Source organism: Aplidium turbinatum, chromosome 11, assembly GCF_918807975.1.
Source record: "Aplidium turbinatum chromosome 11, kaAplTurb1.1, whole genome shotgun sequence".
NCBI lineage: Eukaryota > Metazoa > Chordata > Ascidiacea > Aplousobranchia > Polyclinidae > Aplidium > Aplidium turbinatum.
The window spans coordinates 1,808,551-2,096,908 of record NC_137482.1 but is presented as its reverse complement, the minus strand read 5'-3'; the positions used below and the strand labels follow the sequence as shown (position 1 = coordinate 2,096,908).

Sequence of the window (288,358 nt, the reverse complement as noted above, 5' to 3'; positions counted from 1 at the left end):
ACTGCGCCTCCGCCATCGCTACTCGTCACTTCATTAGTTGAATTTCTATTAGACCGGGAAATTATTGCATTAACATTATGTAACAATTATGCAACAATGTAACAAATATGTAACAATTAGATGAGTTGTGTCGCATTAACTATTTCAGTACGTATACGCCAGTAGTAACGATGCCATATCTCAGTGTGGGTCGCACAATAAAACTTGCATTTAAAGTGGGTCGCAAACCGAAAAAGGTTGGGAAGCACTGCTTTAGAGGATCCTATTGTTACTCATAAACATGAACATAAGGGACATCAAACGCTTTAGTTGAAGGAACGCCACCACGTAATGTAAAACTACGTAAACCAGAGAGAAGATCAGACAGCAAAAATAAATAACAAATGAAATGCAATTTGTAATTGTAATGCCATTTTGGCCCAGGGACAATAAAAAAATGGAAGGGAGTAAAAAACGAAAAAGTATAAAAAAAAACTACTGAAGATGATTAGATGTTTTTTGAAGTTTGAAGATTTGAAGTTTTTTTAGAAGTATAAAAAATGACCGTTAACATGTATCATGTTTTTAACTAACAAATTTATATTTTAACATTTAACCAAAACTTATCAGGATTGCAAAATGCATTTAAATGCTGCAAATTCAAAACCTAAATGTTCTCACGGAATCTAGGTCACGCTTCCCCACAAATGCCACTCTCACAGAATTTAGCTCACCACAATCGTATTTCTGAAGCGATATAATTGTGCAACTGGGTTTGCTTCATAATTCTCACGATAGCCAATTACTGATAAAAAGGCACCACATTATGAAATAAGCGGGGAATTGAAAAATGCTGATAACATATTTATATAAAACAGAGATTTTATATAGCGAGAGGGCAGAACGAGAAGGTTAAATTCACGACTGGAGAACGTCGCTTTTTCTGACACCGGTCGCAATGAACTAAATTGGTTAGACAGATTTTTCAATTCCCGAATAGAAAACTTGTAACTTTGATTAATAATAAAAAATGTTTAATTCTATTTAATTTGTTTGCTTTTTGTAAGCAGTCATACCCCTAGACTAGACGGAAGCCTAAATTATCCTTTTTATTTTTATTTTTATAAACAAAAAGCCAGCATTAGATAGCCAAATCCCTACAACCAAATCGCGCGATTCACCACAGCATTAATCAACATATCGCAGAATAAAGGTAAAAAGCGGGCCAGGAAACAAAAATTAAAAGATATGGTCAAAAAAACAGAAAATACGACTGTAGTCACAAACATGTTGGGAGTTAATAGTGGACAAGGAAAACAAAGGAAAAAATGCTGCAGCAGAAGCAAAGATTTCAACTTCAAACTTCTGTCTCTCAATTTCAACGCTGACCAAAACGTTTGACGTTTGCTGAGTTGGAAAAGCGGAGGAGTTTCTTTTATTACCTCATGAAACAAGTCAAAGTGAATATGTTTAGTCTATGGGATTTTGAAAATTTGCCTTCATGCAATAATAAAAAACATTCTTATGATGTAATGTATGGCCATACACAACTATTTAATCAACACAACTATTTAAAAAAAGGCTGATAAAAATACCGGTTTCTTTCTGAACAGCTTTGACACCTCTGCCAGAACCAGGATGGCTCAACGGTATGAATGGATACCAGTACAAGCTAACAGACGTTGGAGCCACTTGGCAAGCAACCCGAACAGCTTGCCAAGCACTTGGTGGAGATCTTGCTGTTCATGGAATGCAAAGTGATATTAGAAAGTGAGAGTTAACTTGTTTTAAATTTAATTCTTGTTAAGTGCATTGTCAGATTCACCTTGTTTTTCTTTCCCTGTGTATTTCTCTTTTTTTTCATTTTCTTACTTTTTTCTAATTGTTTCATTCATTTTATCTTTCCCTTTCTCACTTTCCACTTCTAGACTTACTCTCTCTTTGTGCTTCCCTTTCTCACTTTCCACTTCTAGACTTACTCTCCCTCTGTGCTTTCGACAAGAGCCGATTCAACCGTCAATCTACTGTAGAGCCACGTTCCACTTTGATCGATTTCTTGCTTCTTGTCAACATTTATTGGTTCCTTTGACGCATGGTGATAGATTTTGAAAAGTGTGAATCGTTAGGTTCCTCTTGGTCCTTTTTAGTCCAGTCGTTGAAGCGAAAAAAAGGGCCGAACCTTGACTTAATTGGTGTAAAGCTGAAACTTTGCACATTGTTTCTGTTGATTATGTACATTGACCAAAAAAAAATCCCCGTGAAAATCTTTTGGTGAAAAAATGTTATCCGCCTTTTTTGAAAATCCACCATTTTTTTTTCTCAAATTGGCGGATAAACAAAATTTGAATATTTTTCCGAAGTATCGTCATACTACGGCTTCTTTAAAATATGATATTATCATTGTCACAATTAATTAGCAACTAGGTACTCAATAACAACTATATTTGACTTTAAACGAAGTGACATTACCAATATATTATATAATAGCCTACGCTAATGCATAATAGTTCCAAAAACGATAAATTTGTTCACTTATAGTCAGGTCAATATATGGTTTGACCCCAAAAAATTCCTACAAAAAGTTTTCCAACGGTTTTTTCTAGTATTTATCATCAAGAATAATATATTAAAAATGAATCAGAGCACCGGAAAGTTGTCATTTTTAAGATGGCCGCCAAAACAGTATAATGACAATAATTCACTTAATATTCATGCTAGAGCTCTAATTCTGGCGTCTATCCCTAGGTTTAAGGTGGTAAGGAATTCATTAAAACAATTCAAAATGAAATTAACTAATTAGTTTAATGGAAAGACTTATTAAGTTATATGAAACCAAACCAATAGTGAAACACTGGCAGTACAAGAATCGCAGACCACTTATTAAGTTATTTACATTCAGTTGCTTAATAAGTCCTGGTCATCATCCTCATCCAGTAATGACTGATTGTACGTATTGTCACAGGCATCAAGTTGCACTGTCCACATGCTGAGGTACAGGGTAGATTATTCTGCCTACACCTGGCAGTGCTACAGGCAGTTGTGCAGTTGCAGTGGATAATCCATAAGAAGGAATCTGGCTCCGCATTCATGTCCGACTCTGTTGTCACAAACTGACTGCCTTCCAGTTTCCAACCCCACCCGCAAGTTTCCATATCACTCTTCTGTCCTAGCCAGACCATCATTTGGTAGTAAACCCTTAGACAGTGAAATTTTGTTGATGACTCAGTAGGTGGTAGGCGTTCTGGTGTCACAGAAGATTGGGAAGAGACTACTTTTTTTTTTAGTACCCTACTCTGTAGTGCAATGACGAGAGGGAATCCGTCCGCGTGCCCCTAAAAATCACAGCCATCGCTTGACAATCTTTGTTTACAATGGATGCTGCTGTCTGCTTTGGAAGAAGGAAGTAATTGACACAGTCTTTCAGAATAGCATCACCCTTTACCAGCTTGTGAAAGACAGTTTTTCTTACCTACACCAAAGATTCTTGATGTTGTGTCATATCCAGTGTAGGCATGTAGAAAAAGTAAATGGGAACATAATTTTTCACCCATCACCATTTTCAGTTCGTTTATATGATACACTTTGTCAGCATTTTCCTTGTCGGAACGGAAATATAGATCTCTGTTTACTTGTTGCGCATAATGAAGAAGCAGGACCAACAGATCTGTGTCTTCTCCAATCAACGTTGTCGAGTGTGACACTGCACTAAGAACAGTAGCCTTCACAATCGGAACATCAGCATCCCCTGGAGCAGTGATCACTTCGCAGCCTTTAGGCTATCCCGAAGTGTTTTACTGATCGAATAGGTCGATCATTTTTTTGTTCATGTTTTTGTACATTAACGTTATCCTCGGCCACAACACCATTCACAATATTCCTAAGGGTTTGATCTTGAGAAAAAGGTACATAACCAGCCAGTGATGTCTTCTACACTTCATTGGCAAAGCGGAGTTGCATGATTTCAATCCTAGTCTTCTCTGTGATGTTGAGTTGTGATATGCTGTGCTTTAGAATCATACAGTTTGCTTTCTGACCCGATGTCAAGGCAGCAATCATTCCCATCCCGTGGAAAGTCCCCTTCCTATCCAGGGTGATGATATTATGATCAACATTGTCAGCTGCAAATAACATTGTGCTTTCGAGTTGGTCTATGTTCTCTAGAACAATGGATTCTGACGCTACACAATCAGCTGCATTCTTTTCAAACCTCAGGACTTCTGCGTAAGAAGAACAGTATCCCATATTGTGTAAACTGTAAAGTATCAACAAGAAATCTCGACCTGTACAAATGATGTCCTTGAACAGCAAGACCAATTTGCAATGGTGCAATCACCGCTCGCGGTCTGACAATCTGGTCGGTCGAGTGGTGAGAACGACAGATTGGCCAATACGTGCAACCTTTTGCTTTGTGTCTTTTCCTACAAATAAAGAACCCAACAGTGTTCGCAAAGTTTCAGGCAAGTGGGCTACATTAGAGCAGGACCGAGATTGAGTGTCGGTTGCGTAGCCAAGTGGTGAGAACGTCTGCGCGACGTTCGAAAGGACGTGGGTTTGACACCACTCCAGAGCACGCGGCTGTGTCTCGGCAAAGACACTTAATGGCAAGCCAAAATAAGGAGAGCAGCTGACTCGAAGACTATAAGTTATGTCACTTCGCTGCTTCCTGTCGTCTGTTGTATCGCATCTGCGATCGCAGTGTCACTGTATGTTATGTATCGCAATGGGCGCACATAAAACACGATTACTATTATTATTGAGTGCGTCAGTGCTTGGATAGTGATCATTAACAGATGGAACATCATTTTTGATGATCCTTGCCGCAGTTATAACTATTTCTTTTTTTTGTGACTCTTCATCATCCTCATGCCTTGTTTCTAGGTAATGAGATCGGAGGAATTCGGATGTCTTCTCTCTCATAGTGACAATGTCATGAAGGCCCTGACCTTCAGTTATATAAATAGATTCATTGATTGGGTCTTCAGATATTTTGATCAATAATAAAGGCAATCATCATTTACTAAAAACTCCTTCATTTTATATCTGAGGTCTGATATCGTTAACTGTTCTTCATCATTCTGTTCAAGATGTGAACACATCTTTAGAGATGCCTGGTCCTGTTCTTCATCCTTCGGTCGCCCAGATTTTCGACGTTTTGAAAACAAACAATGAGTCTTACTGCCGAAATTGCCATCAAGAATTCGAACACTTCGTTTCCTCGTGACGCAGGACCCACTTTCCTCTCTGTTGTTCTTAAGCTGTATATCGATTGGGTTGGTGTAACGTTTACGACAGTCTATGTGTACTTTTCGACCAGCTATCGCAACAATGTTGTCGCCTCTATTAGTACTGGCAGCATTAATCCCATCAGCACCCTTTTGACGCAGTATACTGGAGGCTTCAGAAGCTTGAATATCCTTGTCACAGATCGTAATTTCCTTGCAGGCATTTTCCCTGAACCCCTTTCTGTGTATCCGTAAACTTCCTCCGACAATCACGGTGGACCAAAACTTTGCCAATGTGAAATAATTGCAGTATGAAATTTACTTTTAAATGAGCACCAACACTAACAATAATTTCATAAAAATTGAATATTTCAGTATTTGTACATCCGCCATTTTGAAAAAAATGGCGGAATTTCGAAAATAGCGGATAACTTTTTTTCACCAAACAATTATCACGGGGATTTTTTTTTGGTCATTGTACACAATGAACAGAACCAATGTGCAAAATTTCAGCTTTACACCAATTAAGTCAAGGTAAAACCCTTCAACGACTGGACTATTTCCAGGTATTTTGCCACTGAGATGTTTAGTTTGTAAGATTTTCTTATTCATTCAAATGTACCTTGGCTCTAAGACTAAGTAATCTTAATATTTTCTCTATGGCAACTCGTTTGAGATAACCAACCGCATAAGCACAGAAGGCTATGAAGCCGAGCACCTTTTTTCTAAATGCTGTTTCCAATTAACTTCTGCTTTACCAATACTTTTATTTGTGTTTTATTTTCTTCCCACTAATCTTACTCCTGAGGACCTGAGTTGAACAACTATTTAAGCCCAAATACGATATTTGAGATGAAGCAAGAGTTCTTTCAGTGTTGTTTTTTCAGTGTCTTTCAAAGTTAAACCAAACCTTGTAACTCAAATTTTTTGAGACATCTGGGCCTACTGTAATTTTTTGTTGAACGATTATGGCCAAAAAATGTCTGTGTCCTGAACATAAGTAGCCTACAATGTATTGGGCCACAAAATAGACAAAAAGCGACAACCTGAATCCGCTGCTGTTAAAGATTCAATTTCAAACGAAACAAAGTAGCCTAAATATAAAAAAGCTCTGTCGTGATTTGGCAGAACTTAATATCCGCCATTTTCAAGTTTTCGAGATAAACGACTTTTTGTGTTTATAGCTGTAAAATTACCAAGGTAAAACACTCGAAGTTGACTTTTGTAAGGCTGGACCGCACAAGCAAACAAAATTTTTAAGAATGAAATTTGAGCCAAGTTTTTGTTTGTTTATTAAAACATGGCGCATATTTGGTTTTGTCAGATAACTAGTTATAAAAAAAGTATTAGGTTTGTATAATAAAACCTAACATATACTCTCGATGTTGACTTTTAACCACCTTATTGGCTTATTTAATGTTATGCTTTTGTATGGTAAAACCTAATATAATCTCAATGTTGGCTTTAACCGCGTTAATTATTGGCTTATTTTATGTTATGCTTTTATGGTAAAGCCTAATATAGGCTAGCCTAAGCTAAATGTTGGCTTTGACCACATCTATAATTTCATGATTTTGAATAGTATAGCCTAATATAAGATTATTGGCTACTAAATTGCCTACTAATCTGTAGATAAGTTTGCTGATATCACAGAAGCCTGCTAGGTTGAAGGCTATCGCCGATTTAAAATCAGTTGCTGGTAGCCTATAGCCTACTTGATTAGGTTACCATGCATTCATTTAAGGCTACCGTGTCCGTACTACATTGGCTGCAGCATCTGGTACGGTTGATTAGAAATGACCAAACACACTGGGTAGCGTCAGTCATGGAGGAACCACGTGGGCCTGGGCCCACCTACTTTATTTTCTGGGTGGGCCTGGCCCACCCACTTTTGAAAGCCAAATTTCTTTGGAAAGGTAGCGAAAACGGCAAATCAGAGAGGGAGTTCCAAAAAAAGGTCTTCACTCATTTGATACACACTAGTTTGAATATCTTTGATATCTCAATAATGAAATCCAATCTTTAAACGTTTCTGTTGAGCCCACTATTGATGGGCAGCACGCGTGGTGTGGTTGCGTGTGATTGGTGGAGCAATCTATCAATCAATATAATTAATTCTTTATGGTCTCTAGCCTATGGTTAAAACAATGATATCATTACAATATATGCACGTACTGTATAATGCTGCAGATTATTTCTCCGATGTGGCATTATAACTGTAGGCTATGTGTATTGTTGTCTTTTGGTTTGTGTGTACATCGTCATATTTTGTAGGCTACAACGCTATAGAGCAATTTTGTAAAAAAATTTGACCAAATTGGGCCAAAAAGGAAATTTTTCGCTTATTGGCACGAAAGGCAATAATGAAAACAATGCATAAACGATTTCAAGTAAACTTATTAGGAATGCAACAATATTATTGGGGGTCTGGGGGGCGAAATCCCCCAAAAGTTGGATTGACTTTGACTGCTGCGCCTCTGGGCCCACCTACTTTTAAAACGGTTCCTCCATCCCTGGGTAGCGTACTCCCGGGCCTCTGCTTTAAAATCTTAATAATCGTATGCAAGCTAAGCTATTTAGCGTACCGTAAAGTCAACTAAGACATCAGTAGCCTACACCAGTAGGCTACGAAAAATCACTGATCGGCAAGACGTAAATGATACGGCATTTAATGAAAAGAAAAGCTATAATGGTGTATGTTCGGATGGACATTTTTAGGCTTAACAACATTTTAACCCAATCTACTTTATCGAACGCTTGTAAATCCGCTTCACGCAACTCAAGAGATGTATAAGTAAGATGTGGTGAATATAGCCTGCTGCAATGCAGCTGAAATTTTGCCTGTCACGTGACGATATCCTGTTAGGCTACGTGATTAGATAGACGAATTATGTTAGGTTTCAGACAATTATTCTTGCACAGATTAGATTATGTTAAGTTTTACACACCAATTATCTCGAAAACCATACTAGCCTACATTGGGGCACAAATTTTTGTCAGAAGATGCATGGAGTCTTTAAACGTAGAAAAATGCAAAAAAATCCTTTTCGGCAAAATGGCGGATAGCCTACTAGGTTTACCAAAATCACGGCAGAGCTTGTGTTGAAATAAAACATATCGGAATTTGATTGTTGTTCTAATCTTTATTAGAACGGGTGATTGACAAACTGAAGCAGAATAGCTTTGCTTTCGAAATGAAACCAACTTAAGACCGAAAATGGCTATTTACAGTCCAATTGTCTAACAGCTATGCGGCAATAGGCTAATGCAGCAGCTGTTACCTAAGTAGGCTATTTAAGATTTGCAATGGAGTGTAAACACACTCAACAAGTCCAGTCAATTTATTTTGTTTCAACAGCGCCATATATTAACAAACAATCAGAGTAAATGTAATCGTCAAAACAATGCATTGTAACTGTTGGTTAGATTATGGCGCAATCAGGATGATAGCGAAAGACTATAAGCATTCATCTATAGTCAGCCACCACGTGACCACCCTATCACGATTAATGATAACGATTATAGCAACAACGCATCACGATCATAACTCATACTAAGCAGTGAGTTGTCTTATGTTACGTTAAGTTTTAAAGCTTATAACTTCTTCGTGATTGTTGTCAAAAGAAGTGAAACAAATTCTGCAAAAAAAAACTTAAAAAAATCCAAAGTAGATTAAAACGCGGATAAAAGTTATTTACACTCAGCCAAATAGATCATTTTGACAATCTGTTGTCTCCCGGTACAAGTGATCATTGAAAACGTAACTTTGTTAAACATTTCAGCGGCACAAAAAACATGTTTGTGAAATGCGCCGTTTTAGTTCTGGCTCTTTGCCTATCAATTCCAGAAAGCCAAGAAGAGCGTACGACCCTATGTAGAACGTTTGATCCTGAAAAGGATCCACCACCAAGCAGTGAGTGTTCTGAGACCGTGTACGTGCACTCAAATATCCAGCAAGGTGGACAGAATTTTCTCGATGGGTGCAAGAAAGAAGACATAGAGCAAATCACTGAGCAGATCGTCACAGGTATAGGCTAAATCGTTGCTTTTGTGTTTATTTTAATACTGATTTATTTTAATACCGTACTGATTTTAATTTATTTTAATACTGATTTGCTAACTGACTTCCATATTGTTACGAGAGCGTCATCACTATTGCTATTATTGCTGCGTTACTGCATTTGTGAGATAATAGAAATGTTTGTTCTAACCATAGCCATCTACTGTATATGCATAGGCCTTGACACCGTGCGAACTGAAGGCGTGATTGAAGGCAGGCCGGTGTAATTTCAATTTTAAACTTTAAACTAAATTTACTTTATATCCCTTTGAATCGGTAGTTTTAACAATCCAAATTGTGATCACTGAATCTCAATTTACTGCAAAACGTTTAATTTTGCGTTGAAAATATGACAAATCTTTCCCAATTGCAAGGGTTGCCAAACTTTTTGTTTTATTTCTAGCACAAGTGCCTAAATCTAGTACGTTATTTGAATGGTAACATTAGCACCAGTGGCGGCTCGTCAGAAGGTACCGCTGCACCCCCTGGCGTAATTTCACCTGTTACACATATAACCTAATGTATAACCTAACCTTTATTGAAGAACCTAATGTAGCCTATGTGTATTTCTTGAAATTCTTCTCAAACCAATCGTCATATCTAGAAAACAATAGCACAAATTACTGTGTAAAACAAATTTTGGTACGGAAACTCTGGTACTGCAGTCCCAGTTTCGGCTTGTTTGTGCTGTATTGCGCATGTGCGAAACTTTTGGAAGCGGCGATTTTGGCTGAGAGAGGTACTGCAAATTTCGCAGTACCATGTTGTAGTCTTGAAATTTCCGTTACGATAGAAACTGCTGGACTATATGCCACTGATATACCTTTTGGCAACCCTAGTCAGTCGAAGCTAGCAAGGCAGGCAAGCGTGTTTTCCCCACAGAAATAGAATAGATAGAAGCGTCATTCCCATTCACGCTCCACACACCGCGATGGCACCACTCGAGTGCGCCCGCCGCCATTTTTGTTAGCACAACCAATTGTGAAAGCCTATTCAACCGGTACCTCTAAGCTCTAAATACCCATTGTCAGGCATTGTAGGCATTGTCGGGCATTGTCAGGTATTGTCAGGCATTATCAGCTTTTTGGGGGGTTGTGGAGCATTTTCAGGGGTTGTCAGGTATTGTAGAGTAGTCTAACTACTTTCAGGAATTGTTGGGAATTTCCAGGCATTGTCGATCATTATCAGTGGTTGACAGGCTTGTGAGGCATTGTCGAACATTTTCAGGCATTATCAAACATATTCAGGGGTTGTCGAGCAGTTTGAGGGGTTGTCAGGCATTGTAGATTACTGTAGCTACTTTCAGGCATTGTTGGGAGTCTCCAGGCATTGTCTAGGATTTCCAGGCATTGTTGCTCAATATCAGTAGTTGGCAGGTTTGGTAGTCATTATGGAACATTTTCAGGCATTGTCGAACATTTTCAGGGATTGTCGAGCATTTTCAGGGGTTGTCAGGCATTGTAGAGTAGCTACTTTCAGACATTGTTGGGAATTTCCAGGCATTGTCTAGGATTTCCAGGCACTGTCGATCATTATCAGTGGTTGACAGGCTTATTAGGCATTATAGAACATTTTCAGGTATTGTCGAACATTTTCAGGGGTTGTCGAGCATTTTCAGGGGTTGTCAGGCATTGTGGAGTAGCTACTTTCAGGCATTGTTGAGAAATTCCATGCATTGTCGATCATTATCAGTGGTTGACAGATTTTTTAGTCATTATAGAACATTTTCAGGCATTGTCGAACATTTTCAGGGATGGTCGAGCATTTTCAGGGGGGGGGCGGACCGCCCCGGCGGCACATCTGGGAGCGGCACTTTCAGACTACGATTTTTGATTTTGATTATAATCTGATAAAAAAACGCATTTTCACACAGGGCCGGATTTAGCTGATGGGGGCCCGGGGCACTTTTAGATCGGGGGGCCCCCGTGCATAAAATTTTTTTGTGCCTACGGCGCGAAACACCCCCTCGACGTCTACAGTAGCATTAATCCACCACTGCACAGCATTTTTCACAAACTACAAATCTAAAAGAAAAAAAAATAACACAAAATCACACTTTTTTCACGTATGGGGGCCCTTTAAAAGTCAGGGGGTCCGGGGCACCTGCACCCTCTGTCCCCCTAAATCCGGGCTGGTTTTGCATGCTTTTTCTTGAAGGAGCGGCAAAACCTGAATCAGCCCCGGGCGGCACATTCCCTAGCTACGCCACTGCTGACAATGCCTGCCATAAAGAATCTAAGGTAGTTTACAATGTCTGAGAACCCCTGACACCTAAAAATGTTCGACAATGCTTGAAAATTTCTGACAATGCCTAACAACAAGCCTGTCAACCATTCATAATGATCGACAATGCCTGGAAATGCCCAACAATGCCTGAAAGTAGCTACTCTACAATGCCTGACAACCCCTGAAAATGCTCGACAACCCCTGAAAATGTTCGACAATGCCTGAAAATGTTCTATAATGACTAACAAACCTGTCAACTACTGATAATGATCGACAATGCCTGGAAATCCTAGACAATGCCTGAAAGTAGCTACTCTACAATGCCTGACAACCCCTGAAAATTCTCGACATCCCCTGAAAATGTTCGACAATGCCTGAAAATGTTCTATAATGCCTGATAAGCCTGCCAACCACTGATAATGATCGACAATGCCTGGAAATCCTAGACAATGCCTGGAAATTATCGACAATGCCTGAAATAGCTACTCTACAATGCCTGACAACCCCTGAAATGCTCGACAATGCCTGAAAATGTTCCATAATGACTACGGTGCCAAACCTGTCAACCACTGATAATGATCGAAAATGCCTGGAAATCCTGGACAATGCCTGGAAATTCCCAACAATGCCTGAAAGTAGCTACACTACAATGCCTGACAACCCCTGAAAATGTTCGACAACCCCTGAAAATGCTCGACCATCCCTGAAAAAGTTTTCCCTGAGCCCTTTTTGAGGCGATTTGTGCAGTTCATAGCTGCACAATAAGGCATTTTGTAAACAATTTGTAGCACGTATATCAACTTGAGAAAGGACCAGCGGTGAATACCATGTGCTAACAAAGATGGCGGCTAGCAAGTTGCGACGGTGCCATATAAAGCGCTCTATGACGCTTCTACTCTATTCTATTTCTATGGTTTTCCCTCACCAACTTACAGTGCTTTTTGAGCTGTCTAGCAGGGATGCCAGGTTGGCATTTTTTTATGTTGTTTGGCATGAAAAAAATCATGTTTGGCATTTTTTCAAAATTCTTTTTTCTGAAGAATATGGAAGGCCTACTCTCAAGAATGAAGATAGTTAGGTTGTGCAATGGCAGCAAGTGTAGGCTGAGCTTTGTTGCAGTTTTATCCATTTTTTACCGAATCCATTACTTATTAATGAAGAATCTTCGATTTTGCAGCGTTTTGCCTATTTGGCATTTTTTTAGGGCATTTGGCATTTTTTGACCAGTTGCTTGGCATTTTTTCCATAAGTGGACCTGGCAACTCTGCTGTCTAGTCTGGAGTTAGGAAGTGGCTATTTTCCACATCAGGTGTTGTCAGAGTTAGGAAGGGTTAAGGTAAGGGTTAGAGTTAGGAATAAGATTAGGGCTTTGATCTTCACAGGACTAAAAAAAATTTCCAAAATACAAGTTTTTGTTTTCAACAGCTTTAAACTTTTCTCAAATTAGGGCAGAATTCCTTACCTGGCAACACTATTGAGGCTATCATTACACTATATAGTGTAAATATAGCCACAGCCTATAAATTAAGTATTTTTGTAGAGTTAGACGTCAGTATTTGGGACAATTATGATGTTGATGCTGGACTAAGAATAGATGCATACAGCAAGCATAGGTTACCACCTTGAGTCTGATGCAAATAAATAAATAAAAAAAATATTTTCTCTAACTTTTATCAGCATAGATAGACCTATGTAGGCTATAGGCTTAACCGGTTTAGTAGCTGACAGTCATGCTGGCTACAGTTGTATACCGTCCCGTACATCCAGTAGACCAGTAGGCCTACCCAGCTATTGCATAACATGTTTTGAACTGCCGTGGTTTTGTCACCTTTTCCTGTTTATTGGCATGTTCGTATGTTGATAATAGGCCTATTGTAGCTTGCACAACCATTTTCATTCCAGACACATTAATGATGAAAAATAAACTGAACTAGGCTACTGGTGTATGCCAACAGTGGATAGGCTATGCATTTGTAAACTGCATTTATGATACATCAAATCCATTGTGCCAGATCAAACCTTAATGGTATGTATAAATTGCAGATTTGTGTTGATTTCATACTTAGACTAGCCTACCATTTTGTATTCGATGATTTTTTTGAAAGATTATTACTATTGTGCAAAAGAATTGGAAGTCATGACCACCATACTTTCCTAAGAAGCAAGTTCTGTAACAGTGTGTCAACTGCTACAACTTAATTTTTCACAGCTGTCCCTTCAGGATAAAGTTGCTATAAAGAGAAGAGGCTGTCCTACACCTGATGTTCCAATAGAAAAGACAGGATTCAGGCAGGCCCGGATTTAGGGGGGCAGAGGGTGCAGGTGCCCCGGGCCCCCCGACTTTTGTAGGGCCCCCTGCGTGGAAAAAATGTGATTTTGTGCTTTTTTTTCAGCCTTAGAAGCATAGCATCTTTTCACATATAAGCTAGGTGGGCAATTGCCCACCTAGTCCCTTCTCTTGGCCCACTAGCCCTTTCTTTGCCCCCCTAGTTTGAAACTAGGTTTGCAATTTTTATTTTTGTTTAAGTTTGATCCTAGTTTAATCTAAAAACAGCAAGTCTGTAGTTTTTCTACATTCTTATGGAACACTTCACTTCTGCGATCTATTAGCTGAAAACGAGGTAGCAACACTGAAAACAGCAAGGGGAAAATGCAGCGTTTTCAAGGTCTGGTGACTTCAGCTCTTTAAGTCAAATGTAAAATTTAGCTGACTGGGAGTGAGTTAGCGCTGCCATATCAAGAAGCTGAACATTTATTGGAATGTCGCCAGCTTCTTCACGAGGTAGAGTTACTAACAAATGACTTTAAATAAAACTTTTTTTCGGTCGCAGTGTTTTGCCACTCTCAATCATGCACGCTTGTCAGATGTTTCGCCCCTGAGATCTTTCGGCTGCGTTTTGCCACTCTCACTATCTCAGTTTCCACCAAAACAGCCGATGTCTTGTAGAGCCGAAACGTCGGGATGAAACATCTGGCACCAGCGCTGCCAACCAAAACCAGTAGCCTATTCTGGTGTGAAGTTGTTGTGATGGCCTAAGTTATAGAGTGCGCAGCAGTACCAGTAGGCTACCGAATGTGGGAATTCGTTGTATTTCATTGCAGTTATCTTTATATATTTATGCTATAGCAACATAGGGTGGAATCACTAGATGCCTACATCATTTCTAACGAACGGAACCTGCCTGCCAACGCAACTACTTCGCGATTCTCACAGCTTTTACCATTAATGACTCATAGACTCAGGAAGCTGACTTGAGAGTGTAATCCCACCCCTATGTCATCAAAGTAGTCTTTTCCACTTTTGATAAAAGTGATTCGGAAATTGCTTCTTAACGAAAAATTACAGGGAATATGTTTTGGTACGATAGGAATCGTCGTATTTTTATATTTTTAACTGGCTAGGGCTAAATTTGAGTACAGTTCCCTCTTAAGTGAATTGAATTTTGTAATTCTGCTCATTTTACTTCTTTCTAGCTCAGCGGTTCTTAACCCTTTTCCTTGTCGGCACCACGAAATTACCAACCAGTTCTTGCACCCCCTCCTAGGATTGGCTGAAAAGTAATAGTCGCCTACAATTCGAAATTTTTGTTGAAACCTAGTAAAACAACTTTGCTTCGTACGTCATATAATAAACAAACCTTGACAATTCAGCATCCCCGCACCGCCTAGGCACAGGTCTCGCACCCCTTAGTGGTGCCTGCACCCCTGGTTAAGAACCCCTGTTCTAGCTTAAAGCAACTGAATTTTCTTGTTCTTTTTAGATACCGTAGGCTATGTGTAGCCTAATGATGCATTAAAATTAGCAGGTTATGCCGGAGTGAGCAACAATGTTTTATCAGCTTGTTGATGTTTCGCTGCCAGTTATTCATTAGACCTATTGTAAACAGGGTCATCAATATAATTAACGTTACAAGAGATCCAATTCAAAAACTGGCAAAAGAGGCGAACGTGGCCTATGGAATCATGCTCACAGTTCTCAAGAAGGATTTGAAGATGAGCCCATTCAATCACATGAAGAAACAGTTACTAAATGTCAATACCACTGAAAAACGTCTCTCCAGAGCCAGAATTCTGCTCTCACGCATTGAAGGAGAAGGCAAGTTGCCAAACCTTGTGTTCAGCGATGAGAAGAAATTTGATGTCCAGCATCATTTTAACAGTCAAAATGATCGTGTTTGGTCAACAGATGGTGACGTGGAACCCCGGGTGGTCACTCGGAGACAAGAGGCGGCATCAGTGATGGCGTGGGCCGCAGTCAACGAATCAGGAAGGAGTCCATTAATTTTTGTGGAGCAAGAAAACTACCGAAATGATATTCTTGAGAGTTCATTGTTGCCTTGGGCAAAGAAACACTTCAAAAAACGTAATTGGTTGTTTCAACAAGATTCTGTCCCTTCGCATGGAGCTAAGAGAACGCAAAACTGGCTTTCAGCCAATGTTCCATCCTTCATTTCCAAGAAAGAATGGCCTCCTTCATCTCCAGACCTGAACCCCCTAGACCAGTGGTTACCAACCTTTTTGACCTTGCGGCACCCTATCAAAGAGATAAATAGTTTGCGGCACCCTGGCAAAACTGGGTCAATTTTATGAGGTTTCTGTATTTCAAATAACTGTATGAAATGATACAGAATGAGTTCTACAGTAGCTTATAGTGTGCATAAATAAATGTATTTATTTAAAAGTCAGTCTGAAATTTGGGCTTGACTTCTTGCACAAAGTCCCTTAATATCTGGGGGCACATTCGATAAAGCCATCCGCATTTCTTCCTCGACTATAAGCAGTCGTTCTCGTTTTTTAGTTTTTATGTTCGTTAATACGGAAAATCCACTTTCACATAGGTAGCCTATGACGTGGAAAACTGCAGCAAGCAAAAGCTTATAATAGCTTTCTTTCCAACGCAAGGATATTCATTTTGAATTTTTATCCAGAACTCGTCGAGAGGAATCTGCTTATGCATAAGCTTAAAATTTCCATTGTTACGAATGTCAATTAATTTTTCTTCTTCTTTAAGATTCAAAACAATATGAGAGTCCAATAAAAATGGATTTCTTTGCAAAATAAAATCATGAAACCTGGCAATAATGATGAGTTTCAAACGTTTTTTATGGAAAGAACAGCAACGAGTCAAAATATCTTTCACGCTGTTTTTCCTGGGCGAGAAAACAAAGGCATACCGCAGATTATGGGCCGCAGTATTGCAATATCTCAATTATCTCGCGGCACCCTTGAGCATGGAAATTGGCACCCCAGGGTGCCGCGGCACCCTGGTTGGGAACCACTGCCCTAGACTTTGGCATCTGATCTCACCTAGAGAGCAAGGTTTCGACTAAACACCACCAAAGTTTGGAAGCGCTGAAGGCTAAACTGAAAAAGAATGAGCCAAAATACCTCAAAGATTTATTCATGACTCTTGCAGGTCCTTTTCGAAGCGTCACCGACTTGTTATCGACGCAAATGGCGGACACATTGAGTAAAACTTGTTTTTCCTAAACATTTATTTATTTGACAATAATGTTATATGTTTATTACTGAAAAATTGTCTACCATTTGTTAAATACAGTTGTTTGAAGTTATAACATTAATTATTATTGATGACCCTGTAGTATGTGCGGACTACTCTGCAGTTTGACAAAACTGCAACATGATCTTCCAGGTACCGAAACCTTAGTCATCAATGACAAATGAAAAGTGATAGGGAAAGCTGCATAAAAGGTTCTGCACTCTTTTTGATTTCAAAAATAATTTTTTATTAGGCATAACAGTTGGGAGAAAGCTTTGCAGCTTTTTTCAATTGAATTTTTTAGATTATAAAAGTGATCAAGAAACGTTTTTGATACTCTTCACACTTTGAACTACTTTATTTCTTTGGCAGTTAAAGAATGAACAGCTAAATGGAAAGCTTCAGCATACATGAGCCTACCTTTGACCTTACTTATAATATCCTTAATGTTCCATTCAAGCAGATTAATTACCAATTTGTGTTGTGAGTACCTCAAATTTTGTGTGAGATTTTAAATGTCTGAATTACCGAAGTTTGTTTCCTGATTTTCATCAAAATGAAATACCAGCTCTTTAGAATCATCTAATTTTGTAAAGATTCAACTCACTATAATATCTTTGCAGTAGTGTTTCATATATTATCATAGTTGTTTCTTTTTACTTTAGTACAAGAGACTAGAGATGCAGCGAACCCAAAATTTTTATCCGCACACCGCACCGCAACTGAATCACCTATTCGCACACCGCAATTTATCTGGAACTTTGACACTGCACCGCACCGCAAATAACAAAAATTTTTAAATTTAAAAAAAATATTTTAACGCGTTATTTATTTTTTAGAAAGTCAATTGTGGCAAAAAGCACCCATGGCATATAACTGGTAACCTACAGGTACAGTTGTGCACTAATTGACTAGGCTAACCAGATCGTATTCTCTTATCAGCAATGCATCTAAGTTCTAAGACATCATGCTTTTTCAAATAGAAGGTTCCTGGATCCAGTATCAATCAGGACTTTTGAACACTTTTTGTAAGCAATAATGCAATTTTAATGTCAGTGGCTATATGAACTACACATTACACAGACAGACAAGATGTCAAGAGTAAAACTTAAAGCCTGAACTCACTTGGGCTAACTGTATAGTAACTAATGCGGTAGTTGCGTTAGGCCTATAGCCTGGTAACTGAGCTTATCACCTAGGCTATTAACCAAAAACACTCGTACAACTTCCCTCACAAGCCAGCTCCAAAAATCCTGTCAACTGCAAGTTATTTGCATAGCTTTCCAGCTTAAGGTTTCCATTCCGCTAAGAAAAAAACTGATCCGTGTTTCCAATTTAAATTTGAAGTTTCCTAATTGATTTTCTTGAAAAGTTGAAAGTTTACGTTTACGAAAGTTTAATTTTTTGAAAGTTGACGCGGCGCGGCGCGGCTTTGTCATTTCAACCTTTCAACCACGCGGCGAAAAAGCCAAAAGCGGCCGCGTACGCGGCGCGGCTTACATCACTACAAGAGACCTCTGCAACTAAATGTTGCTAGATTAAATTTTATTACATTATTATTTATAAAATATTGTGGGCGGGGATGAATATAGGAATCAATTATGGGTCTCAAAAGTTTAGCCTAAATATAATATGCCTTTTTACCCACAATTTGCCTGAGAAATCTACATTTTTGCATGTTTTACGCTCGGAAAAAATGCCCTTTTTCCCATCATTTACGCACGAAATATGCCCTTTTTAATATAATTCGCGCGCTAAAAGTGCCCTTTGAAAATTTGCCCACCTAGTCAGGCCCGAATTTAGGGGAGGGCAGAGGGTGCAGGTGCCCCGGGTCCCCCGACATTTGAAGGGGCCCCCCTACGCGGAAAAAATGTGGTTTTGTGTTGTTATTTTTCCTTTCAGTCTTTAAAGTTTCTGCAAAATGCTGTGCAGTGCTGGATTAATGCTATTGTAGACGTAGAGGTGGTTTTTCGCGCCGTAGGCTTGAAAAAAAATTTTGCACGGGGGTCCCCCGATCTAAAAGTGCCCCGGGCCCCCCATTAGCTAAATCCGGCCCTAGATTCAGAAATAATAAGCAATAAGCCATAGCAAGAAGTACATTCTTGGCTTTAATACAGAATGGTACCAAAGAAAAGGTTGGCTCTGTGGCTGTGCAGTAATCAAAGCATTATTTTGTTTTCCTTGTTTGTTGTTTAGAGGCGATGCAACATGGACAAAAGATGGCTTTCGAACTATGCATAAATTAAATGAAAAACAATACAACAACATTCCACGTAATTTGAATTGTTGACATTTATTCAGAAAAATAATTTAAATGATGCTCTTAGTGAAGTTTCCAAACTGTTAAAAATCCTCCCAACCCAACCAGTAACCATTCTTATGATCACAGCAGAGCCTGAAAGCTGCTTTTCAACATTGAAAAGAATCAAAACTTTTCTGAGGAGTACCGTGAATCAAGAAAGGCTAAATGCTCTTGCCGTCATTTTAATGGAGAAAAAATTCTTCAACAGTCACCCAGACAGGGTGCAACCTAATTCGTACCATGAACAATTCGTACCGTCAATTTGTACCATGAAAAGATTGAGAGAAAAAATAGCACAAAGCCGAAGTCGCTGATCGCAACAAAGCCGAAGTCGCTAATCGGAGTTTCCGCAAACATTTTAAGGTTAGGGTTAAGCGGAAACTCCGATCCGTACGTGCTATTTTGGCTTTTTTTAATTTTTTTTTCGATTTTCTCAGGGTACGGTTTTCAGTTAAGCGGAAACTCCGATCCGTGTGCTATGTTGGCTTTTTAAAATTTTTATTTTTCGATTTTTTTAGGGTACGAATTGTTCATGGTACGAATTAGGTTGCATCCATCCAGACATTAACGACAAAGTCATTAACCTTTTTGCTCAAAAGAAAACAAGAAGAAAAGATTTTGTCTATAAATAAGCTTTGTTCCAGTTGACATAGAGCAGTTTATTTGTTAGTAACTTATGTTTTGTAGTTCATCCCACTGTTTACCTTTGTATCCACCCGAGTTATTGCCTGCATAGTGCATGTGCATCATGCAGTGTAGAAGCTTTGTGTCTTTGTTTATTTGTTATTCATAATAATAAAATAACGCATCTGATCATAATAAAATTTGTCAGACAAACAGTAAGAAATCTTGTATTTCAGCAAAAGAAAAAGTTTGCTGGATCATCTATGGCCTTAACTGAGTCACTCACTAAGCGGAGAGTTCGACTTGTCAATCATGCAAAACACCAATTCGGGAAAAGAAATGTATGGACAATCAATGGCAACATTTTTGTATTTATTAATTCACAGACACACATAATCAGTGATGGGCATTATCGGCGATAATTTATCGGCGATAATTATCGGCGATAAATTTTTATCGCCTATCGTTATCGCTTAATTATTTTTTCAGTTATCGTTATCGCCAAAGGCAATATTTGATTATCGCCGATAATTAATCGCCGATAAATTTTATTTCGGATCAACACACAAGTGGAAAGAACATGAAAAGTAATATCTTTACTAGCCACCTAGTTCATGAAACTAAAATTAAAACCAGTTCTTCTTCAGTGCCTGAAGTGTGTGTGCACAGGTCGTTGTCATGGCAGGGGCACGCCCCCTGCAGCGACGGCCCTGACAACACAATAATTTTTAGAGTTGCAAATTGCAATGCAATGACATGCATGCAACAAGTCTCTAGTTGTTTTGCTGCAATCGGCAATCGCGAGTGAATTTTACAATTAAAATGTAAGCGCACAGGCCGTACAGATTCCTTTGAAGCGAAGCGAAAGAAATTGGCAAGTGGTTTAGGTGAAAGTGTCGCAATACGAGGCCGCTTTTACATCGGAAACATGGTCTTTTGCGCCACAATCACTGAAATACAGTAAGTCATTGCAGAATATGATATTGCTTGAAGCATTTGACATGCAGACCGACATCACACTTTTTGCATCTTGTAGTAGTTTTTGCATGACAATAGGCGCATCGAGTTGCGTGGTAAAATTATGCTAAATACAGTAGGCTATAACCTTTCTAATTTACCAATGCTGCTTAGCCGAGTGGTGAGAGCGCTGGAACGGCAATCGAAAGGGCGCCGGTTCGACACCGCTCATGAGCATACAGTTGCGCATCGAGTTGCGTGGTAAAATTATGCTAAATACAGTATAACCTTTCTCATTTACCTATGCTGCATAGCCGAGTGGTGAGAGCGCTGGAACGACAATCGAAAAGGCAGGACACTTAAAGGCATGCCTGAAGGTGGACATGAAGATTGGCTTCCTTGCCTTCCCTTCCACTTAATCTAAATCTTCAACCACCGGGCGTAAGCCTGGATGCGACGACGATTTACCTATGCGACATAGCCAACGCTCAATCAAATATTTTTATTCACACTAATAATACAGTGCCTATATTGTAAGTCTTATCTCAACAACTCAGAGTTCTGCCATTGCTTTAATGATGGTGTTCACAAAGAAAACAACAAAAATTATCAGTAAATTACGATAATTATGTTATTGTTCTTGAACAAACACGACTAATTTGACAAGCTTGATGGATTTCACAGTATGCACATTTTTACTACCAATAACGCTTAAGATTACTGATAAATTTTCAAGCATTTTGCGTTTTTTGGAATTTTTTCAATTATTGCTGACTTTGCTGTAAACAGCCCGTAGAAAGCAAAACACAAAGTTTGGAATTTTTTATGGTATTTTCATTTGATTTAATTATTTTGCCTACTGCACGTAAGCGGCAGTGTAACTCAATTGATAAAAGCATCCAACTGGTATCTGAAGGTATAATTATAAGCACGGCGGTTACCTCAGTGGTTTGATTCTGGATCAAGAGGTTGAAGATTCGATACCTACTGCCGCTGTTGCGATTCTATTCATGCATAACTTACAAAAAGTTTTGTCCCTTTACAGTATACTATGTTCGATTTTTCGTCATGTTGATGAAAACAGTTCGTGCTGCATGGGATGGGGCAGCGCTAATCAAGAAAAAAAAAATTATCGTTATCGGACATTATCGGCGATAATTTATCGTTTATCGTTATCGCTTAACTTTTTTGATTTATCGTTATCGCTTTAGGCATTTTTCGTTTATCGATTATCGTTATCGCTAAACTGAAAAATGAGTTATCGCGCCCAACACTGCACATAATCAAACCCTCAGAAGACATCCTAAAATTAAGTAGGCTACCGTACTGATTAATTAATCTTTTAATATTTTGTGTTAGGCCTATAATAGCCTATCTAATTTGTTAAAAATGCTAACTATTTACAAACCAGTGCTTATATGATACTGCAAATGATTTTAACCAATGTATAGGCTAGATTGTCACACTCATGTTGGACACTTCCTTGTTACTTGTCAATTAGGAGAAAAAGTCTGCTTTGAATTCATCATATTTTCCGTCCCAACAATCAGTTGTAGCAAGATCTCGATATCAATTGTTCAAACTGGAAACTGGTGTTTTTGTATTTAAATTTCACAACAATTTACTACCAAATCGCTTCTCCAACCTTTTTAAATATGTCAAAGAGGTTCACACAGCCTTTCTACAAGAAACCATGAAAACATTCCATACTTCTCAAAAACGCTTACTCAGCATTCAATAGAATTCACAGGTGCGAAAACATGGAACGAATTTCCTTCTTCAATTAGAAAGACTGATACAAAGTCACTTTTTGTCCACAAACTAAAACAATGTTTAAGCAAAACGCAATAGAAAGACAACGTAGAAAGGCTTTCTTGTGAAGATTTCAGTTGAAATCCGAAATAATTTACAAAAGATTAGGCCTACCTAACAGTAATGTCCACTGCTTATGCTGTACTTTTACGTTTGTATATATTAACAGCAAACGCAACACTCCATAACCAACCCGACACCAGCACAGAAGGTGATGAGAGCTTCATCAACCCTATCAGGACATCATCATCTACCAGCTCATCCATTCCGTCACCCACCAGGACAAGAAACAATAACTTAAACTGGATCTCAAACCTCAATCGTCGTAGGCTACTGTGTGATGTGCAGCCTGACCATAGAAAGAGCTCAACACCTGCTCTCCTGGGCCACATCGAAACGGGTTTTTGCCTGAGGATGGGTTTCTTTTACGTCCGGTTTTCTTTCTCCGTCCTATTATTATTATGAAAACTGCTCATCCACATCAATATTGGAACTGGCAAATTCAATCCACAACACTTTTCATTAGGCTGTCATTCATTACTATATGTGTGCTTCTCTTTGTTTTTGTTTTATTTTTTGCTGTTTGTTTTTTGGGTTTTGTGGCCGTGCTAACTACAAAAATATAGCCTACCGTACTACATGATTTACTATTCAGGCACGTTTTAAACCTTTCAAGGTTTTGCCACCTTTTTCCGTTCACGTGCTGGTAGGTCTATATCGACTACTGTAGTTGGTAGTATCGTTTTCGTCCCGGATGCGTTAATGACGAAAAATAAAATGATTGATATTCATATTCTGAACAAAATTTTCCCATCTATTAACTTCTAATTTCCTATTTTGTACCAACCTTTAAGAAAAAGCAATTTTTTATTTCAAAGTTCTAAAAGTCCACATTTTCAATTGCTTAAAGTTTTATTTTTTTGTCCTGAAAACACCAGGAATGGCATTTTAGAGCATATAGAAGTGAAAAATTTTCTGGACGGCATGCCCCCAGACCCCCCTAGGAAGCCCGCGCCTGCGGCGCTCGTCCGTTCGCGTCACATAAATGTCATACTTAGCATCACCATTTTCAGCACCCCCATTAGCAAAAGTTACGAGCCGCCACTGATTAGCACTAAAGTAACTCAAAATAAAATGACATCACAATGCCACGCCTATGCGCGCGGTCGGCACAGGCAGTATAATAATAATGTTGTGGTTTAATTTATTGACGCTTGACAACACCTAAACTCTTTTAGCGACAGGGATCATTTTTAATTTTATATCAGGTTTACGGTGTCATCACATTAATATTCCGATTTATTCTCACTGCGTTATACAAGAAAGAACACAATCAGCACCATTTCTAAAGTCTTCTGTTTGACCCGATCTGGAATCCATCTCAGATCTACCAGAGCCGAAGGCGAAACGCTGGGCCACAGAGCTGGTGGATTTTTAGTTGTGGACTGACTCTTGTGTTTCGATCAACAAATTCGTTAACAAACTTATGTTGAATTGCCACAGAACGAATAGCAGCTTTGGAGCAGCAACTGAGTCTTCTGACGCGCGGTGAGAAAGTCAAGATCTTCACTGTAAATTTAACGTTTAAAAATCGTTTTTTAAAAAAGTTTTCTTTTAAAATCTAATTAAGATTGTAGCATTTTGTCACAACGTATTTAGAAATCCCTATATGCAATCATGCTACTACATGTTACCTAAAGCTTTGTTGTTGTACAACTGAAAATAAAACTACAAAAATGCGAAATTGGCTGATTAAGCTTTTTATGATTCAGCAGCAAAGCAACATACAAATAACTTGCAAATTGGTTTATTTCACAACAGCTTTGACACCTCTGCCAGAACCAGGATGGCTCAACGGTATGAATGGATACCAGTACAAGCTAACAGACGTTGGAGCCAGTTGGCAAGCAACCCGAACAGCTTGCCAAGCACTTGGTGGAGATCTTGCTGTTCATGGAATGCAAAGTGATATTAGAAAGTAAGTTGTTAACTTGTTTTAAGTTTAATTCTTGTTCTGCTGCATTGCTATATTCACCTTGTTTTTCTTTCCCTGTGTATTTCTCTTTTTTTTCATTTTCTTATTTTTTTCTAATTTGTTTCATTCATTTTATCTTTCCATTTCTCACTTTTCACATCTAGACTTACTCTCTCTCTGTGCTTCCCTTTCTCACTTTCCGCTTCTAGAGTTACTCTCTCTCTGTGCTTCCCTTTCTCACTTTCCGCTTCTAGACTTACTCTCCCTTTGTGCTTCCCTTTCTCACTTTCCGCTTCTAGAGTTACTCTCTCTCTGTGCTTCCCTTTCTCACTTTCCGCTTCTAGAGTTACTCTCTCTTTGTGCTTCCCTTTCTCACTTTCCGCTTCTAGACTTACTCTCCCTTTGTGCTTCCCTTTCTCACTTTCCGCTTCTAGACTTACTCTCCCTTTGTGCTGCCCTTTCCCACTTTCCACTTCTAGACTTACTCTCCCTTTGTGCTTCCCTTTCTCACTTTTCACTTCTAGACTTACTCTCCCTTTGTGCTTCCCTTTCTCACTTTCCGCTTCTAGACTTACTCTCCCTTTGTGCTTCCCTTTCTCACTTTCCACTTCTAGACTTACTCTCCCTTTGTGCTTCCCTTTCTCACTTTCCGCTTCTAGACTTACTCTCCCTTTGTGCTTCCCTTCTCACTTTCCGCTTCTAGACTTACTCTCCCTTTGTGCTTCCCTTTCTCACTTTCCGCTTCTAGAGTTACTCTCTCTCTGTGCTTCCCTTTCTCACTTTTCACTTCTAGACTTACTCTCTCTTTGTGCTTCCCTTTCTCACTTTCCGCTTCTAGACTTACTCTCCCTTTGTGCTTCCCTTTCTCACTTTCCGCTTCTAGAGTTACTCTCTCTCTGTGCTTCCCTTTCTCACTTTCCGCTTCTAGACTTACTCTCCCTTTGTGCTTCCCTTTCTCACTTTCCGCTTCTAGAGTTACTCTCTCTCTGTGCTTCCCTTTCTCACTTTTCACTTCTAGACTTACTCTCTCTTTGTGCTTCCCTTTCTCACTTTCCGCTTCTAGACTTACTCTCCCTTTGTGCTTCCCTTTCTCACTTTCCGCTTCTAGAGTTACTCTCTCTCTGTGCTTCCCTTCTCACTTTCCGCTTCTAGAGTTACTCTCTCTTTGTGCTTCCCTTTCTCACTTTCCGCTTCTAGACTTACTCTCCCTTTGTGCTTCCCTTTCTCACTTTCCGCTTCTAGACTTACTCTCCCTTTGTGCTTCCCTTTCTCACTTTCCACTTCTAGACTTACTCTCCCTTTGTGCTTCCCTTTCTCACTTTTCACTTCTAGACTTACTCTCCCTTTGTGCTTCCCTTTCTCACTTTCCACTTCTAGACTTACTCTCCCTTTGTGCTTCCCTTTCTCACTTTCCACTTCTAGACTTACTCTCCCTTTGTGCTTCCCTTTCTCACTTTTCACTTCTAGACTTACTCTCTCTCTGTGCTTCCCTTTCTCACTTTCCGCTTCTAGAGTTACTCTCTCTCTGTGCTTCCCTTTCTCACTTTCCACTTCTAGACTTACTCTCCCTCTGTGCTTCCCTTTCTCACTTTCCACTTCTAGACTTACTCTCCCTCTGTGCTTCCCTTTCTCACTTCTAGAGTTACTCTCCCTCTGTGCTGCCCTTTCTCATTTTCCACTTCTAGATTTACTCTCCCTTTGTGCTTCCCTTTCTCACTTTCCACTTCTAGACTTACTTTCCCTCTGTGCTTCCCTTTCTCACTTTCTACTTCTAGACTTACTCTCCCTCTGTGCTTCCCTTTCTCACTTCTAGACTTACTCTCCCTCTGTGCTGCCCTTTCTCACTTTCCACTTCTAGATTTACTCTCCCTTTGTGCTTCCCTTTCTCACTTTCCACTTCTAGACTTACTTTCTCTCTGTGCTTCCCTTTCTCACTTTCCACTTCTAGACTTACTCTCCCTCTGTGCTTCCCTTTCTCACTTCTAGACTTACACTCCCTCTGTGCTGCCCTTTCTCACTTTCCACTTCTAGATTTACTCTCCCTTTGTGCTTCCCTTTCTCACTTTCCACTTCTAGACTTACCCTCCCTCTGTGCTTTCGACAAGAGCCGATTCAACCGTCAATCTACTGTACAACCACGTTCCACTTTGATCGATTTCTTGCATCTTGTCAACATTTATTGGTTTCTTTGACGCATGGTGAAAGATATTGAAAAGTGTGAATCGTTAGGTTCTTCTTGGCCCTTTTGCAGGTATTTTGCCACTTAGACCTTTAGTTTGTAAGATTTTCTTTTTCGTTTCTAATGTAGCCTACCTTGGCTCTAAGTAATCTTAATATTTTCTCTATGGCAACTCGTTTGAGATAACCAATCGCATAAGCACAGAAGGCTATGAAGCCAAGCACCTTTTTTCTAAATGCTGTTTCCAATTAACTTCTGCTTTACCAATACTACCGTTTTTTAAAACAAGTTTTGCGCGGAGTCATGCACTGATCATCGTACTGTACAACATATTTTAACAAAGCATTACACAATACTTTGCGCCTCAATGGATTTCCAAGAAAGCATGCTTGCCAACGACAACCTAAAAGTTTAGTACCCCCATCTACCCAGTATAAGTCTTTTGTTTCTTTACCTTATGTTAAGGGAGTTTCTGAAAAAATTCGGCGTATCTTAAATGAAATTGGTGTAAAAGTCGCTTTAAAACCTTTCTTGACAATAAGTAAATTTTTGCCATCTTTAAAAGACCCCTTGAATCAAAGCGAAATCTCAGGTTTAGTGTACCAAGTTTCTTGTGATGATTGCAATTTAATTTATGTTGGCCAAACAAAACGAGATCTCAAATCTCGCATTAATGAACACAAAAGAGCTTTCAAATATCAACGCCCTGAACATTCCGCTCCTTGCATGCATGCCATAACTTCAGATCATAAAATAACTTGGAGCAATTCTAAAATTCTAAAAGTTGAAAGTGATTATAAAAAGCGAATGTTTTCTGAAAGTTGGTTCATCAATCAAAAGCCTCATGTAATGAATCGCAATGATGGCATCTCTTTTCCCGCTATCTACAAAAAACTATTGTAAGTGCTGATTTGACGTTTTTTTAAATTGGTTTCATGCTGATTGTAAAACTGTGCAGTAGTGCGTACAAAACTCGATTCATGACTCATGCCGTTCACTCTCCTATCTTGTTGTTATTTTAGTTTCTTGTTGATCGCAATTAAGTCCCCCTTTTTTCTAACTTATTTCAAACTTTGCGCGCGATAAGTTTTTGTCCAGAAGTTGAATTTTCATTTTGCATGTTTAGTTGTTTTCAGCAATATGTCCTGTGTTTTGCCATGCTAGACAGGTAGTCACTACCTGGTCTAGCCCCCTGAAGAAGTCAGTCGTGTCTGATTGACGAAACGTCGGAATAAAAGCAGATTGTCACTGTATACATCTTGTGATAGTTTAGCTTAATTTGCACCAGTAGAACATCTCATATCATTTAATTTAATGCCTGGTGAACAGCCTCATTCAATTTTCAATATTTTTAGTGGTAATTAAATTTCCAAAAAAAAATGTGACTTAAGTGGTTCTACAAGTCAGTTCTTCACTTGTTATATTAAGTTTAATATTGAAATTACATGGTTCACATTGGGTATGAATTAAATCAAATGTAGTTATTAGTCTCTAAACCCTTGACAGCCTGTTTCACCTAAAAGGAGGATCATCAGAAGGTCCTTATTCAAATAGAACCGCATATTGGGAATGGGTATGAATTATATTGTTGGATGGAAATTAGTAATTATTGCAGTTTCTGTTAATTTACAACGATTGCAGATGTATTTTTTTTCATAATAAACAACTAATAGTTGTATACAGAGATGTACGTATACGCCGCAAATTCTACGCCGCAAGTATGCGGCGTAGACTTTTTGTTTACGCTAACTCTTGCGGCCACATTTTTTTGGATAGTTTGCGCTTGAGGCTACGCCGTAAAGTTTTCGCAGTTTTTTAGCGCATAGCGTTAACGCATACTTTTTAATGTATTTTTTTCGCTACAATACGCCAATACCTTCCAGCGCTGCAGTTGAAAGAATGTTTTCAATGGGCAAAGACATATTGAAACCAAAACACAGCAAAACGTCAGATGAACACTTTCAGATGCTTGTGTATCTTCGTGGAAATTCAAAATAAAACTTGTTTGTTTCGAGTGGTTTATACCGTGTGAATGTTTGGTACCTAGCAAACAAAATTAGTTTACGGTAGTGTATGCGCTGACGCCGCCAACTTTTTTTACAAGTTACGTTGACGCATACGGCGTATGGTTTTTCGAACGTTTGCGTTTACGCTGACGGCGTCAATATTTTTTGTATGCGCGTATATCACTGGTTGTATATCATGTAGGCTAGTAATAATTTGACAATTGTGAAAGGTATAATCACTCGAGAGTAACCTAATGCGATTACACCAGAAAACAGTTACCCAGCCGGATACTTCTCCGCAATAGGCAAGACAAGAAGATAAAACAATAAGACTCAAAAGGAAATTGAACTAAAGCATATTGTGCTGCGGCATGGGGATTCCCCAACATCCAGGAAAACAAAGTGACCGAATTAAATACGCTCAGTAAGGCGAGTGCGAAAAATTATTCACGCAACGGCCAAAAGGGTTTGTGAAGTTTGCAACTTTTCTACGACTGTTCAATGCAAGCTGAAAATACATGTTGGTGAAAACAGCTATTTATAAAAAAACAACATGGCGTTATGTAATGAAAAAGAATATGTAGCCTACTGCAACTAAAAACAAAGGGCCGGTTTAAATTTGTACTCAGTGAAGTGTGTTGCTTTGTTTCGCTGGCCTTCATTTTCTGAAAATGATCTTTCACAAAGTTGTTTGTCTACTTTTGCAACATGTTGCCGCTGTTGGAGTCTTAGTCAATGTCTGTTTGATGCTGATGCTGCTTTTTAAGGTACATATACAACGGGATATCAGGTTCCGGTGACTTGTGGATAGGATTGCGTGATCTTGAAGAAGAAGGAACGTTTAGATGGTTGGGTGGGACTCTTTCAACTCCAGACAATACTGCATGGTACACAGGAGAACCAAACGGGGGCAAACGTGAAAACTGTGTCGTGATATTCGCTCCACACCTCTCGTATGGTTTCAATGATGAAAGCTGTTCTAGCGCGGTAAAAGGAATATGTGAGAAACTTCTCAGTGTTTAAAGTTGCGAGTTCAAATAAACAAAAAAGTGAATTATTTATGTTCTAATACTACAAAAGCTTTGTTTTGATCAATGTATAAACGTATACACGAAGCCAAATTGTACCAATTACTGTATATCCGACAATTTATTATGCAGTTGTCTATCTATATCTGCTGCATTGGCTGTAGTTGAGCAACAAACTATAGTTGACATCTTTTTTTCTGCAAATGCGACATAATAAATCATATTCATTGTAAATTGATGCAAAGCTTTTTGTGTTCATTTGGAGCAGTAAGCTTATCAATAAAACAACAGATTGAAGATTATAATACATTAGTAGGACGGCTCGAACAATATCATGTGCTTTTTTGCTGGACGGAAATTTCAAAATTTGTTTACCCTACGTCCGCTGTATAACTGTTGTAGTTGGTCTTCAATATACTGTTTTATCTTAAAATTAGGGCTAAGGTTGAAATTAAAGTTAATTTCCTCCTACCTACAATAGGGTGTTGCACACGCCCTGAACTTCTCAAAAACAGCTTGAATTATTTTTATTTTTGTGGTAATGAATATTGATCATAAATCCGAAGTTTGAAAAAAATTCATCAAAGTTTGTCCAACCCACAGGGGCAATTTGTGTGACCGATTTGGTGAAAAAATCAACTTCTACCAATAGTGGGCGCTGTGATAAAGTTATATCATTAGATGAACTTTTAAAAATGCTCTCTCTAGTTTAGTTTGAAAAAAGTTTGCTCTGATTGGGCCTTTCGGTCTGCAGATATGAGCATATTAATACTCATTTTTACTTCTTTGCTGCCATTAGTGGCGAAATTGTATTCGAGTTTTCTTGGCAACTACTCGGCCGATTCGAACAAACATAATTTGGCATAGCTCCCTTTTATAGTGTGAGCAGGGCCTCAGAGAAATTTTCTCTAGGGGTACGAAGAATCATTCCGGGCTCCCTTTGTCTTGGGAAAAAAGTGTGATGTTTGCTTACGCGTATTGCACACCACACAACATTTTACTGCAGAATTGGACATCTGTGCGCAATAATAGTATCAGGCTGCAATAAAACTATTATTTTGTGTTGTACGTATCATGTAATCTGACCCTCGCTAATTTCTGTATCCTGCATTGAATTCGTGTGTCAGTTGTTGATGGTGCTGTACTGCTGTTGAGAGGTGTCGCTTATTGTACATCTTTAATGTAAAATTTTTAAATTCATTTTTTTATTTCTCTTTGATGTACCTTATAATTATTTCTGAAGAGGACACTACTGGTATGTGATGTCGAAAACGTTGGATTTAGTAGTTTTTTCATGTTTTTTTTGTGTGTTGAATGTTAAATCCGTTAACGTTACTGAGTGTTATATGTATCTGGTACAAGCCAAGCTCTCTACCAATGCTCAAACATAACATCTTGTTAAAACATAATCAAGTTAATCATCTGACCAATTCTAACCTTTCTTCATTAACTTTTGCATTCACCACATGCCCAGCACTAGCAGAGGTGAATGAGAGAAGTCACTTTTTTTTACTCCGGCTCCGGTCCTGCTCCGAGAGTATTCTCCTGCTCCTGCTCTAACTCCGAAATTCATTTTGAAGTGAAATAAGCGTGAAAGTACCTTTGTCAAATAGTTTTTAAAAACACAAAAAAACAAAAACACCCGGGCTTTTTGCCTGGGTTTTTCTCAAACCTGCTATTGCTACACTATGCCCCTCCCTCCCCCAGGAGACAGGAGAATAACTAACTTTGATGATTTAATTTAGGGTGCTTTTAACAGAAAATTTTTGCACGTAAAGCATTAAATTACCTTTCTGGACCCTTTTGCTAGATTACGGGCCCCCCAGAACTAAAGAATATAATAACTTTTATGCTTGAAATCAGTCGTTTCGGATGGTTTTAACCAAAAATTTTTGCGCATAAACTATAAAACCACAATTTCGGGCCCCCCAACAAACACAGGCTTGGGCCCTCAAGGGTACGCCGTACCCTCCGTACCCCCCTCTCATAGGCCCTGAGTGTGAGGGTTTTGTTCCTATTCGTGATACATTTTAAAACTGCCACTAGAGGGCAGAAAAACATTTTCTCCATCAAATCAAGTAAATTCACTGGAGTGCTGTAATCTACTGCATGCTTTTATCAAGTATAGTATAACACCATAGTTATTTGATTGTACAGTGTTATCTTTGCTCACCTTTCGGTTGGTTGATTTTGCATCTTTATCCTCGGACTGACAAAGCCTTGCTAAGGTATTCTCGGTAGTTTCGCATACTTGCAGAATTTAGAGGCTTTTGACGCATGGCCGGTTACCAAGATTGACAGAGTGAAGCTTCCGATTGTTGAAATCTTGTTGCAGGGGAATTATTCCATCCATTAGGTGCCGCTAAATTGAGAGCAGTCCTTAGAATGTGTTGCTCAAGCGCACACCCCGAGAGTCGAACCAGCGCCGCTTGATCTTGAAGCTTCTTCGTTCACGATGTTACGCGCTTACCAACTGAGCTGTCAAGTTTTTACAACTCTGGTGCAATAATATAATGCCCATGTCTTAAATTGAATTTGTCCCATTAAAAAAAAATCACATGCATCCAATCTTCCAAAAAAGATAATGCCATCGATCATAATTTTTCAACTGTATTTAAAAAGAAGATAAAGTTTTTGTTGGTCACTTGTTAAACTATGATTCACTCAATATGCTGAGGTGTCAGTTCAGCTGCTCAGAATACAACAATTTATTTAAAGTGCAGTTCAGTTGGCCATAGCCCAAGAAAGGTTGTAAGCATTTCTCTTTAGAGGATCTTACTGTTACTCATAAACATGAGGGAAATTAAAGGCTACAGTCGAACGAGCGCCAACCCGTAATGTAAAACCACGTAAACCAGAGAGAAGATCAGGCAACATAAAAAATGAAATGCAAAACCCAGTCTTGTAATGCCATTTTGGCCCAGGGAAAATAAAAAAAGACAAAAGGTAGTAAAAAACGAAAACCTTAAGTAAAAAAAAACTAATGAAGATGATTTGATGTTTTTTGAAGTTTGAAGATTTGAAGTTTTTTTGAAAGTATGAAGAATGACCAAATCGCGCAATTCTCCACAACATTAATCAACACCTCACAGATTGAACGGAAAAAGCGGGCCAGGAAACAAAAATTGGAAGGTGTGGTCAAACAAACAGAAAATACGGCTGTAGCTACAAACATGATAGGAGTTAATAGTGGACAGGAAAACAAAGGAGAAAATGTTGCAGCAGAAGCAAAGATTTCAACTTCAAACTTCTGTCTTTCAATTTCAACGCTGACCAAAACGTTTGACGTTTGCTGAATTGGTGCTATTTCAAAGATTTTCAGATAAAGATTTTCAAGCCGCCTCACTTGCATCAGCTTCACTGCGCACAAGAGACCCAAAAGAACTGCGGAATTTTCCCATTGCACAATCAAAAAAGCATGAGGTGTTAATAGATATCATCCGGGAAGCTCAGGCTTACCCAAATGGAAATTACAAGGGACTATTGACTTTGATGGAAGCCTACATTGAACAATGGGTTAAAAGCCAATTTAAGTTTTTGAAGTGTGACATTGCCCATAAAGCAAGATGGATGAAAAAGTTACTTTATTGCTACAAAGTGATCAACTGATCATGCTGCACAAGTCCATTTTACCAGGAACAGCTTCAAACTACCAACTACAAAACATCAAGATTTATGGACTGTGTGTGTTTTAATAGTCTAAGAGTTTAAGTAGTGGTTCAATTGCCGTTTCAGCACCACATGTTGGTCTAATTTTGTCAACACTCTCAAGAACTTCGGTGATATTGACACCGTTGTAAGTGCTGTTGCACTTAAAGCTTTTTCAAAACACACAACACATGGCATTTGTATTGAAAACTCATGTGTGATGGATCTTGAGGGATGAAGATATAACCGACAAAAGTCTTGTATAGTCTCTAAAAATGAATCAATTACTGGAAGGTTTGGTGCTGAATTTGACAAGCCAAAACTACCTGACATCAAAACTAAGCAAGAGCTTTTTGAAACAGTTTATCACGTTTGCTAGCAAACCGTCTGTTCCAGACAATGGTTCACCTATTCAAACGTCATATAAAAACCGTTCAAGTCTACTGAATATTACGTCATGGAAGTTGCTAGAAAATGTGCCAAAATTGCACCATCGTTCATAGACTTGTGTCAAACCTGTTTGGACTTGTTTGGGCCTGTTTCAGTTTGAAACCTGTTTAAACAGGAAATATTACATCAGCTTTAAACACCTGTTTGAATGACTTCATAATTGTCTTTCATTATTGCGTCACAGTACTGCAGATGTGAGTTTGAGATATTGCTATCTATTCTGGTCATTCGTAAAATGATTGTTTGAAAGTTGGCCGCACATTTAACTGTTGGCTTAGTGCTTGCTAGCTGGACAAAGGTTCCGTCTTTTATCCAAGTAATCTGTTCTGTAGTGACAGTTTTCAGTGGTGTACGGCGTTGCACCTCCCTCGTTTTCGATAGCCTCGGGCTAATTTTACAGAAATACACTGTTTGAAAAGAAGTTCAAGTGTGTGTTTGTTCGGTCATTATATACAGACGAACGGATTTGGGAATCTTATGTTACAATTTTCCCACGAAGAGATTATGGTTTACCGCTGTGACCACCGTCTTTTCAAATTTTGCAATCCTCAATGCTTTTCTTAAAAAACCTGAAGTACAATGGAAGAAAATGAGAACCTATTTGCAGAGCGATTATGAACTCTGAGAGTTTGCAATGACTGAGAGGGAAGTGAAGCTTGTGACCAATTTTTTATATTCTTCTGAAAAGTGAAGAAAATCTTCAAAATTGTGTCCAGGTTGGGGAAAAGCAAAGAAGGAAGATGCCTAATATGCATAAACGTTCCCAGAGGTCTGATTGAGAAAAGTGTTTGTAACATGTTTGTATCGTTTGTTGGTTGTTTAAACTGATGAAAGTTTAAGTTATTTTATGGAAAAATGATACAATACAATAAACTTACTTAAAATTGTACTTCATTGCCCTACAGCATTTCATTAAGCCAGTAGCCCAGTGCCCAAAACAAAACCCTCATATTATAAAGTGGCTATGCCAAGTTCTGCTCAACTTGGTTGGTTAAGTGGTGGCAAAACGAAGATTATATTTTCGCCACAAATGGTAGTAAAGAGTTAAAAATGAGCACTAATATGCATATATCTCTAGACCAGTAGTTTTCAACCAGGGTTCCGCGGAACCCTAAGGTTCCGCCAGTAAGTCTAGGGGTTCCGCAAGTTTAACTTCAAATCCGAGAGTCTATTTTATTATTAGATGCATATTGTTTAAATATAATCAAATATTGATTAGGTTTGCCACTATTAATAAATTTACTACACTTTAACACGTTCGCTGCGATCCCTATTTTCGTTGCTTTCTTGTGGTGCGATTACCTTTAACTTTCTGCTTTCCCGCCAAATTTCGTCGACATGTTTTCTTCGAATCAAGGAGTTCTTATTAATCAAACGATGTTTTTTGCATAAGGCAATTAAATTATGGAACAGGGGTTCCTCGAGCTTTTGGAATGTTTCATTGGGTTCCGTTCCACCAAAAAGGTTGAAAACCACTGGTCTAGACCAAAATTCCCAATCAAGGTATACTTTTTTTGAGTGGTGCAGTAATACAAGAGGCCTGTTTTAAAAGTGATTTTAATTAATATAACTTAAAATAGCGTCATCTAGTGCCAAAAAATTATTTTTTTTACGAAATTGGTCACAGAAACTGCCCCTGTGGTAGGGGTAAACATTAATAATTTTTTCCAACTTCCGATTGATGATTAAAGTTCATTAACACAAAGAAAAAGTCAAGCAAGTTTAGATTAGAATTTAAATTTCATGGGGCGTATGCAACACCCTAACCTAGAAGTATGCGAAAAGTTGCAGACAAATCGTTAAAAAAATAATGACAGCGCAATAGGTTGTAGTATTGTTAAAAAAGCGGCTGGGTGATGGTATTTCTTTCCATTACAGATTGTACCTGCAGTGTGATGTGCTTCAAACTGTGGGCCTGCTAATTATAATATCAGACCAGTATTAAAAATTCTTTATGACCCTATTTAAGTATAAAATAAAAGTAATTTTTATTTGACTAATCAATATAATCGATGCCATTATACATCACATAGATTCATTGCAAGAGTTTTATTTAACAAAGCAACAGTATGTAGGTGGTAGCTTACGTGGGCTACTCTGCTCTATGTTTTTAAGATTTCTGTTGCAAACTTTGTCCAGTTATCGATTGAAGCAGTTCCGGTAAAAGTATTGTTAAGGGCGTTACAGTAAAAAGGTAACAGGTTTACTTTCTCAAATAGATTCCTCTAGTCTCAAAAAAGAGAAAAATTTAAGAGAGATGAAAAGGAAGTATTTATATAAGTTGATTACAAAAAAAAAATATTCGAAATTTGCATAACAAAATGTTGTATTGGCTCAATTGTTTGGTTTTTGTTTCATTTTTTTCTTCAAAATTTTTGCTAACCAAAATGTCCTTTCTTTTTCCTGGCCTAAATGTATTTCCTTTTAAGAGCTTTTGTATCCAGTTCAGCTTTTGTGGTGGAGAGATCTGCAAATTATTCATTTGTAAGTTTATAAATTACTAACTAACAACTGATACACTAAATATATGAACAATAAATTGCTACAATGATAAACAATTCGCATAGTTAAGGAAATAAATTTAAAGAATTCCGCTAAATGTATTTTATGAACTGAATAATTTCTCATTTTATTGTAATATTTCGTTGAACAAATTTCTACAAGTAATTTGGTGGAAACACTGCAACCACTTTATTGATTATAATACCTCTTTTAGCAATTGTTAGCACAGTATTGTGTTCAATAAAGGAAAAGGGTATACAGGGAAGCTCAAACTACGCCATCTTGGTTCTGGGAGTAGGGTGCGTCAGAGAAATACAGGAATCAAATCCGGATCTTGCCGTTTTTCACCGAATCGGATCCGGATCTCATTTTTATATAAAAGCCGAATCCCGATTAGTTTCGGATCCTAAATTGTACAATTTTATTGTTAAATTTAGAGCACGCGGCTGTGTCTCGACAAAGACACTTAATGGTATGCCAAATGAAAATGGTGTTCTGATAAAATAGAAAGGAGCAGCTGACTTGAAGACTATATGTCACTTCGCTGCTTTCTGTTGTCTGTTAAATCGCATCTGTGCATGCAGTGTACTATATGTTATCGCAATGGGCCCAAAATAAAATATGAGTATTATCACTTAGAACATTCAAATCAATATATTTTGTTTACAATCGCACTTGCACGACAACGTCCGTAAATTGAAATCAAATGTTTACTTCAAAATAAGTTTGAATAAATGGAAAGTTGTGTTAGCTGTTATTGATGAGGATGATTAATGAAATATATTATTTCATTACAAACAGACTAACATAACTCAGATCGTTTCTCGGCAGCCGATTTGTAGCAAGAATTGACAGCGATAGACACGTGTTTCGCCCATGAGGCTGGGCTCATCAGTATCGCACCGTATTCTACCAAAATTATTCTGCCAGATCGTTTGAAATCTTATCTCAGATAGCAGAATTAGTGATTTTGATTGATTTATAACATGCACGGACGTACACGTCAACAGACACGTCTACGAACGTTGAATCAATGAAAAAACCAAGTTTACCAGCTGGGATACAACGCGACACAGAGGATAGGCAACACTGTAATCGTCAATGCCAACAATGAACAAGCCTTTACGTTCCAACACTTTACAACACTTTATCTAACAAACTATTATCAATTGTTGTCATTACGTGACATCAGTTATGAAAGATTGTGAAAAATCGTAGTCATTCTTTGCGGTCATAATTATTAAGTCTTTTCCCCCGAAAAGTTTTAAAATTAACATTGAAAATTTCTGGTTTACTGGAAATGTGGCTGCTGTCTTTCAATAATGGGTTCTACAATGGCCTTAATAGTTTTTCAAACATTTCATACCCGGTTAGTATCTCGTATTCGAGAGTAGGTCATAGAAACGTTACAATAACATGCTTGGTGTAAAAAATATTTCTTGTCCCTGCACTTTGTAATGTTTTGAGTTGTACAGAACCAAAGAACAATGCAATTGATTCTTTATTACAGTACACGTCACAATATCCCATCTGTCGTGGGTGTGAGCTCGCACGCAACATCCTTCCTGTGTCAGAAGACACAGATTCTAAATTAAAGAAAGACTAGAGAAGTGCTTTTCGAGATACGGAGGTGTTTGCTTGATTTTCTTTAATCACTTTCCTGAGATTCATCCTTTAATAGGCAAACTCATTTTTCAACGTGTTTTGAAATGAGGTGAACTCATAATAAATCTACAGGCTACCACCCATCCTGTTCAGCAGCTGCCCACACTCAGCATCAACACAGGAAATATTCTTCACCACCTTTCGTAATGAAGAAATTACTTCCATTTCTCATTAAATATATGTTTGTTTTTCATTCATTAAACGTCGATAACGCACCATAACCGAACCTCATATTAATTGTCTATTTTCTATTTTTTTACTCATTTATTGTGAAAGTTTTGCATGCCGTACTCTTTTTTTTTCTTCTAAATTTTAAAATTGTGCCAAAGTGTTGCGACCACGTCATAATTATAACTGATTATCTTATAGCGTTCTCAGCACTTTCCAACGTTCGCGTTTTGTTGCTTCTACTTTTTTCTGAAGATGTTGCAATTGTTGATGATTTTTTTTCGCGCAACGCTCAGAGTTCAAAATGGATACCATTACACCTTGCAGGTTTATAATTTTCCATATAAAATGGATTTGTCATCTGACTCATCATTAGAATCTATCAATTTTTGATGATATTGCATCACAAATGAAAGGTCACTGTTTACCGACATGATCACTGTTGCATGTTAAACGGTGTCCGACGTTTTCTTCGTAAACAGTTCTTCGTAAAACAATTCTTCGTAAACAATTCTTTGGAAATAATTCTTCGTAAAATTAATTCTTTGTAAAACAAGTCTTCCCAAAGCATTTCTTCGTGCATGCAATTGAGATTTGATGTATACGAAGAAATGCTTTACGAAGAATTGCTTTACGGATTTCATTTCAGCAACAACTGTTTACGAACAATTGTTTTACGAACAACTGTTTACGAAGAATTGTTTTACGAACAACTGTTTACGAACAATTTGCCTATAACCATGTTAAACGAGAGGCTAGGACAGGGATGTCTAACCTATTATTATAGTGGGCCGCATTGTCACTTAAAATAAATCAATGGGCCGCAGGACCTATTAAATTTCAAGAAAAATAGATACATGAAGAAACAATTAAAAACCATTACTGTAATTTCATCTTTGAAAATAGGAACAAATAACACACACATAGAAAGAAACAAAAATTTATTTTTGCAATACAGAGTCAAAGAGATTTTTGACATTGTTTTCCAGCAAAGAGGTTATCAACATTTGCATTAAAGGACGTTGTCTTGATTCTTAGGATGTTTGCTAAGTGTTTGTCGGCCAGTCTGTGTTTTTTCTGCAGTTTTGATGTTTTTCATGAATAAAAATAACTGCTCGCAACAATATGTGCTGCCTCACATAAACAATAATTTTCTGGACAAATTAACTAATTTATTAAATTCATTATAAGAATGTAATTCTTTGTAAAATATAGGAAGAGTGTGTTCTCTGTGCAAAGTTTTCAAACTTTCTCGACTTAGCACTTCAATCAGTTCAAGTTGGAATTCTGGTGGCGCTTTATCACACTGAAATGAAAATGGGTCACTGAATAATTTTAATTCAATTTCAATCTTTTTGAAGTCACAAAATCTGACTGTAAATTCTTCAAGCAAATCTTCACATAATTTAGCATACTTTTCATAGCTCTTTGAGCTCTTTCAGATAGACTACGAAAATGTACAATTTCTCCAACTTTCAGTTGTGCTTTGAAAAGTTTCAATATCCTGGTAAAGCTACTTACTCGCTCGAACATTAAACTACACAACTGACCTTTCTCTTGTAAATGCAATTTGAGCTCAGCTAGCACTTCTGTGAGGTCAACTAAGAAGGATAAATCATTCCACCATTCTTCATTTTCTATAAAGTTCACATTTTGTTTCTTTTTCTCCATGAAGTTAAAAATACTACTTGCAGTGAAAATGACTAGCGGGCCGCAGTGCGGCCCGTGGGCCGCAGGTTGGACATCCCTGGGCTAGGACAAGTAGAATTCTCTTGGTAAAGGTAATCTTGTCGTACGTTTTGTTTGTCTCGAATTTAAGTTGGTTAAAAGCAGGTTATGTTTCAATCTGTTTATACCGTAGTCTCAGTTACACGGCAATCGTTACCATATGGAAGTCATATTTTTTGTGAAAATTTGGTAAACATCGGAAAATTTACCGACATCAGTCATAAGCAACAATTATTCTGGTTGGTTGATTTTGAATCTTTATCCTCGGACTGATAGGTTATTCCTGGTAGTTTCGCATACTTGTAGAGGCTCTTGGCGCAGGGCCGGTTACCGAGATTGGCAGAGTGAAGTTTCCGATTGTTGAAGTGTTGCTGCCAGGAATTATTACATTCACTAAGCGCCACTGAATGGAGAGCAGTCCTGAAAGTGCGTTGCTCAAGCGCACAACCCGAGAGCCAAACTTGCGCCGCGTGATCTTGAGCCGGGCGCGTAACCACTGAGCTAAGGGGGCGGACATTCTGTAATGCAAAAACAGATACTCTCAAAGTGCAACCACTGCTTTTAAGAAAAGTTGTATTACAAATACGTACCTAGTAGGCTACAGTTTTTAATTCTTTGGTATAGCCTAACTCGACCTGGAATCGAACTTGAAATTCTAGAAGCAGAAGCAAAGAAGTCACTAATCTGGTTAGTTGTAAAATGTATCGTTAGATAGGACATGTGGTTATAACTCGCAAAACAAGCAAAAACTTGAAGCACACAAGATAAATCAGATGGGAAACAAAAGTACAGTCAAACATCAAAATTGAAAAATTCGGAAAACATAAAGACAGAAAGCTACAGTGAGGCACTGAAAAAGCTGAGTCAGACAATTTCAGGAACTGAAGGCAAATTGTCTAAAAGGTTTTTGCTGAGCCTAGATGCAAACATCATCAGTACGTATGTGTTTACCTAAGATGAAACATTTCCTGAAGTCTAAACACAGATTCTTATAGTTTTTCATTCCAAGAACACATTGAATATGTTTACAACGCAGATCATGATATGATGCTAAATATGTTGCTGGTAGCCTGTTAGGCCTACTACTACAAATATATGATCGATTTTGCAGTAGCGTATACCAAAGCAGACGAAGAAAATACCAAAAAAATGCAATAGTGGAAAAAAGTAACAGCAGAATTTTATAGCAGGATAATTTGGGAGTCGAATGATTTAGTGGAAAAAATATTTGAGAGCTAGAGTATTTGAGAGCAGGAGCAATTATTACCAGCAAAATTGGATAGCAGAAGGATTTAATTGCAAGGCTTGGTAGAAGAGAATTTGATTGCAGGAGAGTTTGATAACAGGAAGATTTGATAACAAAAGGACTCGATAAGAAGAGGACTTCAAAGTATGAGGATTTGGTACCAGGAAGATTTCATAGCAGGATGATTTAACAAAAGGCGAATTTGATGGCAGCAGGATTTGATAACAAGAGAAATTGTTAACAGGAGGATTTAATAGCAGGAAGATTTAACAAAAGAAGTTAAAAGAAGCAAGATTTGATAGCAAGAAAATGTGTTAACAGAAAGACTTGATAATAGGAGGATTTGATAGCAACAGGATTGATAGAAGGAAAATTTAATGATAGAAGGATTTAAGAAGGAGAATTTGACGGCAGCAGAATTTCATAGAAAAATGGATTGATAACAGCAGATTTGAAAACAGGAGAATTTGATAAATGGAGGATTTGACAACAAACGATGTGATTGCTAGAGGACTTGAAGGCAAGTGAATTTAGCTGCAAACGGATTTGATAGCAGGAGAGTTCAAAAGCAGAATTTGATAAAAGAAGGATTTGATGCCAAGACAATTTGATGGAAGAAAGCTTTGATAGCAGGAGAATTTGATAAGAGGATTTGATGGCATGAGAATTTTATAGCTAAAGGAGTTGATAAAATGAGAGTTTGATAGCAGGAGGATTTGACATTAGGAAGATTTAATAACTGAAAGATTTGATAGCAGAAAGGTTCGATAGCAGGAGAATATGATGTCAGAAATCTTCCTTTCTGATAATGTGACCGAGAAATTTGAGTTGCCTTTGAGTTATGTTGTTCAATAGTTCCTTATCTTGATGTACTTGGTTCAAAACTTCTGCATTTGTGATGTGATCCGTATATGAAATCCTGAAAGTGCGTTTCGGAAAGGAAGATTTCGAAAATCTCTGTCTTAGCGGCCGCCTTCTCGGGAAACGTGCTCGTGGCAGACAAAGAACAACATTTATATCCAATTTCAATACATCAATCAGCCAACCAAGAACACTTTGGGACACTGCGCGACAAAGGGAACACTGGAGAAATTTACGAACTGAGCATCTAGTTCATCAAAGGCCGCATCGGCTATGATACTGTTGATGATGATGTCAGAAGGATTTGAGAGCAGAAGAACTTGATAGAAGGTGGATTTGATAGCAGGAAGATTTGATTGCAGAAGGATTTGAATGCAAGAGGATTTGATAGCAAAGAATTTGATGGCATGAAAATCTGATAGCAAAAGAATTTGATGGACAAACGAATTTGATGGAAAGAGGATTTGACAGTAGGAAGATGTGATGGCAAAAGGATTTGATAGCAAGAGATTTTGATTCCAGGAGGATTTAAGAACAAAAGAATTTGATATAAAAAGGATTTGATGGCAGGAAAATTTGATGACAAGGGGATTTGATAAAAAGAGGGTGTGATAGAAAAAGGATTTAATGGCAGGAAAATTTGGTGGCAAGAGGATTGATAGCAGGAAGATTTGATAGCAAAAGGATTTGATTGAAGGAAACTTTGATGGCAGGAGGAATTGACAGAAAAAAATGATAGAAAAAAGATTTGGTTGCAGGAGGATATGATAGTACGAGAATTTGATGGCAAGAAAATTTGATGGCATCAAGATTTGTAGATTTGCTTGAAAGAGGATTTGTTTGAAGGAGGATTTGATAGCAAGATGATTTGATAGGAAGAGATTTTGATAGCAGGAGTTTGATAACAGGAGAATTTGATGGCAGGATGATTTGATGGCAATGGGATTTGATAGATTTAATAGCAGGCAGCGATGGGGCAACAGTTTTTTAAAGTGACTAAAGAAAATGCTGTAAAACAAAATGTAGCCTACAAATGTGGAATATTTTAAAGAAATTTGGCAGGAATCGGTATAGAGGTCTGGGTAAAAAGAAACGGGACTGACGCCACAGATTGCGTAATACAAAAGTCTCACTCGAATCAATGCTTTCACAGAGTTTCATAACATCTGTTGAGTGTTCGACAGATGTGTTGTCACAATGACATTGTTGCGTTTGTTTTTAGGGAGAGGTGAAGGTGGTAAAGTATCTGTTAACAATTTCCATTAAACTTTTTTATTGAATAAAGTGATTTTGTTTTCAATTTTGCAAAATGACAACTGAACAAAGAATCAACATCAAATTTTGTGTTAAACTTGGAAAAACAGCAACAGAGACTTTGAAGATGCTGCGTGAGGCTTATGGTGATTCTTGCATGTCGAGAGCAAGAGTGTGTGAATGGCACAAGCGATTTGTGGAGGGCAGGGAGGATGTGGATAATGATCCCAAATCAGGAAGGCCTTCCACTTCCAAGACAGATGCAAACATCGAAAAGGTTCGTCAGTTGGTTCGCAGTGACCGCCGGATCACTATTCGAATTATGGCTGGCGAACTTGGACTTGACAAAGAAACAGCCCGAAGCATTTTGGTAGAAAAGTTGGGTATGCGTAAAGTGTGTGCCAAAATGGTTCCACGGCTCTTGACACAAGAGCAGAAAGCTCATCGTCTGAATGTGTGTCAAGACATCCTTGAACAAATTGATGCAGATGTAAAAATATTAGAAAGGGTCATCACAGGAGACGAATCGTGGATTTTTCAATATGATCCTGAGACAAAAAGACAGAGCAGGCAATGGAAAACTGTGAATTCACCAAAACCGAAGAAGGCTCGCATGCAACGGTCACAAATGAAGGTCATGCTGATCACATTTTTGACCACCAAGGCTTAGTCCACTGTGAGTTTGTACCTCAAGGACAAACGGTTAATCGGCACTTTTATAAAGAAATGCTAACTCGCCTTATCAATAAAATTCGTCTGAAGCGAAGAGCCTTGTGGTCAAGCAAAACTTGGATTTTGCACCATGACAATGCACGTGCGCACACATCCCTCATGGTGAAGCAATTTTTGGTCTCCAAGCAAATCACCACATTGCACCATCCACCTTACTCTCCAGACCTTGCTCTTTGTGATTTTTTTCTGTTTCCAAAATTGAAGGGGGTAATCAAGGAAACACGCTTTGAAGGGGTTGATGATATCAAAACTAACGTGATGGCACACATCAAATCCATAGAAAAAAGAAAATTTGAAGAATGCTTCAGGGCATGGTCAAGAAGAATGACAAAGTGCGTGGAAGCCGATGGCGAATATTTTGAAGGTGACCATTAGAGGTCACATTAGAGTTGTACTTCGTATTCAAAGTGAACTTCACTCGCTATGGGTTTTAATAAACTTTAAAATTCACCAGTCTCGTTTCTTTTTAGCCAGACCTCTATACCGATTCCTGCCAAATTTCTTTAAAATATTCCACATTTGTAGGCTAAATTTTGTTTTATCGCATTTTCTTTAGTCGTTTTAAAAAACTGTTTCGATAGCGCTAAGACAAATACCGCAAACAAGCAAATTATAATAGTAAGTTTATTTGTTTTATTGTTTGGGTATGTGATGTAGCCTAAACTTGAGAAAAAAGTTCATCCCTGTTCCTAAAATTTTTGCTAAACCAGTCATAGAGAGAAACATATGCAAATACAAAATCTATTTGAATAAGTATACTCCTTATGATTGCTTTTATAAGAAATCTAAGACAGCACTTAACTTTTTCTGTCAATTTCTATTTTATTATTTTATTGGCTTTGCTGGGACGCACTGAGTGTTGCTATTTCCAATTGCTGCATCTTATTTCTGGTACATGTGCCTATATGGGATATAAACTTATTATGCTTTTTAGCAAACAGATAAGAATAATGAGTTACGTCATTGTTTTGATGATGCTTGTGACGTCATGTGTGGCTCAGGATCTGATGACGTGTTCAAGAACAAGCGACACTTATCAACTTCCCTCTGCTCTTCCATCTACTCCATCCTCTCCCCTAATTGGACGGCCGGGAAAACAAGGGGCTGTGGGGCAGAAAGGTGCAATGGGAGTGCGGGGGGAAAAGGGAGATGTTGGAATGAGAGGTACGAAGGGCCAAAAGGGAGAATCGACTGATGAAGAGGAAACTGATAGGATGAAAGGTGAACAAAGATAAAAATTAGTGTATTTAAATTTTAATAGAGACATAAATGATAAAGTGGTTGTTGTCATGAGTTGTTCAAAATATTGTAATTTTATCTTCTACAAAGGTCCATAATTCAGTCACCTTAGTAGCAGGATAATATACTTTAAATTGAAACTTCTGCAGTGTACAGGTCTTCAAACTTCATCCCAGTAGTCAACGAATTTCATCAGATCTTTTCCAAAACTGACCCGTTTCCAATACAACTGACATCATAATCTCAACTTCCTACAGCCAAGGCCTATGAGAGGGGGGTACGGAGGGTACAGCGTACCCTTGAGGGCCCAGGCCTGTGTTTTTTGGGGGGCCCGAAATTGTGGTTTTATAGTTTACGCGAAAAAATGTTTGGTTAAAACCATCCTAAACGACTGATTTCAAGCATAAAAGTTGTTATTCTTTAGTCTTGGGGGGCCCGTAATCTAGCAAAAGGGCCCAGAAAGGTAATCGAGTGCTTTGCGAGCAAATTAGGAGCCAAAAGTGGTAATTTAATGCATTACGTTCAAAAATGTTCTGTTAAAAGCACCCTAAATTAAATCACAAAAGTTAGTTGTTCTCCTGTCCTGAGGGGGGGGGGGGGGGAGTAGCATAGTGTAGCAAAAACAGGTTTTAGAAAAACTCGAGCAAAAAGCCCGGGTTTTTTTGTGTTTTTGAAAAACTATTTGACAAAGGTAGTTTCACGCTTCTTTCACTTCCAAATGAATTTCGGAGTTAGAGCAGGAGCCGGAAAATACTTTCGGAGCAGGAGTCAAAAAAATTGACTTCTCTCGTTCACCTCTGCTAGTGCTGGACATGTGGTGAATGAAAAAGTTAATGAAGAAAGGTTAGGAATGATCAGATAATTAACTTGATTATGTTTTAACAAGATGTTATGTTTGAGCATTGGTAGAGAGCTTGGCTTGTACCAGATACATATAACACTCAGTAACGTTAACGGATTTAACATTAAACACACAAAGAAAAAACATGAAAAAACTACTAAATCCAACGTTTTCGACACCACATAGTGTCCTCTTCAGAAATAATTATAAGCTACATCTAAGAGAAATAAAACAATGACTTTAAAAATTTTACATTAAAGATGTACAATAAACGACACCTCTCAGCAGCACCATCAACAACTGACACACGAATTCAATGCAGAATACGCAACCATAATTCTTTACCCTGTACTTTTTCGAATTACTTCAAAAAAACATCAAACGTTCATAATCGCTCAACTAGATGTTCAATCAAAAATGATAATTGCTTTGTTCCTCTGTATGCTACTACAAAACTTCAACGAAGCATCAAGTAGCCTATAGTGGAGTAAAAATATGGAACTCAATCCCACTAGATATTAAAAAAAATCTTTTGACTCATTTAAAAAACTTTACAAAAACTATCTAATTGCAGAATATTAAAGTTGAATGCAGTGTAATTTACTAATGTGGACCGATACTCTTTAAGCTTTTAATCGTTGACTATCAACACCTAATATTGGAACTTGAAATTTTGACATATCATTGATGCAAGTTTGTTTCTGTCTTGACTCTTTGTTGCAAGTGTAGATATTTTAGTGTAATGTTTATTAAATGTTTATCATCGACTTGGCTGAGGGTGGCTGCTTGACTCGAAGACCATCATGGTCACTTCGCAGCTTCCCGTTGTGATTTACTTACTTCAAAGATGCAGTGTGCATTTGTTATTTTTCTTTGTTTCAATTGTGTTTGTTAAGCGTGCTGCATCATTTAATGATTTTGCTGTTATAATATTGCACAACAAAATAAACCAATCAATCAATCAATCAATTGGCGAGGGACAGATCACATGATATGCACAACACAAAATAATAGTTTTATTGCAGCCTGATACTATTATTGCGCACAGATGTCTAATTCCGCAGTAAAAAGTTGTGTGGTGTGCAATACGCCTAAGCAAACATCACACTTTTTGCCCAAGACAAAGGGGGCCTGGAGTGAGAGGGGGGCCCGAAATGACTCTTCGTATCCCTAGTGAAAATTTCTCTCAGAGGCCCTGCCTGCAGCTCATGCTCAAGATAACTGATCTATGTTGTTATGAGTGATGCGATCGCTTCTCCCCGACGTCTGTGTGGTTTCGAACCAAAGAACAAATAGATTTTCCGGTCACTTTATTCCTTTCGTTTTGCACTATACTGTACAGTTCCACTTGTAACAAATAGTATTAATGTCACTATAAAAGCGCTCAAAGCAAGTGCTGGATGTTGAATGTCTGTTTCGTCATAGACAATACCTCGTCCTTTCACTGTCAATTGTTATAAATTGCTAATTGATAAATTCTGTAACAAAATTATGTTGAATTGTTGCAGGACGAATAGCAGTTTTGGAGCAGCAACTGGGTCGTTTGACAATTGGTAAGAGAGTCAAGATTTCGCATGGGATGTAGCCACGTTTAAAAATAGTTTCTTGAAAAGCTTTCTTTCAAGGTGTAATTGAAATCATAACTTTTCATTAAAACAAATTTTCAAATTCTTACAACCATAACGATTATGGTATGTTTTTCCTAAAGCTATTTTGTTGCACAACTATTTAAAAAAGACTGAAAAAATACGGAATATATGTGATCTGGTTTATTTTAGTCCAGCTTCTTTTGACTCTGTAGCAAAGCGACATACAAATAACTTGCAAATTGGTTTATTTCACAACAGCTTTGACACCTCTGCCAGAACCAGGATGGCTCAACGGTATAAATGGATACCAGTACAAACTAACAGAAGCTGCAGCCAGTTGGCAAGCAAGCCGGACAGCTTGCCAAGCACTTGGTGGAGATCTTGCTGTTCATGGAATGCAAAGTGATATAAGAAAGTGAGTGATAACTTGTTTTAAAGTGTAATTCTTGTTATGGTACATTACTATAGCTATATTGACCTAAGTCAAATATAGTTATTACTATCTGAATCCTTAACAGCCTGTTTCACCTATAGGGATCATCAGAAGTTTTGAAAAACATGCAAAAGCAATAAATCGTTAATTCCAGAAGAGATATTAAATATTATAACTTGACCTATATGTGCAAGGGCTATATGTGCAAACCGAAAACGTTTCCTTTATATTACTTTTTATTTGTTTGTGAAGTTAACAAATTTTCTTAGGCCTAAATGCCTGTTCATTGCCAGCTCAATCTATCTGTTAGAAAAGGAGATATGGTGCTGCATCTGATGTAAGATGTAACCCAAAACAATGGCGCCAGTTTAAATTCGTACTCAGTGGAGAATATTGTTGACTTGGTTTTGCCGACTTACGGTTTCTGAGGTTGTCTTTCAAAAACGTTATTTGCTGACTTTTGCAAAATGTCTTCCCTGATGATGCCCAGTTAATGACTTTAATGCTGACCTTGCCTTTAAGGTACATATACAATGGAATATCAGGTTCTGGTAACATATGGATAGGATTGGGTGATCTTGAAGAAGAAGGAATGTTCAGATGGGTGGATGGAACTCTTTCGACTCCAGACAATACTGCATGGAATACAGGAGAACCAAACGGAGGCAGAACAGAAAACTGTGGGATGATCTATCCACCTGGCTACTCCTATCGTTTCAATGATGCCAGATGTTCTTTTCACACCTTCAAAGGAATTTGTGAGAAACGTCTCACTGCGTAAGATTGTGAAGTTCAAACAAACGTCGTTTGCAAATAAGAGCGGATTACTCTATGATTATGAAAACTCTTTGTAACTAACTCTTTGTAAACTCTTTGTAACTCTTTGTAAAAAACACATAAAAAATTTTAACATTAACATTGGTAACACAAGCATTCAACAAAAAGATCAAATAAAATACCTTGGCGTTTACATAGATAACAAATTAACATGGAAATATCACATAGATAAAATTTGCGGAAAAGTAGCAAAAGGTTTATGGGCGTTGCTTAAACTCAGAAATTATGTCAACACAGACACTTTAAAAGATGTGTATCACGCTTTGATTTACTGTCATTTGCAATATTGTATTTCAAGCTGGGGAAAGGCCTGTGACAGTGCACTGGATCCATTAATAAAATTACAAAAAAAGGTTGTAAGAATAATTACGAAACAAAATTACTATGCTCACACTAATTTTTTATTTTTCAAAATGAACATCTTGAAACTAAAAGACATACATAACATTGAAATAAAAAAACATATGTACAAAGTTCATATGAATGAGTATCCATCTACGTATTGTGATTTATTTACAAATGCTTCATCTATTCATCAGCATAACACAAGATATCAAACAAGCAACAATTATTTTATAAACAGATCAAACACAGAACTTGGCAAGAAGTCCATGCAGGTATTGGGACCAATGCTCTGGTCAGAGGTTCCAAGCAGGCTAAAAAACTTATCATTTCATTGTTTCAAAAAAAAGATCAAAACGTTAATTTTACAAAGCTACAGTGCATCGTAAGTGATATGTTATGGAAACCAACTTGTCAGTTGCTTCGGAAACTTTATTATTCTCTGCTTGCTTCATGGAATTTTGTGTTTTGGCCTACGTTATCATCAATATGTTGTTTTTTTTTGTGCGTATGCTGTTGTTGAAGCGCGGGAACGTTTCAATTATTATTTTTCTCTTGTAAGCTTATTTTAAATGGAAAAATCGTAATTTCCGTACGGTGGCAATTGACTAGTAGACCGTATGGTCGTCTCGTTGTCTCCCTGTCGGTATGGGAACTTGTGTAACTTTTGTACTGTGTATATTGCATATTTCAAACATGTACCTATGTTCCTGTTACTGACAAATAAAACATTGATTGATTGATTGATTGAACTTTCAATGTATAAAACTATACACGAAGATCATTGGAACGGACCATGTACGGTATATTCGATGATTTATTGTGCAGAGATCGATGTGTATCTGTCAAAAGTAGCACTGGTTGAGCAATGAGCAACGAGATGTGCTTTGTGATAAAATTGAAAAAGGAATTCTATGTAAAGCCGATTTGTGTTCATTTGGAGTAGTCCACTATGCGACAAAACAAACGATTTATTGTAGGATCATACCATATTTGCAGAAAGTTTCAAACAATTTAATTTCTTTTCAATACCTCTCATTGTTTGTGATCATGTTTGCAGATTTCAAAAAGAATGAGAAAATCAAACCTGAAAGTCAGCTGGTTAAAAGCAAAGTTACACAGACATGTCAACAGCCTTCCGTTTAGCTTAGAGCAAAGTTTATGATGCTTATGATGTTAGAATTAGGGCTGCCATATGTTCTCTTTTCAGAGGATTTATCTTCTTTTTGCAAAAACACATAGGCTGTCTTCCGAGGACACTCAAAAATGCTTAAATGTCTTCGTTTTTGCCTTTTGAATTTTCTTGCTTATATTTTAAACTGGATTTTATTTTTCTGTGACTTTTCGGCTTGTGTTTGATTAATTATCTACTTTGTGCTGTAGCCTACCAATGTAACAAGTTGATTTCTAGATTCTTTCAGACAGTGGCGTACCTTGTTGCGGCTAGTTGATTGGACTAACCTAAGTTAAACAATTTTTGTCTACAAAGTATTTCCACTTCAAATTTTTAAACTCCAAATATAAATATGTGTCAGGATACCAGCAAGGCAATGCTACTAAAATGGAAACCAACCTATGATAATACTAGATCGTATAAGGTGCAATGGGAAAAACAATTTATATGTTTAAAATAAGTTTTCTAACAAGTATGAGTATCACATTTTTTCTGTCTTTTCTTTCATGATGCAGCCACAATAGTTCAAGAGACAACTGTTCACTGAGTCCGTTTCTAGCATCTTAGCGGTTGAGTACAATTTCACATCATATTTAGTGCAAACAAGTTTACTATCTAGTAAAAGCTGGTCCTTCCTTGTTGAAACAAGCTAAGGAACCGAAAAATATTCTTGAGCTTAATCTGACAAATAAATTTGTTTTGTTTTTTAGCTTTAACTTTTGCTCTATAGCCTAGGTCTTTTTCTAGTTATCCATGAAAATGTAAAAACTTGTTCAAACGTAAATCCCCGCTTGCATTTTACTTGCTAACGAAATTTGTCTCTCTTTTTGAGCAATGAAAATACGGTAGGCTAGTTACAATGAACGTCAAAGACCGTTTACAGCAACAGTTCAACAAGGTAGGCTATGTTGTCGCTTAAAGACACAATAAAGATACAATCTTGTTAAAAACTTAGGAAGAAAATTAAAAATGCAAAAGAGCAGAATATTTGAACGTTTTTGAGTGTTCACGGAGGACAATTTATATTTCTTGAGAAAACAACACAAATCCTCCAAATGGAAGACATATAGTTTTTTAGTTTACTTTAGATTTTAGGTTTTTTAGTTTCACTTTTTCTTAACTCAGCAATATTTCGATTCAATATCTAGACAGGTACTTTATATAGACGTTACAAAAACGTTAGAATACACGCCGCTAAAGTTTTTTTTATTTTTTTATGGCAAAATAGAGTTCAAGTTGCCGACTGTTTGATTTAAACTAAACTTTGCATTTATTAGATTTAAACAAAGCATCTAAACATAAGTTTAACAACCAAAAACTCAAACTCATTCAAATTCAAACTCATTCCCCGAGGCAAATCTGAATACCGTGGTGTTATAATTGTAATCATTCTTGAATCACTTGTTCAATTTGTGCTTTTCAGTTCTGAGCGTCGTTGCAGTTATAGGGCATAGTAAAGTTTATCTTACGATTTTTATTTCATGTGGATTACAAATTTGTAATTCCTGATAAGAACACAAGTGCGTGTCGAAAACGAGTTTATTTTAATTCTGTCATATTTTTTGTATGTGATACATTATGTTGAGTTCGCTAAAGTTACTTTGTTTTGTCTGTTGAAGGTTCAACAAAGCAAACTCCCCATCAAAGTTTTAAAACAAGAAAAGTTTATAAAAAAAGCGCTCAAAAATATAGAATATGCGTCGACCGGGAGTCGAACCCGGAACTAGTGCTTGGAAGGCACCAATGCTAACCGTTACACCATCGACGCTTGAAAGTTGCTACAAGTTAGCTTTACTTAGATTATACCACATCAACCATCATGGCGAGAGAGAAAAGGCGGAGATATCGAAGATTACACATCGTCTTAAAATACGCCTCATGCGTTACAAGGTTATCTTGACAATATTTATTTAATGTTAATTTCTTACTCTAACTCGCAGTTGTGCGTTACTTTTCAATTCAAAGATGGTTGCGCTATTCATCTTTGTAATTATTTAGCTAAAAGGCTGCAGTTAGTGTCACATATTCGTTAAACGGTAACTTCTCTGAATAGTTTGCTCTTTTATACCAAAGGCAAGGAAAACAAAGCGACACACTGGGATTGAGCTTCGTAATTGTTGATATATTTTAGATACAAATAAGCTACGTAATGAAAAGTAATTTCAGAATGCAAAATTTTCAGATCTTTTTTTCAAAATTCTTTGAAGGAAACCCCCCCTGAGTGCTTCGTCTTCGGCGACTCGTTTCCGGGATCAATGACATGTGCAATTGCCCTCCCCCCTCTTTTTTCTGGCTACGCTTCTAATCAAGGGCCCTCCGCTGTCTGAGGGCCCACCTATGTTAAGATTGCCCAGCATTTTTTTCAATATTTCACATCAAGAGAGTGAAATATCGCTACAAAAGCTCGATATTTAATATATTTTCAATAAATATTAAGAAAAATATTTATTTGTATATATTTGAAATATATTGTAATGCTTAGTCCTATTGTGTTACTTTGCGCTTTTTATCATTAGATTTGAAATGATGAGAAGTTCATTGTTGACAGAAAAAGTGCTTAAGCACTGCTTGTGTTCATCATGATGTGTTTCTGCAGTTAATTGTGCTTTCACAAAGGAAGGACACTTCGCTGAGTGTCAGCACATTACACACCACTTAACACAATTATACGGAAATGCCATTGTATAAATGTTTTGTTCTTATCGGTTGTTCTTTCATAAGAGCTATTATGACACAGGATGTACTCAACAATATCCGAAAGCTATAAGTCCATTTGAGAGGTCAGCCGTTGCCATCCACGTCAGTTGTTGTTCGTTCACTTCACATGTGTTGAATTCACCCATACTCATGTAGAAATCGGCTTAAAAATTGCACCACTGCTTCAATCACAGTGAATGTTTTAGAGTTTGTTCTCACACACCCAGCACTTCCAACTTGCTTATTTATTCGCCGTCGAGTGTTTCCGGGCTGATTAGCGATCATAATGCGCCGTTCGCTTGCGCTTGTGACGTAACAACACAGAAGTGCTTGTCATGAGAATTGTCATCAGCGAGCTTGGAATGGCGATCGCGGTTAGTTAGACAACAACGGATAACCAACGTTCTGCCTTCTATTCCTTTTATATGATTTCTGGATTGATAAAACATTAGTATCGCATAGACACCGTGCATTTGATTTGCAGTCTTCCATAATGACTGGAATGAGAAAACATACAGCTAAAAAGATAAAAATTTAACTGCGTAATATTTTTGTCAAACAAATACACAACTTTGCTGTTTTAGAAGAAGGAAAACCTCAAAATCAACCCCAATTATTTGCAATCGAAGAATTTTTTTTAAGATTGTTCGACAAGATGTTTTAAAAAATAAATAAAACGAAAGTTTGTTTCTCCGGCCGTTCTGAGACCAAACAATCATGTAAAGAATTGTTGGATGTTTTACGGAATTCCCACAAAATCTTTGCGGATGCTAAAATGATTAATAATAATCATAATCACCAAATTTTTTTGCTAAACTGCAGAAGTTGTCCATGTTTAATGCATATACTGTAGTATAATTTGGTGACATTGTAAACCTGGTGCAAAATTAAACATGAGCCCTATTGCTAAAAGATCTCGTCAGCTGCAGAGCAGCAATAAATAAAACTACAACATTATTACCATCTTTTAGCGAAGCGTTACTGCTGCTCGCTGTGCTAGTGAGTAATCAGCCTTGTGCTGATAGCCGGGAAGAACGCCTTTCTTCACATTATTACCATCATTAAAGAACTATGCTGCCATTCTTTACCGTCCATGGGATACTTCAACACTCAGCTTTGCCCACGTTTTTCTGTGTAGGTGTAAAATAGCAATAGGCTACCAGAAAATAAGGACAAGACTTCAAAAAATCTATCCTCTGATATGGGCAGTCACGTTGACAGAGGGGTCTTTTAGATTCGGGCCTGGAATGATTTTAGGGGTCCACGACTGTTCCCAGGTGCCCGGGAACTTGAAGAAGCCACCACTTATTCTTTGTATATTGCATTTATCTTATAATTGCCTTGCTGATTTGGGAATTGTGAATCTCATTGGAACTGTGCCCAGATTATTCTCTCAACGGCCCTGGATATGGCCAACAGGGCCGTTGACAGGATTTCTCGGGCCCGGTACCCATTTGTTTTCGGGCCCCCTTCATAGACAATGTTATGAATATAATAATATCAGGTTGTGTAGAAACGTTTGTTGATGTGCTGTTAAAACGAGGATAACACATGCCGTTCAAATTAGAAAATTAAGAGGAATGTCATTTATGTATTCTCAAAGATTTGTTGTATCCACGAATTTCCCAACTGTGCAATTACGCATTAGGGATTTCTCCAGAAACCCCAAATCCTTGCTCGCAATCACGATTTTCGTCAGTATGTTTAAAATTGTTGGAGTTTTCGGCTAAAATTAATTCTTTGTAAAGTAGAGTAGCCGTAGAAGAGTAGGCTAAAACATTTGGGGGGGGGGGGGGCGAACATAATTTGCCCAAATTTTGTCTTTGCGTATATATTTTCAAAAATACTAAATTACTCACAATCTCTGAGAGTCATCAACTTGGCTGTGTACGAAACACAAGCAAAAAAAAATTGTAGGCTATAGCCTATACAACAGCAAAACAAGACTGAACTTACTTTAATCTACTTTCATAGACCTGTATGTGTCCCATTTAAATAAACCATCAAATTAAAACATTCTTGTGTATCATAAAAAAATATTTAGTAGGCTATATTAAGCCTAACTGGATTCAAAAAAATTTGAACTGAGACTTCACCAATAACTCGACAACAATAATTGCTGAATATTCATATCACCAGATTATATGAAAATCTCCAGCCCAACTTCAATAAAAGGCTTGACCAAAAGTAGCTCAATCTTTTCAATTCAAAGATAGTCCAAAGATTCAATATTTGTACATTTGCATAGAAAAAAACTAAAATGACAATCCGTTCACTTATCAAACCAGTAACATTACTTAATCCATGCTGCTTCAAACCCTACAGCCTGAAAAGAATTTGACAGTTTACCATGCTATGTGCATCAAACTTCCACCTTTGAACAAAACTAATTTTGATACCAAAAATGTTGATATTATATTACAATGAAATAGTCATAGTCAATAGTCAATCTTTTTTCAGAAGATCATTACAAAGATAATCTTACTTCACAATGAAGCAGCTAGGCCTACTACTCAAATCACAAGCACTGAAGAAAAACCACTCCGAGATAATAACTTCAAACTCAAGCGTTGCCACAAAATACAGACCACATTACTAAAACATGACACAAAAATAGCACTGTTTACATTGCCTGATATATTAACTGCATGAATTGGATGACAAAATAACATAACATGTGATTTATATTTGATTGCTGTTGCTCTAATACTGTGTCATAGGTAGTAAATAACTGAGCATATCAACCTTGGGACTGGCAAAGACAAACAGCAGTTTATAATATACAAAAAAATTCAATGCTGAAAACAGTTAAACCATAGCTCACAAAAACATGAAATTAAATACAGGAAAATTCACAAGTTGTTTTCATTTAATATACTTTTTCACTTTGTACATAACTATAGTTAGTGGCCGGGATCAATGCTCACAAAAGTGGTGTATATGTGGCCTCACATTGCTCACAACTGTTGATTATTAATGTTTATAACAAATACTTATTTTGTTTGACCATATCTAAAAATGATAAGCTATCTTTGTAGTATTTAAGTCAAGTTTTGCGAGCATAGCATAACTCATGGTAAAATTGACTTATCCAATAATTGGATATTTTTACTCAAATATTTTTACAAAGTTCAACTACAATAGTGGGATATAGAGAAAAAACAAAAACTTCATAAGCTCACCAGAACCCACCAAGGTTTCAAAATTCTACCAATGAAGAAATGTAGGCTAGTGTGATGATATTCTAATGAACATCTGTAATAAGCTTATCTCAGCTTGTTGAAGCATTATTTTCTGCAAATACTGAATCGAAACTTAACATTCTGCCCAAATTTAATACCAAATATAAAAGTTTTCAAAATCGTTGATACTCTGTTTTACATTCAAAGCAAAATGTTTTTTATACAAAATGCAACACTATAAAGTTACTAAACTGGTAGAATGTTGAAATCTTATGGTAAGAATTGATTTGTCCAAATAACTAGACATTTTTGCCCTAATGATTTTTATAATCAACTACATTAGTAGGATATTAAGAAAAAACAAAAAATCGCATAAAGTTACCAGTAACCAGTAGGCTTTTAAATCTTATCCATGAAGAAATGCAGCCTACATGTTAGTGAATATCAGTAATAAGCTTACCTCTGTTTCCCAACTGTGCTTTTTTACAGTTCTATTTTGCAGTTGTCAAATCGAAACTTATCATTCTGCCCAGATTGCAGTACCACATGCAACAGTTTTCAAAGTCGGTGATAATACATTTACATTCATTGGAAAATATAAATGCATCTCATAAATTACAACAATTATCATATGTAAAGTTTCTAAACAGGTGAGGCGTCGAAACATTGTGGTAAGATTGATTTGCCCAAATAACTGGAAATTTTTGCAACATTTTTTTTTCGGCGGGGGGGGGACGGCCCCCCCCCCCCCCCCCCCATCTCCTACGGCTATGAATTGTAGATGCAAGTAGCTAGAAGTGATTACCACCAAAAATATATATATATTCAGAATTAAAGAGTGGGAAGAAAAATATTTCGTGTTTTTGAAAAAAAACTCGTGGTTAGGGAAATCACTAGGCTATACCCGGAAGGGGCCCGGTACTTTACCATCTGACGGCTGAAGTGGCTGTTTTAACCTCTGGTCGCAATTCCTTTAGATCTGATTATAGTAAGATCTTGATAATGTTTGAAGTCGCGGGGAATCTTTTAAATCCGGGCCCCCTAAATATTCCGGGCCCGGGTCCAAAAGTACCACCTAGACCCCCCTGTCAACGCCCCTGATGGCCAACAGTGAATAGAAAGATTAGTGAAAACTGACTGTTGTAAGTCCATTTTTGTCAAATTGATTTGTTACGACCGTGCCATATTTGAAACTGATTGTCCTGCTTTGGTATCATGCACGTTATAACGTCCGCGTTTTGTCGCTTCTACCTCTTTCTAGACCTTTGCTATGTTTGTCATAATATTGTTTTTTCGTTGTGATATGGTCAGAAATAAAAACAAACTGAACTGAACTGAACTTGTCAAGTCCAATATTGGTTAACTCAATTCTCACACCATAGATGACACGTAGGCCTACGCTACTTTCATCACTAAATGGCAGTAAAGTGCTGCTAAGTCAATAAATTGCTGTTTTGAAAGTAAAATCGGATGCGGTTTGCGCTAAGTAAATAAATCATTTCCCTCGCTTAATTAACTAAAGCTTGTTGTTTCAATTTACCACCAGCCTACTTTCAAGTCTCTCAGCTGATTGCAATTGCTTTTTTTTCGTCAGTTCAATGTCTTGAGACGAAAAATACGAAAAGAATGACTTATTTTTGCACATTGTGTTTGCCTTGGCTCCAGCCACTTGACTCAGAGTTGGTAAACCTCATTAACAATAAACACGTAAAATTCGGCTTGTTTTTGTCCTGCAGAAACATAAAAAACAAAAATCGTAAAAGATCATTTCAGATTTGTGACGTCTGGATTTAAGTAAAATTGATTGACCATCATAATTTGGTAGGCTACGACAACATCCAAGGCACCAAGAATATGTTGTCAAACGAAAACTAAATCAATTTTTAACAACAAAACAAATTGAATTTCATAACTCAACGAGCAGGCATCTGCATTGCTGCAACAACTCCTGGATAAGCTAGGTAGTTTCGGGAGAAAGTTTGTTTCTGTACCAAAGACAGGCAAGACACAACAATACAACAGGGTTGGGCATTACAACAATAGGCTATATTTTACATTATTTACAAATAGTTTTAACATTCAAACGTTTTCGGCTTAACTTGAGCCCTCATCACAAATTTGAAAATACTTATAAAAATGCAATAAATTTCAACTTCTTGAAGGTAACTAGCTAACTAACCATATTCATCAAAAACACGCAGCGATTAAAAGCAATTAGTGCGGAAAACAGATAGACAGACGAAAAACAAATTAAAATGAATCAGAATTAATTTATTTACCTCCGTCCGCGTCGATGGTGTAACGGTTAGCATTGGTGCCTTCCAAGCACTAGTTCCGGGTTCGACTCCCGGTCGACGCATTGGTTTTTCTTTTTTGTTCAATATGAAAATCTAATCAGGAAAAGAAGAAAAAAAGTAACTTACAACAGCAGCGTCAACCCACAATTGAAACAAATCGCTTGACACAAACGACTCGGCTACATATATCGTCATAGGAAAATTTGTTTACACGCGAGTCAGTTCTGTTGAGTCACAGGTGTACTCAAAAATGTTGTATTGTCACTTTTTAAATTTCTTTTGCAGGCTATATTGTAAAATTTAAATTCCCTTTGTTGCACTTGCAAGTGTTGATTGTAGGCATATTTATATTTTTATAAATTACAAACGATGAAATAAAAGTTTTATTTTTTCTCTTTCTTTTCTAGGTTTAGTGGCTGTGCACTTTTAAGATAGTGTTTTCCAAACAGTGTCTTATCGATGCGTATTTTAAACCTTTCATTTGTGTCATCTTTTGTTGGTGCGAAATTCGTGTATTTACCTTATCGTTTTCTACATGTTCGCGCCAACAATAAATAATAAATTGAATTGATAAAATAAAACAATATTTAGCAGCATTAAATAACCAGAACCAAATAGAAACATTTTCTATCATTTAAAAAGGATGCATCTTAATTGAAAAAAAAACTTATAAGGATTTCCAACTTCCTACAAAAAGATTTTCTATTTTTGCAAAAAGAGAAAAAACACAGAAAAATGGAAAGCTCTGCGTCGACCGGGAGTCGAACCCGGAACTAGTGCTTGGAAGGCACCAATGCTAACCGTTACACCATCGACGCGACGACTATCATGTTTACGAAAGCACGAAATGACGATTTGCAATAAAATTAAACGTAACCGCGATAAGTATTTGTAGTTTTCATTAGAAATTGGATCAGAATTAAAATTAGAGCTACAAGTTTTTACAAAGTGGAGTAAAATTTAAACTGTGACAGTAGAATATTATAGATTTGACGCAGTTGTCACATGTTTTTTTCTATTTGGATAAAAACGCCAATATGACTTTAAGAAGATAAGATCCAATAAGATCAAAGTGTCAGTCCACTATCACAGCACTAACACTATCTACGTCATAATAGACATTGTGACGCAGTTCAGTTGCATTGATGAATTAATCGAGTTTTTAATGACTTTGCTGCGCATAAAATGACAGTACCCTATGACACATTGATCTTGATCGTTCTGTGGTATTTTTCTTGCATAAGGTTGATAAGAACGCAGTTTCCTTTCATTTGCTGAAAAATACTGTTGGACAAACTAAAATTTTTAGCCAACCGGAGATTTGATTAGAACTACAATTAGAGTAAACATCGTCATCATCATTAAGTTTCTTCCTCTCGTCGAGGGTTGGAGGCAATGAGACGCCAAGTTTCTCTGTTGTGAGATTTTTCTACAGCAGTTTTGTAATCAAGTCCTGACCAGTCTTCAATAGCATTAATCCAAATTCTTGGTGGTCTGCCTCTATTTCGTTTGCCGTTCATTTTTCCTTCTAGTAGTTGTCTTTGAATAGAATTACTGCGAATCAAGTGGCCAAAATATTTCAATTTTCTTGATTTAATTGTTTGTAGAACTTCCATGTTGGTTTGTATTCTAGATAGATAGTACATCTTTGTTTGTGATTTTATCCTTTCATGAAATTTTAAGCATTCTTCTATAAATCCACATTTCAAATGCCTCAAGTCGTTTTACCGTTTGTGATGACAGTGTCCATGTTTCTGCATTGTAAAGTATTTTGTATTATTCATGTATTATTAGTATTCATGTATTATTAGTATTCATGTATCATTAGTATTCATGTATTATTAGTATTCATGTGTTTCTGTATTAGAGTAAACAAGTTTTGCTTAATTTACATCAGTAGAACGCATCATGTTATTTAAGTTTTTACCATACTAGATAAAACTAGAATTACTCACATTTCGCTATAAATCATCGAATTAAACAGTCAGAATTATTTAGTTGTCGAAGTCTGATAAAAAGGGCTTCTTGAAGGAAAGCAACCATGAAACACCATATTGTTGGTCGTGCTAGTTTTGATTTTTCAAAAAGTAGTGATACTCTATATTTGAATATGATGTATAAAAAGTTTCTTTTAAAACGTAAAAAAAAGTTGGATACATCGAAGATGCTTCTCTGGTCTGCTTGGAAGTCTTTGATTGGAGAGGTTGACATATACGTTTATTTAGTTACAGTGGGTCTAGCTCTGCTTACCTATGTGCACAAGGGGCCATCTACCAAAGTGTTCTATTGACTTTTAAAAGCTATTTTGTGTTTGCTAAACAGTAATCTACTTAGTATTGCAGCACCAAGATTAGATCGCTTGAACGAAATTAATGTTTTGAATGATGATTTATGTCTTTTGGTTGAAGAAAAATATTACAGATGTACATTGTACAACACAGCCAGTGGTACGTCATTTTGCGCTGACGCATACAGATACAACGTCATAATTTATTTATTGTGTGGTAACAAAACCGGTGGAGGTCAGAACGAGCTGACCAAATTGAACTGAACTTTCTTATGCTTGAAATGAGACACGCACTAACAGACTTCAATTCATAAGCGCAGCTTGACCTCCGCAAAGGGCCCTTCGCGTAGGCTACAACAACAGCACCACGCTGACAATAGATCGGAAATGAAAATCATAGTGGAATTGTGATAGCCATTGTAACATCACAATGGGTTGGCTTACAAAAGAATTTAATAAAATGAGAAAAAAATATTTTTTATCACAATTTGCTCTATAAAGTTTAATAATAAAACCAACCATTCAAAACCGAGCCAAAGAATAAAAGTTTAAAAAAAATGATGTTGTTGAATGTAAGTTAAACACAAAAGCTTGAAATCTCCATATTTCACTATTGGTGGAAAGACAGGACTTAATCCAATGTTTCAAAAAAGTCAAAGGTGTCTGCAGGGTTTATTCTGGCGTCTTATTGGCTTATTGTTCCCTTCACTGCTTGTTTGTTTGTTTTTAGGCGTCGCTTGGTGCTGTAAATAAGGATAATAAACCTTGATCGACCTAAGGCCCCTCTAACTTTAACACTACCCAACTAACTTTAAGGCTAATTTATTGTGTAAATTTTCCTCAATAAACATGGACCTTTGTTGCATGTCTGCGCGGCTTTTGAGAAGCTAACTGCCAATGACGTCATCTTTCACTACCCTTTCTATTTCCTGACCAAAGTAAAAACTATTAAAACGTCTTTTGAATGACTTCAACTTCAAAGTCTCCATAGAATACAAGGTCGCAATTGGGGACAGTGGATGCCCACAAAACAACGGCACGGGACAGAATGGAAAAGTCTTGAAATATCATGAACTTCATAATTTTTTGAAAAAAATCAAAAATAGCGTTGCTAATTTTCACTATCCAGACTTTCGACAGCTTATGTCAGACTCTTTTTTTTCGTTTGAATTCTTATTGTTTGGTTCATTCTTTAAACGGCGTTTTTAGACTATCTTGCTCTAGTTCCTGAATAAAGAAGTTGCCAACGCAACTAATGTGAATCATACAGCCACTATTGAGCAAAGTATACAATATCATGTATTGCAAATGCAATTGCTGCAATATCATACTTGTGAGGAAAATATTACTGATAAAATACAACACGAAATATTCAGTTTATGAAGACCATACGAAACGTCACTCCTTCTAAAAGTAAAGCAGAGAAATAAAGTTGATTTTTGTCTTAGAATTGTCGCTAGTATGACCCCAGCGGAAAAATCTGTAATTTTTGCATTGATTCAACGCATGCAGACGTTAAATAAATGTAAAAACAACGGTTTTGCTATCTGAGACGTGCTATCTCCGCATAACTGAAATACACTTCAGCATTGTTAAGATTTGGGTACTTGGAATTTCCCATGACCCCTTGACCTTTAGGGTTTTCTTACCCTCAATAGTTGAATGCTTGGTAAGACATTGAAGCTTGTTCTGTTACCTGATTTTGGTTTTAGCAATTACATTCTGTGTCTGCTTGCTTGTTGCTGCTGCAGTGATATAAAATACTTAACATTTTTTAAAGCTTTTATGCTTTTAAGGTAGTAGTAATAATAACGTTATATTTTCATAAAACAGTGTAACATAAGTAGGCTAAGTTACTGTTTTAAATACGTTGTTTTTCATGGCTCTCGAGCGTTTAAAACCAGAAATTAGTGGCCAAATGGCAACAGAATCTTTTGGAGCTTTTGTTTTGAATGAAAAACTAAATCCCTAAACTCTGTGAGAGCAAGATAGAATCCCTAAATATTTTGTTGCCGCAACAAACTGTGGTTTGTGTCACGACAAAGGAAACTTGAAAAGGATATCCTCAATCTCAAATCAAGTATTTTTAGAATTTTTTTCTTAATTTTAAAAGAAACATCTCTGCTAACAATAAGCCAAATGATTCTTTTATCTTGAAAACTTGGACTGGCAATAAGAATGCAACGATGATAAACACTTTAAGTTTCAATGACTAGTTTTTTTTTTCTTTGCTTACCATGCCTGTTTCAGGCTTAGGCGTTTATGCATAGTTCTTTCCAGTTATCCCGGTATTTCACTGTGATGATAATAACAACAATTTATTTCACACCACTGTTGTATTTTTCCTTGAAAAACAAGTCTTGTCTACACTGTTGAATTTTCACTTGAAAGATATAACGGAGTAGTTAAGTAAGTAGCCCCAACAGAAAATAATTAATTGATGAATGAGCTGCCTCACAAAATTTGAGAGAAGTCTTACATTTTGTCAAACTTTGTATTTTTATGTAGACTCTAAGCAAAAATTAAAGAATCTATTTTTTTCCCAGCCAATATATTTCAAACCGACTTTGACTGTTTCTAATCCGCCTTAGCTGGGAATAGAACTTCCAACCTTTGAAAGAGGATCCGTCTAATAACACAAGTATGCCACAGATGCCATGACCTTTCACACAATTTAGATTTGACAAAATGCTGTTTCCAACCTACGGTTAATCCTTCTAGTTTAAATGTATTGTCTTTGCAAATCCCAGGATTTGCACGACAATTTACACTGACCTGTTTATGCAACTTAGTTGAGAAAAAAAAGCGGTTGTGACGCAATAGAGAGACCATAATCCGCAACATCACCAGACATCCAACTGAGTTAAATAGGCTACATTTACACATTGGAGTTGATTTTGTTAAAGAAAAAAGGTGTTACCAATTTTCACTGCAAACAGCAATTAGTGCAAAAAATCTTCCAAACAAAATTTGTCGTTTTAAAATCGTTTCGATGTTGCTAGACGTTGAAAGGATGTAAACATTAGTCTTTTTGCAAACATAAAAAATCGGAGTTATAGTTAAGAGGTGGGGGTACATATGTCTATTAGGGCGTGGTAGGAGAGCGAGAAATATACAATTTCTTGCACGCAACAATGCATCCGGTGTAACAATGCTGTGATGACACAGTCATTGTCATCTGGGGAACATAAAGTGTCATAGTTCCCCAGCGCAAGACGCCCCAGATGCACCCCTCATTGAAGCGATGTGAAATGGACCGATTTTGTTAGCGTGGTTGGTCCAAGATCTCGTTCTCATTCACAGTATGACGAGTAATAAGTGTAAACGTTAAACTTACGTCTGCAGACGTTGAATCAATGTAAACATGATGGAATTTGTTGACTGGCAAATGGCTATAATCAAAAACGTCATTACAATCGGCTCAACGTAGAAGGATTTCAAACAATCGACAATTATTTTCTGTCGGTCAAATTCTTCACGCATCTGCTTTTACTTCAAAGATAAGAAGATCCAAAACACTGAGAGCCTTTCACATGCATTGTTATCTTTGCTAATAATAGGTTGGGTGACGCAAAAGCATTGTTTGGCAGAAATCAAACCAGATTACTTTGAATGATAGGGTCACATATCTTAACTGGCATTCGCTTAGCTTTGGTTATTTGCTTGAAACTGCATAGACTTTGTAGATGCATTTGAATCTGAAGTCACCCAACTAAAATGACCTCTTCCTAACACGTGCCCTGAGTAATGTTCTGGCTGCTGTACTGCTGCATATGAATGAAGGAAACAAAACTAGACACATTTTTGCTCAATTTTTGACGCAAAATTTCGTTTTTGTTGTTTTCGTTTCCACTTCAAATTTCTCAGTTAAAAAAGGATTTTGTTTCAATCTGTCTTCTATAAAACAAAACTTATTCTAAACATCACAATTGAATTGAAGAGAAAATGTTATAATGTAGATAGGCTACAAATGGAAAATAAAAAAAATTATCTGAAACGAAAAGTTGGCCTGATTTTTTTTAAATCGAACCTGAAATTCACAACCAAACTCTCGTAGTGATAAAAAGAGCGTTGATTTTTCTTGATCACATTTGTTTAAAGGTTTCTTGGTCATGTGAAAACCTTCCCAACATTGGACGGTGGTAACTTTGCAGCAGACTCATTACTCTAGCAGCCTTCCAGTGTAGTCCGGGAACATCGTGAATCTGGGGTGGTAAAAGGATAGACCCTCGGCCCCAGAAGCTCAGACGACGACGACGACGATTGGACGGTATTCAATTAATTTTCATTGTCACATCTGTCTACACTCCGCTGTCTATTTGTGCAGTTGCATTGTGGTTGTATGCGCTGCAACTGTTGTGGTTGGAATGAAAAACAAAACAAAAGAAATCAAACGTTTCTTAGGTGAGATTTGAACTCAATACCATATTTACTTGATTGTAAGCCGCGCTTGATTGTATAAGCCGCCCTTGATTGTAAGCCGCATGGGATAGTGTTAAAAATTTAATGTAAGCCGCCCTTGAGTGTAAGCCGCAAATACTGTTTACACGCAAAGCTGAAACTGTTTACTATTAAGTACCATAAATAAAACTGACAACTCCTTTTTTTCTTTCGAATGCACGTCATAAATGCATGTGACAATTTAAAATGCACGTCACAACTTCACAATTGTCGGCATCAAACAACGCAGTACGGCAAAACATCTATGGCAAAGTCGACAAAGAAAAAGGCAAAAAGAAAAAAGAAAAATTGTAAGCCGCCTTTGATTGTAAGCCGCCCTTGAATTTAAGCCGCAAACATGATGGAAAAAAAACTTTATAAGCCGCGGCTTACAATCAAGTAAATACGGTACCCTGCAACGAAACAACGAAGTCTTCGTTTCACAAGTGTAATATTGCCACCTGGTAAAGTTTTTGCAATCAGTTTCAGTTTTACGTTGATTCAACGAGTACTTACCTTCGCTCAACGCAACACAGCAGGCACGCAGCCTGAATCATGACGCGACCCAGTGTCGTTGTTTGCTGTGTGACGTCACAGTGTGTGACAACAAATCAACCTTTTCTCGCGCGGGATTTGAGATGTTGCGCGCTCCGTTGTGCCAAGCTACCGAAAGTCTTGTTCGGTGGGCTACTAAAGTTTTTACAAGTCTGCCAGTCTGCCTCAGAACTGCTGTCATCTTAAAAGTCTTAAAAGTAACATTAATGTAGTTTTATTAATTTCGGACGCACAGCTGTCACAAGTTATAATTAGATGGAGAAGGGACGTTTCTTGAATTAGATGAAGTAGAGTGGGTTTGGCATGGTTGCTAGAATAAACATAAATAGCTATCTCAATCCACAAGAGGCTGGTTTAGCTAAGCTGGGAAGCAATCAAGACCGACTACATAAACTGTCAGTGAGTATGACGTTTTTCTTATGTAGATTAAACGCTTTTTCAATGTCAGTACGAAAAGCAATGTTTCAAACAAAACAAGACAAAAATTTTGTTTTGGAAATTAGAAATGGACCGTCTGATTGCCATAGGTGGTTATGAGATCACTGCTTTGTTACTAAGCAATGCTGCATCCATTTGCTATTAGGTCAAGTCGCCATTAAGCTTTTCTAAGTATCATGACTGAACAGTGAACAGCTATCAGCTACTTTGTCAGTGGAGTATATTTTTTGCTATGATTTGTAAAGCCTATACAGGATCATGCGCAGTTGGTATTCTACAGTAATTGCGCAACAAAACGTTTAGGGCAGTGATTTTTAACCTTTTTCCTTGTTGGCACCACTTTGAAATCACTGACCAGTTTACGCATCCCCTTCTAGAATGACTCTAAAGTAATGTAGTTTGCATGTAGGTTGTAAATAACAAAAACAAAATGTGTTTATATAATTTTTGTTCATATAACTGACAATGAAGTATCACAATATGATGTTTTCCTCATACGAAGGATCTGAAAATTGCGTTTTTTATCTTGATGTTTTATCTCTCTATTCATCTCTACGATTCAACTTCTCCTATTCCCCGATCCTACGATTCAACTTCTCTTGTTCCCCGATCCTACGATTCAACTTCTCCATTCCGAGGATTGATGGCCAACAATATTCTATTCTGTGATGGCATTTCTCCATGCCACCTGTCCTGAGGGTCGACCCAGACGATCTGCGCTTCTGCCATCCGCAGATCTTCTCCAACGTAATCTAGTCAACGCTTCTTAGGACATCCTCGAGGGTTATTCCCATGGACGTTGAAGAACTGAATTTTCCTTGGCCACGTGACTTCTTTTATGCGTTGCACGTGTCCGTACCAACGCAGCCTTCTGCATCTCATGACATCTTCAAGCTGAAGGATGCCAACCAAGCCAAGATCTCAGCTCTTCCATCGTCACCAGGTCAGAAAGGCACTTGAAACAGATCCATCAGACCATTGCACAATCATTGCAACGTGGCCAATTTTGCTTTTTGACGGCGATGGGTCATGTCTGACTTGTATGCGGTAGAACATTCTGCAAACGCATATTTATTATGCAGGAGACCTCGACTATCGAAGGAAATATCCTTATCTATAAGAATAGGGAGCTCACTAAACCTCTTCTAGGATAATTGTACCTTCACTGCAATGTAAGCATGACCAGGAATTCTGCATTAGGCTGCTAATTTTAATTAACAAATGGCAGCGTTGCTGCAAGACCACTTCTCGCAAGCTTCAAGCACATATGTTCGAACTGCGCAACTGAAGACCTGAGTTGAAGAACTACTTAGTCCAAAATACGACTTTTGAGACAAAGCAAGTTAAAGTTTTTTTAACGTTGTTTAATCTGTTATTTCTATGCAAACACCAGCGTGTGATGGCGAAATTAAGCCGTTTTAAAATCAAATCTTGCGTGGGGACATGCATCGGCCATCATACAACTTAGGTTTGAAGATAACTCAATTTCCACAAAATGTGAATTAAACTCTGTCTGTAAAGAACTACAGTACCATATTGTTTTTCTCTACAAAAATGTAACTGTTTCATGATTATGCCGTTGCACAGCTCAGGTATTCAATTGCAGCATTTGGAGATCGGAGTTAACATTTCACTTATCTTTTCGTGAAACGAGTTTCATTTAAAGAAAAAGAACATCATTCTGTAATGCAAAGCATTTTTGCCAATTATGAAACAGATTTGCGTTTTATGTTGTAAAACAGAGCTGCTGCTGCTGCAAATTCCATCCATCTTGCGTGACTGTCGCACTTGAAGCGAGCGTGAAAAAATAGTTTTTGGCTTGTCCTCCACAACGTGTGAGAACTCGTAGTAATACCTTTGGTAAAACTGTGTTTTTACATTGTTTCAACAGCGGCAGACCATGTCGCTTCACGCTATTCAGCTGGCTTTTGTGATATCACCAAGCGATTTTGCTGGTTTCCTGTGTTACTTATCTCGCCATCTTCATAGCCAATCTGTGTTTTTTCCCTAAATATTCCTGTTCAAGGAAACTAAATCCCTCTTTGTCATTTAAACATTAATTGATGTTTGAGCAACATGCCCACAGCAAAGGTTGTCATCCAAAGTATGTGCACTTTTCAGAGTGTTGATATATCTACGGAACGTGACGTTAAGATAGCAGACATGTAGACTGTTATTCCAGTTAACTTGGCAGTCCTTTTTACATTAATTTAACGTCTGTGGATGTTAAATCCGTAATGAAAAACTAGTTTAGGGACTGAGCTGCTTCGCGTCAGCTTACTTTCAAAAGTTTATTTCTTGGAATCATTCATCGCTTTTAAATATCATTTTCATCACAATACTCATCTGACTCATCTGATACCAGTGAAATGGCGCAGTGGAAAGGCGCTTGTTTTCCAATCATGGGATCCTGGTTCGAATCCTTGCTTACGCTGGTTGTTGATAAACACCGCTCACCTCCACCCAGGGTATAATAAATTTAGTGGGTGTAGTTGCTGAAGAACAAGCGGCCGAGCAAAAGGAACCGGCCACCACAACTCTCTGCAGACAATTGGTCAATCCTGAGGCATTGTAACAAAGCCCAAGTCTCTTTGAAGCAAAATAATAAGAGTGTACCAGTGTTCAAGGTGTTTCTTTTTATATCAGATGATTATTTGGTCACAGTTCGACATAGGTCGGCTTCGTAGCGAAGGCATCAGTTAGAAGGATATCGGTTCGATACCAACCGAAAGCACGCAGTGTATCTTAGCGAAACAGTCAATGAATGTACATGAAGATGGATGCAGTTAACTTCTTGGTACCCGCTTTGTTCATTCCGGATTACCTAGTCAGCTGCATAGTCGAGTGGCTAGAGCCCTGGCATAACATTCGAAAAGGGCGTTGGCTCGACACCGCTCAAGAACAATTTTAGTTTGAAGTATGAAATTTTCTGTTGCAGCTTTGTTTTAGAGGTGTTATCTTCGACGATTGTTTTGGTTACTTCTAGAGCAAAAGTGTACAAGGTTGCCAAGTTAATCCTTTGAGGTTAAATTATGATTATATCTATTTTCAACTCTCTTGATTTTTGTGGGATGAATACCTGGCAACCCTGACATCGGATTGACCAATAAATAAATAAGTAATTAGATTGTATAACATCACCATTGGGCCATACCATATAGGATTAGAGGGATCATGTATCAACATCCGTCTTTTAGCTCATAGAATGTCGAAGTGGCCCTGGGCGAATTGCAATATCCGCATGAGTTTATGTTCTCGAACACACGATATTCATAACAAAAATTGAAAATATCACGCATACTTCTAAAAGAGCATCTCCGGCCCTGAAAACTTATTTCTTTCACTTCGTCAACAAAAGCTAGTGAATTAAATATTTTCACTTCTTGTTTTGATAGAATACAATGTTACACTTTGGGTAATTTTCTTGCGTTTTACGTTTTAATTGACGGTTGAGTCAAATGGAGTTCTGTCATGCTTGCTTCAAGTTGCTTTTCTATATTTTCTTGAGTCGTTGTTTACAATGAATTAGTGGAAAGTAGAAATTAACGGCTTTTATGTTGTTTTTTTTTTACTTTTCGCGTTCACCGCCCTTGACCTCGAGCACATCATGGCTTGAAGTTTGTGATGTTAAAAAAAGAATATAAACCGAACAGTGAGGTTTTGTGCTAAACTAAATAACTAATGTGTAAATACGTTGAAAGTCACTTAAGAAAGAAGATTCAGTTTTGAACCAGAGTCAAAATAAATATACCTTGCTCTTGAGTGTAAGTCGATTTATGTCCGTAAACTTAAAAGTTGGCGAGTTCTATTTTATAAGATTTCAGATAATTGCTTCCGTCAAAAGGTCGACCTTTTGATAGCCAGCTGCATAGTACTTAGTGCCACCCATGGCGCTTTCCCTGTCAAAGTCTCGGTGAAAACGCCTTAATGCGCTGAAGAACACGGATTAGTCCTTTCACCGCAGCACATGCTTTAACATCCATTCTTGGCAAATAATTGAAGTTGTAGCTGTGGTCAAGCTAGCAAAACTTCTTTTTACATTGATTGAACCTCTGCATACGTTGAATCAACAAAAAAAAAACAGGTTTTCTTTGCTTGGCCTTGGTGGATGCTCCGCATTGTGGACTTCTTTCATTGTTCAGCCGATTTTGTTTCTTTTCGTCAGCCTTTGTGACGTCACAATCGTATATCGTCTTGATTCCTCTCTTCTACGCTGAGATTGATGTTTTGGTTTTCTCGAGAAACCGAATACTAGTCAAACACAAAACTCGAACCAAAAACTGACCACCTCATCCAGCAAAGAAATCTTTCTTTTCTTGCAAACTTTGAATCAATATAAAGGCAATTTCTTTTCAGGCCAGAAAACTTCAGGGTTGGCTTATCTCAGTTATGACGTGTAGGTCTTTTTGTCAGTGACGTCATCACCAGAAAGGAGGGCATCAGTTTTCAAGGGTGAAGAAGAAATCTAAGTATGGGAAGTTATCAGGAAGAACGACCCAGACAGCAAATCAACAGTTTTTACTTTTGTAACTCTCGTTTTTTTAACTCTACTCTTGTAACTTTCGTTTATTACGTTTTTTGTTTTTGTAACTCAAACGCAATGTAAAAAAACGTTTGATTTGCTGTCCGGAAAAGTCTTCTTCTCGTATCCACCAGACTCATATTATATTGTTGAGGATTTAGTGGAGGGAAAACATGGACTCGTCATAGCACATCACTAAGGAACTGTGTTCCGAAACCTCGCGACAAATCGCTACTACCACAGCGCAGAAATTGTAGCAGTAAAGACATGATATAAAAAATACTGTTTTGTTATTTTAGGCACACTAATTTCATTTATTCATGTTTATCTTTCCGATCGCCAAAGCAAAAAACATTATCACTTTCAATAACATAGCAGGGGTCTAGAAAAAGGTAGAAACGACAAAATGCAAACGTTAGAGCGTGCTTGAGAGAAGAATAGTTTACCATAAATAAAGATTTTGACACTTAAAAATAGCCGAACTGGACTGAACCCATGATTCTTTTCCTTTTCGCTTTGTACGTGCCACATCTCTATGTGCATGTAGTACGGGAAACCCCTTTATGTTCAAACATGCGTCAATTACGTCAAAAATATGACTACGTCATCACTGTTGGCCATCACTCCTACACTTTCAACGTTTAAATTTAATGTCTGAGCGAGAAAGCTTCATCTGGAGCATAAACTTAATACGATACTAGAAAAGGTTTTGAACTTCAAACGCAGTCACTCTTGACAGTTTAAATTATCTGTCTCGTCAGCTCAGTGGTTACGCGCCCGACTCAAGATCAAGCGGCACTGGATCGCACCAACCATCTGCTTCTGGTTAAAAAGCTGTTGATTGTAAAAATATGTAACCACTGGGTGCCGCTAAAAGCTGTTTTCATTTTTGGGCGATTTATTGTTTAAAAAATGTTTAAAAGTAAACACAAAAAGAAGCCTGACGAAAAATCAGTCAATGACAGGTTTTCTGCCTGGGAAGGCTCCGCTTTTCCGATATTACCATCAGAACCATTGATTTGAATCACAAATTTCAGCGGGCCTATCTTAATATATTGTGAGCCCCCTGACAAGGGTTTAATTGTATTAATGGTTACATGAACTTGTTAGATGCTGTACCGAAAAAATAAAACTCATTCTTTTTACTTTTACGCAAAGGGGACGAATTTTGTGAGCTACTCGCTTGGTATTGTTATGATAACTGTGACTTACAGCTATACCTTTCTTAAAATTGCTGCGTAAATAAGTTTACTGGTTTTGCTTCACGAAACAAGAGAAATATTTGTTTCCGGAAATTTTTCACTCTTTAAATTTTTTTTGAGCTATTGTAACCATGGGCTTGATTGATTTCAACAAACTTTTGCATTCTCTCAAGCTTTGTTTTTGATATCTTCACCTTTGACCTCAATACTTCACTCTGAGAGAAAGAGTTTGCATGCTGATTCCATAACTGGTTAAAAAAGTTGTAACTAATTTTATTTGCTAATGTTGTTGAACGGTAAAACAACGTACAATGACGACTCTGCGAATAGAGGGACATGGCTTCAAGCAAACGATCTTTGGGTGACCTCCTCTTAATAAAAAAATTCAAGAAGGTACATATCATGACATATCCAAAAAGGTGGATACGAGGAGATTGGCTTCTTTGCCGTATTGTCTTCCTACTGTAAATAACAGGCATAGTTTGAAATATCTGGGCATGCTGGAATATCGCATACTGCAGCTGATAGTTTCGTTTTCAACTCGGGAATGCTAATAGCGTACAACGTACAAGAAAATGGCAATGAAATCTTTATTCACTTGCGCTTTAACAGGTTGAATTATCCGCTCTGCACTGTTCCATGATCTAGGTAAGATAAAGGTAGGCCCATACTCGGTTACTGAGCTTTGTGGAATGAGAAGAAGTCTAAGTACATTCTCACAACCAGCTTAAGCCGGTGTCGAACCAGGATTGCATGATTGGAAAGCTAACAAGTTGGTGAATGATCTCGTATCATGAGCACCGTATTCAGTGTCCCCCTCGCTTGAACCTGAATAACCCGATTGTCGGTTTGCGCGATGCATTGTTAACATCGCGTGACTTCTCACGTGTTTCTTTTGCTTCACAAAAGAAATAAAAACAAGGCAAAGAAACACGATCTTTAAAATTTCCTGCTTTCAAACCTGGAATGCTTTTTCCAAACTGACATTTTCAATGTAGGTTCAAGACCTGATATTTTAAAGAGCGGTACAATTTGATCTAAAAAATAAACACTTCCAAAAAAAGAAATTAATTTGTTCAGCAAACGTGTCGAAAACTAAACTGTTCTTACCTTCAGTGCTATAAATTTTTCCCGAATTTATTAAAAGTTTTTAGAAAAAAAACTTGCTTCCAAATTTTTGTGACGTATGAACCTTGAAACATAACAAATCCGAACAATCACGATTTGTTTAAGTTTGGATATTTTGAAGGACGTGAACAATCTCCTGGTTAAACGCTGCCTCTTTACGTCACAGCCGTGATAGAAGTAACCACACAGCTGACGTCATTACGACTTTAAATAAACTCTGAACTATATTTTTGCACCTTTCCGATGCAAATGGAAGGATTATAAATGTTTTGAGTTTAAAGTGTTTGAGAATATCAAATGATGGCACATCGTCGTCAATAACATGGTGTACGTTTTTGTGGTGTAATTTTAGCTAAACTATCACAAAGTGTATAAGGTGATAATCTGTGTTTATTTCGACGTTTCGTCAATCGACATGACTGACTTCTTCAGGGGGCTAGATCGGGTAGCGGCCACCTGTCTAGCATCATCTTCGTTGCGTCATCACTCCACTACTTGACATCATGTGATTGACATCATCGTGACGTCATAGTTCCCTTTCACAAAAGCACAATTCTTTGTCACAGTATCGAAAAGCTTTTCAACTTATAATCGTGATCTCGTCGCTTGCCGCCGGTCTTGCAGCGGAAACCGCGACATTCCTCGCACAAATAGAGATCTGTGACACCACAAACGTGGATAGAAGCTAATGGAGGTATGCAGCGAGCCGCCAGCCGAACTTGTTTACACAGCCACACATTATTTTCGATTACAAGACGCGATCCTGAGCTTTCTTGTCGGATCGTGACCAGTTTTGCTGTTGTTCATCAGTTGCTGTGGCAACCGCGCGAGGATGAGGTGTAATTGTTGCCATGGCATTTAGTCCTCTTTGCGTATTGACCACCGAACAAGCAACACGCCCTTTTTATTTTCGTTTCCTTGAGTAAACACTCTTATCGCAATGTAACGACTGAAATGACTTTTGCACTTTTTTTTTGAACTTTTTCAACCAATTGAAGGATTAATCTATAATGGTATGTTTTGAAGCTATACGTACAAAATAGATAACACCTCTTCTCATGATTCTGTTTGGGAAGCACATGTCAACCGTCGTTGCTGAATCGCATACGCGTCAACAACAATTGCAGCTCGCCGTACATTACCCACAACTTACAAAATGCAAAGCGGTAATGCGACCTGGCTTAGTTTTTCTGAGAGCGTATAAGTTGAAGTGTGAATTCATCCTTCACAGCAAGACTATTAAACATAAACGTGAAATTTTTATTGACTATCTTTGTGTTTTTTGTTTCTTCTCACTGAATTTCATCATAAGTGAAATATTTGTGGTTGCCTATGACGTCACAAATGGTTAGCCAAGAGCTCACAAACTCCCAGAGATTTTCATAGCTTGTCGAACACAGCTCGTCCGGACGTGACGACTATCGCTACTTCCACTATTTACGACTGCTGGGAAAATAAAAAGATCCGAGTTTGTGATGTAACAATGGGCTTACGAAGCTTATCGCTATTTCGTCTGTTTGTGTCGTTGTTTTTGCGGAAGGAAAGTGGAAATGAGATCCTATCATCATCTCCGTTTCTTATAATCGCTCAACTCGCGATTAATTTTCCACGTGACGCATAAAACGCCCTCGATCCCGCGGACGGCACCGTAGTAATGCCAATCAGCTGAAACAAACTACATTCCTACAACAGTTACGACTTCACTGGAGTCACTAAAGAATTTTTCCGCTCAACCATGCACCAATGGGGAATGGCCTTTTCTTCCTTCTGTGAATGTGGTGCCGAGGAACAGACCGCAGACCACATCATCAATGACTGTTCCATCTTCAAGTCACTTAACGGAGTGGAAGGTCTGCGTGTCATGGATGATGAAACCAAAGACTGGCTGCTCTCTAGTAGCCTTCCAGTGTAGTCCGGGAACATCGTGAATCTGGGGTGGTAAAAGGATAAACCCTCGGCCCCAGAGGCTCACACGACGACGACGACTAAAGAATTGTCACTGAAGTCGACAAGGTCTATTTCAGTGCCATCAATATAAACTTAAGTTGTTATAGTCAGATCGAAACCATTGAAGGCTAAAAATTTACAAAGCAGCCCAGTATCGGACTAATAGATGTTCTTTCGGCTTCTGCTCATTGTGACATGTTTTCATCAGCTTAGCTTCATTCTTTTGGTAACTACAATACTCACTTGGCTAATCAGTAATCAGTCCTTCTTTGCATAGATTCATAAATAAATGAACCAGTCAATGTGAAGTTAAACGAAAGTTTGTAAAAGTTTGTTTTAAGACGCCGATTGATCACACTTTTGATGCAGAAAGCGTATTTGACAAGGAATACAAAGAAACGTTTTCTATTACCTTGTACAACGTTAGTTGCTTGCATTTATTGAGTTAGGGGATCTCCTGACTACGAAGCAGCAGGCCAGCAATTCTCCATCAAGTAGCCTATCAGTTTAGCATTTCTTTATAAAAAATGCATGGAAAATCAGCAGAGCCCTATTTATGGCATATGCATTTCGCTCTACCACTGTAGAGCATCATCAGTGCCTTATTCAAATAGAATGTTGTTAGTTAGTTAGGTAGTTGCTTGCAGCTTGTTCGTACGCAGATAGCCAAATCCGCCATTTTAACATTGATTCAACGCACACAGACCCCAAGCCTAACCGTCTGCAGACGTTGAATCAATGTCAAAACATCTGATTTTGCTGCCAGGGTAACAATGGGGAAGCCATACCGCTGCAGCAACCATGGCGTCACAATAATGTAATTTCACAACAAACAGGAAACAACGAAATACTATATCAGTCATCAGGTCAGCTGTTCTTTGTGTTTACTGGCCGATTATAACTTTTAAGATATTTTGTGCTGAATGAGTCATCTGAGGCTTCCTAAAAAAGCGTCAAACGTATCTGGCTTTTCTAAAAATCTGATTAAAAAAGTAAACGAGCTTCCGCACTTGTTCCTATTGAAGGCTTTCATTATGACGTGGTCACTCTACCGAACACGTGGACCTTCAGATTCGATGTCGTTTTATCACGTCATAATTGTGTAGCGCTTGATTCGCGTCAAAAGAGTTTAGTTTTCATGAGATGATCAAGTTGCACCTATCGCGTAGTGCACGTTATGTTCACCAAATGTGAAAATATAACTAGGGGTTGCTCATTGCTGTGAAAGTGCGATAGAGTTGACAATCAAACTGGATGCTGTTGATGAGTCTTTTTGTTTTAGAATTAGATTGTTTCTTCTTGAATCGTGGACTCGCGCGACGATGCAAATATGAACGGCTTTAAACTCGTCTTTCTGACTAATTGTAAACGTTCCCACATTAATTGACCTCCGCTACATGAATCGCGAATGCAGCTAAGAAGTGAATATCAATGGAACTTAAGTGCCAGTAAAAATGGTTTCACTCCTAGTAAAAAGTTGCCACTCAGCTTTACCTCCATCTGTTTTCTTCCAACATGAAATCCAACAAATTGACCGCATCTTATCGTTGATCGGTTAACGGGAGCCTATATCTTTGTGGGCATGCCCATTGCCCATTGTACTTACTGCACTGACGAGGCCAGAAGTTCGAAACGGTGTGCCACTGTCTGCAGTTGTGTTATAGCTATTATGGTTTAGATTAAGGCTTAGTGTGAAAATCTCTTCCTGTAGAATTCACTGTGCTGGTCTGTTGGCTTTTCGCTGCCATGCATCATTCTACTAAGCTGATGGTACCACACTGGACCACTGCACTAGGGCAAGAATCGCGCAGATATCTTTAAAAAATGTCGCACAATGATGCGTCTTCTTGCATCAGGCTGTATCTAGTCTAAGTTATACATTAATAGATCCCATCTCGGTAGAATGCTGACAACTTCAGAGTATCCATCATAGGATTAACCAGGGGTGCCAAATGGGACATACCCCCAAAATTTCTAAAATTGTAACTGTTAATAATTAAATTTCTGGCATGTACGAGCATACGTTCAGTCATTAAGTTGGCCATTATTGCACCTGTTCGATATAGTGTTAACCTACATCGCAGATCACTTATGGTTTTACTACTCGATTATAAATTCTGCCATTGAAAAAATACTGTGTAGCTTATATTATCAGTCAGTTTTAGCTTGTTCGAGATTTACACCATGCGATTTCGAATTTCAAATGTTTAGCTGTCTTGTTATATTAGTTTTGAGAAGGCTGTTGATATCGAGATGCCGATTGCCACAAAGAAGCAAAAGCTTTGTCAAAAGTACTATACGGAAACTGGTCAAAATGTGTGCGCAAACTCGGAGGCAAAATACGCAATGCAAGCGAATAAAACAGGAACATAAATGACCCATTGCTCAGACTGTGATATTTTGTGTTTCAAGCATCTTTTTGTTCTGACATTTTGACATAAAAGAAATTTTTTTAATCTTCGATTTTGAATTGATCTTAGAGATGAAGATTCAAAAAGCATTTTGCTCAAATGACCGGGAAAGCCAAGTAACTCATAGACTACAAGCCCAGTCATACAAAATTAATATTTTCAAAATCAATTTTAAATAAAAACAAAGGTTTGGAAAAGTGGATTTTATGATGATAAATCTAATGATAAATGAATAGTTGATGGCTTATCTTTTAAAATGCACACTAAATTAGTTTGACAATTCAGCATTTTTGGTCATAGTATGCTTGGATACACGGCCATAAACAAACACTGTATTATTAATTGCTTAAAGTTAAAATATTTGGCTCCTCTCAAAAATTATAGGCTGACTGCGCTATTCGTATCCACTATCCATTGGATGAAACTCAAAACTTTTACTTCCACCGTTGTACAAGTGAATTTGTAACTTTTCGTTTCTATTGCAGAAGTAACAAAGAACAAACAATATTTTTAATTGAAACAATGGTATTGAAATGTTCGATTTTTTTTTCAATTCTCTCTTTAATATCAGAACAGGCAGCCTGAAAGAATGCATCGCTCATTTTTTATTGAATTTCTTTTCATTTATTGCTTATTTTACAACATATCGCTTTCTTTGTGACATCATCGGACTCGATAACTGACTTTTTGAAATTAAAAAAATGTTGGATCTTTGTTTTAATTGATTTGTTCTTGAAAAATGCGTTGTTCAGCAAACACCGCCATATTGCGTTAATCGAACCTTTCCGCTATTCATCGATTTTATGCGTCATGATCCACCGAAATTGTTTAATTTTGGAGAGTAATATTTCTAGTGGAATGTGACCACCTCTACGAGGTGAATGTCACAGCCGAGGTAGTTAGCAAATCCTTTTTTGCACGCAACACATTTAAATGTTGAAACAATGTATAAAAATACTGCTTTGCTGTCTACCAGCGGTCGCTAGGCAACAAACAAGCGTCAAAATAATTTTACGTTGATGATTTTGTCCAGTACTATGTCCAAGGCTTTGGGAGGTTATGTCACACGTTTATGTGTTGCTTGCTTGCAAAAAAAAATGTCAAGCCCTTGGCCAGGGCCGTTGAGCGGATAATTTGGGCCTGGTACCAGTGACACTTTCAGTTCCAAATTCAGATACTTCTAAGCAAACGCACCATATTCAACAAACACGAGGTGGTTTCTTCAAATTCCAATGCCATTGAAATGATTACGGTTCCATCATGCCAGCCAGCTCAATCAAATTAACCGGAAAATTTGACTCCATTTGAAGAGATCATCTTCAACCAAACGCATTCAAAACAATCTCATCTTAAAAAAGTTTGGTTGTCTTTTGTGTTTCGTATGATTAAATTTAGTGGAGTGAAGAGAAACTGTTTTATGTAGTTATTGGTTAACCCACTTTCAGTTTCGTTCCGTTGAGCTGTTACAACTGCCAAGGTCTGTTTTACCACTAAACGTTTTTCAATTTAGTATCATTCATCGCATGGCTACCAGCAGTAGTTTACCATAATTGTGAAGAAAGAATGGTAGGTTACTCGTAGGATACCCAACTAGTTGGTCACTCATAAGCCTGCTTTCTTAGAATGCAGGTAACTATCGCTCCAGAAAAAAACACTACGCAAAAAATCCATTCTGGTTAATGTCCTCTCGGAATAAAATCCACTCTGGTATACATCCCACTGCGAAGAATCCACTCTGTTAGTGTTTAACAGGCCTGTATCACCCCAGTAACAATTTCTATGATGAATATAGACAAGGTGGATATTTTCTTGGATATTTTTCAAGGAAGATATTTGCCAGGGAACCGATTACCGCCTTTCGGGCACCCGAAAAGCTTGCGTGCTACATTGCAGCAAAGAGTTTGTTAGTCTGGAGCAGTAAATTCCATGTTTGCAGTTCATAAAAGCAAACGTGGAAAGACGTTAAATTAATGCTTAAATAATATTACAGTTTGCTGAAGAGAATTTCATGATGATCTACCCAGGTGCAGAAGAACTATTATGTGACATGGTAGTAAATTTCAAGATATTGGGAAAATCGTAATAATTTATGGTATGACGTTTATTTGTTGGATATATAACAAGAAGGCAATAAAGTAGAGCAAGAAGCCATAAAACAATGAGATTAAACTTGGGAAAAAAACGCCCACATTTAAAAACAAAAACTAAATTTCTGGGGGCAAAGCTCAAGCTAGGCCATCTTAAAACAAATTCTTGAGCTTCACATTACTGTAGCCTAAATATTAATGGAATCCTGACTGTTGAAAAGGAGCGATCTTCTTGGCGTCAGCACTAGCTGACTACTCACTATAAAACAGCAAACATTGCGTTTCGCTAACGATACCGGTGTGAATATGAGAAGAGAAAAGATTTATTGCATGCTTGGGAATAGATGTTTCTTCAGCTGCGTGTATTTCAAAGTGTCATCTTTCCTGATACTTCCACAGAGCACATCTCTTCAATAGTGGCTGGTCTCAGGTGCAGCGCCAACCGCCATCAATGTGTTTCCTGAGATGTCAAAAATATTAAACAAGATACCAAAATACTTCAATCTTGCAGAAGACAACGTATCAAATGTATGTTTAAGGTCAATCATTAACCTTCTGTGTATCTGTCTATAAACCGGATGTTTGCTCGATAAACCATAAGTCTCTGTGACCTCACAAACCCTCAGCGTGCTAGCTTATGAATTTTTATTTGTTTTCGAACAATTTGGTTCTATTCGTTTGTCAGTTTCGCCGCCGGACGCGCATGAATTATTCAGACTTCGTCTAAATGGCTTCGTCTTTTTCAATGGCAATGCAACTGCTTCATCGTTATTTCGGTAACCGAGCAAGAGGAAAGGTGTTTTGTTCACACAAAGGTTAACTTTTGCTTGGCTCAAGGTTTGGAGAAGAACATCCCAAACAGAACATCCGTTTGCAGACGTTGAAACAATGCAAAAAACAGTTTTTTAGTGCATCAACGTATAGCGACGTCGAAATAAGGTAAACATGGCAACTTTTGTCGACTGGTATGGTGCTATAGAATAGGAAGTCTGTAGTCATAGACCAGACATGTGCAACCAGCGGCCGCAGTGCGGCCCGCGTAAAACTCAAGATATTACTAAAAGTGTAGGCTATACTGTATGTTAGCCATCTCAGTTATATCTCATTCCTTCCAGCATTGGCGGTAGGATCGAGCTGAGGGAGGCGCGGAATGAACCGTAAAAACTTTGTGAATAGCATCTTATCTTCATATCAAAGCAAGTGTACATTGGAGTAAACTGTGCAATCTTATGCTGAAGATTTGTGAAAACATAATGCTGCCTTGTAATTTTACAATGCAAGTTTAGCACTTAGTAGTGTGGAACAGTGCTGCCAACCTGGCAGTTTTCCCGTAAAATTGTGCTTCCATTTTTTTAAATTTGCATCTTTTTTAGATTTGGGAGTTGCTTGTTTTTTTCGACTAGCTTTTTTGTTTTTGGGCTTGATTTTGAGATTGAAGTTGAGAATGTATTGCTCTAGTCAATATTCCGCCATTTTCAAATTTTCTTGCTTTCAAATTAAAGGTTGCGTAAAATCCGGGGACATAGTGAGTAAGTGAGCTTACTAAATTCTCGGTGAAGTTTCGCCGCAGTGTTACTGTTATAGTGCAGAGAACATGCCACCACCGTTTTGAGAAAGTTTTCAGATCTTTGGGAATAAAAATTGTAAAGACAAGACAGGGAGTACAGAAAAGCTTCTCTGACGGCGAAGACCTCCACCTCTTTCATTTGTGTAGATCAGGGTTTCCCAAACTGTGGTCCGCGGACCATTGGTGGTCCGCGACGACTGCCCAGGTGGTCCGTGGCGATATGACAAGAAATTAAAAAGTCACACGTCACACATATACGTTGTACAGTAGCCTATTTACCCTGTCAAAGATAATTAAAATTGTCGCAGTTCTTTGCAACTTCGGCCTAAAGGATTTCGAAAGCTTTTGCTATCCAGTATCGTAAATCTTACTTGTTGCACCTTCGTTGCAGTTAAAAAGTTGTTTACAAAAAATTAGTGTTCCGTGGCCCAAAAAATTTCACAAATAGTGGTCCGCGGCCCAAAAAAGTTTGGGAAACCCTGGTGTAGATTACCTTACAAATGTTCATGCACGTTAAAACGATGCTGATGAAATTTGATTTCAGAGATCACTTTTAACTTTGCGAAAATATCACCAATTTTTATTGACCTGAGAAGTTTGGGCTTGTTTTAACGCAATAAATTATTTTCATTAGAAAATAATAATAAATTTTCTTCTAAAAAAGTTTATGGGGCTTCGTCATCATTCAAAGTTTCGTATATGGCCCGCGTGTAAAAAAAATGGAGCAGCGCCCATGTCACTGACTTCAGTAAATTTCGGACGCTTTAAAACTTATTTCAACAAAAATCTCATGCCTTATAAGTTTAAAGATGTCGCACATTCCTGTCATAGACGAATCTTCTTCAATGGATTGATCATAATTGATCAGCTGCGACCTCCCTCCATTTTGTTCTGTCTCTTGTTTTTATTAGTAATTTTGGGAAGTTTTCCATTCTAGTAATTTGTTTGATATTATCAAAATATTTCGTTTTTATTGTATTTTTCTTCATTTGTCGTGCTTGTCATATGTCGTCCCAGTCAATATTACACAGAGAAGGCGACAGGAATTGATTAAATGTGATGAAAAGGTAGATTATTAGATTTGCTGTGCAGTTTTTATTTTTACATTTTCTAAAAATTCTTAATTTAAGTAAAGCAAATGTTGAACTAAGAACTGAATAAGCATGTTTACCACATTGCATCTAATTTTAAATGTTGTAAAAATTGCAAACGAAAATACACCGTTTGAGCATTTGTCCTTTTTTGTTTATTTTACGAGATCAGTTTTACTTGTTGGCTCAAAGGCCGAAAGCAATTCCAATACGAATATAATTTTAATCGCATTTTCAAATTCTTGAAACATCTGATGTTGTCAATACAACGTTGTAACAACACAAATGTTTGCTATCACAGCTTAATGTGTCGCGTCCGGTCGAAATATCAAATTTCTATTTATTTTACGAGTCGCTGCCCAGGACCGGTAATCTGGCATTTTACGGCTACGGCTACCACCAACTGTTTCATTATGACGTCAGCAACACGCATTGTGATGTTGAATCGATGTAAATAAAGACAATGATATGACAACTATCTTGGCAGCGCTTAAGAACCAGAGATAGAACTAAAGTTTTGCTTAATTCTATTTCGATATCGACAAGTTCTTTTAGCAGTCTTGTTCTTGTGAAAGAGAAGAATAAATAAAATGTGGCTGTTGGCGGCAATTTCAGCAACGGATAAAAACGAATCTTAAATGATAACATTTCTAATACTAAAGATGAAGACAGTTTAGTTTTCGAAACGTTTGTTTGCTGAACATGAGTTTGGTATCTACATTCTGGGCTCTTTATTTTTTGATTGGATAAAAACGACTTTTCCAAATTTACGACAGAATTTAGCTTATCGCTTACAAGATCTTGTAGCGGTTTGTCCTATCAACATCAGAACGTGGAATGTTTTCAATGTTTAGCAGTCGATGAAGCATGGCTAGGTATGAGCTGGTGCCTGGTGATCATGTAAATTTCACCTTTTTGCATTCGTAGTGAAATTTTGTGATACTATAATAGCAAAGCTAATAAGAAACACAGCTACCTTGCCTACAACTTACAGGGATCTCTGGGCGATCATACTCCTACCTGGTCAAACAACTCTAATTTATCTTTTCAAACATAATCGTTGATTTAATGAACACGAATCAAACGCAGCAAGATAGCTCAAACGACATCGTACTGTAGTGAAAAGAATGAACGTTAGAAGCACCATGGCAAAAAGTATGTTCAGCAATCGAGTGTATAAGAACTGTATTAATACAGCAGTTTCTTTAATAATGTCTGTATATTTTGAATATATCGTTTTGTATTCTGGTTTTTCTTCAAATTGTTTTGATAACTTTTCTTTTTATAAAGAAATCTCGTTGACAGAAATTAAGCTGATGCTTCTTCAATTATTGCGTCATACACGTAGTAGGTGATGTAATTAGGTGGTGGGCAAATTGTTTCGGAAATGTGTTGTCTCTTCAATGGAGTCCACATAGTTAGAGAACAGTTGCTTCGGAAGTCATTTAGCCTTTGAAGCCTTCCACAATTACCTCTGAGTACCTCGTTAAATTCAGCTAATTTAAATTCAAATATCAAAGTCCCTTCGTAGTACTGCTATTCATGTGACTATTTACTGTGGGTAGTGTAGCTTGAACATGGGTCGGTGTGAAAAATATCTTTGACTAACATTAGAAAATCGTTTAATGTTTTAATTAAAGACTTCCATCGGGTCAAAAAGACATTGCGAAGTTTTTCATGTCATGGAAGTTACCGCTACAATCCTTTATGACTTTAGCTTTTTTCATTTCAAAGATTGTGCTGCTATTTTGTTGAAAAATGTTTGAGTTTTACCTTCAAAATATTGTCAACAACTTTAGATTTCATTTGGAATTGCCAATGAATAATTTAACCATACCTTAGGCTTAGATGGAACGATATCATGACTGTTTTTCATTTCTTTTGTTTCTGTTTTTTCAAAATAACGTACATGGTAGGATTAGACCAGGTTGTTTTGTTTGCAATGTAGGTTATTGTGGATTAAATGGCTTTCTATCGTTTATTTTGGCGTTTCGATAGTAAATCTTGCACGGTGAAACAGTGCAAAAATTAAGTTTTGAATTCTCTTTTATATCCTTTAAGAAGCTTTCTTACCAACCGGTTTTGTTAGTTCAATCTCAGATTTGACCAGCAATCAAATATTGCGCATTTTTCATTATTCATGCCATTCGTTCGTAACGGCGGGAAAACAGACTTTGTCTAGTCACAGAAAATGTTTATTTTTAAATTTAACTTCCATTCGCATCCATGGCAATGGTGCAAGTGCATGTCTAGTGATTGTCTTTATCATACTTGCGTCACAAGGAAATGGCGAGCTAACAATTTGTTGACTGTCATTTTGGTGTCTGCTGTCTGAAGAGTTAACCAACATTTTTAGAAAATGTTTTGAAAATTGTATGTTATCTTACGTAAATGCAACTATACGTACTTCCTTTAATCAAAATTTTAAGTAAGTGAGATTTTCTCGATCATTCGTAGTGCAGTAAATATTTTTAAAATTTATATTCCTGAGGATGTCATGTCATGATGCGCGAAACGTCAGTAAAGCAATAAAACAATTTGTTTACTTTGATTTATCAGTTCCGAATGGAAATTATTAGCATTTATCGAGTGGATCTTTTCCTAAATATTTTCTGTGTAGATTTTTCCGCATGTATTATTACCGAATCCCGAAAAATCCTACTGAAGACCCCAAATTCTTGTTGCACCCATTCTTGGCACCTTAACCCTGTCCGACCATCCCATTGGCCATGTCCGTGTGTTTGGTGGGTAAACATTTTCCTTCCGCGTCTTTGTTGAGGATCGTTAATCGCGAGTATAGCTTTGTGACGTCATCTATTTTGCAAGTCGGTCACGGAGGTGACAAATTTAAAGCGTTTGATCTTATTTTTGCAAATCAGCGAAATATCATGTTCAGTTGAAAAACCCGAACACGAATGCAGTGGAGCGTGACCGAATTTGCTCGACGCCAAGGTCACAGGTTTGAAAAGAACGACTCCAAAATTAAAAACACAACGATTGAGACTTTTTGTGGTTTATAATCAAAATTGATGAAATGCATTCGGATTGAAACAAAAACTGTTTTGATAATTGTTAGAACAGAGTTTAATTTTATTTTAACTTTTTCGTTTTGTTTTTGTTTTAAATAAAGTTCCTTTGTCAAATAGTTCGTTATATTTCACACAAACAAAATCCATTCTCAACTCTCCCACAGAGCACAATTTTATTTTGTAAAAATGTTGGTACCAAAAGATGAAGCCGACCCCATAGCGCAAACCTCTGTCTTCTAAACTGTGGTTTGGAAAAAAACGTGTCATTTAAAAAAATATCAACAAAACGTCGTTTCGTGTCTTTAAAAAAACAGAAACAGAAATAATCTAGATTATATTCCTGCAAATAAATTTTTGCTTAGCGATCACAGCTTGTTCAATTTGGTGGCAAGTCGATTTTCGGCTGATTTGTGGTGAAATTAGATTGAATCGATTGAATATAAAAAACCAACTGGTTGACACTTGGTCCGAAATTAAGGCTTCGAGCGGAAATTCCACAAATAGCTCACTTGTTTTATCTTGAGTCACGCGAGCTTGAACTATGCACATTGATTTTGCGTCGAAAAACGCAAGAGCAGTTACAATCTGCGATCGTTTATGAAAATAGCTACCTTCACATAATCTAGCGAGTATTTCTGGAATTAAATGTATGATCAACAGATTTTTAAAACATCTTTTCATTTCCAGTACCGTACGCTGTTATTAGCAAGTTGCTACAATAAAAAAATAACTTGAATTAACCCAAGGTTTAAGCTCAGACAAACTTGTTGCACACAATCACTCGGATTATAAAGATTTGCTTTTTTTGTTGTAATTTTTATTTTTAAGCAAAACAAACTCGCCAAATGTGTTCGGCACCAGACCCGAAAGTTAAGGAAGAATTAGCATCACATCTTGCCAGCAATTTGAGGTTCAATTTACTAACGTTTTAGTTCATGCATTTACAGCACTCTCTCTCTTTTGGGACAATATTTTGTGAAAGTTTCAGCAAGAATTTGTAGCATACTGCCTACTTCATTTAAAAAATGCTATTGACAGGACGCAATGAATTCTATTGGCAAGTTTGAAACACCTTAGAAAGCAACTCAAAGTTGCAAAATAGTGTCCAAAGATTTGCTAATTTTTGCATTTTCTTTAAATGCCATACTTTTCTTGAGACAAAGGGCATGCTTTTATTGCTTGAGAAATCATTTAGATCTGGCACGCCAAACATAACAAAAGCTGTATTTTAATTTCAAGCGCATCATTTTTCTTGGTTGTTAAAATTGCACAAAAGTTAAACAAATAGAAAAAATATGGCTGTTTTATTTATGAATTTTATGAATGAGTTTTATAAAACATTTATTTACTCCCTAATTTATTTAAACAAAATGGGTTGAAATGTTTAATTTTTCCGTTGAAACTTAAATGAAGGATCGTTGTATAACTTTTCACCCTCAATAATATCGAGGAACCAAACAGAGGCTAAGAGACATCAGCGTCTGCTTTGTCACTTGTAAAATGGGTTGTAAAAGTTTTTGCGTTGTTAGTTGTCTAACTTGGCTCTTCAACAGAGCAATAAAACTTATGTCGTCGCTGCTAAGAACTTATTCCACCAAACCAGGAGATATTTCTTTCACTTTGGATAATTGTACGTTTCATTACGTTGTTTTTCGGTTGAACATTGTTATCAGATCTCTTTGGCCAGTAATATTCCATTGAAACTTGTCTTTATTATAAAAGGTTGTTAGTTTGTTTCTTTCCTTCTCTTCTCCTTCCGCTCGAGCGCAGAGTCGAAGCGAAAACTAAACATTGCGGCGTCGTCGTTGGTTGTCTATCGCGTATGTCGCGGTTCACTTGTTTTATCACACCGGATGCCACGATGAGTTGTAGCAAACATGGGGAAATGAGCAAAGAGAACAATTTAAACCCGGGGGATGACATTTTTGAAGGCTGGAAATGATTTCACTCAATGGGTCTTTACTTCTTGTGTGTTTATCCGTTTCTCTTCCGTTCATCCGTTTTTCTTCCGCTGCTTATCTCTCCCAAACATCAACTTTTTTTATCTTTCTTTCTCTTTCGCCTCCAGGCTCTCGCTGCTGGAATGTGCTGCGCTAACTTACGGCCAAACACCACTTCGCGCTCTGAAGAACATTAAAGTACCGCAAAAAAGGAAATGAATTGACAGTGAGTCTGTGATTGTGACGAAATGGGAATCAAGCCTGCACTTCAACGAAGTAGCGGAGCTTGTCGCGTTCAGTTGCTTTCGCGGCGGTGTGAGCAGACATCGAGACGTTTAGAATCGTCAGCCGCGCTAGAAGGCTTTTAGATAGGCAGATCGATTTCTGGTACGAAAAAAAACGTGTAAGATTGTAAAGTATGAAAATTGAATGAGGTATGAACGCATCACGTTATTGAATTGTAAAGTATTGCAAACATTTAACTTTTGTGTCTTCAAAATGAGCTTTGAAAATCTAAATGGAGGTATTTTTTTGAATAAATGTTTTTAAAAGTGTAGGCCTATATGCGGAAAAATACTTCGGCATGGAAAATATTGAGCAGAACAATCATTTTCCATTACTTTATTTTTCGTCATTAACATATTCTGGCTGAAAAAGATTGGACTAGTTACAATAAGCGATATGTACCAGCACACTCAGAAAAAGATGGACAAAATCTTAAATGAATAATTGCTTGGGTGAACAGTGTGTGTCTATAGCTAGCCCGACCAGTAACCAAGTGCACGGTCAACTAGAATAAGAAATATTTTATCATTTTCCTTTCTGATAATGTTTTTTTTTTTGCAGATAATTATGTAATTACAGAAGCTATAACTTTGGTTTAGCACCAAAAGTAGGCTGTGTAAAATACGTTTGAATAAAACTTCCTTTTAGATTAACCGAAGACTTGAGTTTACATTCTGAGCATGAGTGGATTTAATATCGGTGCCTTTACACTGATACAGTCTAATTTTATTGCTTCAACGAGAATTAGAATAACCACTGATGGTTGCTGAAGATTATCTTTTCAGCGATGAGGTACAGCAGTGTAAATGTACTCAGTCGTCATAGAGCATATTGTTTCTGATAATGAAGATTGTGGCTCAATGCGATTAAACACGAAGTAGGCTTTCGCATTGCTGAATGTAGCATCAAGTCAGCTGCTGATAAAAGTTTCTGTTTACTGGTTCAGTTGTTCAGGCATGGATGAACTGTTGGCTGTTTTCCTCAAGTCAATGACGCAGAGTAATTTATTTTTTGATGCTCTGCTTTGTGGCGCGGGGAGATCTGTGTGCCGCTGCCTATGACACGCGGTGATTCACGCATTCGGATGTGGTTAGCTTGATGATGCGAGTGTTGATCTGTGGAGACTTAATTATCTTTGACTGACAGATAACAGAAAATTGTCCCGAAGTTGAAGTAAGGTTTGTGACAGCGTTGTTGTACACATAAGTAGCCTATGTTAGACTGTTACTTAAAATTAGAATGTTGAAGTTTTTCTTGGTACCTTACAATATCATGTTTTATAACTAGCTGCGCTGACGTTGAATGCTTTGTATCAACCTGGCCCCAATCTGATTGGATTATTCAACATTGAACGTACATATGCGTTCCTTTATGTTTATGAATTGTATGCTGTTGTGATACAAGTTTATTGTGTAGTGTGTGTACTGTGTATCGTGCTGTTATAGAATCTGATTAGCAAATGAAGTTATCTATCTCTACTGCGTCATATAAAAACACATTTTGATAAATCAATTTTCTAGAAAAGACCAGCCACTTTTATGCCTGCTCATTGATCGACGAGCCTTGCTTCAACGCAGCAAGAGGCCAGCAGCATAGGTAACAAATTGCTCTTAATATAAACTGGAAATGCATTATCGTTTCCCTTGTAGACTATGACGTCACTTGATTGGCTGGCGTGAAGTACTGATTTGTGAATATGTGACGTACTTGATGAGCATGCCAAGTCATACGTTGTGCAAGTCCAAATTGACATCCGCCTCACTGGATCAACTTCAAACACGTTTTACAGGCCTATCGAAACGTTTCTGTGACGTACCGCATGGTCAGCTAGTAGGTGTAGCCTTAATTTAATTTTAACCAACAACCTGTCCTAGCCTCCCCTTTGAGCAGACGTTTGCATGGTCTATTGCAAAATAAGTCGCCAGAATTTATGAACATTTAGATAGCTAATAAACAGGTGATAAACTAATTACAGAAAAACAGCCAATGGTCTGCTTCATCAGACAGTGCTACTGACGACAAAAAGATAGCGAACAAATGACCAAAATATAACTACCTCGTATTTTAAAACTTATCCTACAAATATCTTCCAAAACTGAATAATGCAGTGAAGCTTTCAACTGATGTTTAAACAAAATAGGCTACATAAAGATGATTAGGTGAGTTGTTGAACTGCATAAACTGCTGTTTGTAAAGATAATGGTAGTTCAGCTGATGGGCGCCAAATGTGTAATGTAATAATCAATTAGTCATTCTTCTCTTTCTCACCGGTCTGCCTCTATAAATTTTAAGTTACTTTTATTTGTTTATTGATGTATATGATTGACTCAGTGGCGCTTCACTTGTTTAGCGTCATAAAATAACTTACGCCAAAAAAACTTTTGATTTTATTCGTTTGAGGCCAAGCAGAACTTCCAACAGCCTTGTTGTCACATCCTCTGTAAATCAACATATCACTGCAAGTTATTACAGCAAGCTGTTGCTGTTGTATTAACGTTATAGAAGTGCTTGATAATAACGTTTTTTTTTAAGTGGTTCATTTTGATATGTGATGCTGTCCTAGTTAGTGACATTTTTTAATCGATGTTTAAATGTGATGTGCAGGAAGATTTGATGTGCCATTGTGTTTTGCAAGTTTTCCTCCTTAGAGCTGTGTATTAACAATTTATCTTGTCCACCCGATACTGCGAAAGTTTTCAATTTGATAGACGTGGAGTGAGGCTGAGTTGTCCTGGAGACAAGCTTGTGATCCGATTTGTGCTTTCTATTTCCGAAGGCGTTTTTCCTTGTTCTAAACTTGTAGCATTACGCCTAAATTGCTGTTTTTATTAGAGGTTCGTTCGGGTTTGAAACCTTGTAAGCTGTCGCAGTTGTTTCATAAATTGCTACATTATTATTTGTCATGTATCATCTTTATAGGAGAGTCTAATGGTGGTCTTGTCATCCTACCAGCAGTTGGTCAATTGACGATGTTGCCGTCTTTACATTGTTGTTAGATTGGGTGTGTTTTTGTGAGTTGAACTTTTTTCTGCACCTTTTCGAGTTGGTTGCTATGATATTAAAATGAAACATAGATCTAAATCGCGATAATTGTAGCCACAAATGAGAGCGTTGTTTTATTACATTGCTGCACAGTTACTTACAATTTTGATAACAACCACCATGTTTGCCATAACTTTTGAAGCACTTATCCAAGCGTTAGTTACTGAATTAAATTACATTTAAAACTGCACTAAAGTTTATCAAGACAAGGGGTTGGCTATGTTGCTGCTTTATTACTTTTTTTTTATAGCCGTTTGTCCCTGAAGTCCAATTAAGCAAGTGCCTGACTTGCTGAAGTGTGATAATGACTGTAATTGGAGTATTTCGTGTCGTACTACGCAAAACAAGTACATATTGACAGTATTTATTAATAGTGCTGGTTTTCGTTTTTGTACTGGTCTTAGCATTTAGTACTGATATTTTTGGACCGAACCATTAAATATGACGGCTTATGATGTCATCATTCATTTTAAACCGGGCAAAAAATGCATTAATATTTTTGTGATTTGATAAGTTTCAGAACCTCTTCTATTTGTGTGTGATTTCCTCTTGAAGTTTTTTTTAAATTGACTTGTGACGCAATATGCGCATTTCCACTGCATCTGTTAATGGCAATGATTTTTTTTTCAAAGTAATTAAGTGAAGGTTTGAGGGTTACTTGGTCAGTTCAATGTAACTCTGGTCTCGCAGTTGCTGTTCCCGTGTGGCAAGAACTGCATAAAATATTCGTTGGAAAGGTTAAATTAGACAGTAAGATGTGAAATCAACGTAAAAAAGGATTACTTTGCCGCCTAGGTAAACACAACCTAAAGCGAATCGAAATTTTAAAATACTTGATTATTGACTGGTTTCTTGGGTTTTTCTCAAAGTAACTGTTTTTTCTTACTTCAAAGGTGTCAGTGCAGGTCTGCACGCCAAGCGTGGATGCTCTGCAAATACCACTACTACTCTTAGTTCTCAGTGTGAGTTCTGTGTTCTGCTTATGATTCTTGCAAGTTCATTTTGAAGAAGCAAGTGTTCAAGACTTGGTGACTGGGTTCTTGTTAATACGTTTTTTGTTGCAAAATTGAAGCCTAAAAGCAGTGTGTTTTTGTTACTCATGTTTCTGATTTACGAAACCGGACGGAAATTTTGTCTATTTTTGAACTAACTGCGCCATGATGTTAATTGTTTGCGAGTTATGATTCAACATGAGGGCATTCGTTTGTGCAAAGACTTTGTAGCAAAGTACGCACGTAACATAAAAACGTTCAGAAAGTGCCAGCTTAGAGCAGCGCAGGCTACATTTGTGTCTTGTCGAGGTGTGTGCTTTTAGGTTTTATCTCCGCATAGGAAGTTTAGTTATAAAAGTAGCCAAGCCACAAGCTATTTAATACCTTTTGTCAGTGTAAGAAAAACTTGCACGCCACAGCCAGATTCCAAATATTTATTTTACGTTGATTCAACGTCCCCTGCTTCCTTGACCGATTTTCCATTATCTTTTTTGAGTCGTAAATAAATCTGTCTCGTACAAAACGTGTTGGATCAGTGTGCAAATACGGATTTTGCTATTTCCAATTTGAAGCTAGGCCTTGGTCTTTGTGTCCAGTAGACCAACACCTGAAGTCGAGACCAAAGCCTCATTGTTTCTGGTTGGTGTGTTGTGGGCTGTGGCTGGGTTTAGAGTTCTGTGATGCTATTATTCGTGTGATGCTACTTTGGTTTATGATAACTTTAAATCAGTGATTCCCAACCGCGGCTCTTAGAGCCGCATGCGGCTCCAAGCTAGCTTTCTTGCGGCTCTCATTGACCCCTGAAAATCCCACAAAACATATAATAAAAAATCTATTTATAATAATTAAGGCGATAAGTTTACGATAATAATTAAGTTTACGAAGTCAAAATTGTTTACAAACTGTGCATTGTCGTTGTGTCGTAGAGGTTGGACTGTCAGTGAACTTTTCATTTTACATCTTACACCAGGGGTTCTTTACCAGGGGTACGTGTACCGTTTGGGGGTACGAAGTACCAAAGCAGGGGGTACGACATGTGAAATTATAAATCAAATCCTATTGCAGTTAATGTAGCCACTGCTCCTGATAATTTACAATTGGAGTTGCTACTTGAATTTTGGAGTCGAGTTCCAGAGGGAAAGTATCTCAACTTGAAAACCAATGCCCAGAAAAACGCCTCTGTATTTGGATCAACTTACGCATATGAAGCACTTTTCAGCAAAATGATCAGAATCAAAAATAAATATCGCAATCGGTTGACCGATGAGCACCTCAAGCAGCTACTGCATCCTCTGCAATTGCGCCTCGCTTTGACAAACTTGGCTCAAAGCCAATGCCAAGTTGGACATTAAATTGATTTGTGATATTTTTCTTGTTAGTGTTGCTATTCGTTGGTAGCTTTCATGCTTTAAAATTTTCGCTATAATTACTTGAGTGTTTTCATGCGGCTCCATACGCACTCTGAAGTTTGAAATTCGGCCCCGACACCAAAAAAGGTTGGGAACCACTGCTTTAAATGTTTTGTTTTGCTTGTTCCAAACGAAACTTTTCATTTCTGTGATGAAAGCCTGTGTAAAAACTGCCTTTTTTCTGTGGAAAGCAAAAAATTAGTCTATTCCTGTTCAAAAGTCTTTTTTACGTTGATTCATCGGTGGACGTCGAATCAATGCAAAAAGTGCGGAATTTGTTAGCTGGGATGGCGAAAAAACTATTTTGAAACGTTGTCAAAAAACCCATAGAATTACGTTCAAGGAACGGGTGAATTTGTTGTTTGGAATGCAACTTCATCATTCCATATCATTTTCGACGGATCAGGTCAAAAATGGGAATTTTACCCTTCGGTTTTTGCTTTCTGACATCACACCGGAAACAACAGTCTGAGCTTAATGTTTATTTCTATTCAAAAGTTGAAGCAGCACGAACAGCTGAGGGAATGGAATTCCCTGGTCTGGCGCACTTCCAATTGTCCGTCAGTAGCTTTAAATAGCATTGGTAGCATGAGGTGGTAGCAGCTTTGCCTGCATTGCAGCAGCAGCTACAGGTGGAGGTGTTTTAAACGGCGTTTCTTTCTCTACAAAATGCTGGATTATCAAATCGTAGTGTTGTTAAATTAACATACAAGTAAAACTGACCGAAAAGACGACGCTTTTGCAGAAGTAATTACTAGTTGAAACCACATTTGTTAAGTTCATTGACGCCGTTGTTATAAAGGCGAGTTACCCATAGAGACGCTTATGCTCACGAGAGCGTGTACATAGCGCCACAGCCATGATACTGTTTGACGGTGTTATGCAGGTGTTTTATGTGCTATTAGTTTATTCTAGTTTTTTAACTCAGGTCAGTCACTGAACCAAAGTCAGTGCTGTTGTAGTGAAGTTGTTTTGCGTTGTAGCTTGCAAACTGTGTTCTGTTTTTTCCGGACAAACACGTTGATTAGACCAAAATAATTTGTCCGTGCATGAGAAACATGCTTCAGAGTTGTGCAATTGTGTCTATCTTTAGCTCGGTGTGCTTTAAGGATCACGGTAAACAGTTAACGAAAACGTAGGTTTTATTTTACTGTTAGCTGCCTGAAAACTTGAGCGGAATGTTAGAGTAAAATTTCGTGGCGTTTCCTCTATCATGTTAGTTTGGAATGCGTCACAATACAGGTTCGCGGCGCAGGCATACGCCCGCGGGCTTACATTGTTTCTTGTAAGTCGACTTCTTTCTGCAGCTTGCGAGTTCTGTTGCTGGGACAATTTGTAGCAGCAGAGGCTTTTCGCTTATCTGATCTATCGCCGGATCTCTTGTCTAATTGTGACCACATAATACGCCCCTTTTCCATTGCTATTACTATCGAATTATTGCGAAATAGAACAGCAGTTGAGTGTGATTTTCACGTGACGTGTATTTCAAATCGTAGTCAGAACATTTTTGTCACTCACGCATGATAGAGAAATAGGTTTATATTTATAACTATTTTGAATTGTGGCGCAACGTTTGAGTTATTTTTGTTGATTTCAAAATTTTAAATAGCAATGAAAGTTTTTTCATATCAGAAGTGATCACGGTAAACACTATAAAATACCAAGCAGCATTATATCTGGCATCAGTCGATGTTGGTTGTTGGCGATTTCACTTTACTTATTATACAAGCATCAGCAATATACTGAAATCGACTTGCATCAGTTATACCGTCCATTAACCGAGGCCACAGCAACTAAAGCAGTAGAACGAGAAGTAAAATAGTTGGCGAAACAAGGATAGTTTGAAAGTTATCAGGTTATTTGCATACCGGTTCAGACGTTGCCGATGCCAATGGACAACACTCGATCCTTCAACCTATCCCAACAAAAGGCCACAGATACTTTGCAGTTGTTTTATCAGTATCCTCAGGAGTTGAAAGATGGTGGACTTACTGACAATTCGCTTAACTACTCGAGTAAATTAACCCTTATTTGTTTTTTTTCAGATTTTTGTAACATTATAAGTCGTTAGAAACATTTTGATTTTGCAAATGCACTGTGCATTATAAAGACACGGCGCTGATTACAACAATTGCCTCTTGGACTTCTGCACGAGAGTATGAACAGTTTCAGTTGATCACAATGCTCAGGTCTCACACTATATCAGCTACCGCTTGGGTTTCTGACGTCACAAATCCTTCTGCGGATACCCCACTGCTTAGGTCTTTAGCGGAACAAACATCGCAAAGTCGCGCGGTTGAAAACGATTACTGCGACAGTCCTTCCGCGCTCAAGCCTCCAATCGTAGCGTGCGTGCTCGGAAAAGATTCGGCTCACCGTCAACCTGGAGAAAGAAAAACGAGATCTCATCGCCCGAGCCGACATCATGGACATCTCCCTGGCTCTGCCGCTAGAGTCACCACGAGAACGGCCTCCCTCCCAAGCAGCATGGCAACAAAAGGGGTCTCCTCCCCATCCCCTGCCGATAATTCTTTTATTGTGAAACCTCACCCTGTTACTCCCCCTCGGCCCAATGCCGCTACTATCGGACATTGTACCCCACGCCGATGCTTAAGTGAGGATTTGGGTTGTACCTCTAGGACTCATACAGTGTCACCCATAACTCCACCTCGGATAATGAAACCCATGTTCATGTTTTCTCGGACAGACTCCTCTACTCCCCCTCCTAGGCCCCCACCATCGGGGCCTAAAGTTGCTTCGTCACTGGGAGTAATGTCAAGTAGTTTACCCGGTAGCCCTAATGGTACACAGTCATTTAAAGCCACTTCACCCCACAATCAGAGAACTTTTTCGCCCAAAACTGTTTGTTCACAACCCCAATCAACGGCTTCTGTCACCTCAAAAAGCAACTCTATCAGCAAAAAGTCATTAGTTGTTGAATTAAATGACGACACGTCGACGAAAACAAGGACTACTCAAACTGACGCGAAGTCAGACTCGAAAACAGACGATTCAAAGAAATCCTCGTGTCCTGATACGAGACCCCGACGCGCTAACGAGGACCACGAATTATTAGAAATGAACATGGAAAACCGCTCGAAACCCGGGATGCACAACTACAATTGTCCTCGCTGTGGGAAATGTATGTGCTCGCGTTGCACGCAGGACGTCCCTGGGACGACCAGAGCCAGCCACTACCCTACGTCATACAATTGTGGCAATCGGTGCGTTTGTAGCGTCGATTCCTGCATAGACACCGCGACTTGTTTCTGCGCCGTGCGAGGAATCTTTTACCATTGTTCGAACTATGAAGACAATGAAATTTGCACTGATAAACCTTGTTCTTGCAAGGGAACAAGGTGGTGCTCTCGTTGGTCAGCTCTGGGGGCCCTATCTTTGGTGCTGCCCTGTTTGTTATGTTATCCCGTGGCCCGGGGGTGCGTAAAGTTATGTCGGTGGTGTTCATCTTGCACACGACCTGGCTGCAGGTGTAAAGAATCGTGCAGATGACGTCATAAACGACAAATCTCTATTTGCTTGGTGAGATTAGGCTGCCCCTTCAAAATAACCACTTGGAGATTTTTTAATCTATACCCCCAGACAAGGGGCCAATAACAGCGATTTTGTTTGATTGTATTTTTTGTGCTGTATACCTCCCGTGCATTTAAGTTTTCTTTTTTTACTGCGTTTTACCTCCTCAGAGTACAAGGGAAACTTGTTACGTCCTTCGGATGGTTTTACAACTGCCGCATACTTGTTGAAAATCATTGAATGCTTACAGAGAAAAGCAAAACCAATCTTTCATTAGTTTACCAAGTTCTTTATTTATAAGTAATTTATTTCTTGTTGAAACAATTGTCTTGCATTTGCCGCATCCGCTGCCGTGGGCAAAAGAAATTGACATCTCACTTTTCATTCATAGATAAAGTTTGTTTTACAATATTTATGCTTCACACACATTTTCATTTTGAAGATGTTTTCCTTGCAAGTATTTGTGCACTCCTTCCCGAAATAGTTGAGAGCCGCTAAGTTTTGTCGCTATCTGGAGCTTTTGATTGTCCCAAACCCCGACCCTGTACTGTGGTACAGTTTAAACGTTAACAAACCCTTTTTGTTCCAAATTGGATGAACAATGCACGGATGCGGCAATAGAATCTCTGACAGGAAAATTCGTCACTTTTGACGCATTTTGCTGTCAGAAATGTTTCACAAATTGTGGTTTCATTAATTCTTGTTCGATTCAACTGGCATTGATGGGTATGCCACGAGTAGTTATCATATTATTTTGTTTTATCATTATTTTGTTTATGATTATCACGTTCTTTCAATTTCTAAATTCAATTTTATTTCAACTGCTTTTTATGTTTCTTTTACGTTTGCTACAACTGAAAGATTTAGCAGCGCTGGAGCAATGAATGGCTTGGTGTGAGATCTTTACACAGGACGCATTTTCTTTTCTTTTAAATCACAATCATGAAAAATTTATAATATTGATTCTTTGGTTACCATAGCAACATGTCGCATGGAATCGCCCTTTATGATTTGCATACAAAACATAACTTCCGGACTTAATTGACGTCATGAGCGCGGGTCACGTTTGTTTGATGATGACCTGGCGCTCGCTCAATCTCTCTATTGTTTAGAGTATTTTCGATATCTTTCTCAGCAATAACCTAAATTTCTTTGTTTTCTTGAAATATTTTCACGTTTAAGATTTGAAATTGAGAAAAAAAATTTGTGTAAAATTTAACAGTTGGAATTCCGTAACCATCAACATTTGTTAAAGCGACCTGATTTTTGTTTATTGCGTTCTAAAGCGTTCCGCCATAATATATTCTCACAAACCACTCAATTTGGTGCCTTTTGAAATGACAGACTAACTGGGACAGAAAAGTTGCTTTCTTCTATTAGGTAGTTTGTCAAAAGCATCACTATATTTTGTGTTCACTTCACCGATAGCTCAGTTGGTAAAACGCCCGTCTTTGTTAGCGGCCAAACTTTAAGATTAAACGGCGCTGGTTCGACTCTTGAGGTGTGCGCTTGAACAAGACATTTTAAGAACTGCTCTGTATACAGCGGCACCAAGTGGTTTCAAGTGGTCAACTTCGAAAACTTCATTTTGTCAATTTCGGTGACCGGAGACCGGGATTCAAAGCCTTTACAAGTATGCGAAACTGCCAGGATGAAGCTCTCAAAAGAAGCTTTCTCTGTCCAAGGTCCAAGATTCTCGCAAAAGTTTAATCTTTTATGTTGCACAAAACACGGACAACAAAACCTACAAAGGCGACGAAAATAACATGCGATTCATCAATCCGAGTTATCGCACCCAGTTAGAAATACACGTCCTTGAGGTCTCAACAAAACTATTGGCAATGTTTTATTTTGAAACGTAGCCAAAAAGGCTTTTTTGCATAGCCATAGACCAGGGGTCACCAAATTTTTTTCCCTGAGGGCCGGATTGCTGCGAGATTAAGAGCTGCGGGCCGGACAATTATTTAGAACCTCCATTAACTTGAATTGAGCACAATAAATAATTAAGTCAGCAGTGGAATAGTAAAGTTTTGATGAAAATCGAAAAGTTACTGGAAAAGTTATCCCCTGCTGTGATACACTACAAGGCATCGTGCTCTTATAAAAACATTACATCTTTCCAAATTTGGCCTAGGCTGTCCCCATTTGTGGTGGCCTAATGATAAACAGCAACGTCAGTCCTTTACAAAAAGTTAGGTAATTTTTTCCTTAACAGTTGTAGTGCAGCTGTTATTTCCGCAGCACGTGGCGGGCCGGATGAAATCAGTTCGCGGGCCGTAGTTTGGTGACCCCTGCCATAGACCAATCGAATGCACCATCGAAAAATGTTAAATCAATGCAAAAAAGATGGATTTTTGAGCTGAAAACTAATCAGCAAACGGCTTGTCAGCAAACGGCTTGTCAGCAAGCGCGGGTATCTGCATGGTGAAAAAGCAGGCACTTACGAACAGCAATGTCAGTTTGTTGTAATTTGACTTCCAACTACTGAGGCTGCATTGAACGTAATTGAAACAACATGCAGCCTCCACATAAAGTAGCACTCCCTAATGTGCTGTCATAAAACTGGTTGTGATTTTCTCTGCCAAACTCCAGCTATTTCAAAGCAAAACCATGTTTCGGTGGAAACAAAATCTTTCGAAAGTTTGAAACATTTTGTTGCAAAACAATCAACAAATCCGTCTGCAGACGTTGAATCAATGTTAAACAGGACTGATTTCGTTCCTTGTAGCTTACCAGTGGTGGACCATATGGCCGATCCTCTGTCAAGAAAGGAAACATGTTCATCGACTTCACAGTGTGTCTGCATTCTATTTCAATCTTGCTTGATCCTGATATTGAAGAACAGGTTGATTGAATGTTTGTCCTTTTATAAAAAGCGGTGTAGCACTTCCCTCAGGCCCAGGGTGACATAGCGGTTGGGAAACAATGCATCAGATCGAAACAACAATAATAATTAATTCAAAAGTCTATAATTTGTCACGACTCTAATTTATTGCGCAATCTTGTTATGAGACAAACAATAGAACAGAAATAAAAACAATTAATAGGTTTTTCCGTTTGATAAACGTCATAATTGACTTTTCTTGCAACAAATGTAACCTTTTCAAATGTCAACAGAGCTCAGTGCAGCTTACAAAGTTGAAGAGCTTCCTGAATGCATCCGTTTGTGAATTTGGAAGTCGGTTATTTTGAATCTGATTCCTGAGATTAGATCTAAGCATGGATCTCCGAGCAAGATAAAATTGTTTCTTTCTGTTGGTTTGCTTTAAATTGCCAATTAGTACCAAAGAAAACAAAGCAGAATTTTCTTTTCTCTTTTTGAATGCAGGCCAGCTTCCATTATTGAGCAGTAGGCTAGTTGATTGGCTCTACTAATTTCATTAAAATCTAGTTAGCCTTCAGATTTCTTCTTTCAATCGCGTAATGTCAAAGACAAAAAGACGCAAACACCATCGAGCTGTGGAAATGCTTCTCCTTTTGCTGCTAACCCTACAACGAAAAAATGTAATGTCTCTTAGGTTATGGAGCCGAGATCTTTTACCCCACAAGTTGGCAATGCTTTGTGGACTACACCAAAAGCTGCTGGGGCTGCTCGTTTTAGGTTTCATCGTCCAATGCACACAATTTATCAGCGAGTTTCCTAGTAAACCAATAAACATAATGGTAGCCTACTAATCAATCTCTCTACACTGCTTGTTTGAAGTGCGCAAATACCCATCCTATAAATCTGTGGTTTTCGGTGTTGCATCGCGAGATGGAGCGTGAATTTTTCAAATCACGAAAGGTAAGCTTATAAGTTGAAGACATGGCTTTTCAGAGTTTAATGAAACCTTTGCTGTCATGAAACATCAGCCGCTACCTAACTCCCCGTACCTTGCGGTGTCGGCTGTATCGCCCTAAAGCTTGTCGTCTAGAAGACATGTTGATTTATTGAACAAAAGTTGCTTCAAAAGCGTTGACATAAAATAAATCCCATGTAACTTAACCTGAGATCATTAAAACCATCCAAGGACGAATCCAGCAAGTAACCTTATGGTGGGAGGATTCCAACAAAACGCAATGATGTGTACAGTATTCGTGACTCTTGCAAGTCCCTTTCGAAGCGTCTCCGACTCAGTGCTTCTACTTCTGACAATTGATAAATCCTTTTCAATTTCCTTTTTTGTCCTGAAAAACTCCTTTTTTTTCTCAGTCGGAAATCCTTCAAAATTTCCTTCATAGGCGAAGTTATTTTTGACGTTATTTAAGTTAAAAAGGGTGCCAATACAACTTTAAAGTTAGGCCTATTGTAATCTCAGTTAAAGTTATTTTAATCTTGATTTTTTTCAGTAGCACCGTTATGTCGAAGCAACGTTGTTTTATTAGAACAGTAGGCTACACAAAAGCAGCCCATATTTTACAATAACATGGTTTCCATCCTTTGTTCGCTGTCCAGCCAAAAAACTGCTTGTCAGTTAGTCGGTTCTGGGACATTTACCACCTGGAGTCCTGGACATCGTTTACCAACTCTCAGTCTCATCTTTCCCACCCGGACTCCTAACCTAACCCTAACACCGCAAATGTGCAGGTGGGAAATGTCCAGTAACGAATTATCCATGCATTAACCAATTTATTTTGTGTTTAGTTTGATTTTTCTTGATGCGCTAACTGGTTCAACTCAGTAAGCTAGGCTATCTCTTTTTTCTCCTTGTCAGTAACGTCTTCACAATCATCTGAGACTGATGAAAAACTTCAGGATAATTCATGATACTGACTCAGTCTGTCTGTGTACACTTATAGCCTACATGTTGTATACACAGCCTAGCTAGCTCTATTATTATGACACCATAATAGGTTCGACATTCCTATCGAGATTCCCATTGACCGCTACAGTTAGCATAGGCTAACTAACTTTTTCTAAACCGGAAGGATACCACTAGCCTGAGCTTATCATACCTAACTCTAACTGTACGTCGAAGCTCAGTGAACTTTGTCATTGCTACTCAAGTTCAACCGCAAATCAACGGATTACCTAATTTTAACTAAGAATTGAGCACTAACTAACTCACTCACTGCACTCACGTCCAATTCACAAGATGGCGAGAATAGAAAACAAGCGACCTAAAGGCGAGAACGGGAAAGAGAGTGAGAGGGGGTTCCGGATGGCGACGGAAACCAGCTGATCATCGTTATTCCAGTCGTTTTTAGAACTTTTGAAAACGACTATTAATAGAATTTTCTTTAATATTGCTAAAAACAACAATTTCCTTTTTAAGACAAAATTTCCTCGCAAAATTGTTAAAAATCCTTCTGATCTTCATTTCCCTTTTTTATCCCTTGAAGCGTTGAAAAATCCCTATTTTGGGATAAAATCCTTCAAAGTGGAAGCACTGCTCCGACTTGTTATCGACTCAAATGGCGGTCACATTGAGTAAAACTTGTTTTTCCATAATATTTATTTATTTAACAATAATATTATACGTTTATTACTCAAAACTTGTCTACCATTTGTTAAATACTGGTGCTTGAGGTTATACCGTTAATTGTTGATGACCCTGTATATGGAAAATAAGTTAGGCCTACATTATTTTTCCTTTTGTCCAAATTGCTTGGAGCATCCAAGATGCAATGTTAACTTCACCACAGTTTCAAGGCCATCACGTCAAAGCTTTTGAACAAAGTCTTGACCCAAATTTAGTCAAGAAAATTCGTTTTGATTCATTGATTGATTAAATTTTTATCCTCCCACTGGGAAAGCTTCTTTGAGAGCTTAATCCTGTAGTTTCGCATGCTTATAGAGGCTTTGAACCACTGACGCACCTCCGTTAAAAAAATATTAGTGTCGGGAAATTATTTTATCTATTAGATGCCGCTGGATGGAGAGCAATCCTTAACACGCGTTGCTCCGTTCATAAAGTCACGTGCTAACCAACTGAGATATCGGGGCTAGAATGAAGCTGATCAATCATCTTACAAAGGACTAGAAAACGTCCTGATTTCAGATGAAAACTGTTGAAACAAAGTTATTCAGGCTTGCTTCAAAGTTGAAATCAAATGAATATTAAATCTGTTTCAAAGGCGGGTTCAGTAGGTTTTAAACTCCATCGGATGGTTTCAGTGGAGGATCTAGGGGGGCGATCACCTTCCTAAAACACAGAAAAGTAACTTAACACTTGAAGCTTCTTCGAAGCATAACTGAGCATAGGTCAAAACAAAAGTAGCAGCGACAAAACGAGAACGATATGACGTGCTTTAGATTGAAAAAAGGATAATAACTTTGCATTATAGCACGGTCGCAACACTTTCACATTGTGTTTTATTATTATGTGTTTGATGACTGGTCTAACATATAGTTAGAAAATGAAATTGCTTTATCCCGCTAACCAGCCAATCTGACAGCACGACGTATCAGAATAGAATTATTGGTTATGTCGTGCCACATCCTCATCATAAACGTGTCGTCAGCACTGAGGCTGATTGTGACGTGAAGCAGCCGATACACAAATCCATTGAGGAATCTGCAGCAAATTTGAACAAAATTTCCTGGTGTACGTCATAAATAGTTCTATTCATTTTTGAAAACGAACAGAAATCTAGAATTTGTATCAAACAAAAAATATTCCCTCGTCAAAATAACACGAATGGAAACCACGAAAAACGGAACTGCATTTGTCGTTTAAGTTCCGTTTGAGTGACATTTGATTTCGTTTGAGTGAGATAGAACAATGCAGGAGGAGTTGAAAATACAGTTTTTGTTTGTGATGTTGGGAAGTCGAAACTACGACAGATCTTGAAAGCTTCAATAAAGAATCAATTTTTAAGACTTCAAAACATGTACAATTTTCAACGTTGACTCAAAATCCACGACTGTTTGTCTGTTAAAAATCAGGAAATTTTGTTCTTTAAAATGTTTAAACAACAACACTTTAACTCAAGTTCTTTCGTTGCAAATTAGTTTTAGCTGTCGGCCATTTTTAAAGTTTGAAGTGAACCTGCGCATTTTTAGACTCCATCAAATCTTCTGTTTTCTTGAAGGTGCTCGTTGACAGATGCAACACCGTGTATCAACTCTCGTTACGCTTGACTAATCGCGGAAGCGCGTTGTTTATATCGTAACAAATTGGCTCTTGTGACGTCAGATGTTCGGCACGCCAAGTCACCATCTGGGATTTTCAATCAAACAAAAAAATAACAACAATTTACATTAAAGCTACGTCAGGCAAAGTTTAAATCACCTTTGCAAGAAACTATTTTGTTGCGTGTGAAGCAATAGAATAAAAATTTGTATAACATCTGAACATCATATTGAACGTTAAATATTCAATGTTATTGTTCAGGTTTAGGCTTTTCAACTGTATTGAATAAGAAAAACTCAATAGCAAAATAAAAAGCAAATGTTACTTTTTGCATCTTTTCGATATTGTTTATCAGCTTGTTGAGATTATGGTTGAAGATTTTATAATATCAATGAAGTGAAAGTAAAGTTTTTATAATTCTATTCAGAAATTTATTTTTCTCATTACAAAAATGCAAATCTTGCCAAACTTTCTTGGGTACATGGTAACATTGGTGGTGAAAACAGTATAGTAAAAATCAGTGCCGGTCTTAGGGTATTTCGGGCCCTGTGCGGAATATGCTTTGCGGGCCCCAATGGCAATGATCCAATTCAGTAGCGTAGCTAGGTATTTTGAAAGGGGAGGAGGGTGGTTTGACGGTCGGAGGGCAAAGCCTGACGGTGTGATCACCGAAGGCGACACCCAGCAGCGGGAGGTCTGGGGGGCCTCCTCCAGAAAATTTTGAAAAATTACTTTGAATTTGGAGCATTCTGAGAGCATGTTCAACAAAAATTTGGGTATGAATATTACTGTAAAATGGTGCTGTCCGGTGGCATAACAAAAGGATGAGATCATGCTTTCTTTGGCATTGTTTCGGAAATAAAGCTATATGTCTCTATGTTGAGTCTGAATGCAACCTATTTCGTCCCCTGAAAAATTCGTAGGCCTACCCCGATTTTGTACCCTAAAATCATGTAACAAAATCAAATTTCGACCTATTTTGTCCCCTAAAAGATCGAGAAAATTTTGAAATGTTTGCGGCAACTCCGATCAGCGACTTCGGCTTTGTTGTTTTTTTTCTCTCGATTTTTTCAGGGTACGAAATGTTCAGGGGACAAAATAGGTTGCACCCGTTGAGTCTCCATGTATTGTTGTTGCTAATTCCTTTGTTGAATTCACTTGTGGAATTTTTCCATTGGAAATGACAAAATTAGTGCATTTTCTGAGTAAATTGCGGGCCCCCTAAGTTGCGGGCCCTGTGCGATCGCACGGTTTGCACACCCCAAAGACCGGCACTGGTAAAAATATAAAGAGCCGAAAATGTAGATACTGAACTCATGTTCAGCAAACGTTTGAAAACTAAACTGGTTTTATTTTCACTGCTGTTGTATGCTTTTCATACAATACGTTCAATGAACGATACGTTTTGTTTTATTTTGCACAAGTTCCCACTATATCGACTTGCTATCAGTTAACCCAGCGCCGTTTTTACAAAATTTCTAAAAAAGCGGTGCAGGGAATTGAACGTGTGTCTGTCGACCCAAAGACGAGTACGGCTGTTGTACATATAAGGCCGGTGAATAAAGAACCAAGTTCTTTCAGAGAAAGTCGATATCGTGATTAAACATTTATGAACGGATATTAATTTTATGGCTGAGGATAATAGCAGTATGATGAAACCGCATGTTTGAGGTTTGTGAATAAGTAGGCACTATCCTTTTTCAACGACAAAATCTGTTTGTCTTGGCGTAATAAATTAAAACGAACGAATTCAATGATGCGTGACCATTTCGTCAGGAAGTTATCGATTTTTCTAAATGTAAATTTGCAATTTTCCGTGGAATTGCGTTTCTAGCTTATCTTATTCAATAAAAGAAAGCTCGCCTGGTTCCGTTTTAATAATTCATCAACAAACAAAAGAGATACTCATGAAAAATTAAAGACACACACCGTCCCAACCCTTGTGACGTCACCGTTAACAAACACCAAAGACTGGAGTAACGTCATTTGGAATGAAAGTATTTTCTTCATAAAATCTGAGCAGTAAATTACCAGATATCTTCCAAATTTGAGAAGTTTTGTAGAGCTAGCTCAGTCAGTCCCGATAGCTCAGTTGGTTAGCGCCCGACTTCTGGAACCAAGAAGCTTCAAGATCAAGCGGCGCTGGTTTGACTCTCGGGATGTGCTCTTGAGCAACGCACATTAAGGACTGCTCTCCATTCAGCGGCATCTAATTGACGGAATAATTCCCTGGTAAGACTTCAACAATCGGAAACTTCACTCTGTCCATCTCGGTGACCGGGCCTGCGTCAGTGATCCAAAGCCCTTGCACGTACGCGAAACTGCCAGGATTAGTTTCTGCAAGAAGATTTCCCAGTCCGAGTTCTGCTTGGTTTCACGAGACTTGTGGCTAGGTGATCTCGACAGGTGTGAATAAACAAAATAAACAATTTTAGTTAAGAAATCAACCATTAAAAATTGCAAACGGACCATCAGCTTACGATAAATAACATCAATATATTGACTAACACCAAAATCTATTCCAAGAAAATCCATCGGCGCGTTAGTTAGGAAAAGTAGCGGGTAGGTGGATTTAGATTTATTTTAAAGCAAACAAAATCATTAGGATGTTATTTTAACGCAAAGAAACATTATTTTTATATAAAATAACTGATTATGTCTGGCAAACGAATCATTCAACTGGAAGATGCGGTTGTTTCAAATGAAATCCGATTTTGTTTTGCTTGTTCTGCTAGATATGACTTATTATCTTTAAACTCAAATTTTCTCAGCCAGCTAATCAGTTATTGTTTACATTGATTCAACGTTGACAGACGTTGAGTCAATTCAAAATGAGCTGACTAGATGTCTTGTAGATGGTTTGAAAGCTAACTGCTCAAGCAAGATGCAGCAATGGTAACTTTCGCACAGGGTCGATTGGGGAAGACCACCGTTTAAGATGTCGAGCAGTGGCGTAGCCAAGGGGGGGGGGGGGGGGTTTGGGGGTTACAACCCCCCCTTTGGCACGCGTGTGACGTCACGATATTGAGAATGATGCTTTCAGTCTAAAAAAAAAATTGCCTAATTTTAAACAAAACTGCATTAAAAGAGCGAGTTTTGCCAATACCAAACATTCAAACATCTCAGCCAGGAATTAGCAACAGAAAACATTGAGACTTAGCTTTATTTCCGAAAAATGCCGAAGAAAACATGATCTTAACCTTTTGCTATGCCACCGGACAGCACCATTTTACAAGAATATTCATACCTACATTTTTGTTGAAAATGCTCTCAGAATGCACCAAATTCAAAGTAATTTTTCAAAATTTTCTGGGGTAGGCCCCCCAGACCCCCCGCCGCTGGGTCGTCAAACCCCCCCTTTTCAAAATTCCTGGCTACGCTACTGATGTCGAGGTCTATATTTGCCCCGACAGCTCAGTTGGTTTTATGACGTCGAGTTTTGAGATTGAAGAAGCAACTAAATCAAGCAACGTTGGTTCGATTCCCGAAGTGTGCGCGTAAGCTTTTTCTTTTTTTTTCATTCTTTCAATCTCCTTAAATACGTCAGTGGCTCAATTCCTCTACAAGTAGGCAACGAGACACTGCCAGGAGTCAGTTTGCAACAAAGCCTTTTTAGCCTGAAGAAAGGATTTCTGCACCCAACCAAGTGCTGCACAGGATGCAATTATGATTTGCACCGCGAGCTGCTTTGAAAAGTGTTGTTCATCCACTCCGGGTTGGGTTGGAATCATCGTCGTCAGCCTTGCCGGGTGAGAGCCCTGGAACAGCACTCGAAAGAGCGCCGGTTCGAAACCGCTCAAGAGCATGCGGCTGTGTCTTTGGCAGGACACTTAAAGGCATGCCTGAAGGTGGACACGAAGATTGGCTTTCTTGCCTTCCCGTCCACTTAATCTAAATATTCATCCACCGGGCATGAGCCTGGATACGACAATCGTCGTTAGATCTTTCTATTTCTTGCTTCAATTAACCTAGTGTGAACTTGCTAAGTGTTGGTGATGCACCTGAATGGTCTAGAGTTCAATTCTAGCCAGAGGCAAGTCGTATACATGCAATGAAAAAAAAAATTATTCTTAAATTATGTCACGGAAATTGGAAAAAGTAAGCACTAACAAATAAAACATCTCGACAAGCAAGTTAGTTAGTTTTTACATTTATTCAACGTTTACGTCAGCAAACATTGAATCAATGTGAAAAGGGACAAATTAACTGAAATCTAAAAAACAGATCTACAATGATTAATATCAAATGGGTTGTAACCACTAAGCTTCGACAGCTGCATCAGGACAAGATAGATGTGCGGTCTTGTTCTTGTGTGGAGATGCAAACATTGTCAATTACCTAGACAGCAATAGGGTACTTGCTGTATGGGTATTTGTTACTTCTTGTACCAACGTTGTATGATCATTGTACGACATCTAGAAATAGTTTATTTAGGCAAGAAAGAAACACTTTGTGATCGAAGGAAAACAATTATTTGAAAAATTGGTATTTGATAAATTTAAACTCAATCCTATCTCACTTATCAAGGATAGATTGCATGACCAATTACCGTTCAGCTTGCCTGATGACGTCATCGACAGGTAATAATGAACGCGATAGGCCAATTGAAATGTCAAGTGTGTGATATCGCGAGAAAGAATCTTGTATCTCCTCTATGATCTCGTTGCTCTATCTGGTCGAGTCTTTGCAAATGCTGGTAATTTTGTGTCTCTCAAACTTGTGCCATTTGTGGTCGTGGCAAATAAAGTCATTGATTCATTTCCTCTCCGTTTCGACTTTCACAAGACACAAGGAAGGAATGTGTCGTACAAGAGATTCCCACAACTCTCCTTTTTTCGAAGGTCCATAAATATCCATATATTCATATTTACTTGCTTGGCTTCATTGCCAGTCATATATATTCTCACTGCTCCACGAAAGAAAGAGCACAATCGGTAAAGTTGTCGAAATGTCTTTGATGTGATCCGACATGGAATCGAACTCGAACCGAAGAGAAGCTAAACATGTTAATCTTGATAAAAGTTCAACTTCAAACTGGTCTGAAATCCCAGTTTCTGCTTTGATGCTTGAAGTCACCCTGTTGCTTATTTTGAAATAATACTGCAAACAGATGATTGCTAACAACTTGATAGGATTGAATTGCATAATTCAAAAACAATGCATTAAACATAACAAAATAATAAAATATTAAATACAAATGTTTTCGGCAAGAATTTAGTTTTCGAAACTGTCACGTTGCACTCTACATTGACATTTGATGACTCGTAGCTTAATTGTCACGGGCTGTTTTATTTGTAAGTTTCATTTACAAAATGTGCTGTCAAGTGACCGGTTAATATTCTTATTCAATTCGTTTCAACTCCGCGATAAAAATACGTTATTAGATTTGTTAAGACATATTTATTGGGTCTATCGGTGAAAATGAAGCCAGTATCGGAATGCCGTCCTTTAATCATTAGTCATTGGTGTCACCTAAACAAGTAAATACTTCCTCTACAAATTGTTAGATGACCGGTTAAGCCGGACGCTGCAGTTATTCAAGCTTTGTAAGTAGCCAGTTAAAACAAATCATCATTTTATAATAAGTTTAAAGCCCGTAGACATTAAATTAACATAAAAAGTCTAATGTAGTCAGACGAGCACATTCTTGCATAAACAAACGCTTTGTTTCTTGCTTTCTGTCTGACACCCGTAGCTCACAGTTGGTGAAATAATTGATGGAAAAATTCCTAAACAAACGCGCCAGAAGCCAGGAAGAAGCAGTTTTACAACAGTTTTATCAAAATGAATCGGCTGCATAGCCGAGTGGTGAGAGCTCTGGAACCGCAATCGAAAGGTCGCCGGTTCGACATCGCTCAAGAGCATGCGGCTGTGTCTTTGGCAGGACACTTAATGACATGCCTGAAGGTGGACATGAAGATTGGCTTCCTTGCCTTCCCGTCCACTTAACCTAAATCTTCAACCACCGGGTGTAAACCTGGATACGACAAACAAAAAACCAAGATGAAGTGAATTTTTTTATGACATTTCGAAGGAGAGTTTTGAACAAGTTTTTGTGAAAAAAGAGAATGAAAGAATAAGGAATGAGGAGTCGAAAATTAATAATTATTGTTTTTTAATGAAATTGGATTGCACATCAACTGAAAATGAAAATAAATTAAATTTTAAAGGAAATGAAAGTGTGTACCTGGAAACATCTATGCGCTTGATCCATGATACATTGATACAAGAGAAGGATTCACAAAGAATACAAACTGATATGCATGAATAAATACTTCAAATAGAGTTATTACTTTTTAAAGCCTCTACAACCTGCTTCATCCTAAAAAGGGGATCATTAGAAGGTCCTTTTTCAAATAGAATCTATAATTCATAAATAAATATATACGTATGGCAGTACTTTGGAACAAAGATAGCAGTTTAAAAATTACGTTATTTGCAAGCTCTTCTATGGCTAAAATTCCAATGCGTAATTGGGGGGCGCGGCCGCAACGACAACATGTAAAGCCTGCCACCGGTGGTGATGGGAAATTCCGATTGTTTTGTTTATTGCGACGTTTTTTCTTCTTGGTTGGTGATACGAGTTTCTTCATACTTGGAGACGGTTTCATGCACTGTAAGCCTTTACGAATCCCTATCTTCTGCAAGACTAGTCCAGAAGATAGAGATTCGTGGAGGCTTACGTGTTCACTTCATTGCTGATAAATAGTCTAAAATAGACAATGACAAACTGATATGCAGAAATAAAAAGGAGTCAAAAGTTATTTAATTTTCACTTTGTGTGGAGTTACATGTGCTTGAAAGGTTGCCGATATCTTTTTATTCATTTCAAAATAAATTATAGTTATATTAATTATATTTGCTCAATCATTGATTTCCTGGTTGAAATTATGTTATGATTTGGCGACAATCTTTATTTCATAATTAAATTGAATTTTTAAAAATTGATCACCTGACCAAGTGGTGAGGATGTCTGAGCGAAGTCCGGTTCGAGTTCTATTTGAAATATTTTATGGAATCCTGGAATCAGATGTAAACACTAAAATTATCTGTCTTGTCTTTCAACTTGCAATTAAACGCCAATCATTTGATTCTAGTCTGCATGGCCTGTACAGAAAGAAAAGCATCTTTGGCTCCCATCAAGTTTCCACTTTCATTCGTTGAAAAGATGTTTCGTCTCTTGAGAACTTGCAACCACGAAAGTGCAAATTTTAAAAGTTCTTGTCTGCTTTCAATTCAAGTCTTAGTCGAATTTTGTTTTCTTTGTTCACATTTGAAGACTTGGGATTTAAGATTCGGTTCCGCGAGGCAATTGTTGATCTGGGATTGTTCCAATAATGAGCATTATGACGCATACCTTGGTTTGTAAATCGGATTAAGTAGCTTAGTGATTCAGTGTCAAGCGGAAATTATACGAACCTGTTTGTGACGTCATAACCAAGCATTATTACTCGAGCTGTCATCGTAGTCTACTTAGATGTAACACACCCGGTGATAAAAGTCGTCCTCCTTCACCGTTTCAATCCAATGTCATTTAACATTACAACTATGCGAAAGTAACTTTTGCGGTTTGGGAATAAACTTTGTGGGCAGGTTTTAGAAATTGTTTGTTAGTTTTATAAACTTCTTACAAAGAATTTGATTCACTCCAGAGAGTTAAGCTTCAGCATGAAATAAAAAATTGGAAATTTAAATGAAATTTTAAAAATTGAATAAACCGATGCTGTTGCAAAAAAATATGACAATGAAAAATGTTGGTTGTCATTTTCATCAATTGTTGGTTTGTCATGATATTAATCTTTGTTTATTAGGTTTTTAAGGCCGAGAGTCTATCATCCTTTCACCACTCCAGGCCCGTCCAAAGCCTTCTGTCCAATCAAAGAACCCCCTGTCTGTTCAAATCCCTTCCCTGTCCATCCAAAGAACCCCTCGTCTATCCAAAGAACCCCCAGTCAACGCTACTAGTCCAAGCCGTTTATATTTTCCTGTACTTTATTGACATGGTGCTGCAGAGGTAAAAAGAAATTAAGGTAAAATATTTATCTTAAATTCTTTTTCAAAAGCGATAAGTTCATGAGAGGTTATCTGGTTGAATGACGTCATTCTAGGCTGTGTCATAACATTTGATTGACAACAAAAACAAAGTAGTCAGGTTGAATGATATAATTCAAGATAAAACGAAACCGGCAACTGAATAAATTTAAGCATTTTTCGGTTTGCACTGTGTCCTCGTTAGGAAAATAATAATTATATTTGCTAACTGGTCAATGGGCGAGAGGTGACTGACTTCGTCTCACCCGGTCTTGGTTAGACATATCACTAAGGCAGACGATGACAGTGCAAACGCGCCTTCACAGAAGGCGGCAAACATTGCATCAGAATAAAACGGGGGTAGGCTACATTATACAAGCCATGTTATATTAGCAAAATATGATGGTATTTACTTCCTAACGTTCAGCGACTGAGTAGATGATAAAATGAGAACATATTCTGACAATGAAAGATTCACTTGAGCGTTGTGTAAAATGTTTCAGGTAACTCTTTAACGCTACCTAATGGGTTAACAAGGAAATGGCAGGATAAAGTATTTTCAACCGGCTTTGTCTATTATAATTTGTAATATTTTTGATTTTTCGATTAATTGCACGCCCTTATAGCTCAATTAGGTAAATGCCAGATATTGCGGGCGAAAAACCGGCAAACTCAAGGCACGCTGGTTCGACTTTCAGTTTAAGCGCTTGAGCAGCGCACTACAAGCCTCCCATTTAGTACCATTTATTGAAATAATCTACAGTTTTACATCACAGGTAACATAGTTTTAGGATGTATCGGCAGTTATAAGAAGAACGCAAATTTATTAATGGCTTCTCTCTTTCTACGGCGCTTAGTTCGGATAAACTTTGAAGCCACGAGAGTTTTATGACTCAACACTTTTTCAAACATTGACGACTTTAAAGACTTGTGTTTCGTGCTTGCCTAATTCTGCCATGCTGCTTTTGATTGTAAAGTCCATTTGTTGTATGTCCATCTATCCGTAAACTTTGCCTCAACAAGGTATAATTTCAACAATAGACCTTTGTTGTTGTGTTTGTCTGTCACGCGAGGTCGTTATGCTGTCACGCAAGACGGCGTGACGTCACAATGCATAAATTATAGCAGCTTTGCAGCGAGTGATAACCGATTGCGAGGTAGGTTAGGCCTACTAGTTGAAAGTTTCAAACAAACAAAATTTTCAACTTTTTTTTTCAAACTCACAGACACTTACGCCGAGAGCTTTTACAACGTTTAACGCTTTTGTGCATTTACAACATTCCAGACAGAATGACTGGAAGAGGAAACATGGATAAAAATAACTCACTGACCCGAAAGTTCGTTATAGCCTTCTTCAGTTGGGCTGCTTGTTCCCGCAACTTTTAAATGTTTTCGAACAGTTTTAAAGTAAATCTACAAATCTTGTTATTATTTGGTTATCGGCTTCGTCTGTAGTGTTGGTATTAAATCGATTCCAGGTCATACTAAGACTTTAAAAACGGTAGGCTACCGGTATAGCCTACTAGGCTACTGATCTTTTTTTTTTCTTGCATAGCGTCATAAATCGGATAATAATGTTATGACATCGTAAATATGACAAAAAATCAAAAATGAGCACTGTCGTCAAAAAAAAAAAAAACTATTGCGGCAGAAAAACGTTTTCATACAATCCGAATTTTAAAAACTAGTAAAATAGGCCTATTTTGCTGTTTGCACCGTCTGCACACTCAGCCGAGTGACCCAATCAGATTTAACATATTTAGGCTACGTTTATTAACAAGCAGACTCTTTGCCGAAGCTCTACTTTGCTGTTTATGGAATGTTTTCTAACTTTACAAAATAACTTAGATAGGCCTGCATAAGTTAATTATTTTAGGTTTATGTAAAAAAATGTTGAAGATAGGCTATGTTAGCTATTTAACAAATTGGCTATTACTGCACTGATAAATCTTAGAGGTCGAAACTGGGGCTCTGTCCTGCTATTATAGGCCTATTAGTTATTTGTATTTTGCATTAACCTAGACACAAAATGATCATCATTGAAATAAATCATAAAAATGTAGACTACCAAACACAAAGATTAATAGTAGCCTAATTTATAGTCCGTTCGCATTAGTTCATAAATCAACGGTTTGGAATAGCCTACTAGTGACAACTTAATACAAGAATACAAGTTACAAACTAATAAGTTTTGTTTGTAAATGAGAGCTTGAAATGAGGATGAGCAGAAGCAGAGATGATGCTGCACCGGCTGTGCAGATACAACAAGATTCTGCAACAATAATTTTATCCAACACCACTAGCCTACATAGCCGATTGGTGGGCGCCGTGGTTCGACGTTGGATACGCCGCCGGTTCGTCATTGCTCAAGACCATGTAGCCTTGTCTTGGACAAGACACTTAAAGGCACGCCGTCGATTCCGAAGTGGCAATTCTTCGATTAATTATTAGCTATAGGCTAGCTCTTGATTTCTCTCATGATTATGAATAGTAGGCTACGCTGCTCTAAAAACAAATGCTTTTCCTTGGGGCTATGGCCTGCTAAACTGAACTGAACACGTAAGTGATTAGCCTACTACCGGATAAAAGATAGTTACACCATAGTTGACAGACATAGGCAGGCGCGGATCTAGGAGTTTTTTTCGGGAGGGGGGCAGAGAATTTGAAAATCAATTAAAAAGAAAGAAAAAGATAAAACAGATATGAACAATGATACTACGACATATAGCCTACGATATGCTGAGACATTAAAACAGCCATTTTCATCAATAGTGAATGTTGAAAAAATATAGTTTGCTTGAATAAAAATTGCTAAGCATGCAAAGTGAACTTGAAATCTAGTTTAAAACCCGTATGCAGTGTCTATGACCAATTGGATATATGTATGTGTTAGATTTTCAACAGGTCCTTGATAGGCCTGCCTTTCGTTTTACCGCATTACTCCCGTTAATTTGTGTATTCGCCACCTAGCGTCGTTTCCCCTTCATTGTTATCGCTCTTTGCAAATGGCAACACTCACCACGAGATTGTCTATGGAACTTTCGAGACGTTTTCGTTTTTGCTGCTAGTTTGCCAGCTAGCCGAACTTGTTAGTTACTGTAGTTTGTGACTGAAAGTTGATTGATTGATGTTTATGCTTTGTTAGCTGCTTCTCTGTTATGTATTTCTACAGGACTTAAGTTTGACAACTGCTATGGTAATACTTATTTGCGTGTAGGCTGAATTCCATATTTGCAGCTTGCTATCTCTCAAAGTTCAACTTACTGGTGAGCGTACTTGTGATGTAATAATGTTTTGTATAACTGAATGTTGACTGTCTACCGTAAACAAACGTAACGTATCTCTGATGTGCGTAAATTGTTGTTAGGCTAATACTTCAAACTTAAATATTGCAGAGTCAATCACTATAGAATCCTTCGCGTACAAGTGCATCATTTGGCATTACTGATCCGGTCATACTACCGGTACGTTCATTATTCTGAATTGTATGATTGATTGATTTGTGTCGTGAATTGTGGATTTATGTTTACTACTGAATTATTGACCAATAATTTGTCAGCCTAATGGAAATTAATTCTCGTAAACCGATCTTAACTAGGCCAAGTGAATTGCCACGTTTCTTTGTTTTTTAATGATTATTGACCTAGCGTTATGGTTGTACGGTACGGTAGCCTACGTAATAATTGTGTAAGGTAACATCGCGAATTTATTTATTCAGTGCGTCATTGGCCAACCTGTGGAACTTGTGTACCGTACAGTGGATTGAGAACTGTTTGTCAACAAATTTGGTACGTTTATCAGTTCGACTGTTGTGCTTGCTGAATTGTGACTAGTGTCTTATGTTGTGTTATTTCTTGACAGAAAAACCGTATAAACTTCATTGCTGCGAAGCAGTCATTGGAAACCGAGTGATTTCTTCAAGTTGGCGTGCTTTAACAGTTGCTCAGTCCTGCCGGGTGGATTAGGAAAATCGTGACGTCACCGGCGCAATTAACTACCGCACCTGTTGTGTTCGCGTCGCACACAACATCGTTTTTCAAATTTGACATTAAAGCTTGACCATCTTTGAACTGAAGCTGATTTCGTCAATTGAACCGAACTGCTGATCTTCACCAACCTGACAATCAAATTTGCGTTTACTTACCTAGTTCCCATCAGTGTTACGTGACATCTCTCATTTGCTGAAGTTAGCTTATGCTGTTACGAAGCGGATTTGCATACACAACTATGGATTCCAAAGCCGAAGCTATTCAACAAGCAGCTGATACTTTGAGAGACAGCTACAAGCGTGGTGAACAACTGATGAGCAAACGTGAAAACCTCACAGAAGTACAGACTATCCTGTTAGAAATTGACAAAAATTATGCCTCTTTAATGGCGCTTTGTGTCGATGTCCCTGACAATGAACAAATTCCAGGAGGTCTTTCAACCAAACGGGATTACATTCAAGGTAAAGAAGAATTTGCTGATAGAGCCAAACAGTGGTTCACGGAATGCGAGAGGACAGACACTAAAACTCCTCCACTACGTTCACATCACTCGTCCTTGCGTACCCATTCTCACCGCTTCAAATCCGGAAGCATTCGGTCATCGAGTACAACGTACAGTTTGCGTCAACGCGAAGCACATGCCAAATTGGAACTAGCTCGTTTGACAAAAGAACAGAATGATGCCAGGCGACGAGAGGAAGAAGAACTAGTTCGCATGGAACAGGAGAAAGCTCAGTTGGAACAGGATAAAGCTCGGTTGGAGCAGGATAAAGCTCGCTTTGAACGTGAGAGAGCCGAAGCTGAAGACCTGCGTCAAATTAAAGCTGCCGAAACTGAAGCCGCACTCTGGCAAGATGATTCTTCTTCGGTTATCAATATTGGATCAATGACACCCGTACGATTGCCACAGCAAACCTTCACTCACAAAGACACACACCTGGAACCTCTGCGTCACGGTGATGAGCGGCACAAACAAGAACCAACTGCAACATCTGCAAGAATGCCAGACCAAAAGGTAAATTACCCTTGTTATTATACTAGCCGACAACCTGATCTTTCAGAACGACTTCTACCTAAACCAGATGTTAAGAAATTCTTTGGTGACCCACTCGATTTCTGGGCTTTCTGGCACCGTTTTAAGTCCCATATTTCTGATTGGTTGACACCCGACAGGAAGATGTCTTACCTCATGCAGCACTGCTGTGATGCAGTCTGTGAACAAATAAGGCACCTTGCCGATAGCAGCGAAGGTCACAACTGCTATGATGAAGCGTGGGAAGAATTAAAACGGAGGTATGGCCAACCACACGTTATTGCGCATGCTTGCGAGGAACGCTTGAGAGCTGTTACCAGAATTTCTCACCACGAACCCGAACAATTGGAGAAGTTGTCCGTCCTGCTGAAAAGATGTTGTTCATCATTGAGCTCAAACACCGAAGCTTCGAACTTGGATACCGTGCAGTTTATCACCTGCCTTGCAAATAAGCTGCCAGCGTCTCTGAAAGAAAAGTGGGTAATTGAAGCTCTGAAAATCAATGACGACACTGGAAAAGTGGCTGGATTCCAACATTTTGCTGACTTCATAACGAACGAATCTAGGATTGCCAATTCAATCTATGGCGTGAAACTTTTTTCATCAAATGTCGACAAACTTAACAAGCCTGACACCAAAGGGAAACAAAAGGCTTCACTGTTTAACGTAGTGACAAAACCTACTGAACGATCCGGACAGCTCCGAATTGGCAACAAGCGACTCATACAATGTATCCTGTGCGATAGTACACATTATTTACAACACTGCAAAGAGTTCAAAGCCCAATCCGTCACTGAACGGGAGCAATTTGTAAGGAAGAACAAATTGTGCTTAAACTGTCTTGGACCAGATCACATACGTGCCGACTGCAGAAGCCGAGGTAAATGCACTGAATGCGGAAGCTCATCACATCATTCTCTTTTACATCGGTATCTGGTCACAACTGGAGAACAAATCCAGAGACGACACCCTAATCCCATTGCTAATAGAAGAAATGATAGCCAGCCAGATGATCCCGTAAGAAGACCATCAGAAAGGAACACAAATAAAGTTGTAGAAACCTTCCATTCCAGAACAAGCAACTCGGCAACTTACTTGGACATCGTTCCCGTACGTGTGACAGGAGAAGGAAAGGTAATACATACTTATGCTCTCCTAGATTCTGGTTCAAACCGCACCTTTTGTGAACAAAAACTTGTAGAGATGCTTGAACTGAAACCTGAGCCATCTGGTGACTTCCAGGTGCAAACACTGTCTTCGAGTGGACCATATTCCTTTAATTCTTCAACTGTATCGTTGAAAGTTCTACCAGTAGTTGGCGGCGAAGTGCAAGAACTGACAGATGTGATCGTCGTTGACAAGATACCTACCAAGCCAACTCCAGCGCCTTCTCCGGAGTATCTGCAAACGCACAAGCACCTCCAAGGCATTGACTTGAAGCAACTGGACCATGGTACAGTTACACTGTTGATCGGAAATGATCATTCTGTCGCCCACCGATGCATTGAAAGCCGCTTTGCACCTAACCCGAAGCAAGGACCTGATGCAGTCAGGACGCCCTTAGGCTGGTTGCTTAGAGGTACTCGACCAAAGGAGACAGGCTTAGATAATTTCGATGCTGAATCCGACATTTCAAATTTTCTTGTCCGTGACACGAAGCAGAACCCTGCTGACCAAGCATCAAGGGGCATGACGGCCAAAGCCTTGATGCATTCTGGGATGTGGCTCAATGGTCCAGATTTTCTGAGGAAACCTCCAGAAGAATGGCCCAATCAAACTGCTCAGAAACCACAATTTGAAGATATCTTTGCTGCTTACAAACCAAAGAGGAAAATCGAAACCTTTACCATTTCTACAACTGAAAGCCAAGGAACAAACAGGCTAATCTCCTACTTCTCATCTCTGCGCCGACTGAAACTATCAGTAGCCTGGTTCCTGAGATTCAAATCGTACTTACTGATGCGCATGAAGAACGAAACCCAGATTACACTGAAAGGACCAATCAGTGTGCCAGAACTTGATGAGGCAGAAATTGAGTTAATCACATACGAGCAGCGTCAGAGTTTTCCAGCCTGGATCAAATCTCTATCCAAAGGAAAACATCCAAACATGCCCAAAGCCAAGAGGATCCCACTCGAAAAACTCAGCCCTGTCCTAATGAAAGATGTTCTACGTGTTGGCGGAAGAATCGACAGATCCGACTTACCGTTCGAAACGCGACATCCTGCTATCATAGCTCCAGAGCGCCACTTAACGGACTTGATAATTGAACATTGTCATACCAACGAATCGAAGCACATGGGTGAAAGCCATACACTGAACAATATTAACCGAAAATACTGGATAGTTAATGCCAAAGTTGCGGTTAAAAGGGTACTTGCAAGATGCCTGCCTTGCCGGCGAAGGACCGCAAAACCTAGACAACAGCTCATGGCAGAACTGCCAGAAGCAAGGTTACAAATGTCACAGCCACCATTCTCACAGACTGGCGTTGACTTTTTTGGGCCGCTGAATGTCCGAAACAGACGAAGTGACATTAAGAGATACGGCTGCCTTTTCACATGTCTCACAACTAGAGCCATTCACTTGGAAGTGGCACCAGACCTGACAACTGGCGCATTCATAAATGCCCTACGGCGTTTCATAGCTCGCAGAGGCCCCATCAAGAAAATCTTCTCTGACAATGGAACCAACTTTGTGGGTTGTGAAAGAATCTTGAAGCAAGCCATCGATGAGTGGAATCAGAACCAGATCCACCAGAGCCTTCGACAACAAGGAATAGAATGGTCATTCAATCCCCCAACAGCCAGCCATATGGGTGGAGCCTGGGAGAGAATGATTCGCACAGTACGTCAAATTCTTATGAACATCTTACCAAAACAACCACTCGATGATGACACATTGCACACATTACTTCTTGAAGTAGAAGACATCGTCAATTCAAGACCACTCACCGATGTGAAACTGGAAGTTGATGGCGACTTACCCCTGACACCTAACCACTTGTTGAAGTTGAATTCTTCATCGAATTTACCGCCAATGTTAAGCTGCGACAGAGATGGCTACCGACCAAGTGATCGATACCGCCATGTGCAGTTTCTGGCAGACACCTTTTGGAAGCAGTGGGTTAAGGAATACCCACGATCTGTGATGTCAAGAGCAAAGTGGCTTCACAGAAAGGAGAATATCCGAAGAGGAGATATCGTCCTTTTGATTGATGACTCTGCTCCCAGACAACGATGGCCACTAGGCAGAGTAATTGAAACATTTCCTGATCGTCACGGCGTTGTTCGTTCCGTAGAAGTGAAGACTGCAACCGGATCTCTGAAGAGACCAATATCCAAACTTTGTGTAATTGTCCAAAGAGAAGAAGATGATCCAGATGAAGATGAGACACCAATAGACACCGTTGAGATTTTGCTGGAAGATCAGAGCGATGAGGAAGAGACTGAACTGTTACATGACAATAGACTGTTGAAAAACTTTTATTCATGAAAAGAACGAGCCAGTTTGGCCCTTCTTTGGCCCGGGAGTGTTAGATTTTCAACAGGTCCTTGATAGGCCTGCCTTTCGTTTTACCGCATTACTCCCGTTAATTTGTGTATTCGCCACCTAGCGTCGTTTCCCCTTCATTGTTATCGCTCTTTGCAAATGGCAACACTCACCACGAGATTGTCTATGGAACTTTCGAGACGTTTTCGTTTTTGCTGCTAGTTTGCCAGCTAGCCGAACTTGTTAGTTACTGTAGTTTGTGACTGAAAGTTGATTGATTGATGTTTATGCTTTGTTAGCTGCTTCTCTGTTATGTATTTCTACAGGACTTAAGTTTGACAACTGCTATGGTAATACTTATTTGCGTGTAGGCTGAATTCCATATTTGCAGCTTGCTATCTCTCAAAGTTCAACTTACTGGTGAGCGTACTTGTGATGTAATAATGTTTTGTATAACTGAATGTTGACTGTCTACCGTAAACAAACGTAACGTATCTCTGATGTGCGTAAATTGTTGTTAGGCTAATACTTCAAACTTAAATATTGCAGAGTCAATCACTATAGAATCCTTCGCGTACAAGTGCATCATTTGGCATTACTGATCCGGTCATACTACCGGTACGTTCATTATTCTGAATTGTATGATTGATTGATTTGTGTCGTGAATTGTGGATTTATGTTTACTACTGAATTATTGACCAATAATTTGTCAGCCTAATGGAAATTAATTCTCGTAAACTGATCTTAACTAGGCCAAGTGAATTGCCACGTTTCTTTGTTTTTTAATGATTATTGACCTAGCGTTATGGTTGTACGGTACGGTAGCCTACGTAATAATTGTGTAAGGTAACATCGCGAATTTATTTATTCAGTGCGTCATTGGCCAACCTGTGGAACTTGTGTACCGTACAGTGGATTGAGAACTGTTTGTCAACAAATTTGGTACGTTTATCAGTTCGACTGTTGTGCTTGCTGAATTGTGACTAGTGTCTTATGTTGTGTTATTTCTTGACAGAAAAACCGTATAAACTTCATTGCTGCGAAGCAGTCATTGGAAACCGAGTGATTTCTTCAAGTTGGCGTGCTTTAACAGTTGCTCAGTCCTGCCGGGTGGATTAGGAAAATCGTGACGTCACCGGCGCAATTAACTACCGCACCTGTTGTGTTCGCGTCGCACACAACAGTATGTTTGCAGGCATATACGGTGATTGATTGAAATTATAATGAAGACTAAAAACTATAACTTAAAGCAGCCATTCAAGGTTTGATATTGTTCCAACTGACGTCATTTGGTTCAGGATTGGTTTCAGCTGAGTCAGCTCCAACAAATGTTGCTATTAAAATGTATTTGAAGTTGTATGAAAGACAATAACGGAGTCTGATCGATGGATAATTTCAACCATAACAATAACAAAATTATTCCCCCCCCCCCCCCCCCGAGATAAATTAACTCCGAGGGACTAATATCAGAGTTTAGAAGCATATTAAACCATTTGATACGTAAACATACAATTTCAACAATTCCTCACAAAATTTCGGGGAGGGAGGCCCCCTAGCCCCCCCCCCATAAATCCGCGCCTGGACATAGGCCATAGCCTATAATAAAGGCATAGGCCTAACAACACATTTTCAATAAGATAACACATTTTCAATCGCAAAAGAACGTTTAGAAGACCTTGCTCTTAACATATTGCCAAAACATCTGAATGCAAATCGGTAGGATAATTATTATTCTTTAATACTGTAGCCTTCATAAGTCTAAAAAAAGATAGCCTATCTTTGTCACTTATATTGACTGTTATACCATATCGATATTAGAACTGGAAAATTCAATCCACAACACTTTTCATCTGGCTATATTTTTTACTACTGCATATCATCATCATCGGCCATGCCTGAATAAGGCGTCGGCTACCGTGAGTCTCCACAACGATCGACTGTCCATCTGTTTTTTTTTTTGCTCCAGACATAGGCCTACCAGTAGGCTACTACATTACCGTAGCCTACATAAAAAAATATTCAGACAAGTCTTAAACCTTTCAAGGTTTTTCCACCTTTTTTCAGCCTATTAAAGTGCTAGTAGATCGATTATATTGTATAGCTAGCACTATCCTTTTTATTCCGAACACGTTTAAATTAAACGAAAAAATAAAATAATGATGAGATAGTGTTTTTAACAAGCTCATTTTGTTTCTAAGAATTGTAGAATACTGAAAATGTGTTTGTACGGATCGGATACTATTTTCCGCTAAGAAAAAATTAATTCTGGATTATTGTTTTTACGAAAATGAAGGGGGTGTACCAGCTAACATCTATAGGATTGGCCCATGAATACAAGAGAAGGATCCACAGAGGATACAAACTATATAAAAAAAAATACGTAAAAAAAATACATACAAACATTGTTAATATTTTAAGTCGCATTTTTTTGTTTGGTTTTGTTCTATTTTTATCAAAATTTTCTCGATTTTGATTATATTTTGCCCGAGTTGTCATATTTTAGATTACTTTTGGTCTTGTTTCATCACTTGTGCTGCAGTGGCAAACCCAGGGGGAGGGAATGGGAAGGTTGCCCCCCCTAAAACATAGAAAAGTAACTTCATTCATGATGTATTTTTGAGGTTGAATTAGTGGAACATGCTGTATACTAGTGAGTGCTTAGCCTTGTGCTGGCCTGAATCGACTGATAGCTGGGAAGAACAAGAACGTTTCTTTCTTCACAATAAATTATTGGAACTTACACATCATGGTGTTTTGTTGAAATTGCCATTCCTATTTCCTAAGACTACTTGCTGGATCTGCCGCTGATGTGACGATTGGGCTACTTTTCAGTAGCGATTTTTAAAAATATCTGGCAATGGCAACTTGTCCATAAGGCCTATTTCTGAATTCTGAAAAGCAAGTAGACCATCAAATCTTGAGATACAGGTAGTCAATTTTAGTTTGCGTTAGATAGTTTAGCTTGTTTTTTAATAGTTTAGCTTGTCTTGAATAAGTAGAATGTAGGCTAAGCATACGGTACATAATAATAATAACAGCCTCTCCAAAAAGTTAGCAAGAGTGCCGTATACAGTACCGTATGCACCACAATATAGTAAAAAAGTAGCAATATTGGTAATATTTGGAATATGTGGCAAGGGTAAAACCTACTTACCTACTGTGCCTGGTTAGGAGTACAGTAGTCACATTTTTATACAAATAGGATAGGCCTAGATATCATACTGTAATAAACTGATTTGATGTTTGTTTAGAAGCTATGGTAACCCTTTACTGTTTCCTTCGTGAGATTTTATCAACTACCGGTAACCATTTTTTGTTTGGAAGTGGCTATTTTTCCAGACTTAATGCCATGGTTACAATCAGGTGTTGCCAGAGTTAGGATTAAAAGTTAGGAAGGGTTAGAGTTAAGAATAAGATTAGGGTTTTGATCTTTGCCCAGGACTAAAAAAAATTTCCAAAATACAAGTTTTTGTCTTCAGCAGCTTTAAACTTTGGAAGTGGCTATTTTTCCACATTTTAACCATGGCCTGATTGCCATGGTTACAATCAGGTGTTGCCAGAGTTATGATTAAAATTAGGACGGCTTGAGGTACTGCAAGGGTTAGAGTTAGGAATAAGATTAGGGTTTTGATCCTTGCCAGGACTAAAAAAATTTCCAAAATACAAGTTTGTGTTTTTAACAGCTTTACGCTTTTGTCAAATTAGGGCAAAATTCCTTATCTGGCAACACTGTTGAGGCTATTATTACACTATATAGTGTAAATATAGCCACAGCCTTAAACTTTTATCAAATTAGGGCAGAACTCCTTATCTGGCAACACTATTGAGGCTATTATTACACTATAATGTGCAAACTATAATTGTCGGCTATAATTGTCGGCAGCCGTGGCCGAGTGGTTAGCGCGTTGGGCTCGCAGTCGAGAGCCTGCATGTTCAACTCCAGCCACCCGCACTTGCTGTTGTTTCTCTGGGCAAGAAACTTTACGATAATTGCCTCTACCCAGTGATCGATTTCGAGTAATGGGTAGTAGCCTACCAAATTTAAGTCATAAGTAGAGTAGGCCTAGACAACCGGAAACAGACATTGCCGTCGGCTGCAGCGTGGGTCAGGTGTACGTCGGAAGGCGTACACCGATGCATAGCGCTCAAGTCCGCTTTCCCGCAATGCAGGATAAAGATAAACAAACAAACAAAAAAATATATAGGATTATATAGCCACAGCCTTTTTGTTTTACCATAAACCAATTTTTGAAAATTTATTGTAGGTATTGTCTTCTGTCTAGCTTAAAAAGTGAGAAATGTATTGCTTGAATCTAGAGAAAATCAGAAAGTTTTTTTGGTAAGTTACACAAAAACATCAGTATAAATAGGAAAAAGTTCAACATAAAACAGACATGCAAAATAGTGATGGGTCTACAACAGGGATTCCCAACCTTTTTACGATCTTGTACCACTTGGCGGAATGGCCCGTTTCGGTGAGTCCGATTCGGTGAGTCCGATTCGGTTAGTCCGATTCGGTGAGTCCGATCCCTTAACGGGGAATTTTTTCAATTTTTTTTTTAAATTATCGGGTACCGTAGCCTAATTATCATTGCCGTTTTAGGGTTAGGGGTTAGGAGTTAAGGTTAGGGGTTAGAAGTTAGGAACTCACAGAATCAGACTCACCAAATCGGACTCACCGAATCGGACTCACCGAATAGTAGCAGACCCACCACTTGGACGCTCTGTACTGCCACGCGTACCACTTCTTGCAGAACAACTAATTTGATCGAATCATATTTTACTCAGAAGAATAATATTGGCGTACTAAAATAACATTAAAGCATCACAACTAAATTTAATGAGGTTTTTGTTTACTGTCCACCAATTAGTCAATGCCCGTCTAAATTTGCTAACAATGCATCGAAAGTCATTTCTGGGCGCACCTAGTAGGTTTCGATTTTTTGACTTGATATTCATCATGACTGAAAATCCCTGCTCGCATTACCACGTGGAAGGGAAAATCAGTAGCTATGGAATAACATGGGAAACTAGCCTTGAATATGAAGAGGCCATACTCAGCCAGAAGTTTACTGGAGAACATTCCTTGTATATAACTGTTATTAAACATTTTATTCCGATCTATTTTTAGCTTACAACTAGCATTATTCCACGCTTTTTGTAGCTTAAGCTATAAACAGTAGATGATGATATCTATCAAGAGCAATCATGTGACGTAATTAACGCCCACTGTCTCACAGCGTTGTACGAATTTTCAAAGCAACTGTGCTCCTTGTTGGCAATTGACATGACCTGTATTTTGAAGATTGTAATGATACAAAACAACAAAACAGTTATGTAACAATACGAATAGGCTTTGGAAAAAAAAATGTAAACAAAATCAGATAAACAAAATAAAAAGTTGTGAATCCACGTTTTTGTGAAAAAAAAACGAAGCTACCCGCGTACAGCCGTACAACCTGAAAAGCCTTCGCCTACCACTAGTGGACTAGTGGTACGCGTACTACAGGTTGGGAACCCCTGGTCTACAAACTGTAGGCTACTGTAGTTGTCTGAAGTAGGTACCGGTAGCCCACTGAAATTAATCAATAATGAAACTAATTGTCTGCTGTTTAGTCCACAGGAAGTAGGCATACTTGTAAAAGAACTGTTGCCTGCCATTGGCAGCAGTATGCGATGCAAGGCTCGTAGGATTGTCACATTTTTGGTTGCCGGTGGATTTCTCTGTGTTTTTGGATTTCTCTTCAAAAGCAATCAGCTATTGCTTGATATTAGAGAAGATACAAATGAAAAAGATAACAAAATTGTAGTTAAAGATTTCCAAGAAAAAAATGAAAATCCTTTTGTAAGTTGTAATCACAAAAAGTGTTGTAAGAACATTTTTCAGTTTGTGTAGAAAAAAGATGGCTTGAAAGGTTTTTGTTTTAGCACAAGTAGGTTCTTTCAAATTTTGAAAACCATTTACATTTTGCTTTTTTACAATTTCATGTGTATATATATTTAGAAAGCTGAAAGACATGTAGATCTAACATCAAAGAAAGATTGGCATGATTACAAGGCTATTGCTCAGGATGAAGCATTAAAAGGTAAACTGGTTTGTAAATTATTTTTTTAAATAAATTTAAAATCGTGATAAGATGAGCAAACTTTTAAGTTTGATATCACAAAACTGACATCGAGAACAAAATATTTTAAAATTTCAACTTTTTCAGATTTTTATTCAGCAATCATGTTTGCACTTTGAATTGTCCCTCGAATGATAACATTTAGTGAGATTTTCTACTTGTGGCTGCTTTGTATTGAATGTTTTGCCTGCTTATCAATAAAAACAAACTGCATGCGTTTTTAGGACCCGGGGAGCAAGGGAGGGTAGTTACTCTTCTAAGTTCAGAGCGGGAGAAAGCTGCTTATCAAGCAAACGGATTCAATATTGAAGTTAGCAATCGCATTTCATTAAACAGATCATTATCGGACATAAGACATAGAAAGTGAGTGGTTGTGAGAGATGTTTTTGGTCTTTGTAGGATGCAATAAAAGTTTATCAAATATAGTACAGTTTTATCAAGTACCCTATATATGGTTGTACTTTGCTAGTTGTAATTTCTTGCAACATAGTAACTAGCTTCTAACTACAATATATTGATAAAATAGCTTTGAAAGGTTCTGTCATAATCCTCTGCCCTGATCAAAAATACCGAGGCGTCATAGATTGGAATCGACCAAGAATTATAGGGTGATTTGTGTAAAAGCATTCAACCAGGTAAAAGCTGTTTTATGCATATTGCTTCTCTTTTTTTTGCTATTTTCTCACCCTAAACCTTAACCTTTAGAGTTAGAAAATAACAAAGCAAAGATAAAGTTGTGAAGGTGTTATTTGCACACTTCACCCTGTATTTTTTGGTCAATTTTAATTTATGATGTCATGGTGTTTTTCACTAGGGTGGAGACTTGTACACCAGCTCCATAGTCATGTACGGACATTGGACAATGTTTCCAGTTCCACAAAATAAGTTTTTCTGATCAACATTATTTGTGAACTAGTAGCATTTGCATGAACTTATTTTCATTGGCGTGTATCATTTGCAGTTAAACATAATTATTTTGTCAATTGCAGTTGTCGATTTCGTAAATATTTGGTCGATCTTCCTTCTGCATCGATAATCATTCCCTTTCATAATGAAGGGTGGTCAACACTGTTCCGTACATTACACAGTATCCTCAATCGGTCACCAGTGGAATTGCTGCATGAAATCATCCTTATAGACGACTACAGCTCTAAGAGTAAGTTTACGTCGTATTTTTTAAGTTTTACATTGTTTGTATAATATACATTATTATTTTTGGTATATCGTAAACTAAACTAATTTTCTACCTTTGGGGCTTCTTGCATTCAACATATAAGTTCTTTGTACGTAGTTACTAGTTGGACGTTGGGCCCAGGATAAAAGTTTAAATAATTGATTGTGAAAGTGGATACATTATTTTTCTTGACTTCGTTATATTTATGATTTTCATTCTCCAGATCCCATCCTCAATCAACCCAGTTGTACTGGTTTGAGCATAGGACCAAGCACGGTTTTGTCTGTTGGACAATGTGTTGTGTTGGACAATGTGGCAATGTGTTGGACAATGTGGAATGTTGTCGCTCAAATTGTTTCACCAATTAGAATATCGTTGTCGAATGAAACTAATTGCTTGTTTTTCGATTTTTGTTTTTCGAATTTCTATAGTGAAATCTCTGTAAGAGCTTTTGCACTTTATAGTTGATAATAACAAAATGGCTTTTAATTGCACAATGCACATTTGTCTGAAACAGTCTCAGACGTTGAAAAATTCCTACAACACGTTCATTAATTTGGTTTTCTATCAAATTGCTGTTTGTTGACAAAGGTAAGTTCTGTTGGTTTCAGGCCACTTGAAGGAGAAATTGGACAAAGAACTAAAGAAATATCCGAAAGTGAAATTGTTCAGAATGCCAAAACGCGAAGGATTGATCCGTGCGCGGTTGGCTGGAATCGAACACGCTACTGGTGATGTGGTCGTCATATTGGACTCTCATATTGAGGCAACACACAACTGGCTACCCCCTCTCTTAGGTCAGCGTTCATGTGCTGTTTACTTGTTTGCGTTTGTTATTTGAAATGTTCTGTGCAAGTGTTTATATATGTTCATGGAAGATATTATTTAACTAACTAACAACTAACTAACAACGCTCGATGAATACACAATCCATTGGCTGCTGCGCCTGGATGTAACAACGTAATCTGTGGCGGCCTCAAACGCAAGAAGAAGAATAGAAAATATTAATACAATATTATATTATTGATATAAATTGATATATTTTTTAATATATTTTGAGTATTAATATTCAAAATATTATAGAAACCTTCTCCGTTTTGTCGTTGGTGTCTAGTCATTTTATTAATGACGCAAAAGACGTCATTTCTGACGTCACTTTAACAGTATATATATTCATACAATTGATACAGAACCAATAGCGATGGATAGGAGGACCCTGACGTGCCCGATGATCGACATTATCGACAAGGACAACTTTCGCTACCTGACCCAGCCTGGGGACGCCATGCGGGGGGCCTTTGATTGGGAGTTGTACTACAAACGCATCCCAATCCCACGTGACAAGAAGCCGAAGGACCCAAGTGACCCCTTTGAGTAAGTCTGTGATTTAAGTACATGTGCATTGTGCAGGTTCAACTATGGCAGGAGGGACTGGCAACCGGACTGATATTGGCCAATATGGAGCTCTCATCCGTAGAGGGCCTTCCTCCTGGAAAGCGTGAACCGTGGAAGTATTGGCGATACTTCAACCGCTTACGAACTGGCATTAGCAGATGTGAAACTTTGATGAGACACTGGGGGTATTCCATGGGGAGCACAAATTGTAAATGCGGACAGGAGCAAACAATGCAACATCTGCTCGAATGCCCTGTCCTAAAAGCAAGGTGCTCTGCATATGATTTGGCCGAGTTTAACGATAGAGCAAGAGCTTGCGTGATGCTCTGGGCTACGGCCGTGTGACACACGATGAGGAAGATTTAAGTACAAATTTCAATTGAATCGCTAGGAAAATAAATCGAATGACATGAAGAATTTATATTTGGCGCTATCAATTGTAAATGGTGTAGTGTGTAATGTGAAGAAAGTTGATTCCTTGAATGTTGTACCAATTGCTTTTGTTGTTTTTGATGACCCTTTTCTTTCCCTGTTGTTGGTATACAGTTTTTCTTTCTCCCCACAGAGACCCCATCATGGCTGGGGGGTTGTTTGCGGCCGACCTGTCCTATTTCCATGAGATTGGCGAGTACGACCAAGGACTTGAGATTTGGGGAGGGGAGCAATATGAATTGTCGTTTAAAGTGAGTGAGTCACATTGATGTGCAGAATATCAACTAAATGTTGGTTGAAAATGAAAAGTATAGTTTCACAATACACGAAATTTGTTGCGGTCATTAAAGGTTTTCTGGAGAGAACTTCCGAATCTGTTGAGTTATGGCCTCTCTCAAAATATTTGTGCTCAATTACGACCTCAAAATATAGCCATCGTTTGCAATCTTACCCAGGTTTGGATGTGCGGGGGGAGGATACTGGACGCCCCCTGTTCTCGGGTGGGCCACATCTACAGACAGTTCATGCCCTACTCCATGCCGAAGGGTACAGACATCAACAAGGTGGTGCTTGCAGGTTTCATTTCAGTATTTTACGTGTTGTGGTAGACATTGACTTAGTGGTGTGGTGGACTAAACAGAAATGGAGGAGCCGCTACACAACTGATCGACCCTGATATTTCGATATAAAGACCGGTGTCCGACAAATTGTTCGTAAGCAATTGTTCGTAAAACAATTGTTCGTAAAATTAATTCTTCGTAAAACAATTCTTCCTAAAGCATTTTTTCGTACATGCAGTTAAAATTTGATGTATACGAAGAAATGCTTTACGAAGAATTGTTTTACGGATTTCATTTTACGAAAAACAGTTTACGAACAATAATATTGTTTTACGAATAATTGCTTTACGAACAATTTGCCTATAACCACAGGAAGACCAGGCTTTGATGTAAAATGGAAAGAGTGGTAGACTTATGCGGCCAATGTTGTCGTTTGCGTTTTTTTCCTACAAATCTACACGTCTATCACGCTTTGGATGCACATTGTCTTGGTGCGCGAAACATCAGTGAAGTATTAAAGCAATATGTATCTGCTTTACTTCTTTTAACACTGATAAATTCCTAAATACTTTCACTTTTCTGAAACTTTCACATTTTTAAACATTGCACCTGTTGTGTTTATGGAAGTATTTTCTCCAACGTTGAAATTTAAAAGCTGTGAATTTTTATACAACCTCCACCTCACTTTCAGAACTTCAAACGTGTCGCTGAAGTTTGGATGGACGAGTACAAAGAATATTTCTACAATAAACGACCTCATGTCAGACGGATCAATCCCGGAGACCTCAGTCAACAGAAGCAACTGCGCAAAGATCTCCAATGCAAATCTTTTAAATGGTTCGTGACCGAAGTAGCTCCTGATATCATCGAACATTATCCTCCGGTGCTGCCTAAGCCGGCTGCTTGGGGCAGGGTGAGTTAAATTGAGCTGAATGTATCGAGCTGTAATATATCACATGACCTTAAAAATTAGACATAACATAGTCTTAGTTGATGAATCAGTGGCTACCCGCGATATACTGCACAACAAGGCGTATGCGTAATCAGTGATGGTTCTGTTGTTATGTCACAAGCATGGTTTCAATTTAATTCTTGTTTCTCCAGACAAAACATTGAAAAGTACTTGTTTTATTTTCATAAAAGTAGGAATTTAAAAAATATTTTTCACTTAATGGCAACCCATCATAAAATTTTCTAAGGCATCAACTGATTGCGACGCGCTGTGTCAAGTACATGCTAAGCACCTTATAACAATCTTGCGAGACGTGTCATGGCATCCAGTTATGCTGTCATATACGCCTTGTTCTTTTATTTCAGCTTTACAATGAAGGAGCGAAGGTGTGCTTGGACACATTGTACCGGGGCCAAGGCAGCAAAGTGTCGGTTAAATCTTGCGTTAAAGGCGAACGAGCCGAACAGGTTCGTTGCATCGAATTACACGTTTACGGTTTTCTGGTTGCCACAAGCTTACCGAGAAAACATCCATCATTTTTGTTCCATCATTTTTACATTGATTCAATGTCTGCAGACGTTAAATCAATATAAAAACAGATTTTGAAGCCTGGGTTTTTAGAACTTCTTTTGAAATTGTGTTGTTTGGAAAGTGAGTGAATGATGAACCGACCTGTGGTGGGTTGTGTGTGCCTGACCGGAAGTTGCTTTCAGAAGTTCATCTTGACCTGGAAGGAAGACATACGTCCCGGAAATGACGTCGATACCGCCCGGTCGGTCTGCCTGGACGGACAGGGGCTGGGGCGTCCCGTGATCATATGGGACTGCCATGGACAGCATGGAAACCAGTTATGGAAATACAAGGTGGGATAAGATAGCAGCGTTGAAGTTTACAACCACATTCTCACCATGTTTGCCCACCCCTGTCTATCTTCACTTTGCATTAATAAAGACTCTCAATTGCTTTCACCGAGCGCACTCATAATTATTTAGTTTTGTTTTCTTATAATCGCCTTTTTCCTTTTCTAAGCAGGAAGGATCTTAGTTGTGTTAGTCTGTCACTAACTACCAATGCAATGCTAATTTGAAGTGATCACAGCAGTTAGAAATGCTGGCTTTTGCACAACAATTCCGCTTTCAACATTTGAATCGATTTTGCTGTTGTAATAGCATCTTCAGCTTATTCAAATAGAATCAATGTTATGTTTATTAGGCCCACGTTGAACTTAAATTTATATAGAAACCTTCGGATGGAAATAGTTTATCTTACGCGAAGTACTTTCTTAGCAGGGGTGTGGTTGATCTGATTACGTCATTTTGTCTTGCAGCCACACACCAAGGAACTTGTGCATGCGCTGTCTGGCTACTGCGCAGCTGCCACGGATAGTCGTGACGTCATGTTGCTCCCGTGCAAACAGAGCGACCAGATGCAGCGCTGGGCGTGGGCCAATGTGGATGAGACTTTATTAACTAAGTTCAACGCAAAACCATACGAACCTGCGTAGTACTTGGTGACGCTGTGGAGTTAACTGCGAGCTTCCGCACGGTGTCGCTAGTGGGGGGCTTGTTAGCGTTACTTTTGTAAATTTGTCGCATGGAGGAGCTGGCAATCCATGTTACCTTAGATTCGCAGTTTGCAGGTTCGATGCCCGACCAAAGCGGTTTTATAATCACTTTTTATCTCGCATTTTTCCATTATTTGCAAAGAGGTTGTACGTTTGAATGAGTCTCCTTCATTTCCCTTAGCAGATTGCTTGTTCAAAGTGACTGGCAGTTCTCGGAGATTCTCAACAGGCTAAATTTAATCCTTGGTGGTGAATATCCTATTCCAGGGGGTAAATTATCAGAACAAGAAGGATAATGTATAATTAACATCCAAGTTTTGATCTGGGAATAGTTGGTGAAGGTGCATTTGGCTTTGGAAAGTTAGCGAGATGTAAATATTAGAAAAAAAAGGGTGAGAAATTGCCTTTATTCTGTTGCTTGATATCGGATGCCAGGTTGCTGTGTGTTGCACAAACAGGTTAATGATTTGTGACGTGGAGATACGTCACACTCGATTTTAGTTGCATAGATGTGATGAGAGCTTCCTTTTGAAGATAATGCAGTTTTTAGTTTAAAAGATTATTCGTATTTTTTACGTCGTTTCATTGTATTTTGACCTGTCGTGAGTAATACTTCACCGCAGTGTTGCCATTACGTACTATTTTAGTTGCTTTATGTTGCTGATTATCCAGACAATAAAATCCGTCATTTTTACATCGATTTAACGTCTGCAGACGTTGAATCAACGTAAACATGAAGGATTTTGTTGTCTGGGCTGATTTTGGTGCTTTGTTGGATGACAAACGTAGTCGTAGCTGGCATTGTGCTTATGGGCTGAGCAATTTCTTGCAATAGTTTCAACATAAATGGCACAACGTTCTGCCGATTTAACCCACGACTCAATTTTCCTCTCATGGATGTTGGTGCTGATGTTCACCTAGAATCCTAGATGATGATGATCACCATTATTATCATTGGTTGAGATTAGCTACCAAAGCTGCCCAAACTTGCTTATTTTACAACTCCATTTTAGAACATATATCTTCCTGCGACTCCTTGATGGGTAGCCACAGTGTAGACCTCATTCAATAGCCGTGATTGTAGTTTTTGCTAGTTTGAGAAGCCTTCAGGTAAACCAATTAGAACATCTCTGGAAACAAGCGAATCTGTAAAGATACCTCTTTAAACAATTGAGCAGCATCAGCATACGTCATCATTAGTCCTATCACGTCGATTCATTGTGTTTAGATTTGTGATTATGTTTCTTCGTGTACATCAGATGCGATTGTTTCAATGCTTTATTACATCTGGAAGCCTCTGGAATCTTTAAGATGCCTCGGTCAGCGATGTTTTTCATGCAGCCTACGATGAAGTTGGAAAATCGATTTTGTTTGGCGCGATTTTTGTTTGTTGAGTTTATCGATGCTACTGGACCCATATCACAAATTATTTTTAACCTACTTTCTCTGTAGTGAAACAAAAACCTGTTTCGCCTTATCCCTGTCTTGTGGCTGGCCCGGTTTTGTGGATTACAACATTCGAATTTCATTCCGGACAAAAATGTTTTTTTCGTTCTTTCAATATCGCTACAAATTGAAACGATGTAAATACGCCAACTCCTTTCTAAAGTATTTTGTTTGCAAAGTTGCGCAACGCAACCAGATTTAACGTATTTACATTTATTTTTATCATTCACATAATTGTCACTATGTTGTGTCAAAATTGTTCGTGGGAAATTTGTTTTAATGTAGTTTTTATCTGTAAATGTTCAAAATAAACGTAGAGATATTGAATCCGGTTGCGTTACTTGGCATCGTATGCTAATGGTACAAGACAAACTCTTCACCGAAGCCCTGTTGTATTACTGTTTTAACTCTTTTTCCAATGTTTTGGCAGGGTATGGTGATGTTACAATGATAATTGTGTGATGATAGTGGTGATAATAACGTGATGATGATGATGATGCAATTTAATGTTTTCTTGCAGTGTTTCCGATCAAAATTTTATATTATGTGCAGTATGTATCCTGGAATGCTGAACAACGTTAATTCAGAACAAAAGCAACGTCTTCTCGATTGAGACCGCGGTGAATGCAGGTTGCCTCGCGTTTTGTGTTGTGACATTGTTCTCGAATATTCGCGATGTTTGTTGCAAGGTGGCGGGAACGACGGTGCTGGAATGCGGAAATAAAGTTAGTGCCAAGAATGCAGTTACATTTTATTGTGTTTCTTGGATAGAAGGGAAACCAATTGACTGATCTGATATCTATATGTTCCAATTTATTAGCTTGTGCGTGGAGGGAAATTGTACAGAAAATTAGAAAATGTACTGATACTTTTCTGCATTGAAACCCTGGTGGGGTAATTTGCTTTTGAAAAGTTGGCAAGGGTTGAATGAGAATATTTTGTTTGTGTGACGCTTTTGTGGGCGGATGAATATAAGTGTTGGAGGGTGTTGCAATATTTTTAACGTCGACCACTAATTCACCATTCCAACTATGGTTTTAATTGTGCTGTTGGAAGTTTCATGGCACGAGTATGTTGCAGCTTTAGACACCTGGCAACATTGTTGAAAGTAAGGCATTGGTTTACAAAATGTGTGGATTGATGATGAACCACTTCAAACGTGGTTTTATGCGATACTTTTATTTGTTTATCACGTGACTAGTGAGAAGAAGTCAACACAAATGTATCATCGGAGTGGTGTGTTCTTAGAATTCAGATTGGAAGCGTTTTATATCAAGTACAAACTCAATATCTTTGTCGAAAAGTGATTGTATCTTCATGGTATGCAGTTTCAAACTACCCAGCATGGCGGCACGATTGGGAAAATCTTTGGCACTTGACAAAGTTGACATCCACTGCCTGATACATCTGTCCATTCATTCCGTTACAACATGCCTCAAGCCGCTTTCTGACTAACTTTTAACCAATAAGGTTTATTCATCTGTAGATGTCATTTACCTGAATGTATGTGCCGGAGTAGCGCGCGTTTATGCTTGTTGTGCAATTTTTCAAATAAATTTCTTGTTCTTTGTAAAGTAATAATCGAAATGTCTTCTGCATGTTTTCATTCACTTCACGTATCATCGTTAACATAGGCGGATATTAAAAGCTCTAATGCATTATTTAAAGGAGTGCTTATTCTAAATAATTTAATATTTTCAATAATTGATAGACTCGAAAAAAGGTCTACGAGTGAAAAACTTAACTTTTGTTATTACAAAGCATAATTTTAGTTTTGCGTTCGACCTGGTAAGCGCCAAACAAGCGGTTTCTGAACAATGGTAGCAAAAATTTACGATTGCAGTAAACCTGTTTTTTTCCATAGAAAGCTAAGCAGTTGAGTAACCCCCTCCTCCTATCTGCAGCTTTACTAATATTGTGACTTCACAATGTTACATCTCCAAGCATGCGGAACTGTCAAAAGTAAACTTCCAAAAACGTTTTCTCAGTCCGAGAATATAGATTCGCCCAATCAAAATTATTTTGTGTAGTTTGCTCAATATTTCTCGAATCAGCGAAGACTTGTTCATAATGGATTTTTTATCAGAAAGTTCAGTTCATCGTTTTTATTAAAATTCGATTATTTTGAAAAGATAAGATAATCTCTTTTTAAGTTTTGCTGCAAAATAAAAAAAAATGTATTCTTGGAATAAGAAGATTGGTTTTGATTTTTACCCTCTGACTAGGAAAGCTTTTTGGAGAGCTTATTCCTGACAGTTTCGCTACTTGTAGAGGCTTTGAACCACTGACGCAGGCCCGATTACTGAGAGCGACAGAATATAGTTTCCGATTGTTGAGTGTTGTCTGTCAATTATTCCATCCATTAGGTGCCGCTGAATGGAGAGCAGTCCAAAAACGCGTTGCTCAAGCGCACACCCCGAGAGTCGAACCAGCGACGCTTGACCTTGAAGTTTGTAAAGTCAGGCCGTTTAACCAACTGGGCATCCAGATTTTAGGAGAACTAGGCTCTGCCCTGCATAAGGCCAGCAGCTTCATAGCATCTGTCGGTTAGTTTGCAGTTTCTTCAAAAAATGTATTTTTAGTTTCACGAAAGTCATTTGCGAATCTGAATGATAAGCTTAATGGCTGCGGTTCTCATAGTTTGCGTGATCAATTTTAAGGCCCACAATGGTATTAAATTTGTATCAAGTGCAAAACTTTTCAATCGCTTGGGTTGCCAGCAAAGTTAAGACAGCATCTGGTTTACGAGACAGAAAGTTGTCAGTTTGTTGAAGAAATCTAAATCTAGGAGAGGGATAACTTTGTTGAACCATAAGCAGGCAAAACGAAGCGACGACATGATAATTTGAAACATTTAGTTTATTTAGTATTTTATGGTAAAATGCCGTGTAGGCTACCTACTTAGTTTTATTCGCGTATGTTCGAAAGTATAAAACAATTTCGACTTAATGTTACGCAGTTTCCATCAAAATTAGAAGGCAAGAATTTATTTCGTCTGCACCAAATGTGGTTTGCAGACCATCCCATTTTCTAGGTGTCGTAAATACAATCTTCTCGCCGTAGAGTCGTCATCACGCACACTCAGAATCGAACAACTGTCACTTGTTTTGCTATTGCTCCGTTCAAAGTATCGGACGGATGGTCAGTGTTCATCTATTGACCTATCGGAAAAGTGAAGTATAGAGATCATAAATTTCAAAGCTCTAAAAAAACTTTGAATTTGTGTTTAGATTGCAAATCAAGATATTACATTTAGCTGAGAACCAGGTGCTTTACAGCGCACTGCAATTATCGAACAAAAATTATCGCTCTCTGAACATACATAGCGAAAAGGAAGGCCTACCCTACAGGTCCGTGTAAGCACCATTTCGCCCCCTGGTCACAACGGTAAACCATAATCTCTTCGTGGGAAAATTGTAACATAAGATTCGCGGATTCGTTCGTCTGTATGCAATGACCGAAAGAAACACCCTTTTGAAAACGTCTATTCAAAAAGTGTATTTCTGTAAAAATAGCCCAAGGCTGTCGAAATTGGAGTGCAACGCGATACACCACTAAACTTGTCACTACAATGCAAATTACTTGGATAAAGACGGAAATTTCGTCCAGCTGGCAAGCACTAAGCAAAACAGTTAAATATGCGACCAACTCTCAAGTAACAATTTTAAGAATGACAAGAATACATTGCAATATCTCAAACGCACGCAGGCAGCTACTGTGACGTAATAATGATAACCAATGATAAGTTATTCAAGCACCTGTTCAAGTTTGGTTTACACCTGTTCAAGTTTGGCATACACCTGTTCAAGTTTGGCTTACACCTGTTCAAGTAATTAAAGATTTAAAGATGATGTAATGTTATGCTGCAGCTGCAATGTTTTACAGGTCTTGCAAGCGATAGTGCAATTTGCTCATTTTTTAGAAATATTCCATTAAGTAATACGCTAAGATTCAGTAGACCTGAACGGTTTTATATGACGTTTGATTTGGTGAACAATTGTCTGGAACACCCCCTTTCCTACGAAATGCACTAGAGGGCCTGGGCCTCTACTTTTAATTAAAGATGTCTAAAATCTTTTCAGACCGTAAGTTGTAAATTCAGATAAAAAACATCAGACCGACTCCACAATCTGTTGGGACCCATTTTTGACTACATAACAATGCAAAGGGCTATGGAGTTAAAAAGATTTTACAGGGCCGTCTTTAGAGCATAATTTGGTGATGAAAAGACCGTCTGTAAAACATTTAATTAACATTCAGTCTTGAAATACGAAAACTAAAAACAAAGGAAAAGAATAACGCAATATTTGTCTTAAAAAAAACATAATTTTTGGACTACACAATCACAACAATGCTAAAAACATCAACATTTTTGAAGAGGGGGAGCCCTGGGAGGGTCCATGGCCCAATGCTCCCTTCTTCGTACGCCACTGCTAACAACACAATACTTAAAGAAACTCAGTTTTCTTTAGTTTGTTTTTATTTATGGCCATCACAGTAAAAACAAGAAATGGCTAGCAGAGGTCTAGAAAAAAGCAGAAACAACAAAATGTGAATTTTACAAGACCAGAGTTAAGAAGTTTACATCATTATTAGTTTTATTCTATCTTTCCAGCCTAGAGCTTCTTGAAAGTAAATGACTTCTTTCAAACTTTTGGGTGTCTTGCTTATATGTTTTGGTGACGTCATCTGGACGAGCGCATTTTCGTACGATTTGTACGACGATGACGACATATACAATGACAAAATCGAAAGGCTTCGACGTGCGGCCGACAATTGTGACGAAGGTATGACGCAATACTTATTTATTTTGTTTTTTGGTATGATTTGTTGGCGTTTATTTTTAACTGCCAGATGCGCTATCGACACTGTCTTCAAACAATAATCTACTTGAAAATTGCTTTTCATTTATTGGTTTTCCGCTTGCAGTTAATATTGCCTTTTTAGGCAATTTATTTGTAAAAATAAAAAAGGGTTTCAAAGTCATGTAATTTTCACTTTGTGTGGAACTACATGTACTTGAAAGGTTGCTTGCATTGTTTTTACTTGGATTACCTGAAAAGTTTACAGTTTGCAACCTGGCACGGAGGTAGGCTATTGATTTGGCTCAATCGCCTCGGTGTTGCCATTTTTTGTTACAATGTAAAATTTTTGCCAACAAGTTCTACTGGTTGTTTTTAAACAGTACTGTAGATTTTACTCGAATAATTGCGTTTTGGCTTAATCGGCCGAAGAACAAGAGACATCGTGACATTGCTTGTCACAAAAAAAACGAATTACGAACTTTCTTCTCAAACATTATGGTTTAGACGTTTTTTATGCATTTTTTTCAAATGAATTAACAAAATCTTTCTGGTCCTGAAAAGCTGACAAATACAAATAGATTCGATTGCATAGTTAGAAACGTCAGTATTCATTTTTTTTAATCTTGATTTTTTTATCCATTTCTAGATCTTCCTCCTCCTGATGTTGCAACTGCTGATAGAATATACGCCACCGCAGCTACGATAAGCTGGAGTGACGTGGAGCAAGCTGAATGGTTTGTTTAATGTTTCACTTATTCGCATGTTTAAAGAATAACTGCTTGAAGGTGGACAACTAAGCGTAATTTTTTTTTTCCTTGCCTCAACCTAAATTTTTCAGCAACGTGCACAACGCACATACGTTAAAATGTGCTCTAGATGTATACAGTTGCAGCACGGTCAAGAGGAATGCCTCCCAAAGTTCACTTCTGTGGAGATAACAACGTACCAGTGACTAAATTGCGTGCAAGCTTTTGAGTACGAACTGGCATGACATCGTTCGAGGTTCTACAACACCTATTTCCCAGTCAGCAAAATCCGTCATTGAGTCAACGTCTGCAGACGTTGAATCAATGTAAAAATGTAAATCAATGTAAATATTAGAGCAGCGCATTTCAACCACTGGATCAGGAAACCTAAGCTAATAATGAATTCTGGCTCAGGTATGAGGTTCGTGTCGTTAGCCCACAATCCGATTGCGTCAGAGGGGAGAGCGATGAAGTGTACAATCCCCCAGTGGACCTGCGCGATCTCGAAGCAGATTCTTCCTACGTCATAAACGTGATCGCGCACAACAACAATGGCTGCAGCGAACCGAAGGAAATCACATTCTCCACAAGTGGGTTGATTTTGTTTTGAGCTGTCATTACATACTCGATTCCAACCTGGAGAAACACATCTGCAGACGTTAAAGCAATGTTTGAAAAATGTATTGCTTTAAGTGAGTCTTTTTTCAGATCTTGCTGCGTTTTCTGCCGCAAAATTGCAAGCAAAATACGCTAAAATGGTGCACGTGGTTTGCAACAAGCCAGCCTACAACAGCCTTACAAGAGCCGCTCTCTTTCTTGCAAAAACTGGGAGTCTTCAAGGAATAGCTTTGATTTTTCATGTTATGTTGGATATTAAATACATTTACAACAGGCGTTTTTACAATATTCTTAAAAATCATTTTATGTTGACTGCGGAATCGCATTTGCTTAAAAAATTTCACCCGTTTGTTTGACTTTCATTGAGAACACTCGACTGCTTCTATAGCAAAGCATTTACCCAGCTGACAAAGCTGAAGGCCTGAATCAGGTTATCTCTTTAAACCAGAGGTCACCAAACTACGGCCGCGAACTGATTTCATCCGGCCCGCCACGTGCTGCGGAAATAACAGCTGCACTACAACTGTTAAGGAAAAAAGTTACCAAACTTTTTGTAAAGGACTGACGTTGCTGTTAGCTACACGCAACCACAAATGGGGACAGCCTAGGTCAAATTTGGAAAGATGTAATATTTTTTCAAGAGCACGATGCCCTGTAGTGCATCACAGCAGGGGATAACTTTTCCAGCAACCTTTCGATTTTCATCGCAACTTTGCTATTCCACCGCTGACTTTGTTATTTATTGTGCTCAATTCAAGTCAATAGAAATTCTAAATAGTTGTAGCCTATATCTTTTCGCAATTCGCATCCGGCCCGCAGCTGTTAACCTCGCAGCAATCCGGCCTTCAGAGAAAAAAGTTTGGTGACCCCTGTCTAAACTCTGGGTTTTGAAAGCAATCGTTTGAATGTTCTTTATTTATTAATGATGCTTACATGCATAATGTTTAGCTGAAAAATAAAAAATATTTAAAAATGAATGGAACCATGTTTAGGATGATGTGTGGTAAGGATGCTTATGCAGCGGATAAAAAGTTATGCTTGCCCGCTTGAAGTAAGCATGAAGAAGTTTAGAATGGGAATTAAAATACCCGTTAGAGTTGTTGAAAAGTGGATATGAAGATTGGGTTTTTTGCCTTTTCATTCATTGAATCAAAATCTTTAACCATCCGGCGTAAGCCTACTTACAACAAGAAGAACCAACATGTGTTTCATGCTTATCAAGAAGGCAAGTGACCCAATTGTGAAGACACCAACATAGTACACGGTATGGAAGACAGAAGATGGAATACGGAAGTAGAATATTATGGAAAAAGTTAGATCTATAAATCTGAAAAACCTGAAATACAGTTAATAGGCTACTTTTTGGTGAGCTGAGAAGACAATTGCAAGACTCCAAAAAAAAAATAGAAACGTGTTTTATGTATATGTGCCTTCACAGAAGCATTTCCAAAACTTCTTTGTCTTATAAGATAGAAACAATTAGTGGTGAAAATGCGAACATAATGCTTTGTTGCGTCACCATGATAAAAAAAAACTTGCTCTATTACAGAGGCTGGGACATGGAAGTGCGAGGGAAGCTCGGACGGTAAGATTATTTATTAAACGTCATAATGCATATTTTATGAGGTTATTCTTGTTTAGTCTAATTTTTTCTAAAGTTAAATATAAATTGTTCCTGACGTCAAAGCGTTTATGAATTAATAAAAGAAGTTGCCTGATAAAGTTTTAAAAAATGTAATTACATTGAAGTGAATTAATTTATTCTATTTATCAGCTGTTATATTGCATAAAGTTTGTACCTAAGAAAGTGATAGGCCTATAAGTCATTAGAACAAGATCTACGACTATATGACGCTTGAAGCAGCTAACTGGCCAAAAAACTTTGAGATCGACGTTGTAACTGACCTAAACCCAACAGGATGTGGAACCACGTTAACTTCATTTGCTTTTTATTATTCAAACTGATTGTACTTTTCCTCCCTTCAGTTCCTGGGAGTGTGGAAGGACTCACCATTCCTGCTTACAATCTGACGTCATCGGTAGCTTTAGTCACGTGGATACCTACACCAATGGCGGTATCTTACATTGTAAGTGTTGTAACAATCAAGCTTTGTTGATTAATTATGATATCATCAATCCCAGACAGATAATCTATTCTATTCCACATTGATTCAACTTATGTAGACTTTGAATAGCTAAATGTCAAAAGGTTTGACGTTCTGGTGCGAATGCCGTAACCCAACGTTTTCATTCTGTCTTGGTCAGTGCTCTTCAGCAGGGGTTCCGCGGAACATGCAGTGGGAATCATTGAGAGCTCCACGTTCTTAAGCAAATTTGATTTCTTGCTTTAGTGTATTGATGCGTCATTCTGAATTGTTAGGTCACCGTAACGCATTCACAGCCTGAGTCGTCCAGTTAGTTAAACAAGAAGTTGAGTGCAGTCAATAACCGAATAAGAAACATCGATAGTTGTTGCGTCTCTTGTTCATTGTTATGCCATCAACATGAACGTTGTTTTTTAATCTCAATTTTTGATAAGGGGGGGGGGGAGGCTCCGTGAGAAACCCAAAAATAAATCAGGAGTTTCTTGACAAAAAAGGTGAAGCGCGATGGTCTAGATTGGCTATTTGAGTGGGATTATCCAACTTATTGCATGTTCTAAGCGCCTTCACTTGAACTACAAATAAAAACACTTTGCTGTGTTTTGGCAAGACATTGAACTCCCTGTTTGAAGGTTGACATAAGATTTTTTATCTTCCAACTCAATTAATGTAAATCCTTTCCTTCGTCCCACCGAACATAACCTAAGATGTGATCGGAGTAAAACATTCACTCCAGACAACACAACAACCAATTGAATGATCACTTCTTAATGTCTCACTTGTCCAATTATTTTTAGCCTATGTACCCAATGGGGGTTCTACATTTTGAGAAGCGAATGCAACGATTTGAGACCTTAACGTTTGTTTTGTTTTTTTGGTACTAAAACTTTTACTCAAAGCAGATATTGCATTTTCACCCATTCCTCAAATTTCTTGAATGGCCTGAATTGAGCTGCAGGAAAGGATTCTCTATTTGTCTTTTTGGTTACAAGCTTGACTCCATGACGTAGATGACATTTTGTGATGCTATCACAACTGTCCATAACAATCGTGTGACTCTTTTAATGCCAGCTCGAGGGTGATTGCAAAAGTGAACATCATCGATTTCCCATCTATATAAATTGAATCTTTAACTTCCGGGAAAGCCCGGATACGACAAACAACTGCATCAAAATGCTTGTAGTATTTAGTAACATTTCACACTCGATCGTACTTGAACGTTCGCGTTTTGTCGCTTCTACCTTTTCCAGACCTCTGCTATGCTATGGCAAGTGATAATGCTTTTTTGTTTTGATGGTCGGAAGCGAAAAAACATAACGATGATGATGATGACAGTTGTAGCGTTTATGGAATATCACTATTGAAATGTCACAGGTGGAAGTCAATCCAGATAATCCGCGAAACAGCGGGACAGGAAGAATTGCAGAAGAATTTACAATCATCAGTGGGCTTGACCCTGGGACTGCTCACACAATCAGCATAATTGCAGAAAATGGCGTCCACAAAAGTGAACCAGCGATAGAAGAGTTTGTCACAAGTAAGCAGCATGTCCATAAGTAAGTTTAACACAATATACCAAACAAGATGTCAGTCTTTGTTTGTGTTTATACTGAGCGGAAAATATTTTTTGGTGTAAATACAGTAGGTGAGAAAACAGAAAAGCCGAAACAACAATGGATCGAAATGTATTCACGGTAATAAACAGTTTCGTTTGTCAAATAATAAAAGTGAATGTCATGTTAAAACTTTATCAAACATTGACATTTTAAAAGCATCTTTTGACAGGAGTCGAACTCATGACCAATTGACCATAATTGATAGGCCAACAGCAACTCGACCATGTACCTTGTAATAACTTACAAAAATAAATTAATTTTTCTTAACAGTTTTCTTTTTAAAATTTGGCAAGTAGATGACATCTTAAGATTAAAATTGTTTACCAACTTAAACTTAAAAATCTTTCGCAAATGAGGTTAGCTTGGTATGTAAGCTATTCATTCTTAGTGAATCAACTGATGATTTTTGCTCACACAGGGTTGGACAAGCCTGCCAACTTTGAGTTGACCAATGGAAGTAGCACGTTCTTCAAAGCATCCTGGGATCCCTTGGATTACCCAGCGGAATATGCAGTTGTGCTAAAGGGGTTTGCTGATGACGGAGAAACTTATGTAAGTCATGTGAAATAATTTTCGATGCATAGAATAAATCGTGTGCCTTAAGTTTACTAGCCAATGCAGAAAGTGGTACCTTTCAGTATGCACCCCTGCAAAGGAATGTGTCAATCTGTGGTGTATCAACTAAATTTAAAAGACTCGACAGAAGAAAAAATACACAAGACATTTTCGAGCATTTAAAACAAGTTTGCGCGTTTTACGAACTCACTCACAGCAAACAAGAAATACATACAATATTAGGTTTTAAGTTGTTTTTTTTTATTTCAAATATTAGCAACTCAAAGATTACGGAAACCAAACATACAGCTTTGTCTATTTTCGAAATTTGAAGCCCGCAACTCGGTACCAAGTCTCTCTGCAGGCTTTCAACCAACGAGCGTCAAGCCAGATGCAGTTGAAAGACCAGTTCACCAGTAAGTGGCCACAGCAAAATAATAATTTCTGATTTTTTGTCGTATCCAGGCTAACACCCAATGGTTGAATATTTGGATTTGGAAGTGGACCGGAAGGCAAGGAAGCCAATCTTCGTGTCCACCTTCAGGCATGTCTTTAAGTGTCCTGCCACAGCTGCATACTCTTAAGCGGTGTCGAACCAGCGCCCTTTCGAGTACCGCTTCAAGACTCTCGTGACTAGGCAATGCAGCTGACATAGACCATAGTCGGTTTATGCGATCGATCTTGCTTCACGACAAATGTCTGCAATTAATAACGCGTCGATGCAGTACTACGAATTTTTTTATGTACATTCAATGGTAGAAAATTAAACTTCATCAAACTTTATGTTATTGCATTAACCTTGTAAAACGACTTGTGCGCTAATTTGTGTCACGCGTGTACCTCGATGGTTTCTTTCATTTGAAGATCTCCATCTCTATCAAAGCTTAGTCAAGTAATAAATTGTTAATTTTAATTTCTGCTCAAAATTACTGATAGGCTAGTTATTTTGATGAAACGAAACAACCTTTTTGATATGTTGCTTCGCTTTAAAAACATGTTTAAGAATTTTGTTGGAGTAGTTAAGGCACTTTACATTTTCTATTTTGCTTGAATTTGTCTGGATTTTAAATTTAGGCCATGTTTTATATTGTATATTTAACTGCAGATAGTGCACACCGTTTCGGCCTTCAGGTATGTTTGTTCACAAAAATGCTTCCACTTGAAGTTGAACTCTCTTCACAAAGTTGTTTATCACGTAATAAATCAGCTTCTGCTAAAGAATTTTTCTTGTCATAGAACTTCCTACCACCAGAAGTATCACAATTTCCAATGTCACAGCGGAGAGTGCGTTCTCTCAATGGGAGCCGGTAGAGGGAGCTACACGATATCGCGTCATTGTTAAAGATGGAGACCAAAAAATAGTGCGGGTAGGTGTTGAACTCAGGTTGCTACCAATGCCCAAAAATGGGAATGTTCTACAAATATTTTTCAAAATGCGTACCTGCATCAAAAATCACACCTGAACGAAGCGGCCTTTTCGCTTTAAAGCATAATTATAGAAATTCATGCAGCCAAGTTCGCGAATTGTTTGAATATTAGGAAATATGAAAACAATTGCTTGCAACGAATCGTTGAAAATTCATTTCCAGCAGTAGAAGAATTTGTTTCTTTCGCTAAGCTGCAAAAATGTTGTTTTAAGTGATGGACTCGAAATGTCATGAAAGTTCTTTCACACACTTAAAAACTAAATAGATGTGAAGGATAATACATTAAATACAACCTAAGACAGGGACATTGGACTAATTGGTGCATCTGCAGACTCCGCTGAAGCTTTCATGTTATTGCATTTGTTAAGAAAAAGCAAGGAAGAAATTTAACATTTTTAAGTAAAATTTTTAACTTTTACAACCATTTTTATATTTTTTGGTTAAATATTCCAATAACAGTGTTAATGAACCATGACGATTTTAAAGATTTTCTGCAATAATTTGTTACGTCTGAGATGACGCATATCTTAACCACCACATAGTGACGTCCGAAATGACGTCACAGTGTCGTCATAAGCTTTCTACTTGTTTCAGTACAAGGACAAGGATACTCTGGAATGGAAGTCGATGGTTGGTGTGGCATGGTTAGGTTATTGACAATAATTGAAAGCTTAATTTTGTTTATGCGTGACATAAGCAAAAAAAATTGCTGTAACTGGTTAAAGATGTAAGATGAATTATATGTTGTGGTACAGATACTGTTGCATGCATTGTTTACACAAACCTACTGTACGTATACATTGTGCCTTATACCGTTATATGTGCAGTAGACGTACAGTAGAGAAAGATAGAGATGCCATTGTTTCGACCTCAGGGTCGCTTTAGTGCAGTAAACGTACAGTAGATAAACCGCATTATTGCTATGTATAGTAATTTAACGTGGTGATTTTCCACTTGTTGCACGCAATGAATCACATTTGGCACTTTACCCACCTTACCTAAGCGCTCGAACTGTCGGAGCGGTAAGCAATGCGCAATAAACAACATCAAGACAGCTACACAGAGGTATAAAACATGAATGCATAAATTAGATAAACGCGTAAATCTAGCTTTTATTGAAATAATATTGTCTCAGAAAGAATTGTTCTTATGAATTATGTAACATTTTTTATTAGAATAAATTAGCTTGAAAATGATCTGTTATATTAAAATTGATTTTCAGATAATAAACTGATTCTAGTAAAAATAATTTGTCTTGAGACAAACTTTCAATAGTTTCATTTTTCAAAAGTAAAAGCGTAAGCTGCTTGCAGAAATTCCTCTATAGTTGTTCAGGAAAGGTTTATAAATTTGAATTGCTTTCATTGCAAACGTACTGAAGTAGGAGTCAACTCTCTATCGATAGTGGTTTGCGCTTTTTATTCAGACGGAGAGAACGTTTGTCAAAATTAGAGGTGCTACCAACAACATCGATCAATGCTATTCCTCTGAGTCTTGTAACTTTTAGTGATGATTTGACACGAAAATTTAGCGAAGAATTAGAATTTTATCATGTAAGAGATTATGCACAAAAAATAATTTATCAGAGAGTTTAAAAATTCATTTGGTGTTTATTAGATGAAGAGCGTTTATGCTTGAACTGGAAAAGAACTTTTTGAAAGTCTTTAATTCAGTTGTGGTCCATCTTAGGCCCACCACCAACAGTCTTTTTAGATTTTGACAATATGCGTTTTATTTGATACAAAACGTTACAAAGAATAGATCAGTTTTGACAAATCTTCATTGTGTTTAAGCAGAAGTCCAATTTCGGTTCGATAATTCCCCAAAGCACGTCTCACAAGACACCTAATAGCATGCCAAAATAATTGATTGACTACAGCTCATTAATCGAGCAGTCTTTGTACGTGCAACTGCATGCTATGTTGCTTTACTAAATTAAAACATTTGCATATTGCAATTCGCAGTGTATGTGCTTGAAGTTATGATGTCACAACGGGCGCAAAATAAAACATGGCTATTCCTATTGTTTTAGGACGACCTTATAGACGAAACCTCTTTTTTTCTGACCCCTTTGAAGAGTGCTCAGGAGTACGAACTGCAAATTATTGCACAAAATGATGACACCGAGAGCTTGCCCGGAACAAAGATTGTATATTCAAGTAAATTTGATTTCTCAATGAGAACATAACATTTTGATTTTATCTTTTTTAAACAACATTTTAATTTAATAAACAATGCCACTTACAATAGACCCGGTCGACGGATGTCTCTCTCTGGGCGACCTATCACGAGCTGAGAGGAAATCGAGTCGATATTTTTGAGCCTCGACGAGAAGACGGCTACCACAGCTTTGTACCACGTTACTCAACCCATGCCTTGAAACTTTTTTCTCTAACATAGATGATCTAAAAATATCCATCAGTTGAAACATGTTGAGCGGGTCACTATCCATCTCAGTCACAACTAAATGTAAAATACTCTTTGGAAAAAGCATTTGCAATGTTTATATTAGACTACTCACTAGCATATGGTTTCAAATTCTTCATTATTTTGTATTTTAAACAAGTTTTGCATCTGAGTAACCAATTTGGACTGATGTTAAACCAGGGTTTGGCTATTTGCGAGCAGGAGTATTATTTTGAGTGCCATCTTGCTACAGAATTTTGAAATTTACTAAATTCGCTTTTGTCACGTGACAGGACTTGATCAAATTATGCTTCTCAATGTGGACAAAGAGTTCATTCAGGACACTTCGGTTGTGCTCAGATGGGAACCAATCAAAGGAGCGGAATGGTATGAGGTCGAAACCATTCCAAAAAGAGAGGGTGAAAAATTGGATGAAAAAGAAAAAACGAAGAAGCCTTTCATTAAAATGGAGAACCTCACACCTGGAACACTGTACCGCTTTATCGTGAGAGCTAAGAATCATGATATTCTGGGAACAGTCAGTTTACCCTCCCATGAGGAGCAGTTCACCCGTGAGTATTGTTTTAGACTGTATGGAATTTAAAGTATTTTGTATGAAGCAGAAAAATTTGTTAGGCTACTTTAGTCATGTGATGCTTAAAGTAAGTTATTTCTAGTTATTGTACCGTATTTGTGAATTGGTAGCCTACTTATGAAATACCGATATTAAAGCATTTCATTCACGATGAGAATATAATATACTAAAATAAGTTACGTTTAGGAAAAATTTGAATTTAAAATAAGTTTTCAAAAACGAATTTAATGCTTATGAAAGATATACGAAAAAAATATTTTTAAAGTGCAGTGCCTCAACAGGATGTTTTTAAGAGATTTTTATGTTCACAAGATCAAACAAGTTCTATGTTATTGAGAATCCAGCCAGAAAAGTTTGAAAAATTCTTTTACGACGATTGACTTCACAAACGAAGAAACTGCAAGATCAATCGGCGCTGGTTCGACTCACGGAGTGTGCGCTTAAACAACGCATTTAAAGGGCAGCTCTCCATTTAGCGGCACCTAGTGGATGGAATAATTCACAGACAACAACACAACAAGTCAACAACTATGGAAACTTCACTCTGCCAAGCTCAATGATTCAGCCCTGCGTTAGTGATTCAAAGCCTCTTCAGGTATGTACCAAGTACCGCAACCGCAAGTACCAAGTACCGCAAGTACCGCAACCAATCAAACAATGCGACGTCTCCCGTTCGGAACCTGGGTTTGATGATGTAAATTCACTAATTCCAGCTCCATGCAATGCAACCAATGTGTGATTTTAGGACTTTCCCGCCCGCTTGACGTCACTATTCGATATGAAGACGTCACAAATGATTCGATGGTTGTCACATGGTCTCCGGTAAAGCACGCAGACAGTTATCTTCTGCTCGTCTTTGATTGTAGCGGAGTCGGGCGCACGGTTGGAAAAGGTCGGTGCGGTCTCGAAATTACATAAAAATATTTTGCAACTGTTGTTTTTTTGTTTAACAATTATTTTGCTCTGCATTCTGGTCCGCCCCGTTAGCTCAGTGGTTACACGCCCGACTCAAGATCAAGCGGTGCTAGTGTGGCTCTCGGGGTGTGCGCTTGAGCAACGCACGTTAAGGTCTGCTCTCATTCAGCGTCACCTAACGAAGTGAATAATTTTCCGGCAGCAACACTTCAACAACTATAGAAACCCACTCTGTCAATGTCGGTAACCGGCCCTGCGTCAGTGGTTCAAAGCCTCTACAAGTATGGAACATGCCAGGATCAAACTTTCGAAGAAGCTTTCCCAATTTGAGGATAAAGATGAAATCAATCAATTTGCTTGAGCTGTAATTTCCAAACAGAGATCGTTATCTTCTGGAGTCTCTGACAAGGACTTCAAGTTTTGAATACGCTTGACACCACACTTACCTACCTTGTAGATTCACTCTCACTATCCTGTATAGGCCTACCCATTGACACAGTTTATACCTTTTTTGTTTGAGTTTTTAGTCAATGAACGGGATATCCAGATATAGCCACAGCCGTAGGAGAATGAAGCATTTTGGAGGTGCAAACAAAGTTTGCTTTAATTTTGTCTTTTCTGCAAATGATGATCATTATGATCTGATACAGACGTTGGCGATCATGGTCTTCCAAACTTCTCTGTCATTTGACATTCGTATAAAATTGTTCGTTTTGACTGTTGTGTTTGTGGCCCAATGGTTCAAGCTGTTTAAATAAGTTAATCTTTGCCGACTTCTGCTTCTTTCTTATTGTATCATGGCCAATAGTGCTAGCTTTTCCAAATCTCCATGTCTATGAATATGACCTACAAATTTTATCTGGTGACTTCTAACTGTTGTTATTAATCTCTTTTCTGCTTTTGCCAATTCGAAAAATTTGTCCTTACTTTTCTTTTCAGTCCAAGAAATCCTCAACATTTTTCTGAGAAACCATATCTGAGCAGCCTCTAATCTTTTCTTCATTTTGTTACTTAATGTCCAGCATTTGCATCCGTAACATTCATCGCATCTATCACTATCTTGGCAAATATGTTTTTGAAAACGCAGCAACTTACAATCTTCTGCAACTTACCTAAATAATTGAACATTTTCTCCCAAATTTGCAATGTTTTTGTAGCGGAGAACCGACCCCGTTTACCTCTATCTCCTACGTCAATGGTTCCCAACCTTTTGTCGAAGCGACCCAAAGTTTTAAAAAAATTTAAGTATAGAAAATTTTGCGACCCAAGCATGACCAGATACTTTACTTTGAAGGCATCCAGAAAAAAATATGCAGGCATCATTACATGTTGATAGCGTGTTAGGTCGGCCAAATGCAAAATTAAATAAAAAGTGAAAGGAGGTACGTCAACCTCGCTACATCGGCCCACATTAAATCGGACCGCGACCCTAAAACAAAACTAGATTTATAGAAACAAAATTCAATGACTATCGGTTCTTTACAATGTTTTGTTTTGATTGTTCATGGTACTAGTTTGATTTTTATTTTATGCGGATAAAGCAACACAGAAAGACACAGGACAGGAGTTCAAACTGCACTAGAAGAGGAAATGGCAGGAACACGAATCGTTGTAATACGCAAAATTTGAAATCTTTTCTCCCTATTTAATCGTACCAGTTTGGCAAAGTCCCGTTATTCCAATTTAGCGAGTTTGACTGCACTTACAAAATAAGAACGATCGATAAACGCGGCTTCACTTGTAGGATTTTGGTTCATTGCTTTATAATATACAAACAGCTACAGTACTTGACACAAAACAGTTTTCTTGTTTGAAAAAACAAGCAATCCAGAATTTTTTCTGGCAACTTAATTTTGCGTCTCAACCCATAGGTTGGTAACGACTGTCCTGCGCTATGCATGTAGCCTATGGTGCCCTACTTGCATATAACTTATGGTGCCCTACTTGCATATAACTTATGATGCCCTACTTGCATATTGCCTATGGTGCACTACTTAAAAATGGTTTACTAAGAAATATGATAAAAATGTTGTATGGAATGAAGAAAGTCAACATAAAGTGAAAAAAACTGTGAAAAACAGGAAGCAATAAAGCAAAAAACCAAAGTAAAAGATAAATATGTAAGGAAGAGAAAAAAAACACCTTGCTCTCAAGGAGACAACTTAGCACTTTTCTACACACGATGGAAAAAAAAGCTTTTAGTTTGTTTTTCATGTATGAAAATAAACAAGAGTTTGACAAATTTATGCTACAACTTACTGCACCTAATGTTTGTACTTCTGTTAAATTATTATAAATTGTTATTTTAGTTGGTGCGCGCCCCACAGATACTGCTCCTACATCGCTGCCCCCTAAATACGAAAGAATCGCCTCCTATTGGTCATACAACTACGAGAAGATTGAGACACTCAAGCTGAAGTGTGAACACGCCTTTGAAGATCTAGAACATGCCTTAGTGGAAGGTATCACTGTAGGAGAAAATCAATAATTTTTAACATAAAATATTAGTAGTTGCTGTACGCATTTGAATGCCCCAATAATGGGATTCAAATAATTGAACAACCAGTTCTTTCCCTAGTAAATGGTTGGTATAAAGTTTTCTTTACTTTGTCCAGAGCTGAAGTGCTTTCGGCTCATTTGTAACGTACCTACCTGTAACGTAACGTACCTACAACAACTTTCTGTTCCCAGACGACAAAATCCGTCATTTTAACATTGATTCAACGTCTGCAGACGTTGAATTAATGTTAAAATGACGGATTTTGCTATCTGGTTTCATGCATTCGTTTTGTTGCGTCATACTGAAGGCGAGAAGCGGTTGCCTAGCAACGTCAAAGGCCAAGGTCGAATCACTTCAACAAATGTCAAGCTGACGAACATGCTCCCGAACACTCGCTATGAGGTCATAGTCGTCTCGGGAACTCGCGAAATTCAGAGTAATCCGAGTCAGATCTTCCAATATACAAGTTAGTAAAAATTTTGTGGCATCTGGTCGTAAAAAGTTCGTTGTTATTACTTATTTTTAATAATAATAATAATGTTACTTTTTGTATAGCGCTGTATCTATCGCAGAATGCGTTGCTCCTCAGCGCTTTACACAGCAGACAGTGTCAATGCAGCCCTATAGAAGCGCAACTGAGTACATTATTACCCGAATCCATTGCATTGCTCAGTGCCAAGCAGGAATTAGATTCAGTACCATTTTTAAAAAGTCCTTGGTATGAATAAGAAGTTGCTGGGTTGATTTTTCTACTTGGCAAAACTCATGATCCCGTACGATAGCTCATGTATCAACCCCTGAGGTAGCTCATGTATCAACCCCTGAGGTGTTTATCACCCCTAAAATACACTGAGTAAAAATTACTTGGATTTACGTAAACTTAATCCATTCAACAGAGCTGAACACTCCCACTGACTTTATCTTCGACTCCCGGACTGTACGTTCATCTTCTCTCGCGCTCACATGGAACACCGTTTCTGACGTCACAATCTATCAGTTGGACATCGCGTCTCTGCCAAACTCAGGTCAACAAAGTTGAAAGGAATTGCAACTTTTGTTTCTTAAACCCCCTAAACACAGAACAATAACATTATTCACGGTGTATTTGCAAGGTCGGGTTAATGTAAACCGGCACATCGTAGCGCTTTATTGAAATCGCCCCCCGCCCCATAAGGCTACTTTCTGGAATCGCCCCTGGTTCTTGCTGTTAATCTTGTTGTTTTAGTTCTTAGATCTTACGAATGACCTCTCAAACGTTTGGTGGTTGCTGCCATGTTTTAGCCACGTATTGGTTTGCACGTTTCACAGTTGTCCTCCCCGTTAGCTCACTGGTTACGCGCCCGGTTACAAACCCAAACCAACAGTTACAAGTCAAACTAAAAATAAACAAACTTATGTTTCAAAGGTCGCAGAAAGTCAACTCATGTTCGAACAGAAAACATCAAGTCAGAAAATGGAGGAAGGTTTAATGTCATGAAACTTACCCCCACCACAAAATATATCTTTACTTTGACAGGTGATGATACTGAACTAAAAAATGACAAAAAATTTGCAATTTTGTTGCCACTTTTGCTCAAAGTGATATTGTTGTGAAGGTAAATGTTATGCTTTTGTAGAGGAGAGAAAAATACAACACATCATTTGGTAATATGCAAATAGAAAGGTGGTTGATGGTTAAATTAATATTAAAAAACGTTTGACTTGCTTGGTTCCATTTTAATTCTTTATTTTTTTTAAATATTCCTAACATTTTGTTTGTAATAAAATTAATTTGCGTTCTTCTGGTGACTATTTACTAGGTTACCTCGTGATGTTAAAGATGATAACTAGCTTTTTTTTTCCGACCTAGTAAATAGTCACCAGAAGAACGCAAATTAATTTTATTACCAAATGCCTGGTGAACAGTCTCTCTCTGTTTTTACTATTTTGTTTGTAGTTGTTAGAAGTTTGCAATATCAAGCAGAGATAAACTCAGAGTTTGAAGAAATATACAGGAATACTGTGTGAAGTTCATTGAATATTTCAACGTTGAATATTTCAGCTCGGAACCCCCAAACAGCCAGCTTTCCTGTGCAGTGTTCTGTCTACACGCGTCTTACAAATCCACAGGGGTTAGATGTCGTGCCTGAGTTGCTCACAACCACAACAATGAAAATTCAATGGGGGGGTGTTGACCACGCCCTGTACTACAACGTCACTATTACTGCGTCCAATAAACACATGAAACGTAGGTGATTGTTTAATTAAAACGTCAAAAACAATAGTTTGGTGTTAATTAAGTAAGGTGCAGTTTGCACGATAGATAAACACGCGCTCACCTTTTTATAAGTAGTGTTTAGGCCAAGTTTCAGAGGTCCATCTTCCTTCAACGTACTCTCCCTGTGACGTCATCACTAGCATATATCACAAACATCATTTTCAATTTTGAAGAGGATGGATGCTTGCTTGCTGTTACGATGTTAATCAGTTTCCGATTTATTATTTTTTTTTTATTGTTTGTTTGTGGTATCCAGACTTAAGCCCAGTGATTGAAGATTTAAATTAAGTGGACGGGAAGGCAAGGAAGCCAATCTTCGTAACCACCTTCAGGCATGCCTTTAAGTGTCTTACCAAAGATACAGCCGCATACTATACCCTATACAGTACACTATAACCTATCCACTATACCCTATACCAGGCGCGGATTTATGGGGGGGGCCCAGGGGGCCCGGGGCCCCCCCGAAATTTTGTGAAAAATTGTATGTTTCCGCATCAAATGGTTTGATATGCTTCTAAACAGCTGATATTAGTCCCTCGGCATCACAATTGATGAAAATGGTTGTTTTAATGTCTATTTTCTAGCATATCGTATATGTCGTAGTATCACTGTTCATATCTGTTTAGCTTTTTCTTTCTTTTTAATTGATTTTCAAATTTTCTGGCCCCCCCCCCCCCCCCCCCGAAAAAAACTCTTAGATTCGCGCCTGCCCTATACCATACCCTAGATACGCCACTGCTTGGTTGTTTGTTTGTTTGTCGTATCCAGGCTTACGCCCGGTGATTGATGATTTAGATTAAGTGGACGGGAAGGCAAGGAAGCCAATCTTCGTGTCCACTTTCAGGCATGCCTTTAAGTGTCTTGCCAAAGACACAGCCGCATGCTCATGAGCAGTGTCGAACTGGCGCCCTTTCGAGTGTCGTTTCAGGGTTCACACAACTTGGCAATGCAGCCGACATTTGTTTTACTAATTCAAGCAAACATTTGTTGTATGATTTAGGGGAAATTACCCGATACAGGAACGTGACGACTCCGTTCATTTACTTCGAGAACTTGTCTCCGAATACTTTCTACCAAGTGTTGATAGAAGCAAATAATAAATACACCAAGAGCCTCCCATCACCGATCGAAAAGTATACAGGTGAAGACGCAAAGTTGCAAATCGCGACGAAACTAAAAAGACCCTCCAGTTTATTGATGAGAGCAAGGCTTACTAATGTGAATTCTACTATCAAACTATAAATTAACGTTTTGTAAACGTAGTTTTTGCTTCAAAATTTATGCTTATCTAGTTTAAGAATTTGGTACATTGAATATTTCGTTCAGCTGGAGAATTATTTTATTTTTCATAGATATGAGAGAACATTATCTGACCTTATAAGGCCATTAAAGCTGTTTTGTATTCTAGTAATATCGGTTTAGTTTTGAATCTTTATCCTCGGACTGACAACGCCTTGATGGATTATTTCTGGCAGTTTCGCATACTTGTAGAATGTAGAAGCTTTTCACTCAGGGCCGGTTACCGAGATTGAAAGAGTGAAGTTTCCGATTGTTGAAGTCTTGTTGCCTGGAAATTATTCCATCCATTAGATGCCGCTGAACGGAGAGCAGTCCTTAACGTGCGTTGCTCAAGTGCACACCCCGAGAGCCGAACCAGCGCCGCTTGATATTAAAGCATTTTCGTTCACGAAGTCACGCGCTATCCAACTGAGCTATCAGTTAATTAAATTCGTTTTACTTCCTCAATTAGGTTTATTTCTTTTGTTATGCCCAACATGCGTTTGTTCTGCCAAACAAGAAGAAGCGATAAAACGCGAACGTTATAAAGTGCTTGACCGAAATAGGGTAGTAGTTCAAAAATTTGGCACGACTGCAACACGTTGCCTGCCAGTTGTGTCTATTCAGCGGTTATGGTGGACCATGTATTAGCCTACTTCTCATCTTTTACAAGTCATTTGCACATGATTGTGCAAACTGTGTTCCGAACGCTGCGAAAAATCGCTGTTACCACAGAGACCGGCAGCATTCGGCTAAAATTAACCTTCGATCAACACTTGTGAAATAGATAAAAATCATGTAGCTGAAAGCAAAACTTAATTTATTACATTCCCATATTTTCTCCAACATGAGCCAATTTTCTCGGTATTTCGTTGTTTTCGAGCCCTCTGTCGATTTTCCATCGCATTGTTTGCTTTTAACCGACTGCATTGAATTTGCGGTGCATTTCCTTTCTAATTCTACTTCCAGATCTAATGACTCCGGAAAACTTCACAGTTGTTGACGTCACAGACGTTAGCATCAAGCTTACGTGGTCTGACGTAGATGGGAGGACAGATTTCAAGTACGTCATGCAATTATATTTTTGTCGTATCCAGGGTTGCGCTTGGTGGTTAAGAATTTTCATAAACGTATGCTCCCTTTGACGTCATCATTATCATATATCAGAAACATCATTCCAAATTTTGAAAAGCTAGTAGATGGATGTTGCTTTTGTATTGCGATGTTTATAAACCATGTTAATGTTCAATTTACTAATTCAAGCAAACATGTGTGTAGTGGTTGAGAGAAAACGTTGTTGATTCACAATATCATTTAAACATACTGGAAAATTTCTGATCATTAAGAAATCGTATGATCAAAATTCTTTTTCGTTTGAACCTTTTTTTTTCGCCAATCCAAGGATTGAATTATTTTAATAATACATTGTAATATTAATTATAATGTTGATAGACAACTATAATGCGATAAAGAAAAAAAAAAGTTTGCTATGTTGTGGCAGAGGTGATTTGGTTTAACTGGATTGCTCTTTTATAGACTTTCCTATTCTTCTTGCCAAATGGAATCGCTTAATTTTGGGAAAACTTCGCTGCAATCTTGGAAAGAGTTTGACACGTTGGCTCCAAACACTTGCTACAGGATACGAATGAAAGCATCGAATCAGCACACAGAGAGTGATGTGTCAACACTCACCCAGTATACGAGTAAGGTTCTAGCTTGTAGTCCAAAATTTTAAGTTATTACTCCACAAGATGCATTGGGCTCTTAAAATAACATTAAAAACGTAACATTAAAATAAATGAAACTGAAAGTCTAACAATGGAACAGCAATCTAAAATCTAAAAACGCTTATTACATGTGATATTTTCACAAAAAAGTTAAGGAAATGTTTGGAGAATAATAACCTAAGTAGCCTATTTTGCTTCATTTTCTATCTGTGCAGTGACTACAAAAATGGACCATCTATTATTATTCGATCACCTTAAAGTTAATAACTTTGTGATTTCATAGAGCTACAACAACCTCAGCAATTGTTGTTTGCTGAAGTTAGTGACAACAAATTGCGGCTGGGATGGAGAGCAGTGGAAAACTCGGAGGAATATCAGTAAGTCACGTGATTCATTCATCACTTCCGTTGCGTTTCAACGCTTTATTTCGCGTTACAATAAAATACTTGGAGCTTGCACGTACAAAGTCATGCGTAAAGTGTTTCTGATCCAATCGTCAGTAGGTTAGAGTTAACAGGGGTGGGTTCAGGGGTTCCTTTTGGATCTGAGTCAAGGGTGAGTGGTCCTTTTGAGGTTCAAATTTTTTTCCGGTTGTGGTCCGTACAGGTCCAATTTTTTTTTCTCAAAATTTTCAAAATTTCCAAATTTTCAAAAGCACCACATGTCAGATTAACTCTTTCCATAGTGCATTTGATTGATGAATTGAGATTGAGGGAATCTTTGTTCTAGAACTGAGAAGCTGCAAAAACCACTGACTCAGGTTCGGTTGCCGAGTTTGACATGGTGAAGTTTCCGATTGTCAAAGTGTTGATGTCTGAGATTTTCCACAGGCTTATAACGGTAACTTGTTTTTTGGGCCCGGAAGTGTGTATGGTTGCCGACCAGAATTAGCCCCTCAACGGATCTAACTCAGACAGTCACTTGATCTGCTGAAGATGAGGTCAGATCGGTACCAGTGTCGTAAAAAACCTGTTTTAAAGATCGAGATTACGTGATTTCAACTTGCAGACGACTCTGTGTAGTTTACCGAAGATTACCGCTTGTTCAATATGTTACCACAATCTCTTCTACTTGTGAGGCTTTCATATTCTTTTTTTTCATCGCTTTGCTTCCACTGTCGTTATAGAGAACCTTTTGTATGAAGTTTGTTCTGAAGAGTATGCAGACTCGTACATATAAAAAGTCTGATTACATTTACAAAGTTATTACCTCCTTGAGCAAGTGTTGCGTGATGATTAATTGTGATCTAACAATCAGCATTGTATTCTAGTGTTGCTATCCTGCCACTGTACAACGAATCGAAACTTGCCACGTCACCAATGTCGCCTGACATGCTTGATGACGTCATAATAGTCGGCAAAGGAGAGCGAAGAAAGCGAGATACTTTACACGGGTATTGGTCTTGTGTAATTGTGTATGGCATAGGCCTAGGCTATCAGGGTGTGGTCAGTGTTGTCTATGGGAAGAACGTACTGACATAAACCTACTTCTGTTATAGAAACTTTCCGACAAATTTGTTGACACTCTTGTAAAATTTTTTATTTTGTTGTAAAGCAAGCATAAAAACCAAATAAGACGAGGCCATCACTTCTTGCTGTATTTCATTGAGATTCTTTAATTCGACAAAAAAAAAATTATCTCTTTTGCCTTTTATAATATCAGCCCTGAAAATCTAAAGGTTCAATGCAGATTAGAAATTTTATTGTATTATTTGGCCCAGACAACTTTTGATTACTTCGTTTTTACAATTACATTGTAGATATTTTTTTTTATATTTATCAATAATTTGCGTCAGAAAAAGTCGCTCGAAACGTGTTCGAAGAAGCGACGATGGTGAAGAAGACGGTGCCGCGGACGCGACTTTCATTGTCTATCAGAGCGTGACCAGGATCGCGAACAGCAGAAGAAACATTCAGTTTGTTGACGGGAAAGAAGTGAAGGTATTTCCTGATCCCGATGGGTTCTTCCACGCGAATGTGACGTCAACAAGCATCAGGCTAGCCCAGCTCGAGCCGGGATTGAAGTATCTGATGAAGTTACGAGCTATCAACAAGCACACAGACAGCTTGCCTGTAACGACACAAAAGTTCACAGGTGAATTGTTGTTAGACTTTCAAAACAGAAATGCTTTGCGTTTCAAAGAAACGGTTAATTCTTATAGTATTCTATTAAAAGGAATTAGCTTTCTGTCAATTTATCTGCTTTGATTTGGATGAATTCTTCAGTACAGTCACAATTGATTAAATTGTTGCTATTGGTTTTGATATGTTGTTTTAGAATTTTCAACATTTTATAACCTTGCAATAAAAAACAAAAAGTGAAATGTGAAAAAGTGTTTTGCAACAAAGTCAACCATGTAGATTGGTTTCACTTCTGACCATCATAAAATTCAAAATTAAACCAAGTGTGGCTTTGCTTTTAGAACTGAAAAAACCTCAATCAGTTGAAACACGCAAAGTTACCAACTCGACACTGCTTGTTAAGTGGCGTCCAGTAGCAAAAGCAGTCTATTACCAAATACACGTCTCTCCTGAAGTCAAGAGTAAATTTATTGCTCCTGAAAAATCCGGACTAGGAAACACAACGAATACGGAGGTTTGTGAGTTTGCAGGCTTGTCCATGGGACATTTTTTTCTGTCCCATCCCATCCCATAGCAATTCATGCCTGTCCCGTCCCATCCCATCCCATCCCATGGGATTCCCATCAAAATACAATTCAATAAATGTCATAAAATTTATGGAAATTTAAGTCTAATGTGTACTAGATAGGACTAAATGTACAAAAAGAGATACAAAACGACAAAATTTATTGACTTTGTTAACTTTAAAGTTCAGAAAAGTTGTCTATCTATGACAATTCATTATCATTGGCACTCATATTCCGAGTCACTGTGCTCATTCAGCAAATTCATGGGAAATGGAATTCGTGCTGTCCCATCCCATCCCATCCCATGGGACATTTTTCATGGACAAGCCTGTGAGTTTGATACCAGGAAAAGATAGTTCAGAAGTGCTCTTTTAAATGCTGTAGAGTTTGTTTAATGTTTTATGGAATAAACTCATTTGTTATGTTTAAGTGTTCTTTTTAAAGCTTCTCCATGGCTTTACTTAATTTTACTTGAAAAGTTTTAACTTGACGCTTACGTTGGATTGGTTTGAAAAAGATGATCTGCTTTTCAGAGATGATTAAGCACAACAACTACTGTAGATTTTTTGTTCAGAATTAGGATTAGAGTCTTATTGTAACACAATAGTCATGCCTCTCAATGGATTGAAGCCTTTTTTCAGCAATTAATACTTTTGTAAATTTAAAATTTTATGACATAAACACGATTTGGTGTTTAAACTTTTTAACTTACCAGTCATCACTTTTATAGATCTCCATTGAAGGACTCAAACCAGATACCAACTACACAATCAGTGTGCTTGCAGGGAACAGCCACGCAAAAAGCAAAAAGTCTTTTATTTGGAAAATAACAAGTGCGTTTGACAGCAACACGTTGTTGTGGTAACCAATAAAATATAATTTGGGTAGAGAGGTAACTTTTTTAAATTAATTAACAGTTAAATTTTTAAACAATTAATTAATTTCACCTCTCAAATACTTGACCCGTTGTGCTGCGTGATTTTTAGTTATCAGTTTGTGGTAGCTAGTTAAGCAAGTTTTTCAAATGTTTAAATTTGTCCATAATTTGTTGCGATAGTGTATTATTCTTTAGTGTTTCTTTTAAAAATATTTTTCTTATAGGCTTGAAAAGGGCTGTATGGCTAGCCGAAAACCTTAGCTTATAGTTTTTGTTCTTTTGTTTTTATAATGTTAAATGTGGTGTTGTTGCTGGTTACGTCTGTTTATAACCAATAAAAGGTCATCAAAATCTAATATCCTGCTGGGTTGAAATCTTATACGCTGAATCTACACTAATGTGTCATTTAGTCATGTGGCTGAGTTCCAAGAAAGAAGGTTTGATAAACTCAAATGGAAATTAAAGTTGCATTTGAAGGCAACGGAGCGCTTCTCACACTTGCATTCTGGAACAAACTTCATTTTGTCACTGCTCATAAAATTCCTAGTTTCTGCAATGAAACATCTCACTTCGCTTCTAATATTATTGTGCATTCCAGAGTTATCTCCTGTTGAGGGTCTTCGCATTGTGGACGAATCAGTGAAGCATGACCGCTTCTATATCAAATGGAATCAAGTGTTGTTTGCAAGTCGCTACGTCATTGTAATATCGTGAGTTATCGTATTTGATTGGTTGAATGACATTGCATCGTAATGTCACTATGCTGAATTCAGAATAGTGTGGTTAAATTTCATATTATTATTACATTTTACAAAATACAAAACTGTATTTGTTTGAAGTCGTTCATGAAAAGCAATATTTTTATTTTTATTTCAATTTTAACCCATGAAATTACTGTACTGTATTATCATTATATCATTTGTTGCACTATATTATTATATTATATAAAACTATATGCTGTGTTATTATTTCAATGGAATAAAAATTGTCAACACTACGAGGAGTAGCTATACTTAATGTAAAGCACAAAGCCAGCAGACCAATTTCAATCAAGCAAATTATTACAAACCAAAAAAACGTTGCAGCCTGTTTCAATCTATAAAGGATCATTACAATGGTCCTTATTCAAGTTAATTAATTATTATCAGATAAAACAAGATATACTTTTATTGTATATTTATAAAGAAGTTTATTTTGTGTTGGTGATAGAAAATAAAACTATTCCGTCGTATTGAGAAAGTTTTTAAAAGTTAATTTTGGAAGCTTCGTGTGCTTGTACAGGCTTTGAACCACTGACCCAGATCCTGGTACTAACATTGACACTGCGGTTGCACTTGCACACTTGGTGATGTGAATTGTGATTACCATTCAACCGATATCATTTCTAGACCGCCAATGATAGACGGAAGAAGCCGCGTCATTGTCGATCATGGCGCGACGGAAGCGACGATTCGAAATCTGAAGCATGGGACACGCTATCACGTGACTGTCAGCGCGGAAAATAGACGCACTATCGGAGTGGAAGAATATGCCATCCAGTATACAAGTACGAATGACTTTGAAGTGTATGCTGTTACATGTGGTAACCAATGTTCTCTCTAAGGTGCGCAATTGCGCAGTAAAATTACACTGGATCATATGAGCAGTGAACTGTTATTTTTGCTAACTTAGAACGCTATAGCCTATATAAAAATTTAAAAATAATTAATTGGCAAACGCCGTTTTAAAACCATAATGCGCAGAAAAAAATATTTTGTGCAGTATAAAATTTTCTTGAAAGTAACACTGTTGGTAAGGCAGAATTGGACTTTATCGATCAAAAATAATTTAAAATTCCAATATACGGTCAGCAGGAGCAAGCTGTTAGATTAGTTTTCTGATATTGTGGGATGATGTGGCATTTGTTGAGCATGAATTTTTGTAGTCCTGACTTACTGGCCCAATCCTCATCTGAAAAACATTGAATTAGTAAAAAAATGCTTTGACTGATTTCTATCAGTTATTTTTCACAATTACAATTTGGATATTGAAACAGTTTTACTTGCAATTATTTTATTTTGTAAGTAAACTATAAAGGCATTTTTAAAAATTTGCTGTAAATTTTATCCACAGGACTGCTCACGCCACGAAACGTCACAATCATCAAGTCATCTGTGACGTCAAACAGCTTCACGGTTCGATGGTTTCCCGTCCCAAACGCGGACAAGTACCGGATTGAATTAGACAATCGGACAGACCGGAACGCCAGAGTGTTTTGGGAGAAATCGTAAGTGTGAGACCATATAATGGCAACAAATTAATCTAATATACAGTACAAACAGCCTACAATAATTAACATACACTACTGTATCGTTATATATTTTATTCATAGTAATTTATAATATAATTAAATCTAATTTATGTGTAACAATACAATGATAATTTATTTTATATTAATGACAACTTAGTAAATTTAGGTTCAAACAACAAAAATTAATGTATTACTCCGCTTCTTCAGCCCACAAACAAATGTTCTTGATCTTTCTCCTGGCCACCCCTACACTGTACGAGTGATCGCTGAAAACACGAAACAAAAGACATTCAGCGATCCAGTGTCGTCAAGTTCTTTCACAAGTGAGTTGATGTTGCAAACATAACAGCACCAAGAAAGTCTCATCTTGAGAAAGTTTGGAACTACTAAATCAAGTGACAATTTGTTTAAAGTTGTCATCTATAACTGCTCTCTCGAGATTGAAAAGGTTCTTGATTGATGTGACTATCATGGGCTTGCAAAGCATGGTTGAAAGGTTTTTGATAACTCGCTATTAATCGGTTATAGATACATCAAGGTAATAAGGAGCTCTCTTCGCCAGTATGATATAAAACTTGGCCATAATTGAATTACAAAAACACTTATCTTGTAAATTGGAAACAATGAACATAGCGATCTGTATCGGTCGCCATGGCTGTGACAATCTTGACATATTATAATTGCGGCTGATGATTCCTAATGGATGTAGTCAATGTGGATGACCTGAGCACGTCACATAATTTGCAAGAACTAACTTGGAAAAACTCATTGCAGAGCTTGAAACCCCGACCAACTTCATCATTCGCGATGATGACATCACCGAATCGTCAATGCTGGTGACGTGGGACCCGGTTCCCCTAGCAACCACGTATAAGGTTCGAGCAGTAGTGGAAAAGAGAGAGCACGACCATCACAGGTATGGAATGCTTGGAACAATTCACTGGAATGCGAACCTCAGGATAATTTTATAAATAAAATTTTACGTCTCAATTTTAAATCGGGCACTTGGTAAAATTGTTCACGATGTGACTACACCATAGGTAGCCTATTATGAGTGAAAGCCCTTTATGCAATATCTGCGTGCACCCCACAAATTTTAACTTGGCAGAGAAACACGCCCTCAAGAAATGCGCTACATGTCTTTTTTTTAATTTACTTTATTTCTTAAAACAATTGTGTAAATTTTCACTTCATATTACATTGTTCCTTCTTTCTTGTACTTGGATTGTCCAGAAACACTGTTGTTCAGGCAATTGAGTTTTAGTTTCACATTCAGAACCGCTTTCAATCAAAAAAAGTAAGCTTAATACCTTGTTAGTTTTTTAATGAATATGTTTCTTTCAGAGTTTTTCTTCAAGAGGACATAGTGGAGTTGGCCGTTTTGACTACGTCTGCAAACGTATCTTCTCTTGACGATGCGTCCTACTATTACATCAGAATGGTTGCCTCGAACAAAGACACAGAAAGTTTTCCCGTATCAACCCACAAGTTTACAAGTTAGCTTGTCTCAATGTCAAATATTTAAACTGTGCTATAATTGAATGGAATATCTCTCACAAATTTAAATCACAGTGAATCATCTTGCATTCAATCATCTGCGCTGGTGACATTTAAAATTATTCTTGAGCAAAACATCCACCATTGTGGTCTACTAAGCATCATGTGAAATAAAGTCTTGATATAATTATAATTATATTCATTTAATCATAGCTTGTTACGTCAGTGTCGGACACTGGCGTGAAAAGCTATGCATGAATCGTTATATGACATCATACGCCGACTGAAATCAAACGATTCATTCGTGCCAGCCGTTCAACTTTTGATCAACGAGACAAAACATCTCTGTTGCTAATTGGGCGGACCCAAATTGAAAATCTGAATGGAAACCAAGCGCCTCCAGACTTCATTCGTTCATCCCTGATGCCGACACCCGCCCCACCGGCCTGACCCTACAAAGGCAGGCGTTGGTGTGCCTCTATAACGTCTTCGTACGGGCGTCGCGCTTTTCCGCTCAACCATGCACCAATAATCTTTTCCTCTTTTTGTGAATGTGGTGCTGAGGAACATACAGCAAACCACAACATCAACAACTGTACCAACTTCAAACCACCTAATGGAGTGGAAGGTCTGTGCGTCTTGGATGATGAAACCAAAGATCAGTTGCTTTCTAGCAGCCTTCCAATGTGATTCAGTAACATCGTGAACCTGGGGTAGTAAAGCGGTAGACCCTCGGCCCCAGAGTTTTTGTTCGCGTCAAAATAACTTTTTCGTTGTTCTCCCTGATACTTTTCACCAATACAAGATTCTTCCAGTAGTTCAACAAATAAACTAAGCACCAAAAACCTCGCGATTTAAATTAATACATCATGCCCTTCCACAACACCGACCAATCAACGATAAACATTTTAACGGAGTAGCAGAAGTTTTGAAATAAAAAAACTCCCTCCTGATGGAGAATCAATCAAAAATCAACTCTTCCAGGCTTTGACATGGCTACCAAAAAGTTATGGTACATTGCAAACCGCATAAGAACAAAATAAACTAAAGGAAATGACAACGTTTACCGACAACTCAACCAAACTTCTCAAAATTCAACGTCCCAAATTAGTCCACAGACCATCTCATATTAGAATGCCCAGTAACCAAGCTTCAAGCAGGATATCACAGCCCACAAATACAACAACGTCTTCATGGATTGACCAAGTGAAAACTGCTTGAACTTATAGCGTCATACGAAACAACAGCAGCATCCAATGAATAATGAAGCTATTGGCTCCACTTCAGTCTTTTTAGGACAAAATAAGGTGAAGCCTTGAGATGCTTCAACTTGTGAAGAAAAACATGCTTCAAATAAAGAAATTCCCAAATGTGGCCATTCCGTGATTGATGCAAAATCATATTTATGCCCATATATTGCTTGGAAACTGGAAGCACCTATAACGTACAAGCTGCAAACATTTTGCTATTTGCGTTCAATTAGTAGAAGTGAATTGAAGTTAATTTAAAACCGACCTTGTCATAACAACCTACAAACGTTTGCTGAAACGAATCCATCGTAGGCTATAGTGAAACGAAAACGCTTTGGTCAATTACATCATTGATGGTTTCAGACATTTACTGTATTTTTCTTTCGCAGAACTTTATAAGCCTAAAAACTTAAATCTTCTTGAACAATTCTATATGGACACTGAAGCTGAGATTGAATGGAACACTGTGGAGAAAGCGGATTATTACATGTTGACCGTAAGAATCTTGTGAAGTTACTAAAGTATCAGCAACATCTTGACACATCTACACTAAATTGTCAAACAAAACTAATGTTTTAAATTGTTTGTACCACTTACTTGTTAATATATGAAATCATGATCCTTTCACCGGGTTACATTGAATGAATACATTTTTAACGTCCATGGGAATAACCCTCGAGAATGTCCTAAGAAGCGTTGACTAGATTACGTTAGAGAAGATCTGCGGATGGCAGAAGCGCAGCTCGGTCGACCCTCGGGGGCGGTGTAATGGAGAATTACCATCACAGAATAGAACCCAATTCACAGTCCTTCCCAATACCAACACCCCGCCTGGAGCAGAACTACCCCGGAAAGAATGGGCGAAGCTCAATCGCCTGCGGACTGGAGTGGGCCGTTTCAGCAGCAACATGTTCCAGTGGGGCCTCGCCGATTCACCATCTTGTGCGTGTGGCTCAGATTTTCAAACTGCACACCACATTATTTATCAATGCCCTGTATATCGACCAAAAGATAGACATGTGGACCTAACAACGCTCGATGAATACACAATCCATTGGCTGCTGCGCCTGGATGTAACAACATGATCTGTAGCGGCCTCAAACGCAAGAAGAAGAACAGAATAGAATATTGTTGGCCATCAATCCTCGGAATGCGGGAGAACAGAAGAAGTTAAATCGTAGAGATGGATAAACACAAAACATAAAAAAAACGCAATTTTCAGATCTCCCGTATGAGGAAAACATCATATTGCGTTACATCATTGTGAGTTACATGAATAGAAATTAAAGACACACAATTATTTGTTATTTACACATGTAAACAACATCACTTTTGAGTCGTTCTAGAAGGGAGTGCAAGAACTGATTGGTGATTCCAATGTTTCACAACAAAAGTCATTAAATTAGAGGTGTCTTTGTTTTAAGTACAAAAATAAAACAGAATAGACTTTCATTGTAAAAGATTTTGCTTTTTTTATATAGATCTATGAATTCTTTAATGAAACACTAAACGCCACCACATCACCCCAGCTCTATGACGATTATGACGTCATCCAAGAAGACGTTGGCAACACATCTGAAGTTTCATTAAACGGAGCTCTGGAGTTTGTTGTAAGTTGCATTCTAGATTGACTTTGCGACACGTATTTAAGATTTCTGTTCTATTTCATCCGAGCCGAGCACAATATCTGACATAGCGAAAGAAGAAATTTCAAAACTAAAGAACCACAGTTCAACTTTCATTGTTTGACGTTGAATAGCGCTTCAAGCTCAGCTCTCACTTATGTGACATCTCCCAAGAAGCCAATTCAATTCAATTTCATTGTCGATTCAATTTAGAAATCAATTCGGGTGGACTTCTATCACTACCATACCGTGAATGAATTGAAGCCAGAAGTTTACTACCTAGCAGCAGTGCAAGCTCTCAATGTGGATACGAAGAGCGACAGCTCACTTTTGAGTTTTCAGACAAAATGTGAGGATATTGCTTTGGCGGTTTATGTAAAGAAATTCTTCTCCTTAAATCTTTGCTTTTTAACTTTTCATGTCATTTTAATTGCACTAGCACCTATTTTCGTTAATTGCTACTTGATGAAAAACAAGCTTGCTTTAGGTTTATATGATTTATGGCCATCGGTGATGACTGATAATTGAATAATACTTTATTGAGTCAGTGGTTGAATACACTTTCAATTAATAAAATGGTGTGTCTTTGTTTGTGGAGCAACTTGGGCTCCTATCCAGGCTCTAACGTTTAGAAATCTTGAATTGCAACCAACTGCCGGGTTTTTTGAAAGAATCCTCCTTGTTGCCCGTAAGCAATTCCCTCACCCCGTAGGGTAACTGGCTGATCCCGCAACACGAAGAACAGAATGCTCCGCGGTTGCGAACGACGTCGGGGAGGTACTCGTAGGGCTATTAAGAGGCACAGTGTCTTCCGTTATAACCTATTGCATCACAAAGATTTTAGGTGACATCATAATCACAATATTATTTGCTTGCAGCGTCATGTTCAGGCGACTATCACTTCTTTCCGAACACGCATCTTTCTCAAACCCTCCCAAGACGCGCCATAACGAACTCTAGTGAGGAAAGTTGTCTTGAAGAGTGCTGCCGCGAGAGGGAGTTTGCGTGCCGCTCAGTATCGCTGTCCAGATCGACACAAGCTTGCTTATTGTTTGGGGAGGACCGCAACACCGCCCCTCCTCTAGCTATCAGCAGAGTGAGTACCTTGAGGAGTAGGTTACTGAATCCTACTTTTGTATCCTGAATTTATTCATTACCGTTATTTCGCCTTCTCTTTTTGTGGTGTTTTGTATTGTGTTGGTTGAGATGTTCAGAACCGAAAGGAAAGGTTCTAAAAAAATTTTAAATCTATTTTGCATCTGCTTCAGGACTACGACCACTATGAGCGCAAGTTCTGGAGAGAAGTTTCTGGATTTCAGATCCGATCAATCACGCACAACAATGTAGCTGTTATGAATGAAACAGTGGAACTCACACTGACCGTAAGCTGTTACTACTGACACTTCGTATTGGTCTCAATTATGTATAAGTCTTGGCGTCATGCCAGAGTTGGGTAAATCTTGGTCTGGCAACTCATCTGTAGTCATTTCAAGTATAAAAATTCCATGAACTTGCTTGCCTGGCAGACTCCTTGGAGCTCGCAAGCCTTCATACGACGACGACGTGTCCATAGGACCTTAGGACCTATATCAACAATAAATGAAATTAGTCGTGTTTGTTTACTTACAAGATTTATTCTTAATCAATAATGTAAAGCTGATGAGCTTTGATTAAAGCACTGAGAGAAAAATATAAAAATTTCACTCACAATCCTTTGATCAATCAATTGATATTTTTTGTGCTTTTGAAAACATATTGTTGTTTCTGTCTGATTTGAAACGGTCTCTTCAAGATTGGGAAGTTTAATGGTTTAAATAACGTTATGGCATGTACAATAAATGTGAATTGTGTATCGTATTGATAACTCGTTGTTATATAATTTATTAGTAGTTAATTGTTTTTGATAGATTTAGACAGGCCAACTGCCCTTGGAGGAGTAAACGTCGGGCAGTGGTAGAAGGTGTGATCCTGCTGTCTGTTCCTCAGCACCACAGTTGCATGCCGCAGATGTTGATAGGCCCCATTTGTGCATCAAGGATGCGAAGCGCCCAACGCCTTCGCACGGGTGTAGCATTTATCTCTTGCTTTATTCAGTTTGTCTACCTGGGTAAGTCTGGATGCGTGGAATGGGACTTCGGGGACGGGGGTAAAGCTTATCATTCCATACTGGACACAGATTGTTCGTACCTATGCGAGGAAAGCCTGGATATGAATTGTACAGTTGTTCAAACCGAACCCAGCCTGAACGAGAACAAGATTGTTGTACTGTAAGTACGTGGTGTCTAACTGACTTCTAAGCAATTGAATGGACCCTTATCAAATAGCAGTTGATTAAATAACTTCAAATACAAAAAATTTTATTTTGTTGAAGACCACCATGTTGTTTCAAGAAAAATCGGTGTTGGAAATGCTGTTAATGACATTAAATTTCCAAAACTACAGCTATGTAAAACTTTTTCTTGGCTAAAGCTAAACATTTTAAAGTTTTCAGGAATTTAACATCATTAAATACAAAAACTGATTGTTGCTTCTGACCTCCGCATTGTAGCGTTGATAAGGAGGTCCAGGGGGTATCGCGGTACTTTTTAACCCGGCTCCGGGATAATTTTATAGGCCCGTGACCTTTTCAAGGTGCCCCAAAACTTGAAGAAACCACCAAATATTTTTGGATTTAATGCATTTTTCTTAGAAGTGTCTTGGTTTGGTTTTTGAATTTTTATCCTCGGACTGACAAAGCCTTGATAGGTTATTCCTGGTAGTTTCGCATACTTGTAGAGGCTCTTGACGCAGGGCCGGTTACCGAGATTGGCGGAGTGAAGTTTTCCGATTGTTGAAGTGCTGCCAGAGAATTATTCCATTCACTAGGTGGATTGATTAAGGAGACGAGAATCTCATTGGTACCGGGCCCAAATTATCCTCTCAACGGCCCCGCCTTCATAAACTCATCTTGGTTGCTAGTGAAGTTAGGATGGAGAAATGTTTTACCTTCTACAACTGCTTAGGCTGCGGCTCAGATATAAGCAAACGGTTTTTCCTGTGACAATTTACAAAGCGCATGACATCACATTGACATCATTTCAGGCACGATTATGACATGGAAGATGTGTTCATTGTCACTGTAAACGTCACAGATTTCAAGTCGTATGAAGTGCAAAGCACCAAACTAGCAATCAACGAAAGAGGTTGCATCTTCCCCAGTATTTCCATAGAAGACCAAGGAAAAGTGAGTCTTATTAGAAGGTTGTTCTCATGGTGAGATAATGTCCCAAAATTTGTGGAAAAATCATATTAGTTTTGATCCTGTTGGGTCCAAGACCTGATCGAAGACTGCCAGTTTCTTTTTCTAATTTTATTTCACAAGTGTAGATTGAACATTCTTTTCCTAAGTTTTCCAAGCCTTCACCATACCATAACTGCGTCTGGTGTATTAATTAAACGTGCGGCGAAAGTGCAATGTTTTTCAGGCATAATTTTGCTGGTGTTGAACCGGTGTTGCATGATTGTAGCATAATTTTGAATGCAAATTTTGCAACTTTCTTTTGGAAACAAATCGCCTTGTTCAGTCATCTGTCCTTTATACAAAGAAAGATATAAATTATTGCATTGCGAAACATCAATGCAGGCTTAATTCTTTGTGTGAAATGGTTCGTGGTAATTTTGCATAATTGAAAAGACTTGCAGCTATTAATGGAGGTTTGGTCAACCAAGGTTGAAGTTTGTGCTTGTTGTTGAAATGTTGCTTTCGAAGTGTGATTGTTTGGAAGACATTCATTGCTTTGTTCAATTGCACCCACCATAAGTTGAATTATTTGGCTGATTGTGTTGTTTTCGTATGCACATCGGGATATCGGTTGCTAAAGCCAAAAGGGCTTAAACTATCTTAGTACCTTAATGTGGCGTACTGTGACCATTGTTTTGGGTGTTCACTTTTTTCAGCAAGCTTTAAACACACACTTGGTTGACAGTTTGCTCAATAGCTGTTTGTCACATGACGCCACTGGTACCTTAATACTCTGGTATCGCATTTACCATGATATCTCACTCAACTTGCTGTGATGAACAATTTCTTTGTGTGGGCAGGTAAGTTTAAACCAACACTAACTCACACTAACAAACAAATGCCAGTGAGTGCTCAGTGAATTGCTCAATGCTCATAGCCAGGTAAAAATCCGTCTTCTTTGCTGCCAATACAACGCACAAACGCTTTATGCTGTTATCGATTGTTTCAGAATCAAATTGATCCCAAGAAGTTGTTCAGATCAAAAAAGCTTCTTCTGTCAGCTACCCCTGTGATTGTCTGCAATCAATTTCCAGGCGTCGAGTTTAAATGGACGGCCGTCAGCTTTACAGGTGATTGACTATGACTGTATTCGAACGGTTAGTGTCTGAACGGTTTTAAGGAATTCAAACGCAAGATAGATAGGACTGGTCGTACATTTGTCTTGAATTTATAATTATTTGGCAGTGCATCCTATAGATCCGTAATTGGGTCTCTCTCTTCCACCAGCTTGCTGGGAGTGCAGTTATTCTCTTGCGTTATATTGCCTTTTTCATTATTTTTGCAAGATAGAAAGTTGGAATGATACCAATGCTTCTTTATCGGAATTTTCTTTAATCAGAGAATCATTGATATTGGATCGTTTACAGAGAATACAAAGAGAATACATATACAAAATAAATACAATATAATACAAAATAAATACAATAATACAATACAAAAAGAAAGAGAATAATTTTCTGTTGAGAATACAGCACTGATATATATTTGTATGGATGATATTTCTTTCAATGTGAATAGAGTCACATCATTCCATCCAGGCGCTGCAACCATTTCGCTGTGTTGCAATCAAGCGCTGTGAGATTAGTATTTCCATCTCGAGTTTCGTAAATTACGCAGTCATGCATGAAGTGACGGTTGGTGACACGTGTCCCTAAATAAGAGAAACTATACTGCAGCCTCCAAGATAACGAGCGAATCCTCAACCGGTTTAAACTTTATATAAATTGCGCTAAAGTACATTACTCATGACCACTTCATTTTAATTTTCTTTCATACAAACTACAATAATGAGAATGACGTCGTCGTGACGTCGCCATGGCTTCATGGTAACTTCGTTGTAATATCATTGTATTTCATAACAATGATAATGACAACTGCACAACATTTTCAGAGGACCTGCGCACAATAACTGGCAGCTTGTCCTTGAAGGCTGCGGGTTCTGAAATATTAGTTCCCTCTTTGACGTTCCCTCTTGGAATGTACCGGGTGTCGGTGTCAATAGAAGTCCTTGACGACCAACATGACCTGAAGAGTGAGGACTCCATTTACCTTCAAGTCCAACCATCACCTCTTGTGGCCAGAATTAAGTAGGATTTCAACCATGCATAACTTTATTAAAATATTGACGAATTTTAACATTAAGCAGCTTATTTTTGATAGTTACAATTTTTTACATACAGGTTTTTATCTGGTCAATAAATATCGCCCAACACACATTATAAAATATAAAAGTGAACTTTCAAAATATTGTTTTAACACTTCAATTAAAAGAAGTATTTTTAAAACACAACTTATTGCGATGATGGATTGAATCATAAATAACAGTAATAGCATTCAATGCACCGAAAAGTAAAGGATGTTTGTTTGCTCATAGAATACAAACAATAAATACACCTGTCAGAAGGTACTTAATTTTCTTGATTGTTTGTTCATACAATTATTGTTTGTAGCCTAAACTTTTATAATATGCAGACATATTTCTTTATTAGAAAAGATTTTTCCATAAAGAAACTAGTATTAAGAAATCTTTTGTTCTATAAAATTTTTCTGCCAACATTTTAGTTCAGACTCTCATGTTCTGTCTATTGTTACATTATTTGAATAAGCTAGTGATAATGATTCATCACAAGATCTTACTGTGTCGTCACAGAGGTGGAAGGATGCGAACTGTTGGAGCAAAGCAAGTAGTCACGTGGGACAGTTCTTCCTTGTCGTTCGACCCTGACCTGTTGAGCGATGAAGCAAAACTTGGTCTTCAGTTTTCTTGGTTTTGCAAGAACTACACCGACTACAAGTAATTTCATCATATTTTATATTTTACATCATTCTATCCGCTAGGAGTGCACAGTCTCAGTTGTATTAGGATTGTCTTCTTTTAAACAAAAGAGGCTTAAATTTATTTAAGCTAAGAGGCTTAAATAACGGTAAGAGGTTAGATTGTTGTGCAAATGCCAGCAGTTGATGAATGCAAAATAGCAGTACCATACAGTAGACTAGTTTTAGAGACTTTGAACAAAAAGACACTTTTTGTGAAGGTTTTTACATAAAAAAGATAAAAAATACCATAAAGTTGTCGATTTTGAAATTTTGCAGGTGGAAACCTTGAACCCACAACCTCTGAACACTTGAACTTTGAACTTTTGCACTTTGAACTCTTGGACTTTTAACCTATCTCGAAATTTCTATTTAGGAATTATTTTTATTGTTGCAATTTGTTTTCAGATTTCGCCCATTTTCTGTTGGAAGTTGCTTCAGTGACGTCAGTCTGGTTATTTTCACTTCGCCTGGTGTGTTCTACCTCAACACAAGCTTGATGGAGCTTTATCAAAAGTACGAGTTCTCAGTCTTTGTGAAGAAAGGCAAACGTCAGAGCGAATTCACTCAGCAAGTCATTGTAAAGGAAGGGGATCCCCCAGACTTCCAAATAAGGTTAATTTCCTTTTATCATTTTATTGAGATTTAAAACTGAATTAATTATAGATATTATAAAATAATCAACAGACGCACAATTTGGCCAGTGAGGGCAGTTATGACCAGTAGCGTTGACAACAAGTCCTGTGGGCATTTTTAGACTCGGGCCTGGGAAAATTTTAGGGGCTCGGAACATTTTCAAAGGGCCCGGAAACATGAAGAAACCACAATGTATTCTGTGGATACAGTAAGTCACTACAGTGCGTCAATTGACGTCACTGTGTTATTGTGATGTCAGTATAATCAGATATTAAAGAGCCAAAGATACAAAACTCATGTTTAGCGCTGAACATACATTATCGGCTGTTTATTTCTGGGTTGAAGAGATAATTTATATTTTAATAATTATTATTCAGTCAATTGTTATGATGTGATTGATATACATCTCAAAGTAGGGAATGGAACTGCTGAACTCCCCCTCTAGCTTGGCTACTGAAGGTATTTAAAGTAATTTAAGACAGTGGAAGTATAGTTTGTCGCTTAATATGATAATATAAGGCAGGTTACTCTGTTAGATGTGTGGATAACTGCAAGGAGAAGATGAATCCGACTCAGACTCTTGCTGTTCAAGCAGTTTGCTACAACTGCAAAGCAAAGAGGAATCCCGTTTACAAGTGGCGACTATATAAGGTTGTAAGCAGCCACATGGTGGAGACAAGGAGCAACAATGAACAACCTACGACTCCAGCTGCGACCACTGCAGGCAACAAATTATGTTTTTTATTGATATCATCTAATTTTTCATATTTTTTTCTTTAACGTTTTATCATATTTAATGTGTGCGAGAAGAATCCTTCAAAAAACTATTTTTATCAAAATCTCATTTTTCTTTACTGGCCTAACTATATGTTAGTTTGATTAGCCTACATCAAATTCAGTTGCTGACTTTGATGTAGGCTAGCTTGCTCTGCTTGGTTTTTCGCTTAGCGTTGAGCACTTTTTCTAGTATTAATAGTATTTATTGTTGTTTTGATTACATTGATGAACGTTCAATGCGGTTGTAATGTAAATTAATAGTTTACTTTAACTTTATAGTTCCAGACATCCACGATGCCACTGAGGAAGATGTTGTATTTTTGGAACAGGCAAGTCATCTTTACACATATATGCTTTAGTTACTGCTCACTTAAAACCTTAACAGCCTGTTTCGCATTATTAGGGTCATCAGAAGGAACTTATTCAAATAGAATCTACAATGTATACGCTCATACAATAGACAGATACGGTTGACATTCATAGGGCCAGTATCCGATATTTCACGTCATCTATACATTCGAAAATGACATTTATCGGGCATGTCTACCGCAAACGCGGAATTGAACACTCGGCAATGATGAGGCGACTTTCTGGTTAGAGTAACTGGGGCGTCCACGTTTGGAAATCTTCAAAAATCTTTCAACATGGACAAACCAACATTTTGTAAACTTAATAAGAGATATGGACAATCGATCATTGCGGAGACGTATGGTAGCCGACGCCTTATTCAGCCATGGCCGATGATGATGATGATGATACAACTGTAACTAGACGCTCTTGTCGGGGGCTGTTCCTATTCGCCCCCTCATTCACACTTCCGCATACCATACTTCCATTTTATAAAACATCCATATGCCCTCTAGCTCTAGTGTTATAGGCTTTCAATTTTTAACTTGGACTCATTAACAAATTATTTTATGTTTCTCGGCAGTCGAGTGTAGCAAGAATTGACAGCGATAGACACATGTTTCGCCCATGAGGCTGGGCTCATCTGTATCGCACCACTAATTCATGCCACATAGTTCTTAAAAATATTTTATTTCAGTTTGGTTGGGAAGGCAACACAACCACAGGATCGGACACGCCCATCGTCGTCCTCAACAAGAACGCTTTGATTGGTGGATATCGTTATGTGATGCGCATCAACGTAACAATGGACGGACTGGATGGAAGAGTTTATAGTTTCGCCGATTTCGACTTCCTCACTAACCTTCCACCCTATGGAGGAGTATGCTCTACAGCTGGAAGTAAGACATCGACTGTTTATCGTTGTGCCTTGATAAGAGTGTTTAAAACAAAGACCTGAGTTTGATACCCAGTCAGGCTATCACGAATTGGGCGTGTATTAATGACGCCATTCTTTGTTTAAACTCTGCCGCTTGGGATAAAGTGATAAAAATTGATTATTGGACAACGTTGCACACGCCTGGCCTGAAAGTGTTTGCATTCCACGACACCGCGATGATACACGACATCTCCTGTGTCGTAACAATCCCGATTAATTTGCTCAGGCTCGGATTTGTGAACCGCAGCGCCACAGTAATCTTCAGGGCGTGAAGGAAATGGTACCCGTTCATTTGGTCGACAGGACGTTTGGTCGACAGACATTTGGTCGACAGGACGTTTGGTCGACAAGACGTTAGGTCGACAGAACGATTCATTTTAGGGTTAGTTAACTAACCTTAACCCTAACCTAACCCTAACTCTAACTCTAACCCTAAAGTAGTGGTTCATGCATGTTTGAGTGGGTAAATGTAAGAACCCTTGGTAAGAACAGGTAAGGACCCTCGCTCGGTAAGAACCCTAGCTCGAATCCTTTGTGGTACGAACCGAAGATAAGGTTGTTTGGTCTGAACTTTGTGGTACGAACTTGTAAGAACGGATGTTATGACGTAGCCAGCGGTACTAAGCCTAGTCGGTACGAACGGATGTTATGATGTAGCCAGCGGTACTAAGCCTAGTCGGTACGAACTTGTAAGAACGAATGTTATGTAAGAACGACCGGTAAGAACTCTATGAACGAACTTGGTATCGAACCCTCCGACCTAGGACGGGTTCGGTACGAACGAGTGATGCTAATAGGTTATGTATTAAATCTAAGTACGAACTTTAGCTAGAAACTATAAGCTTACTTACAATGTAACTTGGTTTACTTATAAAAAGCAACAAATAAATAGTTTTTCGTTTGTGGTCTGTAAAGAGTGATTTTTTTTTATGTTACATTGCTAATGATCAGTGACCTGGGTTCAATTCCCATGACTGAGGTTGTTTTTTTTTTAACTTTTATTCGACACGATAAACAATAACAGTTTTCAATATTTTTTTAAGTAATATTACATAGTGCTCTGTGTTCGATTCCCATGTCTGAGTTTTTTTTTGTTTTTTTTTTAAAGCAATAAAAATGGAAAGTTTCATACATTAGATGTCTTGTTGGTCTGTTGGTGTGCATGCATAACCACAGTGGTTGCAATAACTACAAGATATAGAAAAGACTTTAAAACATAACCAGCTTATTTTTATTAATTCACAAAGCAACCTTTTAAACTGAAAGTAAAACGATATGACATTGAAAAGACTTTAAAACATAACCAACATAGTTTTATTACTCAATCAATTGCATAGTTTTATTAATTCACAAAGCAACCTTTTTACCTGAAATTAAAGCGATATGACATTGAAAAGACTTCAAAACATAACCAACATATTTTTAGCAACTCACAAAACAACTTTTTAACCTGAAATTAAAGTTAACAAACTCATTTTTGATTTAACATCATTGTGGGTTATTTTAATGTTGTTCTAACTGTAGACACACAGCTGGGGACCACTGCAATAATCTAACTTCTACCAAGCAAATAACCTAACACTTAGCACCTAACACCTCGTATGCTAGTCAATAGGAAAGTCATTTTTGATGTCACATTATTGTGGATTCTTTGATTTTGTTTAAATTTTATAACTGTAAACGATGTAAAGTTCATAGATCGGTTAATATACAGGGTTTGTTTATTAATGTGTGGGTTAATATGCGGGGTTAATTTTATAAACGTTTTGTTAACTTTTTGTCGGATTGGGTGTAGCTATGTTTTTCGCAAAGGTGTTTGCTTGTAAGAATAGAGTTTTCACTATTATAGGTAGGTCTATTCGCTCGATTCTAGATCTTTCCAAATGCTGTGTTTTGTTCTTGCTGAATTTCGGTAAATCAATGAGGTTTCACTGCTTTTTGGTTTGTATAGGTTAGTTAATTTCGTTATACTTTGGTTCTTTTAATCAGTGGCTTGCTTTTAGTTTATTGTAAGGTAAATGGTCAAAGGGGTGCTTAGTCGCTTATTAGTTGGTTATATATAAGACTTATTATAATCTATGACTGGTCTAAAAGCTTAATAAATACTGCATTTTAGCATCTTTATTTCGGTTAATCTTCGTTTCGGTTTATGTTGGTTTCGGTAAACCTTTATTTCGTTAGGTCTACATTTTGCTAAAGCAGTGTTTTTTTACTAAAACTTTATGGTAATGTGTATTAAATGTTACTAGTCTGAAAAATTAATTTTGTTGGTATAATATCACTTAAAGGTTGTGAGAATTATAGCTTGACCAAAATGACCTAACTTTAAGCTTGTCATGAAGGCATAACATTTACGGTTTTGTTTTATGATCTTTACAACAACTGCACTACTCCATGATATTAACATAAAGGTACAACTCAACACACAAGCAGTACTGTAAATTGAGACATAGAACCTCCTGTTTTGGTTGTGTTCAACTTAGATCCATGTCTCTTATCGTGTTTATCTTATCATTTTGCTAAGCATCCATTTCATAAAGATTGTTACAGCAATGATTTTAGCTAAAACTTTATGGTAATGTTTACAAAATGTAACTAACTTGGAAATTATTTTTGTTGATATAGTATTGCAATGGCTTGGTCAAAACAATGTAACTTTTGTTATTTGTGTTTGCATAAACAACTTTTACGTTTTTTATATGATGCTAATAACAGCTAAACATTGTCTTTTATGGAATGAGAACACCCAAATGAACAGCTATGAAACCAATTGTTGCAACACATAATCACACTTGATGATAATAACACACAAACAAGATCCTGAACACAAGTTTTACTTTGTAATTATGAAACAGAAACTCGAAGGTTGTGATGTTTTGTTGTAGTTTCTATAAACTTGTAAAAAAAACATAACATTTGTTAAACTATTTTTCAGTTTGTGAATTATGGAACATAAACTTTGTAGTTAGTTAATAATATTTTTTGATGGTTGGTTAGTGCAATAAAAACTTTGTGATTTGTTGAAATTATTGTTCAGTTTGTAAACAAAAATTTAAGTTGTGATTTAAAATAATTTTTCGTGTGTATGTTATTAGAATAAAGTTTTTAGTTTACACTTTGTCAAAACTACTTTTTAGTTTGTAAAACAAAGCTTAACTATTTTTGCATTTATGTTATTAGAATAAAACTTTTAGTTTAAAATTTGTCAAAACTACTTTTTTAGTTTGTAAAACAAAGCTTAACTATTTTGGTATTTAAAATAATTTTTCGTGTGCATGTTATTAGAATAAAACTTTTAGTTTAAAATTTGTCAAAACTTAACTATTGTTTTATTTAAAATAATTTTTCATGTGTATTTTTTTAGCAAAACTTTCATCATGTTTCCTTATTTCACATTTATTAACTTTACAAAATTTCATGTTATGTGAATAATTATGTATATAATGTAAACTTCATATTTGATTTAACTTATAAATTAATTAAGATAATAATAACTCAAATTGATAGCTTTTTTGTACATAGTTTTGTTTGAAACAAAAAAAAAATTATGATAATGTTTAGTTTACAATAACTTATTACTACTTATTGTGAATAAATGTGAGTTATTCTCAGATTGATATTTTGTTTTCTTATTTCTAAAAAATAATACATCGGCTTATCTATTTTTTATATGTTGCACAATTCAGTTTTTAAAGTTTTAGAGTAAGAAATCAAGATGAGGTATTCCAGCAACCATATCGGAGCGCCTGAAACCATAAAATGTAGCTACTCAAAGCGCACTTATAATTTGCAAACGCTTCAAACATTTTCGATGTGTCACATTAGACTTTTAAATGGCAACACCGTTTACTTAAGGTTTCACCTCCATTCTGTTCTGAAGTTTTTATTGTTGAGCTGTTGGTTCCGTGATCGATCCCATGCTTCCATTTGTAAGAAGTATTAGTTGTGAAGAAAGGAGCGTTGTTCCCGGCTATCAGCACAAGGCTGAGCACTCACTAGTACAGCGAGCAGTTGCGATTCGCTAACCATATCGGTGTAGCTTTCACGCTTGTTAATACTTGGGTCACAGGTATTTTTTCACATTTTCAACCCTCCTGTTATTTTTTGTTAAACACAAGCATGATTTACTTTGTAAATGGTAAAATTTTCATGCTGGTAGTTTTATCAAGCATATTAGAATATAGTACAATTCATCTGTAAAGATAATGATTGCCTAAACTTACTGTTTTAATATAGCAATGTAATATTTTTTAAATCGTGGTAAGTTGTATAGTGCATAAATCATTTTTAAGGCCTTTGTGTTTTGCAATCTCCGGAACCACTGTAGGCTACAAGATTCTTTTAAGAAGCAAAGGAAGTTATGTTCTTCAGCTTTTTGTAATTATATCTAACCTAATAGATAAACATTCAACCTCTAACAGATATACTAAACTATTTTATTGCATTGAAAGATGTTTTCTAGCAACCCATCGTTTTACACGTTCTATATGCCTCTAACTTTATGTAATAATTTTACCATATCTACTTATAGCTTAATTTCAGTGAGGTATATTTAAAACAACAACTTTTTTTACGAGTATAAACCCACAACTAAATTTTTTCACTTCTATTCGTTGGTGGGTGGAAGCACACAAGCAGGTCTTGGAAACGAAAGTTTATTTATGCCTGTCCTAATGCATTGTCTTGTATCCAAACCACACAATTGATCTGTTACACTGATTGATTTGTATAAAAACGAACCCACATTTCCTTAATTCCTATCAAATTCGTATAACGAAGTGTATCATACAACTTAATCGCTTGCTTTAATTGGATAACACCCTTTAATAAACTGCTAGCACCTCGTGTTCGAATAGCTTAGGCACCTGCTATAGCACATAATTTCATGATCACAAGTTTTCACAGTCGAATTATGTCTTAAAAGTCTTTGTTTTATCACAGTCAAAACATCTTTTAAATGAAATTGCAATAAACTGTTTTATGTTGTTTAAAACATACCTAGTATAACAAGTTTTAGGTGGGTCATGCGTACTGAGCACTTGTTTAGGCCACAACAAACTAGATTGACCGAGTGGTTAAGGTGTTGGTCTTAAGTACCAATGGACTAGCGTCCGCGTGGGTTCGAATCCAACATCTAGTATTTTGATTTTCGGTTATTTTGTAACACATACTTGATTTATTTTGTTTCTTAACATCACTTCAGTTGCTTGTACACACGGTTGTATTTTTTTCTCAGTCATAACAAGGTTCCTTTTTCACATAAAAACATAGAAATCTAAACATTTCCAATAAGTCACCTTTTGTTTGCTCAGATTTCAACATAAATAGATGAAAAATCTGTTTACCTTTGATCTATTTGACTATTTTCTGACAAATAATAACACTTTTGCAACAACTTATTAGGTTTTTACGTGTGTTCTAACTACAATCTACTTATCACGAGTTTACATGGCGGATAAAAATAAAGAAACTCAGCTTAGAATGGTGTAACCTTCGCGATTTGCGATAAGTTTGTGCCTACAAAATGTCAATTTTGAAACTGAACCAAAGTTAAGCACATATAACCATAACATCTTACTTATTTGTATACAGCAATACCAAAAGTAGTAATTATTTCCAACCATATAACATCATCCATTCTGTTAGAATCGATGTAACCTATTTTTTAAACAAGTCTGAACACGATTTATATTAAATTAGCGCTTTATTTTAAATCGATCACAACATCATTTCAAATTGATTCTCTGGTAATTAAGTTTTTTTTAGTTTTTGGTAAATGTTTATTTGTTTACATCATGCAAAGGCACATTTTTTATTTCGCTGTGTTATTGTTTGTTTTGTTTTTTTGTAAATATCTCCATCTTGTGTGTAACTTTAAGTGTTTTGTAAGATCTAAACAACACTCAATCAATGTGATACATTTCATGGTAGCTTTTAAACAGGTCTAAACCGGTTTTGATGAAAATATGCTTGTAAACACATGATGATGCTTTATTAAATGACCCACGTATATAAATCACGAGCCAAACCAATTGCAATAATTTTGTTTCACAACATCAGAAGACTTTGTTTTCGTAGATTTTAATAATTGTTTGGTCTGTAATCGACTTTACCGGTTTGCTTACCATCAACTTACGTTTAAACATTAGAAAATTACTTCAACATTCTACTTCGTTACATAGTACTATAGCATTTACGCGTGATGATTTCTTGTAAAAACTACAAACCAATGACACCAATTTATTTAACAGAACCATCAAGTGAAGATTTGTTCATCATTACCGCAACTATTTCTATTGTCTTTTCACCATTCACCATTGAATCATCTCCTCAGACTTTCTTTTGTCGTGTGTTATCATCATCATCAGCCGGTCATGCCACTGCTGGCAGATGGCCTTCACATACATGTTTCCACATCATTCTGTCTTTTGCTGTTCTCATCCAGGTGATGCCAATCTTTTCTTCTATGTTATCTCGCCATCTTCTTTTTGGTCTCCCTCTAGTTCTTCTTGCATATCTTGGTGTCCATTCTGTGGTTATCTTGGCCCATCTGTTATATAATGTTTAATTCTTAAAAATATGTTATTTGAACAATTTTCCGCTTTTATGCTTATCCTCATCTCAAATAGATTGCTTGTGAAGACAGTATATTTTAATTGTTTCCATATTATAGTAAGGTAAATATTTCCATGTTTCATTTAACTCTTTTATCTTGCTCCTACATCTAAACTTATTGTTTGGTTCCTCTTGAACTGTCTTTCGGTCACATGTTCCTGGTGCTTCATCTTTATTACCCTATCTCACTTAGAATACCCTGGTTTGTGGTTAGTCTTTGTAATACCGACATAATATGCATATTATGCACTTTGTACTAGTTTTTGCTTCCAGACAGTAGATTCGACCTCTTTATCTTCACTTAATCTTACAGCACAACCGCTTTAATTTATTCCAAACACCTCTTCTTTAGTCTTTTTCTGATCTTATTGGCTCAGAACTTAATAAGTTTACCAACTCGTCTTTCTGTCTTTACATATCCATGGTATTTTACCACCACTCGTGTGTCTTTTCGCAGATATAAATCCAAAGGTAAAGCTTTAATTTTGTGTAACATTTTCAAAATAAATTCAAACGATTTTTTAAGACATGCCCAAAATATCATAAAGTTGTGTTTGAACCTAGAAACAAGAAGAAAAAAAATGTATATCTATGTAATACTTTTCACTAAACACAGATGCAAAATTGTTAAATCACCCAGTTTTGATGATGACTGTCTGTTACACAATAACAATCTATCTTTTGCTTGAGAAAAAACGCTTTTCTTTTAGATAAGTCACATATCTGTACACACTTTTCCGCAGTGATTGTCTAACAAAGTGGTGCTCCTTCCACAACACTTACTCGAGATGTTTGTGGTGACGTACTTGTATTTAATATGATTATGTTATGCTAACTGCAAGCTATCAAACAAAATCTAAGACAACGTAAAGCATTCACCAAAGCACATTTGCAGAAAAACATATTATAACTAGATTATCCTATAAAATTATATCTTTCTATTATATTCTTACTATATATATATCATATTATACCTTTTAAAAATTATATAGAATAAATTAAAGTATTTTTTTATATATAGTATATTCTAGTTTTTCTTGACAAATGTGCTTTGGTGAATGCTTTACGTTGTCTTAGATTTTGTTTGATAGCTTGCAGTTAGCATAACATAATCATATTAAATACAAGTACGTCACCACAAACATCTCGAGTAAGTGTTGTGGAAGGAGCACCACTTTGTTAGACAATCACTGCGGAAAAGTGTGTACAGATATGTGACTTATCTAAAAGAAAAGCGTTTTTTCTCAAGCAAAAGATAGATTGTTATTGTGTAACAGACAGTCATCATCAAAACTGGGTGATTTAACAATTTTGCATCTGTGTTTAGTGAAAAGTATTACATAGATATACATTTTTTTTCTTCTTGTTTCTAGGTTCAAACACAACTTTATGATATTTTGGGCATGTCTTAAAAAATCGTTTGAATTTATTTTGAAAATGTTACACAAAATTAAAGCTTTACCTTTGGATTTATATCTGCGAAAAGACACACGAGTGGTGGTAAAATACCATGGATATGTAAAGACAGAAAGACGAGTTGGTAAACTTATTAAGTTCTGAGCCAATAAGATCAGAAAAAGACTAAAGAAGAGGTGTTTGGAATAAATTAAAGCGGTTGTGCTGTAAGATTAAGTGAAGATAAAGAGGTCGAATCTACTGTCTGGAAGCAAAAACTAGTACAAAGTGCATAATATGCATATTATGTCGGTATTACAAAGACTAACCACAAACCAGGGTATTCTAAGTGAGATAGGGTAATAAAGATGAAGCACCAGGAACATGTGACCGAAAGACAGTTCAAGAGGAACCAAACAATAAGTTTAGATGTAGGAGCAAGATAAAAGAGTTAAATGAAACATGGAAATATTTACCTTACTATAATATGGAAACAATTAAAATATACTGTCTTCACAAGCAATCTATTTGAGATGAGGATAAGCATAAAAGCGGAAAATTGTTCAAATAACATATTTTTAAGAATTAAACATTATATAACAGATGGGCCAAGATAACCACAGAATGGACACCAAGATATGCAAGAAGAACTAGAGGGAGACCAAAAAGAAGATGGCGAGATAACATAGAAGAAAAGATTGGCATCACCTGGATGAGAACAGCAAAAGACAGAATGATGTGGAAACATGTATGTGAAGGCCATCTGCCAGCAGTGGCATGACCGGCTGATGATGATGATAACACACGACAAAAGAAAGTCTGAGGAGATGATTCAATGGTGAATGGTGAAAAGACAATAGAAATAGTTGCGGTAATGATGAACAAATCTTCACTTGATGGTTCTGTTAAATAAATTGGTGTCATTGGTTTGTAGTTTTTACAAGAAATCATCACGCGTAAATGCTATAGTACTATGTAACGAAGTAGAATGTTGAAGTAATTTTCTAATGTTTAAACGTAAGTTGATGGTAAGCAAACCGGTAAAGTCGATTACAGACCAAACAATTATTAAAATCTACGAAAACAAAGTCTTCTGATGTTGTGAAACAAAATTATTGCAATTGGTTTGGCTCGTGATTTATATACGTGGGTCATTTAATAAAGCATCATCATGTGTTTACAAGCATATTTTCATCAAAACCGGTTTAGACCTGTTTAAAAGCTACCATGAAATGTATCACATTGATTGAGTGTTGTTTAGATCTTACAAAACACTTAAAGTTACACACAAGATGGAGATATTTACAAAAAAACAAAACAAACAATAACACAGCGAAATAAAAAATGTGCCTTTGCATGATGTAAACAAATAAACATTTACCAAAAACTAAAAAAAACTTAATTACCAGAGAATCAATTTGAAATGATGTTGTGATCGATTTAAAATAAAGCGCTAATTTAATATAAATCGTGTTCAGACTTGTTTAAAAAATAGGTTACATCGATTCTAACAGAATGGATGATGTTATATGGTTGGAAATAATTACTACTTTTGGTATTGCTGTATACAAATAAGTAAGATGTTATGGTTATATGTGCTTAACTTTGGTTCAGTTTCAAAATTGACATTTTGTAGGCACAAACTTATCGCAAATCACGAAGGTTACACCATTCTAAGCTGAGTTTCTTTATTTTTATCCGCCATGTAAACTCGTGATAAGTAGATTGTAGTTAGAACACACGTAAAAACCTAATAAGTTGTTGCAAAAGTGTTATTATTTGTCAGAAAATAGTCAAATAGATCAAAGGTAAACCGATTTTTCATCTATTTATGTTGAAATCTGAGCAAACAAAAGGTGACTTATTGGAAATGTTTAGATTTCTATGTTTTTATGTGAAAAAGGAACCTTGTTATGACTGAGAAAAAAATACAACCGTGTGTACAAGCAACTGAAGTGATGTTAAGAAACAAAATAAATCAAGTATGTGTTACAAAATAACCGAAAATCAAAATACTAGATGTTGGATTCGAACCCACGCGGACGCTAGTCCATTGGTACTTAAGACCAACACCTTAACCACTCGGTCAATCTAGTTTGTTGTGGCCTAAACAAGTGCTCAGTACGCATGACCCACCTAAAACTTGTTATACTAGGTATGTTTTAAACAACATAAAACAGTTTATTGCAATTTCATTTAAAAGATGTTTTGACTGTGATAAAACAAAGACTTTTAAGACATAATTCGACTGTGAAAACTTGTGATCATGAAATTATGTGCTATAGCAGGTGCCTAAGCTATTCGAACACGAGGTGCTAGCAGTTTATTAAAGGGTGTTATCCAATTAAAGCAAGCGATTAAGTTGTATGATACACTTCGTTATACGAATTTGATAGGAATTAAGGAAATGTGGGTTCGTTTTTATACAAATCAATCAGTGTAACAGATCAATTGTGTGGTTTGGATACAAGACAATGCATTAGGACAGGCATAAATAAATTTTCGTTTCCAAGACCTGCTTGTGTGCTTCCACCCACCAACGAATAGAAGTGAAAAAATTTAGTTGTGGGTTTATACTCGTAAAAAAAGTTGTTGTTTTAAATATACCTCACTGAAATTAAGCTATAAGTAGATATGGTAAAATTATTACATAAAGTTAGAGGCATATAGAACGTGTAAAACGATGGGTTGCTAGAAAACATCTTTCAATGCAATAAAATAGTTTAGTATATCTGTTAGAGGTTGAATGTTTATCTATTAGGTTAGATATAATTACAAAAAGCTGAAGAACATAACTTCCTTTGCTTCTTAAAAGAATCTTGTAGCCTACAGTGGTTCCGGAGATTGCAAAACACAAAGGCCTTAAAAATGATTTATGCACTATACAACTTACCACGATTTAAAAAATATTACATTGCTATATTAAAACAGTAAGTTTAGGCAATCATTATCTTTACAGATGAATTGTACTATATTCTAATATGCTTGATAAAACTACCAGCATGAAAATTTTACCATTTACAAAGTAAATCATGCTTGTGTTTAACAAAAAATAACAGGAGGGTTGAAAATGTGAAAAAATACCTGTGACCCAAGTATTAACAAGCGTGAAAGCTACACCGATATGGTTAGCGAATCGCAACTGCTCGCTGTACTAGTGAGTGCTCAGCCTTGTGCTGATAGCCGGGAACAACGCTCCTTTCTTTACAACTAATACTTCTTACAAATGGAAGCATGGGATCGATCACGGAACCAACAGCTCAACAATAAAAACTTCAGAACAGAATGGAGGTGAAACCTTAAGTAAACGGTGTTGCCATTTAAAAGTCTAATGTGACACATCGAAAATGTTTGAAGCGTTTGCAAATTATAAGTGCGCTTTGAGTAGCTACATTTTATGGTTTCAGGCGCTCCGATATGGTTGCTGGAATACCTCATCTTGATTTCTTACTCTAAAACTTTAAAAACTGAATTGTGCAACATATAAAAAATAGATAAGCCGATGTATTATTTTTTAGAAATAAGAAAACAAAATATCAATCTGAGAATAACTCACATTTATTCACAATAAGTAGTAATAAGTTATTGTAAACTAAACATTATCATAATTTTTTTTTTGTTTCAAACAAAACTATGTACAAAAAAGCTATCAATTTGAGTTATTATTATCTTAATTAATTTATAAGTTAAATCAAATATGAAGTTTACATTATATACATAATTATTCACATAACATGAAATTTTGTAAAGTTAATAAATGTGAAATAAGGAAACATGATGAAAGTTTTGCTAAAAAAATACACATGAAAAATTATTTTAAATAAAACAATAGTTAAGTTTTGACAAATTTTAAACTAAAAGTTTTATTCTAATAACATGCACACGAAAAATTATTTTAAATACCAAAATAGTTAAGCTTTGTTTTACAAACTAAAAAAGTAGTTTTGACAAATTTTAAACTAAAAGTTTTATTCTAATAACATAAATGCAAAAATAGTTAAGCTTTGTTTTACAAACTAAAAAGTAGTTTTGACAAAGTGTAAACTAAAAACTTTATTCTAATAACATACACACGAAAAATTATTTTAAATCACAACTTAAATTTTTGTTTACAAACTGAACAATAATTTCAACAAATCACAAAGTTTTTATTGCACTAACCAACCATCAAAAAATATTATTAACTAACTACAAAGTTTATGTTCCATAATTCACAAACTGAAAAATAGTTTAACAAATGTTATGTTTTTTTTACAAGTTTATAGAAACTACAACAAAACATCACAACCTTCGAGTTTCTGTTTCATAATTACAAAGTAAAACTTGTGTTCAGGATCTTGTTTGTGTGTTATTATCATCAAGTGTGATTATGTGTTGCAACAATTGGTTTCATAGCTGTTCATTTGGGTGTTCTCATTCCATAAAAGACAATGTTTAGCTGTTATTAGCATCATATAAAAAACGTAAAAGTTGTTTATGCAAACACAAATAACAAAAGTTACATTGTTTTGACCAAGCCATTGCAATACTATATCAACAAAAATAATTTCCAAGTTAGTTACATTTTGTAAACATTACCATAAAGTTTTAGCTAAAATCATTGCTGTAACAATCTTTATGAAATGGATGCTTAGCAAAATGATAAGATAAACACGATAAGAGACATGGATCTAAGTTGAACACAACCAAAACAGGAGGTTCTATGTCTCAATTTACAGTACTGCTTGTGTGTTGAGTTGTACCTTTATGTTAATATCATGGAGTAGTGCAGTTGTTGTAAAGATCATAAAACAAAACCGTAAATGTTATGCCTTCATGACAAGCTTAAAGTTAGGTCATTTTGGTCAAGCTATAATTCTCACAACCTTTAAGTGATATTATACCAACAAAATTAATTTTTCAGACTAGTAACATTTAATACACATTACCATAAAGTTTTAGTAAAAAAACACTGCTTTAGCAAAATGTAGACCTAACGAAATAAAGGTTTACCGAAACCAACATAAACCGAAACGAAGATTAACCGAAATAAAGATGCTAAAATGCAGTATTTATTAAGCTTTTAGACCAGTCATAGATTATAATAAGTCTTATATATAACCAACTAATAAGCGACTAAGCACCCCTTTGACCATTTACCTTACAATAAACTAAAAGCAAGCCACTGATTAAAAGAACCAAAGTATAACGAAATTAACTAACCTATACAAACCAAAAAGCAGTGAAACCTCATTGATTTACCGAAATTCAGCAAGAACAAAACACAGCATTTGGAAAGATCTAGAATCGAGCGAATAGACCTACCTATAATAGTGAAAACTCTATTCTTACAAGCAAACACCTTTGCGAAAAACATAGCTACACCCAATCCGACAAAAAGTTAACAAAACGTTTATAAAATTAACCCCGCATATTAACCCACACATTAATAAACAAACCCTGTATATTAACCGATCTATGAACTTTACATCGTTTACAGTTATAAAATTTAAACAAAATCAAAGAATCCACAATAATGTGACATCAAAAATGACTTTCCTATTGACTAGCATACGAGGTGTTAGGTGCTAAGTGTTAGGTTATTTGCTTGGTAGAAGTTAGATTATTGCAGTGGTCCCCAGCTGTGTGTCTACAGTTAGAACAACATTAAAATAACCCACAATGATGTTAAATCAAAAATGAGTTTGTTAACTTTAATTTCAGGTTAAAAAGTTGTTTTGTGAGTTGCTAAAAATATGTTGGTTATGTTTTGAAGTCTTTTCAATGTCATATCGCTTTAATTTCAGGTAAAAAGGTTGCTTTGTGAATTAATAAAACTATGCAATTGATTGAGTAATAAAACTATGTTGGTTATGTTTTAAAGTCTTTTCAATGTCATATCGTTTTACTTTCAGTTTAAAAGGTTGCTTTGTGAATTAATAAAAATAAGCTGGTTATGTTTTAAAGTCTTTTCTATATCTTGTAGTTATTGCAACCACTGTGGTTATGCATGCACACCAACAGACCAACAAGACATCTAATGTATGAAACTTTCCATTTTTATTGCTTTAAAAAAAAAACAAAAAAAAACTCAGACATGGGAATCGAACACAGAGCACTATGTAATATTACTTAAAAAAATATTGAAAACTGTTATTGTTTATCGTGTCGAATAAAAGTTAAAAAAAAAACAACCTCAGTCATGGGAATTGAACCCAGGTCACTGATCATTAGCAATGTAACATAAAAAAAAATCACTCTTTACAGACCACAAACGAAAAACTATTTATTTGTTGCTTTTTATAAGTAAACCAAGTTACATTGTAAGTAAGCTTATAGTTTCTAGCTAAAGTTCGTACTTAGATTTAATACATAACCTATTAGCATCACTCGTTCGTACCGAACCCGTCCTAGGTCGGAGGGTTCGATACCAAGTTCGTTCATAGAGTTCTTACCGGTCGTTCTTACATAACATTCGTTCTTACAAGTTCGTACCGACTAGGCTTAGTACCGCTGGCTACATCATAACATCCGTTCGTACCGACTAGGCTTAGTACCGCTGGCTACGTCATAACATCCGTTCTTACAAGTTCGTACCACAAAGTTCAGACCAAACAACCTTATCTTCGGTTCGTACCACAAAGGATTCGAGCTAGGGTTCTTACCGAGCGAGGGTCCTTACCTGTTCTTACCAAGGGTTCTTACATTTACCCACTCAAACATGCATGAACCACTACTCCCTAACCCTAAAATGAATCGTTCTGTCGACCTAACATCCTGTTGACCAAATGTCTTGTCGACCAAAAGTCCTGTCGACCAAACGACCGTACACCGAAGGAAATGACCTACTTTAACAGCACCTAGTGGTTTGAAAAATGTACTACCAAAAGCAATTCAGTTACAACAAAAACCAAATCATCAACCTCGGAAACCGCCTCTGTGCATATAGTTCAAGCTCGTCATAGATGCTAATGTACAGCTAACCTGGTTGCAAACAGTGGAATATCATATAATTATGCTTTCTCAGTGATTGTTGAATGAGGATAAGTTTTGATTTCTTGAGATTAATGTCGAGGACATGGTTTGCGTAAACGTCTTTTGTTGTGAATTTGTTCGATTTTAGCTTTGTATAAGGCTACACTAGGCTGTATAAATTTAATTGTTTTATTCCTTTTTTATTATTTGTCAATGCATTAAAATTTATCTTATCTTACTATGCACAATTTTCAATAGAGGGGCAAAGCTTAACCACCAAACTATGTTGATCTAGGCAACTGCTTTTCGTTTATTCCTTACCCAAACCGCCATCTTGACGCAGTAGAATATAAAGAAATACTATACAACAAAACCATTGAGGAATGCAAGGAGTACTGCTGCCTGACCAGGTGATTAAATTTATTTGTTTACAATTAATATGAAAGAAAGCGGTTAAGATGAAACCGACGAGAACTTGAGCACCAGTGTGACAATTGGAATCGTGGTGGTAGTTGTGACTCATAAATCAGACGTTAAGCGCAATTTATTGTTTAGCTTATGACGAGGGGAAATGAATGTTAAAAACATTTCAGTCTTTGAGATTTTCTGTAGAGTTTTTAAAAATTAGCCAACTTGAAAAATATCGTTGATATTAGGATCATCTGAAGACAGTTTTTTGGCATATATTGATGCAATAAATCCGAAATTGTTAACCAATGTGTATAGGCTAAACACAAGCAGAAAATTTAAATGAATTCAAAACTTGCTTGAAAACATTCTGTTTCAATGAACACTTTTATTAAACACATTGTTTTCACCATCGTCATACACAGCGCCCAGGTGTATAGTTCGCGCTGTAAGCTAGATGTGGCTCTATATAAATATTATTCTTATTGCATTCAAATGTACAAGCGTTTAGAAAGTACGAGTCAGCATCCTACTTTTGCCTTTGTTATGATATTTTTATATTTTACAGTGTAGTTTTAAATATTGTAAATTTTCTATGCATTTCTAAGTGCTGTTGAACATGCTTGGAAACATTTGCATGTTTTTATTATTTCACTAACGCACTGCAATGCTTACGCAATTTCAACATACAAGGATATTATCATTATGTGATCTGGGAGTTACAATTTTATCCATATTCTTTCTAAAAGTATCCAATAAACCTATACAAGAATTTCGCATTTCTCTGGCAATTAATCTCAAACTGATGAATTCTTTAACATCTAATTCATCTAGAGACAACATATAATCTGTAACACCTGGAAATTTGGCAAATCTTCCAGCTATTTCGGCTCTAGTTAAGTGGTACATTGACAGAGTTTGCATAAACGCAGTAGCCTTTGCTTCTACGCCTGTCACCTCGTTCAGCATGTCGCTTTGTACTTGAACACCGAAATTGTTGCCATCTTGCATTTCTGGAACTTGTAACTGGACCCAAGCCTTTACTGTGTTGCAACATTCAGAGACTGCTCTAAGCTCTGGCTTTAAAGCATTTATCATTGCCGTGATGTGGGGGTTGCATTCCAACACTGCAGTGTCCTTGATGATGTCATCGTCGCTTTCCTCATCACTATCCTGAAAGGGTTTGGCTTTTTTCTTTGTAAATTTTCTTCTTTTGGTTGGGGGTGCTCTACCTCTTTCAAATTCTGAATCAGAATTCATTGGAGTGTGAAACTCGTCGCTGTCACTCTGATCTTGACCAAAGAAAAGTTTCTTCGTTATTTCTTTATTCTTTGATAGACTTAACTGTCTCCTTTTTTCCTCCACAAGCTTTCTGCAGCTCAGCTGAATAATGCTCCTTACAGTTCCAATGGCGTTTGTCGTGAACTCATCTTGGTCGAGAATTGTATTGAATCGTCTGCACAAAGACGGGAGGGTTGTTTGAAAAAGCTTAGAGGCTTCTTCCGATAGTCTAGCATTGTATCCTTCCATGACAGGATTTTACTCCCATCTCTTGCGCCTCGTAAGTTTTATATTTGATGCTGCATTTCTATTTAACGTGTGTGACGTCATAACGGCCTTTTTTCCATCACAGTCTGAAGTCAAATCAATGTTTCATATCATTTTTTTCTTTACCTGTCCTTGTATTTTTTTTTAATTTTGTTGTTTGTAAGCTATGTTTATAATTGTGTACTTTTGTCATCAACAAAATTGAAAAGGACGCCTCATTTCACAGCACAATATTTCTAAAACACACTTAGCCTTCCTTCTTACAAGCAGAAAAATTACGTTTAGCTAGCGATGGAATTTCAAAATCAAAACTTGACATTAACATTTACAGCACTGCAGGTAAAGACAGTATAGTTTTCTAAACGTTTGTTCAACGTAAGTTCAGTATCTAAATTTTGGGCATTTTATATTTTGAATAAAACTCGTCTCATTTGACATTTTGATCAATTACGTCACCAAACAACTACCCAACCCAAGAGTGAAAAATGAACGCAATTGAAACCAACTTTCTTTCACTGCACTGAAGAGATCCCTAAGATTGAACAGTTGGCCACTGTCTGCAACGATTAACAATGCCTCTTTGGCATTTCTTATCATAAAAAAGTTTTAAATTCATGTAATTTTACTTGTATGGGGCTACATGTGCGAGAGGTTGCTGATATGTTTGCTTTCACTGCTATTGTTTTAATTTAATTTTCATTGCAGGGAATTTATGTGTTTGTCTGTGTCATACAACACTATGACGTCAGAATGCGGTTTGTTTGAACACAACCAGGAGTCGACAAAGACAGAATTGGAGTACTCCCTCGTGGTGGACCACTACCAGCGCTTGTTTTATCGGGGAAACGCTGTTGTTGACGAAGTAAGAGGAGCCCTTATTATTTCCATACAGAAATAAAAACAAGGGCTTTTAGACAAGTAGGTCAGTTATTGAAACGGTAGGCATGGGTTCGATCGTGGTTCAATACCCTGTCGGGTCATACCAAACACTTTTTTAAAGTGATACTATTAAATTTAGGCAAAAAAAAATGGATTCAGGGTAATAATGTGCCCGGCTGCGCTGACTGTGCATTGTAAAGTGATAAATGCGATGGAGCGCTATATGCTGTGCAAACGCAATTTATTCTGATTACTAGTGATTCTTAACCTACTCTAAAATCCATAGACCCTCAGCTCTAGGGGATTTGAAAGGTTTTAAAGGGGCTAACAGGCCATGAAAGCATTTGCTTTAACAATAAGTCACCTGATCTACCTGAAATTTATGTACAACCCTTTATAAATTATATAAGAGTACCTGAGTATAGTCTAATTTAGAACAAATTTACTCCAATTTACTGTTGAAAGTATAAGAGTTTGTAGAGTTGATAGTTCTTTTCATGACAAAAAAAATTAGAAACTTAAAATATATCAAATCAATGATTTTGGAAGAAATACATTTAAGTTCCATCCATAGGTTTACCTTTAAATACATAGCCTACATTTAAGTATCAATATTTGTTTGGATAATGAAGAAGCTGCATGTCAATTGCAAGCACTGTCACAAAATCCCTTTGAATGTTGAATCCGTGTAAACATCGAATTGTGCAATCCGAAAAACAACAAAACTATTCTTCATCTAGTCACGGAAACCTTAAAGTGCGATTGCTCTATAACTGGCTAATAGGGTTGTCATGGCTTTGTTTCTAGATTCTCTTTGAGTGCAGAGATTGGAAAGATGAAGGGGACCTCCAATCATACCCTGAGCCTGGGAAGAGAGCCCCTGGCACCCTCACGTACAAGTTCACCACCTTGTCCTCTGGAAACGTCACAAAGGGGCTTTTGTTGTATTTTGGAAATGTTCAAAAAACTCCAGGTGGGGTTAGACCTGTACGTTCTTTTTTCACAACATTTCATTGTCAGGGACCTCAAGTACTGTAGTGATGCAGGTTCCACGTTTTCATCCTTTGATCGACCATGGCTCACAGCATAGAATAATCCTTCTTGTGCGCTGAACATTCGTTTCGCTATAAGCCTATCTGACAATAAATCAAACATCCCCAAAGTTGAGCCACTATGTGACGTCATATTTAATTACACTGGTTTCGCACGCTCACAAATAAATCGAAACATCGCCTATGTTCAATTCGTCGTCATAAGGTTTTTCGTGTAAAAGTACTGTTCATCGACAACAATCTTCCACTATCTATGACGAGTGATGTAGACGGGAATGCCGTGGGACGTCAGGGTTTATGACGTCACCGATTTTATAAGCCAGCAAAAATGTCACACTGCAATTGAGATTTACTTATTCATGAGTCCTATTCATCGCCACCAATCTTTTCCTAGTTATAATCTTTGAACTTATTTCAACATAACATTTGGTCACCAGGCACCCAGGTTGTCGTTGTATGGTTTGTAGAATGATTTATGGTGTTTTTGTTTTGTCACCTCAACTTGACAGCAGCGCTATGTTTGCATGACAGAGAGTCCCTCATGACTGATTTTCGATTGGTTTATATCCTTTATAAAGCATGTGCCTTTTGTACAGAATTGTCGTTGTTGTTAGTGTTAAAATATAAATCAAATTCCAGTAGCCTACTGGTGAAACTGTAGCCTGCCAAAGCCAAGGATATCTAAAATAAAGAAGGGAAAATGAAAACGTTCTTTACTTTTGACAATGGAAGGGTTGTTTGTGTTCTAAGTGTTTATTGTGAATAATCTCTGTTTGTCTTAAAATGACAGTTGCAACCCATGGTAATTTAATAAACCTTGTTATGATAACCTGCACTGCGCTATTAGCATCAGGCAAGGATATTCACTGAATGCTCTAAATTACTTGTTAATTCAACTACCCGTATACCTGCTTTACACTTAGTTTACTGCAAAGGTTTTGTTAAGAAAAACAGTTTACTGGTAACTTCTCAACTGTCTTTCTAAACAAGTATTCTTTAAATATGCGCTACATAACATTTGCTACCTGCTTTCTGTAGCTGATTGTCCAGCCCTTCTAGTGTCATGAGAATCAGCAATCGCTGTGAGCCTTCGTATCCCCTTTTTTAGGTATCCCGGTGCCAAAGCGCCAAGAAAGTTACAGTCTGCACAGGAATAAAAAGCTTCCATTTTTAATCATGAAATAGGCCTACACTAAACTCCAAGTGACAGAGTCAGTACAAACAAATTCATTTACAACTAAAATTCATAAATTCCAATTATCGCAGCTCGTATAAAAGCAAAACTTTTCATGCACTAATTCAGGGGTGTGCAACGTGCGGCCCGCGGGCCAAATGCGGCCCGCGAAGAAAAATTGTGCGGCCCGCGAAGATGTGCCAATTTTGAATTGTGCGCGGCCCGCGAAACGTGTTTATAATTTAGTTTAGTCTGATGGCCTACGTGTGAACAATTCATTGTGGAGTGGATTATTGTAGCCTACTGTAGTTAGCACCTTCTGTTAACCATTTTAGAAATCTCCCACCGGTGACCGCAAATCCATTGCATTTAATCATTTGGAACGTAAAAATGTATGGTCACATAAAAGGCTTTATGAACAAATTGCGACTTTGGAAAGCTCACATACAGACTAAAAAATTTTCCACTTTTCAACTTTGAGAGACTATGGAATGCATCCTCAGAAGAAAACTGAATTTGCAGATCAACTTGAAAAATTGTTGTATGAATTTTTGGCTCGTTTCAAGGACTTCAAATCTCATGAACATTTGTTTGGTAGCCTATATTCTCTTCGTCATTCAACACAGACATTGACAAAGCACCAGCTGATATCCAACTTGAACTGATTGATCTTCAAGAGAAAACGTATTTGAAAGCAAAGTATTTAGAAATGAATCTTGGCGATTTTTACCGAAAACATCTTAAACAAGGTGACTTTCCACATCTGAAAAAACTCATGGCTTCAAAAATGGCTCTTTTTGGCTCAACGTATTTGTGCTAACACTTTTTTTTTAAATGGTTGTCATAAAATTTCCCTATGGATCAGTTCTGTTCTGACAGACGAACATTTGGAAAATGGACTTCGAATTGCGAGCACTTCCATTAAAGTAAATTGGGAAAAAGCAGTCGGAAAAAAAACAGTTGCAAATTTCTCACTGAACTGAAAATAAAGTCGGTGTGACAATAAATTTGAATAGCAGTTTTCTTTAGAAAATTATGCGTCTTGACTTATTATATCTGCAAAGAGATAACCCCTAATAATGCCATAAGAATAACATGAACAACAAAAAAAATACATTTTTGTTCCTGCAACTACTAGAAACCATATGTTAAATAAACGTGCGGCCCGCGGTTTCATATAGTTATTTATATATGGCCCTCCTGTAATAAAGGTTGCACACCCCTGCACTAATTGATCAATAATTGAGTCACTTCTTCATCAAACATCATTACTTCTGTGTCAAGGCATATCAATGGCTTTGGGGGATCCTGGCAGGAACTTCTCTGTGTACGTCATCGCCCAAGTGTGCGACACATATGGGGAGTGCGCCCTCTCTAACGTCATCCACCTGCAAGTGAGAGCGAAGTCTAAGTCGTCATTATCAATGGCATTGACATCAATGACGTCATTATCAATGACATTATCATATACATTATCGTACATGAAAATTTGACGTCATCATGACGTTATTGTTTCTTTGAAGTCACTTGAGGTTACGCAAAAAATTTTTTGGTGCGTTACGAGTGTTGGGAAGTAACTTTACATTATGAAATTCCTGTATGGAAGGCAGTAGAAAGGAAAATTCTTTACAAAAAATTTCTTCGAAATAAAATCAAAAATATTTTCTTCAAAGTGAGTTTTTTTCTTGTTAAGTTGGATTTATTGCACTGTGGACTTTTTGACAACTCATTGCATCATAAATTGCCAGGAGTAGTAAATCCTCACAAATTCCAGATTGTTCCACCGGAATCTGGAAATATTGGAAGCACTCTTTCGGGATTCACAAGTGGAAATGCCAGCAAGCTTGGAATTCTCTCCAACACTGGGAACAGCAAGGCAGCAGCCCAACTCGTCCAATCTATTTGTTAGTTGACTTCGTGTATTAATCTACTGTATAGTTAAATTATTAATGATTTATTGATCAATACATTTAATTTAATAGCTTATTGTACTGATTATATTATCTCGTTAGCCTGTTAGCCATTCGTCAGATTAACTCAGTAGGTTTAGCTCCCGACATAACATAAATAATCATTATAATCCATCCAATTATAATGTACATTATTTTAAGCTGGTACGCTAGATATCATCATATTATTTGTTTGCTGTGATATTCTGGTGTAATTTGATAAAAATATTTCATAATCTTTCAAACCGCAAAAGCAGGGTATTGGTTCACCGTCTTTTGACAAGATATCGATGGAAAAAGTATTTTTTTAGCTGACTTGCGACCATGATTTGACTGAAACTAATTCATTTTATTTCTTGGTGTTAACTTTTAGTGGTTGTTGGTTGAGTCATGTCTTATGTTGCAACCCAGCTTCGCTAATCAACGTTGATGAAGAAGAAAGTGACTTTATGTTTGGCAACACTACAATGAACTTCACTACCGCAATGCCCTACACCACCACAGATGCTCCTACTATTGCAGAGGCCACAACCATGGCCACATACTACAACGAGTCTTCTTCGAATGGGTCGAGGCGAATAGCAAAATCTGAAAAAACAGCAGTGAGTATTATTATGACAGTACGCATCTCTTTTGAATGTGATCGAATATATAATAATATTAATGCATTGATTTTCAATTGTATTTTCCTTTGGCTTCAAATATGCACGTTCTTGAAATTCGACAAGAGCAATATTTCACAATACACTCCAGTAAAGCATAAAAAGTTAATTGAAACTAACAACAGCTTTAAGGCGCGGTATCATAAATTTTGCAATTCTCCAAAACTAGCCTGAAGTTGAATGTTATTTTCAATCGGCACGTAGCAGCATACGTTGAGATATCACTAGTGTTTTAAAGTTCTGTAGTATTCTAGAACTCAACAAAAGCAACTTTCACATGTTTTTTTTTTTCAAAAAAATAAATAAAGAAGCAATTACGAAATAAATGAAAGAATTAAACTTGCACAACTTTTTGCTCAGAGCTTTTAAGTTCTAACAGAGTTTTTAACAAAAATATTTGCCAAGTCTTAACAAAACATTTGTAATCGCAGCTTCGATCGAACATCGTTGACGCGCTATCCACCGCCACAAGTAGCGTCACTTCAATAGACAATCTTCAACAGATGACAAGCGCCATGAGCTCCATCACCCAAAAAACGGGTGAAATCGACTCTAATGCCCAGGTGGAGTAATAAAAGAGGGACCGTTCTTGAAAAGAATGTTGACTTTCTTTGAAGCTTTGCTAGATGTAAACGGGCTGGTATTTCTCAACGTGGGATGCTGCCCCTAGTGATTTGAATGAAGTTTTGTGCTATAGAAAAGGAGATTCAGCACAATTCAAATAAAAATTATGTAATTTTGAAGTAGAAATACAAGGAAATAAGGTAGTTAGTAGTGCCCAACACAAGCGAATATCCAAATGACGCTCAAGGCCAATTTGCAAAGAAAGTATTAAAATTTACAACTGATCAAATCTACGTTAGCATAATGCATAGCAAGACATTGCTCTGAAAAATCAACTTCTTTCAGACATAGTTGTGAATTTGTCAGAAATCGCAAAACTGTGACGTTGCATGACGTCATGAGCAAAGTAGCTGAAAGAAATAAAGAATGCAATTTCTATTTAGAAACTAATCATCAAAATAACTTCCCCATCAGAGACAAGCTGCGGACACCGTGAACCAGATGGCTGGGAGCTTGTCTGCGTTCTCTGAAGACTCCAACAAAGAAGACGTGACATCCGCCGCAAGCAACATCATTGGATCGCTTGGAAGCGTCGCTAAGGTTTGTGACTCACATTGAAGTTTAAGTCAGATAGTGGTCGCATTGTGAAAATGGCTTGAGGACGCCGCTACAAAGGATGTTGGTTTGACACCCATGATAAGCACATAGTTGGCATGGCAAGACAGTGCTGCCATACGTGAAGGAAGGCATGATGATGATAACTTCTTTTTTACTCGGTTCAAAGGTCAAGAAATTTGCCATTTATCACCAATAGGGCGATATCATGGGCTATCAGCCTATGTAGCTTGATCATCTAATCCTGTGGAACTGGAATTCCAGTTTGACTGCGACAGATGGTGTACTTGACGATACAGAGCGTTCCATCTCCCAATTGTCTAGAGGTGGAGGGTAGCCTGCTGATTGACACAAACAAAAACAAATAAATTTAACACAGCATTGCTGGTGGCAAATGCATGGAATCTATTTTCTAGTAGGATTCCAAATGCATTGACTTGGACAACAGCAATAGGTAACACATTGTATGTTTTTTTACATTATTTTCTGCCGATTGTACAAAGTAAGATATAGATAGCCGATTGTACATATAGCCTACTGCCGATAGTAAGATACCAGCAAATAGCTGTTGAGCTAACAACTTCTTTACTATTATTAACTTTTTCTTCTTGTGAACCTTCTTTGCCACTCCAAGAGCTAAGGGGCTCTGCCTTTTACCACCCTTGAGCAACGGCGGCGACTCGGTGTAGAGTAGATGTTTGGACAGGTGTCCAACAGCTACTGAATGATTCGTCATCCAGTGAACGCAGACCAGTGATCTAGTGGACTGAGACCACGCACACCATTTGGCTCGTGTAGATGGAGCTGATGCAGATGGTGTAGTATGCAGTTTATTCCTCCTTGTCACACTCACAGATGGTGGATGGAGCCATACCCATTAATGTTATAACTGGTACAGTATAATATCATCACCTACATCTCTTGCATTTCAGGCTTCTGAAACTGACATGAGTCAACTGCAACAGCAACTGAGTCAAAGTAGTGAAATAAACTACGACCTTCTAGATGAGCAGGATTACTCTCCTGATGAATATGAATATTACAAGAAAAAGAAACTAAGGAAAGAGAAGAAAAGAGTCAGAAGAAGCGCCTTAGGTGTAAGTTGAGCATAAAGTCACTGGCAGTAGTTGCAGCGTTCATCAGATAAACGCTGCAACTATGTCAGAAAAGATAATAATGCTGATCAACACTCAAACTTTTCAATAATTAAAAAACCACCATGTATGATTGATTGTAGGAATCCCTATCTTCGAAGTGAAAAAGATTCTTTGAAAGCTTAATTCTGATAATTTCACTCCTTCTAAAGATACCTGGTCACTGAGACTAAAATATCGAGTTTTTTTTATTTCTAAAGTATTTTTGGCAATTCGGTTTTTAAACCTTTGAGGACCATTAATTTTTCCGAAAAAATTTTTAGGTAAAATTTGTTTGTTTACACTTCATATATAATATGCCATACAAAAAACAACTAAGCAAAAAAAATATTGTTTCATTGAATTTGAAGGATAGACATCCAATGCTACGTTAGGGTATCAGCAGTGGCAAATTTTTTAAAGTTAACTGCGGGGTCATCGGCTAAATACATGGGACACATATGTCCCAGCGACCCTCAAAGGGAACATAGTTGGAGCAAATCATAAAGTAATTTCTTTAACTTAGACTAATCAGCAAAGTAATTTTCTTATCACTTCTTCTACCATTTCCTTGTTATGTGCAGTCTCAAGATGTTGTGGGCAATGCCTTAAACGCGATGGGAAACACTGGCAACGCGTTGCTAGGAAAACAAATGGAAGGGGAACCACCCGTCGACGTCAGTAGCGATAAGTTGCAAATGAAGGTAAGAAACCAGAATGCAACACTCGCCGTGTCAGAATAGAATATCGCGAATGCGCAAAAAAGATTTGAAGAGTTTGAATCCTCTCTATTTGTACTTTAAGGTAGATACGAAACTCAAACGGTCTTTAAAGTGCTAAAGACGTCTAAATACATTTTTTAGGTTTCATGATATAAATCTTAGCCTTGTCTGTAGCGCATATGCTCAGCAGCGCAATTGACCAGTGACCGACAATAGTTATTCAAGGACTTAACGACATTGTCAGACTTTTTTACCAAACCAATTGCAGAAAAAATTTCTACAAAAATGAAAGTTGAGTTCATGCTAATGAGTTTTAAATAAGATACATCCGCTCCCAGCTCCTAATTGCTGCTCAGCTCACCCAAAAATCTGGAGTTGTTACGTCATTAATCGTCACAAACAAAGCCGTTAGGGTGGGCGATTCTATTGAGTTTAACGAAAGGTTGGAAAATCAGTCACTTTTCTTCAGGTTGAAAAGTCTGCTCCGTCCGAATTCGGAAACCAAAATCTAACATCCAGAAGCGGCACTTCCCTCCAGCTCCCGGATGCGGAAGCGTTGCTGGGAAACAATGCGACCAATTCCAGCGCTCCAGTGGACATGCAGGTATGTCGGTTGCTTTCCAGACGTTATGGTGACGTCTTGGAAACGTGAAAACTTTTTCAGTCATTGGAAATGTCCATGAAAGTTTTCCTAACTTATCGTTGTTGTTCTCTCGTGTTGTTGCTTTAGCTAGATATCAAGCTGCGTGTCAGTTAGTCATTGTTTGCTATCTTCATTAGGAAAGATCATGGTTTTTGTGTCATTGGATGGCTTGTAGGTTTTGTGAATATTCATTTAGAACACTGCACATGAAACCAGTGAAAGTGGGTGTTTGTTTTGTCATCACAATATTGAAGTGTTTAAAACAGTTTATATTTCCTCGTAAAGATAAGAAAACAATTTTTGCTCTCAGAAAAGTATAGTATAAAATATATTCTTGCCCGAATACAGCAGCCTGTATACAGAAATAAAATCTAAAATAGTTTATTTTGAAAAATTGATTGGTGGTACATAACTTAAAGATCGGGGTTAGAAGGTTGCTCATAGTTTATGCCTTAAAACGTCTATGTTAATTTTGAATTATTCTGATCAGCCAAATTTACATTTCGTTTTCTTCTACTATAAATACTTTACCACTTTTAGGCTTATTTCATTCTGACGATAGCTCTTGAAGAGAATCAGACCAAAACCTGCAGCTTTAAGCTACCATGAGTAACCTTTTACTCCCAATAGTTTATTTTACATGGATGTGATTGTGTATCCGGTAAACTTAATCTACTAAAATACTGAATTTCCTCGGTCGGAGTAAAAATTTTAAATTTGAAGGTGATGGCTTTCAATGACAATCCGTTTGGGTTTGGTGAAGATGCTGCTTTCATAAACTCCCCAGTCACAATGCTTAAGATAGCAACTGAAGACGGAGCAACACTGGGAAGTAACAACAAGGATGAGGAGCAAGGCCAAAGCAAGAAGGGTAAGCGTGTAAGGGGAATGTCGATTTGTGATAAATATTCGTATGATTGAGTTATTGTCTCTCTTCAAGAAATACTTGATAGAAATTACTGTACCATCGTTTCCAACCATGCCATATCGTGCCCTTTTCATTTTTAGTTCTTTTCTTTATATTACGTTGAATGCCGCGTCATTTCTTAGTTTCATCTGCTGATGATCCGACAAAGTTGCTTATCTGTGCTAAAGCTAAATTAGAGATGTATGAGCAACGTAACTACATCTCTTTACGTATTTTTACGTAGATTCCAAGCGAGGTGTTGGAATATCAATCCCTTCCAAGTTTGACCCTCATCGTGACATGATGGTCATATCACGTGACGTCAACGACACTAGTATGTCAATTAGCAAGTTTGAAGTGAAATCTAGCAACAACGCCATCCTTATAATTGTAGAGCCAGAAGATGACAGGTTTGTATTTTGAAATCTCTGTCAGATTTCTATTGATGAAAACTGGATTTGAATATTTTCTAGCTAGAGCGTTTTTTTGTCACAAAAATACTTGAAACATCAAAAATTTTATCAATCTTTTAAACAACCTGGAACTGCCATCATCGTAGGTGACGTCACTCATCCTTTTCATGTCGCACCACTTTCCAAGCATCTTGCCTTTTTGCTTTATCTGTGTGAATTTCAAATTGCAAAAGTTGATTGCAACAATCTCAACTTTGCTAGCATTTCTGCAAATCATTCGCTTTCCAGGGGTTTGGTTTGGTTTTTGGTCTGGTTTTCAATGTTTTTCCTCGAACTGACAAAGCCTTGATTGGGTATTCCTGGTAGTTTCGCATACTGGTAGAGCCTTCTGACGCAAGGCCGGTTACCGAGATTGACAGAGTGAAGTTTCCGATTGTTGAAGTGTTGTTGCCGGGCAATTATTCCATCAATTAGGTGCTGCTGGATGAAGAACAGTCCTTAGAATGCGTTGCTCAAGCGCACACCTCGAGAGTCGAACCAGCGTCGCTTGATCTTGACGTTTCTTCGTTCACGAAATCACGTGCTAACCAACTGAGCTATCGGGCCGGACGAGTTGGTGGAGTTTTCCTTTTTTAGAAGCAAAGGAAACAAGGTCTTATCATTTTAAGACAGGTCGCTTTGCAAAACACTTATGCTTGACAAGTAATATCAGTAAATTTAAAACATAATCAACACTAATAACCTGGTAATTCAAATGTTGACCACACTGGGTCTGGTCTCATGAAACAAAGCGGTTGCTTTGTGTAAAATTTGTTGTTAAAAATAAGTTGTTTTTTTAACATGTATTTTTCTTGAAGCTTGCTTATGTGTAGGCTCACTTAGTTTTCTCCTGCTATTTAGAGTTTTGTGCTTTATCTCTTGTAAATGTTTTTTGTTTTTTTTCAGAGCCGAATTCGAAGTATATTTGCGTTTGGGTTCGAAACCCAACGAGAAGGACTTTGACTTTCGTTTCACGCTTCCAAAGAATCATTGGGAAGTAGATGTAGATGAAGATCGATATAAGATCTTCATTTCGGAAAAGGACTTTGATAAAGTCGGGATCTTTTACATTGGAATCAAGGATATTTGTAAGATAAATGTTTTGTCGTAATTTTTATTCACTTTTTTCCAACTCAGAAGCCCAAAGCGCTGTATTTCCCAATTGTTTTGCTTTAGGCTCAAGCAGCTAGAGATATATCATAGAGTCGCCCATTTGGGGCAAACCTCGGTCAAGCTAACATGTAACATGTATCGGTGAAAGCAACAACGTAACATAAGCAACACACAAGGCACATAATTGAAAATCAAGAGAAAAAAAAATATACTTTGGGGTAAAGGCAACATGCTTTAGTTTAAATGCAATCAGTGGATCAAGAATGAATCAAAAAGGGCTAGAAGCAACAATTAATCATTGCTACAAGTTAATTAACGTAGTCTACATGAAACACACAACACCACTCCATTTAGCAGGGCTGCGGGCTTGATCAGACACCAACGCCACAGCCTTCAGATCCTGATGAAGAGCACCCACGTCTCCACCTCCACGCTTCTTCAGCAGCATTAATCTCGGTTGCTTCAACTTTAATCTATATTTATCTTAAGTTGTTTTTTTTAATGTGACGATAACACAACGTTTTGCTTCGTTGAGGCAACGTGAAACTGTTACCAGTCCTAAATAAGTTTTGTTTGTTCTGTATTCAAAACATTGTCATTACTACAATGATGGGAACATTGCTACTTGTTTGTCAACAGTTACACAATGAGAATTGCATCTGTATACCTAGTACGCTAGTATAATTTTGTGAGAGTAACCCAATCGTCATCAGATTACTTTGAAGGAGGCTTATCGCGTTAACACCAACACAAATGATCCATGTGTCACTGATCATGAATTATCCATGTATTACAATCTCTTCAGTGAATGTAACCGCCCCATTAGCGCCTGCTAGTGGACGAGTGCGTCGTCGTCGTTCAATTATGACGGTCAATTCCACAACATACCACCTTCTCATCGCAATTCCTGGTTGTAGGAGATTCGATCAAGATAAGAAAGCTTGGACAGGGGATGGATGCTGGGTAAGTTGGTTAGAATCTTTAACCTCGGACTGAGAAAACTTTTAAAAGATTATTTTTGGCAGTTTTGCATACAGTACTTGTAGAGTAGAGGCTTTGAACCACTAGCCGGTCACCAAGATTTTTGTCTGTGAATTATTCCATCCACTAGGTGCCACTGAATGGAAAGAAATCTTGAAGCACCCTCGCTCAAGCTCACACCCCCAAGAGCCGAACCAGCGCTGATTGGTCTTGATGTTTTTCGTGTATACAGTCGAGTGTTTCACCAAGTAAGCTAACTGAACGAACAGTGTTATGAATTATTCGCAAGTAAACCAGTGTAGTCCCGTTTTCATGTTTATGTAAGCAATCAATGCCCGAAGGTGAACATTAGATTGGTCTTTTTGCCTTCCTGTCTACTTAGTGCAAATCTAACGTTTTTTTACGTTATTACCCTAAGTATTGTAGAATTTATCTTTGATGTTGCACTAAACTTATTGGAATTAAGAGGGACGTTTAACTTTGTTTGAGCAAGTTTTGGATTAAGACAGATTCGACTGATTCACCACAGGTTCCACTGCGTTGCTTAATCCTTTCTTTTACTAATAAACCAATTTGTTTATCCCTTTTAAAAAGGTCTTTACTTTTAATTTCGTTGCGTATTAATTCGAGGCATAGAATTTTTGCATAAGAATGGAGACTAATAAAAATCGCCAATCATGGAGACTTTTCATTGAAGTTATTTCATAACCAACGGGTGTAAAATAAATCATTATCAATACTATTATTACTGCATTAATTGGCTTGATTGAATTTTTAGCATAGAAGCTTGTGCTGGTCTTATGCCAATATATGCCAATCCCTCACAGAACAGGACCCAAACGAATTACCAAAATTAGCTGAAAATTGCAAACTATGGAGACTTTTTGATTGACGTTACTCCGAACTGGTGCAAAATAAGATTCCTGATGAGGGCATAATTTAAGCCGAAAACGTTCTACTGTTAAAACTATTCGTAAATATGTAAAATATATTCTTTTATGCTAAACTGGGTTGTGTTATTGTGCCTTGCTTGTCAATGGTGCAAAAATGCAAACTCTCTTTCGAAACCAAAGTATTATTAGACTAATAGTAAAATTCATGAAACTACTGAGTGTCGTAGTTCAACGTATTAGTTGGATCAATCGATTAACTAAGCAACTGATTTCAGGTTGATGAACGTAGTACACCTGAGAAGACAGAATGCATGTGTGATAAGTTGTCGCCGACTTCTATCTTCAGTGCAGAGTTTTTTGTTCCTCCAAACACCATTAATTTCGCCACTGTGTTCGCCAAGATAAACATTGCAGACAACCCAGCTGTGTTCTCAACTGTGATCTCTCTTATTTTGCTGTACTTGCTGATGCTTATTTGGGCAAGAAGAATGGATACAAAAGATTCTGTCAAGGTATTGGTGAATATCTGATGGTCTCTACACTGTAACTCATTGGCCAGATGGATATGATTCCTGCTTATGAGTCGGTATACTAATAAGTTCAATACCTATTAGATAACATATAACTTTACATGCAACAATATTGTGCTGTACTTCTTCGAAGCTAAGCACTCTTCAAAATCTTTGTTTCAGCGTTTTTAACCATTTCCGTCCAATTGTGATTTAGGTTGATAAGAAATAGATTGCAAGATAAAATGAATATTTAAAGTTGCCTCAGAAACAAATGTTAGGGCATATGTAGCCTTCCGTGAAAGCATCATGATATTCTACATAAACTATCCAAAGTTATTAAATCAAAGATGATTTGTTTATCCCAACTTTAAAAAGACTTAAAGGCTAAACTCAACTCCTAAACTTTTTTAAATGTAATGGATGCAATTCATTCACTTTTTTCAACTAACTTGCGAATTGTCAGTGGAGCTTGAAATCAACGATAGACAATCGCAAGGAAGACAAGCATCTTTACCAAGTCACCATCTTCACCGGACACAGAAGATATGCTGCCACTCAGTCTAAAGTCTCCTGCATCATCTTCGGGGAGAATGGGAAGAGCAGGGTGAGAAGAATGGCGATTAGAGAAGAGAAGGTGAGTATAATCATGAGTTTTGTCGACTGGGCACTGCTGCTTTGTTTTTGTTTTGGATATAGAAAAGAAAACAGTTTGTGAGTAATAAAAAGGACGAAATATGAGATAAGGAGAAAGAATTGCGAAGCCCTAAACATCTTAAATAAATCAATTGAAAAATTGACCGATGAAGAGATACAACTGTAGACGGGTAATCCAAAATGTCTTCCAGGTTCGACATTGGCTGAGCAAGATCAGATTGATTGAGCACATCACCTTTATTGTTTAGCTCAATCTTGGTTCCATAATGCAAAGATATTTATAAACTTTAAATCTATTTAAATAAGCTTAACTGAAGATGATCAAGCAGATCAAAATCGATTTTTAAATGTTCAAGACCGAACTGACTTATCTGAAAATGAGCTTGTTTGTATTTCAAGGCATGTTACCTAATAGTTGTTCATATCAAGAATTTTTGGAGGTGTGATACTTGTTAGAAGAACAAAGACATTTATTTTCTTTTGTTTTCAGTTTCATGATAATGGTCTAAAATAGTTTCAATGTTTTATCGGTATTTCGAAGTGCAACCATCGGCTTCTAAACATAGAATTTTACTTTCAGGACCCTTTCACACGCAGCAGTGTAGTTCATTTTCTTATCAGAGAGTCGAAGTCACTAGGTCCCCTCACCCACATGCACATATGGCACGACAATAAGGGAAAAGGGGAGTACAGGAATTGGTTCCTTGATCAAGTGGTCGTCCAAGACATACGGACTGGAAAAAGGTCGCGATTTAAAGCGCAAAACGTCTCTTAAAGTTATTAAAACTTGCATCCATCAATTTGAACTCGCTAGGAAGCGTTGATAGGGGGTCCAGAGGGTAATTTTGGTCAGGGGGTTTTATTGTTTGGTATGCCAGAACAGAAAACAATATCATTTTTACGTTTGACATTGCTAAAACAAGATTATTTCTTTTGAATTAAATTGTGTTGCTGCTTTTTCGATCTTAGACATTTCTTCATTTGCGATCAATGGTTGGCAGTGGACCATGACGATGGGAAAGTTGACAGAATACTTCCGGTTGCGTCACCAGAAAATATGTCTACCTTCCATCGGTTGTTTGTTTCAACAACAACTCAAAAGTTTACAGAAGATCACTTGTGGATTTCGGTAACTCGTTGATATTCTGTTCAATAATTTCAATTTCTAACTTGAGACTATGTGGCTGTATCTTTGGCAAGACACCTAAAAAGGCATGCAGTCGAAGCGGATAGGCGCCCTTTCGACTAAAGCCCTTGATTTCTCTCATGACTATGAACAGTACGCTGCTGTAGAGAGCCTGTTGAACTCAGGGCTAATGCCAATTAAAATGAACTTTAATTTCCGGATGTTTTTTAGCAATTTTAATTCAGTAACTTAGCAAATGGAAACTCTCTTATTTTGCAGCTTTTCTATCGGCCTACCAAAAGCAACTTCCTCCGAACGCAAAGGCTGGCGTGCTGCGTCGCGCTCCTCTTTATGACGATGATTGGTAACGCAATGTTCTTCGAGGCTGGTTCCAACTCTGCCAAGTCCGGAACCAGGACGTTGAGAGTTGGTCCATTTGTGTGAGTATCTGTTCCCGATTTATGGAGTTGTTCCGTGCACGTCATCTTTGGATGTAGGTTGTAGGCTACGTTAGTCTGATACTGGGAAAATTACGATTATTCATCAATTATTATGATTTCTAGTAGCATTGATAAAGAAATCTAGAGGTATTTTTGAATCCACCCACGGGCCCAAAATATTTCCACAGAGCCTGGAAACAGCAAGTATCCTTGCGTTGTTAAGTGTTTTGGGTACGGTAAGTTCATTTAATCCACTTTTTCAGAGACAGACGTCTTTCTGCACTTGTTATACCAACAATGTTTTTGCAATTTTCTTTTGTACGATAAAATTATTATTTTTTAATAAATTGACATTTTTATTCATTCATTTTTCACTGTTTTGGTGGTCTGGAGATCTCTTTAATCCAAAGAGAAAATCATTCTCTCAACAGTTCTGACGATTCTAATTACCATATGTTTCCTAAGTTTGGCCTGAGCAAGATATTCTACAAATCTATTGATTGGCAGGTTATCTTTGTGAATACGACAATTCTTAAGCCCGTTGTAAAAAATTTCCATCTGTATGAAAAAATATTAAGTTTGATCTGAAAGTCAAATCTAACGTTAGGACCTTGTCACATCAGGATCTAGTCACATCAGGATGTCATGAAAACGATGTTGCAAATTTCAACACCCAAGTCTCGATGTGAGGATTTTTCTTTATTCAATGGCTCTGGTGTTGGGAAATTCTCTAAGCAGTAGTTCCTTGAGATTGTAGACCTTGAAATTTACTGGTCCATATAACTCCACAAAAAAGCCTTGTTAAGAACAAGGTCAGCAACTGTTGTCTTAAAAGCTTCCATGGTTGTACTTACTTGACTTAATCATCTACAATAGAATTTCTCCTCTCCAACTCTGGACAAGCTTCTGCGCAACATTGCTGGTTGTCCCGGCAACCACGATCATTATGACGTTGTTCAAAAAGGCAAAGACAAAAGAACAAGAGAAGATTGACAATGAGGAGAAACAAGCTCTTCAAGCGGCCGTGCGAAAGTTCAATATGAAAAGTAAGATAGGAAGAGAATCGCTTACATTCTGATGTAAAAAACTAGTAATCGATGGGAATTTGTTGATTGTCGATTGTTTCAGACGGATTCCAGAAATCAAAAACAATGTAAAAAAATCACACTTTGCATTTGCGAGCCACACTTTTAACTTCATTCCCCAATTCTTGACCGAAATGTTTATTACGCTACAGCAAACCTAAAAATTTACTTACAAGTAAATTAGCCACATCGCTTGTAATGTTGGGAAGCGAATCATTGAGATAAAAAAACAAGAGATAACTCGCTTACTTATGACAACTATTTTTACATCAGACAAACAGCACATCCGGGCTTCTACGTTACCTGAGCCATCCGACTTGGCCGGATATGACGCAGTGTACAAAATCAACTGCGACGGAACAATCAACGCCAAGCCCAACATTGCCACCGCAGAAGAGCAAGGCCAGCCCCCAGCGTCACAATGGCCGCATTATTGCGTGTACATAGCTTGGACTTTGACTACGTTGGCTGTTCTGGTGTCTGGTTTCTTTGCTATTCTTTACAGGTGAGATCAATTGTTGCCGGGAGGGGGGGGGGAGGGGAGGGGTCAAGGTGATGATGGTTTTAGGGGCCGTAAACATTCCCAGGTGCCGGGGAAATCGAAAAAATCACCTCGTATTTGTTTGATATGATGCGTTTTTCTTAAAAATATCTGAATTTGCGAACTGGGAGTCCCATTGGTACAGGTCCCAAATTATCTTTTTAACGGCTGTCATAGATATTTGGCTAACCATGAAATCTTTTAACTTTCCACTAACGTGCACCACCAAAGAAATATCCACTAGGCCTACCAAGCGATGCTAGGACTGGGTATCCAAACTTCACCAGCCATAACCATCGCGCTACCAATTCTCTGACATCACTTTCTTTGTTGTAGCCAGTTAAGCCTCTGGTTTCCAGTTGGTCCACTATTCAATTCTCTATTAAACATCTCTGTCTTCCTCTTCATTCCACAATAACTAACTCCTTTTCATCAAAAATCAACATTTACTTGTGTTTTTTTCTCACTTTTTATCTTCCACCAAACATTTTAATTACGAAAACGTGTTTTATGTAAATGTTGGATAAAATGATTGCTCGAAATGGCCAAATAAAAGTCTATGCAACTTGTGGTTACATTGACATTTGCATTTCAGTTTCGAATGGGGGCGAGACAAGGCAGAGAGATGGTTGAGCAACATGATGCTCTCGTTTTGGCAATCTGTTCTCGTTGTTCAGCCGATTAAGGTTTGATCTGTTTAACATTCTCTCAAATTAAATTCATCAAGCAGCTTATAAGAAGAATCAACCCTTTGCGGTCCTCTTTTTTTCACCGTTTCGGTCACCACAGGTCCGATTTTTTTAATGCATTTTTGGGTAGTTTTATATGTGTAGATTACGTTTGTGAATTTTTTTTGTCGAAATTTTTTTTTATTTTTATTTTAGTTTGTTGCCACCAAATTTTCCATAAACATCTCATCAGACATAAAATTCTAAAAATATTCCAATTTTGTTTCTGGGATCTGTGCCAAGTTTGGTCCCACATCAGAAGCTGTAAATGGGTAATAAGGAAAATCACTGTCATTATCATGTCATACTCTCCATCCATTACAGTCTACCACATCATCATCAGAGTTAGATCCATCACTGTCTATATTGTGAGTCCTCATCTGGATCAGAGCTCTCATCATCACTCATTTTCACATCTGAATAAGAAAAAGCACTCTCTTCATCAACTTCCATGTCTGAATGATTTTCATCTTCAGAATCAAGCATTTCAAGCACGCCATTAACACCAAACCTTCTGGCAGCCATTTTACTATAAACAATTCTGAAAGATTATTGATACATTTGTTTTTGCTGAAAGAAAAAAAAAACAAGACAGAAGCTAACCGGGCTCACAATATACCGCTAAATCTCAACACTGTTTGCATAGCTATAATTCAACCAGAATAATGCTTCATGAAGGAAGCTTACAGCTAGCAGCTGTGATAGGCAAGCATTCCGGTTTCAACAAGCATAATGTTGCCATTGCGAGCTAGTTGCTCTAACTAGGCAATATAATCTGCCTTATCCTTTAGCTGTTTGTAAAAGTATTACAAAACTGCAGTGAAAACCAATTAGTCAAATTGCAACTGTCGTCTGTAAGGTAGTAATAAAATACAAGAACAAGCAAAATTCATTATTGCTGAGTGTAAGAAATGCTCCTGGCTACCACAGTTTTACTAACTGCTTTCCAGTTCAAACTTAACTTCAATTTAACCTAAGTTAGGGGAATAACCCTAATAAATACCATCTAGAATGTACCAAAATCGATAAAAGATTTTCTAACATTCGTAGGATGTAGGTGGACCTGTAAAAACCGCTGTACACAAAAGTCATCCCAGGGATGTAGGTGGACCGCAAAGGGTTAATATCATTCTAATCAGAAAATGCACTAAAGCTTGAACGCTCAGTTAATACGAAATCGTGTATTTAGTAAAGAACACTGTTGCGTGTGATCTTCAAACCTAAAACAATTTTGCTTTGCAACTCCGCTTTCTTCTAGAAATAATAGTAAACTAATCCACCAAAACATTATGGTAGGATATAAAACCGAATACTTAATCAAGCGACTTGGCTGCAGCTCTCAACTTACTGCTTCTCCGTGTAGATGTTCTGATGGGTGTTCTTAGAAGTTGAACACAATTGATTTTTAGAATTTTTGCATTTAACTGAAGTTAATCTAAACTCTAAAGTTTCTAAACTCTTCCATATTACCTGGCTGTATGCTTGTGAAGTAATGATGACATCGAGCTTTCTCAGGTGATTTTGCTGGCCATGTTTGTGGCTACCATTGTGAAGAAGCCAGACAGCCAAGCACTGGATTCCGTGGACGCACGGGAAGTGAAAGAAGTGGAGAAAAAGTTTGTCAACCTCTGTGCTGAAAACATAGGTAGCTGCATTTCTAAAGGACTTGAACAGCAAGCTACCCCCAATTGTTTGAAGAGTGAATCAAATCTTAACTTTAAATCCATTCAAATGTAAAAGTAGATAACCAGTAAAAGGATAACTGTTTTGGCGTAACAGACAAAATTTTAAATTTCAAGATTTTTTCTTCTAAAAGTTACATCAAGTAAATTGTAAAAAAAGCAACCAAGTCTTACATATAATATCATCTTATTTGTTTGTGAATAACTTGTCTGAAAAGATGGGACCAGGCACTACAGACGATATACCAGTAGTCCAACACTTTAATAGACAGGGAAGGATGGAAAAGCCTTAAAGGGTTTAAATTTAAAGCGTGCATGAATTTGAGATTTTTGTTTGTCGTATCCAGGCGCTTAGTAGTTGAAGATTTAGATTAAGTGGACGGGAAGGCAAGGAAGCCAATCTTCGTGTCCACCTTCAGGCGTGTCTTTAAGTGTCCTGCCAGAGACATAGCCGCATGCTCTTGAGCGATGTCGAACAGGCACCGTTTCGATTGCCGTGCCAGGGTTCTTACCACTCGGCTATGCAGACAATTTGAGATGTTTGGGCACGATCTTGCGAGTATGATCTTGCGAACAAATAAACTAAAATGAATCCCAAATAGCGCATTTTGTTTATTCTCATCTTTTTAGTATTATTTTATGTAATGAGAACGTTAGAGCACAGTTCTGTGTCAGACAGTTCTTGTTTTAGGATACAGAGATCTATCAAACCTCACTTTAAATAATTTCTTTCAGAATCTGAAGTTCAAGAAAAGGAATTGGAAGCCCTGCCACCACCAAAGCCCCCCAGCAAGCGAAAGTTGCGAAGGGCTCGTCGATTACGTCAGAAGGAGAAAGTGATGTCAGAAATTATATGGGAGGTGATCACATACTTTTTTTACGTCATGGTGCTTCTCTTCCTTTGTCATGGCAACCGTGATGTCAAAGGTCAACGCATCACAGAAACAATCAAGAAAACCTTTGTGGAACCAATTCATGGGCTGGATTCGGTAAGTGGACTAACTTTTACTTTGTAACAAAAATTACCATCGGTTCTGAAGCTAAAAACGCTTAAACGTACATGAGCAGCAGGACTATGGTGTTTATAAACCTGGTTACAAACGTTCAGCATTGACCCAGCTCATTCACTGAGCTACAAACTTGGCCTCACAAGCAGGGACACAAGCTGCCCCACATTCGACAAACACAATGTTTGATTGGTTGTCTTTGCTAGTTTTCGCATGGCCATCTGCCATGGTTTTTGTGATCACAAATGTTGTATTTGCAAAAAATGTATTTGTTGCCTTCTTCCTTCCCAGCAAGACAGCATTTGTATTTACACTACTGGCTGCAAGCATAAATTTGTTGATGACGTTGCTGCAGGTGACGTCAGTCGATTACTTCTGGAGGTTCGTTGACGTCACCTTGATACCAAATCTCTACCCGAGCCACTGGTATAATGGGGATCGGAAGAAATGGAGAAACAGGAACTTTATCACAGACGAGCAATCGTACCGAGTGGGACCAGCGCGCCTGAGGCAACTGAGAGTCAAGAAATGTAATGTAGTTTGTGGTTTATCTTATATATTCGCTACAGCAGAGTGTCGTGTGTTTCTGAGCACCTCGTTCTGTACCTCAAGCATTCTACTCAGTTAATTATTGCCTTGTTTTCCACACCCTTTGGTTCTACGCTTTCTTCAACAATATTCATTCGTTCAGTTCTGTTATTGCAGCGTTGTGTACAGGAGGAAGGAGTTGTTTATGTAGTCTTTTTATTTGCAGATGTAGTTGCCTTTTATTTTAATAAAACCTAATCCAGAGTTCACTTTACAATCACAGAGGAGATGTTTTAGGGATTTTACTTTTTTATGATTAAACGCAATCATGCAGCACTGCGCAATAATATGCTACGAAGAAAACAGAAAATGCATTTTTGCCAAATTGTATGGTCAAAATGTATTGTATTTGACGCAAGAAGGGCAGAGTTGGTAACGCAGCAGCGACAGAATCACCAAACCTTTTTGAGTTTTTAATACCCCATAGCTCATTATGTTGCATATATGTAACAAAGATTTTTGGAGAGTACATGACTATGGGAAAGTAGAATGAATATTTGTGAAGAAAATAAAACAAAGATCAATTGGCCCTTTATAATGAAATGTTGTAAATTTGCAACAAGTTGTACAGCTATAAAAAAGATTCTGAAAATTAATCTCATGCACAACTGGGTTGCTCAGTGCTCACCTACTTCTTCAAGTTTGTATCTCTTTGCTATAGCATAGTTGACTATACAATGCAACCTTCAATGCAATAACCAATTATTGCTTTCAGATGATTGTCCCTTAGTCGGCGTCACAAAGAAAGAATGCTTCAGTCATTACAAGTTCTACAACGAAGAGAAAAGGGACTACACCCCTGGTTGGGTAGATGACGTCAACCACACGTCACTCACCGACGATGACCTCATCGATGATCCTTCCCTTATAGCATGGCGTCACCAAAACTGGATTCAGTTGAAAGGGGTTCCTTCCATTGGGGAATTGGGGGTTTACGCGGGAAGTGGATATTCAGCCGAACTTGGCGTCAACAACGAGGTACTATTCCGTCATAAACATTGTATGTTTGTAGATCGTGGTTGTATCTTTCTACCGTAATTGAGCTGAGAAAGGCTTCAGCAAGATTTCCATCCGACAAATATCCAAATTTCTATCAAACATTCTGATGTTTGTATAGCCTACATAATGTTGGCTGTGTCTTGAGAAAATTTGTCTACTGTCATTTTATTTTAGGGAATCTATTTATATATTATTATTTTTTGTTCTAAATAGTTCTACTGATAAGCCTTAATGGATTAAAACCGGTTCTGAAACATTAAAATTTTGCTGCAAATGCTGTTGTGAGTGATAGCCTATCATGATTACATAGCCAAATGATCTCTTTCGCGCCCAGCATCATTTTAAAATGATTTGAGGTTTAATGCGAAACGCCCAGCATCATTTTGAAATGATGCTGTTTGATGCGTGATATAAAACTTTGTCTTTGTAACAGAATATCTATAAATTTACTGGTCCCTTGTAAAATGCTTATTTTATTGATATTCTCGTGTTTTTCAAAAAGAAATAAAAATTGCTCAAGTTTGACAAAGTGTGGTTACTTTGGCCAACAGTTAAAAGAAAAGTATGTACTAAAGAAACAAGGCTTGTTGGATTTTTCTTTGTTTCTTCATATCATTAGGAAGTCCACTGAAGAAAAAATCTTTTTAGGTTCTACAGAAAAGATGGGAGTATTTTTTTTTTTGTAAGATGCTTCATTTTCACAAAATTTTTAACAAAAAAAAAGTTAAAAAAGTACACATTTTGAAAATACTGCATCTTCAAATATGTTGTATGAGGAAAGTAGGTTCTAACATTTATAGTCAGAACTTGAAATTATCTTTCCCATGAGATATTCCATGTCAAAATACACAATCGGTGTCACGCGTGTCAACTCGTGAAAGTTAGAGGAAAAATAGCAAAAATGCCTGGGTTTTGCGGTCATCATCATCATCATCATCATAATCCATCGTCGGTTTGCTCCCCACTAGTGGAGGTGGCCGATCGTGTGGTCAAACCGTGCAAAATCGCTGGGCGCGAAAGAGTTAAGGTTTAGACTCCACATAAAAAAAAATTATTGATTTTCTAAGCGATTGCTTCAGACTATTAGGCAGATAACCATATTGAAGAAGTGCCTATAAGTACCAGATCGCCGCTTCGGTGAGCTTTCCCCATTTTAATCCATAACTAAGCTGATATTTCACCATCGTCTGATTTTGGCTGTGTTTTAGGGTTTTGAACCTTTACAAGTGTCCAAAAAGTTGAAGGGACCAGATTCTATGTTTTAGATGAGCTTTGATAGTGCATTTGCATCCAATCCATTTGGTTTAGAGACAACTTCTGCTTTTTGATAAAAAAAAAACATCAAATCATCACTTTCGATGATTCTAAAAGTATTTTATTTTTAGGCTTTTGTTTTTCTTGTTTTAACAGTGTTTTTTTATTATTTAGTGGCCATATATGTTATTGGTACCCGGCCTAAATGTTTCTCTCAATGGCCTGGTACTTTTCTAGGTCTTCATAATCTTGAAATATTCTAAACTTGTAATATAATCTTTTTTTTTATCGTTGCCTGGATACGACAAACAAACAAACAATCGTTGCCTGATTAAACCTTTTTATATTTCAGTCAGCAAAAATACTAACTAAGGAGTTGTTCAAGCATTCTTGGATCGACCAAAGAACCAGGGCAGTATTTGTTGAGTTCACGCTCTACAATCCCAATGTCAACCTCTTTACCAGCGTTCAACTGCTCACGGAGTTTCCGCCAGTGGGCGCAGCTGTCACTTTTACTTCCGTGTTGACTTTCCGGCTCTACCAATACCTTGGAGCCTATGGGACAGTAATGGTGATTGCCCAGGTGAGGCTATATACCAACAATGACGTCTCTTCAATGTTAAGTGTTTAGCAGGAACAGTTGTAGACTCTTTGAATGAGGTTGCTAAGGGTGACGGCTTGACTCGAAGACCGTCATAGTCACTCCATAGCTTCCCGTTGTGGTTTACTTGAAGTACTTGCTTGATTGAAGTGTACATTTACTACTTTCCGTTGTTAATTATGATTGTTATACGTTTTGTGTAATTTAACGTTTAGCTGATATGATATTACACAACAAAATCAATCAATCAAAACCTATTCCATTTTATGACGTTTTCGGTATGACCCGACACGGTATCTAAACTTTTTAATTGACTAAGTAATTGATTAAGATTTTTAACGGTATGAACTGTGGCTGAGCAGAGGGGGGTGGGGGGTTGAGGATTACAACCCCCCACCCCCCTTTGGCACGCGTGTGACATCACGATATTGAGAATGATGCTTTCAGTCTCTATGTCTCTAAAACAAAGTTTACCTAAATTAAACGAAACTGCATTAAAAGAGCGACTTTTGCCAATACCAAACATTCAAATATCTCAGCCAGAAATTAGCAACAAGAAAACATAAAGACTTGGCTTTATTTCCGAAAAATGCCAAAGAAAACATGATCTTATCCTTTTGCTTTGCCACCGGACTGCACCATTTTACAGGAATATTTATACCCACATTTTTGTTGAAAATGCTTTCAGAATGCACCAAATTCAAAGTAATTTTTGAAAACTTTCTGGGGGAGGCCCCCCAGATCCCCCGCCGCTGGATGTCGCCTTTGGCGAAGACTCCGTCGGGCTTCGCCAGTCGGCCGTCAAACCCTCCCCCCCCCTTTCAAAATTCCTGGCTACGCCACTGGATATGAATAATATAAATTTACGTCATATTGCAATGTTTAGATTGTAGGCTACAAGCATTCAAGTTAAGTGATCGACCATGTATCATAAAGGTAGCGTCGTTGCTGGCAACACGCAAATGATTTCTGAACACTTGAGGGTAATTACAACAAAGTTGACCTGCACGAAAAGTATCACAAGGCACGGAGAATACAATAATTTTAAACAAATCTTAGAGTTTAGGAAGCTTAGCGCAACCTATTTCCAATGCAATGTCATCTTGTCAACCTGTCAATGTCTCCATCACCATTGGTTGGTTTTTGAATCTTTATCATCGCACTGACAAGCCTTGATAGGTTATTCCTGGTAGTTTCGCATACTTGTAGAGGCTTTTAACGCAGGGTTGGTTATCGAGATTAACAGAGTAAAGTTTCCGATTGTTGAACTGTTGTTGCTGGGGAATTATTCCAGCTATCAGGTGCAGCTGAATGGAGAGCAGTTCTTGAAAATGCGTTGCTCATGCGCATACCCGAGAGTCGAACCAGCGCCACTATATTTTGAATCGAACGCTTAATCACTGAGCTAACGGGGCGGATCTTTTTTATAGTTAAATTGTTTGAAAGAATAAAATATCGTATAAAACGCAGATAGTTCTGAAACTTAATTGTTTTTTATTGTTAGATCATCTTTGTTCTTCATTTGTTGTTCTGCACTGTTCAAACGATTCGTCTTCTGGTCAAAGAAAGAAAGAAGTTCTTTTGGGATCCATGGAACGTCATAGAAATCTTCATTCTTCTCATAGACTGGGTAGTCTTTTCTCTCTCTATTTTCCAGATGATTTTAACATCTCGGACTTTGAGCAACTTCCACAAAGACAAACGTAAGCGTGATGACGTCACAATGTGTTACGAATGACACTCATACAATTCTTACTGTTTTAACAATAACTATGTACAAGAACCGAGGGAGCAATTTTTCACGTGCTAACGCTTGTGCTGGTAACCTATTGTTTGAATTGATTAACTTTTCTCAAACTTTCATAGTTTGTGGTTGGATTCTTTCCAGAAGCACAACCAGCAAAAATGCATTGAGCAAAGCTTTTAACCGTTCAAACAGTTCAAAAATTATCCAATGGCAGATAAGATTTTCCTTGTGGCACAATTCAAAAACTGTTGTTACACAAGTCAACAGCTTGTAATGTGAGAAAATAATTTGATTAATTGATTGTGGGAACCTTTATTTCCGGATTGACAAAGCTTTGCCGGAAGTTTAGTCTTTGCTGTTTCGCATGCTCGTAAAGAGAGGCTTTGAATCACAGACGCAGGTCCAGTTCCCTAGATTGAAAGACTGAACTTTTCGCATGTTTTTGAAATATGCTATGTGCAAATTATTTCATCTTAACTGAAATCTACAGGAAGATACGTAAACTTCCAGCAAGTTGTCACAATAGACTTGGTTGTCGGAACTCTTTTCGCTGTTCTCGCCTTCTTCGCTATCATCCGCTTCATGAAGCTCCTTCGCTTTAACAGAAAGATTGGTATGCTGACGTCAGTGCTCAAAAATAGCGCCAAGCAGTGGCCAGGATTCTTCGTCATGGCGGCTGTTTTCTTCATCGCCTTCATTCACATCGGGTATGGTTTGTTCTCTATGAAACCTGAGTGAAGAATAATGATTGTCTGTCATCAATCGCTGTATTGCTGATAATAATCGATTATTATTCTTCAATAGACTAATGTGTTAACACAGTAAACTCATAATGCACGAAAATATACTACAAGCTGCTTGTTAAAACTGCGTCATAGTTTTCTAACCTAGCGTTGCCAAAAGGGGGAGTTATAAACTTTAACCTTTGAGCGTGTGTGACGTCACAGTGTTCCGGAGGCTCATTCACCTTGTACGCTGAGTTAAAATTGTTGTGCTCACGTCTCTCACGTCTAAGCATAATTTGTGATGTGCTCGCGCCTTGCTTAATTTTTTGTTAATGCCTTTACCAGCGGGAAAGGCGGCATCTCCAAGGAAAGGCAACACCCTTTTGTTTCTTCAGATCAGTATTATGTTAAATCCCATCCGGATGGCTGTAACTTAAATTTTACATTTTACTTTGGTGTTTTATGTAAAATTTTAATCCCAGTTTGGTAGAAACAGTAAAATAAACAAGTCGGTGATAGCTAAAGTCTGCCAGACAGGATAGGAAGACTTACTGAACAAGCTCCCTGAACAAGGAAAGTGTCTTTCGACAGCCTTGAGGGACGCTCCACACGGTAATTAAATGTTTGCAAAAGGGGTGGGTTGGGTTTGTCAAACTCCTGGCTACACCAATGATGCGTTGTATGGTAGCAATACCGTAGGCCTACCGTATGTAACTGAATGCCATTAAAAGACTTCTAGAAAACATATTCCAACTGAATTGGTCTCGTTAGAATGCATTGGAATGAACAAGCCTGCGATAGGTGCAAGCTAATGGTTTTGCGGGCTAAACTAAATTCAGTTCAATCGACCTCTTCAAAGCATCATAGCCTACTAGTCACAATTCAGGTTAAGTAACTTGCTTTATGAATACTCCATTCTGTTGGAAGCCACTAACTGTCTAAGATTCTCGGTATTCGTAGCCTGTTCATTTAATTAAACTTTAATTGAAATTGTGTTGCATTATTTTTGCAGTTATTTGGTCTTTAGCCCTTTCATGGAAGATTTCAAAAATATTCTCTCGTCCATGGAAACTATGTTCAGTCTGATGATGGGTGTGTATGTAGACTAGTCACTCTTCGTTGCATCATAATGCTTTCCATTCAGGCCACAATGATGAACTGATTGTGGGAATTTCATCCTCAAAGCTATACTTTGCAGGGTTATTTCTAGAAGTTTTGCAAACTTGTAGAGACTTTGAACCACTGACGTAAGGCCGGTCACCGAGATTAACAAAGTGAAGTTTCCGATTGTTGTTAAAGTATTGTTTGTAAGTTATTGCATGATTGCATCGACTAGATGCCGTTGAATGAAAAGCAGTCATTAAAATGCGTTGCTCAAACGCACACCCTGAGACCAGCGCTGCTTGATCTAGAGATTTCTTTGTAGGTCTACACGAAGTCGGGAGCTTAATCAACTGAACTATCGGGCAACACAAAATATAGTAACTTGCAATGCTAGTGACAACAAACAAAGTAGGCTACGGCTTGCTTCAACATTCTTTCAAAAGTTTGGTAAAGAAAGTTTGCTTAAAATCGAACAAACCATCGGGTTAAAACAGGTTGGTCATTCAAGCAGCTTTGAAGAGCTTTTCGGTCTAGTCCGAGAAGCATCACTAGTCTGGTGATGATAAAATGATAAACCCTTGATCCCAGCTTAAACTAAGAAAAATGTGAAATTTATATTCTATAACCTAACTATTTTCGTCCAGGTCGCCCTCTGTTCGAGCACCTGCATGGACTCTACCGCGTCTTTGGACCTTTCTTCTACTTCTCTTTCTGCTTCACCGCCATATTCCTCATCATAAACATCCTTATTGCGATCATAAACGAGTCTTATGGCCTCACACTGGAAGTTGTAAACAAAGGAAATAACGAATACGAGATCCTTGACTTCATGTTGATGAGATTTGCCAAATGGTCCGGAATATCCATGCTTGGTCCTCCACCGAAAGGTATGACATTTATCGATAACGATGTGAATTCAGATATGACTGGCCCTATGACGCTTATACGATTTAGGAGGCTCAGTGTTTACTGTCTTTCATAGTACCATTGTTATAACGTCTCCGGTATGACCCGACAGGGTATCGAACCCATGCCTACCGACTCAGAAGCGAACACTCAAACCACTACGCCACCCAGCCGGTAAGATCAGCTCACCAACACACGACTTTCAAGATGGCTTGATGCAGTGATGTAGTTAGAAAGAAAATTTTAGGGAGGGCAAACATCATTCAACATGAATATTACAATGGTATTGAAACATATGGTAGGCTATATTTTGGCTACGTCCCTAGCTTGATGGCTGAGTAGCGGTGCTCGAAAGACCATCGGCAAAAGGCAATGACTGGGCGAAACGCAACCCACTTCGGTTTAATAAGGTTACTTTTATGATTTCACCCGAGTTTGTGCTGCATTGACGATATCGACAAGTAATTGGTTGATTTTCATACTTTCCAGAAAAGCGTCCAAGACCGGAACCAGTATCTCCATCCAAAATTCCTCTCCCACCGTTGTCATGTACGTTGTGTTGTATTGTAAATATGGCACATGGTAGCAACTTTAAATTAATTGCAAGAATCTTTACGTTCGACTTAGAACCACTGATGAAGGCGCGGTTCCAAATTCCGCTTGGCAACACGCAGCTGGAGAGAGCAGGCTGTCCTTTAGTATGAATTGCTATACCGTAGGTCCACAAATACCAGCAAACAGCTGACTTGTCGTATTCGTATGCATTGCCATTGACCACATGTGGCCTGCTAGTTCCTGGTTCATATATGGATGTAGCTTTATTTCCACAACGAATGTGGAACAACAAACTAGAAATCTGGTACACAAAACATACGATCGGCTGGATTGGCAAGGGGAAGGCTTTCGCTCAGCAGTGGGCTCCCACTGGCTGAAAATCAGCAAGAAACAACCTTCTCAGATGTCTAGTTGGGTCGACTTGGGGATCAAAAACCCTAATACTGCGCACTAGTGCCCTAGCGCTTGTGTACAGTGCTGCCGAATATGCTTCTCCAGTCTGGTGCCGCAGCACACACGCAGGAAAAGTAGATATCGCCCTTAACGACACCATGCGCATAATTACTGGATGCCTGCGTCCAACTGCCACAGACTTACTACCAGTGCTTTCAGGCATCGCCCCACCAAAACTACGCAGAGAGAATTCTACCATACGGCTCGCATTAAAGGCAGAGGTCAATGATCGCCATCTCCTCCCCAATGTAGTCCTTGACGCACAACAGCTCACACGTCAACGCCTGCCTTCCAGGCCCCCCTTTTCTCGACACGTTGTGGCGCTTTATGAAGGTCACTTTGACCTGATGAAGTCATGGAGAGACCGCTGGAAAACCATCTTACGGCCCAACCAGTTCCAAGTCACACCAGACACTACGGTATCACCTGGCTCAGACCTGCCAAGAAAAGAATGGGTGATTCTGAATCGTCTCTGGACTGGTGTTGGTCGCTTCAAGCACAATATGTTTTCCTGGTGTTTGTGTGACTCACCAGTCTGTGTTTGTGGTGACTGCCAAACAGCACAGCACATCATAAATCACTGTCCAGTGTTTCGACCTGAAGAACATGTGGATCTCATAGACCCTGATATGAAGACATTGCACTGGTTGCAACAATTAGGAGATGTTGCCTGAATTGCTGCCTCATAAGCAAGAAAAAGGCTGAAAATAATTCGAAGTTAGGGAACTTTTGCTAACACAAATGTATTCACAAACTCCTTGGGCTGGAGATAACCAAACTTGGGTACCCAACGTTGAAATCCAACGCCACGGAAGCAAACACGTTTATTGTGATCCACAAATAAACTACGTTTGTTGTGATCCACAGATGAAATCAGAGGACCAAGCCGGGAGAACTACATAGAGCTCCAGAAGACCATGGACAAATACGTGTACGACCTAGAAACGAAATACAGCAAGCATCTGAACCTAGAAGAGCTCCGAGATGAAGTGATCTCAGAGGTGGGTGTCTCCAAGAACGAATTCACCAATATTCTAGTTCACTTTAATTTTATTTCTCATTGTTGGCGCAAATATGCAAAACATAATCACGAATAACATAAGAACCCAAATGTACTGTAGATACTAAACTCATGTTTCATTTTCATGTTCAGCAAACTCATGTTTGACATTTCGAAATTCAAACTGTCTTTATCTTCACTGCTATAAAGAATCACATTTATGGCAGTGAAGATGAAAACAGTTTAGTTTTCAAAACGTTTGCTGAACATGAGTTCAGTATCTACATTTTAGGCTCTTTATATTTTAATTAGATAAACCAGGCGTTTCAAACATTTTGCTTATAAGCGCGAATCTTTCACAAGCAATAAAATGCGCATGTAGTTTTCTAATTTACATAAGGATTGAACTGAGTTGGCGTGATCTCTTCAAAACACACGATAAACATTAAACACCAAACATGTTTCATTTCAGATGAAGCAGGTCCCGGAGCGTAACGCCAGAATACAGAAAGGTGAGTTGTGTTTACTTCAACAGGGAATGTGGGAAGACGCGTGGCTGCTTTGGACTTAAGGTTGGACAAACACCGCATAGCATGATTGTCAGAAAAAAATCAACCCCTTAAAGTTTGCATCACTGTTTTGAAAACACAACAAACCCGTGTCGATTAACTAGCAAATTAACCGGTGTTTTATATTGATTCAACGTCTGCAGACGTTAAATCGGTTGATTGCTGTCTTGCAGTATTACGTTTATATTAAAATTCCACGAAAAATATCTTGCGTCCCATCGTTATAACACAGGCCTACCAGCTAAGATGCAACTTTATATTGCAGGAGTCATGTTGAATCAACGGCAATCGCGGGGCCACGGCCATTCCATGAGCATGATGCGCAGTGGCAAGTCGCTCGACTCATCTGGCTACCGCTCGGCGACGACCTCCAGCGGACAGAGTTCCTCTCAGGCCGATCCATAAATGTCTCGATGTCGTCGATGTCGTTTTCACGTGGGAGGGGTCGATTCTCCGTGGAGGAAGGTCCTATCAGGACAGCCCTCACTAATTTGGAAATATATGCGTAGTGAATATTTGGTTGCTGTATTCATGCCAGTGTTCCAAATATTCACCAGTATAACACAATATTACTGTAAAAGGTGTGATTAATAAATGGCTTGTTGTGTTTAAAGTACCCAACTCATCTGCTGTGTTCAGGAGAAGGACTACGTGTATAATGACATAAGCATTAAATAATTGTGACGTCACAAAATGTGTCTTCGCAGCAGAGGTGCGCACAAGACAACGGGATCAAAAACATAGCATTCCACACTCCACAGCGCAGATCGATACGTCTCCCACGGTGGCTTTGGTCAGGCATTTTACGCCTCATGGGCACTCATCAGTCTGCTCTTCAGTCAATTCGTGCAATCTTGCGATATTCTGCGCTTGAAGAATTGTTGGCATGTCAATCATCTGGCCGCGGTACGTGAAAACTCCCTGAAAGTAGATCGTGAGTTATGCAGGGATTAAAGGTTACCAGTTCGATACCTCAACAAGGCGCATTTTCAGATATCTTCAATTATTGTAAGACCTAAGTAGGTTTCTGTATAAAGGAGACAAGGACTTCAATCCAGAGTTAGTTGAAATATCGTAAACAGAGCTGTGGAGGCGGGCGAAAGATATGCTTGCCACTTTAACACGACAAACTTCAGCCATAGCCACCGAAACTTCGAAACATTCAACCAATGATAAGCTATATTTTCCGTGACGGGAATAAGCGCGAAAAGCAGGTGATATAAAACAAATTAAGTGATGGTTTCGCCGTCAGCTGCTTGGCTTAGTGGTTAGGGCAAGGAAAAAGTCATTTCTATGACCTGGGTCCGATTCCCACACCTGCTATTACTCTTCTGCTATTAATAAAAGTTCAAAGCTGGGATCAACTCTCTGGCTGAGTGCAAGAAGGGTCACCAAGCACCATTGGACGGTAGCCTCTTAGCACATGTTCTGATTGGTTGCCATTGAACTCATTGGGTTCTGGCAAAACTTCTTCATCTAAGAATGGCATCCGAAAAAATGCAACTCCAACTACAGCGTTGCCAGATTTTTTTAAATTCAATTTAAGTTGTAATCGAAATTGAAGTGGCGACTTTCACAAAAACTGTCAAGAACAAACCCTTCTATTTTCTGGTAAAGTTTTAGAGCGCAATATGGAGAACAAGAAATAAGGTTTTGAAAAAAGATTGCAAACAAAATCTTTATTTATCGCTTTGTGTCAAACTGTAGTCGGGGTCGGTCTTTTTTATCGACTCCGACAAAAAGTGCATGTCGACAGCTGAACATATGTGATCAGAGAGAATAACAAGTGTCAAATTTAGTTGGCCCATCAACAATAAATTACACAACTTTGCAAGTTTGAACCAAAAGTTTTGTTGCTATAGCATAAAACAATTTCAACTCTAAACAAACTCGACGCTCAATCTCACAATCGCATAACTCATTTTCAATTGTTGTTGCCGTGCTTGTAAAATGAGTTTGAAAATTAAAAAACATCCGCTCACCTCTGTACAGGCCTGGTACTCTTTGAGAAGACCAATCGCCCATTCCATTCGTTCCTGGGAGGGAACAAAGCACTTTTGTACCACAGGTACCTGACCAGGGTGAATAACTTGCTTCCCAGTAAACCCCATTCCAAACCCTTCGCGTGCTTGACGCTCCAGGCCTTCCAAATCTAAAACGATTAGGGTCAGTGCCAGTTTGAAAGAATCGCGCGTTAGGTGTTGCCAAAAACAAAAAATAATCTACTTGTTGTCCGAGTGCAACAAGCAGCTAGATTTGAATCAAACACGGCAAAGAAAAAATCAAAATAAAAAGCTTTGCCACGTATCATATTTATTCAAACAGAACAAGGTTTTCCACAACACACTCAAAATTGTACTTTGAGAAAATATTGAATCGTTTTATCTCTGAGAATTCCAACCAAAAAGAAAAGGCTGAAAATGAGTTAAATGTGAAGCATTGCTTGTCCATTCCGTTTGTGGGAAAAGAATCCAAAACGTTTGCTCGTAAAATCGGACAGTTTATGAAAAATAAATTTGATGTGGACGTTTTTCCTGTTTATAAAACATTTAAAATTAGTTCGTATTTTCAACTAAAGTCCCAGACGCCTTCGTCTCTCTGCTCAAATGTCGTATATTGTTTTACATGTCCGTGTGATTCGGCATTGACGTACATCGGTATGTCCACCAGACATTTGACCACGAGAGTACGGGAGCATCTGAACTTTAGAGACTTAAAGAAAAGTGCCATCAAGGACCATATCATGGATTGTTCTTTTTGCACAGATCAAAAATTCTCTGCTGACTCATTTAAAATTTTACGCAAAGGCAAATCCCAATTTGACACAAAAATTCAGGAAGCGTTGTTAATCAAACGCTACAATCCAAATCTAAACAAACAATTATTTGCCAGTGGCGCCTCCATTCTCCTTAATATTTATTAGCCTAGTTGTATCACGTACTCCGTGGTGCAAATTCGTTTGTAACTTAATCATGCAGTTGCCTTTTCTTAATGTAATTTTTCGTCTGTCTGTATGTTTTCCACTCCAGTGCTTTCAATCGTGCGTGTTTCTCGATGCTTTTAGTTAGTTACGGTAGTCACTGTCAAGAAGTGAAATTTATTGTAGTTTATAATTATTTACAGATTCCTGATGAGGACTTAAGTTAAGTCGAAAACGTTTGATATGTTGAACTATTTGTAAATATGTAATATACTGTTGTAATGCTCAACCCTGTGTTATTGTTGTGTCTTGCCTGTCTTTGGTATAAAAAATACTACAAAATACTATAAAGCATATCGAAAGTTGGCAAAGAAATACCCTCGTCAAGATGAAATGATAGAACTTTAACTTGCTTTGTCTCAAGTTCTTCAACTCAGGTCTTCCATTTTAAATGGGACCATAACCTTTATACTAAACAACAAGCTAATAAAATCAGGAATGCGCAAGAGGTCGATTTACTATGAAGCCCCGATATCTCAGTTGGTTAGTGCGTCACTTCTGAAACGAAGAAGCTTCAAGATCAAGCGGCGCTGGTTCGACTCTAGGGGTGTGCGCTTGAGCAACGCACGTTAAGGACTGCTCTCCATTCAGTGGCACCTAAAGGATAGAATAATTTTCCGGCAACAACATTTCAACAATCGGAAACTTCACTCTGTTAATCTCGGTGACCGGGCCTGCATGAGTGATTCAAAGCCTCTACAAGTATGCGAAACTGCCAGGATTAAGCTCTGCAAGAAGCTTTCCTAGTCCGAGGATAAAGATTCAATCAATCAAGCGACTATCACGTATTTGTTCACCTTGGTAGTCGATGTGCACCATGTCTATGGCCTGCAAGGAAAACGCCTTTGTCGTCGCAACAATCTTCTGTCGGGCGTAGAGTAGCTCCGATGCGTCGGCCGACCTACTGATGTCGACGTCGGCACAGAAGTCGTCAGAGCCAAAGATAACGCCGTCTATGCGACAACATGAATGTCGTTTCGAACAGGTCGCGATTCCAGATTCAATGATTTTCTGAAAAAATGAAAAATTTTGAGTTTGAAATTAATGATTGGCAGCATTTTACACCAAATCGGTTTTGGAGATCAATTTTTTGGATATTTAAACATAAATATATAAAATTATTGTTTTTCAAGCCATTTCACACGATTCACTGGCAGATGTCATCAAACATTTGCTGGCTTGGCGCTGGCACTCCAACAGAGAGTAGGCTCCATAGACCACATAAAACTAGACAAGCTTATTGTGAACACTAATACAGCACTGCACTAGCATTGCTTTGAAAAGAGTTTTTTTTGTCTTTTTGTTTAGGAATTTTCAAAGCAACTGATGGAATTTCCTTTTACAAAATAATCAGTTGAAATAAAAAACACTCTTACTGAATTTAATTTTCACACATCAAGGTTCCTCGAGTTGATCAGGCAACGAAAATTGCAAGCTAGTCTATACATATTCCGTCAACGTATGTGAGTGCACCTAGCTAGGCACGAACAATGTACCATGCAATACTATTGCCCAGGCTATCGTCGGGGGTCTGCTACTATTCGGTGAGTCTGATTCGGTGAGTTCCTAACCTCTAACCCTAACTCCTAACCCTAAAACGGCAATGATAATTAGGCCACGGTACCCGATAATTAAAAAAAAAAATTGAAAAAATCCCCCGTTAAGGGATCGGACTCACCGAATCGGACTCACCGAATCGGGCCATTCCGATCGTCGGCACTGTTAACCCTGCACTCATATAAGGATACACGGCTTTATGAATGACGGGAGACTTGGTTATTTCTTACTAAAATTAATTCGTGTTTGCGTCATTCAGACCGCGGTACTAAGTCGTGTACCCTTACATGAGTCCAGGGTTACCTGCCGGCAGTGTTAGTCCTGGACTCATGCAATGGCCTTGTTTGAACCAAGCTCTACCACTACGTCAGCAAGCAGGCGCATAGATGACCTTTAGATTGATCAGACCTTGTGCACTTTCAGTCATGAAGATGATGCCGATGGCGTTGATAAGCTCACGTCTGTATCCAATAACTTCCTGCAGCTTCTTGCACACCTGCCAAATAATGCAATTGAGTGACTGGTGATGAAATCACAGATGTGCTTGAAAAAACTGCTTCACTACTTTCCAAACAAGTAGCCTATTACAAATTCAGAATGAAACTGATCACCAGGAATTTGATCACTCATAACTTGCGTTCTTCCGGTGACTACACTGGGCCACCGCAGGACGCTAAAGGTGATATCCAGCTTTTATTTCTGATGAGTCAGTCAAGTCAGTCAAGTATTACAAGTCACAAACTAACATACAATAAAAAAAATACATTTAAAGCTAAATTTACAGGATTATTTTTTTAATCATGCATGCAGATAATTTATTACCCTGAAGGAGGTTAAAAAAAATCTTTCAAACCGTTCTGTGTTGAGCGTAAATCATAGGGGCGACGTTTTGGTCTAGTAAGGTGATAGAATGTTTGCACTCTTATTTCAATCCATGCTAGTGAGTGCCAACGTACAGCAAACTTTTTTCCCACGTACTTTTTGTCTCATTTGCATATTTCTGTAAGTGTAGCCATTACTGGTTACCGCGCCCGGTAGCAAGTTTTGAAAAGGTACCATTAAAAAATCCCCTTCGAACTTTGTTTAGTAATTACGGAAGAAAAATGAGTATAGCAACGGTGGGAATCAAACCCAGGTCAATGCAATGAGTAATGACTACCACCGCCCTAACCCTCTGCGCTAAGTCAGCCAGCGGCAAACCGATGAGTTAATTTATGCTATTATTTGCCTTTTTCCTTTATTGCTCAATGAGGATTTTTTAATGGTACTTTTTAGAAAGTTGCCGCCCGGTAACTGTTTTTACCGATTTATTTTTTTTTCGCGCGCGGTTTTCAATTCAAAGGCAGCAGGCGATTTTCGCCCTCCAGGTTTAAATCTAAACATTGAACTTGAAAAAAAAACGTAGCCTGGAGACAAACCTAGTCTAGTCAAGTTTAAAAAAGTTGAGAAAAGAAATTGATTCTGGTCAATCTAAATGTAAGATTTTCCGAATTAATACTAACCGATTAACCCTACTTTTTTGAAAAGCTTTTGTGCACCGCAAAAATTAATTTAAAGAAAAAAAAATTGACTTCGATGGGCGTCGAATCGTTGTCTTCACGAACATAAGGCAGAAGATGAAACCACTGAACCAAACACGCCAACGAAAAATGTTTGCATTCACAATGTATTAATACAAACTCTATGCGAAGTAAAAAAAAAGTTCGTGGGAAAAAAGTTCGTGGGAAAAAAATTCGCCAGCCGGGCACTCAGGTATCACAAAGTTGTTTTCTGTCTTTCTTTGGGAAGCCACCAAACATGGCCACACCCCCAATGCTACATGTTTGTGTCATCAAGGCAGGGATTTATAGAAGTAGGGGATCGCCAACTCGGCTGCGATATCTGATCTGTGGAGCTAACAGTGTTGCCAGCTAATTTTTAAATTTTATAATATTATTTTGGCATTTTAAAGTAGTGGGCGCCCAAAACTTGCACGCAAAGAACTATTCTGAAGCTACAGCTTCGGTAGAGAGTTTGTCTTGTTGAACCATAGGCATACGAAGCCGAGCAACGTTATCAAGTTTAACATATTAAAGATTATTATATTTACAACAAACACAAAACTACGCAACAATTAAATATCGAACGTTTTCGACATCACACGATGTCCTCTTCAGGAATAACATATATACAACTTTTACTACATCTGAATAAAATACAATGGTTAATATAACTATAAACAGGAAAAAACAAAAACTGCACAGTACTTCTGACTAGCTCAAACTCAACGATATAGGCTGTGCGAGAATCAAAGGAAACTGTATCAAAAGGTGTTGAACAGATCACATGATGTGGTAGAAAGGCAAGGTGCGAAAAAACTAATTTTAAAATACAGAGAGCAAGAAAGATGAGCCGCAAGCATACAATTGTCTGTTCAAAGGTGGATTGTTACGTTTTATGTACAGGGCTTCTAAGATTTTAGTTTGATACTCAGACCTGCCTCTGGACATAATCTCAAACTGTTTTATAGAAACGTTGTTTTTGCGTACTGTACATGAGAAAATGTGATCTTTAATGGCACTTTTCTGTATGGAATTCAAATTCAAGTGTCCAGACTCCATTCAAGTGTCCAGTCTGCGGCTCATCTTTCTTGCTCTCTGCATTTCAAAATTAGTTTTTTCGCACCTTGCCTTTCTACCACATCATGTGATCTGTTCAACGCCTGCAGTTACCTTTGATTCTCGCAGAGTCTGTATCGTTGAGTTTGAGCTAGTCAGAAGTACTGTGCAGTTTTTGTTTTTTCCTGTTTATAGTTATAATAACCATTGTATTTTATTCAGATGTAGTAAAAGTTGTATATATGTTATTCCTGAAGAGGACATCGTGTGATGTCGAAAACGTTCGATATTAAATTGCTGCGTAGTTTTGTGTTTGTTGTAAATATAATAATCTTTAATATGTTAAACTTGATAACGTTGCTCGGCTTCGTATGCCTATTCTAAAGCTAATCCAAAGCAATTTCATTATTCACTTTTCAAACTACTGTATCATAATTTTTGCAAATTTAACTTCTGCTGTGCATATAGCATATTTCCTGAAAAAGAGTTACCAGCTTCAACACTTAAAACATGAAGCTTTATATTTCTGGGGTGTATTTTAAGTTTCTCAAGATTGTTCTTTTGTTCTAATATATTTTTTTAGCTTGTAAGATTTATTCAATTTAAGTTTCGTACATAAATTCACATTCGTATTGGAAAGTAACAAAACTACAAATTGCTGTAACTCTATCTTATGTAACTTTAAACTTCAGGTAAGTTTTAAACTGACAAGCTTTGGGCTACCACTACTTCAAAAATGCTAATAATATAATATACTCTAAAAACTTAAAAAATATCTGGCAGCACTTTTACGTCCAGTTGTCAGATATCACCCTGCTATTCTATGAATCCTGCATCACAGTATGAAAAGTTTTCATCACTCCGTCTCAAAAGATAATATATACTGATCTATTTGAATAAGATTTATATTAGTTGTCGAATTAACCTGCACTGACTGAATACATTGATAAAATACATGAAAACAAAATCAAATTTAGATATTTTTGAATTCCACTCAAAGAAATATCAGAACTTACTAACTGCAATTCCTCATATTGGTTAATTTTAGGGACAACCAGTGCTTGAGGTGGCTTCTCAACACTGAACAGGACTTCTATGTCATCAGTACACAAATAGCTGCTTGGTGGGTTGATACGGACGCATACTTCCCTTGACGATTCTGAAGCAATGTCATTGTACAGTTCAGCAATTGTTGACCTTGCCTCTTCTTTTCTGATAAAGCAAAAATTTTATTGCAAATATAAAAATTGGAGTATGTATAGGATTTTTTACCATTAAGTGACTCTGAGTCTCTAGTTGAGGTTAATTTAGGGTGTTTTTGTCCACGATAGGACTTTCTACAATTTAAACAAGTCCAATATATTGGTTAATTGTATTCCAATAACCAAGATTACAAACTCCTAGTCGGAAAATTAAAAAATAGTCATTTTGTCTACTCAATTCAGTTCATTGCAACTGGTGTCAGAAAAGCGACATTCTCCGGTCAGGAAGTTAACCTTTTGTTCAAGAGTCGTTCCTCTTCTGTTTTGAAAGGTTCTGTTTTTTTAAATGGAATTTTTTTTTCTACATATAAATATACAGGATGAGCTATATACAAAATACATAGTGTTAGAGATGTACTGATACCAACATTTTGGCCGATACCGATATTTTGGCCGATACTTTAGTGTTACAAAAAGAAGCAATTTTGGTATTTGCAAGTAATTATATCAAATGCTAAGTTTTACCTTATTTGCATAAAACTATTAAAAAAAGCTTTGAATTGGCATATTGAATTGGCATATTGGCATATTATGCCAATTCAAAGCTTTTTTTAATAGTTTTATGCAAATAAGGTAAAACTTAAAGCACAAGATCAAAAGTAAAACCACAAGATCTTGTGCTAAAACACAAGCTGTGGCACCACCGCGGCTGACACAGTGACAAATTAGTCTAAAACCAAACAATTCCCTAAATTCAAAATTAGTTGTGTTCAAGTTTGGCGCTTACAATAAATAAATTCCAAAATACGCCACAAAACCAACCAACTTTGGAAATTTATAGAGCAGCAAGGGGAACTTCAAATGGGCAACATTAGGTGCCAAAGGGGGCATTACTACGTCATTATGAGTGACAATGGACGGATTTGGAAGTCCTTGGCACTTGAAGATTTAAGAATCCAATCCCAACTCAATGTTGTGTCATAATAGTAGGTTTTAGTGATGAAAGATCACCGTGATTGAGAACTGGGGTATAAGGGAAGAAACATTATATAATATCATAATTGGGGTTTCTGAAAAATTAATAAAGGGTTTGCGCAAACTCTCCAAATAGGCAATCATAATTGATAATAAAATGTAAACCAAGTCATTTGTGTAGTCGTACAAAAACTATTCGACAAGTAATGTGCCACCTAAGGGCGGTAGACACCTTAACATACTGATATCCCATTGAACCACGGACCATCAACCAATCAGAAGCTACACTGTTCATGACGTCATCAAGGTTGCGTTTCTCGGAAAAAAGGAAAAATGCAACTTCTCACCACTGCTATTGCTCTTGTTTGTTGTATAATTACCAAAAAAAGTTTAAAGTAATAATCAACTCTCTGGCTGAATGCTGAAATGGCGACAATTGGACGGACAACCTAACATCTGATGGTTCGGGTTCGTTCAATTGGATATCAGTATGTCAAAGGTTCTACCCCTAAGGGCGCTTGTCGTTTGGTTTAAGACTACCAAGGTAGCAAAAATGTATAATTTTGCATCGTTTTTACGTTGCTAAACGTTTAAAAAAAACATGTAACTTGGTTGTTTTTAGTAAGCTGGTTCTATCAGTTTGTGATTTAATTTCCACCTTTCGTTGTAATAAACTCATCAAGCTTAAACAATGTCAGAGTAGGCTAAGTAGGCTGCGCAACAAACTCCCACAGCCACAGTTATCACCACTTGCTGCTGACAAGTCAAAGAACATCTATGTCTTTTGATGTTGCCTATTTGCGTTGCATTTTTGTGTTTTTTTTTATAGTGATACTTGCTCTTTGCTATTTCTGTTACGTTTAGATGATGTCACATTATTATGCCGATTTGAGATATAATAATTTAATTCATGACGTTGTATGGATGAAAAACTTTTACAAGTTTTATACTCTGCTGAGAGTAAAAAAGAAACTCAAATGATAAATATTGGAGAAATTGAGTCTCCTTACACAACTTAAGAATCGAACAACACAAAATCGCTGAAACAAAATGTTTTGTGTGAAAGAATCACTCTAAGCAACCAATGTTAAAACTTGCGTGCAAGAAGTCATGGGAGTGTGACGTATCAAAATTTTGAACAGGTTGTTATTTTTCTACATCAATGTGACGTTAGTTACTACTTTAAAAAATTGTATCTTTGCTTCTGTAGAAAATCCGCAACAAACACCTTTTTTACGTGTTTAGTATCGGCCACAGTATCAGCCAAATTTTGCCGATACCGAAACTAAAAAAAATGGCCGATATCACCGATACCGATATATCGGTACATCTCTACATGGTGTTGAATCAATTGTACAGTTGCAAAGCAATTGCAAATCTCATAGATTTCGGCTAAATTTTTTATAATTAGAATTTGTCAGTTAGAAACATGTATTATACATGTTATGTACGTACTAAAGTTAATGACATTTCAGGTCTAGCTGAACCTTTAGGAATGTATTGACATTGATTTCAATAACTCAAAAGTATTTTATAGACCAAAGTATGATATATTATTATTAGGGCAAGTTTTTGTTGCACTAAAAACATGAGAAAGTTGCACTTAATTTTAACAAAAGTTGCAGTAAAAAGTTGCATTTATTTATTTACCTTTTTACCATTCATTTACTTCGAAAGACTAGACACAACCTGTTTCCGTTTATGCGGGCTTGGCCAAAAGCCAAGTCATACTTCCACTTCTAATTTAGTTCGGGCGCTGTCGTGCTTGGCTGAGGTTGTTGAACTTCTAGCTTGCAAGCAAACTGTTGCGCCATAGATAACATTGAGATGCAGCTAATCCATCACATAGGTTTTGTTGTGCAAATCAAAGAGAATAGAACCATACTGTACTAGAAACAGTTTTATAGCATGTTTTTTAAATCACTCCTTTACATTTTGCTCAATACTTGATAAAAGTTGCAGTAAAAAGTTGCATGAAAAATAGAAAAAAGTTGCAAAAAGTTGCAATATAAAATTCCTACAAACAGCTTAAAACATCATACTACATAAATTCTGAGTATTTAGGAAGCTGCCGGAAGCTGTAAAAAAAAGTTGCAAAAGTTGCAAAAACTTGCCCTAATTATTATATAAGTCAAAACTAGTTTCATCAAAATCTACAGGCAATAGAATAATGTTGTTAATATTTTGTTTGTGTAATAATTTTTCTCATACAATATTCTACAAAATTAGTGCATCATGGGCACAATGAATTTGTAGAGTTAAACGCTTTGTCTTTAATGTGGGTTTATTGAAACGCAGTGGCTATTCTTATTATAATACTATATATTATTATACATTGCGAATATAGCCTATGAGGCTAAATACCGTAACTTTCGTGAACTGCCTTGCAATGAGTTACCTAAAAGTCTTGATTGGTGTAGTTGGGTATTGCTATTTTTGATTGATTGAATTTTTATCACCGGACTGGGAAAGGTTTTTTGAAAGCTTAACCCTGGCAATTTTACATAAGTTAGGCTACTTACATATAGATGCTGACATAGGCCTGATCACTGAGATTAACAGAGTGAAGTTTTCAATTGTTGAAATGTTGTTACTGAAGAATTAGAATTAACGTCCATCCATTAGACGCCGCTGACTGGAGAGCAGTCCTTAATATGCGTTGCTCAAACGCATACCGGTACCCCGAGACAGAGATACAATATATAAGCTATAAAGACTACAAATGACACAATAAGCCTTAAACAAAGAGCTTGAAAACTTTTTCACAAATATAAAATTAAATCAACTTTTTAAAATTGGAGCTAGTGTACAACTCTCCAATCTCTATCCTGGTCATACATCAAAGATTGGAATCGACAAAGACTATATGATGTACTGTGTGAATACTGGGCATTCAACCAAGGAAAAACTGCTTATGCCTAAAGTTACTAGTTTCTATTTACTTCACTATTTCTAACCTCAACCTTCACGGTTAGGTGAGGGTTTCAGTTGGGTTTAGAAAATAGTAAAGCAACTAGGTAAAATAGTAGTCAAGACACAAAACAGCTAAAAAAACGCTTCACCCAATGCTTTTGGTTGATTTCAATCTATGGTGGCATAGCATTTTTAACCAGGGTGGATACTTGCACACTAGCTCCTTCAAAATTCAAATATAGCATATAGCCTACTGCATTCATAACTTACAGTACACGTCGGCTGCATAGCCGAGTGGTGAGAACCCTGGAACGGCAATCGAAAGAGCGCTGGTTCGACACCGCTCAAGAGCATGTAGCTGTGTCTTTGGCAGGACACTTAAAGACATGCCTGAAGGTGGACACGAAGATTGGCTTCCCTGCCTTCCCGTCCACTTAATCTAAATCTTCCACCACCGAGTGTAATATGCCTCGATACGACAAACAAACAAACAGTACACGAAAACAAAAACAGTAAATTATAGCAAGCATAAGATGGCAATTTACAACAGATGCTTGTGCATAGATGCTATTTACAAAGTACGGTAGCCTACTAGTATAAACTATAAAATCAAACCTGTCCATGCCAACGCCATCTTCACAATCTAGAACGGCACAATCAACATTCAAGGTTGGGATCTTAAGAATTTTCTTCTTATCAAAACCAGGTACATATAAAAGAGCTCGTCGAATAGGTTTTTGTATCTTATGCTCTGTTATCCGCTTGGTATCAGTCACAGTTGTCATCGTCTTACAACGTGTTGAAGTTGAAAGTTGTCTTGATAATTGCCATTCGAAGATTTTGTTTGCATGGAAACCTCCCATACACCACTTGATCTTGTGTAAAACAAACATTCTGGACACAATATTGCTATACAAGCGTACCGTAATGAATAAAATACTAGAACAAAGATAAATTTTCCAGCAGTTGTTTGTTTATGTTCTTTAGAAATTCAAACCCAGATAGGTTATTCAACAAACTGCATCACTGGGCCAAGTTTTATGTTTTTTCTCTGTTTTTGCCAAAAATTTCATACCCTAATTCGACTGGGCTCCCCAAAATCCCAAATACAGTGCCTACTCCAAAACGGTTCCGGTCCTGAGTTTTGGAGTAGGCACTAGGCAAGTCACTCAAGCGAACAACTGCTGCTCGGTGTTGCCCGATACAAATTGCAACTGCAGCACACCAGCACATTTTCACAGAAAGCCGGGTTCAAGAGAACTTCACTTAAGTTTGAGTTGATTTCTAAAAACTATTTTCGTTTGCTTTTCACGCTGTTTTTCTTCTGCAACTCTAAATCCTTGTTACCATTTGACTAATAAACCGTATGGTCGTTTCGTTGTCTTGTCTCCCTGTCAGTATGGGAACTTGTGCCACTTCGCAGTGAAGGCTATTACAACTTGAGTACTTCAAGCATGCACTGTTCCTGTCTCTGACAAATAAACCATTGATTGAGTTTCCCAAAACCTGGAAATGTCAACAATTCTGAACATTTGTTGTGAAAGACCTTGTAATTATACCTTGCCTTTTGATGGTCCTACTTTTTTTTTATAAACCTCTGCTAATGCTATGCCCTATGTTGTTTTTTGTTGTGATGGTCAGAAATAAAAACAAACTGAATTCGATTTGAGACAAAATCATTCATGCTTGGCTAATTAGTACCAGGGATTACTTTGCAAGTCATCCATGGTGATGCCAACAGAAAATACTTATTTTCTTTGGGTTTGAGTCTCATTCTGCCTTCGTGACAGTTGGAATACTCTGTTAAAACCAGTGCCAAGATTCCTTCATTCATCATGATTACATCATTGTGGCTTTTCAAGGTCGATTGATTAAGTCTTAAAATCCTCGGACTGAGAAACTTCTTTGCAAGTTTAATTTTAGAAGATTCACTTGCTTGTAGAGGCTTTGAACCACTGACGCCGGTCAGCCACCAAGATTGACAATGAAGTTTCCACTCTCTTCTTGGTCTGTAAATTATTCCACCCACTGGAATGCTGCTGAACAAAGAGCAGTCCTAGAAATGCCTTGTGAAGCGATAACTCCTGGAATCGAACCAGCACGGTTCATTTTTACGTTTCATTGCTCGTAACGCGGGCGCTAAACCGGTGCGCATGTCACCTCACCAGCGATCGATTGTTGCATGTTTATTGACAAAACATTGTCACAACTGAAAACACATAAAGGAACGTTCAAATATTACGTAACGCTTTTTTTCCGAATTTTTGACCCCCCCCTCCCCCATGTAACGCCAACGTAACGCTTTTTTCAATCCCCCCCTCCCCCATGTAACGCTTTTTCACTACGAATTCAGCACAAAAAACTACCATTCCGTACTCGAAAGCGTTACGTAACGTTTTGCTTGAACCCCCTCCCCACGGATGTGACGCTAACGTAACGCTTTGCATAAACCCCCCCCCCTCCCCTCGAAGGCGTTACGTAATATTTGAACGTTCCCTAAGTGTGTATCAAAGCATACCACAGTAAACAAAACAATGTTGCATGATTGTTGAAAGACGTTGCATGAATGTAGTTCAAGTGTTTTATAAACTAAAGCTTCGAAGTAGCAATGGGCATCATCACCTTAAAAGTACAAACAGAGTTGATAAAAGCCTATAGGCTACAAATATAAACGAATAATTTAGTGGCGTACTGTGACCATTTTTGGGGTGTTCACTTTTTTTTCCGCAGGCTACTAGGTTTACTACATAGCCTACCTACTAGATTTACAGTTTGCTCAATTGCTGTTCAGATTAGGCCTATGTACACATAAAGCGTGTTTGTGCCTTTCTTGAAAGTTTTAACACCCAAAAACTGGTTAACCATAGCCAACGCCACATAAGTCTAATAAATTGAAAGATTCCAACCACAATTACAACTAAATCGTGTTGCTTTTTTTCTGGGAGCCTATTTCCTTAAGCTCATAAATTCTGAACGCACATAGTTATAAAAAGAGAGTGCTTCGTGCAAGTACTCATTGATGGGGCAAAAGTTTGAACTCAATCGTTGAGGAATGTTAAAGCCTTGGTAGACCGATTCAATGCTGGGCGCAGCCTCGTAAAACCCTCAGCTGGTAATAAAAAGGGTTTAAAATGCGAAACGCTTCACTACAAGGACGTCGATTGAAGACAAAATTTCACGCTGTGCAAATACTGACCGTGCTTGCAACAAGTCAATGAGTCATTATCAACCCACACGACAAAGACAAGACCCGATTTCTGCCGCAGAGTGTGCAAAAAGCAAAACCTTTACAAAATTACAGTATATTTTGTAGGGTAGAAGTGAGCATCAGTGTGAGAGGCATGATGGTCAAGCAATTTTTCAGCCAGTAAATAAGTTCTTTCTCACATGTATTTAATATCCGTAGACGTAGAATCAAAGTAACAAAAGGTCAAATTTACTCCAGTTGAATGGAACAATTAAGTTTGTAGCCTAATTTATAGGGATGAGTTTTTGGAGAGATTCGTAGCCTACAAAGTTTAGTACATTACCATGCTAGGTGAGGGGAATATGAATACATTAGCCATTGGTTTAATTTCCTACGAATTACTAGAAATATGCTCAATACAAGTAAACGAACGGCACTTTCAGAGAAACTGAACTTACGGCCCAACAAACGTTTTGAAAAACTATTTCCGATGTAGTAGGCTACCAAATGTATTTTTCTGCTTTTTGGGTGACAATAAATAAATAGAAAACATGTATTATTGACATTATTCACGAATATGTGTTACAACAAACAAATACAGACACGCAGAACTAAGACAAATTCTTCAAACAAAAACATTATCGATCACTTTCATAGCAAAACAAATTGGGTAGTTGATATTGTGTAGCACGCATCAAGGGACTGCCAGTGGCGGATCCAGGGGGGCGATTGTCCCCTTAAACACAGTAAAGTAACTTTATTCACGGTGTACTTGCAAGGTCGGATTAATGCAGATCTTTCTACACATCATTGTGTATTGATAAAATCGCCCCCGTAAAGCTACTCGTTAGATCCACCCCTGGGAACTCCTTAAATATCAAGGAACCACTGACGTTCCAGAAAAAAGTTGTCTGAGCTGTGGTTTGGTGTAAGATGAAGGTTAGCAAAGAAAAGGAACAAAGTTGTGTGATATGAATGTGATACATGAATCTTGAATAGCTTACAAGTTTTCAAATCAAATTCTTTCAAAAGTTCTCTTTAAACATTGCGTCGTTTTAGACACCACTGCGTGGGGAACAGTTGAATAACTTTAGTTAATAACTTTAGCACTTCCTTTCATGAAAGGTTTTAGCGCGATAACGGAATATAGCATACGCGGTTGTGGATGAAAGATTCAACTAATATTCTGATAACTTAAGTGAAACGTTTATCTGAAACATTTTTAGCTAGTTGACCATGCAACATGTAGCAAACTTGGCCTACGATACGTTTAATGGCCGAAGTTTCAACAGAAGAATACAAAAAAAAACAATAAAAGAAGGTTTAATTAGAGGTATATTGTAGAATGTAGATTGTAGAGTATCAAAACACAGCTTCAATATTAGTTTCTTTAATTAAATCTTTGCGATAGATCCAGAGGTTCATGTTAACTTTGCAGCAAACCCAATAAGTAACATCCGATGTATTCATATTGCTGGCCGGTTCGAAGAAGTATGAAATGATTTTCCTGGAAGCCTCTTTCAGCTTCTATCACGCCTTGGAAAGTCCCGCCAAAACCGCTCCAGCGATCGTGAACGCGAAAGCGACTAACATCACCGCGTAGTTGCGGCAGCCCTGCAAAACGTGTGTTATATCTTAAAGCAAGTTTGGAGGCAAAAGAAAAACAGAGGTTGGTAAATTGCTGAACTAAATAACAATGCCAAAAGTGAAAAAGACTTTTTCATGACCATCAGAGATAAGCTGAGCCCATTAGCACAGCAAGCATGTTGCGTTTCAATAACCATATGACCGTGATATCCAACCCTACACGTCAGATTTCCTATTACAAAGTCATGTAGTGCATATCAGGTAATCATCCGTAGAAAGCTAGATGTGAACAGCTGATTTAGTAATCGGGCTTCCATTGTGAAATACTGATGTGGTAGGCGGCATGGACCGGCGGTACCTCACCGCACAAACAACTATCCGTACGCGTTTCAAACCCTTCACACCACCTGCCACATTGCTATTGATTACGAGAAGATACGGTATATACGTCAGTAATGATGTCATATCATATGCATGATGTAATAGAAACCTGATGCAGGGTTGCATTCAGCATTCTTTTCGTGGTATTGGTACCAAATATGGTGCACAAACACACCATTATGAATACACAATACCACAATTATGTGCAATAATTAAAAACGACAACAGTGTCCAATGCCAAGCAGAGCACATTGAACACACATAAACAGTGGTTGCAACCTTCAAGTAACTCATCGTTGCTGTCTCCACAAGCAATTAACGTTTGTTAGGAATGCCACTGGTGATGCGTTGATGGAACATTTGAGATACAGGCGCGTTTAAATAGTTGAAAAAATTTCTACAAGCCCATCATTCCATTCTCGAAAGAAATCTTTCATCAAATGGCTTATGCGCCTTTGTTACTATGGCCAACTATGGCCTTTGTTGCTATTACTATGGACTCGACGCTTTTGAATAGAAGCGTTAAGTCAGCATTGAAATATAACTCAACAATAAATGAAATTGAGGTAAAATGTTTACAGCGATGTTTCGTTGTATTCTCAAGAATCCAGGGATCTGAATGCTTCAAATAATGTGACTCACCTTGACCTCATGAAAGAGGAACACCCCCCACATTGTGGCCACAATGCCAGGGCCTGTGGTGATGATGGGGAAGCTGACGGCCTCGCTCAGGTAGTTGTTGGCAATAAACCACCCGATGTCTGCAGTGGCCCACATCGCCCCTGATATGAAGGCAGGAAGGACGGCGGATGGATACACGGATGGTTTGTTACGTTTCATGACGCAATAGATGGCGAAGTAGACGGTACTCGTTACCAATATCCCGGTGAAGTGAGCAAACACGTAGTCAACGTCTGCAAGAAGTTAACTTTCCAATTATTTCTACAACGTTTCATGTCTATACATTCAAATGGGTAAAGCACGAAGGAAAGTGTCCGTTATGACGCAGCCTGACGTCACAGAATGGCGATGCCGGTTTAAAACCGTTGTCGAAGGATGAAAAAATCCCGGCAGATAGCACTGGAAACAAATAAAGGTAATGTAACACGAAAACTGCTTGCGTCTTAACGAAAGTTAACGCGACTATTTATGGCAGACACACTGTTCTTTGATAAGTGGCGCTTAGGTTTTTAAACAGGTTTCTTAAATTTGCCAACTTAAAATTGATACGCGTCAAGTCGCCAATGAGCTATCAGTTCCGAACGCCATACATTATTGTGTATCATGGTGATGTACTGAGGCGAGTAACAAAACTACGTAGGCCACATGTCTAATGAGTCATGCTGGCACAGCGAGATATATTGAGCTGCATCCATTGTAGGTCATGAGTTCATAATGCGGACAGTGTTAGCACAGGCAAGAATAAGTTATGCTGCTGTTCAAGAGTGCTGCAATAAAGATTGGTAAAATGTTCTATACAGACCATAAGGTCAGTTGTAACCACAGGGATGACATCATCAATAACTCTGCTCCAGATCACTCACCTTTTTGTGAGGCTCCAGGGTAATTGTTCTTGACGTGAATGACCGGGGCGAACGACACCCCATAGAAGATACCGGAGATGACAGACAATGACAATCCGCTGCGAACAGAAACATCGATTAAACTTTAACAAGTTTCCAAAAGTCCAACTTTCCTAACGTTAGCAAAGTTTATTTTCCAACACCACATTCAACAAAGGCTGCGTGTCCCTCGACAATTGCTGCACAACAAAAGTAGAGGGATTGCACTGCGAAAGTGCGGATGAGCCATTCGGAAAAAACATTCGGCATTATTCTAACCTTTACGGGCGACAACGCTTATTCTACGTAATATCAAGCTGATTATCTTGTTTTAATTCTTTTTTTCATGACTTCCATAATGATTATTACGTCTCTAAAAGTACTCTAGCCAGGCACAACCAAGCAGTTCAGTTGAAAGAACAGGAGCAAAGCTCAGATGGTAAGTTCGATTCTCACAGCGTGTCCAATATTTTTATAGCAAGTTACATTGTTGTGCAAGGTCATTCCCATAGCTCTTTCCTAAGAAACAACACTTGGCAAACGCTATATGTTCTCACTTGCTAATAAGGCGTGTCAATTTCGTCCTTTTCGTATTCTGCAGCACATTGGTTGTGTAGGCAGACAACGCATATACATAAACTACAAATTTTACATTTCAAGTGTGCCAAGGGTGTTGACTAACTATCACAAGCTGTTGTAAGTGATGACCTGCATTTATTTAGACGTTTCATAGACAACAAACAACTGGCTTCTGCAAGGAGCTAGGTCTGTTGATGATCAATCACCTGTGTGGCACAAAACCATGTTGCTGTCAACAATTCAAGATGATAATTGAGCTTCACAAACTGGAGACGAAACTTAGTCAAAGTTTGAAGAAATACAAGAAATGAAGGATACTCTATTATACAGCCATCAAGTATCATCCAGAATTTAAAACTTTATGTGATGATATTTGCCCTTCGTTTTTATAGATGGCCAACAAACCTGAAACAGCTTTTAACATATAGTAGGCGCGTATAGATTTCAAGGGTAAATGGTGCGATTGATCCGTGCGGTGAAACTTCTGTTGCAAAATAGACACGAATAGGATGGTTGGCTGATGTTCGTTCTCGCCTTGCACTGTTTTAAATATTTCATGTGGTGCGTTGGTGTAAAGCTTAAACTACATCCACTCCACATTGTCACATGCGGGATGCAGAGTCCCGAGTATGACGCGCATCGTGCAAACTTAAAACGCTGTGACGCAATAGCTCAGCTGCGTTGTGAGTGCACAATGGCATCGGTGAGAATGTGACGATTTCCGTGATGTAATCTATTGGCACATCACTCTGCATTGTGCAGGTTGGTAGGCGTGATAACCGTCCCCATTTCGTGTGAACAAGCGTACTTCAGTGTTCTTTATTTACCCAGTAGTGGCAGCTAAGTGGAGCTACGAGCTAAAAAAATCACTGGGCTAGCGTTGGTGTATGGTATAAAACGTTTTTTGCCGGTTAAGACATCATCGTTAGCAAAGAAAAATAATCCATTCATTGGAATAAAAACTGATATACTCAATAATAAACGTGAGATGGGAATACAGCTGGCCAAAACCTTGAAGTTGGAATGCAGCTCTGCAAAGCCCAATTTCAAAAATACATTTGTTCTGCTTGAAGCATGCTGAGGTGCCCACTGCTCAAACCAATGAGAGACGACGAATCAATTTTCTACTCCGATGCTATTTGTGGCAATGGAAACTCAACCATCCGCTCCACTGGCGAATGGTAAACCATCCCAACAAACATCCGCTTCTCTGAACCTCATTTCACCGCAAACTTTGTCCCACTTGGCAAAAACTTCACAGGTCATGAACATTTCAGTCATGAGACCTCAACCTAGTGAGTCCATTGTCCATCTTGCTGACAGCAGTGATTCTTTCGCAATTTCTCGGGTTGTACCATTACCACTCAATCTCTGTGGTAACGGTTGCACACCCCACCAGGGCCACCATAACAGCTGAACACAAATCGTAGTTTGTACGCATCACAACACCACTGATATTTTATTAAATTCAAATGGCTACTTTCCTTTTTGCTAATTTTGATTTTAAACTGACAACCTCCTGGACTTGCGTCAGTGCCCGAGAAAGCAAAATCCGCTATTTTTACATTGATTCAACGTCTGCGGTATGGGTGGTTCTAAACCTGTACGAGTTTGCGGAATTGCATTGCACGTTAAGAAAGTTAGGACAAGTTGAAAAGAAACACTGCAACTCACATAATCCTTCTCTTTGTGGCTGACAATTTATTCTCCCAAGGAATGTCTTCGTCGTTCATGGCTTCATAGGGCGTGCGGTAATCCTGGAAATAGTGATTTCATTTTCTAAAATATTCAATACACATCGACAATAACATTATGTGTTTCTCGGCAGCCGATTGTAGCAAGAATTGACAGCGATAGACATCATGTTTACAGCAAATTCTTACTACAATCGGTTGCTGAGATACACATAGTTAATTGGATGGTTTAAATGGCTCGTATGGAAGCTACACCGATATGGTTGGCAAATCGCAATTGCTCGTTATACCACTGAGTACTCAGCCTTGTGGTGATAGCTGGAAGAACGTTTCTGTTTTATTGTTTTTCAAACGTTTGAGTTTTTTATTGAATTATTATTTTCGATATGTACATAATATTAATGGCTTGTATAAAAAGGTTTTGAAGTTTTGCTTTTGTAGAGCTGGAATTGTTGCGGTACCATTGTTTCTCTTTAGATTAAACCCCAGCAGTTCACATTAGCAACTTCCTCATAGAAAGTGAATTGAGGTATGCCACAAAATAAACGTATTGTGAATTTACAGTACCCAGTTAGAAACTTTCACAAAATTCCATCATTAACTAAATGACCTCCGACAAAGACAAGACCTTAAAATGTTTATTTTGTATGTTATTCGCTCTGATGGTGCGCATTGCCAAAGTGCGCAAAACGTCAGTGAAGCAATAAAACCACTCGTGTGTTACTGCTTTTTACTTTGGAATGTATCAGATGAACGTTGCAACTATCGCCAGAAAAAACTCAAACGATTGAATAAGGAAGACCTCAAACGCTCTACACACGTGACTCAACTAATATGCACAATAATGGGGACATTGGCGGAGAAACCTAAAGGAAGTAGTTTTGAATGTTTTGATTATGACCTTTACGAAGCGGAAAAATATCATGGCGCGCAATGTTAGCTTCAAAGTGGCCGCCTAGTGATGGAACGAATGTGCTGCTGGAATTGCTACGAGCCAGGTTGTTTGCTATTCCGCTTGGAAGTAGCCGGTGAAAATATTTCAAACTGTACAAGCCATGCAATAGTCTTGTTTCAATAACGGTGGTTGATCGAGAAAACCCTCGCCATCACGGCAAAGTGAACAAAATGACAGCCCAAACTTGGAGAGGGACTTACGTTGAGATAAACGATTGTTATCACAAGAAAAAGCACGCCTCTCAGATGCAACTGTGGTAATCATGAAGAGAATAGCAAACATTGTTACGCAATAAAGCTTATTGCCCTGCATAGTTGAGAATAACCATGAGCATCACAAACAGTGGTGGCATTGTTATTTTCAATTTGTTACAGATTTTATCGCCCACGCACAAGCGGATGGAATCCCAAGCAACTGCCCTGCAACAATGCACACGGAACGACCTATCCGATTTCATCATTACAGCTTTTTTTGTATTGCTGTAACAAGGAACCTATAAAACGATGGCAGTGCTCTGTGAAAAAGTTTGGGCCTGTTTTGTTTGCAGTCGCCATTTATTGGTAAAGAAATGTTAAGTTTACTTTAGGGTCTTATGGCTCACGAGTAGAGATGTAAATGCAAAAAAAACGAACCGTTTTTTTTTAAAAAAAACGTGTTTTTTTTCAAAAAAAACTTGAGCCAAAAAAAACACTCGTTTTTTTGTTTTTTTTGTTTTTTTTCATATTTTTCTGAAAAAGTTGCAATTTTTTTGCAATTTACAGCTTAGTTTTATTATAGTGCTCTTGAAAAACATTAAATTACTAAAAATAGTTTTATTGGTGTGCTGAAATTCCTAAGTGTTTGTGTTTGGCAGCATATGTTCTTGCATAGTCCTATGAGGACCTATGTTGTTTCGCTTTCTTCTTCATTCTCTGGCATGTTTGTGGCAGTAGACCTGACAAACATTGAATTAATGAAATTTGATACATGACATAATGTAGATGAGTTAATTTCTTTTTCCTTTTATGGAAGTTAGCCTATGATGTTAGTATACTGTGGTACTGGTTATTCTTGTACACACTCAATGGGTTGACGAAATTTTGACAAAACAAGGTGGCAGTATTCAGTACACACATTTACCTTGTTTGTGGACGTGGTAATTTACTAATGCAAGCTATTGCCAATAGCTTGTTTAAACATGTTTTGTAACTGATAGCTTGCCAACGATGTATATGCTTTATAAATGTTGAAACAGAAGTATTCTTTTCGTGTGTTGTAAGATCTTGGATTGGACACTTCGTCATTGATGCTTCTTGCAGATTATTTGGGACATATAATGCAAGAGACCTTATCACTGATATTTTTAGCTGTCAAAAGTTAGTGCATTTGTCAGAAAAGGTTTAGGTTAATGTTCCTTTCAAATGCCCACCACCCATGTTGACTATTGCTAGTAACTACCATTCTACCAACCTTGAATGAAGAAATTTTTCCTTTAAAGTGGAGTTTTTCAGCACTGCTCAGTGCTCAGTGTTCACATAGTGAATAAATGCTTTATAATGCTTTTCCTGACAAGAATAAAGTTTTACCCATATTCCCACAATGCAGGATAAAGATACAAAACAAACATCAAAGATGAAAACTTATTTTATTTGAGAACTAGGCCTACTGTTTTTTGAGATAAAAAGAAATTGACCTCTTGTCGTTACGCACCAATAAAACCATGATGCAAACTTTAATTTTTTTTATTGGGCAGAGGAAAGATTGACGAAAAGTTAGGCAAAAACAAAAAAAGTGCTAAAGTCTCAAAGTTCTGCAAACTAGTTCAAATTGGATGGATTAAGTGCAACCAATAACCATACTTCTTTTAAACATGTCTATGACAGCACAATGGTGTGATTAAGGGAAAACAAACATGACTATGACGTCACAAAGGATTATTGAATCTCTTCAGGGAAAATAAAAAAACATCAAAACGTTTCCATCTTTCACTACATTTAAATGTGATTTGGGCTAAAAGTTGGGACTTTAGCACTACACTGCTTTTGCCAAACTTGTCATCAATCTTTCTTCTACCCAATTATTTTTTTTTTTAATTTACGCACCATGGTTTTATTGGTGCGTAACGACAAGAGGTTAATTTCTTTTTAGCTCAAAAAGTAGTAGCCAAAACTTGTTTTAATATTCATAAACAGATAGCCCACCCCATAAAACATGGGGGTAGAGCTAAAACTTATGTAAATATGTTGAGCGGTTCTTGAGATATGGCCGTTTTTCTATTGCTCCTTATCTATAAAGCCACTTAGTGGCTAAGGTTATTTCACTTATAACTCGAGAACCGCTTGTGTGATTTTCATCACGTTTGCACCAAATGCACATCAACTGGAACAATCTCTTGACGTTGTACTGGTAATGGTGTGGTGTGCTGGTGAAAAGTGCCTTTGTGAAGTAGAGAAACAGGACCCTGACCACCTGGTCCTAACGTAACATGTCCATTAACCAAAATCCCAGGTGGCTTCGAAACTGTACACGAGTGTGGTACTGCATTTAACAACTGGCTGAACCAAATTACAGACAATACTTGAGATGTGCCAACCATAGGACACTGTGTTACTATTTGAGACGATGAGAAACCTTTATGGCTCGTGTGTTGAGACTTGAGAGACATGTTGTCTCATTTGAAAGATGTTATACGAGTTATGAGACTATTTTTTTGTTGAAAGAGACGCTATTGCAATGAGTTTACCCTAATTGCTGCATATTGTGACATTTAATAAAAAAATAGGTAAAAAAAACAAAAAAAACGAATAAAAAACAAAAAAAACGATAAAAAACAAAAAAAACGAGCTCGTTTTTTTTTAAAACAAAAAAAACCGTTTTTTTACATCTCTACTCACGAGTCAATAAAGCCAAGTTTCCTATGCCACTGTTCCACTTTCCCACTGAGCCAGCGCCCAGTTACCCTATTGGTGCATTATTACTGGAGATTACTTACGTCACTTAGCAACGGAGGCTCGTCATCATCATCGTCCAATCGGATTGCTTGGTTCGGCTGCGACTTGACAAACATCCATGTGAAGGCGCTACAAAACAATTGTGACGTCACAAACGTGCATGCGCTGATTTAGTAATTACTATGATTTTCTATTTGTTGTTTTTTTATTTCAAAATTGATAACTCTATCAACCAGCATTGAAAAAAATACTATGCGGATAGAAAGAAACGTAGCCCACTAATTAAAAATCCAACTAACTCCAGAATAAAAATATTAACTTCGCAAGATATCAACTTCAGGCACGTTTTAAACCAGAGGTGACGAACCTGCGGCCCGTCAAAGAATTTTGTGCGGCCCGCAAAACATTTTGACAATCTCTCATGCATTAAAGACAATAGACATCTCAAAGCTGTTACCACTAAAATCCCACTAAGCAAAAAAATTCAATGCTTTAATGTTATTTTTTAATATTTTATGCTTCAATTAGATAGCTTCAGCTGTATGATTCGCATGGGCTTTTGTTTGTTGTTTGAAAAAGAAATTTCATTAACTGATTTGTTGTTTCGGAGCATAATGGCCGAAGCATTTAGTCAACTTGAGCAAAAAGGATAGAGCCAAAAAAAAGATTCCATACTCATATGAAAGCAAACGCTTCGAAAAATATAATGTCTTCATTATCAGTGCAAGTAGCCTACTGTTGCTCTATCATTTTTGGTTAAGTTAATCTGTTTTTATTTTTTACTGTTGTATGTTTCGATTCTGGTTAAGACAATTTCACCTGTGTGGGTTTTATTACTTTCATCTGCCGTTTGTTACTTTTCATGAATATTATCTTGAGTCGCTTTTAAAAGATTTCATAGTTGGTTACGATTAAAAAGTTGTGTGGCCCGAAAACTCATGTGTAATTGACAAAGTGGCCCGCGACCGCAAAAAGGTTCGTCACCCCTGTTTTAAACCTCTCAAGGTTTTGCCACCTTTTCCCGTTCATTAACGTGCTGGTAGGTCTATATCGATTTTTGTAGTTAGTATCTTTTTCGTCCTGGACGCGTTAATGACGAAAAATAAAATGATTGATTGATGATTGAAGCGATGTTCCTGTAATTTCCATACTAGTTCAAAGACAGCCACATTTGGTTGAAATAAGCTGATTTAAAAATGATCTTTTAATTAGCTACTGGCTTAGAAATTATTTGCTCAATCTCTCAACAATGTTAGCATAACACTCAAATTAAATGACAAATATTGTCCTGAAGCTATGACGAAAGGGAAAGAAACAAAACAGAATTTCTTTAGAAACCAGAAAGCAAATTGAAGGAGTAAAAGAAAGTTTTCACTTGCAGGTTCTAACATGTTCATGATTATCTAAAGATAGGCATCTGTGGGTAGCTATGACATCAGCAATGGTAAAATGAAACAACTCAGACGCAAATGGCAATATAACCGGTTTTGCCTCGGCAATAACAAAGTACCAGCACATGACAGAAACGTGCGATCAAACAATGGAAGGCTTCCCTCTGACGACAGCCAGCCTTGTCAACAAAGTTAAGTTACTTATACCAGGAGGAGATTTGAAGTGAAATGTTGATTTGTGAAGTATTTGTAGTGTGATGGTGCAAGCAAGCAGTTGATATTATATAACTTACAAAACCATGTAATACAACAATGGAGGATTGAACAAATGTACTTCAGTAGGGATTCTTCCACATTACGGAGATACATTTCACAACACCAAACTACTTTTATAGTTCGGTAAATAATAAACAAATGGAAAAATAAACACCAAATCTAAAAAAATATATATTTGCAACAACTGAATTAGCAAATCTTTTCACTGCACAATGAGAGTAATTGCAAAGTGATCTTTTTTATGAAGCGTTTCCGTAATAAACTAAATTTCAAGAATAGAACTAGAAAACCACAACCCAGTGAAATCCAACTCTCCCAGGCAACCAATTATATAGATGCTTTAACATTGATGCAACGTTTTCAGACGTTGAATCAATGAAAAAAGAATTGACTTTCTGTCTGAGATTCAAGCAATATGACGTCATCATTAACAATTGAAATGTGACAACATGTCACTCATTGTTTGTTGAGTTGAAAGAAATGTGCAGTGACATTTCAATTCGTTCGCAACTATCATGAGTTGGCAGGTTTTTAATCAGCAAAAAATACTTAAAAGAATATTTAATTATCCGCATCCTCCATCACAAATAAGAATAAGGTGGCAAAGCGCCAGTTTGTTCACTCTGGCATACATGATTCCAAAGTTGCGTTTGCGAACTTTCACAGCCTCAGCTAACACAGGACTACCATATTTCATTGTACATTGATTGTTTTTAGTCCGTTAAACCAGTGGCTCATAAACGTTTGTAGTCAAGAATCCTTTTCAAAGAAATGCCAAGCCTGCTGATTTAAGCTTTTCAGAATGACCCTGAGTAAAATGTTGCAATATTCAACGCACAAATACAAGAATTTTAGCCTACTGTTTAAATTTTAGTTTGTCTAGATTTAATGCATTCTTGGATGAAACAAACGCTGATTTAAAGGATGTACTAATAAACGCTTCATCAGATGAGTCAACAGTTTTGTTCAAACGGATTTATGTTGCTATCACATTTATGACGACAAGTATGTAGTTTCCGTGGCTACGAACGATCAGTTGAAGAGATGCGATGACGTATAGTTGAATTCGCCTAATTCGTCACCTTTTCGCCAGTTCGCCTTATTCGTCACATTTTTGTCGGTCAGAGCAGAAGTCGCTATAGTTGTGATATGTTTGCATAATTTGCCAAATCCGTCACTTTCTTCTAACCTCCTTAAGGAGACGAAGTAGGCGCATTCTACTGAACCACAAACTGTCTCTCACCTGGCCACGGCAAAGCCAATTGAGATGTAGTTCAGTGTCGTGTTGTGGGGGATCTCTGGCTTCAGGCCAAACCAACCAAACCTAAACAAATGGAACAATTCAAACCGGATAGCAATATCCTTACGTGACCAAGAGTTAACAATATTGCTATCCACTAATTAAATGCTTAGAACTTTGAAATAGACTTCAGTGATGTAATGTTTCGGATTGGGCATATTTCTCTCAAATGCAACAAACATGTCCAACTTAAGAACAAATTTCCAAGTACCAGTACAAACAATCAATCCAAGCAGGTCGTCAAGCTGCAATGATTAGGCTTACAAATTCATTATTATAAGCGTTTGTTATTGTTATATTAATTTTTATCTTGTGATAAAAACACGCGCAGTTATTGCAATCGCAAGCCAACGGTAAGTGACGAGTATCAACTACAACACCACACCTTCCGCTTGCCCAGCCAGATATCAGGTTGAACGAGCCCCAAATGAGCATCCCAAGGCCCAGCCCAATTGTCTTGATGATCGGCACGACACACACGTTGCCAGTAGCCCACAGAAATCCTGGAAAATAAAGAACAACGATAACAGCGTTTAACTTTTCATGTTTTGTTGAATTTTGAAGAAAAAAAAAACAACTTCGTACGTGAACCATAAAAACATAGCGACCTATTATATTACACAAGCATTGCCAACGTGAAAACCAATTATAGGGACTGGAGGCCGATGCAATTTTGATTTGTAAAGCTACGCAAAATGTGCTTTCTCTTTGAAATTACGCATGGCCAGAGTGCATAGGTCGCTTTGCGTAAAAACGTTCAACAGAATTGCACGAGTAATAATATGTGGACATTGCAACATCGCCGAGAGAACTACATCCCAAAGCAAACAGAGGCTTCGTTGGCACACCTTCAGATGTGACGAACAACACTGGTCTACAAAAAAATATTTTTGCTCTGCTGTTTGGACTTTGACAACTGATTTCAGGTAATTTTGGGGTGCTGAATCCGAATCTGAACTCAGATTTTTACTATCATATCAAATTTTTGAGATAATATGATAACAAAAATACTTTATTTTTGCCAAAAGTGAAAGATTTGGCTTTGCGTTTACTACCAAATGCAGTGCTATAACGAAAGGTTAGTGTTAGACAGGCCAAAACAGCTCAATAAAGTTACTGGACAACCATCGCCACAGGCCTGCTTAAATCTTTGTGGTTTCATGCAAAACATTGATGGATGGAGAGAGTCAGTTATACTTTTAGCGTGTTATTACTGTCTTGTTAATAGTGTTGCTTAGAAAACAAATTGGTATCAAAATTGTAGTTTGTGGGTGTATTTCAGATAATTATGCACCTTATGGCCTGGATTTCTGGACATAGCACAATGTGTATGTATGATAAAAGCAACGTCAAATTTTTCAATTTTGACAAAAGTGACAATTTGTTGTTATCATATCTCACAAACCTGATGTGATAGCCAAAATCTGAGGTCAGATTCGGATTCAGCACCCCAAAACTCCTCTAAATCAGTTTTCAAAGTTTATTCAGCAAAAATCGTGTAAACCAGTGCAATGTGCACAAACGCGTCGCCGAGTTAATCACACTGAGCCATGAACTTATGAAGGGCATGTCAGCAGCAACTCGTTGTTATTGTTCAAAAGAAGGTAGAATGATGTAATTAGAAATTAGAAGTGTACTACACTTGTGTAGATCAGTTATTTTCAATGTAAATGTTATTGTAAAATCAGTTATTTTCGTTACTTGGGAAGGGTTAACTTGAGTATGGCCGAAAACGTTCGTAGTTTATAGTTTTATGTTCACTCTAATGTATGATGTTAAATGACGTGTGGTTGCTTGGTTATTTATCTGTCTATGATTAAAGAAAGCCACCTCTCAACCAAAATTGTAGAAATCAATAAATATCGTAAACTTAAGATAAGGCAAAATTAACAACATGTAATCAGAAGATGGCGTTCTCTTTTGTGACAATACCAACCTCCAAGCATTGGCAGTGCATAAAATTTTGGAAAGTTGAGAACCCAGTTGGTGATCCATCCGCCCATCCAAATGGCGACACAAAATACCCATTGAAAGAACATACCTGTGTAGCATAGATAAAGATTGGACTGTGATGCAGCTTTGGGCAATTTACACCCAATTACAACTCAATCTACTCAACAACAAAATGTGCTTTTCAGTCGGTTATCAAAGCATTGTCAGCAATTATCTTTATTTGTCAGCAAATACTATCTATTCTAATACTTTGACGATGAAGCAACAATATTAATAGCAGCCAAGATAACAAGTTAATCACCAAATAAGCATAATACCGTACACTAATCAAACATAGCGGGTAAATGATATCCATAATGGCAAATGACAATGCTTTCAGGCACTAAATAAATAAATTTAAAAATGAACAAGATGTTCGAAGACACATGTATACAGTATTTATACAATGCACTGCGCACTTTAACTTCCAAAAAAAATTATGCAGTTTTATGAAAAGGCCAGTAACAACAAGTACCATATCTATGATAACTTTTATTTTAAATCATTGAAGGATTTTTTTTCAAATTATTGACTTTGCATTATGGCAAGGCAACTGCTGCATTGAGAAATCAGTTTGCTCCCATCAATGTTCAACAAACCGAAATTGGATGATGCTGATACAAAGAAGTTTCACAATGAAAACACAACGGGATGGTGTAAACTATGTGATGACTTCAGCTTGACAAATAACACACAAAATTTACCGTCTCCAGTTTCAAATTTCTTCACAGGAATAAAGTTGCTTCCAAAGAAGACAATAGCAACACCAGCTCCAACATAACCTTGCCAGCTAGACTCTAAACCACCTAGACAAAGATATAATGTCAGCAATTAACTGATGAAATTCTTGGTATGGGACAGAATGCTTCTATGGGAGCTTGATTATAGTGTACCATAGTTCTTTTGCATGCTTACAGAGGCACCGAACCACTGATGCAGAGCCGATCATCAAGATTGACAGAAAGAAGTTTCTGCTTGTTGTTAAAAAGTTGCTGTCTTGAACTTATTTTATCCAATAGGTGCAGCTAAAAGGAAAATTGTCATTGCAAATTGTTGATGCACACTCCGAGAATTGAACCCCCCATGCTTGATCTTGCGGTTTCATTGCTCAGACAGTCAGGCGTTTAACCAACTGAGTTATTCGGACGGAATGACAGTAGCAACATCTGATACATCCATAACATCAATTTTGAATTTGAAATCAAACCGGTTTCAAAATAGTTTCAATTATATCATGATTTTTAAGAATACACTTTCAATTTCGATACACATTTCTACATTTCATAGAACACATCTCTCTCTACATATTTGTAGGACAAAATCTTATTGTTAAAATATGCCATACCAGGTACTATTGTTGTATTTGAAGTATTGGCTGTGGTAGCAGTAGTTGCGACAACTGTGGTATTTGTAGTAGATGTCCTCTGACTGGAAATATACTCTGGTACGAATTTCAGCTTTTGACAACCTATAGAGCAATTCAATTCAATTTCTTTTTCTTTGTCAGAATGCAAAAGAAATGATATTGTGAAAAAGAAATACAGTAACAAAACTAACAAAAGGAAAAGGTGGCAAAACCTTAATGGTTTAAGACGTGCATGAAAAGATCTAATATTGCGGTATGCATAGATAAGTATAGTTAAGCACGGCCACCAAACCTGATACTTTAAAACAAGTATATAGATAAATTAATCAAAAATCAGTTGCCTCCTTGTTCCTGAAACAACTGGAGCGCCAATTCTTGAAGCAATGAAAACACGACTGAACCCAACAACATCACAAAAACAAACTAATACACAAACATACTGTATATTGTAAAGTAAGAGAAAAAGTGGAAAAGAAAGCAGATGCAATAATTAACCTGGTTTTAAATAAATATACATATAGTTAAAAAACTGCTACGGTTTTACATTTTATTTAACAGAACATCATTTCACAATTCAGTGAAAGGCAAATAATGTGATTGACAAAAACTGGTAACCACTTTGACTAGAAACCACTAGAACAGTGGTTCTTAAACTTTTTGAGACACGCCTCCCTTTTACAAATTCTAAAAATTTCGCGCCCCACCTTATGTCAAAATCAAAAAACATTAAACAGAACAGCAATTCATTTCCAGGTAAGATGCATTAACGTGAAGGATGTAACTTTTTAGTGGATACCAAATGTTTAATTTGGGGATTAGTAGCAGATAATACACATCTCAGATCGGCTTCACATCCAAGTTTGTTTCTAGATTTTGTCTTTAGGCTATGTTCACGAGAGTAGAAAAACCATTTTCGCACAAGTAGGCTAAGTGGATGAAAATGAAAGAAGTGTGCGTATAGCCACAGCACCCACACTCTTGTAAATGTGCACATATTTCTTCCAAAACTCTGTCAGTGGCATTGCTTCAAGGTTGTCCCTTGCAGCAGAATTTCATTTCAGCTTCAAGAATTCCTCATGTGAATTGCCAGGAAGAATTTTCTCATTTAAACAAAAGGGATTCCTTGTCATCTGCCATTCTGGATGTTCGGTGTCACTCAAGTCTGGAAAATGGCGTTCAAGTTCTTGTTTCCAAAGTTGAAGGTGGCACTCCACTTTGAACTTAAGCTCGCCCTTCAGTTCAATTTGGTTTATTTCAAGGACAGTATCAAGTTTGGAAAATGAAGCTGCGATTCCTTTTTGAACTCGACGATGCCACAGCCCCAGTTTTGCTATGAAAGCCCGGATGGCATCATATTCTTTGATGCGATTAGTATTCTTGCCTTTCAGGGGCAGATTTAAATTATTAAGGGCTTCGAAAATGTCGAAGCAGGACATTAAGGCGCGAACAAAACGGCGCGAGACAAAAAGGCGCAGAAAAAAGGGCGCAGAGACAAAATGGCGCAGAGGCAAAACGGCGCAGACAAAACGGCGCCAAATCAATGTAACAATTTTTTTTTCTTTTGAAAATACTTAACTCAAGCGCGAAGGTTGATCAATAATAGTTTTGATTCAAACGCGTTGCTCACTTCAAGTTCATTTGGGAAGCACGAATAACATTATTGTAAAGAGAAACTGCTGTGCAATAATATCTAATTTGTGATAATTAAATGAGTTTAACACTCAATGACATTCTTAATTCAAATGCGTTGCTCCTTAAAGAAGTTTAAATGCTTTTGATGTCATCCGTCGGCGACTGGCCTCCAAGGAATGGACACGGACAAATTGTTTCGGCTTGGGAGGGAAGTGTTGGAAAGCATGTCCAAACGTTTAAACCAGAAAACTTTGGAGAATTTTTTTTAAATTGCTGAAAAAAAGTAGCCTACTGTTGTGAAATGCAGTGCGTAATTTCATTTGTGCAGTTTCGTTCAGTTGAGGAACATTGCAAATTAATTAATTTACCAGACAGCGCAAAAAACTTGAAAAAAAAACCTTGGCGATTTCAAAACAACAATGAGTGTGCAGTTGTGCACGGTGTTTTTCTATCTTATCACTATTTTCGTAGGCCACATTCCATTCTCAAAACTACACAGCTGGTAAGGAGCTAAAAATAGCACGCTTGAATCAAAAACTTCAACAGTCAAAGTTCCCGTTGTGACATCACAGAGGTCGGTGAGATGAAAACAAGTCCGATTGCCGCAGTTTGTAGAAAAATGCTTTGATCGTACATGCTCTCCCAGTCAGCAAAGATGGTCTTTTTTACATTGTTTCAATGTCTGCTGACGATAAATCAATGTAAAAAGGACCAGTTTTGCTGGCTGGAACATACATCATAGTGTTAATGTGACACAGAACTAGTAAACTCTTTAAAGTTTAACCAGAATTGTAAACAGTTGTATGCAGTATCAGTTGTAATGTGCGTTGCTGCCTAGTCAGCACAGACACCTTCTCAACAATTACGCCCATTCACAATTACTGCAGAAACGTAGTAAATAAACAATTCCTGATTTCGCTAATCATCGGCAAACCGTTGCAATTTGTACCCAGCTCGAAAAGTAAAAATAAAACCCGTCTGGTTTGCCATAGATTCCGTCCAACTGTGGTATTGATTTGCATCCTATCTTTGACACCCATCTCTCTGAACTGTCACGTGCGCTAATTCTGTACTACAAAGCTATTATCCAGGTAACAATATCCGCCATTATAACTTTGATTCAACGTTGCCAGACTTTGAATCAACATCAATGCAAAATCAATGGAATTGTTAGCTGTGTAAGAATATATTTTTGCAGCTTGTAGCCAAATCTGCCTACATCTCAAGCAAACATTTGTTTTCGATCTTCGTACCTTTCAAAACAAACAATTTTCACGTCTAAGCACTGTGGTCGCACTTTTGCCAGCTGGATAATTACAGAATAAATAGTTTCTTGGCAGTTGATAAGCCGTCACGGTTGTTAGTGTGAGAGACAGAACGCAAAGTGTGATGGGGGAATATTAATCGCGCCGTATTTTGTCTTGAAAATGATGCGACATAATCTTTGAACTTATTGCAAACAAATGTACGCTGTTTCAAATTGCTCCCCGACCAAATGTGGTCTTTACTTCTCGACTGAACTTGACTTCAAATATAAGGAACAACGCATTTGAATTAAGAATGCCATTGAGTGTTATTGAACTCATTTAATTATCACAAATTAGATATTATTGCACAGCAGTTTCTCTTTACAATAATGTTATTTCGTGCTTCCCAAATGAACTTGAAGTGAGCAACGCGTTTGAATCAAAACTATTATTGATCAACCTTCGCGCTTGAGTTAAGTATTTTCAAAAGAAAAAAAAATTGTTACATTGACTTTGGCGCCGTTTTGTCTGCGCCGTTTTGCCTCTGCGCCATTTTGTCTCTGCGCCCTTTTTTCTGCGCCTTTTTGTCTCGCGCCGTTTTGTTCGCGCCTTAATGTCGTGGACCGCGAAAATGTCCACGAGGTAGGCCAAATCGACGATGCCAAATTCCGAAAGACGCTTCTACAACTTCCGCCGACGACGATTGGCGAAAGCACTCGCTACCGGTACTTGCAATCTTCATTTTTTTAAGAGTCTTTCTTGCATTGGAAAAAAGCTAAAAGTTTACTTTGGAGGTCAAGGTGTTTTTTTTTTCAAGATGACGCTGCGAACGAGTTGGTCTCAAACCGTCGTTGCTCAAATTTTAAAAACATATGACATATTGTGGTAGGCCTACAACTTGGTCATTTACTATGACATCTAAAAGCCAAACTTCAGATAACTTTTGTCATTCTTTCTTTTTCCCCACTCATTTTTTGTCAATAGAGCTGATTAATTAAAAATAAACCTATCAAGGATTGCCGGCTATACAGACCACCCCATGGTATGGAAGGCCTAATTTCCATCGATGACGACACCAGGCAGTGGCTAACCAACGGATGCCCTGACATATAGCGACAACACGAGAGAAGAAGAACCTAATTAAATCAATGCTAAAATTAAAAAAATAATTCACGCATGGTACTATAGTAGAATTAGGGATACTGTTGTACTTCTAGCCTCTGTCACTTGTTGGTCAGTCGTTGCCATTATTATTACAACCAAAGCTCGAGGCTGATGTGTCAGAAAGCCGTTGTGTTACGAGAGTTAAGGTGTCGCGCAAAAATTTAGCAACGTCTAAAACATCACAAAGAATGCGAGATGTGACAACAACACGCTCTACAAACACTGTGCCACTGTAACACAAAGTTTCATCTTTAACAATCGACTGTCCAGCGTAGTTGTGAAGACATGTTTAGTCATAATTCATGCAGAGTTTTTCAATTTCTTGCGCCCCCTTGTGAGCCTCATACGCCCCCCAAGGGGGGCGTGCCCCCCAGTTTAAGAACCACTGCACTAGAAAATCACATGTACCGTACAGATAAAAAGGAAGTAAAATTATCATAATGTAAATATTTTCCACACAGTTTCAAAATCTATTGAAGAAGATAAGAAATTATTAACACTTATTTTTATCTAAGTCCAGGCTTACCAATTGATGTCATCACAATATACAAAACAGTAAAAAACAACCATGATTTTAGTGCCATTTTTATTGAACTATTAACAAGTCTGCAAAAAGTATGTCATTGTAAAAAATGGTAGTATTTTAAATTAGACTAATTTTCATTATTTTCTATTGCTAAACAGCCTATACAATACTAACTTTATGTACGGTAACCTTATTCTGGTAACAATACTAAAGCAATCAATACCGTACTTATTGCCTAATCTATAGATGCTCCGTAAATATGATGAGTCTTGTAAGCATTATGCTCCCCACTATATACATTGTAAAAGACCACATTTCAGAATACAGGGCCTTAAATTTGACATTTGGCTCATCTTTGGTTGCATTTGTGTTTGTTCTGCAGTTGTTTGTCATTAAAATCAACGCTTACTTAGTTTTTGCCTCAGATACCTTTAATTTAGACAAATGCTTAACACATTTTGCTGTGTCTTTGCAGTAGTTTTTGATTGTAACTTACAATTATCGGTATCTTATTTTGTTGTTCAAAATAGACCGGGTCAATGCTAAGGTTGCTGCTCTTCTTATAATAATAATAATATTAAATGTTGTAAGTACCACGGTACTTGTTTATTATTACTTATGTACATAACACAACTGCTGCCAATTAGGTTTTACATTTACATTTTCATCTAAGAACAAAAACTATATATTAATACTATCTGACAACATAAAGTTCTTGACTACAAACTTTAGACTTACAACTTAGATATACATTTCATAAAAAATAAGGCATCTCTTGTTACTGTGGCACCAAAGTAGAGCAAAACCCCGAAACTGGATTTAGCTGCTTTGCGCCACATTACAATAGATAGTAAATTGTGCTGTAAATTGTGCTTTCTTAATGTCAAAAAATAATTGGTACCGGTATGCTGCGCCCCAAAAGCTCAATCGGATAGCACGTGACTTTAACGAAGAAGCTTCAAGATCAAGCGGCACTGGTTTGAATCTCGGGGTGTGCGTTTGAGCAACGCATGTTAAGGAATGCTCTCCATTCCATTCATCATCAGTCGTTATCTCCGCCTGCGGCAGATTGCGCATCAACATGGCTTATTTGCTTCCAAGAGTGGCAATTTTGAGCCAACTCGCCCAGTGTCTTCAAGTTGAGTCCGGTCCATGATTAAAGGTTGTCTTGCCATCGTTTTGGTTGTCTGCCACGTTTTCTTTTTCCTTCTACTTTGCCTTCTGTGCAAACTTTGCTGATTCCGAATTGTGATCTTTTAGTGTGGCCGAACAGTTTTAAAACTTTTGATTTTATTATTGCTGCAATTGGATGTAGTTTATATCCATTCAGCAGCATCTAATGAATGGAATAATTATCCAGTAACAAGACTTCAACAATCGGAAACTTCACTTTGTCAATCTCGTTAACCAGTCCGGCGTCAGTGGTTCAAAGCCTCTACAAGTACCGTATGCAAAACTGCCAGGAATAAGCTCTGCAAAAAGCTTTCCCAGTCCAAGGATAAAGATTCAATCAATTAATCACTTTTTGGTAAGGAAGAACACACTTGCTACTGATATTAAAGTCTCTGATATGATCCCAACCGAAATTGAACCAACACTTACAATTTACAAATAGGAAATGAAAGGACCAACTGTAAAAACTGAATTAAATATCATTAGAGCTGACTTTGTGTGAAATAAGGTTTATCTCTAGCTGAGCTCCAGCTTTTGATAACTGTAGTTTTTTTTCAGTTTGAGAACTACACTACTAAAAAGGGTGTTACTCATCAAAACAAACGACGAGACCCCCTCCGATGCACGGCAAGTAACATTTTTCGCTTTGGTGGTAACTGGAAAGAGCTGCCTTGTGTTGTGACTTGTGAGCACAGAACAAAGCCAAAAGCAATCAAGCACATCAAAGTCAATGTTTTGTTCAATGTTCATTGTTCAGTGACTTTGTTACGCTCTGTTGAGTACAGCTGGCGAGCTTTGTAATTTTTTTTTTTTTTTTTCGGAAAATGGTGCATAGCCCAGAGCCTAAGAACTTCATGGCGCCTATTTTTATTTCGATTGCAATTTCTTCATATCACAATACCAAACTAAAAATTAGCAAATGTTTTTTTATGTTTAATTAAAAAAACTTAAAACAAACTAAACTTTTAAAGCTTGATATGTTTGAAAACGACAAAAAGTTTATGCACTGTCTGTGCTTTGGGTGATCGAAATGTTTAATTGAATTGTCTGCCTATGTAGCTCAGTTGGTTAGCGCGTGACTTTGTGAACAAAGAAACTTCATGATCAAGTGGCGCTGGTTTAACTTTCGTGGTGTGCGTTGAGCAAAGCATTCTAAGAACTGCTCTCCATTCAGCGGCACCCAACAGATGGAATAATTTTCGGAAAACAACACTTCAACAATCAAAAATTTCACTCTGTCAATCTCGGTAACTGACCCTGTCTCATAAACCTCTAAAAGTATGCGAAACTACCAGAATAACCTATTGAGGCTTGGTTACTGGTTAGTCCGAGGATAAAGATTCAAACCCAAACTGAAGCAGATTCGATTGAAAATTATATTTTTATCTGGCAACGCTGTTGCTCAGACAGCCGACCGCTCACCCAGCAGAACAGAAGAAAATGCATTGAATTTGACAAATTGACAACCTTGTCTTACCATTTTGAAAAAAAGTATATATTCCTGTATATGTCTAATTAAAAACTACAGTTCCACTCCAATATCTCAGTTGGCTAAGCACCTGTTGGAACTGCATTTACTTAGCCCTTGAATTAACATTCATATCCGGATTCCTACTGGATTGCCAAAAAAAAAAAAGATTTGAATATTCACAAGCAATCGACTAACACACAGAGGAACTGAGCTCTGGAGAGAAATAGAACAATCAGTAAGAAACAAGCCGTTTGAATTAAGGTCCTTGTGCATATTTGTGACCATCGACATAATTGCGTCCAGTTCACAAATTTGTAAATATTTTACAATTTAACAGAAAAAATTGAGCAGTTTATTTATTACTGATGTGATCATAATTTGTATCAGTTTTATCTTTTTACACTAAGTACGTGACTTGTTTTTTGGTTTTCAAAATACGTTTTTAGAACATTTTCGTTTTTTACAAAAATTAAAATAAAAAACTGCATCCTGACTTTCAAGCAGCATAAAAATAAATATATATATCAAGAAAAAATGCTTTTTTCAAGGTCTGCATGTTGTTGCTGTCATTGCATTATTTACCACTCATATTTTACAAATTGTTCTATTAGGCGGATTGTGTAGTATTCTTCTGCTGAAATGACAGTGGTGTTTCAATGCATTTTGGAATTAAAACAACAATCACAAAATGAGCTACTGTATTGTAATTTTATTAAAACAATACCATCAAATTATTACATTCATAAAAGTATGAAAATATTTTTAATAAAAAAAGAGTAACTGTTTAAATTGACATATATATACAAATTATACATTCATAAAAATATCCTGATAAATTCTGGATAAACTAATTGGAAGTGGCTATTTTTACACACCTGTTGCCATAGTTACAATCAGGTGTTTGCCAGAATTAGGATTAAAGTTAGGAAGGGTTAAGGTAAGGGTTAGAGTTAGGAATAAGGTTAGGGTTTTGATCTTTGTCCAGTATTAAAAAAAAAATCCAAAATACAAGTTTTTGTTTTCAACAACTTTAAACTTTTCTCAAATTAGCACTTATTTGCATGTCTGAACGTGGACATGAAGATTGACTTCTTTGCCTTCCCATCCACTTAATCTAAATCTTCAACCACCAGACATAAGCCTGAATTCGACAAACAGCAGTAGATATGAGAAAAAGATTTAAGTGGAAAGCAGCAAGTATTTTTTCTTGGATCAGTTGTGTTTTATTTCCATGCTTTCTATAAGAAAAAAGTCAGCCTTTTGTATTCACCAAGATGTAATGGCGATTACCGGTAACATTGCACATTTTTTAGATTTTAACCTGCTAGCCGTGTGTGAAAATATCTAGCCTATAATTGCACCATTGTGAAGTCAATAATGTTATGCTACTTTGGAATGTGGATTGTGTAACAATGCTTTTTTCTCAAAAGTTTTTGACAAGCTTGGAATTCATTGGACTGACATGAACACCAAGCAACAGGTTTGAGTTGAAATTCTTCTTCATGATTTTCAGTGTTTTTTCAAAATGTTTTTAAATAAATGGTTCAGCAAAGAATCAATGTTTCACTAAATATTTGTGATAAAACCCCACTTTATTTTAATCTAATAGCGCAGTGGTTCCCAACCGAGGAGGAATTCCCCACTAGGGGAGAATTTTGCAATTTTTACGGGGGAATTTGGTTTTAGGATTGTAAACCTTTTTACACCTAGTACGTTGGCCTAGACCAGAGCAACTGTGCACTGGCATGGATGCAAACCATCACGTAGGCCTACTTCTTTTTCATGGAAGTACTCGATGGCTTTCAAGAGGAAACGTAACCAAGCGAGTGTTTGAGCTCAGAGACGAGCTTAAATTATTTTTTGACCTTAAATAGAATTAGAATTTGTTTCATTGCTGAATGATGACAGATGGTTTAGATTCCTTGCTTATTTGGTTGATATGTTTGGTCCATTGAATAAATCTGAAAATGCAAGGGAAAAAAACAATATCATATACGGTATATATATACTCAATTGCCATCTCTGTTTGAAGCAGATTGCGCATCAACATGGGTTATGTATATCCATGAGCCATTGACGTATTGATACTATGTGAATTTACAAACTCTAGCCTACTGCTTCCATGCTGGCTCAAGGTAAGTTGAAAGAGAGTGATTGATTTATGTCACTGTCATTAGGAGGTTGTCTTAAGGCACTAGAAGGCTCTGCTGTCCTGATCGCAGGGAGACTACATTTTGTCTGGCCTCTACCTTTCGACCAGCCTGGCTTGGATGGCCCTTCCAGGAGCAGATGCAGTACCGCTCAGCATTTAAATATGCTTTACAAGCTTTCACCAGCAAGCTTGATAATTGAAAGAGAAAAGTTAGAATGAACAATTGAACATTTCACCATATTTAAAGAATTATCATCGGTGCCGATTGTTGTCGGCAAAGAACAAGTTCTTACAGAGTTGTAAAACGAATTGATTTTGCAACATCTCACAGCATTAGAACTAGAATTTATTCAATATTTTCCTGAAATTTATGATGATGAGCTTGATTTAATACGAAATTCATTCACATTGTTGATGGAAAAACTTTCTGATAAATTGCAGAATGAATTTTTAGAACTCAAAATGGATTCTTGCGCAGGAGACTTATTCAGAGAAAAAAATCAATCACTGGATTTTGGCCATTAATGTGTAATTCCTATCCCAAAGTGGCAGAGAAACCTATTCGAAGTATCCTTCCGTTTGCTTCCACATCTATGCAAATCAGGTTTTTCAACTCTTGCAGAGAAAAACAAAACAGAGAAACAGAATAGGCGTGGAGAATGATATTCATTATGTTCTTTCCAATACTCTTCCACCACATTCATGAGTTGTCGAAACAAAAAAATCACAAGCTTCACACAGACTGTTAAATGCATTAACTCTTATATTTTAAATGTCGTTGGCTCCAGCTCGTGTCTGATCATTGGTTTTGTCTTCAAATCGATTGTAGCTTTGGATGGTTATGTCATATGTGGCTTTGGAGGCCCACTGGCCCAGTCTATGAGGAAAAAGACGTGGGCAAAAATCACATTGTATGGAGCAGGAGGGTGGGGGACGTGGTAGTTTTAGAGCTTTTCTTTTCTAGTATTTCGTTTTTCATGGGCTTTTTGTATCCTGTTATTTTCGAAAATTTCCGTGACTTCCCTAGTTCTTTTTCTCCAGAGTGGTCTGTCACTAGCAAGTTGTGCCCATGAATCCAGATCAATGTTTGCGTGGTTGGGAGAGACTTTCAGCTGGTCTTTGTATCTAATTTTTTTGGATAAAGTACTTTTCAGCAACGTTCTTCATTAATTAAATTATTTTTGTATGAAAAGGAATATTACAGGCTAGAAAGCTTATTACTAGTGAAAGTTTAGTTTATTGTACAATTGACTTAAAGATTAAAATATTGATGTAAACGAGTTTTTAACAAACTAAATTTATAGGGAGGGGGGGGGATTTAGATTTGAATATTGACTAAAAGGGTCTACCGGATAAAAAAGTTTGGGAAACACTGTACTAGCGCAACGAATCGCTGTATATATAGTTCTGACTTTTTTACAATTAAAACAAATGCTGAAATTATAATCGTTACAAAGTGTAGCTTCCTGTTGTATTTGTTTGAAATTGTAAAAAGATTTTTGTTAGCTTTGTTAATGTTGTTTGGTTCTTCATATTCAAACAAACCCTTATTTTCATACAAGTATTTTGTACAATGAAGCACATGGAATCATTTCAGCTCAGATACGAGTGCTCCATGTGTGAAGTTCTACCAGTATGCATTACCAACCAAGGATATTAAGACTTGCTGAGACGATGCAGTAGCAATTTTTACATTAATGTCAGCATGTAATTATTTAAATGCATGACCCAGTTTTGTTTTTTTAAGAATTATGGTCTCTTTTGTTACCCATGCAATAAAAACAGGTTTGCCACCCCCGTCCCCCAGTCACTTTGAACACATCCACATTGCCATAGCATTGTTTTGATGTCCTCCATTGATGCAAATAATAATGAAAGATTGTGTTTTAAGTGTTTTTTTTATTATTTCAGGTTCAGCTTGTTTTACGTTCGTTGAAGAACACGTTTTTGTTAAAAAAAAAATAAATTATATACATAAAATAAGAGTGTTTGAAATGTTGTTCTTGATAATGAAAGTCAATGAAATGTAAAGCCTAACTGCCATTATCTGGAGTCTAGATGGCTAGTCACTTCACATTCTACTTTGTGTCAATCACTGTTGAACCTTCAACTCGCCAATTGCTTGTCAGCGATTCTTTTATGTCGCAATGAAAATAACTTGAGCCACGTTTGAGAATCCAAACTTTCTGCTTTGTTTGGTGAATATTTTTGTGCTGGTAATTGTTTACAAGGCTCAAATCAACACGTCCCGAATTGAAACGAAACATAATACTGCCCTAAGAAAAAAGCAAATATCGCTCGATAAACGAAAACGTTTTTTTATTTGTTTAGCTCAAATTTTAAAGGAGGAGTTTATAATTCAACATATTCTTTTCCAGGTCCGGTCGTTTATTGTTTTCAAATGCAGAATGTGACAAACTGTGTTCCCACAAATACATTGTGCCAAATTTAAGATTGTGTTCAAAATAATGTAATTTAAAAATAGCCTTTGCAGTTTGCAAGAAGGTACAATAAAGATCTAGAGATTCTAGAAGCAGCTAACCTTTATCTTTAACTTTGGAGGAATGCTCCCCCCCCACAAAACTTAGTTGAATTTCTCTCAATTTTACTGAGGTACAAGTGGGAAGGTTGAAAACGAAGTTTTTAGTTGAAACTACGCAAAATTAAATCGAGCCTAAAAATCGAAATTTTTAAAATTGATTCTCTTTTAACAGTTTTTAAGAAGACCATTGACCAGTCACGCGTATCAAGTGTTACCTCGCTAGATCCGACATCAGTCAGATGTCAGTTCCACCGAGCATAATCGTACTCACTCTTTAGAACTAGTGAAACCTCAATCTTCAGCTACGAAGAAATGGGGAAAACTGAACAAGATCATAAAATAAAGTGTTGCCATTCTTTATAACTAGTTGGGATTGTGTTTTTGCCGACTTCGGACGCCTCATTGTCTTTCCGGCGACCCCACCGTGCCCCACTTGTGTCACTCTTATACTCCAACTGCTATTCGCTTGGTCAGCGTTTTCTTTATGTCGCAATAAAAACGACTCTTTTCTTTTAAGCCTGATCGTAATTGTTTTAAAATGCAGAAAGTGCAAAACAATGTCCCCACATAGAGTTGTTCCAAATTCAAGTACGGTTTGAACAGCTCCAGCTGTGAACTGTAAGTTTGCTGACATATAAACAATTGAAGTTTAAAGCACATCAATGAGAATTTGCTTAGTTTAAACCAGTCTAACTCGATTCTATCTGCAGTAGTGGTCGTTCCAGCAACAATGTGAATATATTTCTAATCTGGTTGTCGTGAGTAGTGCATTGGGAGTATTAACCTACGTTCGCATTATGACCTAGGCCAGGGATGGCGAACCACTGACTCACGAAGTGACCCATCACAGATTTTCAGTGACCCATTTGTCTTTTTTTAAATAATGAAATTTAAACAAATATTTCAGCAAAGAATAAATGTTTTACTAAATATTTGTAATAAGGCCCCATCCTATTTTAATCTAGTAATGGCTTACTCATGTAAATTTAATGGCTTACTCATGTACAACAGTGTAAGGTGGTTAAGTTGTGGTAATGTTTTACAGCGACTTGTTGAATTGTTGGAAGAAGTAGGCCTACAACTTTTTTTAGCTGAAAAAAAATCAAAAATATCCAGAGTTAAGCGAAAGTACGTGGTTGAATGATTTACTTTTTTTCGCTGATTTCACAATGCATGCATTACAATAAGTTAAATACTAAGTTGCAAGGCTGTGGAAATATTGTATTATCCATGTTTGGGCACATTAAAGCATTTGAGAAGAAACTCGTTATTTTTTCTGTAGACCTTGAACAAGGTCAGCTGAAATATTTTCCTCAGTTGTGAAGCAGTTGGAAAACAAAATTTGTAGACTTAAATCATCTCCTACAAAAAATTGAAATGAAAACGGATATGGATGGTTGTGACTTTCCTGCTGTTGAAAACCATGCTGAATATATAATTCTTACAGAGTGGAACTCCCTGCCAAATTCGTTTGAAACTATGAAAAGATTTGCGGTAGCTCTGTTAACGTTGTTTGGTTTTTCATATTCGTGTGAATTTTTATTTTCGCACATGAATTTTATACCATCAAGCACACGGAATCGTCTCAGCTCGGATATGAGTGCTGCATGTGTGAAGCTAAAAACTACGGATTACCAACCAAGGATAATAAGACTTGCAGAGAAGATGCAGCAGCAAGTTTTGCATTAACATGTAGTTTCGCATTAACATTAAATGTATGACCCACTTTTGCTTTTTCAAGGATTAAGGTCTCTTTTGTGACCCATGCACTAAAAAAGGTTCGCCATCCCTGACCTAGGCGGTCTATGATAAACTAGATAGATGCTGAGCTGGTAAATTTTGCCGGCGTTTCCAGTGTCATAAACTGTTTCACATTGGGAAGATAGTTTACTGTTAATATCAGAAATAATATTTTATATGTACATGATGATAATGACATGATTAGTAATTAATCGAATAATATCATGATTGAAACCTAATATAAATTATTATTTTTCAGTTTATAAATGAAAGACATTGCCATTCCACGCACGTATAGAAACAGCAGGGAAACCCCCACCCACACCCAACTTACTTCATAAAATAAAAAATCTGCACTATGCAAACCCAGCTATGCTTTTCAGTGCATGGGCAGCATACTAAAAGTAGGCTCTGCGTACGAACACGAATATCCGTCATTCGTAAGCCGTACGTGTTTAAATGCTTTCCTTGTGAAGCTTTGTGCGATTATTTTGAAACGCAAAGATTTTAATTAAAGCAAAATGTTTTACAAACAGTCAAAATTTCTCTAAAAACAATCGCACGAGTAAACCGGTGATGGAGCACAAAAAGAAATATCTTCGTACGAATATTCGTAAGTTTTTTGTGCTTAGCGAAGACTATAGAATACCAAATTTCCGAATCACGAATATTCGTGTTCGTACACAGAGCAGTTTGTAGGTTTACGAAGGCAACGAAGCCGTGACGACAGAAAGTATCCAAACAACATGAGGGTCGCATTCGGCATAAAACTGACGTTTTCGGAAAATATTAAAACAACGACAAACAGAAGCAACTTTGTTGTAACACCCGACCAAGAAATCGATAGCGCTAAATCTGCTTGAGTAAACTGAAGTTGCTACTGTCACAGCGAAATCTTGCTTTAATATTAGATAGATTGTGCTAATGCTTGTATTTGATGAAATTCACCAAGTGAATGCCAATTAGCAATATTATCTTTGTAAACGTATTTGGTTATTCCGACTGGCAACAATGCGTTGTCCAAGTATTGGTTTGCAAGAGTTTGGGTTGACTTCTAAAGGGACAGATAAATGACTGAACAATGAAAGATGACGTAATGTGGCGCTGGCACACGTGCAAGTCTCCAACGCCCACTCAGTTTTGCATTCGCTCTGAAAGTGCTTCCTGCCAGTGGAAAATTACAGATTTTGTGACGTAAACATTTTGGCGTAATGTCACGCCGCAACATTTCGGTTGTCCATTTCCTTTTATTATTAATTCGTTTGGACCACGCTGGTTACCAAAAATGTGTATTGATGCATGCAGCGTGTAGAAATATTGAAATTTGTTTCCATGTGACATTCGCCCATTGTCCGCAGCACATGCCTGTTAGGAGATTTAGCTCATTGATGTAGACATCGGAATGTTTCGGAAATGCTCGGACCATATGTTTCTGGTTCTTTCACAATGCGCTCGGCTTTATATTGCGTAGCGCCGTCACGCACTGATTCATTTTTCTTTGTTCTGCTTCTGAAGAAGATAGCTTGAGAATTGAGCCATTTTACATTAGCACGCGGAGAGCCAGAATGAACGAGCGAAAGGTCTATTATACATCTTCTACTGTTTTATTATTTTATGTTATGAATGAAAGTTACTTATCTTAGAATAAAATTTCTTGTGATTATTATTAAGTCGTTTCAAGATGTGTAACTCTCTGATGTTGGACAAATTTTTAACTTTTTATGCTAGATATTTTGTATTGGTGTAAAGTTCTTCTTGTCGTTACATTGTTGCTGTTCAGCATTAAAACAACGCGTAATGTTTATTTTAATGTTAGCCTACCTTAACAGGACATTGTTTTCTGTGAATAGTTAAAAATTGGTGGCATACGTTGCAGTATAAACGTTTACGTTAACTGGCGTTTCACAGCAGCTTCCTGGCTAACAAAATTGGTCATTTGCCAATGACCAAGTACCAGTTTGCTTGCTGGGTTCTGCCTGTTTATGAAGCAATGTACAGTAGAACTATTCAGTTGATCTGTTCCTTTGAAAATTGATTTGACGTCTGCAGACGTTGAATCAATGCCAAAAGGAACATATGCTGGCTGGAGTTGTTGCAGAGAGCAAAATTTGTTGTTTTTACGTTGATTCAACGTCTGCAAACATTGAATACGTATTGCCCAAATCCAGTGTGACAGCAGCTGACATACAAATGCAGTGTATGGCAACTCAACTGCAAACCCAGCGCTTTCACTTTGACTCCATGTAAAAATGTTGAATCGATGCAAAAGGACCGACTTACTTTCTTGGGATGAGCTTCCATGACCAACTGACAGAAACTTTTGTTAGTTCCGCATTCTCAGCGCCTGCCAGGCTATAGTATTTATAGCATTATGACGTCAACATTAGAGCAAACATGATGGGCAAGTTTGAAGCGGAAAACATTAGGCGATACGCTTCAGAGTTTTTCCTTTTCATCAACAACAAATTAAAGTTGGGGATAAAAACAAACAATGTTCCCTTTGAGGTCTTTTCATTTTTAGCTAAGAAAGAATAATAATCACAAAGAATAAAGAGTCGAAAATGTAGAAACTAAACTCATGTTCAGCAAACGTTTCGAAAACTAAACTGTTTTCATCATGGTGCAGTTTGGAGAGAGATGTTACCTTTTTCGACCATAAACAGACAAAATTAAGTAACAATATGGAACATGACACAAACAAGGTTGCAAACGTTTTCGGCTATGCTATCAAGCCTTGTTTTCATTGGTGTAAACTACTTAACATTCTGCAAAAACTAAGCCGTTGTGTCTCAGCAGCACTGAAGATAAAAATAAGTTGACGGTTCATCTCTTAGATGTTTGTTGCAACGTTTTCGCAAACCGTAAGTTGAAGTGACCAACTGACCATCCAGATAGTGAAATGCGTCGTTTTTACATTGATTCAACGTCTGATGTTTTGCTGTCTGGCACCAATGCCGCGCTCGTCAGCTGCAGCATTGCATTCGCGAAGTCTGTAGTCCAAGTTGATGGACGACATCCCCGTTAGTAAAATCTTTCGTTTTCACGTTGGTTCAACCTCTGTAGACGTTTAAGATCGATGGCATATTTACTTTGCTATCCAAAGCTGTTTTGGCTTTGTGCCATAGAAATGTGATTGGCAGCTGTCTGAATACGTTGTGACTTTGCATGTAAAATGAGAAGAACCAAATATTCTGACAGCTAACCTAAAAGAGTTAAATCATTGTTTGAATTGATTACAAACTTCACAGTTAAGTGACAGCGATTTTCCAAATTCTTGTGCTTTGTTTCATCTTCTGAGACCAGTGCTATGTGTAAGCTTTTTCTTCCGGGACCATGATGCAGCAAGAACTTTTTCTTGTCAGTTTTTGCTTTTAATCAACTTGATGTTTCAGCATGCCCCCACGGATCCCTCCCACCGTTCCTACAATACTTTCGGAGACGCAGCAGCTAAGGAAACAGAAGCCGAGGAACCACTGCTCATCTACTTCGGTGAAGATGACGATTCAAGGTAGGTTCAGTTACAAATGATCTTTGATAGATTTTAACTTTAAATCCGGGTCGCTTTGCTATTGGTTAAAGATTCCGAAAGATCCCGTGTTTGCGGTTCGTGTCCACCTTTGAGCATTGAGTGGCTTGTAAAGATGCAATCGAATCGTTTCAATGGAAGACGAACCGATGTTCCTTCGAAGGTCTTTCACTACATCACAGCATTTTATTTGTTGGGCTGTTTGTGCCGAAGTTTCTCGCTTTCATCATTGAAATGCCTACTCCTTGAGTGGTGTCTTCGTTCGTCTTCACTCTTCGTCACTTTAACGCCCCACAATTGTGTCGTTGACCGAAATCTTTGTTCTCTTAAATAATGACGACGGCTTTAATGCAATAAATGTATCAGGCAAATTCAAATAATTTCTATTCCAACAATTTTCAGTTTTAGATTTGTTAACGCCGTTCGCTTTTCAAGCCTGCAATTTGAAGTACTGTATGCATTTATTAATTTAAAGAAATACTTATGTCGGTGAAATCTAGAACAAATACTTCTATATTTGAAACTTACGTTAATACAAAGTAAACTACAAATTAGGAACAATTACTTTAATATTTGATAACAACATTTCAAAATTTTGACTGTATGATAGAATGACCATACGGACCAGGTTAATTTTAATATTTGATTCTTGCAGTATTGTCTATATTTGGCCTATGTACCAAAACTATGAATAAAGGAAAAAGATAAGAAATGGTGGTTTTTACAAATTAATTGACTTTTATTTAATTTTCGTTTGTTTCTGGCTAGTTGTGCTGTTTTCAATTTATTGTAATTATTTTCGTTTCGATCCAGTTGTGCTGAGGAGTGAGGAGTCCTGTTGGACAAAAACCGGTTCCACAACATAAATTATAACTTTTATTGAAATACTGTTGTGAGTGTTAGCTTAGCCAAATGATTTAAGGTTTAGACTGTAGGCCTAGATAAAAAAAAAACTATTGATTTGTTTTCTTGTTGGAAAATATTACAAAATGTATGGTGTCAATTCCATCTTGTTTTGTTACCTTATCAGCTTTTTTTCCTAATTTCGACATACTTCGTATTTGAAATGCATGGCCATTGGCCACTCCACACATTACGTAGCGAGTCGGGTGTGTGTTTACTGGAAATGATAGACAACATTGCAGCATGGTAAGAGAGGCGATGCCAGACAGGCTTGATTTTGACTGATATGAATTCCTCAGCCATTGCGTGGTTTATAACTTCACACAATCTTTTCCTTAACGTCATTTCGAAGGAAGCTATTGAACTCTTAAACGAAGTTCCATCTAACCCGTATGAGATGAAGGGAAGTTTGTAACGAAGTGTGTTGATGAAATGAAGTCGCTTAATAGTTTGAAGAGGCTCGAATCAAGATCTTGCAACAACTTCATACCCAGCTAGAAAACCAGTCCTCTCTTTAATCCAGACGTTTTGAAACTCTGCGTCGCGACGCCCTGGTGCGTCGTTTCAATTTTCAAGAGCATCGCACAGTGATTCTATTTCGTTTTTAAACTTAATTGTGGTATTGAAATGCTTACAGATATCACTGGACTACCCTCTGACATGTGCATTCCAGCTCGCTCATTATTACCAAACTGTAGCAACTGATTATGGTTTAAACTTTAACAATCACATGGCGCAATTCTAATTCATTTCGTCGCTAGACAAATGGTGGCGGAAACACAAACAAATACTGATCACTCAAATTGTTATGGCTGGGTGCGTCGCAAGTCCAGCAAACTTATCCAAAGGCGTCGCAACGAAAAAGGTTTGAGAGCCACCATTTTAATCTATCTAGGATTCTAGAAAGGTCTGATTGGCTGGCTGCAGTGGACCTCAGCCTTGAGTTGTGGGCGTAATTCCTCCATGTTTTGTATTTTTAATACAAGATATATATTATAAGTATGGTTGTGGCAGACAATATATCTGTTGTGTTTTTAACTCGTGTCATTCAACAAGAGTACAAACCAAAATACACAACAATATCGTTTATAACCCGTCTGGTAACAATCTTTTCGTTTGATTGTCATGATTGTGAATCGGTTGTCGGTGGGTCACATTTTTGTACACTTGCATACAGAGTTCCAATATCGCTCCTGTCTTAGCCCCTTGACTTTTTTTCAATGTGAGATGTTTCCAGAGTGAAGCAAAAGGGGTGTCTAGGATAATAGACTGCAAACTATTTTGCTTCCGACAGAGATTTGATTTTTCTGAGTCATACTACAGATACAATGAGGTCATTTATGGCAGGCAATGCATTCATATATGAAGCCTATTTTTGGCATACAAAATCACAGTTTTAGTGTCAAAATATGTTTAAATTCACCAGGCTAGAGTTTTTTTGATAAATTTTTTGTAAGCAATGTAAGCATTCTACGCATGTCAAGTTTTACACGTGACTTGTTTCATTTACTGCAAGTTTTTGGACTTTGGGAACAAGAATCGTTGAAACTGATAACTGATACCCAATAAACAAAATTGACGTAGGACATGTGGCGATGGCTTCAAGCAACGATAAACTTGTACTTGGTCGCGATGTAGCAGCAAACACTCTCTGAAATGACAAAACTCTGTTTATATTATAACAAAAGCTTGTTATGTAGAATTGCTAAGTATCAAGCATAGCATTTTTTATTTAGCAATCACAGAACTCAGAACAGTTGAAATTAATAATCTACCGGCAGATGACCACGTGACCATGGGGTCTTATGACCAGGAAACTGTGTATTTGTTCAGCTCTACATTGTTGCTGATCTTGCGGTTTGGCGGGCTGGGGTTCTGTTGGTGATTAATCGTAATACTACGTTATTTGTATGTTGTATTTTTTAACTTAGTTTGAAAAATTGACATTTCTCTTCGAGACTGTTTTTCCGAAGGATACGTTAGGTAAAAGCCCGTCTCATATTTTTGGAAAATCTGTGGTTTTGACAATTTTGCATACTTGTTTGCAACAACCTGTTTTTTTAGCATGACCCTGATTAGCCATTGGTTAATGCGTCCACTGTCCAACCACGAAGCATTGTTTGTTTGAGGCAGTAAGACAAGGATCTAAATTTTAATTGTTGTTCCAGCGACCGTAGCGACGATTGTGACCCAGAGACAAGCCACGGGACGAAGCGAGACAATCTCCACGCCACATCGTGAGTTTCATTCTTGCTGAGGCTTTGTTTCTAAAGACGATAAGTTGTGTGAAATCTTTAAGGGTGTGTGCCGGGGCAACTGCACCCTCTGCCCCCCTAAATCGGGGCCAGAGATGTGTGTCTTTCAGGAACGTTTGTTAATATTAGTGGTTTGCTTCGTGTAAATCTGAAATATTTTGTGCATGGGCTGTGTTCTGTGTAGTACCTTGTAGTAACATGGCAACCTACACGTTTTGTATTTTACGTCATATGCTGCGGGTTATATTTATTTAAATATTGTGAGTGGGCATAAGCAATTAAATGAGTGTACAATGAATATAACTTTTCTTATGATTTGCAATTAATTGAAATCGATTCAAGTAAATCCTTACGTGTTGTGGTCTTGTCTGTTTTGATTCGTAGGCTAATCATTTTAGTGCGATGTAAATTATTTGTTTAAATGCTTGACAAGTGCTAAATGTATGTTTTGGCTATAGCCTAAATTAAAAACGTTTACGAAATTTTATTATACCGAATCTAAAATTACCGTAGCCTAAAATTCAACACATAAAATCTGATATTTTATTATTTTTTAAAGTTGTTGTGTATCGCAATATTTAATAAACGTTGTAAACTGGGGCTTCGTTGAAATGCTAACAACTCATATATTTGTTTATGTGATATCAGAAGTTTGCTGTGTTGCTTGTAAGTGCTTGTGATGTAACAAGTCTAACTGCTCATTGGCCCTTATGACTCTATTCCAGTGACGCAGCCACACTCATGCACTTGCTGAAGGGCAACATAGGAACTGGTTTGCTGGGCCTTCCATGGGCCATCTCTAACGCTGGCATAATCCTTGGCCCTGTCCTACTACTCTGCATGGCCGTAATATGCGTGCACTGTATGCATCTCCTAGTCAAGTGCTCCAAACACTTTTCCAGGTAAGCGTACTCGGTATTTGGCCACTTCTACTAGGCCACTTCAACTTGGATAATAATTCCTTACTTCTGTCCTTGCATCAGTTTACCAATGCGGAAATGCATTTAAAATCTGGCTTAAACACAACGAACTTCACTTGTAAAAGTCCCATACGAAACTGCCTTGCATTGCATTTGTATGTTATGTAGTTGAATCAAAGTTGAATAGATTACGTCATGTGTAGTAATTGTAACTCATCTGTGACGTAGACTGGAGAATGTTCCAAGCATGGACTACTCAACGGTGATGGAGAAGGCTGCCCAACACTCACCTTTCTTGTGGCTGCGTCGTCATTCCACCGTCGCTCGTCTGGCAGTGAACGCCTTTCTCCTCATAACACAACTTGGCTTCTGCTGCGTTTACTTCGTCTTTATGGCTCAGAATATTCAGCAGGTGAGAAAGCCCTGGTCGATCAGCCTTGCCGGTTCACGTCTTTTATCTTTATCTTTTTCTACGTGATTGAAGATTACATAGTTACATCCGCTACAAAAGAATATATCGCTGCACTTGCGTGAGTCCTGTTCTGTTTACTAGACACTAGTTTTAATGTATTTCTAATTCCCAATGAATGTGGTCCATTGAACACTAGCTGACCGACGGATGACCCTGATGTGCAATATGGGTGCCCTGCATGAAATAATGCTCCAAGATGTGAGAATTGTACATTTATTTGTCTTCGTACCTGCGATAATTATGTGATAATAATTAAATATCACAATTAATATTGTGATAATAATTACGCTAAACACTAGATGTGAATTGTCACAATTACCTTGTCCATCGGTCTTCTGCAGGTTGTGAAAGTGTATTGGCAGCAAGCTCCTCCGGACATCGCCTTCATGGCTATGCTTTGTCTTCCTATCCTCCTGCTGACCTTCATGCGACATCTCAAAGTCCTTGCCTGGTTCTCTGTTGTTGCTAATATTGCCACCGTGGCTTCCTTGGTGATATTGTTCGTCTATATCACCCCGGTAAGCCAACTCAACCCTAACCCAAGATGTTTGATAGAAGTGTTCTGTATTGTATTTTCCTATAAGTAACTTAGTAACATCCATCTCAGTTAAAGGCGAAGCATCATCTATTACACCATCAGACAACCTCAGCTCCTGGTGTGCGTTTGTACCTTGGGTCTTTACTGAGGATCTGAGGGGTACTTAAATTCCAGTTTTTGTTGTTTGAAATGATTTTTCACATTCTTTTGATTTGTGTATCTCACTCTTCATTGGTACAGATGTCTGTTTTCTATCCTGGAATCTAAGAGGTTTAACTTTTAAAGAATTGAGTTGACATGACATCGCTTGGTTTAACTTGTTGACGCAATCGGTTGTGCTGCTTAACCTGCTGTCGAAGGTTTACTGGTTCGACTCTCACTGGCAGCGGCATAAAGGTTTTATTAAACCATGTCTCTTGTTTATACAATAGATTGAGTTTCACTTTAGCAGCATGATCGTTGCTTACTTCACAATGTAGATACTAGCGACCTGGTTTCGTTTTACGGCTAAAACAGGTCGTTCATATCTGCATTGTGAAGTCTTTTGTTTAATCTCACATGAAAGAACTTCGTTAATTCACCATATAGCTTGCAGCTGTTTACGTTGTTTAAGTTTAACCAGATGCATTTAATGAACTCATTCTTCAAATTATAATTTGATATTTGTTGCAGAACCTGCCTCCTTTTGACTCCCTCCCTTACGTGGCCAACATTTCATCCGTCCCAATGTTCTTCGGCACTGCGATCTACGCTTTCGAAGGAATCGGTGTCGTAAGTTGTTTTTTGAATTTTCAAACATTTCCAATATTTTGTCACAATCCTCAGTCTTTGTATTGCTTGTGACGTTGTTAACACTGTTACCATGGTTACAGATCCTCCCGATCGAGAACGAGATGAGACACCCAGAACACTTTCCTGCCATCTTAAACTTAGGGATGTTTTTGGTGACCTCTATGTACCTCACCCTGGGGATCATCGGCTACCTTCAGTACGGTGCCAGCATCTGTTCAAGCATCACTTTCAACCTAATTCCACACTCTAGCCCGTAAGTGGCAGGTTCATGTTTGACAAGTAATGTCGGTGTTTGGAAGTCTGAATGCAAGTTTGCAGTTTAAAACATAACTGTTCATTCATTTATAGTTGGGCAGTAACCGTGAAAATCCTCTACTCCTTTGCCATCTTCGTCAGCTGGCTCATCCAGTTCTACGTCCCCTTGAAACTTTTAGCCCCATGGATCCGAAAGCAGACGCACCCGCGCTACCTCGACGCCGGCCTAAGGATCGGGTTCACGTTGATGACGTGTGAGTGGATTTGTGTTAAATGTGATGTTCCCACTGTAGGATCACCATAAAGTGTTTGTTAACTGAAAAATGTGTTCTGTCATGATGATTGGAGTAACAACACATAAAGTTTGTTTTTTGTTCACATTTTATCAATGAATTTGGTCGTTTCAGTTACCCCCCTCCACCCTAATGTATCGCGCACTGTTGGCCAAAATGAGCTGAGCCATTTGCCCACTTATATCTCGTGATGAAACTGCAAGTCTTGTAGATAAGCCTCGTAGAAATGATAAAGTGCATATGCCTCAAGCATCCAACTATAGTTAGCATCTTGTCTTGCGGTCTATAGTGAGCGTGTGGATGTCGCCATTAGCAACATCTTGTGATGCTCTGGACCACCACTATGTCATTAAGATACATAAATGAGCATTCTCATTCAAATTACATTTTGAAATGAGCCAGATAGAGATCGAACCTTCAGCCTCTGCTCTTCATCTTCTACAGTCTACACGGTGAATGCTGTTTACCAGAAGGTAGTTTCTAAACTGACCATCTGTTGCAGGTGGACTCGCCATTGCCATTCCCAATCTGGGTGATTACATAACTCTTGTTGGGGCTTTTTCGTCATCCATGCTCGCTCTCATCTTTCCACCTATCATCGACTTGTTAACATTTTACGCTCCTGTAGATGGAAGTAGAACGCCCTTGCTCAATCAAGGCCGAGAATCGAGGTAAACATTTCATTAGTTTGGGAATCAGTATCCGCACGTGACTACTTTGCAGCATCACGTCACACACGCAGCGGTTATATTCAATTATCATTCCACATAACAAAACGTTGACCACAATCTACTGCAAACTTAACACAATAATATGTAGCAGACGTGGTGTGAATGAAGTCGTCTTTGTGCCATAAAAATGGTTCAAAAACATCAAAATTATTAACGATTCCAATCCTGAAGATCTCTATTTTTAAAGATATTGACTTGGAAGGTCTCAGCTGAGCTAAAGTTATGTGGTATTTCTTCAGATTATCACCAGATTTTCACTGGGAACCCCTCTGAGAACTACTCATCTGCGTCATCATAAATTTTATTCTTTCATTCCAGGCATGGAAAGTTATCCAAGATGGCGATTGTCAAGAACATTCTGATTACTTTGATCGGTCTGATTGGATTTGTGGCCGGTACCGTAGTAGCAGTGAAGACAATCATTAAGGACCTGTCCAGCGGGAAGTCAAGCGGAACGTGTGGTTCCATAAGCAACGCAACCACCACCACCGCCGCCCCTTTCACCAATCACACGTCCAGCTATCTCTTTTAAAAGCTATTATGACGTACCTACCTGAGGTTAGGTGGTTGTCTTCTGTACGTGATTACGCGCTGTGATCAATGACCTGTGCATGGACACACGACGACATGAGCAGATTTGACTGACCACCGCTCCCAGTATTATTTTATCGACGAAACGCATTTTTAGAAATGGATTTCGATAAACTTTAGGACATTTTTATGATGTTATTATTTTTTATTATTACTTTTTAAAATGCGGACCTCGTTTTTTATTGTGACGTATTCTTTGTTTCGTGATGCTTCAACAGCGATCGCTGATCCTTCGAGCTGGCTCGCTGAAGATAAGCTTGATAGCTTGCTTAGTTAACCATAAGCATCCTTTGTTGCGTCATAAGTGCAAGACAGTGGTGATGTATTTTTTTTTAATTTGGGTGTGTGATGGGACACTTGCAACTTTAAAAATCGAACAACGCACTTGGTTGATGTCCATGCTGACTGTTGGCTAAGGCTGTTTTGAAACGAAGTAAAGAATAAAATTGTCAACAAGATTAGTGAAAATTGAAAACGAAACGAGAAACAATCTTCCACTGAAACGGATGATTTCCGAAACTCAAAATGTTTTCACTTCCAAAGCATTTATGTCGCCAAAGTTCTCAAGCTGCTTGTGCAAATATATGTTCAGTAATTTCGTGCAAAGTCGCACTGCGCTGTCTCTGTCATGCAGTGCCACGTCATCATAACATGCCCGGCCGCTCTACTGATTTCAACCTGCTTGTCGCGTTGTTGTTGTCCATTGCAGCTCGTGCTATCATTGAACGACGCATCAGACTCGATGGCAGGGAACAATGCCGACATGCATGCCCAATTGTGATGGAAGTTTCACAAGTTACTACTTTGTTGCTTTCAGATTACAACTCTTTGAGTTCTTTTCCTTTGTTGTTGAGAATAACTTCTTTTTGCCGCATATTTGTTGTGACCATGTTTGGGAGGTGTCACTTGTCTTCATTCCAGTCCAGGTTTAATCACTGTGCACCTTCAACACCGGCCTCATACGGTGACAATGGCATCAATCAATCGAGCAAACGTTACGTCATAATTGTATGTTGACGATATGTGACGTAATACTCTTGTTAGTTGGTTGCGCAATAGTCTACCTGAGGGACGTTGCAGGGTTGCCCGTTGTATCATTACTTGTGTGTATATGGCAAAGCTGTACGTATGTGCAGCTACTGAATGTCCGAACACATACCACCAGTCATATAGAAATTGTTTTAATATACTGAAAGCAGAAATCCATGAACTGCCGCTAGAACTGTGCAATTACAAATATATTTCTGCTTGTGTTGTAACAAGTCGCACTCAGCTCCATGCATCCTGTATTGGGTCTGCGAAGGGAGTGCACATTCTTTGTCACAAGAAAACTTAGGAGAGGTAAAGTTTTTCACTCAATTTGAAACTGAATTGACAAACCGATGCACTATTACTTTGGTTAGTTATTAAGTTTATGTGCTTTGTTTGAGGCAAAATGAAACATCCTAATGCCACGAGCTATCTAGTTGTTGTAGTCCGTTATTAGCATGTGAAGTATCGTCTCCTTAGTTTTATGTTTTAACTTTTTCACGGAACTATAAAACAACGTTTTCCAGCGTCTTCAACTAGGGGTTGGGCTAACTTACATTTAGGGGTAACCCCGGAAATGCTACTTTGTCAAGAGCACTAAAAGCATGGGTAATAAAGCTGGACCAATCAAGCCTAGCTAACTTCTCGTTGCGCTAGAGCAGTAGTTTCCGATCATAAAGCAGCTCACCCTGAATTTTTAGGTGACAGAATATCTAAGTTTGAGCCCCCGCTCTCCCCACTAAAAAGATGGCCGCCCTGCACTTGTTTTATGGGTCTATTCATGTGACGTTGTTTTCTAACATGCAAGCTTCATTATAGTTTCATTGTGATGCAACTGCAATGGTTTCTATGGAGGAAACTAAACAAACCACATTGTGAGAGGTCACTGTGTTTTTGAAGTGATCACTTCATGGCGTTTCAAGTCTAACTGCGCCGGGATTGGTGAAAGTTTATGCGAATTTACGAAATATTGTTGCGTCCCAGACAGCAAAATCTGTCATTTTTACATTGATTCAACGTCTGCAGACGTCTCCTTAGACATTGTGAAAATGACCGATTTTGCTGTCTGGGATGAAGCCTGTCAAACGGCGGCATCTGTGTACCACCGTTCACCATTTCTCATCCAAGCAGACCACCGATGTACTTTATATCTGCTCACGTTTACGCTTCAATGACTGATAAAATTTCTCTTCCACCATTTAAATTGGTTCTAGAACTTTCTTTGTGGTTTTTTTTACGATGTTTCATTCTTGTCAACTTTTGGCCATTTGTATTCTTCATCAATTTGTTTCTCGCCGATGACGTCGAGTGTGACCTTTCACCTTTATATAAGTGTTGTGACGAAGCAGGATCAGCCTGTGACATCACTGTACCGCTTTCGGTTGCCTAGCAACCAAGCGTTCTTAGATTCGTTATGGTGACGTACATGTGAAATGCTGCTTGAAATATTTTATTGTTTTGAAATAAATCAATTGAGTGATATTGTGATGTTGCATTGCGAGAGGTTCGTGGCTTCCATCAAGATCAGTTGTATTCAAGGAATGCGCATCGGATGGTATTCGATGTGAAAGAAGAAAGCGTAAAGTGTTTTTTACACCACACTGCCTCCATGTATGCTATCATGGAGATTATTGTAGGAATTTACCCTTGAAAGACGTGAGACTTTTTTATAAGTCAGTTTTGGTGCCGTAGGCCTACTTGTTTGTTTTTGCCTTCTCTGTACGTGACAGGCCACTTTCAAGCATATTTCAGCTTGTCACCGACCGCGTCAGTGGGACTCCCATAATAATCGTCGTATGAGCCGCTGGGGTCGAGGGTCTATCCTTTTACCACCCCATATTCACGATGTTCCCGGACTACACTGGAAGTCAAGTCAAGTCAATTTATTTTGTTTTAACAGCGCCATATATTAACAAACAATCAGAGTAAAATGTAGTTGTCAAAACAATGCATTGTACAACTGTTGGTTAGATTATGGCGCAATCAGGATGGTAGCGAAAGACCATAAGCAGTCATCTAGTCAGCCACCACCCCGTCACAGTAAATCTAACTACACATTCATACACAATAGTGTGCAGAGGCAGGCACACTACTTCATTGAATAAAAAGGTTCGCCACTGAGATTGAAAAACAACTGCTGTTGGTTTGAATCTGCATCCTCAAACTGAGTAAGCCGAGGATGAAGATTCAAACCAGCGACCAAGAATTAACCAACGACCAATAAGTGATTGTGTGCTATAATAGGCTACAGCACTTGCGAAAGTTTTCTTGAAATAACGGGGAAAAACGTGAATACCACCACCGAATTGCAACAATTTTTATGTAAAGCATACAAAAACAGGGCAATTTGATACTAACTATAGAGAACAAAGATTAATAAGTACGATATGATGATATACTGTAAAGGTAAGTTATCCTTTGTATTGAGCACTTAAGGTACGCATGTATATTCATGTAACAGTTGGTTTTTGACATTTTTTTTAAAGCATTGGAACGGTAAATCTTTTATATCGTGTGAAATTTCACTCCACACTTGCACACACAAGAAATGGAGTGTTTTTTTGCCAAAGTTTGTTTCAAACCTGGGAAGAAAAAATCTGGTTTTAGCCTTATGTCTTGTATCATGTTGATGTATGTCGTCTAGTTTAACAAAGTAGCCAGAGAAACATGCTGGCAAAAAATTATTTTCGTACTTGAACATGAACTGTGCATATGCCAGCTTTGCAAGGTCACACACTTTTAATACCTGAAATTTGCTGTACATGTAGGTCGTCGAGGTTTTCCTGTCACCAAACAAACAGGCTCTAATAAATTTGTTCTGAATCACTTCTACCTTGTGTATTAACGTTTTGTTGGCCCTACCCCAATTAATTATTGAATATTGAAGATTTGATTGAAATAATGAAAAGTAAATTAACCGTAATGTGGATATTGGGACATAGTATCTGATTTTGTAAGCAATGCCACATACTTTACTCAATTTTGTGCAAAGGTCAGATATATGGGCGTTCCAGTTCAATCTGTGGTCCATCGTTACTCCAAGATATTTTACTTGATCAGTTTTGTTAATGCTTTGGCCGTTTAAGGTGAGAGAGAACGATTTTGCAACAGGAGGATTTCTACAAATGATCATAAAATTAGTTTTAGTGTAATTAATCGATAATTTATTAGTTCTCATCCATACATCAATCTTATTTATTTCTTCATTGGCTTGTTGTTCTAGGCAAGTCAAATTATGGTGTGTCATGTTTAGGCTGGTGTCATCCGCAAAAAGAGTGGTCATGAAAGAGGACGCAGTAGGTAGATCGTTTACATATAATAAAAATAACAAAGGACCAAGGACTGACCCTTGGGGGATGCCGCATTTGACCGTCGAAAAGTTTGATGATAATGAGTTAAGTTTGGTGCATTGTTGTCTGTTGGTTAAATAAGACTTCATCAAGTTCCATATTTTTCCACGCAAACCATAACAATACAATTTGTTCAATAAAATTCCATGATCAACAGTGTCAAATGCTTTACTCAAGTCAAGAAAAATGGAGCACGTATAGTTATTGTTATTTAAGTTTTTGAGTAAATGATCATATATGTGAGTTATACTGAGTTCTGTCGAATCGTTTGTCCTAAAGCCGTGTTGACTGGGAGTTAATATATTATTTTTATCCAGAAATTTGATCATTCGTTCGTACAAAAGCTTTTCAAGAATTTTGGAGAAAGTGGGCAAAAGAGATATTGGCCTGAGATCGGTTAAAGCGGTGGGATTGGATACCTTTGGTATTGGGATGATTTTAGACAGCTTCAGTGGATCTGGATAGGTCTCTTGAGCAAAGCAGTTGTTGTATAATCGAGCAAGGATGGGTGAAATAATACAGTTTGCAAGTTTGATGAATTTTGTCGGGATATCGTGTATTCCAGGAGAAGTTTTTGTTTTCAATGTCATTATGATGTTTGAAACCTCACTGGGAATGATGTCTTCAAGTAAAAAACTGGATTGGTATGTTGTTGTTAAAAAATCTGAAGAGGATACGCCAGTTGGTTTAATTTTACTTGCCATATTAGTACCAATATTGGTGAAGTGCTCATTCATTATGTTTGCAAAGTGGGTTGATTCAGTTTTGTGTAAAATGTTATTTATTTCCATATTGGTGGGAAGCGATGATGTTGACTTGGATTTGCTAGTGATCAATTCGTTAATTACTTTCCATGTCTTCGATGCATCAGCTTTGTTTGCTTCAAATAAATGAGTGTAGTGTTGTCTTTTAGCTAATTTTTTTATATGCACCAAGCGGTTATTGTAAGCTTTATATTTCTTTACTTTCATGTCGTCTTTGTGCTTATAGCACGCTCGATATAGTCTATTTTTTGTCTTTATGGATTTAAGAATTCCTTTTGTGATCCAGGGTTTGTTTTGCAATTTGACTTCTTTACGGGATAATTTCCTTACAGGTGCGTGTTTATTGAGTGTTTTTTGGAACGTGTCTATGAATTCACAGAATTGTGTGTTGACGTTGTTTTTTGTAAAATCAAGGGAGTTCATAGCAACATGCATTTCAGATAAAAAGTTTTCATTGTCAAAATGCCGCATACATCGTGTCAATTTCGGAACTTTGGTTTTAAGGAAATTCAAATTAGTTACGCTCAAGAACACTGGTAAATGATCAGAAACATCATATAAACAGATACCGCTGGTTTTGTGTTGTTTTTCAATGTTTGTATAAATATGGTCCAATAAAGATGGTTCACTAATTTTAGAAAATCTAGTTGGATGGCTTATCACGGAATTACAACCTATGGCCACAAGTGAGTTCAAATATTCTTTTACTTTAGGGGTTTTATTTTCATGCATAAGGTTGATGTTGATGTCTCCGCAAATGATGTATTGTGATTTCGTCTTCTCAATTTCCGCAATAGTTGATATTATCCTGTTTTGAAAACTATCAATATTTGGTCCAGGATGCCTGTAGATGACACCCACGACTGCGCTGTCTTGAGAATTATTTTTTATCTCGATCCAGAGGTCTTCACAATTTGGTACATTTAAGCTAATATCATTACGTATAGAATATGCAATATTATTTTTAATGTAAAGTGCAACGCCACCAGCATTTGTAGGAGAGTTTTTGTGTAAAAATTTGTATTCGATGAGGTTAAAGTTATCAACACAATTGGGTTTTATTTTAGTTTCAGAAATTGCAATAATATCAGGTTGGTGATTAATTTCGGCCAAAAACTCTTCGAGTTTGTCTTTATTTTTACTTAGACTGCGGGTATTGAAGTGGAACAAGGAGAGCTTTGTTTTTTTACTTTCTTGAAAGAATTTTTTAGTATCAGATGTAGAGAGGTAGTTTTTGGAATCGAAATTGATGTTAGTAGTGGACATTACAACAAACACAATAAAAATGACTGACATATACATGTGCAATGAATAATGACAATATGACTGATTAGGCTACGGAGTGACTTTCAGTTGATAGACGAAAAACTTTGAAAAATAAACACTATATTATTGCGTTATGAAATATTTAATTTAGTCGGTTTAAGATACCAATCAATGTCGGAAAACGAAATGTATGGTAAAAATTTTAAAAATACTATTATTACGTCACAAACTATGAA

General features: G+C 37.6%; 11 protein-coding genes and 5 non-coding genes across 18 annotated transcripts; 10 read left to right on the top strand and 6 right to left on the bottom strand.

The window, feature by feature from the left end:
• Window positions 1-1,502: 1,502 nt before the first annotated feature.
• On the top strand, window positions 1,503-30,218 carry LOC145779482 (C-type lectin-like). The gene is made up of 5 exons (XM_082591084.1): window positions 1,503-1,749; window positions 9,049-9,228; window positions 24,186-24,230; window positions 24,504-24,660; window positions 29,610-30,218. Exons 1-5 carry the CDS (start codon window positions 1,725-1,727, stop codon window positions 29,863-29,865), a joined length of 663 nt encoding a protein of 220 aa, XP_082447210.1. The 5' UTR covers window positions 1,503-1,724; the 3' UTR covers window positions 29,866-30,218.
• A 13,229-nt stretch (window positions 30,219-43,447) lies between these two features.
• LOC145779273 (protein GVQW3-like) lies at window positions 43,448-43,979 on the top strand. The gene is made up of 2 exons (XM_082590815.1): window positions 43,448-43,831; window positions 43,896-43,979. The coding sequence occupies exons 1-2, from the start codon at window positions 43,448-43,450 to the stop codon at window positions 43,977-43,979; spliced, it is 468 nt and encodes a 155-aa protein (XP_082446941.1).
• A 1,099-nt stretch (window positions 43,980-45,078) lies between these two features.
• Window positions 45,079-50,398, top strand: LOC145779481 (C-type lectin-like). Its single transcript, XM_082591083.1, has 4 exons — window positions 45,079-45,345; window positions 47,713-47,757; window positions 48,052-48,208; window positions 48,749-50,398. The coding sequence occupies exons 1-4, from the start codon at window positions 45,096-45,098 to the stop codon at window positions 49,005-49,007; spliced, it is 711 nt and encodes a 236-aa protein (XP_082447209.1). The 5' UTR covers window positions 45,079-45,095; the 3' UTR covers window positions 49,008-50,398.
• A 1,877-nt stretch (window positions 50,399-52,275) lies between these two features.
• Window positions 52,276-52,347, bottom strand: Trnag-ucc (transfer RNA glycine (anticodon UCC)). Its single transcript has one exon. It is a non-coding gene; the product is annotated as a tRNA-Gly (tRNA).
• Window positions 52,348-58,745: 6,398 nt separating this feature from the next.
• Trnag-ucc (transfer RNA glycine (anticodon UCC)) lies at window positions 58,746-58,817 on the top strand. The gene has a single exon. It is a non-coding gene; the product is annotated as a tRNA-Gly (tRNA).
• Window positions 58,818-59,501: 684 nt separating this feature from the next.
• Window positions 59,502-59,573, bottom strand: Trnag-ucc (transfer RNA glycine (anticodon UCC)). The gene has a single exon. It is a non-coding gene; the product is annotated as a tRNA-Gly (tRNA).
• A 35,605-nt stretch (window positions 59,574-95,178) lies between these two features.
• On the top strand, window positions 95,179-97,979 carry LOC145779581 (uncharacterized). Its single transcript, XM_082591207.1, has one exon. The coding sequence runs from the start codon at window positions 95,309-95,311 to the stop codon at window positions 96,635-96,637; it is 1,329 nt and encodes a 442-aa protein (XP_082447333.1). The 5' UTR covers window positions 95,179-95,308; the 3' UTR covers window positions 96,638-97,979.
• A 17,992-nt stretch (window positions 97,980-115,971) lies between these two features.
• On the top strand, window positions 115,972-120,261 carry LOC145779690 (uncharacterized). Its single transcript, XM_082591327.1, has one exon. It carries the CDS (start codon window positions 115,972-115,974, stop codon window positions 120,259-120,261), a length of 4,290 nt encoding a protein of 1,429 aa, XP_082447453.1.
• Window positions 120,262-125,929: 5,668 nt separating this feature from the next.
• On the top strand, window positions 125,930-135,131 carry LOC145779689 (polypeptide N-acetylgalactosaminyltransferase 10-like). The gene is made up of 12 exons (XM_082591325.1): window positions 125,930-126,103; window positions 126,263-126,344; window positions 126,608-126,746; window positions 127,373-127,539; window positions 128,169-128,354; window positions 128,748-128,931; window positions 129,518-129,635; window positions 129,840-129,947; window positions 130,636-130,857; window positions 131,262-131,363; window positions 131,610-131,759; window positions 132,224-135,131. Exons 1-12 carry the CDS (start codon window positions 125,930-125,932, stop codon window positions 132,398-132,400), a joined length of 1,809 nt encoding a protein of 602 aa, XP_082447451.1. The 3' UTR covers window positions 132,401-135,131.
• Window positions 135,132-138,542: 3,411 nt separating this feature from the next.
• On the top strand, window positions 138,543-225,771 carry LOC145779688 (uncharacterized). The gene is made up of 81 exons (XM_082591324.1): window positions 138,543-138,693; window positions 139,358-139,445; window positions 139,872-140,047; window positions 141,625-141,660; window positions 142,062-142,162; window positions 143,552-143,714; window positions 144,212-144,345; window positions 144,626-144,764; window positions 145,585-145,715; window positions 147,808-147,934; window positions 148,475-148,753; window positions 149,522-149,668; window positions 152,001-152,153; window positions 152,499-152,657; window positions 153,088-153,216; window positions 153,597-153,707; window positions 154,233-154,418; window positions 155,449-155,589; window positions 156,696-156,789; window positions 157,263-157,429; window positions 157,737-157,830; window positions 158,724-158,846; window positions 159,249-159,547; window positions 159,876-160,048; window positions 160,831-160,933; window positions 161,576-161,687; window positions 162,366-162,523; window positions 163,090-163,243; window positions 163,475-163,590; window positions 164,042-164,183; window positions 164,612-164,763; window positions 166,404-166,510; window positions 167,496-167,624; window positions 167,853-167,988; window positions 168,518-168,735; window positions 168,908-169,021; window positions 169,734-169,906; window positions 170,721-170,862; window positions 171,869-171,989; window positions 172,811-173,006; window positions 173,570-173,713; window positions 174,142-174,348; window positions 174,906-175,105; window positions 176,169-176,393; window positions 176,706-176,711; window positions 191,691-191,805; window positions 194,057-194,213; window positions 195,038-195,203; window positions 197,741-197,850; window positions 198,231-198,360; window positions 198,817-199,007; window positions 199,499-199,630; window positions 200,106-200,231; window positions 201,179-201,343; window positions 201,964-202,083; window positions 202,571-202,705; window positions 203,468-203,623; window positions 203,904-204,061; window positions 205,010-205,191; window positions 206,022-206,179; window positions 207,366-207,602; window positions 208,066-208,236; window positions 208,837-209,000; window positions 209,226-209,385; window positions 209,662-209,822; window positions 210,699-210,868; window positions 211,181-211,412; window positions 212,044-212,134; window positions 213,692-213,821; window positions 214,594-214,847; window positions 215,221-215,395; window positions 216,169-216,431; window positions 218,059-218,289; window positions 219,812-220,010; window positions 220,545-220,761; window positions 221,792-221,871; window positions 222,528-222,770; window positions 223,279-223,338; window positions 224,665-224,798; window positions 225,270-225,309; window positions 225,632-225,771. Exons 1-81 carry the CDS (start codon window positions 138,543-138,545, stop codon window positions 225,769-225,771), a joined length of 12,309 nt encoding a protein of 4,102 aa, XP_082447450.1.
• Trnal-uaa (transfer RNA leucine (anticodon UAA)) lies at window positions 181,489-181,571 on the top strand. Its single transcript has one exon. It is a non-coding gene; the product is annotated as a tRNA-Leu (tRNA).
• On the bottom strand, window positions 186,455-186,537 carry Trnal-uaa (transfer RNA leucine (anticodon UAA)). The gene has a single exon. It is a non-coding gene; the product is annotated as a tRNA-Leu (tRNA).
• On the bottom strand, window positions 192,432-193,378 carry LOC145780375 (proteasome activator complex subunit 3-like). The gene has a single exon (XM_082592077.1). It carries the CDS (start codon window positions 193,331-193,333, stop codon window positions 192,485-192,487), a length of 849 nt encoding a protein of 282 aa, XP_082448203.1. The 5' UTR covers window positions 193,334-193,378; the 3' UTR covers window positions 192,432-192,484.
• A 206-nt stretch (window positions 225,772-225,977) lies between the features above and the next one.
• On the bottom strand, window positions 225,978-238,711 carry LOC145780374 (citramalyl-CoA lyase, mitochondrial-like). Of its 2 annotated transcripts, none has more exons than XM_082592075.1 (6): window positions 238,206-238,711; window positions 233,517-233,712; window positions 230,295-230,399; window positions 229,144-229,357; window positions 227,349-227,518; window positions 225,978-226,287 (listed from the first exon to the last, which is right to left on the bottom strand). In XM_082592075.1, exons 1-6 carry the CDS (start codon window positions 238,481-238,483, stop codon window positions 226,177-226,179), a joined length of 1,074 nt encoding a protein of 357 aa, XP_082448201.1. In that variant the 5' UTR covers window positions 238,484-238,711; the 3' UTR covers window positions 225,978-226,176. The 2 variants fall into 2 exon arrangements, with proteins under 2 accessions (XP_082448201.1, XP_082448202.1); XM_082592076.1 differs by lacking the exon at window positions 238,206-238,711 and adding an exon at window positions 236,328-236,690.
• A 1,355-nt stretch (window positions 238,712-240,066) lies between these two features.
• LOC145779608 (transmembrane protein 144-like) lies at window positions 240,067-261,435 on the bottom strand. The gene is made up of 11 exons (XM_082591243.1): window positions 261,360-261,435; window positions 256,770-256,892; window positions 256,129-256,230; window positions 255,369-255,473; window positions 253,818-253,935; window positions 253,376-253,456; window positions 250,507-250,594; window positions 246,561-246,643; window positions 244,290-244,387; window positions 243,388-243,659; window positions 240,067-242,391 (listed from the first exon to the last, which is right to left on the bottom strand). Exons 1-11 carry the CDS (start codon window positions 261,415-261,417, stop codon window positions 242,308-242,310), a joined length of 1,212 nt encoding a protein of 403 aa, XP_082447369.1. The 5' UTR covers window positions 261,418-261,435; the 3' UTR covers window positions 240,067-242,307.
• A 3,917-nt stretch (window positions 261,436-265,352) lies between these two features.
• LOC145779791 (proton-coupled amino acid transporter 2-like) lies at window positions 265,353-284,227 on the top strand. Of its 2 annotated transcripts, none has more exons than XM_082591434.1 (11): window positions 265,353-265,483; window positions 273,830-273,945; window positions 277,035-277,103; window positions 277,847-278,023; window positions 278,270-278,453; window positions 278,855-279,031; window positions 279,724-279,822; window positions 279,924-280,096; window positions 280,192-280,352; window positions 280,894-281,062; window positions 281,441-284,227. In XM_082591434.1, exons 1-11 carry the CDS (start codon window positions 265,466-265,468, stop codon window positions 281,652-281,654), a joined length of 1,557 nt encoding a protein of 518 aa, XP_082447560.1. In that variant the 5' UTR covers window positions 265,353-265,465; the 3' UTR covers window positions 281,655-284,227. The 2 variants fall into 2 exon arrangements, with proteins under 2 accessions (XP_082447560.1, XP_082447561.1); XM_082591435.1 differs by lacking the exon at window positions 265,353-265,483 and adding an exon at window positions 271,954-272,017.
• The last annotated feature ends 4,131 nt before the right edge of the window (window positions 284,228-288,358 follow it).

Excerpts from the sequence above, each read along its gene's own strand:
- LOC145779482 (XM_082591084.1), top strand. The coding sequence starts at position 1,725 with ATGGAATGCAAAGTGATATTAGAAA. Across the intron at positions 1,750-9,048 it reads ATGCAAAGTGATATTAGAAA|AAAGCCAAGAAGAGCGTACG; the intron begins GTGAGAGTTAAC and ends TATCAATTCCAG. Across the intron at positions 24,231-24,503 it reads ACTGAGTCTTCTGACGCGCG|CTTTGACACCTCTGCCAGAA; the intron begins GTGAGAAAGTCA and ends ATTTCACAACAG.
- LOC145779273 (XM_082590815.1), top strand. The coding sequence starts at position 43,448 with ATGACAACTGAACAAAGAATCAACATCAAATTTTGTGTTAAACTTGGA. Across the intron at positions 43,832-43,895 it reads TCTTGACACAAGAGCAGAAA|AAAGGGTCATCACAGGAGAC; the intron begins GCTCATCGTCTG and ends TAAAAATATTAG.
- LOC145779481 (XM_082591083.1), top strand. The coding sequence starts at position 45,096 with ATGATGCTTGTGACGTCATGTGTGGCTCAGGATCTGATGACGTGTTCA. Across the intron at positions 45,346-47,712 it reads GGAAACTGATAGGATGAAAG|GACGAATAGCAGTTTTGGAG; the intron begins GTGAACAAAGAT and ends GAATTGTTGCAG. Across the intron at positions 47,758-48,051 it reads ACTGGGTCGTTTGACAATTG|CTTTGACACCTCTGCCAGAA; the intron begins GTAAGAGAGTCA and ends ATTTCACAACAG.
- LOC145779581 (XM_082591207.1), top strand. The coding sequence starts at position 95,309 with ATGCTCAGGTCTCACACTATATCAGCTACCGCTTGGGTTTCTGACGTC.
- LOC145779690 (XM_082591327.1), top strand. The coding sequence starts at position 115,972 with ATGGATTCCAAAGCCGAAGCTATTCAACAAGCAGCTGATACTTTGAGA.
- LOC145779689 (XM_082591325.1), top strand. The coding sequence starts at position 125,930 with ATGCGATGCAAGGCTCGTAGGATTGTCACATTTTTGGTTGCCGGTGGA. Across the intron at positions 127,540-128,168 it reads AGACGACTACAGCTCTAAGA|GCCACTTGAAGGAGAAATTG; the intron begins GTAAGTTTACGT and ends TGTTGGTTTCAG. Across the intron at positions 130,858-131,261 it reads AGCCGGCTGCTTGGGGCAGG|CTTTACAATGAAGGAGCGAA; the intron begins GTGAGTTAAATT and ends CTTTTATTTCAG.
- LOC145779688 (XM_082591324.1), top strand. The coding sequence starts at position 138,543 with ATGACTTCTTTCAAACTTTTGGGTGTCTTGCTTATATGTTTTGGTGAC. Across the intron at positions 197,851-198,230 it reads CTAACGTCATCCACCTGCAA|ATTGTTCCACCGGAATCTGG; the intron begins GTGAGAGCGAAG and ends CACAAATTCCAG. Across the intron at positions 218,290-219,811 it reads CAGTAATGGTGATTGCCCAG|ATCATCTTTGTTCTTCATTT; the intron begins GTGAGGCTATAT and ends TTTTATTGTTAG.
- LOC145780375 (XM_082592077.1), bottom strand. The coding sequence starts at position 193,333 with ATGGAAGGATACAATGCTAGACTATCGGAAGAAGCCTCTAAGCTTTTT.
- LOC145780374 (XM_082592075.1), bottom strand. The coding sequence starts at position 238,483 with ATGTTTGTTTTACACAAGATCAAGTGGTGTATGGGAGGTTTCCATGCA. Across the intron at positions 229,358-230,294 it reads AAGGTCTGATCAATCTAAAG|AAAATCATTGAATCTGGAAT; the intron begins GTCATCTATGCG and ends TCATTTTTTCAG. Across the intron at positions 227,519-229,143 it reads GGTGCACATCGACTACCAAG|ATTTGGAAGGCCTGGAGCGT; the intron begins GTGAACAAATAC and ends TAATCGTTTTAG.
- LOC145779608 (XM_082591243.1), bottom strand. The coding sequence starts at position 261,417 with ATGGCACTAAAATCATGGTTGTTTTTTACTGTTTTGTATATTGTGATG. Across the intron at positions 256,893-261,359 it reads TATTGTGATGACATCAATTG|GTTGTCAAAAGCTGAAATTC; the intron begins GTAAGCCTGGAC and ends ATTGCTCTATAG. Across the intron at positions 242,392-243,387 it reads TCCTCTTTCATGAGGTCAAG|GGCTGCCGCAACTACGCGGT; the intron begins GTGAGTCACATT and ends CACGTTTTGCAG.
- LOC145779791 (XM_082591434.1), top strand. Across the intron at positions 279,032-279,723 it reads TGTTCGTCTATATCACCCCG|AACCTGCCTCCTTTTGACTC; the intron begins GTAAGCCAACTC and ends TATTTGTTGCAG. Across the intron at positions 280,353-280,893 it reads CGGGTTCACGTTGATGACGT|GTGGACTCGCCATTGCCATT; the intron begins GTGAGTGGATTT and ends CATCTGTTGCAG.